We start from the raw sequence: 288,358 nt of genomic DNA on the forward strand, positions 1-288,358 counted from the left end.
GATGCAGCAGAAAGCCAGCAGGCTGGAGCACCCTACCTCCCTGGAAAATAGCACTCTTCCTTCCGTGGAGTCTTAGCTTGAAGACCCTCTGGGACACAAGGCAGGAATTGAGAAGGGCAGCAGTGCTAGCAGCCTGGCCAAGGGGAAGGGGCTGGCTAAGAGCATTGCTGCAGAGGACAGCACAGGTGGGGTTGCTCTGGATGCCAGGGGAGAGCACCCAGCCTGTCCTGACAGCTGATCACTGTCAGGCATCGCTCATGACCCAGCCTCTGAGAGAGGCAGGGAGATGTCTCCACAAGGAGCTGTGGGGTGAGATTCAGGCAGCCACTCCTCCAATGGTGGAGTGTGGCCACCTCCCAATGTGCCCTGTCTCCACAGTAGACCCTCAACACCAGGAAGTGATCTTCAACGTGTGCAAGGGAGTCAGCTCCATCAGCAGCCTGGCCTTCCACAGAAGGCCCTCCAACCCCGACATCTAACCAGGCAACTGGTGGGGGTTGGTCAGCACTGGAGCCCTGTGGGGTGAGATAGGGCCTCTTTGGGGGAGCATCTGGGGCCCTCGGTGCTGGTGGGCCTGTCCAGCCATGTGAGTGTGGCTCCTGCCAGCCCCAGGCAGCATCTGTCTTATCACCCCCTGCCTCCCTTCTGCCTGGTTCAAGCTTCTCTGCTCCTCTTCCAGGCAGGGGTTCACTTCCCCGAGTCCTGCCAAGATGATGTTTTGGAACCAGGAACAGCTGCTGAAAGATGTGGCTGCCTTTTTGCTCTCCTGCCAAACCTCTGGCTTGGTGAGGGAGGGGTCAAGGGGTCGGTGGGGGCTTGCAAGCTTTATCACCCTCGTTGAAACCTTTTTTTCATCTCCTAGTGTAAGATAAGCTTGGAAAGACGGGTCTCTTGAGATGTTGTTAATGGGGACCAAGGGTGGCCTAGGGAGCATGTAGGGAGCAGAACTCCTGCATGCTCTTCTGGAGAGGTGTGGTTTTGGGAACTTTTCTAGAGTGGGGGGGAAAAAATAAGATCTCCATGGTCAGTGAAAGGGCAGTTCTTGGAGTCAGCTAGTGGTTCTGATTCCCCTTTTCCCACAGCAGTGGACTGGGGTGGGTGGGGTGAGAGGGCTTCCTGCTCTAGGAAGCAGAACAGAGCCCTGCAAAGCGCCAAGGAGGCCCCCTCTAGTTCACAGGCGGGTGCTCCTGACTTTCCCAGCTTCGGGGATTCATATCTTACTCTCTCTCTTTTTCTCTCTCTCCACCTCCCTCCTCTCTCTCCTCTCTGGCTCTGCCCTGTGGCTGAAGGGCTCGCAGGATAAACTCAAGGGCAACCCTGGGGTGCACCCTGCCACCTTCTTGGCCCACACTGCACCGGCTCATTGTCCCTATGGCCAGTTCGAGTAAGGGGATCTCCAGGTGACCCGAGAAAGCCACGTGCGAGAGCACAGGCACTCTCAAGGCCTGGCTCAAGGGGCACCACAAGAACCCCTTCCCCACCAAAGGCAAGGAGAGAATGCTGGCCACCATCACCAAGATGACCCTCACGCCAGTCCCCACCAGGTTCACCAACGCCCACCGGCGCCTCAAGTAGAGCACGGTGAAGTGGGGCGCGCACAGCAAGGACCAGGAGCACGCAGGCTTCTTCGACAGCGACACTGAGGGCGACCCCGAGAAGGCAAAGATTGACCTGGAGAGCATCCATCTCCATAAGACCAACACCCACGATGGCGACCAGAGCAACGAGGGCGACGAAGACAGGGCTGAGGAACATGCGTCCCTGCCGCCCTCACCCGGAACCAGGGCTCCCCGCTGGCAGCGCCAACGTGCTCAACCCCAAGGCTCGCTCTTGGGTCTGGTCAAGGAGGTCCCAGAGCCTGGCTGCAGGAGCCGGTTAGCCCCAGCGCTGCAGCGGGCGGCCTGCAGGGTGAGCCACGCGGGGAAGTCCAAGATCTGGTGGCTGCCTAGGGCAGCCTCTCGCCCGCAGGGCCCGCCCACCGCTTTGCTTACGCCGCTGCCCGCCGGCCACCCCGGCGCGCAGGGTCCCCAGCCCGCGCCTCCGCCACAGCCGGCTTTCCCGCGCAGCCACGGACTGCACTCCCGCCATGCCGGCAAGGGCTCCAGCTGGGCGGAGGGGGCCTTCCTCGCTCCGGGATCCCTCTCCCCCTGTGTGGCGCCCCGAGGCCTCCCCTTCCTGCGCCACCACCACCGCAGCCGCCCGTCGCGGTGGTCAGGGGTGCTCCGCGGAGACCAGGCCCCGGCCCACAGCGCCGCGCGCTCCCAGGCGCAGCTCCGGATGCCAAGTTCACCTGGACCCCGGCTGAGATTAGAGAGGCCTGGCGAGGTGTGGGGGTGCGCAGGGAGCATGGGCTGTGGTAGCCATGGTGCGTGTTGGTCTTGTGGAGATGGATGCTCCTTCGGGTCAATCTCTGTCTTCTCGGGGTCGCCCTCAGTGTCGCTGCTGAAGAGGCCTGCGTTCTCCTGGTCCTTGCTGTGCGCGCCCCACGTCACCGCGTTCTCCTTGAGAGGCCAGCGGGCGTTGGCGAAGGTGGTGGGGACTGTCGTGAGGGTCATCATGGGCAGGGAAGGGCGCGCGGCAGTGGCCTCGAGCCCTTGGTCTTCTCCTTGCTGAATTTGGAAAGCCAGGCGAGGGCCCTCGTGCTCTCCCAGAGAGCTGCTCTCCACCCGCGGGCCTGCCTGCGCGTGGGGAGAGCGGGGAGGCGGGGACAGGAGACCTGAGCCCCTGGGCGCCCCTTCCACCTGTCCCCCTGCCCCAACACTGGACCTCTTCAGATTCCTCGCCGAGAGGCCGCGTCCCAAGGCTGGATGCGCCGCGCAGCGGTGAAAGCCGCCCTCGCGGCCCGCAGGCGACCAATGGGTGCCGTTGGCTTTCGCCCCGGGGAGGGGACGGGCGCGGGGGCACTGGCGGCGGCGGAGCGCGGCGGGGAAGCTGTGGGGGTCGTGCGGTGGTTATGGAGGGGGCTCCATCCGCCAGCCCTGGGCTCTGGGCAAGCTGAGGAGACTGGAGTTTTTCCCCAGCAGGGAGCCGCGCAGGCCGGCGACGTCTTCCCAAGGCTCTACTGCTGGGACCGTGCCCGCTGCGCCGCTCCCGCCCCCCTTCAGCGCAGTCTGCACCTCTCGCTGGGTCTCGCCAGCTCGCAGTGCGCGTTTATGCTGCGGTAAATGCATTGAAGGAACTCACAGCTTATCTAATAGGGTTTGAAATAATTTTCGGTATGCCAGCTGGGGTGTGGTTTGCCCAATTCTGATCCTGTTTCCAGAGAACACAGCTGCTTAGACAATCTGTTATCTTCGCGTCCTTCCTTTTGACACCAGAACATCCTAGAGATCAGGGGCCTCTCCCATGCCTTGGAACCATCCTCTCACGGTGCTGCTCTTCACTGGTGCCAACAACAGAGCTCCCGCAGGCAGGCCTGGATCAGTGGGGACTGGGGCCCTGAAGTGAGATGGAGCAAGGCAGAGCGGCCCTTGGGAGAGGGGCATGGGGCGGCCCTGTGCTTTAGACTCGGCACCCTATGGCTTGAGGAGGTGACACTGTGTCGACGTGCGTTTGAAGGGAGGACGGCGGAAGGTACATGCCGTCTCCCGGACGTCATAAACTCCGCGGACGCGGGTCACACCCGCGCGCACGCGCAGCAGGGGTCTTAGCCACACAGGCGCACGGCGGGGCACGGGCCCTGCCGCAAACGGGCGCGCTCCCTTCTGGGCAAGCAGGTGCGAGGCGCGCGCCATGGAACAGCCCTTAGCTGAGTTTCGGTTTGCGCGCAAACGGCCGGCCTGCCTGCCCAACGCAGCATTTCCAGCCAGGGCTCACAAACCTCGGGAGAGAAGGTGGAAGCCGCAGCGGCTCTAAAGGCAGTCCCAGGCTGGCTAAAGCGGTTCCTGGTACGGAAACCGAGGCCCCAGGGCTCGGGCCCTACCCAGCCTGGTTCAGGTGAGAGGAGGGAAGCCTCGGCCCGGTACCGGCGTCGGAACCACAGTCGGGCCTGGCCCTGCTGCCGGGGCGGGGCTGCTGGGCTTCCCTCCCGCTCCGGGCTGGACCTGACATCTGCTTCTCGCATCCGCACTGATCCGAGCTTTAACATTTCCTTTCCAGCCCACGAACCACGCAGCTCCGGATTCCAGGCAGGAAGCGAGTGTCAGGGTCCTGGAAGAAAGCACCTCTGTCCTTGAGTTTTTCACCCCTAATTGAGTTATCGTGACACCCTGTGGCTTTGGGAAACCTCTCCACAACCAAATGGAGCCACAGCCCTCTGCTAATGAGGGTAGAAGGTCGAATTAGATACAGATCAAAAGTGGCAGTAATTAAGGCTTCATTTGATTTACACCTGGGGCATATGCGGCTCATGGCCCAGATAGCCTGTGACTTAGAAATGGGTTTAAATAGAAAATCTACAAAAGTGTGTTAGCTGTAACTGCCGGTGGTGGCAGAAGCTTGTTCAAGTTCAATAGTGAATGTTCAAGACAAAAACAACAAAAAGGATTAAATGTAACCTTTTCACACGTAATTTATTTTGGTAATCTCTTATTTTGCAGATTTAATTTGCATCCTTTTGTGTTTTCATTTTGTTTTAACCAACGAGTAAAATGGTAAGGTGACTTGCAGTGAGACTGAAATGTCTATGTGGAGATACAGGATAAAACATATTCAGGGATAAGTGTTTTGCAACAATCTGTGCCAAGGGTTTGTTCCTCATAAGTGTAATAAGAACTAAAAGGTTTTTTTTTTGTTGTTGTTGTTGTTTTGAGACAGGGTCTCACTCTGTCGCCCAGGCTGGAGTGCAACGAATGGCATGATCTTGGCTCACTGCAACCTCCGCCTCCCAGGTCCAAGTGATTCTCCTGCCTCAGCCTCCTGAGTAGCTGGGATTACAGGCATGTGCCACCATGCCCGGCTAATTTTTTTGTACTTTTTTAGTAGAAACAGGATTTCACCATATTGGCCAGGCTGGTGGTGAACTCCTGACCTCAAATGATCCACCCACCTCGGCCTCCCAAAGTGCTGGGATTACAGGCCTGAGTCACTGCGCCCGGCCATGATTCCTTTTAAAATTAAAATGTACTGGAAGAGAAGTGTACCTTGCTCACCTTAAAATTATTTCCCTTAAGTTCATCTATTTTTGCACAACATTTGATTTGAGGGAATTTTTTAAAATTACGGAACCTATTGTTACTCAATTTTGATTTGATATTCTCAGCAATATACAGGATTCCAGCTGACTTGCAGAAAGATGAAGAGTGCAGCAGCACAGTTCAAACATTAGAACTTTCTTTTTTCTTTTTCTTTCTTTCTTTCTTTTTTTTTTTTTGAGACAGAGTCTCACTCTGTTGTCCAGGCTGGAGTGCTGTGGTGCGATCTCGGCTCACTGCAACCTCCCCTCCCGGGTTCAAGCAATTCTCTTGCCTCAGCCTCCCAAGTAGCTGGGACTACAGGTGTGCAAAACCACACCCAGCTGGCCTAGAACTTTCTGAGTAAAACAATTGCTTAAGATTTTAGAATCAATTTCCCTTATTCTTTTTCTCTCTGCAGTTAAAAAACAATGTCTAACCCATGCAATGAGCTTTTGACTATATGCCTCATTTCAAAAGGAATATGAGATCATTGAGTTGGACCCAGAGAAACTGAACTCAGAGAAAACTTCCGTTATTGAGAACCCAAAAGCTAATGGCCAGACAAAAGGATGAGAGGAAATGCTAGACCTCCAGTTTGTTATTAATTGCTCTTTTTTGTTTTGTTTTGTTTCGCTTTTTATTGAGATGGAGTCTCTCTCTGTTGCCCAGGCTGGAGTGCAGTGGTGCGATGTCGGCTCACTGCAACCTCTGCTGTCCAGGTTCAAACGATTCTTGTGCCTCAGGCTCCCGAGTAGCTAGGACTACAGGCATGTGACACCACGCCCAGCTAATTTTTTTGTATTTTTAGTAGAGACGGGGTTTCGCCGTGTTGGTCAGGCTGGTCTCAAACTCCTTACCTCAAGTGATCCACCTGCCTTGGCCTCCCGAAGTGCTGGGATTACAGGCGTGAGTCACTGTGCGTGGCCAATTGCTCTGTTTTTCATAAGGGACTCTGCCTTAAGCTCATTTTCATTGACTTATCATTTCTGGGTTTGCTCTGGTGTGAAAATTCTCATTAAATTTTTTTCTTCAGATTATCTCTAGTTCAGAAAAAATAAAATTAAAAAATACATAATTTATAATTCATGTCACAAAATTTTGATGGCACACTGTGGCCTGTCAGAGATTTCTTTAACATTCGTTTTTGTTTGTTTAGTTTTGGCTTTTGGTTTTTTATTGAAACATGATTTATATACTATAGAATTTATCTGTTTTAACATACAGTCCAAAGATTATTAGGAAATTTACTGAGTCATGCAACCATCACTACAGTCCAACTTTAGAACATTTTCATCACTCCAAGAAGATGCCTCATGCCCATGAGCAGTCACTACACATTTCCAGCCCCAGCCCTATGCAAACATTAATCTACTTTCTGTCTGTATACATTTGTCTATTCCAGATGTTTCATGTAAATGGAATTATACAGTATGGTAAACATCTTTTCATCTACTTATTTTTATATTCAACTAAGTTTAACATGTAGCCATAACCAAATATTTAATTTTCTCTCCAGAAGCTTGAAAATATTTATTATTCTTGATACTTACTTCGCCTTCTGATTTCTGTTTTTTATAATGAAACAGTCTTTTAAATGATTGCAATTATTGATTAATTCTTTATTTTCCTCTTCTAGCAGACCTTCTTTTTCACTCTTGAAACAGCAGCCTTGGATATTAATTACTATTTGTTCATTATCCCCTTTCTTATGAGCACCATCTAGTTGCTGTTCAAGCTACAGATTTTCATGTTGTAGTTGAGATATCCGCTCCTCTGCATAGTCTTGCTTTCTTTATCTGATGCTGTGTTTGGCTTAGGTCCTTTGGCACACTTTTTTTTTTTTTTTTTTTTTGAGGTAAAAGATAACAGTGAGTTACTGAACAACTTTCTAAAGCTGGAATTAAATTCAATACCCTAAAAAGTAAACTCCATGAGACAAGAAGTTCTCTCAGAGAATTTTGTATTGTTCAGATGGCCAAATTAAGTCATCAAGGCCATCCTTAAAATGTGTTTGCTTTTTGACCTTTTTCTTTTGACGCTTTCTTTGCAGGCCTGTCATACTCGTCTTTCTCCTTCCTGGGAAATTGCTGATGGTAAGTTTTCACACCTTGATTTTGTTGTATTGATCCATCATCATCGTCAGCAGATGTACTATTATATAGGTTTTCTGATACTTGTGTATGTATATATATATATATATATATATATATATATTTTTTTTTTTTTTTTTTTTTTTTTTTTTTTTTTTTACTTTTGTGCTTCTTCCTCCTTCAACCTGTGGTTATTTATTTTCACTTTTCTCAGGCCTTTCTTGTTATTCCTCTGAAGTCACTTCTAAGTCTTGTTCTGCTCTGGATGTTTATACATCCTTTCTTTTTACTGCATTCTTCACAACAGATTCTTCCATTTCAGTGGTAGGCTTCAAGGAAAGATGTTTTACAGGAGGCCCTTCTCCTTTTACCATATTTTTTTTCTTTTTTAAATGAAGGTTCAAGTAAAGACTCTGAAGCAGTCTCAGGGATATACTGCTTGGTAGTAAAAGTAAAGTCTTCATCATCTAGTTTACGGCATGAATCAACACACAGTTCTTTGAAAATACTGAATGCAGATTCGTCAGAACTCCCTGAATCTTCTGCACTTGCTCCTCCTTTTTTCAAACTTGCATTCTTTTGATGCTTCTGGATTGTCATTTTGAAGACCATTTTCAGGTATCTTTTTTTTTATGTTGCAAAATTTGTTGTTGAATGCTAGTCAAAACACCACAAATAGCATAATCGTTTGCTGTCTGTCCATACGTATCTTGAATAAAGACAGTAATATTTTGTTGAAGAATGCCGACTATACCTAACGAGCCATAATGTACGGCAGGCGTGAAGGCTGTTCCTCTCAACCTATCAACAGCATGTGCATTTGCTTGTTTCTTCACTAAAAATTCCAGCATTTGCTGTCTTTTGCAAACTGCGGCAAGTAAAAGTGGTATGTGTCCATCGTTGTTCAGCACTTCAATATCCGTATCATAGGAAAGTAGTTTTTCTACCAGGAATGTACTCTCATTATAGGACAGCATAGTGGAGAGCAGTGTTGCCGTAGACATCCACGTTCCAGCAGAACGATGCCACAAATCTCTTCCTGGCAATGTACAGCCTCCTCAAAGGCATCCCATTTTGTTTATCAGCAATGTCAATGTGGCATTTTCAGTTCACCAGGAGAGTCCCCACTTTCACGTGGCCATGGGCACAGGCCAAATGTACAGCAGCCCTGTCCATCCACAGCTGAAGGGATAGAGAAACTGCCATGCGGATACACACAGAATATGCTTCAGCCATAAAGCTTTGGGAAATCCTGTCATCCGCAGCCACATGGAGAAACCCAGAGGACATTAGGTCCAAGAAAATGAGCCTGGTGGAGAAAGTCCCACACTGCGTGATCTCAGGCATGTGGACTCCAAAAAGCTTTATCTCCTGCCCATCCACAGATGAAGGGATCAAGAAACTCTAATATATATACACAAAGGAATGTTCTTTGGCCATCAGGATAATTAAAAGATGTCATTTGGAGGAACACAGATGGCCCGCCGAGGCTGCGGCTGCCTCATCCTGCACTGTGGATGGAAGCCGCTGATCTGACAGGAGGTGGAGCTCAGGTGGTAATGCTCACTCTTGCTGTGCTGCCAGGTTCTTAACAGGCCAGGGACGATACTGGTCCAGGGGTGGGGGAGCCCTGCTCCAGATGACAGCCAGAGTAGTCTTAAATGTAAGTTGGATTGTTAGTTCCGTGCTTAGACCTTTAGCCATTTCCCATTTCCAGAATCTTTGGCGTGGCCTGCCTGGCCCTACTTGATCTGGCTTCTGTTCTCCCACCCTCCCTCGTTAGCCCCCATCATCTCATGCTACTCCCCCTCGCCCAGGACACTGCCCAGATATGTTCTTCTCCTTGGGCAAGAAGTTCTGTGCATGCAGGTCAAATCTGAAAGGGACATTTCTTTCTTTAATGAGTGTCAGGGATGGGGGATGTGGCTGATGATATAAGGGGCCCTCCAATCAGACTTTCTAATCTAACGGAAAAGATAATTACAATGTTGATGCTAAAAAAGAAGGTTCTGGCAAAATAGAACTTCTGAAGCATCATAAATCAGATGACTAACATTTGTGATCCCTTTCTAAATTTTCATGTGAAGAAGAATAGGGGATGTAACTGAAGAAATGAACTAAAAGTTCTTCTATGTATTGATAACCTAAGTGTGGGATGCTGTTTGGCTCTGGAAACACGTGGCCTCCTGGTACTTAATAAACAATCTAGCATCACACATGACCTGTATTAAAAGAGACACTTCAGTGCTGAATTGTTTGGTGCTCCAAGGGCAGGAGAGCCAGTTAGTGCTTGGGGAGGCAGAGGGGGAACCTTACCTGATGGCCAGGGATGTTGGGACTGACTCAGTCCATGAACTGTGCTTGCCTGGAAGAAAGGCAAGGAGTTGAGGAAGAGAGAGGAGATGGAGGCAATTCTAGGCCTGAGATGGTTCTGAGAATATCTGTGGGTAATAAACCAATTAAGCTAGAGTAGAAGGGTCATTTGTGGAGCAAAAGGTTGTGGATTGTGTTGTACATGGAATTTCTTAGGCCACTGTGGCTCTTTAGTAGATAGTGAAATCAATATAGAGGATCTTGTCCCCCATTAAAAATGTTTTGTTTTGTTTTGTTTTGTTTTTTTGAGACAGAGTCTTGCTCTGTCGCACATGCTGGAGTACAGTGGAGTACAGATTCTTTTAAAAAATACAAGTTAAAGATTGTGATAGAAATATGAAAACTGGCCGGGCGTGGTGGCTCATGCCTGTAATCCCAGCACTTTGGGAGCCCGAGGCGGGTGGCTCACCTGAGGTCAGGAGTTCAAGACCAGCCTAGCCAACATGGTAAAACCCCCGACTCTACTAAAAATACAAAAGTTAGCCAGGTGTCTTGGTGGGTGCCTGTAATCCCAGCTACTTGGGAGGCTGAGGCAGGAGAATCACTTGAACCTGGGAGGTGGAGGTTGCAGTGAGCCCAGATCGCACCATTGCACTCCAGCCTGGGCAACAGAGCGAGACTGTCTCAAAAATAAAATAAAAAGAAAAAAAAGAAAAAAGAAATTATTAAAACTGTCTTAGTTTTGGTTCTTGGTTTAATCCAGTTCAAAATGGTCTAAGACAAACTAAAGGAATTTATAATAAGGACACAAGAGTTTTGTTTTTGCTTTTGTTTTTTTCACAGACTCCAGGAGTAGACATACAGGCCAGGTCTCACATGTAAAGAATCAGAACACCTTTAGAAAGGCAAGCAGCACCTCTCTGTTTCTTGCCTCTGCATCTCTCTGTGCTTCTGTTTCATTTTCTTTCAGGACCTTCTGCTTTGCACAAAGGTGGTATGCAATTAGAAGACGTCTGAGGAGACAAGTATGCATCTCCCACCACAACATTATATGATGCTTGGAGTAAAAACAGTCCTCCCTGTTCCTACCCACGATTGTATTATTCAATAAAGATTGCTGCCAGGCATGGTGGCTCATACCTGTAGTCCCAGCACTTTGGGAGGCCGAGGCTGGGCAGATCGCTTGAGACCAGGGTTTGAGACTAGCCTGGACAACATGGTGAGCCACCATCTCTGCAGAAATAAAATAACATAAAATTAGCCAGGTGTGGTGGCCTGTGCCTATAGCCTCAGCTACTTGGGAGGCTGAGGCAGGAGAATAGCTTGAGCCCTGGAGGTCCAGGCAACAGTAAGCCATGATGGTGGCACTGCACTCCAAACTGGGTGACAGAGTGAGACCCTGTCTTAAAAAAAAAAAAGATTGCATTATTCAATCTTTTTTTCCCATATATAATTTATATAGTTACATAATTACATTCTAGTTTTTGCATATGCCAAGAACTACATATAATTTAGTATTATGCTGTTTTCACTTATATATCACATACATTTTCCTATATAGATATATAATATCTATATTTGTCCTTTTCCACTTGACTGCTGTGTTTCTTAAATTGATATACTGTGATGTAAGCCAGTTACAGATTGGTATGGATTTAAATTACTTCCTATTTTCTGTTTTATTAACAATAAACACTGTTATGATATAGTTTTCATTTTTGTTTGGTTTTTGATCATTTCCTGTGGAAGTATTCTCAAAGCTGAAATTACTGAATTAGTGGGAATGAACATGGCTGTCTTTTTAAATGTTTTGGCAGCTTACTCTCCAAAAGGATTACACCAATAGGTATTGCCACTAGCAGTAGTTAAGAGTTTGTCTCACCATGATTACAGATTTTTCAAAATTGGTAGCTTATTCACACTGATTGGAACATATGAATTGTTCAATATTTTATAATATGTATATGGGAAAACCCTTAAATAGATTAATCAAGAACATATAAGTATGTAATAAATTCCATACTGGATTACATCAATGATCCTTCTGTCTCTGCATCTTGAAACCTAGTTAAGCTCTTCTATGTTAAATTCACCCTGATAGAGTTTTGGAAAATACTTGCTTTTTATTTCTGAAAGTTTTTGCAAAGGATGAGGTTTGGTTTTATGAAAAGTTTTGTCTCTGAAATTATCTGCCTAGACTTTGGACAAGGTGTTCTATTAATTGTCAAATACAATTGAATTGAATCACATTTTTCTTTCTAGGTTACTTTATAAGATGTTCCTACAGGTCCTAAAAAAAAATGCCCACAAGGAGCCAAATTACTTTCTTCATGGATCTAATATTGCTTTATAGTATTGCTATATAGGTTTAGATAATTATGTTGTTTCACCTTCAGTAGTCATATTTTAGTTGTAGGTAAAGTCATTCCTAGTTAAAATAGTATGTAAAGCAAACACATTTGAAATCACCATTATTCGACATGTTTTGCTATTACTTACAAGTAACAATTTACATTATTTTAATGTTGTAAATAGTTGTGGAATTTAGTCATTTTCTGTATATTGAATTAATTACTGGCATTAAATAAGTGTCTTCTCTCTTTAGTAGCTTAACTCATTTCCTGAATCTACCCATTTGATATCATACTTTTGATTGGTAAAGTCACACATAAATATCTATTTTACTTTTTATAAAATAATGTCATAAAAATATGGAAGATTTTCTGGCAGACATTATTAGCTAACTGATGACATTTTCAGTTAGTGCCAAAAACTAATATATGAATATATAAAACATCAAATGTTTAGCGTAAACTTTATAAATAGCAGAAATGATTAGAAGAAATTACTCACATATTGTCTGCTAAAATAAATACTAAAATTTGACAACATGAAAAAATATAGTTTCTTGAGCTGATCAAATAAATTGATCATAATTCTTCCTCGTTTTGTTTTCTGTGTCTGTGGAAGTCATAGTGAATCCAGAAAATGTATAGCTTGAATTCTGTTGGGTTTTTTTTTCTTTATTACTTAGTTTACATACATTTTTGTCCTCCTTTGAACTTACTTTCTCCAGACTTGGGTATGTCATGGGCATAAATCAAACCACTCAGATCCACTTCTGGAGGTTGATGTTGGTTTTAAAGCAGGTCCTTGTGGCATCCGTTCCCTTTCCATTGCTAGTCAGTGCAGAGCTCACCTAAAAGCTATCAACCAGATAAAAGGTTCTGATGCAAATAATTTGACAACCCATTAGCTAGAAAACTATTTCCTGAATAACTTAAAATCGACCAAAGCCTTCCCCCATATGTGACATTGTTCTGCCATTCCCTTCACTTTTGCAGTCCTCCTTTGTATAGCCTTGGAAAACAGATCAGCAAGGTAGCAGTGAAAGACATCATGATACCAAATAGAAACAAGGACTTGGAAGACACATTGGACCTCTTAATTTTCAGGCTACTTGATAGTAGATACAATTCCTTACAAAAGAACATGGCTTGATCTTGGGAAAAGAGGGTGCTGGAGGTGAGGGAAGACGAATTAGCCACCAAGACGGTTCACCTTGCAATTCAATCATTTAGATCTAACTGGAGAATGATTGCTGCCATGTTCCAGAACAAGAATGAAAGCCTCGTTCCACAACGAAAAGGTGAATTTATATCTTCTGTGTTAGATTCTAGGAAAAAAGGAAGTAAAAGAAATACAGAACGGTCCTTGATTCACACCTTTCATCCCTCCCCATCAGAACTTTATTCTTCCTAACTACAAATCCCATGCTGAAATTCTACTGTACTTGATAAGCATACAATCATATTCAGGGCTCTGCCAGGACAATATTCTTTTTTTTTTTTTTTTCTTCAGACGGAGTTTCACTCTGTCACCCAGGCTGGAGTGCAGTGGCGTGTTCTTGGCTCACTGCAACCTCCACCTCCCGGTTGAAGTGAGTCTCCTGCCTCAGCCTCCTGAGTAGGTGGGACTACAGGTGTGTGCCACCATGCTTGGCTAATTTTTGTATTTTTAATAGAGACGGGGTTTCACCATGTTAGCCAGGCTGGTCTCAAATTCCTGACCTCAGGCAATCCGCCAGCCTCAGCCTCCCAAAGTGCTGAGATTACAGGCGTGAGACACCGTGCCCGGCCAACAGTATTCTTAAGTATAAAGAACATATAATAGTTGGAAAAATCTATGAGCAGAAATATTTTAGGGGATATTTTGTTATATATTCAGTATTTCTATAAATGTTTTCAAAATATACAAACTTTTGAATGACATAATGCTTTCTGTATTTCTCTTCTCCACTTGGGCAGTTCTGTGAACACAAAACATCTCCTCCTGCTCTGATGTTTCACTTTTTATATGGTTTTGATTGGTATCCCCACCCAAATCTCATGTCAAATTGTAATCCCCAATGTTGGCGGTGGGGTCTGGTGCAGGTGATTGGATCATGGGGGTGGATCCTTCATGAATGGTGTACCACCCCTTTGGTGCTGTCTCCTGATAGTGTTCTCATGAGATCTTCCTCCTGCTCCTACCATGTAAGACACGCCAGCTTCCCCTCACTTTCCACCATGATTGTAAGTTGCCTGAGGCCTCCCCAGAAGAATCCACTATGCTTTCTGTAAAGCCTGCAGAACCATGAACCAATTAAACCTCTTTTATTTGTAAATTACCCAGTTTCAGGTATTTCTTTATAGCAGTGTGAGAATGGATTAATAAAACTTTCCAGAAAGATCATTTCATTCCCCATTCTTTGTCCCCTTTCCATCTGCCCTTTATTCTTTATTGATTCCCCTGGTCTCTGACCACCCACCTCAAATTTTTACCTTATCTATTTTATAATCAATTGTTCCATGTGTTATCATGCTAAATATAAACCCTTTTTATGATGATAGACATCATGACTAATAACTTCTGTAATAGTGATGAGGATATCTGAAAAACATATATTTTAAAAATAGATACACAATAGATATGACATCTATGACTGGTGTAAGAAGAAGGTTCTAATTGGAAGCTGATACAGAAGGAGATCAGTTTGTTTCAGAGTACTTAATAACCTGAATCTCACCCAATACAAAGCACAAAGGTTGAAGAAGTGATAGCCCTTTTTAAGTGAGCTACCAGGGATTAACCACTAAATTTTAGTACCATTGCATATAGTATTTGTATATTGTATCTCTGAGTTCTGTGAACCAAAGAAGAAAAGGTTGATTTTTGGAGCAAGCATCTTTACCACGACTAGGCAAAATAAAAAAGAAATAGAAGTCAGAGTTGATAGATGTCCACTATCAAAAACAACTTACATTCAGCTGGGCGCGGTGGCTCACGCTTGTAATCCCAGTACTTCGGGAGGCCAAGGTGGGCGGATCACGAGGTCAGGAGATCCAAGACCATCCTGGCCAACATCGTGAAACCCCGTCTCTACTAAAATACAAAAAATTAGCCGGGCATGGTGGTGCGTGCCTGTAGTCCCAGCTACTTACTCGGGAGGCTGAGCCAGGGGAATCACTTGAACCTGGGCAGCAGAGGTTGCAGTGAACCGAGATCGTGCCACTGCACTCCAGCCTGGCAACAGAGCAAGACTCTGTCTCCAAAAAAAAAAAAAAAAAAAAACACTTACATTCTAAATTAGAATTGAGTAGCTGAGTAGCTGTGGAATAAAAAGAGATCTGGATTGCCCATGAATGTGAGGACACATGACATACATCTCTGGAGTTATGGAGACAGCAGAGGTCAAGATTGTAACTTCTGAGTGAATACTTCTCATGGGGAAAACTAAGCTGAGAGAAAAGCTAGTATTACATTGTTGGTAGCATAACCCACAAACACAATTTAAAAATTCCTTTGGGACATAAAATATGTTAATGTAGCATATGGAACCAAGACATAATAACTGTACTAGTTCCTTCTGGACCAAAATAAATTGCTAACCACATACATAGTTTATTTTCAGAACCCTCAAGGTATTATGCCTCCAATATGCACATTCTAAATTAGTTAAACAGAGGAATCAAGAAATGGTCAAAATAAGGGTGAGGGAAGCAAGAGTTTCTAAAGCTATCACAAGATGTTGTAGTTGTCATCTCTAGAAATTTAAACAGCAGGGTAAACTTTCTCAAAAAGATGTATCATAGGACTATCTCTAGTCAAAAATGATTGCAGAATGGGCAGAAATCTCAGAAGCCTACCAAAAAGGTAATTTAAGCAAAGAAAGAAAAAAAGGAAGGGAGTGAAGGAATGAGAGAGGGAGAGAGAAGAATTTCCTACCACCAAGTTAAAAAGAAAACAATAACAAAACTTTAGGAGACTGTAAAGTCATTGTGTCTCAGACCCAAGACTGGTTTCTATAAGAATAAATGTAGTCGCAGCCAGGCGCAGTGGCTCACACCTGTAATCCCAGCACTTTGGGAGGCTGAGGCGGGTGGATAACCTGAGGTCAGGAGTTCGAGACCAGCCTGGCCAACATGGTGAAACCCCTTCTCTACTAAAAATACAAAAAATTAGCCAGGCGTGGGGAGCGCGCCTGTAATCCCAGCTATTTGGGAGGCTGAGGCAGGAGAATTGCTTGAACCCGGGAGGCAGAGGTTGCAGCGAGCCGAGATCACGCCACTGCACTCCAGCCTGGGCGACAGAGCAAGACTCCATCTCAAAAAATAGATATATAGTCTTAGTTTTACACAGAGATGCATGCACATATACACAAGATGTAGTGATTGAGAATCTTAAAGAGTAAAACAAAATGTATGTTAACTGGATATCTGAGAAAAATGATTATGATAAAAAGGGCCTAGTCACATTATCCAATGGGGAAAATGAACTTGAAAGAATGTGAATATAAATACAAGTAATACAAGTTTTCCAGAAAGAAATGTTAACAGAGAATGAATACCTTTTAAAAGTCATTCCAATACTGGGAAAACTAGATATCCACATGCAGAAGAATGAAATTAGATCATTATCTCACATTATATACAAAAATCAACTCAAAATAGATTAAAGATTTAAAAGACCTGAAACTGTAAAACTGCTAGAAGAAAATAGGGGGAAAGCTCTACGTCACTGGTCTGGACAATGATTTTTTTGGATATGACAACAAAAGCACAGGCAACAAAAGCAAAAATAGACAAACAGGATTACATCAAACTGTTAATAGAAAACTCTGCATAGCAAAGGAAATAGTCAGCAGAGTAAAGAGCCTATGGAATAGGAGAAAATATTTGCAAACTATACATCTGGTAAGGGGTTAATATCCAAAATACATAAGGAACATAAACAACTCAGTAGGAAGAAAACAACTCAAACAGAAAGTGAGCAAAGGACCTAAATAGACATTTCTCAAAAGATGACATACAAATGGCTAATAGGTATATGAAAGCATGCTCAATGTCACTAATCATCAGGGAAATGCAAATTAAAACCACAATGAGATATTACAGAAGGTATTAGAATGGAGATTATTTAAAAAAAAAAGACAAAAGATAACAAATGTTGGCAAGGATATGGAGAAAAGGGAACCCTTATACAGTTAGTGGGAATGTAAATTAGTACAGCCATTATGGGAAACAGTATAAATTATTTGTTGTGAATATTTTCGAGAAGGTAACTGAATGGGTTAACTCAGTTAAATGCTGAAATACGTCTATTCAATAGATTAATTTGGTTTTAGAATATTAAAATTCTGGCTTGGTGTTATTCTATTAATCCCACTCTTATGTTGGGAATAAATATGTTATATGTTTCTATTCAATAATTTGGTTTTAGAATATTAATATTTTGGCTTGGTGTTATTCTATTAATCCCACTCTTATGTTGGGAATAAATATGTTATATGCTTAACAACAACAAAGAAACCTAACTTTGACCATGGATTTGATTTCAGGTGCACAGGGCTAAGGGCAGCTTGCAGGTTAGCTCTGTGACTGCGTAGTTCTACATTCTTTCTCTGATCTGCTGCTGCTATTTGATCTCTGAATTTCTCTTTAGTTTTGGTGAAACTTTCTAAAAGACATTCACTGTGGGTCAGATGCAATTTATAAAAATTGTGTATTCAAGAAGGGAGCCCTGTTTATCTCATTTCTCATCTGTTTAGATGATTTTAGAGCACTAGAAAGGCACTGGTAGAGAGGCAGGCAGAGGGCAAACCTCCAAAGCCATTAAGGTTTTGTTGTAATTCATAGGAAGCTATTAAAGGGTTCCAAACAAAGGATTTAAACAACCTAAATTGAATGTTAAGAAGCCATTTCTGGCTGCTCTACTTGGGGGTTCTTGGTAAGTGCTAAGAAATGAACAAATGTGGTATAATCATCTGTCAGTGTATTTCTCACTGGCCCTGATTTATCCAAGATTAATTCAGTTTCTGGGATTACCAAAGGCATCTCTGATGAAACTCAAGACCCACATTAAATATCCACATTATGGCCCAAGATGAACACCTATGCAACGAGATTGTCATTATTCAAATTACAGTACAGCTATCCTAGAGGAAAAAGAGGCTTGCTACATGCTAGAGTAGCATTAAGCATGGAGAGAAACGTGAAGGTTTAAAGGAGAAAGTGCTTCTAAAGCTGACCCAGGAAGGATAAGGAGAATACGGGCCGGACGTGGTGGCTCACGCCTGTAATCTTAGCACTTTGGGAGGCCTAAGGCGGGCAGACTGCCTGAGCTCAGGAGTTTGATTTCGAGAGCAGCCTGTGCAACACAGTGAAACCCAGTCAATACTAAAATACAAAAAATCAGCTGGGCGTGGTGGCGTGTGCCTGTAGTCCCAGTTACTGGGGAGGCTGAGACAGGAGAATTGCTTGAACCCGGAGGCCAAGGTTGCAGTGAGCCGAAATCTCGCCATTGCACTCCAGCCTGGGCGACAGAGCAAGACTCCATTTCTAAAAAAAAGAAAAAAAAAGAGAGAATATGAATTGATGAAGAGTGAACAGTAGGTATTCCAGATGAGGGGAATAGGGAATAATACTCACAAAACTGTAGAAGAGTCAACATGTTACATGAGAATATTGGCTTGATTAGTACTCAGTTCCATCATGGATTAGTAGTGGAAACTATTGGGTGAGTAGTAGAATGGGGGTAATTTAGGGAAGCAGTACTTTTCTCTCGAAGACAACAAATTACAAAGATTTTTTAGCAGAAGTGAGCCTTTCAACAGAATACTTACTTCACAGTTTCTATTTACCCACACACAGTGTAGAGAGAAAAGAAAATGAGGAATATGGGCAGGCTTTATTCTTAGCAGCAAAAGGCAACCGTGCCACCTCCAGATGTTTTGTTTGAAATACACCTGCCACCTTTCTACTAGACTACTTCATTCCTTGCTCACAAAACGTCTCATGCATTCTACTGCTTAAAGAGTAAAGTCCAAACTCCTCAGCCTGACACTCGAGATTCTCCGAAATTCTTCCCTGACATACCTCTCCAAAGAAGCTTACTTTAAGGAAACTCAATACTCTGGCTAAATGGTCTTTAAATTCTCAAGAAGTCACTGTGTCTTCCATCTACCTTTCCTCGCATCTACCTTCCCTCGCTTATGTGTTCTTTATTCTTGGAATCCCTTAGCTCTTGTTTACTCCTGTAAGTACTACCTAGGTTGTAAGGTCTAGGACAAACCCTATATCCTCCACGAAGACTTCATACCACCGTAGACCATATTGACTTCATTTCTTCATTGCTTTTTGTGAACTATGCTTGGGCAAGTTGCTTCAACTCTTTTTTTTTTTTTTTTTTGAGACGGAGTCTCGCTCTGTCGCCCAGACTGGGGTGCAGTGGTACGATCTCGGCTCACTGCAAGCTCCGCCTCCCGGGTTCACGCCATTCTCCTGCCTCAGCCTCCCGAGTAGCTGGAACTACAGGCGCTCGTCACGAGTAGCTGGAACTACAGGCGCTCCCCACCACGTCTGGCTAATTTTTTTTTTTTCTTTTGTATTTTTAGTAGAGACGGGGTTTCACCATGTTAGCCAGGATGGTCTCAATCTCCTGACCTCGTGATCTGCCCACCTCGGCCTCCCATAGTGCTCGGATTACAGGCGTGAGCCACCGCGCCGGGCCCAGAAGTCAGTAATTCTTCTTGTCTCTAACACACGTCCGGCACATAACACATAACAGTTATTTTGGCGGAAGTTACTGGGTTTTTTTAAGGAGTTATATACCTCTCAAGCAGAAACCTGTTAGTTCACAAATTCTTAGCATCCCCAACCACTCTTGGCACGCTACCGTGTATATTATTAGGCTCAACAGCAGTTAGTAATGATGAACACTCCTTAATTCGAAAGCGTTCACTGAATCTACCCCAACGATAGCTGCTGATTAGCTTCTCCACTCCAGCTGCTATTAGCTAAGCCCTGGATGCCCGAAGCACACAGGTTTAGGGCTTCTGGCCCTGACACGTAATAGGGAAAGGGGATTGCTTCAATACAAATGATTATTTATAAAGTCACTCACAATGTAAGTAATAATATGCGAAATTTTAATCTGTGATGACTAAAAGCGCTTAAGTGGTGACTCCTTGGGTAGAACGTAATAACCAACGGTCCTTAACGGCCACAAGGCGCCCCTTCTAGGAGTGGTACCTCCCAGGATAACGGAAAACTGCCCCAGCCCCATCAGGAGCGAGCTTGGGGGCGGGCTTTAATCTCCCGGCCCACTGTTTGGCTATCTGCAGGTGCTGGCCTCCAATGATTGGTTGCTGCCGCGAGGGCCGCCGGGACCCGCACTCGGTGGTTGTTCGAGAAGAAAGAGACAGCGATGGCGGCAGAGGCTTCGAAGACTGGGCCTTCCCGGTCTTCCTACCAGCGGATGGGGAGGAAGAGTCAGCCCTGGGGTGCCGCTGAAATCCAGTGCACCAGGTGTGGAAGGAGGGTATCCAGAGCATCCGGTGAGGAGCCCAAGGGCCCACCTAGCAGGGAGGCAGCCTGGAGGGAGCGCTGGGGGCCAGGTGAGCTGGTGGGCGCGTGAGGCTTGGTCAGCTGTATCCAATCCTGGTGTCACCGGAAACTGCGTCACAGGCTTCCCGCGAGCTGCAGCTAACCCCTAAGAGGGCCGTGCTTGAGTTGGTTAGGGCAGCACCTGCCCCTTTGACGGCTTTCTCCACTTACCCATCCAGGCCTCACCGACCCTCCAGCCGGGAGGATGGGGGCCCGGGTGGCTTTAATCTACCCCTCACAAGGCAGGTTAGCGGGTTCATGCAAAAGTAGACATAAAATGTAGCCCATTGTTTTGTCATCAAGAAGGAACGAAACTTGATTTTCTCGTGTAGTTTTTGTTGTAGGAGTAACAAGTAGACCATTGTGAAATGGTTTTGGATTTTGTTGTTGTTGTTGTTGTTAGCATTTTTTTGTTTCTGTGGGGTTTTTGTTTGTTTGTTTGTTTTTTACATTATGGCTCACACTGGCCTAAAACACTGTTTGGAAAATGATAGTTTCTTTTGTGCACCTTGTGGGGGGTGTGTGTGTGGGTGTGTGTTGGTCTTTATACGTGAAGGGAAAAATACACTGCAGTATTATTGGTCTGTTCACCTACAATCTACTCAAGTGATCACAGGTTCAAGTTATTTATTATTATTTTTTTCTTTGAGACGGAGTCTCGCTCTGTAGCCCAGGCTGGAGTGCACTGGCGCGATCTCGGCTCACTGCAAGCTCCGCCTCCCAGGTTCACACCGTTCTCCTGCCTCAGCCTCTGGAGTAGCTGGGACTACAGGCGCCCGCCACCACGCCAGGCTAATTTTTTGTATATTTAGTAGAGACGGGGTTTCACCGTGTTAGCCAGGATGGTCTCGATCTCCTGACCTCGTGATCCGCCCGTCTTGGCCTCCCAAAGTGCTGGGATTACAGGTGTGAGCCACCGTGCCCGGCCGGTTCAAGTTATTTTAATGTAACTTAAAATACCTTAGTGTGCTCTTAATACAGATGAGTTGTTGAATCTCAATTCCTGGAGCTACTGAAAATTCGTATTACCTGGTGTAACGTTTATACTTTCAAAAGTTAAGGTCATTCGATCAGTTTTCTCAGTCTTGTCAAGATGGACTCTGTGAGATGTGAGCCTCTGCAGAAAAAGTTAGTTGTGATTTCAGTGGAGAACCAAGTTTCTCCTACTTGGGGTTTAGATCACTGCTACCGTTACGTAGAAAATTTCCATTTTTGAATGAAATTAAAATTACGGAATAAAGTTCAAGAACACAACCTTTTAAAATGAGTACTTCTTCCATACATTAGTATTATAATACTTAGAAAAACTAAATTGGAAAAGTAGTGGTTATCTATATAGAATCCTGAAAGTGCTTTTTAAGCTGTAATTTACCACAAGTTATTTTGAGTTATTCAGTATCAGAAATTTTATAATAACAGTTAAGTGTTTTTATTTCTTTGGCAATATTATCTCTGGAAGTTAAATAGGGTTTTAAAATTTAGCATGGTTGTAAGCAAGTTTCAGGTATTTCAGTAGGATAGGAGACTTGTAAAGTTTTTAAAAAATAAAATTAATGCAAGGCCGGGCACAGTGGCTCACGCCTGTAGTCCCAGCATTTTGGGAGGCCGAGGTGGGCGGATCACTTGAGGTCGGGAGATCAAGACCAGCCTAGGCAACATGGTGAAATCCCATCTCTACTAAAAATACAAAAAAATAAGCTAGGCATGCTGACGCACACCTGTAATCTCAGCTACTCCGGAGGCCGAGGCAGGAGAATAGCATGAACTCAGGAGGCAGAGTTGGCAGTGAACCGAGATTGTGGTCCGTCTCAGAATGAATGAATGAATGGATGAACAAATAAATAAATGAATAAAATTAATGCAATTATAATTCAGCAAGAACTCTATAATTATTTTGCTAGTAAAAGATGACTGATTTTTATTTAGTTTTTTTCCCTTTTCAGTTTTCTTGCAAAACTTTAAAAATGACAACCTTTTGAAATTATATAGCTAAAACAAATGTTATTTATTATAAACTTCATATTCTTAGAGCATTTAATCATGATGTTAGGTTTTCAATCAAGTTACGATATTTCCTTTCATAAATGCTAAGTTTGTGAAAATGTGAGTTGTAGGTATGTGATAATAGTAGCATCTGGCTTCTGGCCTTGCCAATGTCTTAAATGATTCTAACAGCACGGTCTTGCCAGTGTCTCATTTTGGCCCTTCCTGACCTCTTCACAGGATGGGAAATATAAAGTAGTAGAGGGCAGTATGATCAATCAGAAAGAATGTTAGACTTGGAAACAGAACTAGATAGGAGTCTGGATTATACCATTTAGTTAACCAAATCTCCAAAATGCTATTTCATCTCCAGCCTACTTAACTGTGATATTTACAAATAACAAATAAAATGTGTCAGAGCACTTTGTATAAGATATGGCAGATTCAAAGTATTCTAGGTACAAAATAGCTATCTGAATTAATGCAAATGCTATTACATAGCTCTTCTTGGTTTTTCTTTTTGATTTTTCTCCCTCCTGACCTGAATAGTTGGTTACTCCTGATTTATATTCAATAAGTCAACCATTTCAAACTGTAGTAGCTATCTTTTCCTGTACAGTAGGATCCTCTTTGGATTTCCCTTTGATCAGTGTTGCCCATTCAACATTAACACACTGTGGGCAGTTTAATCACAATAGAATTTCTTCAGTAAAATTAGCCGGGTGTGTTGGGACACACCTGTAGTCCCAGCTACTTGGGAGGCTGAGGTAGGAGGATCACTTGAGCCCAAGAAGTGGAGGCTGCAGTGAGCTGGTGCCACTACACTCCAGCTTGGGCGACACAGCAAGACCTTGTCTCAGTAATAATCATCATCATCAAAATAATAATTAAGAATTTCATCAATAGGGCACCATTGTGAACTTCAATGTGGACATGCTTTTTGTGAACTATGCTTGTTAATGACTGAAGAATGCACCACAATTATATGCCCTGATTGTGAGGTAAGTGTTATAATTTTTCGGATGAAACATATCACAACCTAATGTTAATGGTAAAAATACTACAGTAGTAAAACGTACTTCTAGTTAGAAACTAAAAACTTGGCCGGGCGTGGTGGCTGACGCCTATAATCCCAGCACTTTTGGAGGCTGAGGCAGGCAGATCACCATATCAAGAGATCAAGACCACCCTGGCCAACATGGGGAAACCCCGTCTCTACTGAAAATACAAAAATTTGCTGGGCCTAGTGGTTCACACCTGTAGTCCCAGCTGCTCGGTAGCCTGAAGCAGGAGAATCACTTGAACCGGGCAGTGGAGGCTGCAGTGAGCCAAGATTGCACCACTGCACTCCAGTCTGGCAACAGAGCAAGACTCCGTCTCAAAAAAAAAACAAAAAAAACCCCTAAAATCTTGCGTTTTTGCTGCTGAATCTTTAAGCAAAGAAACCTAACAAAAGATAAAACTTTTTCTATCCATTTTATAATTGTGCAAAATGATCAGGAAAAATAAAAGGCTAAAGTCATACACTTATCGGCCTACATATTTTGATTCTTTGGCGACTTCTGTGGAAAATTATGTGTTTTGTTTATTTTAATGGTGTATATTCCTTTAAAAACCCTAGCCCCTGTTTTACCCACCAATCCATGCAACCACATTTTGAACTCCCGCCTGCCCCTCAACCTTTGTGTGTCATCAAATGTACATTTGGGAGATGCCATTCTACAACAAGATAGAGAAGCAAAACTACTGCCTAAAATTTTTACTTCAGAAGCCATTAAGACTAAAATCTACCCATAAGAATGAGAACAAATTAAGGATGTAAAATAAAATTTACTTGATATCCTATTCATTTAATACAAATGTAAGTGTAGTTCAGCTTATATAATATTGTTCCTGGAAAGTTGACTCAAGCTGTAAATTCCTTTTTTTTTTGAGATGGAGTCTCACTCTGTCCCCCAGGCTGGAGTGCAGTGACTCAATCTCAGCTCACTGCAACCTCCACCTCCCAGGTCCAAGTGATTCTCCTGCCTCAGCCTCCCAAGTAGCTGGGACTATAGGTGTGTGCCACCACGCCCGACTAATTTTTTGTATTTTTAGTAGAGAGGGGGGTTTCATCGTATTAGCCAGGATGGTCTCGATCTCCTGACCTCGTGATCTGCCCACTTTGGCCTCCCAAAGTGCTGGGATTACAGGCATGAGCCACTGCACCTGGCCAAGCTGTAAATTCTTAATGTTTTACTGGATAAATCAGGTGATAAGGCTTTGTATCATTTGTTCTCTGTGGAAGTGTGGCAGACCCTATGGAGGCATGAGACCTAGAATGCAATTCTCATTCTGTCAGTCTAGCCTGGGTTTCCTCATTTGTGAGATGGATATAATACCTGCTTTGTCTTATCTCCTAGGATTGCTAAGAATCAAATCTGAATTATGTAACAGTTCTCCATAAGCTTCTAGACTACTAAAATAACCCTTCATTATTTAGGTTTGAATGAACTGCCTTGCAAGTTAAATATGGTTAAAAAAAACCCAAACCATATATTGTAATTAATGAAAGTTTAAATTATAACAAAAAATTACGTATTAGTAGCTGCCTATTTTGTGGGAAATTCCTAACCTCTTCTCTCTTTTTTTTTTTTTTTTTTTTTGACATGGGGCTCCTTAGACGTGGCTGGATATGTGGGTAAGATGAAGTGAGCCCTCCTCCTGTGGTTGTGGTGGTAGATCCCTGATAGATTCAGTCTTGTGGGTGAAGATTAAGTGAAGGGAAAGGAAAGGAGCAGGCAGCTGGAACTGTCTGTGTCCATATCTGTCCTGTTCTAATATTAAAAAAAAGACTTGGCAAATGATTTCACATTTAATGTTCTTAAATCATTATACTTGTACTATTTTTGGGATTTTGGATAATGTGTAGGAGTGTTTATAATGTGTTTACAAATACTAATTTTGATTTTAAGGTTGTGATAAATCTATTTTGTATCATTGACTGGTTTTGCTCTAACTTTTACTTTTAGCGATAAGTGACCTGTCCCATCCTCCGTTCCTATTCTCCCATCCCCACACCCACCTACTGTTAGCCCAGGTAATTGACAAGTGACTATATTCACATTCTTCAGACACACTGGTGAGCTGGGCCCTATTAAAAGAAGTCATTCAAGAAACCTTCCTGAAATTGTTACCACTCTTTTTAAACTTTAGATTTGTATTATTACCTAATATTTATTTGGAATAAGGTATACAGAGAATGGAAGAATCTAGTTTAAATTTAGTGAAGTCTGAATTTATGGAATATTTGAGGAATGTAGTTTATTACATTTGAACAAGGTATCTGCTCTAAAAAGTTAAGATTTAGATTCCTGTATTCACGTTAGACTTATAATTTATCTTTAACTTCAGAGGCCTAGGTAATGCTGTTTACTTCAAATGTAAGCTTAAAATCCATTCAAGATTAATAGGTATCCTTTTGTTCTTATTTCTGAGTTTGGGTGAATGTGCATTTATTTGACAGTCTTTATTTTTGATAGTTGAATGGTTTTTGATAACATCTTCCTTCTCTGCTATTGATTGATGTTAATGGTTAATCTTTCTATAATTTTGCACAGCAAAATGACAGATTTTATTCAAGGATAGGATTATACCTAGGTGCTATTTTAGAAATACTGGCATTTTATTAACTTTTGGACCTGATTCTAAAATACATTGGGCCATGAAGAAAGGATAAATCATCCAATCAATAGATAATTCATATATACTAAAATCCCATGATTGGAAATATTAATATATAAAAATTAGAAATGTAAACTAGACAGAAATACAGATAATTGTATAATCTTGGATAGGAAAGCATTGATAAGCATATCAAATAGGAATCAGAAACTACAGAATAAATGCTTGTTAAATTTGACCACAGTTTTTCATTTACAAGCAACAAAAGCAGGCAAAACACCATCATAAATAAAATTTAAATGACAAGCTATAGGGATAAAAGAAAACCTTTATTATATATGTTACAAGTTAAGAGTCTTTCTGCAGTTTTTACTTAAAATCTTTTAAATTAGTTGTATTTAATACTTTCTTAAACTATCTGGAAGAAATGTCCTGCATCAAATCTGCTGATAATAGTATTAACCTCTTATGAAATGCTAAGCCAAAGTGTGATGAACTAGGAGGTATATAGAAATTAAGTTTTTAAACCCCAATTTTGGGGAAAAGGGACTTAAAATACCATTCAGCTCAGTGAGATTTGTTAAAAGTAACCTAATTAAACTAATAATACATGGCTACAAGTACATGGTTTTAAGTACATAATACTTGAAACCTTGAAAGAACATTCTCTTCCCCACCAAAGATGTACATTTCACAAAAATGGGACACTATAACAATTAGTAATCTGCTTTGTTTCTTTTAGCAACCTTCATCTGTTCTCATGAAAATAAGCACTATAATTTTCTTAACTAATCTCTTTATTGATAAACATTTAGTTTTAAAATTTTTTCACTATAATTGTGTACAATTCCTCAACCTCACCTCCATCAGTAGATTCTGCAATTTCTAACTCCAAAAGAAATTCATATTTTGGGCTTGTTATATTTGTTTTAGTGTTTTGGCATTTTGATGTAAAAAATGGCTGTTTCCTTGTTGTAAATTGTAATTCCCTCATGACCAGTGAAGTTGAGCAACTTTTCATATGTTTGACTTATCAGTGCCTCTTCTGTGTGGATCTTTAACAGCTCTTTTCAGACCGTTTGGATCTTTTCGTTTTGAATTGTCTTTTTCCTAACTTGTTGTTTGTTGTTGTTTGCTTTTTCTGGAGACAGGGTCTTGCTCTGTTGCCCCAGACTGGAGTGCAGTGATGTGATCACAGCTCACTGCAACCTCAACCTCTCCAGCTGAAGCAATCCTCCTAACTCATCCAGTCCAGTAGCAGCTGGGACTAAAGGGGAGTACCACTGCACACAGATAATTTTTTTTTTTTTTTTTTTTTTTGGAATAGGTGGATCCTTGCTATGTGGCTAGGCTAGGTCCTTGCTATGTTGCCTAGGCTGGTCCCACCTTAGCCTTCCAAAGTGCTGAGATTACAGGTGTTAGCCACTGTATCCAGCTTGTCTTTTTCCTAAGTTGTAAGAGTACTGTATGTGATAGCCGTATTAACATTTCATCCTGTGTAACTGTTTTCTCCCAGTCTCTCACTTTTGATTTTATTGCATTTAGCCATTCAGAAGTGTTTCTTAACTAGTCATTTTTACCTCTGCTTCATGAATTCTAGGTAGGGTTTTTTTTTTTTTCTGACTAGGCAGACCTTCCTAACTCAAAGTTATATGTATATATATCTTCAATACTTAACTTTTTTTAAAAAAGTATATGTTGGCTGAGCTCACGCCTGTAATCCCAGCACTTTGGGAGGCTGAGGTGGGTGGATCACATGAGGTCGGGAGTCGAGACCAGCCTGACCAAAATGGAGAAACCCTATCTCTACTAAAAATACCAAATTAGCCAGGCGTGGTGGCGCATGCCTGTAATCCCAGATACTCGGGAGGCTGAGGCAGGAAAATCACTTGAACCCAGGAGGCGGAGGCTGCAGTGAGCCGAGATCGCACTATTGCACTCCAGCCTGGGCAACAAGAGCGAAACTCCATCTGAAGAAAAAAAAGTGGAGGCAGTATATGTTTAATTATTTTATATGTTATGTGATGTAAGGTGCAGGTATACCTTTATTCTTCAGAATGATTGGCTGATTTTGTCATACCTTTTATTGAGTAATCCTTCCATTTAATTGAAATCCCACTTGTATTCTATATTAAGTTCTCATAGAGAGTTGGGTCTGTTTCAAGGCTTTGTTCTACTGATTTATTATGCTAGCACATAGTGTTTTAATTATTACAGTAGCGCTATAGTCTTATTAATTGGTGGAATAAATTTATGCTGAATTCTATGTTAAAGTTTTTGCAGTTCTTGTACAATATATTTTTCCATACGTATTTTAGAATTATATTAATTTCATATTAGATGATGTTAGGACATTCAGTCTTTGTCTCCAGGAACCTGGTTTGAGTCTCCATTTTTTTGTTGTTGTTGTTCTTGTTTTATGACCTCTAGCCAGGTGCGATTTTTTAAAAAGTTTTCTTTACTTAGAGCTTACAGTTTTCTTGTTAAATTTTCCTAAATAACTTCAATCAGCAGGAAAAGAAACAGCCCCATTAAAAAGTGGGCAAAAGACGTGAACAGACACTTTTTTTTTTTTTTCTTTTGAGACAGAGTTTCGCTGTGTCACCCAGGCTAGAGTGCAGTAGCACCATCTCAGCTCACTGCAAGCTCTGCCTCCCAGGTTCACGCCATTCTCCTGCCTCAGCCTCTCGAGTAGCTGGGACTACAGGTGCCCGCCACCACGCCCGGATAATTTTTTGTATTTTTAATAGAGATGGGGTTTCACCTTGTTAGGCAGGATGGTCTCGATCTCCTGACCTCATGATCTGCCCGCCTCAGCCTCCCAGGAGTGCTGGGATTACAGGCATGAGCCACCACCCCCGGTCATGAACAGACACTTCCTAAAAGACATACAACCAGCCAACAAACATGAAAAAATGCTCACATCACTTATCAGAGAAATGCAAATCAAAACCCACAATGAGATACCATCTCACACCAGAATGTCTATTATTAAAAAGTCAAAAACTAACAGATGTTGTCAAGGTTGTGGAGAAAAGAGAATGTTTATAGACTGTTGGTGGAAATGCAAATCAGGCCCTGTGGAAAGCAGTTTGGCGATTTCTCAAAGAACTAATAATAGAACAACCATTTGACTCAGCACTTCCATCACTGGGTACATACCCCAAGGAAAATAAATTATTCTGCCAAAAAGATACCTGTACTCATATGGTCATCACAGTATCATTCACAATAGCAAATACATGGAATCAACCTATGCGTCCCATCATTGGTGGGTTGAATAAAGAAAATGTTGTACATATACACCACAGAATACTATGCAGCCATTAAAAAGAATGAAATAATGTCGTTTGCAGCAACATGGATGCAGCTGAAGGCCATTATCCTAAGCAAATTAATGCAGAAACAGAAAACCAAGTACCACATTTTCACTTCAAGTGGGAGCTAAACATTGGCCACACATGGACATAAACATAGAAACATTAGACACTGGGGACTGCTAGAAAGAGGAAGGGAGGCAAGGGCAGAAAACTTCCCGTTGGGTCCAGTGCTCGCTGTTTGGGTCATGGGATCAACAGAAGCCCAGACCTCAGCATCATGCCCTACACCCTTGCCACAAACCTGTACACGTACCCCTTGAATCTAAAATTTTAAAGAAAAAGATAATTTCAGTTTCACATCCTGGCTTATCCTTTAATTGATTGAGTGAAGTTAGAGGACATACTTCAGCTTTACTTCAATTTCCTTTTCTTTCTTTTTTGTATTGTATTGTGAGGTTTCAATGAGATAGTTTGCCAAGTTTGTAGGACCTAGGCACCCAGAGAATGATGTTGCATTTCCTTCTGCCTTCTTCATTTTTCTTTCAGGTATCAGTTCATGATCTGAGTGGCTTTTAAAATACGTGGAAAAAAATCAGAGACCACAGGACCTCAAATAAATGAACATAAGAAAACTTCTCAGAAAAAAGTCAACCATCAACTATCCAACTTTCTTCTATTTCTAACTGCATTTTACTTGAACACTGTCTCGAGCAGGGATTTTTCTTCATCTAGTGTCTGTGGGCCACGGTGGACTTTAGGAATTCTATTGAACCACATGATTTTAAAAAGTTTTAAATTAAATATTTTAGAGTTTTGAACGTATATTACTTTTTTTTTTTTTTTTTTTTTTTTTTTACTTATTTTGAGATAGAGTCTGGCTCTTTCACCCAGGCTAGAGTGCAGTGGTGCAATCTTGACTCACTGCAACCTCCACACCCTGCCCCGCCAGGTTCAAGCGATTCTCCTGCCTCAGCCTCCCTAGTAGCTGGGATTACAGGCGTCTGCCACCATGCCTGGCTAGTTTTTGTATTTTTAGTGGAGATGGGGTTTTGCCATGTTGGCCAGGCTGGTGTTGAACTCCTGACCTCAGGTGATCCACCCACCTCAGCCTCCCAAAGTGCTAAGATTACGGGCGTGAGCCCTCATTCCTGGCCTAACATTTTTAAAGTAAAATTGAAAGTATTGCTAGTATTTCCTTTACAGTTATGGTAGAGTGAAGTATTTTGGTTAATTACCTAAAAATTAATTAATAGTTGCCAAATTCCTGATTGCTTCCAAAAATTAAAATGGGTCAAAAACTCATATAAGCACGGTTTTCTCCTTGATTTACAGGGGATTTCAGGATCTTTAAGGTTATCATTAACTTTATGAATGGCACACTTAAATAGTTGTTTAGGTTCTGGATAGACATAATTTATTGGATGACTTTCTTTGTTTTTTTAAACCCTTTTTTGTCCTAAGGTTGCTACAGCTGTAAATACTAGACAACGCTACTACCCAATGGCTGGGTATGTTAAAGAAGACTCCGTAATGGAAAAACTGCAGCCTAAGACGTATGTTCCATGTGTACTTATTTGAGTATTTAAAGTCAATGTGTTACTGAAATAGTTTTAGAATTATTGATAAAATGTCATTCTTAAGTCTGCATTTCTAACCTACTGTTTATGGAATGCTCTTTAAGTTCATACTTCATCTTAGCTGTCAGTGGAATGGAGACTTCAGCTCTTTAAAGAAGCAGCATTTGTTTGTCCTTATTTAAAGAAAGAATGTTAAGGATTACCACATCAAGAAAGGCTGAGAGTACACTGGTTAAAGTTACTCGTGCTGGATGGAAGGAAGTTATAGAGAAAAAAAAGTAACTTAGTTCTCTCTTGATTCTTTTTAAAAATTTTTAAAATTCTAAGTTTTTTTAAAGACAGGGTCTCACTCTGTCACCCAGGCTTGAGTGCAGTGGTTTTGATCATGGCTCACTGCCGCCTCAGACTCCTGGTCTCAAGCTAGCCTCTCACCTCAGCCTCTGGAGTATCTAGGACTACAGGCATGCACCACCATGCACAGCTAATTTTTAAAATTTTTTGTAGACGTGGAGTCTCATTGTGTTGCGCAAGCTGGTCTCAAACTCCTGGCTTTAAGTGATCCTTCTGCCTCAGCCTCTCAAAGTGCTGGAATTACAGCCGTGAGCCACTGCACCCAGCTTCTCTTGATTCTTAAAAGTAGCGCAAGTATAGTACAATGGAAGACTTTGTGAAGAGTTGGTTTGAGAGGTGATTTATAAAAGGAAAAATAATACCTTTGGGGTTCTTTTATTCATTTTTCCATTCTTGTATAAGACTTTATACATGTATGCATTAATAGATTCTCTTTTTGAATTAGTAGTAGTTCTTAAATACACCCAGCCAGAGATGAGTACCTATGTTACTGATTATTTCACTTAATTACTAATGCTTCTGTATGTCTTTTCCTGCTAGTCTGTAAGCCCCTTTAAGGGAATGGACCACATTTTATTCCCCTTTATATCTCTGGTTTGGGACACAGAGTAAACATGTAATGTTTATTACAGTACATGTTTGATTTTTGCAGCTTTTTAAGTGTTAAAGGATCTTCTGATCAATTTCCTGGAACTGTACTCAGATGGTAATTTGTATATAACTAAACTTTTTAAAGCATATTTAATATGGTAAGTAGACTATGCAAGAAATAAAAAATAGGATTCTTTCAAGGAAAAATCTCATGTGGAACTTTCCAATTTTGTTAATGCCACCAAGTATTTATAAATCACTCTAGTTCCTTCTATTGCATTCATTTTACCTCCTGCAGATTCTGACTTCTGTAGTATCTCCTATGTCCATAACCTATCTTCATTTCTACTGCCTTATTTAATTCTCATGTTCTTTTGTGTAGCTCCTTGTCTGACTCTTCCTTAATGCTGTAGTTGTTCATTAAGTATTCAATTAAAACTCAAAATTATTCAGTCTAGAATTCCTGGCACTTCACGTTACCACCGTATCTTCTCTTTCCAGACCTAAATGAGTTTAGAAAAAAACAAAAGAATGGTTGTAGCCATTTTCTTGGGTAGTAAAACCACTTAGCTAAAGTCTGACAGCTGGTTATTCACAGAACCAGAATGTAAACCTAGGTTTATTGAATACCAGTAATGCTCCCAACTCCTATACCACTGATCACTTCCTCCATGAGATCTGTGTAGAGTTATTAGAATAAATCTTTTAGAATCATTCTGGCTCATCGTGAGTCCCCATGGAGTAGCCATTTTTATCAAATTTAGGGCTCCCAAATTTGAACACCTACACGAATTAAGCAGTTAACTTACTGGGTGAGGTCGACTGAGTTTAAACAATGAGTGGTGAGGATTGCGGTAGATGACGAGAGCTCACCCCTTCCGAAGGAGGCAGTTCCTACTCAGCTGTAGCCAGTTATTATTATGTGTTAAGACCAACCCAATGTTGCCACATCTTTTTTTTCTCAAGACAAACTCGAGATCTGTACTTGTGTGTGAAATTTTCTGACACATGATGCCAGTCAAACCAGGTTGTACTCTCGTCTATATATGTATAATGTCTGTTAGAGTTGCAAAGTGAAATTTTACTTTCAGGGGTATATGAATCCATCTTAACCAGAAAGTACCCAAATTTGTTCCAAATAACCATTTTAAAAATTAAATTTATGTCAATTAGATCTATTTTAGAAACTGCTATTCTCTAAGGTGCTGTTTGGTTTTAAAATGGTTGTATATTTTTAAATTATAGTAATCCTTGACTCATTTACTGATTTGTCTTTAATATTTTGAAACAGGAATTCAATAATGGAATCCTCAGGGCTAATGCACTCATGTTTTTAAGAACATGAATATTCACTTTTCAAAGAATAGAATGTTTAAAAATTATTTGGTGTAGTATTTTTTCTCTGTAACATTTAAACATCATATTTTCCTCCATAAGCTGTAAGCTGATGATTAACGCAGCAAACACTCGTTACTGTGTGCTAGCCAATATGGTGATATAAAGATAAAAATAGCTGGGCATGATGGCTCATGCCTTTAATTCCAGCACTTTGGGTGGCTGAGGTGGGAGGATCACTTGAGTCCAGGAGTTCGAGACCAGCCTGGGCAACATAGTGAGACCCCCCCCTCATCTCTAAAACAGATAAATTAATAAATAAAACTCTGGCTTCTATAGACTAGAGAATGCAACTAACTTTTTCTTTGCAATTAACTTGCTTAGTTAAATTCATTACCTTTTTTTAATTCTCCAGACTTGTTAAGTACCTTCTTTTTAATAGCTGGCATTTGTATATATAAACACTTACTTAATTGATGAGCTTATCACATTTCATTGATTATCAGCATCTGTACCAAAAAATACCACGTAAGGACCAGTAATTAAGAAATTAAAACACAATATATACTTTAAGCCATTATTTTTGGAATTTTTTTTAATTAAAATTAGTATGAAAGCATATTTCCTCATGGTTTCTCTCTTCCCACTTATGGTTAATTGATAATTCACTGTACATGTTCTTATAAGTCATTATATGAATTATTTTTTATGGTAAAATCTGAATGGAAGATTAAAACTATTACATTGATTGATGAGGTAATGTTGGTATTTAAAATAATGTACGTGGGCCAGGCACAGTGGCTCACACCTGTAATCCCAGCACTTTGGGGGGCCAAGGCGGGTAGATCACTTGAGCTTAGGATTTTGAGACCAGCCTGGACAGCATTTTGAAATCTCATCTCTACAAAAAATACAAAAATCAGCCGAGTGTGGTGGCATACGCCTATGGTCCCAGCTACTTAGGAGGCTGGGAAGTCGAGGCTGGGAAGTGAGTCCAGGATCGCTGGAGCCTGGGAAGTCGAGGCTGCCGTGAGCCATGATGGTGCCACTGCACTCCGGCCTGGGTGACAGAGAAAGATCCTGTCTCAAAAAATAAAATAATATACTTGATACTTTTCAGGATAAAGAATTGTTCTCAGGACTTTAAGAAGACTGCTGATCAGCTAACTACTGGTTTAGAACATTCAGCCTCCACACACAGGACTGTTTTGAACTCATCAGCTGTAATGTTGGTATGAAACATGTTGATCATGAAGTACGATGAAGGCAAATGTTTGACTTTGTCTCTAGTAGCTCAACTTTCTTCTCCTATAATTATAGATTCTTTTGGAAGCTTATACGTAACAGAAGTAAACCCACCCTCCTGCTTGAATCTCTTTTGTTCTATGCTTAGACAGTTCTCTTCCAAGGCAGCCTATTCTACCTTTGACTGACTCTGTTTCAAAGTTCTTGATATTTACCTGTGTGTAGCTTCTGCCCTTTGAAACTAGCTATTGAATCCAGGTTCTGTGAAACATGTAAAGCATGAGTTTTTAAATTTTAAATGTGATTTTTCACTTATTTTAATGGCAACCAAGAGGCCTAATTACGTTTGCTGTTGTTAATGTTATTGCTGAAGACAGAGTTTTACCTTTTATCTACTCCTGATAACTTTAAATAATGTATTAAGATTAGAAATAGAACAAACTCCAAAATGATATTGAGTTGAGTGAAGTATTAAGTTTTTGTGTTAAGATCAGTAATGGAGGCCAGGCGCAGTGGCTCATGCCTGTAATCCCAGCACTTTGGGAGACCAAGACGGGTAGATCACTTGAGGCCAGGAATTCAAGACCAGCCTGGCCGACATGGCAAAACCCCATCTCTACTAAAAGTACAAAAATTAGCTGGATGTGGTGCTGTGGTGGTGCACACCTGTAATTCCAGTTACTTGCAAGGCTGAGGCATGAGAATCGCTTAAACCTGGGAGGCAGAAGTTGCAGTGAGCAGAGATAGCATCACCGCACTCCAGCCTGTGCAACAGTGAGACTCTGTCTCAAAAAAAAAAAAAAAAAAAAAATCATTAATGGGCTGGGGAAGGGGAGAAAGCACTTAATCTTGCTGACTTTTACTTCAAGTGTAAATCTTAATGGAGTCAAATTATAATCTTTTTTTCCTTAAGAACTATTTATAATTTTTATATGTATACATGTATTGCCATGATAAATTGTTCAAGGTAGTTTTAAGTTGAAAAGATAATTACAGGGCATTATCCCATTTAAAAAAAATATCTTTATGAAAAAAATCTGGAATGGTCTAACTAAAGCTCTAAAATATGAATGGTTTTTATCTCCAGGTTAGCAGGATTGAATGTTATTTTTGTTGCTTGTTTTCACTTTTCTGTAGTGAGTCTATGTTGCTTTTGTAACCAAAACGGTAGCCTGAATTTTTTGCAACTATAATATATATATATATCTAGGCATCTGTTTTTTAGTTTTATATTTGTATGTGATTTCCCTCCCTTCTTAGGACACTGATACTGCAGAAGAAATTGATGAAGCATTGAATACAGCACACCATAATTTTGAACAATTAAGCATTGCTGGAAAAGTAAGCAATTTGCAGGATTAAATTCTATCATGAAGTGAAGCATGTCCTCTTTAATTGTGTGCATTTGGAGATGTTACCACTGAGGTTAGAGCTTAGCACTGAGTTATTAAGCATGATAATCTAAAAAAGAATGGAAAACTTTTCCCATGGCCTGCCAAGATTGGTCTTGTAACATTATTGTGCTAGGAACTTAATAAAATTCCAGCTTTAATAAGGAACCATGACTTCTACTTGCTGTGAGCTGAATTTTGTCTCAGAAGCATTGCAGATTATCTTTTTAACACTTGCTCATTGTTTGGCTGTATCCCCCTTAGTGAGTCTCTTTCTTCCTGCTCCACCTTCCTAAAGAGACTCTCTCATTTGGTGACACAAAACAAGTTCTTCAGCACCTAGCAATAAAATTTACAATTAAGGAGTTCAAAAGGTTATAGCTGATTATGTTGTGGCTGCTTTTTTGCATAGAAGGACAGGACATTTTTGATTGGCTAAGGGTCACTATCAAAAGTCATTTCTCAAGAGGAATGAGAAATACGATAAAAGTAATAAGATAGAAGAGTTATGAGAGGAAAAAAACAACATTGAGAGAAAAGGGGAAAAAATAATGTCACCTGTGATCAGCAATAATTAGTACCAGATATAGTGGAGAAGAGCAAATCAGTGGTAAATTAACTGGAGGTTAGGACTTCAGTATCTGAATTTGGGATAGTGGGGACACAATCCAACTAAAAACAGAGTGTTCTCTAGCCCTCAGTATTCATGTCCTTCTCAATGCAAGATACATTCACCCCATCCTGACATCCCCAAAAGTTTAACCCATTCCAGCATCAATTGTAAATATTAAAATCTCACCTTCTGGGCAGGCTCACTTGGTCATGCCTGTGATCCCAGCACTTTGGGACGCCAAGGCAGGTGGATCACTTGAGGTCAGGAGTTCAAAACCAGCCTTGTCAACATGGCTAAACCCCATCTCTATTAAAAATTCAAAAGTTAGCTGGGCATGGTGGCACCCATCTGTAGTTCCAGCTGCTGGGGAGGCTGAGGCATGAGAATTGCTTGAACCCGGGAGACGGAGGTTGCAGTGAGCCAAGGTCGTGCCACTGTACTTCAGGCTGGTTGATGGAGTAAAACTCCGTCTCCAAAAAAAAAAATTTTTAAATTAATAAAAATTAAAATCTCACCTTCTAAGTTAGGTGTGGGTGAAGACTCGATATACGATTCATCCTAGGGCAAAATTCATTTCCACTATGAGCCTGTGAAACGAGACAAGAACTTACTTGCTTCTAAAATACATCGGTGAAACAGGAATATAAGATAGACATTCCACATTCCCATTCTAAATTGGAAGAATCAGAAGGAAAGAAGGGGTCATGGATCTAAGCAACAGTACTTAAAACTTCAAAAATACTAAGATTGTGTAATACTTAACATTTTAATTCAAGTATGGTTTCTAAGTTTTTTTTTTTTAATCCATGGGGTCCTATCAAAGAGAAATTCAGCTACTTAAAATGACTTGTTTCCTGTAATGATGACAAGAAAAAAACTTAGTACACTCATCAGTGGATTTTTTTTAGGTCTTGTTGCCATATTATCAGTAGAAAATGCCAGTAAGGCCAGGTGTGGTGGCTCACGCCTGTAATCCCAGTGCTTTGGGAGGCCAAGGCAGGAGGATCACTTGAGGCCAGGAGTTTGAGACCAGCCGGGGCAACATAATGAGACCTTGTTCCTCCCCACTGCCAAAAAAAAAATTAGCTGGACATGGGGCTACGTGCCTGTAGTCATTGCTACTCAGGAGGCCAAGGCAGGAGGATCCCTTGAGCCCAGGAGTTCAAGGTTACAGTGAGCTATGCTCAGCCTACTGCACTTCAGCCTGGGTAACCAAGTGAGACCCTGTCTCAGTAAAACAAAAAGATATGGTCTTGCTCACAAATAGTAAAACTTAAAGTTGAACCTTGTGACTTATTCTATTTATATTATTATCATCTCATTACCTCTTGTGTTATTTTGAAGAGTCTAGAAAGTACCTTTTACTTTCAAAATTCTACAACTTCTACAAAATAAAAATTCCCAAATTAAGTTTTTGTCTTGTTTTTTTCCAGGCACTTGAACACATGCAGAAGCAAACGATAGAGGAGAGAGAAAGAGTTATAGAAGTTGTGGAGAAACAGTTTGACCAACTTTTGGCTTTTTTTGATTCCAGGTTAGTAACTTAAAAATATGGACTCAATGAAACTGAAGTTTCTAACACTAACTTGTCATTGTATTCCTTTGTTTAGAATGAAGTAATGGGTAACTTTTAAACAAGTTTGGAAGTTGGTAGTCCCTACAGACTGATCTTTAGAACTTCAAAATGAAAAATAATGTGTAAGCTTTTAAAAATTTTGGCTATTTACCTTCTGGTGTTGAAGCTAATGGTGGTTTGTTTGAGACAGGGTCTTGCTCTGTTGCCCAGGCTGGGGTGCAGTGCTGTCATAATAGCTCACTGCAGCCTCAAACTCCTGGGCTGAAGTGATCCTCCCACCTCAGCCTTCAAAGTAGCTGGAACTACAGGCCCACACCACTACATCCAGCTAATTTTGTGTTTTTTTGTTGTTGTTGTTGTTTTTTGTTTTCCGAGACAAGGGTCTCCCTCACTACATTGTCCATGCTGTTCCCAAACTCCTGGCCTCAAGAGATCATCCTGCCTCAGCCTCCTAAAGTGCTGGGATTACAGGTATACATAACCGTGCCCAGCTGAAGCTGTTAACTGTTAAAGTAAACAAGCTTGAGCCAGGTGTGGTGGCTTACACCTGTAGGATTACATGGTGATCATCCTGTCTAAGCTCACTTTGGGAGGCTGAGATGGGAGGATCTTTTGAGCTCAGGAGTTTGAGACCAGTCTGGGCAACACAGCGAGACTCCATCTGTACAAAAAAAAAAAAAAATCAACCAGGCATTGTGTGCATTTCTGTAGTCCCAGCTATGTGGGAAGCTGAGGTGGGAGGATTGCTTGAGCCCAAGGGATCAAGGCTGCAGTGAGTGGGGATCCTGCCGATACACTCCAGCCTGAATGACAAAGCAAGACCCCCATCTCAAAAAAGTAAATAAGCTTCTTACTTAAAGCAGTTAGCACAGAAAAAGATTTTCCTAACCTAAATTATGTTGTGGAATTCCATATACTTGGGAAAATACATAATTTTTTATACATAGTTTTGCCATTTAGTCATGTGCTTTTTTGCAACAGAGCAGAAGCCTAATAGGCATTGCTAAATACCTTTAACTATTATATATTCGTCACCTATTTAGAAAGCCATTTGACATATATTATCTTTGCTCACATGACGGAGGTACAATAGATATTCCCTCCATTATGCATTTCAAGACACAAGCTCTTGAAAATTGTAACATGGTCAAGGTAATATATTTAGTAATGCCACTTGTCCATTTGACTCTTAAATCAGTGCTTTTAAAAAAATTTCCTGGCCGGGTGTAGTGGCTCACACCTGTAATCCCAGCACTTTGGGAGGTCGAGGCAGGCAGATCACCTGAGGTCAGGAGTTCGAGACCAGCCCCTGCTCAACATGGCAAAACCCTGTCTCTACTAAAAATACAAAAAATTAGCCAGGCGTGGTGGCGGGCACCTGTAATCCCAGCTACTCGGGAGGCTGAGGCAGGAGAATTGCTTGAACTCGGGAGGCAGAGGTTGCAGTGAGCCAAGATTGCACCACTGCACTCCAGCCTGGGCGACAAGAACGAAACTCCGTCTCAAAAACAAACAAACAAAAATTCCAAAGGATGCCTGGAACATAGGCTGAATCTATGAATGAATTTGTTTATGCTCTATTCTCCATGTTGGTCCTATCTCACATTTGGTCTTTAATTATAACATTCAAGTAATAGGTCATGTGCATGAGTTTATTTTGTTATACCAGTCAAATATACAGTACACAAATTACCTTTTAACCATGTCTTTTTTTTTTTTCTTGGAAAGGTAATTGTATTTTTTTCCATTTAAGTGTTCTTAAGCATACAGTTTAGTGGTATGTGATAATTCTGTTTAACTTTTTTTTTTTTTTTTTTTGAGACGGAATCTCACTCTGTCACCCAGGCTAGAGTGCAGTGATGTGATCTTGGCTCACTGCAACCTCTGCCTCCCAGGTTCAGGGGATTCTCCTGCCTCAGCCTCCCTAGCAGCTGGGACTACAGGCATGTGCCACCACGCTGGCTAATTTTTTTGTATTTTCAGTAAGATGGGGTTTTACCATGTTAGGCAGGATAGTCTGGATCTCCTGACCTCGTGATCCACCTGCCTTGGCCTCCCAAAGTGCTGGGATTACGGACGTGAGCCACTGCACCCGGCCTTTTTTTTTTTTTTTTTAAATACAGATTCTAGCTCTGTCACCCAGGCTGGAGTACAGTGGCGCAACCTTAGACTCCCAGGCTCAAGAGATCCTCCCACCTTAGACTCCAGAGTACCTGGGACTAAAGGCACATACCACCACACCTGTCTAATTTTTGATTTTTTGTAGAGATGAGGTCTTGCTGTGTTGCCAGGACTGGTCTCAAACTCTTGGGCTCAAGCCATCCTCCCACCTCGGCCTTCCAAATCACTGGGATTATAGGCGTCAACCACTGTGCCTGGCCTATGTTTAACTTTTTAAGGAACTGCCAAACTGATTTCCACAGTGGTTGTATATACCATTTTGCTTTCCCACCAGCAATACACAAGGGTTGTAATTTCTGTACACCCTTACCAACACTTATTTTTTGTTGTTTTCTTTTTTGATGGTAGCCATTCTAATGAGTGTGAAATGGAATATCATTATGGCCTGGTTTGTATTTTCCTAATGACTGGTAATGTGCATCGTTTCATGTGCTTATCAGCCATTTGTATGTCTTTGATGAGGTATTCATTCAAGCTCTTTGCTCGTTTTTGAATTGGATCATTTACTTTGTTGCTATTGGGTTATAGCAATTCTTTGTATATTTTGAATATTAAATTTTTGTCTATATGACTTACAAATATTTTCTCCCATTTGTAAGTTGTCTTTTCACTCTCTCGATAGTGTCCTTTGATCCACAAAAGTTTTTAATTTTATGAAGTCCAGTTTATTTTTTCTTTTGTTGCTTGTGCTTTTGGTGTCATATTCAAGATATCACTGCCAAATCTAACATCATGATGCCTTTTCCCTGTGTTTTCTTTTAAGAGTTTTATAGTTCTTACATTTAGATCTTTGATCCATCTTTAGTTAATTTTTGTATATGGTATAAGGTGAGGATCCAACTTCATCCTTTTGAAATAGATATCCAGTTTTCCCAGCACTATTTGTTGAAAAGATTGTCCTTTCCCCCACTGAATGTTCTTGGCACCCTTGTCAAAAATGAGCTCACCATATATGTGAAGGATTATTTCTGGGATTTCTGTTTTATTCCGTTGTTCTGTATGTCTTTCCTTATGCTAGTACCATGCTGTTTTGATTACTATTGTTTTGTAGTAAGTTTTAAAATCAGAATGTGTGAGTCCTACAACTTTGTTCCTTTTCAAGATTGTTTCTCAGGGTCTCTTAAGATTTCATAGGACTTTTAAGATGGACTTTCCAATTTTCACAAAAAAATATCATTGAGATTTTGTTAGGGATTGCATTGAATTGTAGATCACTTTGTGCAGTATTGACATATTAACAATATTAAGTGTTTCAATCTATGCACATGGGATGTCTTCTCATTTTTTGTGTCTTAATTTCTTTCAGCAATTTCATATACAAGTCTTTCACCTCCTTTGTTTATTCTTATTTCTTTTGATGCTATTGTAAAAGGGATTATTTCCTTAATTTTCTTTTGGGATTATTCATTGTTACTGTGTAGAAACACACCTTATTTTTATATGTTGATTTTTGTGTCCTACTTTTTTGCTGAGTGCATTTATTAGCTTCAGTATTTTATGGCATCTTTAGGGTTTTCTACATGTATGATCATGTCATCTGCAAATAAAATATTTTACTTCCTACAGAAAGATGATTTTACTTCTTCCTTTCCAATTTGAATACCTTATTTCTTTTTCTTGTCTAATCGCTTTGGCTAGAACTTTCATTACTGTGTTGCACAGAAGTAGCAAAAGCAGGTATGTCTTGTGCCTGATGTTATAAGAAAAGCTTTCAGTCTTCACCATTGAGTATCATGTTCACTATGGGTTTTTCCATATAGGGTCTTTATTATAGTGAGGTAGTCATCTTCTAGTTTGAGTGGTTTTATCATGAAATTGTGTTGAATTATGTCAGGTCCTTTTTCTGCATCAATTGAGACAACCACTTGGGCTTTTTTCTTTTTTCTGTTAATGTGGTGTGTTACATTAATCACATGTTAATGTTTGTATGTTGAACTATTCTTGCTTTCCAGGAATAAATCCCACTTGGTCATGGTGTATAATTCTCTTACTAAGCTGTTGAATTTGGTTTGCTAGTTCGTCTGAGGACTTTCTATCAATAGTTATAAATGATACTGGTCAACAGTTTTCTTTGGTGTCTTTGTGTGGTTTTGGTATTGGTAGTTTTGGCCTCATAGAGTGAGTTAGGGAACATTTCTGCCCTTCAAGTATTTTGGAAGAGTTTGAGGAGGATTGGTGTTGATTATTACATGTTTGGTTCAATTTACCAGTAAAGCTGTCTGGTCCAAGGCTAAACTTTGTTGGGAGGTTTTTTTGATGACTCATTCTATCTCCTTAGTCATAGTCTGTACAGATTTTTTAATACTTTTATGAGTCAGTTGTGATAGGTTATGTGTTCCTGGAAATTTGTCTGTTTCACCTAGTTATATAATTTGTGTACAGTTGTTCATGATAGCCTTTTAATCCTTTTTATTTGTGTAAAATTGATAGTAATGTACCCGGTTTATTTCTGATTATAGTAATTTGATTCTTTTTTTTTTTTTTTTTTTTGAGATGGAGTCTCGCTCTGTCAGGCTGGAGTGCTGTGGCGTGACCTCGGCTCAGCAGAACCTCTGTCTCCCGGGTTCAAGTGATTCTCCTGCCTCAGCCTCCTGAGTAGCTGGGACTACAGGCACCTGCCACCTGCCCAGCTAATTTTTTTTTGTATTTTTAGTAGAGATGGGGTTTCACTGTGTTAGCCAGGATGGTCTCGATCTCCTGACCTTGTGATTCATCTGCCTCAGCCTCCCAAAGTGCTGGGATTACAGGCGTGAGCCATCACGCCTGGCCTGATTCTCTTTTCTTAGTGTGACTATAGGTTTAATTCTAATCTTGAAGTCAAACTTTTGCTTTCATTTTTCTTGGTTGTATATTTATCTCTTCTCTTCTCCTTTATTTCCTTCCTTCTGCTTTGAGTTTAGTTTGGTCTTTTTCTAGTTACTTATGGTATATAGTTAGGTTGTTCATTTGCAAGCTCCTTTTTAAATGTGAATATTTACAGCTATAAATTTCCCTCAGCATTGCTTTCATTGCATCCCATAAATTTTGTGTTCTTGCTTCATTTGCCCCAGATAATTTCCTAATTTCCCTTGTGATTTATTCTTTGACCCATTGGGATTTAGGAGTATATTGTTTAATTTTTACATGTTTATGAATCTTCTGGGGTTTTTTTCCTGTTATTTCTAGGTCATTCCATTGTAGTCAGAAAAGATACCTTGCAGGATTTCAATCTTTAAGTTTATTAAGACTTACTAATAAATGTTAATGAACATTAAACATTAGTCAGCATGGTCTTAACATATGTTCTGTCTCAAAATGTTACACGCACACTTAAGAAAAATGTTTATCCTCATGTTGTTGGGTATAGTGTCCTAAATATGTCTGTTGGGTGCAATCAGTCTGTAGTGTTGTCCAAGTAATTTATTGCTTTATTGATTCTGCACTGGTTGTTTTATCCATTATTGAAAGGGAGATATTGAAGTCTCTAATTATTATTGTAGACATGTCTGTTTTTCCCTTTAATTCTGCAAATGTTTGCTTTATATGTTTTGGGTTCTAATGTTGGTACATATATGCTTATAATTGTTACATTAAAGTCTGTTTTGCCTAAAATTAGTGGAACCACCCCAGCTTTTTAAATTATTGGCGTGTATTATCTTTTTCCATCCTTTCATTTTCAACCTCTATATGTCTTTAGACCTAAAGTGAAATTTTTGTGGCAGCATATAGTTGGGTCATATTTTTAATCCATTTTTCAGATTTGTGCCTTTGGATTAGAAAGTTTAATTTATTTACACTTAAAATACTGATAAGGAAGGATTTTTGCCATTTGGTTTGTTTTCTATGTGTTTTATGGCTTATTTGTTGTTGCTTATTTCCTTCATTACTGCCTTTCTTTGTGTTTACTTGATTTTTTTCTTTTGTAGTCACAAATTTTGATTCCTTTCTCATTTCTTTTTGTGCATAGTCTATAAATAGTTTTTATAGTTACCCATAAGGATTACATATAACATCCTGAAGTTATAACAATCTGTTTTGAGTAGACAGCTTAACTTTAGTTGCATGTAAAACCTCTACTGCTTTACGAATATGCCCCCCTTTATTTTTTTGATGTCACAAATTACATTCCTCTATATTGTATACCCGTTAAGATAGATTGATATTTTACGTATTTGTCCTTTAAATTCTGTAGAAAATAAAAAGTAGAATTATAAATGAAAATTACACTAATATTGGTTTTTATGTTTGCCCATGTATTTACCTTTACCAGAGATATTTTTATCATTGTATGGCTTTGAGTTACTGCATAGCCTTCTTTCACATTAACGTGAAGGACTTTCATTGGCATTTCTTATAGGGAAAGTCTACTGGTAATGAACTCCCTCAGCTTTTGTTTATCTGGGGATATTTTAATTTCTCCTTCACTTTTGAAGAATACTTTGACAGCTTTTTTTCTTTTGGTGCTGTAAATATACATTGCCTTTGGGCCTCCAAGGTTTCTGCTGAGAAATTTGCGGATAATATTATTGAGGATCCCTCGTACTTGACAAATTGCATTTTTCTTGCAGCTTTCAGGATTCTCTTTGTCCTTCAGCAGTTGGAGTTCCTTGAGCTCTTAGATTTATAGATCGATGTCTCATCAAATTTTGGAAGTTTTTTTGCCATTATTTCTTCAAATAATTTCTGTCTCTTTGTCTCTCTCTTCTCCTGTGATTCCTATAATGCATACATTAGTCTGCTTGATAGTGACTCACAAGTACCTTAGACTCTGTTCACTTCTCTTCATTGTTGTTTTTATTTTTTTCAGGCTTCATTATTTTAATTGACTACTATATTCAAGTTGGCTTGTTCTTTCCTTCTGCCTGTCCAAATCTACAATAGAACCTTTGGTGGATTTTTAAAATTACAATTACTGTATTTTTCAATACAATCTATAGAATTTCTGTTTGGCTATTTTATATAATTTCTCTATGTTGATATTATCATTTTGTCCCCTAGATCATTTTTCTGATTATTCTCTATTTCTTTGTCCATATTTTCCTTTAGCTCTTTAAGCATATTTAAGACAGTTGTTTTAAGCCTATTGAGTCCAACGCCTGTGCTTCTTTGAGAACTGTTTTTACTATTCTGTTTTCTTCCTTTGAATGGGTCATGTTTTTCTGTTCCTTTGTGTGCCTTGTGGTATTTTTGTTGAAATTGGGCATTTGAGAAAATAGCTACCTTCCCCTGTCTTTGCAGACTGGCTCTTGATGTAACAGTCCTTCACTGAGTGGTTGTGTGTGCCCTGAGCTTTGAGATCAGCCTGAGGTCAGGCTTAAGATCTTCTCAGATGTTTTCTGAGCGTGCATCTTGCCTGGGCCTCAGTGTGGCTTTTTCAATTCCCCTGTATATAAAACTGCTTTTATATGCCTTAATGTCCTAAAGAGTCTGAGCTCAGATTCTCCTCCAGGCCTTAGATGGTCTATTGTATGTCTCTACTTATAATCTCCTGCCTTCCACAAAATTTGCTTTTCTCTAATTATGTATACATAGCTTTTAACTATAATACATTTCAGTTCAATTTAATGCCTCATTTACCATGTTATATGTTAATTTTATCAACAAGTGAAAGTACCCTTTCAGATACAGTTCAGTTATTGTTTGCCTCACTTAACCATATTATGTAAAATTCGTCAACTACTGAACTTACTCTTCAAGATACTATACATATACTTTTTCTATAAGTGTTTATGAAATACTGCAAAATAACTTTGGAATCTTAAATGAAGGAAAAAGAACCTGTGTGAAGAATTTGCAAGAACTACTGATGATTATCTATCAAATTTAATAGAGGCTAAAAGCTACATTGAAGAGAAAAAAAATAATTTGAATGCAGCTATGAACATAGCAAGAGCATTACAATTATCACCTTCTCTAAGAACATACTGTGACCTGAATCAGGTAATTTAATAGTTCACAATGTGAGTTATTTCTGTGGTAGCTTATTTTACATGCTTTGGAATATATTTAAGACAAGAATTTGTTTTTCAGATTATCCTAACCTATATTGTTATTTAGAATTCTAAATTGATGACAATATAGGTTAGGATAATCTAAGTTATAATAAGATAATGTTTGAAATCTAAGACATTGTAAAATTTATATGACCTTTTGTTATTTTTGACCAGTTAGGGAAATGGTGCAATTAAGTCTTTGTAACACTTGATCTGAGAGCAAGTAAGGTGACATTGAGGTGAAAGTTTAGGTTTCTAGGACACCTGATTAAAAAAATGAGGACAAATAAGGGTAGCAAACTGAATAGGACTCTATTTTGTTCACATAAACAATTTAGGTATGGCTGTCAACTCTTAATGTTAAAATTTAATTCAAAATCCTAGTCAAATTTTTCTCTTCCAGTTCCCTTCCAAATTGTGCAAGTCAAGAGACAGCTTCAGCCATCTCCTGTCATCTAATCATGTGCCTAAGGGGCAGAATTGGGCAAAAAAAAAAAAGTTTCTTATACTTTGACAGGACGAGATTAATCACAGATCTTTGCTGACTTCTGCCTCACTCCCTAAGGGTATAGATCTTGCTTTAGTCATCTTTGAATCTTCAGGATCTCACTTCCTGTGGATAATCAGATGTATAGAAGAGAAGCCATTAGTTTACCTGCCTCCAAAGTCTCTAACGTTAAATGAAAGGAGAATTTGCCATGACCCTACTTGGCTAGGTGTCCCAGGCTTTAGTTCTAAAACAATAATAGTTGTTTCCTATGTATTACACGTGCGACACTAGGTGATGAAAAAATGATAAAATTTGGTCTTTATCCTAGTTAATCTAGCTAAGAAAATAGGGCAAAAAGGGAGAAAACTCTTGAAGATGGCAACACAGTTGCAAAATGAATCTGATCGAGTTTTCTCTGATCATGTAGCTCTATCCTATTTCTTAGTGTCTATTGTTACCTTTTATACATATCTCCAAAAGTCATAAACACTTATTTGTATCCCTTTGAGTGCCCCAAATTGAGCCTGAATGCATTAATTAATGAAATACCTAAAAGATACGGTTTTCTTTCTAAAATCTTACTGTTCAGCAATATTTGTGACAAGATTCACACATGAATGATTTTTTTTTTTTAATTCTAGATTATCCGGACTTTGCAGTTAACTTCAGATAGTGAATTAGCACAAGTTAGTTCTCCACAACTAAGGAACCCTCCCAGGTGAGTAAATCATAGTTCAGGAGACCATAACAAGTATAAAGATGTGCTGGAACTTAAATGTATTAAAATAGCAAGTAATAATAAATTGAAATTTTGGGTCACAAATGTTTACTAAGTTAGCAACCAAATTAAGATAAGTGTAATTTGTGCTAACTTAGAAAGTTATTTAAATGTTTCCTTTTCAATTCATTAATGTCAGCAACTGATTTTTGTTTAGAGAACATGATACATTTGTATCAGAACATTTATGTATATGTTAATGTTTTATTATAGGTTGAGTGTGAATTGCAGTGAGATCATCTGTATGTTCAACAATATGGGAAAGATTGAATTTGGGGACTCAACAAAGTAAGTATTTATAAGCATGGTAACATGCCATTAGTGTCTGAAAGTACCTACATTATCTGAGAGACAGAAGAATTGATGTTTAGTGTAATTCAAAAGCTGAAAAATAAAGGGCAAAATAGTTTCTATGGTTAAATTCTACATATAATGTTTTTTAAAAGGCCTAGAAGAGATCAGTATTCAGCAATATACATGTCGAAGTTATCTTTGAGATTGATTCAGTCAGCAAGCATTGAACACTGCTAGGCACTAACACCCTAGATATTGAGATAAATGTCCGAGAAATTACAATAAGTAGAGGAAGAAGGACATGCAAACAATAAAATGCATAATTGCTAGGGTAACGTATGCAGAATTTACTTGAGGTGCAAAGCAAGGGAATGATCAGTTCTTCCTGGGGTAACAGGACTTGGAAAGATTTTTTTTTTCCCCTTATCTATTAAAATTAAGTAGCAAGTAGTAAGGAGAAAAAGGAAGTATGCATCTTATAGGCAGTGAATATATGGGCAGTGAATTAGCATGCTAGGTTCAGGGAATGGTGTATATAATTCCATTCTCTATGTCCCCAAGGATACATAGATGCTAAGTCCTAAAGACTTTGTATGCTGTCTGATGATGTTTGAACCTTATGATCCATGCTGTCCAGTATGGTAGCCACTAATCACATGTAGCTATTTAAATTTAAACATAAATTAATTAAATTTATATTTAATTATATAATTATTTATATTATATAATTATTTAATTATATAATTAAAATTATATTTAATAGAATTAAAATCCAGTTCCTCAGTTCCATTAGCCCACATTTCAAGTGCTCAGTAGCCACATGTTGTTAGTGACTACCTGTCTTATTCTATTTGTGCTGCTATAACAAAGTTTAAAAAGAACAGATGTTGTTTATTCTTCTGTAATTCGTAAAGAACAGGTGTTTATTTGCTTGCAGTTCTGGCAGCTGAGAAGCCCAAGATCATAATGCTGGCAGATTTGGTTTCTGGTGAGGGCCCTGATCTCTGCTTTAAGATAGCACTTCGAATGCTGTGTCCTCACATGGCATAAAGCATGGAAGAGCATAAAAGGGACAAATAACTATCTTCACACGGTGGAAGAGCAGAAGAGCAAAAAAGGGCATAAGCTAGTTCCCTCCAGACTTGTTGTAAGGCACAAATCCATTCATGAGGGCAGAGCCCTCATTACTTGATCATTAATTTCCCCAAAGGCCCCACCTCTTAATGTCACCACAATGGGAATTAAGTTTCAACATGAATTTTGAAACATTTAGACCAAAGCACTGCTATATTAGACAATGCGGCATATTTCTATTATCACCAAAAGTTCTGTTGTACAGTATAGTTCTAAGGAGTAGAAAGCCACTAAAAGGTTTTAAGCATGAAAGTAAAAATGATTAGATTACATTTTTTAGGGATAATTTTGGTGGCCATTTGGGGGATTATTTGGCGTTAAGAGGATGACAGTGAAGGCTGAAGGATCACTTAGGCCATCATATCAGTAAACTCAGCAACTCATGAGAACTAAAACTTAACTAATAGCACTGGATAGGGACTGAGAATAGATATGACAAATGCAAAATAGGGAAAATTAATACAACTGAGTAATGCTTGAACGTGAGGCATGAGGAAAAGGGAAGCATCATCAATGGTTTGTTACACTTTGGTGACTAAGTCGATGGATTGTGGTATTATTCATCAAGATTAGGAATACAGGAAGCAAAGTAAGTTGGGAGGGGGAAGATAGTATGTTGAGTACTTACTGTTTATCAGCTTTCTGGAGAGAAATGTGTACAGCTTAATTGGATATGAATGCTGAAACTTAAGAGATCTTGGTCTTGATTCTGGGTTTAGGAGTAATCAGAATATAGATGTAGAAACCACCAAAAGAGAAATAAGTTCTTTCATTGTAGGTGGATTGTCTCCAATGGAAATGGTCTCCCAAGAAAAGCAACACATTTGTTACCTTAGGGAACAAATTAATCTGGCTCACAGTATTACCATTTCAGAAGCACATAGGATGATGTATATACTCTAAGCCAGGTAAATTCATATAAGCCAAGGTCACAAAACTGATGTGTAGTCAAAATGCCAGTTTGTTAACTTAATGGATAAATATAATTGTAAACAGGGACTAGAACTGAGGAGCTAACTTGTCAGAAGTTACTTTTTTGGTAATCTTTTTTGAATAAAGGGAATAAAATTAATCAAATAGGTTAACAGAATTAGGCTAAGATAGCTGATTATATTCCTCTCCATCAGAGGGAAGACCTTGCCAGAGGAAGTGGAATACCAGTCCTTTGGCTCAGTCATCTTTCTCCACGCTTGGGAGAGCCCTGCCCCATATTTGCTGCTGTGACTTGACTTTATGCTTACATGGATAATCAACAACCTTTGCAATCAATATGTTGTTTTTGACATTTTCACAACTTGAATATGGTTACTATCAGCATTTCTAAGATACTAAAAACTATTCTGCCTCTTTAAGCATCTGTACTGATCTTCTACTTTAAATTTAACTCTGAGAGCTGCCTTTTAAATTTTTTCCTAGTATAACCTGCATGTACTGATTACAAATGGTAGTTAAACCATGGGTTTGCACAGTAAAAGCAGGTATTCAAACAGGTCAAGGACAGTACCCTGGAAGGATACTAAAATTTAAAGCAGGGAAAGGGTAATCTGTAAAAAAAAACTTGAGAAGGAGCAGACAGAAGTTGAAGGAGAACAGAAGTGGTGTTGTATAAGTCAAAGCAGAGGTTTATGACACTGGAGCTGATTAATAATGTTGCATGTCTCAGGTCTAATAAGAATTGTTATGAAAAGAGATATTTAGATTGCAAGGTCGTGTACATATGTATGACTGTCAGGTGTTTGGACTTCAACATATATCAATTTTACTTAGTTAAATGTATGTCCTCTGGTGGAAGAGGCAGATAAAGATGCATCATTGCTAAGTCCAGTTGGCTTTGTTGGTCGTTATTTCCACAGTGGCTTCTTAAACAGTGATCTGTGAAGAAGCTAAATCCGTCATGGAATAACTAAAATATAAAGTTCATGAAACCCAATCTTATCTCATTTAAAATTTCTATACTTGTAGATTTGATAGCCTAAAAACTGTCTGGATATGTGGAGAAAATAGAAAAATATGGAGTAGAATGGATAAGTAACTGGCAGTGGGTTAGTGGCTATTGAATAATCATGCCCAAAAGATTCAGATTAATGGCCATGGTGGGAGTTTCTAGTGACTTATTCATGGTTGTACCATATACCTCTGTATTCATAGCTTATATCTCTGTATTTTTAAACAGATGTTATCCCCAAGAAAATGAAATTAGACAGAATGTTCAAAAGAAATATAATAACAAAAAGGGACTTTCTTGTTACGATACATACCCACGACTAGAAAAGAAAAAGGTTGACATGTCTGTCCTAACCAATGAAGCACCACCACCTCCTTTGCAACCTGAGACAAATGATATACATTTAGAAGCAAAAAACTTCCAGCCACAGAAAGACGTTGCAACAGCATCCCCTAAAACCATTGCTGTGTTACCTCAGATGGGATCTAGCCCTGATGTGATAATTGAAGAAATTATTGAAGACAACATGGAAAGTAAGTAAAAATGTAGAAGCAGAGGGGAAAGATCTTGTATCTGTAATTAGACACAGTTGGTACCTTTTTCGTCCATGCATTTAACAGAAATATAATTGCTGTTATAATCTTACTCCTCATTATGAGTTAAAACCTGTTCATTCCCTGCCCCTACTCTCACATTTTCCAGAGTTAGGATAATTTTTATTGTTAATGCAGTAATATAGCTAACCTCTGAGGTATAAATTAATATCTGGTTTAATTAGGGTATTGTGAGTTTTTTAGTGTTCTCACATATAAGCCTTATATAAAAGATATAAATAACAGAGAGATGTGATTTGTGGACATAGTTTTATTACTTTCTTTGAATTAAGAACATCTTCTCTTCAGTCTTTGTTGTGAGATTTATATAAACTATCATGATTATAATGTTATCTATTTTATAACATTTAAATATATCACAGTTGTATTTGATTAGATTTCTAATGTCAGTATTCTTTCCATTAACATGGAGTGAGATACTACACTATGTAGTTTTATACTAATAGTCTCCTTTAAGACCATTTTTCAAGATCAGCTTTTATTTTCTCCCACCCGTTGTCTATTTTATTGGTTGACTCTCCAGAATTACAATTTAGAAAAGGACACACTTCTTTCCACTGTATTATCATTGATGTTTCAATTACTTAAGATACCTGTAATAACTTTATTCATTGATACAAGGGGTGTTGCCATTCCAGTGTTTTGCCAATTTCAGTACAGCTTTTTAAAAACTAGCATGTCATTGTTAACATAGTTAGTACAAGTTGTCTTTATTTCTTATTTTGATGAAGCATGCGGCACAGATGATCTTGGGGAGACACCTAGATATCCAAAAAAGCCTCTTCAGAAAAACTCATCTGTTCCTTTTGGATCAAAAGCAGGTACTGTAACAACTGTCTGAGCTTGATGTAGTGGAGTTTACTGTATGTGTAGTAAGTAACTCTTACCTAGTGTGAGGTAGTAAGTAAAGTGAATTTCACTGATAACTAAAATATATTACTTTCTAATGTTAAAAGTTTTAATTCTGGGGCCAGACACCATGGTTCACACCTGTAATCCCAGCACTTTGGGAGGCCGAGGCGGGTGGATGATTTGAGCTCAAGAGTTCAAAACCAGCCTGGGCAACATGGTGAAACCCTGTCTCTACAAAAAGTACAAAAACATAAGTGGGTGTGGTGGTGCGCAACTGTGGTCTCAGCTATTCAGGAGGCTGAGGTTGGAGGATCACTTGAGCCTGGGAGGCAGAGGTAGCAATGAGCTGAGATCCCACCACTGCACTCCACCCTGGGTAACAGTGAGACCTCTCATCTCAAATGAATGAATGAATGAATGTTTTGACCCTGGCAGAAATATTCCCCCCAATAAAAAAAATATTTTTTGAGACAGAGTCTTATTCTGTTGCCCAGGCTGGAATGCAGTGGCACGATCCTGGCTCACTGCAACCTCCTCAGGCTCAAATGATTCTCGTGCCTCAGCCTCCAGAGTAGCTGGAATTATAGGCACGCACCACAATCCTCAGCTAATTTTCGTATTTTTAGTAGAGATGAGGTTTCACCATGTCGGCTAGGCTGGTCTCAAAACTCCTGTCCTCAAGCGATCCTCCCTCCTTGGCCTCCCAAAGTGCTGGGATTATAGGCGTGAACCATCGTGCGCAGCCAGGAATATTTCCGAAATTTATACTTCTCTCAGATGTCACCCCAGTTGTATGTGTTTATCTTTTTACCACACCCTAAATATGGGCATTATTCTTTATATTTTCTGTTGGATAGTTAAAATGATCCATTTGTTCAGTTTCTGTCATCTACCTATACTTGACTATATTCATTTCCACTCCTCCTAGTCTTTGTTTTTTAAACAATTTTACCATGTAAACATTTACCTCATTCAGAAATTAAATATATATTAAAATATTATGTGAAACTTCCCCCCATCCTATTCCCATTCTATTCAATGTCTCCATCTCTTCCACATTTTCTTCATGCATTTATAAATAAACACACACAAATTATTTTTCCAAACCTCTCTCCCTCCCTCTCTCTATGTGTGTGTGGCGGGGGGTTGGGGGGGGGGGTCTTTTTTTTTTTACACAAAACGTAGCATACCACTGTTTTGTTTTTTGCATTCCTTCCTTAACATTGTACTTTGGAGATCTTTTCATATTAGTGAAGACACTTGTCTTAAGAAAATTTTCTTTCTTTACCTCTACTCACCCCACCAAAAAGCACACACATTCCCCTAAATGCTGCTCAGTACTTTGGCTTTGCCTAGACATTTTTTCACATCTGATTTATAAGACTTGGGAGTCAGAGTGGCTATGAGCTGTATTGGTTCTATAGGTAGAGTATAGATGGAGCTGGCTTTTGTAGGTTATCCTAGAAACCTAATCATTATCAGTAGGGGTTCTGAGTTCCAAATATGTTCATAAAGAAACAACTTTTGTAATACAGTAGAGTTACAGCATATATGTTGACTTTAGAATCTTAACTATCACATGGACTGTGATTTCACTTATTTAGCATATTTTACAAGTATTATGAAGTATTTGCAGTTCAGGTTACTAAAGAATTCATTGTTGAAAGTGATCCATTTGTTTTATCAATCATTTAGGGCTTGGACTACTTCCTGGGGCCTACGTGCAGTATTCCCAGAGTTCACAATGCCATAAGGCATTCTTTTAGAGGCTATTATGGTTGTTCAGCTTTCATGAATTATTTTCTAACTCATGGTTTATTAATGTGGCTTAAATATTTTTATCCAGGTTCTGCAGAGCTAGTTTTTGTAAGCCATGTAATAGATCCTTGCCATTTCTACATTCGGAAGTATTCACAAATAAAAGACGCCAAAGTACTGGAGAAGAAGGTGAATGAATTTTGCAATAGGAGTTCACACCTTGATCCTTCAGACATTTTGGAACTAGGTAATGAAATATTAATCCAAGTTAAAGTATCAAATTTATTTAAATATTATAATAACTTGGCCAACCCACATAAGACTTATAATATAGATTTTTGCTCTAAGTTCATTTGTAGTAAGCATAAAAGTTTTAGGATTATTTAACATAAATTATTTAGGCAAATTAGCTAAGGATTAAGATGGAATGTTGGTACATTTTTAGAGTGAGATATGTACAGAAACTCCATTATGTAGTAGGGCGAATTGCTTTTAAAACTACAAAACCCATGACAGGTTATGTAGCCTATCCCCTTGTCTCCATGAAGAACTGTGCCTCTAAGATGATTCTTCTTGTGTAACTCCAGTCTCTTGCTCGCTGTGTGTGCGTGTTGGGGCTAGCATTGAGCACCTGAGATTCAGGAGTCCTGTGGCACCCATTCCCAGCGCCCTACAGAGGATAATTGTAAATTCAGTCAGTCTTTTAATTGTGAGAATATGTGAATTTGCCATGCTTCGGGCTTTTGTTACGAGTATTTTTCTTATAACGTTGACTGAATTTGATTGTACCTTGTAATATGATGAAGCTATGATTCATTTGTATTAATAGAGTATTTTTCTCATTATGTTAGTAGCAATCAATACCTATATATAACTAATACAGAAAGTGTTTTATCTGTCTAGTCTTGATTGATAGTCATTTAAAAGTATGATTAACTCTCAGCTCATCTATGTAGCTTTTCAGAATATCAGAAGAGTAGGATCATCATATACTTTGACAAAAATGAATAGTAATTCTAAAACTTAAAAAATAACATTTATGCCATGTGAGCTGGGAACATTAGGTTGTTAGTATCTAAGAGGAGGGGAATGTAGTACTGAATTCGATTTTTGTGGTTGCAAATAATGTGTCTAAAATGTAATACATGCCAAAAATAGCTTATTTTCAGAAAATGTTCTAAGAAAGCCAAAGTTGTGCTTTAAGTTGTTAATGATAATTATGTTGGCAAGGTAAATATAACTGATTAAAACACTCATTCATATTTTGAGAAATTAGTGATAAGGGAAGACATGTGAATTGTTGATTTAGCAGAGGAGCGTATCCTCTTGTTCCCTTTTCCTGCCTCTGTACTTCATTATGAAGAACAGTAAATGACTTCAGCAGACTTTTATCCATTGAAAGAAAGAATAATTTTATAGAATATATACAGCAGGTCTTCAGATAACATTATCTCATTATAATTTTGATGAGAAAAAATCAATTCCTGGTTTGGGCAAATGTCTGTGTTGAGTTTGCACATTCTCCCCGTGTCTGTGTGGATTTTTTCAGGTACTCTGGTTTCCTTGCACATCCTAAAGATGCGCACGTTAGGTTAATTGGTGTGTCTACATTGTCCCAGTCTGAGTGGCAGGGAGGGAGGGGGGAGAGAGAGAGAGAGAGTGTGTGTGTGTGTGTGCGCGCGCGTGCGTACCCTGCGATGGAATGGTGTTCTGACCGGGTGTGTGTGTGTGTGTGTGTGTGTGTGCGCGCGTGCGTACCCTGCGATGGAATGGTGTTCTGACCAGGGTGTGTGTGTGGGTGGGTGTGTGTGTGTGTGTGTGTTTGTGTGTGTGCGTGCGCGTGCGTAGCCTGCGATGGAATGGTGTTCTGACCAGGGTGTGTGTGTGTGTGTGTGCGTGCGTGCGTGCGTACCCTGCGATGGAATGGTGTTCTGACCAGGGGGTGTGTGTATGTGTGCACGTGCGTACCCTGCGATGGAATGGTGTTCTGACCAGGGTGTGTGTGTGTGTACCCTGCAATGGAATGGTGTTCTGACCAGGATTGTTTCCTGCCTTGTGCCCTGAGCTGCCTGGATAGGCTTCAGCCACCCTCGACTCTAGAATAAGCGAGTTGGAGAATGAATAAATAAATATATATTATCATAAAATTCATAAAGTATTTGGTAACTATACAAATACATGACAATAAATGATGCAGTACAAAAGCACTCTGTGAATCCACCTTATTTATGATTGTTTTTGAACTGTGGTGCCAGGAGGTACTCCCTACAATTCTCACTTTGCAAGCTGTAATTCTTTGAGTTAACCCACTACCACTGTGACTGCCATCACTCACTGATTCACCGAAAATTGAGTAAATATCTTACTTGTTCATCTTTCTTAAATGTACGTTTAGCTCACACTTGTTTCAGTATTTAATATTAGAAGTGTTTGGGGTCTTTATAAGTTTGATGATGTTTTTGTGACCAGAAATACACGTAGAAACTTAACTCTTGTTTATATCAATTAGCCTATGTGGTAAGATTGGTTTTGTTATGCCGTTTTGCTTAAAGTCACAGTTTCTAAGAATGTATCAATGACATTAAGTGGGGATTTACTATATTTTAAAACTAAGAATGTTGGTGTAGTAGTGTAGCAAAATAAGAGAAGGGTCACTGACAAACTGAAGATCAAACGTTTTGGTAGGACTTAAAAGGCTGCCTATAATGTGCTTTTCAACTATCCTGTTGTTATTAGCATATACAGAGATTACACAGCATCTCTCTGTATATAATCAGTGATCAGAATTTACCAGATTCATTTCCAAAATATGTAGTTTAAATGGGCTCTAAGACTACCTGAGTTCTCCTGCTACTTCTTCTAAGTAGCCATGTGAGTTGGGCTAGATTAGGTTTTCTGCCTAGTTTTCCTCACCTATGATAGAAACACTACCTTCATAGGGTTGTTGTGGGGAGTAAGTGAATTCAAACAAAACACAGAACATTTCTGAGCTCATAGTAAGCATTCACCTGTGGGCCTTTTTGTTTGTTTGTTTGATCTTCTTTTTTCCTGGCTGTTAATTTGTAATCCAACTGGTCCCTACAAAGGTCTTCCTCTACTGCTAAGTCCTTAGTTCATCTTCCCTCTTCTCTGAACACCACTGGGTGCCAATAATTTTGGCATTTCACAGGCTACCTTTCATTGTTTTACTCTCACTCCCCTTTACAAAGAGAAGATAATTGTTTCTTCTCTCATTACAAACTTTAGTATGTGTATGTCAGTAAGTGTACATGTGTACATCACAAAGACAGATGGTCTTGCTTGTAAGTACAGTGTAATTATGGTAATTAATTTGCCTGTTTCTCTTCCTTTCTTGAGCTTCTTGATGGCAAGACAGTCTCATTCATCTTTGTTCTTATTGCTCATAAGCAGGTCCTCATTAAGTGACTGCTAACTTAGTATTCTTTGGGTGTTTATCTCCCTATTTAGCTTGTTTCTGTATTACAAACTTTCATAATATGCTGTATTATATCTTTCTCATAGCACTTGAACACAGTACTATATCATCAGTAAATAAATGAATTAAGACTTTTTCCTGGTAGAACTAACGTGTCTGTAAACTTATGAAGTGGCTTTTATTGATAAATGTTGATAATGATTTGTTTCCCTCATTATTTAGGTGCAAGAATATTTGTCAACAGTATTAAAAATGGAATGTGGTGTCGAGGAACTATCACAGAATTAATTCCAATAGAGGGTAAAAATACCAGAAAACCTTGTAGTCCAACCAGATTATTTGTCCATGAAGTTGCACTAATGCAAATATTCATGGTAGATTTTGGAAATTCTGAAGTCCTGATTGTCACAGGGTATGATATTTTATAATATGTATCCTTGGCCTGCTTAGAAACATTTTGGAGGGAGGTGGAGTTAAAGAATAAAGGAAATTAGAGGTAGAGAGGAGTAATTTGTCATTCTTAACTTCCAAGACATACGTTTTATTATTTTGCTCTACAGTTGTCTTGATAAGTAAAATTTTATCATTTACCAGTACTACTAGATGGAGAGCTTAGAAAAGGAACTCCAAACTTAAGTACTCTTCTTATGTCACTTTAAAGCAGGGAATAATACAGAAACTAATTCTTTTAAATGTAACAGTTAGCAACAGATGATTGAGTTAAATTTTTAATCAGACTTCTTTAATTTCATTAATGTTTTTTAAAGTGTCATACTGTCTAACTCACTGTAGCTATTTTAAATGGTTTTCTCTGTATTCTAGGAAAATAATACAAACTGATATGTTTCTGTAGTAAGGACCAGTATTAACCATAGCATGATCACTTAATGGTTATAGCTTTATGAATAAATAGATTTATATGGGGGGAAGTGTCATTATCTTCTTTAAGCTCAAACTGCATGAGTATATGAAAGTGCAAATGTAGCTGAGATTTCTTTCTGTGGAGGAAAACAGTGTCTCTGCTTATAGAAGCTAAACTAAGTCTATATAGTAAGAAAGTATTAATTTGGAATATAACTTTCTAAAAGGTGTAACTTAAGAAAAATTATACTTAGAAATGCATACCTTCTATGGGGGAAAACAAATTTAAGTTTGAAGCATTATTTTCAATAAATATTACTTGAATTTCTCCTAGAGTTGTTGATACCCATGTGAGACCAGAACACTCTGCTAAGCAGCATATTGCACTAAATGATTTATGTCTGGTTCTAAGGAAATCTGAACCATATATTGAAGGGCTGCTAAAAGACATCCAGCCGTTAGCACAACCATGCTCATTGAAAGACATTGTTCCACAGAATTCAGTAAGTGAGACTTTAATTATTTTTTCCTTCAGAGGCTATTACAATTTTAGCTATGTATTGCTAATTAGATTGCTAAGTATAGGCTCAGGGAACCAGTAATCTTGATAAATACATAGTGCATATTAAACTATTAGTTCTAATAGAAAAGGAAATGAACTTCGGCTTCCACAATTGAAAACATTTTTAATGGGAAATTGAGTTGAATAAGCATATATTAACATAATGATTGGTTAAGTATCCAAGTAAACCAGTAATTTTGGAGTCAACTATACAGAGAAATAAGTTTATGATGTGTGTGTTTCTCTATCATATTTCCATTGCCCTTTATTACCTATTTAATGGCCATATTGCATTCTGAGTTTTGTATTATTTATGAAAATTTATTCTCCAGCAAGATTGTAAACTCTTAAGAGACAGAAATTGTAACAATACATGTTAAGCAGTTGTATTCTTACAAGGTCTATGAGAGCAGAGGAGTCTGTCTTTGCTCATCATTGTATTCCCAGCATTTAGCAGATCACATACCACATAGAAGGCATTCAACACATACTTGAAATAACAAATAAGTTAATAATAAAAAAAGGAAACACAAAAGTAATAGCACTGGTTTTTCTTTAAAATGGTGAGTGTTTGTTTATAATTTTCTCTTTTTTAACTTTTCACATTTTTTACACTGAGTAGATTTTACATTTATAATCATAAAAACTTCAGAAAGCTATTCACTTTTTTTGTTTTTAAGGAATTTCTGGTTTTGACCCTGAAATTTACTTTTGATATGGTACTTAAATGTTCAAAGATCAACATAAAAAGTTTTTTGGCTGGGTTTGGTGGCCCAAGGCTGTAATTCCAGCACTTTGGGAGGCCGAGATGGGAGGATCGCTTGGGCTCAGGAGTTTGAGACCAGCCTGGGCAACATGGTGAGACCCTGTCTACCAAAAACACAAAAATTAGCCTGGCGTGGTAGTGCACCATGAAGGCTGAGGTGGAAGGATCTCTTGAGCTTGGGAGGCAGAGATTGCATGAGCTGAGATTATGCCACTGCACACCAGTCTGCGTGACAGAGTAAGACCCTGTCTCAAAAGAAAAAATTGTTTGCCCAGTGGGTGGATTTTTTTTTTTAAATCACTTAAGTAGCATAAATCTTATGCAGCTAGTAATGGAAGCTAGATTAACTGATGATTGTAAATTTTTAGATTTTATTTTAGGCATACCTATACTTTCAAAATTACCTTTTGAATTTTCATCTAAGTGGAAAATTGAATACTTCTTTCATTTTGAGATCTTTCTTTATAACCTTCATATTAATATTCAAAAGTGAAACTAAATTCTAAAGTAAAACCTTGAGAATATATTTATAAAGTGAAGGTATACACACATTGTACATTCATAAAGACTGCCCCTAAGTTTGTGGCCCTGGCTGTTTCTATTTTTCTTTCTTTTCTTTCTTTTTTTTTTGAGATGGAGTCTTGTTCTGTCGCCCAGGCTGGAGTGCAGTGGCATGATCTCGGCTCACTGCAACCTCTGCCTCCCGGGTTCAAGCAATCCCCTGCCTCAGCCTCCCGAGTAGCTGGGATTAAAGGCACCTGCCACCACGCCCCGCTAATTTTTGTATTTTTTGTAGAGACAGGGTTTCACCATCTTGGCCAGGCTGGTCTTGAACTCCTGACCTTGTGAGTCACCACGCCCGGCCTGCCCTGGCTCTTTCCTAATGTCTGTGGTTGGTTCAGTTTGTTCACAGTTGCGTCTGTGGTTGGTACAAACCTAAATCCAGAACATTGTAACATTAGTAATACTTATAATTACTAATTGCTATGGAATTTTACTTTTTTGCACAGAATGAAGGCTGGGAAGAGGAAGCTAAAGTGGAATTTTTGAAAATGGTAAATAACAAGGCTGTTTCAATGAAAGTTTTTAGAGAAGAAGATGGTGTGCTTATTGTAGATCTGCAAAAACCACCACCGAATAAAATAAGCAGTGATATGCCTGTGTCTCTTAGAGATGCGCTAGTTTTTATGGAACTAGCAAAGTAAGTAACTTATTAAAACTTAAATATTCTTTGAGATTATAGCTATAAATAAGAGTAGCAGATTTTGTCTTTAAAAACCATGTCTCTAAAGTAAACCTTAACATACCTGAAGAAGTGAAAAATATTGCTGTTAGACTTTTCTAAGTACAGTTGTTGTCTGTGAAAACTGAATTCAGATAATTGGATTTAAGAAAATACGCTGGGCAGGGCGGCTCGCAACTGTAATTCTAGCACTGTGGGTGGCCAAGGAGGGAGGATTCCTTGGGGTCATGAGTTTGAGACCAGCCTGGGCAACATAGCTAGACCTCATCTCTACAACGAAATACAAAAAGAAATTAACCAGGCGTGGTGGCATGCATCTGTAGTTCCAGCTTCTCAGGTCAGGAGCTGAGGTGGGAGGTTTGCTTGAGCCCAGGAGTTCAATCTATGCTCTTGCCACTGTACTTCCAGGTTGGGTGACAGAGTGAGACCCTGTCTGTAAAGAAAAACGAAAATTAGAAAAATTAGAGAAATTAAGGTAGCTCAAAATATAAAGTATGTGTAAATACCTAACATCTTTTGGACTCTTGATAACTTTATAAGCAGCTGTATGCTGGTTTCAATAATTATAGTTTAACTGTTCCTAAATTTTCCTCAATTTTGTAGCCTTTGGAATGAGTTCATGATCACTACCCTATATTCAATGTATGAATCTAGAATAGATGTTTAAAGTTTCTTTGTCCATCATTTCTTTTTTGTTTGTTTGAGACAGAGTCTTCATCCCATTACCCAGGCTGGAGTGCAGTAGCACAGCCTCAGCTCACTGAAACCTCTGCCTCCCAGGTTCAGGAGATTCTCATGTCTCAGCCTTCCGAGTAGCTGAAATTGCAGGCACACACCACCACTCCCGGCTAATTTTTGTATTTTTAGCAGAGACAGGGTTTCACCGTGTTGGCCAGGCTGGTCTTGAACTCCTGCCCACCTTGGCCTTCCAAAGTGCTGGGATTACAGGCGTGAGCCAGAGTGCCTAGGCTGTCCATCATTTCTGATGACTTAAGTAACCATAGAGGTAGTCAAAGATTCTAATTTTTACACTGGGTGATTGGGAATGGAACCCAAGCAGGTTCCATTCTAGAAAAATACAAGTAGTCTTGGATCTGGAAGGAGCCACAGAGACCCTTCAGCTGACACAGACCACAGATATCAATGTAACACAAAAAATAGAAGCAGCTTTGAATCTAAGTACGACATGAAAGCCTAGCTCTAAAGTTTTGAGACTTGATATCTTATTTAACCTGGTTTGATAATTGAAGACAACACCAAGAAATGTTAGAAGAAAGAAATTGGAAGACGAGTGCTTTTGGTAAATAAGTCAGTACATGTACAAGTCCTTCCTTTAGATCAAGTCACTGAGAGAAAAGAGACTAAGAAAATGGCTTGGCCAGGTAGGGTGGCTTACACTTGTATCCCAGCACTTTGGGAGGCCAAGGCAGTAGGATCGCCTGAGCCCAGGAGTTCAGGGTCAACCTGGGCAATGTAGGGAGACCCTGTCTCTACAAAAATTAGCCAGGTGTGGTGGTATGCCCCTGTGATCCCAGCTACTTGGGAGGCTGAGGTGGGAGGATTGCTTGAGCCCAGGAGGGTAGAGGCTGCAGTGAGCCATGATAGCACCACTGCACTCCAGCCTGGGTGACAGGGTGAGACCCTGCTTACGCTTTTCATTATGCTTTTAATTAGGTTTAAGTCACAATCACTAAGAAGTCACTTTGAAAAAAATACTACTTTTCACTATCATCCACCAATTTTGCCTAAAGAAATGACAGATGTTTCAGTAACGGTTTGTCATATAAATAGTCCTGGAGATTTCTATCTTCAGTTGGTAAGTATATAATGTGTTTTTGAAATGAAGTTTTTAAAAAAATTTTAATTAGACATGTATAACAAGAATGAGTATCTACCGTCAATTTTAGTTAGAGCAAACATACCACTGTTAAACTTCTATACATTTAAATTTCTTAGTAGTTGCAACTTCAAACAAGTTTACATGATTTATCATAAATTAAAAGAACAATGAAGGATAATTAATGTATAAATGTTTCTTGCTACCTTCTGAAATCTGGAGACTAGGAAATCATATAGAGTTAACAATAGAAATATAATGATAAAATAAATTTTTTTCTAACCTGTACCTCTGAAAATTTACCGATTATTATGAGGTGTTTTCTGAATTTGAACACCAAAGTAGACACAGATTAAAGGCATTTCGTATTGAACTTTGGATGTGTGACTGATGTGTTTAGATAATAACAATAATAGTTCATCCTTATTGATTTCTGGGTGCTTTATATGATTTAACTTATAAGGCCCTTAAGACTTTAAGTGAATTAACTCATTAATCTTTGCAACAATCCTGTGAGAAAGACACTGTTGTCTCCATTTGAATGTGGAGACCCTAACCACAGAGATGAAGCATCTTGCCCAAGATCACACAGCTCTGAAAGGGTAGAACCAGGATTGACCAAGCTTCAGAACTTGTCATCTCAAGCACTGCACCACACTGTAGTGGCTCCTCAAATGAGTTGTGGAAGCTGCTTATCTAAGTTAGGATTTGCGTTTATTTCTTTTGTTGGTTTTTTACAGTGTCTTTTATGGTAAAATATACATAATATAATTTTATAGTTTTTAATAATTGTTCAGTATACCATTCAGTGCCATTAAGGCCATTAAGTTTGTGCATCCATTTCCAGAGCTTTTTATTTATCTCAAACAAAAGCCCTGTACCTGTTAAACAATCACATACCATTTCTTCTCCCCTAGTCCCTGATAAACTGCTGTTCTACTTTCTGTCTCTGTGAAATTGCCTATTCTAGGTACCTCTTAAGTGAAATCATATACAATGTTTCCTTTTGTATCTGGCTTCTTTCACTTCAACTTAATGTTTTCAAGGTTCCTATTATGTAGGATGTATCAGAATTTCATTCCTTTATATGGCTGAATAATATTCCATGTATGGGTATACTACATTTTGTTTATCTGTTCATCTATTGATGGCCATTTGGATTGTTTCCACCTTTTGACCTATGTGAATAATGCTGCTATGGACACTGGCATGAAAGTATCCATTTGGGTCTCTGCTTTCCGTTCCTCTGGTATGTATAATACCTAGGAATGATTGCTGGATTACATGGTAATTTTATGTTTAACTTTTTGGGGGAACTGCCGAACTGTTTTCTACAGCAGCTGCAGTTTTACATTCTTACCAGCAATCCACAAGGTTCCAATTTCTCCACACCCTCATGAACACTTGTTTTTTTTTCTTTTTTAAATAATATTCTTTTTTTTATTATTATACTTTAAGTTCTGGGATACATGTGCAGAACATGCAGGTTTGTTACATAGGTATACATGTGCCATGGTGGTTTGCTGCACCCATCCCCATCACCTACATTAGGTATTTCTCCTAATGCTATCCCTCCCCTTGTCCCCACCCCACAACAGGCCCCAGTGTGTGATGTTCCCCTCCCTGTGTCCTTGTGTTCTCATTGTTTAACTCCCACTTATGACTGAGAACATGCAGTGTTTGGTTTTCTGTTCCTGTGTTAGTTTGCTGAGAATGTCCCTGCAAAGGATGTGACTCATCCTTTTTTATGTCTGCATAGTATTCGATGGTGTATATGTGCCATATTTTCTTTATCCAGTCTATCATTGATGGGCATTTGGGTTGGTTCCAAGTCTTTGCTATTGTGAATAGTGCTGCAGTAAACATACCTGTGTAAGTGTCTTTATAGTAGAATGATTTCTAATCCTTTGGGTATATACCCAGTAATGGGATTGCTGGGTCAAATGGATTTCTGGTTCTAGATCCTTGAGGAATTGCCACACTGGTTGAACTAATTTACACTCCCACCAACAGTGTGAAAGCATTCCTATTTCTCCACATCCTCTCTAGCATCTGATTGCCATTCTGACTGGTGTGAGACGGTATCTCATTGTGGTTTTGATTTGCACTTCTCTGATGACCAGTGATGATGAGCATGTTTTTCATATGTTTGTTGGTCGCATCAATGTCTTCTTTTGAATAATAGCGTTCTTTTTTTTTTTTTTTTTTTTAGAGACGCAGTCTCGCTCTGTCGCCCAGGCTGGAGTGCAGTGGCACGATCTTGGCTCACTGCAAGCTCCGCCTCCTGGGTTCATGCCATTCTCCTGCCTCAGCCTCCCGAGTAGCTGGGACTACAGGCGCCCGCCACCACACCCAGCTAATTTTTTGTATTTTTTAGCAGAGACGGGGTTTCACCATGTTAGCCAGGATGGTCTTGATCTCCTAACTTCGTGACCCACCCGCCTCGGCCTCCGAAAGTGCTGGGATTACAGGCATGAGCCACCATGCCCGGCCAATAGCATTCCTAATAAGTGTAAAGTGGTATCACTTTGTGATTTTGATCTGCATTTCCCTAATGGCCAGTGATCTGAACATCTTTACATGTCCTTATTTATTGGCCATTTGTGTATCTTTGAAGAAATAGCCATTCCAGTCATTTATCCATTTATTTTTTTAAATTTTTAAAACTTTTTATTTGTTGTTTTTTGTTTTTTAAACACAGGGCTTCACTCTGTTGCCCAGGCTAGAATGCAGTGGCATGATTGTAAACTCACTGCAGCCTCAATCTCCTAGGCTCAAGGGATCCTCTAGCCTCAGCCTCCCATATTGCTAGTACTACAGGCACATACCACCACACCTGGCTAATTATTATTTTGTAGACACAGGGTCTTGTTAGGTAACCCAGGCTGGCCTTGAACTCCTGGGCTAGAGTGATCCTCCCACCTTGGCCTCCCAAAGTGCTGGTATTACAAGCATGATTCACCATGCCCAAACCTTTGTCCACTTTTTTAATTGGGTTGTTTATTTTGTTGTTGGATTGTAGGAGTTTTCATGTATTCTAGATACTAAATTCTTATGAGATATATGACTTACAAATGCAGTTGATCATTGAACAAGTGGTAGTGGTGGATACCAACCCCTGTGTAGTCAAATATCTGTGTGTAACTACTTTTTTTTTTCTTTTCTTGGGACAAGGTCCAGCACTGTTGCTTAGGCTGGAGTGCAGTGGCAAGATCATAGCTTACTGCAGCCTGAAACTCCTGGACTGAAGTGGTCTCCTGTCTCAGCCTCCCAAGTAGCTAGAACTGCAGGCATGCACCACAGCTCGCTAATTTTTTTTTTTTTTTTTTTAGAGACAGGGTCTTGCTATGTTGCCCGCGTTGGTTTTGAACTCCTGGTCTCAAACAGTCCTCCTGCCTCAGCCTCCCAAAGTGCTGAGATTACAGGCATGAGCCTCGACACTCAGTCTGCGTTTAACTTTTGATTTCCACAAAACTTAACTACTAATAGCCTACTGTTGATTAGAAGCCTTAATAATATATAAACAGTTAGCTAACATATATTTTGTATATATATTCAATACTGCATTCTTAAAGTAAGCTAGAGAAAAGAAAGTTATTAAAAATCATAAAGAGAAAATATATTTACTATTCATTAACTGAACGTGGATCATTCTACAAGTCTTCATGCCCATCATCTTCATGTTGAATAGGCCGAGGAAGAGCAGGAGTTGGTCTTGCTGTCTCAGGTCTGGCAGAGGTGGAAAAAAGTTCGCACATAATTGGAACTGCATAGTTCAAACCTGTGTTCCAAGGCTGGCTGTATTTTCTCCTGTTTTGTGGGTTGTCTTTTCACCTTCTTGATAGTGTCCTTTGTTCCACAAAAGTTTTTAATTTTATGAAGGCCAATTTAATTATTGTTTCTTTTGTTGCTTGTGCTTTTGGTGTCATATCCAAGATATCATTACCAAATCTGACATCATGATGCTTCTTCCCTATGCTTTCTTCTAAGAGTTTTATAGGTTTAGATCTTTGATTCATTTTGAGTTAATTTTGTACAAAGTATAAGGTAAGGGCCCAGCTTCATTATTTTGAATTGGATATTCAGTTTTCCCAGCACTATTTGTTGAAAACACTGTCTTTTCCCCCACTGAATGGTCTTGGCACCCTTGTTAAAAGTGAAAGTTTATTTCTGGACTTTCTATTTTGTTCCATTTGTCTGTGTATCTGTCCTTATGTCAGTACCACAGTGTTTTGATTACTGTAGTTGTGTTGTAACTTTTGAAATCAAAACGTGTGAGTCTTCCAACTTTGTTCTTTTTCAAGATTATTTTGGTTATTCAGTGTCTCTTAAGATTCCATGTGACTTTTAGGATGGGTTTTTCTATTTCCCCAAGAAATACAGTATGATACTGAGTATGATATTATCATTTGCTAATGTATTGAAACACAACTGATTTTTACATGTGAATTTTGTGTCTAGCAGCTTTGCTGAATTAATTGTTTTAACAAGTGAGAGAGAGAGAAGGTGTGTGTATGTAGTTTGGGGGCATTTTCTCACGTATAAGATCATGTCATCTATGAACAGAGAAATGTCATTGGGATTTTAATAGGGATTACATTGAATTGTAAATCACTTTGGATAGCACTGACATCTTAACAATTTTAAGTCATCTTATCCATGAACACTGGATTTTTTTCATTTATTTAGATCTTATTTAATATCTTTCAACAGTTTTGTGTGGTTTTCAGCGTATCAATTTTTGGCCCCTTTGGTCAAGTTTATTCCTAATTCTTCTTTTAGATGCTGTTGTAAACGGAATTGCTTTTTAAATTTCCTCTTCAATTTGCTCATTTGCTAATGTATTAAAACACAACTGATTTTTACATGTGAATTTTGTGTCTAGCAACTTTGCTGAATTAATTTGGTAGCCCTCACAGGGTGTGTGTGTGTGTGTGTGTGTGTGTGTGTGTGTGTAATTTGGGGGGATTTTCTTACATAGAGGATCATGTCATCCATGAACAGAGATATTTATACTTTTTCCTTTCTGATTTGGATGCCTTTTGTCTTTTTACCTAATGCCTCTGGCTCGGATTTCCAATATCATGTTGAATACAAGATGAAGAAGCAGGCTTCCTTGTCTTATTCCTGTCTTAAGGGAAAAGCGTTTGTCTTTGACCATTGAGTATCATATTATCTGTGAGTTTTTCCCAAATGACCTTTACCATGTTGAGTAAGTTTCCTTCTGTCTCTTGTTTATTGAGTGTTTTTGTCAAGAAAGGGTGTTCAATTTTTCAAATTCTTTTTTGCAACAATTGAGATGATCATGTTTTGGTCTTTTCTCCTTCATCCTGTCAATGTGGTGTATTACGTTGATTTTGGATTTTGTTTTGTTTTCTTGTTGGTTTGTTTGGAGACAGGGTCTCCCTCAGTTGCCCAGGCTGGAATGCAGTGGCATGATCTCAGCTCACGGCAACCTTTGCCTCCCAGACTCAAGCAGTCCTCCCGCCTCAGCCCTCTGAGTTGCTGGGACCAAAGGTGCACACCACCACACCAGGCTAATTTTAAAAATTTTTTTATTTTGTAGAAATGAGGTCTCACTATGTTACACAGGCTGGTCTCAAACTCCTGAGCTGAAGTGATCCTTTCACCTTACCCTCCCCAAGTGCTGGGAGTACAGCCGTGGGCCACTGCGCCTGCTGCATTGATTTTCATATGTCATTATCCTTGCATTTTAAAAATAAATCCCACTAGATAAAGGTGTATAATCTTTTTATCGTAAATTTGTTTAACATCATTGTTGCCTTGGCATCCATTTTGAGGCCTAACATAAGTTGTTTGAAACTGAGTCATACCACCTCATCTTTGGCCTAGTTAAAACTTTCCCTCCCCATGTGACTGTTTGCAGTGTGGGTCACTTGTTCTACATCTCACTGACTCAACATATCCCAGAGCTGCTTACCGCAATAAAACCAGAGTCAACACCAGAGTCATGCAAATAATTTCTCCCCTTTACACATATTTTCTTTAAATTAGCCAGTTCACAACCCCTGCTGGAAAGCCTTAAGAGATAATGCCTGTGGACCTTAATAAAGGCAGAGTTCCACAGATTCACTCTTATCTGTGATTAACAAAATGCTTCTTTTATTTCATGTGTTTTGTTTTGCTGCCTCTGTGTCTCACCTGACTGACATACACGTACCTAACTTTCCTCCCAGTCAGCACTCCTGGAGAGTGGCTGTCTTGGTAGGAATAAACTGGACACAGGTCGGACAAGAACCACGAGGGCATCTGCTAGTGTAAACAAGTTTCCTATGAGACATTCACTTGGTCACAGGTCAGGCAAGAAGGCATTGTTCCATTCACCAAGATAAAGAAGTATCCTCTTTTGATTTACTGTAAACATCAGTGACCACCTCCTCTAGAGCCTTGTTGGGGCAGGGCTAGAGTTCATGGCCACTCTCCAGAGAGAGACCCGAAGACCAAGTTAGAAGAAAACAAATCTTTTAATATGCTGAATTTGGTTTATTAGTATTTCGTTGAGGATATTTGCATCAGTATTGCAAGGGATATTGATCTGTAATTTTCTTATAGTGTCTTCATATAGCTTTGTTATCAGGGCAGTGCAGCCTCTTAGAGTTACTATTCCTCCATCTTTTCGTTTTTTGGAAGAATTTGAGATGGAATGGTGTTAATTCTTCTTTAAATGTTTGGTAGAATTCAGCAGTGAAACTATCTGGTCCAGGGCTTTCATGTGTAGGAGGTTTTTGAATCCTGTTTGAACCTCTTTACTAGTTATAAGTCTACTCAGATTTTCTAATTCATGAGTCAGTCTTGGAAGGTTGTGTGTTTCTAGGAATTTGTCCATTTCATGTAGGTTATCCAGTTTGTTGGCATACAATTGTCTTCAATAATCTCTTACAATTTTTTACTTCTTGGCCGGGCATGGTGGCTCACACCTGTAATCTCAGTACTTTGGAAGGCTGAGCCAGGTGGATCACTTGAGGTCAGGAGTCTGAGACCAGCCTGGCCAATATGTCAAAACCCCATCTCTACTAAAAATACAAAAATTAGCCAGCTGTGGTGGTGGGCACCTGTAGTCCCAGCTACTCGGGAGGCTGAGGCAGGAGAATTGCTTGAACCTAGGAGGCAGAGGTTGCAGTGAGCTGAGATTGTGCCACTGCACTCCAGCCTGGGTGACAGCAAGACTTCATCTCAAAAAAAAAAAAAAAATTTTTTTTTTTCTTAAAATTGGTAGTATTGTCTCCACTTTTATTTCTGATTTTATTAACTTCAGACTTCTCTTTTCTAGTTATTCTAGCTAAAGATTTGTCAATTTTGCTGATCTTTTCAAATAATCAACTTTTGGCTTTATTGATGTTCTGTTTCTTTATCCTGTCTTATTTATTTTTGCTCTAATCTTTATTATTTCTTCTGCTACCTTTGGGTAATTTTCTCTTTTTCCATTGTCTTATGGTATATAGTTAGGTTCTTAATTTGCAATATTTTAAAATTGTGTATATAGCTATAAATTTCCCTCTTAGCACTGTTTTATTGCATCTCATGAGTTTGGTATGTTGTGTTTTCATTTTCCTTTGTCTTGAAGCATTTTCTAATTTCTCTTAGGATTTCTTCTTTGACCTGTTGGTAGTTTGTGGTGTTTAGTTTCTACATATTTGAATTTTGCAGTTTTTCTTGTTTTTGATTTCCAGTTTCCTTTCATTGTCATAGGGACAAATACATTTTATGATTTCAGTTTTTTGAAATTTATTAAGACATTTTGCAGCCTAACATATGGTCTGTTCTGAGAATGTCCTAAGTGGCCTTGTAGGAAAAAAAAAGAAAAGGTATATTTTACTATTGGCTAGAATGTTTTGTGTATGTCTCTTAGGACCTGTTGGTTTACAGTGTTATTCAAGTCTTCTGTTTCCTTATTGATACTCTGTCTGGATGTTTTATGCACTATTGAAAGTGGAATATTAAAGCCTTCTATTTTTATTATTGAACTATTTTTTCCTTCAATTCTGTCAATGTTTGCTTCATATATTTGGGTCTTTGATGTGTACTGCATAATTGCTTATAATTGTTATATCTTACTGGTGAATTGGCCTTTTTATCAATTTATAATGTCCTTTCTCTGTTGTAAGAATTTTTTATTTAAAGTCTGTTTTGCCTGATACCACCAGTAAAGCCATCTCAGATCTCTCTTGATTACTATTTGCATGGAGTATTTTCTTCCATCCTTTGACTTTCAACCTGTGTATGGCATAAGGTATAAAGTGTATCTCTTGTGGACAGCATATAGTTGGATCATGTTTTTTTTTTAATTCATTCTGCCAATCTTTGTCTTTTAATTGGAGAGTTTAATACATTTACATTTAAAGTAATTACTGATAAGGAAAGACTTCTGCCATTTGCTGTTTTCTGTACCTTAGCACTCTTTTATTCCTTCTTTCCTCCATTAGAGCCCTCTTTTGTGTTTAGTTGCTTTTTTCTGTTTAGTATGATGTATTTTTTAAAATCTGTTTTGTAATTGTGTTAAAAAACACACAGAATTTATTATCTTAACAATTTTTTAGTGTAACTTCAGTAGTGTTAACCATATTCATATTATCATGCAATAGATTTCTAGAACATTTTCATCTTGCAAACTGAAACTATACTCGTTGAACAACAGCACATTTCTCCCTGCTTCCAACCTCTGGCCACCACAATATTACTTACGCATTTTTATGAATTTTACTGTGTTAGATACCTTGTATAAGTGGACTCAGACAGAATTTGTCTTTCTGTGACTGGCTTATTTTACTTATAATAATGTCCTAAAGATTCATCCATGTTGTAAGCATTGATAGGATTTCCTATTTTAAGGCTGAATAATACTTCTTTGTATATACTGCATTTTAAAAATCCCGTCATTTGTCAGTGGACATTTGGATTGTCTGCTGTAATGAACATGGATATGCAAATATTATAGTATCAGGTTTTGCTTCCCTTCTTGTTTCCTTTTTGTGTTTATCTTGTAGATTATTTTTTATCATTACCGTGGAGATTACATATAACATCCTAAAGTTATAACAATCCAATATGAGTTAATACCAACATAATTTTAACTTCACAAAAAACTACTTCTGTGCAGCTCTCTTTTTCCAGTATTTTTGATGTCACAAATTAATCTCTATACTCTGTGTGCTCAATAACATAGATTTGTAATTATTTATGCATTTGTCTTTTAAATCCTGTAGAAAATAAAAAAGTAGAATTATAAACCAAAATTGCGATAATACTGACTTTCCCATTTACCCATGTATTTACCTTAACCAGAGATCTTAATATCCTCATGTGACTTTGAGGTACTGTCTAGTGTCCTCTCATTGCAACCTGAAGGACTTCCATTAGCATTTCTTACAGGGCAGGTCTAGTGGTAGTAGAGTCCCTCAGCCCTTGTTTATCTGGGACTGTCTTAATTTTTCTCACGTTTTTGAAGGTTAGTTTTGCCAAATGTATAATTTTCAGTTGACAGGTTGTGTTTTTCTTTAGTACATCATATATATCTCTGTCTTCCCATTTCTTTCTGGTTTCCAAGATTTCTTTCTTGTCTCTTTTTTCTTTTTTCTTTCTTTTTTTTTTTTTTTTTTGAGACAAGAGTCTTGCTCTCTTGCCCAGGCTGGAGGCAGTGGCACGATCTCTGCTCACTGCAATCTCTGCCTCCTGGGTTCAAGCGATTCTCCTGCCCCAGCCTCCCTAGTAGCTGGGATTACAGGTGTGCACCACCATGCCTGGCTAATTTTTATATTTTTAGTAGAGATGGGGTTTCACCATGTTGGCCAGGCTGGTCTAGAACTCCTGACCTCAGATGATCTGCCTGCCTTGGCCTCCCAAAGTGCTGGGATTACAGGCATGAGCCACTGCACGTGGCCTTTTTTGTTTTGTTTTGTTTTGTTTTTGTTTTTGAGATGGAGTTTTGCTCTGTCACCCAGGTTGGAGTACAGTGGTGCGATCTTGGCTCACGGCAACCTCTGCCTCCTGGGTTCAAGCAATTCTTCTGCGTCAGCCTCTTGAGTAGCTGGGACTACAGGTGCCCACCACCACGCCCGGCTAATTTTTGTATTTTTAGTAGAGATAGCTTTCGGCTGTGTTGGCCAGGCTTATCTCAAGCTCCTGACCTCAAGTGATCACCCCCCTTGGCCTCCCAAAGTGCTGGGATTACAGTCATGAGCCACCACACCCGGCCTGGCCTCCAAGATTTCTAATATGAGAAACTGACTTACAATCTTCTTGAGTCTCTTTGTATATGACATGTTGCATCTTTTTTGCTGCTTCCCAGATTTTCTCTTTGGCTTTGCCTTTTTTAGAGTTTGATTATGTGTCTTGGTATATGATTCTTTGGGTTTATCCTATTTGGAGTCTAATAGTGTCTTAGTTCCCTGGAGCTGGTGTAACAAATTACCATTAATTGGGTAGCTTAAACAACAGAATTTATTGTCAACAGTTTTGGAGTCTAGAAGTATGAGATCAGTTTGTCAGAAGAGTTGATTTCTTCTTGAGGGGTTTGAGGGAAAATCCATTTCACCTCTCTGCTTTAGATTTTGGTGGCTTGCTGGCAATCTTTTGTGCACCTTTGCCTTTGCTGCATCACCCTGATCTCTCCCTTCATCTTCACATGGAGTTCTCCTTGTATATTTGTCTGTACCCAAATTTTGCTGTTTTTATAAAGACATTAATCATATTGAATTAGGGCCCATCCTAATGACCTCATTTTAACATGATTATAAAGAACCTGTATCGAAATTAGGTCATATTTGAGATACTGGAGATTATAGCTCTCCAACATATCTTTGGGGGAAGATACAAATCAACTCCTAACATTAGACTTCTTGGATTTGTAGGTTCATGTCTTTCTTTAAATTGGGGACTTCTGCCATTTTTAAAAATAATTTTTGCCTCTTTGTCTCTCTCTTCCTTCTGTGACTTCCATAATGTCTCTATTGGTTCACTTGAGCCCCTTAGGCTCTGTTTATTTGTCTCCATTCTTTTTTCTTTCTGCTTCTCAGACTTGATATTTAAATTTTCCTATCTTGAAGTTCACTGATTATTTTTCTTCTTTCCACTCAATGCTGCTTTTGAACCCCTGCATTGAATTTTTTCTCCTTAGTTATTATACTGTTGAGCTCCAGAATTTCCTTTTTATAATTTGTATCACTTGCTGCTATTCCCATTTTATTCATATATCATTTTCCCAATTTTCTTTAGTTCTTTGTTTTCCCTTAGCCCTTTTAACATATTTAAGACAGTTGAGTATTTTTGATTTGCATTTTTTTTCTGGTTGCACATGTCTGCATAATTATTAAAAGAATTTCAGAAAATATTGAAGCAGCTTCTTTGTCATCTCGCACGAAGAAAGTTAAGGACACGGACACACATGAGGAGTTTAGGAGTGGAGGTTTCATATGCAGAAGAAAGAGAAAGGAGAACAGCTCTGTCTCTAGTGAGAGAAAGGGGCTTCTGAAAGGGAAAGACTGGCTGGCGGTGGATGTGCCGGATTTTGTAGGCAGGTTTAAGGAGGTGGTGTCTGATTACATAGGGCCCACAGATTGGTTCAGTCCGGTTTGATGTTTACATAGCACGCCAGAAAGGCTGGCCACCCCACCCTAATCTTATTATGCAAATGGGCTTTCCACTTGACTAACACCATCCTGTGTGCTTCTTACTGTACATGTGGCTGGCAAGGAGAGAAGGGAGGATGGAGCTGCCATTTTGAACAGGATTGGCGCAACTGCCGGTATCTGTGTCTGCAGCTCAATTTTATAGGCTGCTCTTTGTTAGAAAATGATTTGGGGGCTGCTTTTCACTGAAAAGGAAGACCTTGCCGAGGACTCCTTCCTGTATTCTCACTCTCTGCCTAAGTAATTTCTTTTTTTTGTTTTTGTTTTTTTTTTTTTGAGATGGAGTCTCACTGTGTCCCCCTGGCTAGAGTGCAGTGGCACGATCTTGGCTGACTGCAACCTCCACCTCCCAGATTCAAGCAATTCTTCTGGCTCAGCCTCCTGAGTAGCTGAGATTACATGCGTGCACCACCACACCTGACTAATGTTGTATTTTTAGTAGAGATGGGGTTTCGCCATGTTGGCCAGGCTGGTCTCGAACTTCTGACCTCAGGTGATCCACCCGCTTGGCCTCCCAAAGTGCTGGGATTTTAGGCATCAGCCACTGCACCCGGCCTCAGTAATTTCTTTTTAACTCCTGTGTCAATATGAAACGAAACCTAAAGGGTCATGAATATAAAATGAAATGACAGAGGTCCCTGATGCATTGACACAGAAACTTCTGATATCAGTCAGTACCTGCAAGCCCTATTCAGTCCCCTTTCAGGATTACTGCTTATTTCTGGTTTTCAGTGAGGTCAGGAATTCTTGACACTTTGTGTCATATCTTTACAGTTAGTTTCATACTTTCGTATGTTTTCATGTTAATGTCCTTTCATTTCAACTTTAAGAACTCATAGAATTTCTTGTAAGGCAGGTATAGTGGTGATGAACTCCTATAGCTCTTTTTTGGGATTAAGAGAGTTGTGTTCTTTTTTTTAAAAAAAAAAAACGGGGGGGGAGGAGCCAAGATGGCCGAATAGGAACAGCTCCGGTCTACAGCTCCCAGCGCGAGCGACGCAGAAGACGGGTGATTTCTGCATTTCCATCTGAGGTACCGTGTTCATCTCACTAGGGAGTGCCAGACAGTGGGCGCAGGTCAGTGGGTGAGCGCACCGTGCGCCAGCCGAAGCAGGGGCGAGGCATTGCCTCACTAGGGAAGCGCAAGGGGTCAGGGAGTTCCCTTTCCAGGGGTGACAGACGGCACCTGGAAAATCGGGCCACTCCCACCCGAACACTGTGCTTTTCCGAAGGGCTTAGGAAACGGTGCCCCAGGAGAGTATAGCCCGCACCTGGCTCAGAGGGTCCTACGCCCACGGAGTCTCGCTGATTGCTAGCACAGCAGTCTGAGATCAAACAGCAAGTCGGCAGCGAGGCTGGGGGAGGGGCGCCCGCCATTGCCCAGGCTCGCTTAGGTAAACAAAGCAGCCTGGAAGCTTGAACTGGGTGGAGCCCACCACAGCTCAAGGAGGCCTGCCTGCCTCTGTAGGCTCCACCTCTGGGGGCAGGACACAGACAAACAAAAAGACAGCAGTAACCTCTGCAGACTTAAATGTCCCTGTCTGACAGCTGTGAGGAGAGCAGTGGTTCTCCCAGCACCCAGCTGGAGATCTGAGAACGGGCTGACTGCCTCAAGTGGGTCCCTGACCCCTGACCCCCGAGCAGCCTAACTGGGAGGCACCCCCCAGCAGGGGCAGACTGACACCTCACACGGCCGGCCAGGTACTCCAACAGACCTGCAGCTGAGGGTTCTGTCTGTTAGAAGGAAAACTAACAGAAAGGACATCCACACCAAAAACCCATCTGTACATCACCATCATCAAAGACCAAAAGTAGATAAAACCACAAAGATGGGGAAAAAACAGAGCAGAAAAACTGGAAACTCTAAAAACCAGAGTACCTCTCCTCCTCCAAAGGAACGCAGTTCCTCACCAGCAACGGAACAAAGCTGGACAGAGAATGACTTTGACGAGCTGAGAGAAGAAGGCTTCAGACGATCAAATTACTCCGAGCTACGGGAGGATATTCAAACCAAAGGCAAAGAAGTTGAAAACTTTGAAAAAAATTTAGAAGAATGTATAACTAGAATAACCAATACAGAGAAGTGCTTAAAGGAGCTGATGGAGCTGAAAACCAAGGCTCGAGAACTACGTGAAGAATGCAGAAGCCTCAGGAGCCGATGCGATCAAATGGAAGAAAGGGTATCAGCCCTGGAAGATGAAATGAATGAAATGAAGCGAGAAGGGAAGTTTAGAGAAAAAAGAATAAAAAGAAACGAGCAAAGCCTCCAAGAAATGTGGGACTATGTGAAAAGACCAAATCTACGTCTGATTGGTGTACCTGAAAGTGACGGGGAGAATGGAAACAAGTTGGAAAACACTCTGCAGGATATTATCCAGGAGAACTTCCCCAATCTAGCAAGGCAGGCCAACATTCAGATTCAGGAAATACAGAGAACGCCACAAAGATACTCCTCGAGAAGAGCAACTCCAAGACACATAATTGTCAGATTCACCAAAGTTGAAATGAAGGAAAAAATGTTAAGGGCAGCCAGAGAGAAAGGTCGGGTTACCATCAAAGGGAAGCCCATCAGACTAACAGCGGATCTCTCGGCAGAAACCCTACAAGCCAGAAGAGAGTGGGGGCCAATATTCAACATTCTTAAAGAAAAGAATTTTCAACCCAGAATTTCATATCCTGCCAAACTAAGCTTCATAAGTGAAGGAGAAATAAAATACTTTACAGACAAGCAAATGCTGAGAGATTTTGTCACCACCAGGCCTGCCCTAAAAGAGCTCCTGAAGGAAGCGCTAAACATGGAAAGGCACAACCGGTACCAGCCACTGCAAAATCATACCGAAATGTAAAGAACATCGAGACTAGGAAGAGACTGCATCAACTAACGAGCAAAATATCCAGCTAACATCATAATGACAGGATCAAATTCACACATAACAATATTAACTTTAAATGTAAATGGACTAAATGCTCCAATTAAAAGACACAGACTGGCAAACTGGATAAAGACTCAAGACCCATCAGTGTGCTGTATTCAGGAAACCCATCTCACGTGCAGAGACACACATAGGCTCAAAATAAAAGGATGGAGGAAGATCTACCAAGCAAATGGAAAACAAAAAAAGGCAGGGGTTGCAATCCTAGTCTCTGATAAAACAGACTTTAAACCAACAAAGATCAAAAGAGACAAAGAAGGCCATTACATAATGGTAAAGGGATTAATTCAACAAGAAGAGCTAACTATCCTAAATATATATGCACCCAATACAGGAGCACCCAGATTCATAAAGCAAGTCCTGAGTGACCTACAAAGAGACTTAGACTCCCACACATTAATAATGGGAGACTTTAACACCCCACTATCAACATTAGACAGATCAACGAGACAGAAAGTCAACAAGGATACCCAGGAATTGAACTCAGCTCTGCACCAAGCGGACCTAATAGACATCTACAGAACTCTCCACCCCAAATCAACAGACTATACATTTTTTTCAGCACCACACCACACCTATTCCAAAATTGACCATATACTTGGAAGTAAAGCTCTCCTCAATAAATGTAAAAGAACAGAAATTGTAACAAACTGTCTCTCAGATCACAGTGCAATCAAGCTAGAACTCAGGATTAAGAATCTCACTCAAAACCGCTCAACTACGTGGAAACTGAACAACCTGCTCCTGAATGACTACTGGGTACATAACGAAATGAAGGCAGAAATAAAGATGTTCTTTGAAACCAACGAGAACCAAGACACAACATACCAGAATCTCTGGGATGCATTCAAAGCAGTGTGTAGAGGGCAATTTATAGCACTAAATGCCCACAAGAGAAAGCAGGAAAGATCCAAAATTGACACCCTAACATCACAATTAAAAGAACTAGAAAAGCAAGAGCAAACACATTCAAAAGCTAGCAGAAGGCAAGAAATAACTAAAATCAGAGCAGAACTGAAGGAAATAGAGACACAAAAAACCCTTCAAAAAATAAATGAATCCAGGAGCTGGTTTTTTGAAAGGATCAACAAAATTGATAGACCGCTAGCAAGATTAATAAAGAAAAAAAGAGAGAAGAATCAAATAGATGCAATAAAAAATGATAAAGGGGATATCACCACCGATCCCACAGAAATACAAACTACCGTCAGAGAATATTACAAACACCTCTATGCAAATAAACTAGAAAATCTAGAAGAAATGGATAAATTCCTCGACACATACACCCTCCCAAGACTAAACCAGGAAGAAGTTGAATCTCTGAATAGACCAATAACAGGAGCTGAAATTGTGGCAATAATCAATAGCTTACCAACCAAAAAAAGTCCAGGACCAGATGGATTCACAGCCGAATTCTACCAGAGGTACAAGGAGGAACTGGTACCATTCCTTCTGAAACTATTCCAATCAATAGAAAAAGAGGGAATCCTCCCTAACTCATTTTATGAGGCCAGCATCATCCTGATACCAAAGCCTGGCAGAGACACAACAAAAAAAGAGAATTTTAGACCAATATCCTTGATGAACATTGATGCAAAAATCCTCAATAAAATACTGGCAAACAGAATCCAGCAGCACATCAAAAAGCTTATCCACCATGATCAAGTGGGCTTCATCCCTGGGATGCAAGGCTGGTTCAATATACGCAAATCAATAAATGTAATCCAGCATATAAACAGAACCAAAGACAAAAACCACATGATTATCTCAATAGATGCAGAAAAGGCCTTTGACAAAATTCAACAACCCTTCATGCTAAAAACTCTCAATAAATTAGGAATTGATGGGACGTATCTCAAAATAATAAGAGCTATTTATGACAAACCCACAGCCAATATCATACTGAATGGGCAAAAACTGGAAGCATTCCCTTTGAAAACTGGCACAAGACAGGGATGCCCTCTCTCACCACTTCTATTCAACATAGTGTTGGAAGTTCTGGCCAGGGCAATTAGGCAGGAGAAGGAAATCAAAGGTATTCAATTAGGAAAAGAGGAAATCAAATTGTCCCTGTTTGCAGATGACATGATAGTATATCTAGAAAACCCCATTGTCTCAGCCCAAAATCTCCTTAAGCTGATAAGCAACTTCAGCAAAGTCTCAGGATACAAAATCAACGTGCAAAAATCACAAGCATTCTTATACATCAATAACAGACAAACAGAGAGCCAAATCATGAGTGAACTCCCATTCACAATTGCTTCAAAGAGAATAAAATACCTAGGAATCCAACTTACAAGGGATGTGAAAGACCTCTTCAAGGAGAACTACAAACCACTGCTCAAGGAAATAAAAGAGGATACAAACAAATGGAAGAACATTCCATGCTCATGGGTAGGAAGAATCAATATCATGAAAATGGCCATCCTTCCCAAGGTAATTTACAGATTCAATGCCATCCCCATCAGGCTACCAATGACTTTCTTCTCAGAATTGGAAAAAACTACTTTAAAGTTCATATGGAACCAAAAAAGAGCCCGCATCGCCAAGTCAATCCTAAGCCAAAAGAACAAAGCTGGAGGCATCACACTACCTGACTTCAAACTATACTACAAGGCTACAGTAACCAAAACAGCATGGTACTGGTACCAAAACAGAGATATAGATCAATGGAACAGAACAGAGCCGTCAGAAATAATGCCACATATCTACAAGTATCTGATCTTTGACAAACCTGACAAAAACAAGAAATGGGGAAAGGATTCCCTATTTAATAAATGGTGCTGGGAAAACTGGCTAGCCATATGTAGAAAGCTGAAACTGGATCCCTTCCTTACACCTTATACAAAAATCAATTCAAGATGGATTAAAGACTTAAATGTTAGACCTAAAACCATAAAAACCCTAGAAGAAAACCTAGGCATTACCATTCAGGACATAGGCATGGGCAAGGACTTCATGTCTAAAACACCAAAAGCAATGGCAACAAAAGCCAAAATTGACAAATGGGATCTAATTAAACTCAAGAGCTTCTGCACAGCAAAAGAAACCACCATCAGAGTGAACAGGCAACCTACAAAATGGGAGAAAATTTTCGCAACCTACTCATCTGACAAAGGGCTAATATCCAGAATCTACAATGAACTCCAACAAATTTACAAGAAAAAAACAAACAACCCCATCAAAAAGTGGGCGAAGGACATGAACAGACACTTCTCAAAAGAAGACATTTATGCAGCCAAAAAACACATGAAAAAATGCTCACCATCACTGGCCATCAGAGAAATGCAAATCAAAACCACAATGAGATACCATCTCACACCAGTTAGAATGGCAATCATTAAAAAGTCAGGAAACAACAGGTGCTGGAGAGGATGTGGAGAAATAGGAACACTTTTACACTGTTGGTGGGACTGTAAACTAGTTCAACCCTTGTGGAAGTCAGTGTGGCGATTCCTCAGGGATCTAGAACTAGAAATTCCATTCGACCCAGCCATCCCATTACTGGGTATATACCCAAAGGACTATAAATCATGCTGCTATAAAGACACATGCACACGTATGTTTATTGCGGCATTATTCACAATAGCAAAGACTTGGAACCAACCCAAATGTCCAACAATGATAGACTGGATTAAGAAAATGTGGCACATATACACCATGGAATACTATGCAGCCATAAAAAATGATGAGTTCACGTCCTTTGTAGGGACATGGATGAAATTGGAGATCATCATTCTCAGTAAACTATCGCAAGAACAAAAAACCAAACACCGCATATTCTCACTCATAGGTGGGAATTGAACAATGAGAACACATGGACACAGGAAGGGGAACATCACACTCTGGGGACTGTTGTGGGGTGGGGGGAGGGGGGAGGGATAGCATTGGGAGATATACCTAATGCTAGATGACGAGTTGGTGGGTGCAGCGCACCAGCATGGCACATGTATACATATGTAACTTACCTGCACATTGCGCACATGTACCATAAAACCTAAAGTATAATAATAATAATAATAATAATAATAATAATAAAAGAAAAAAAAAAAAAAAAAAAAAAAAAAAAAAAGAATTAGGTGCATACTTTTTAACTCAAGAGACAGGGTCTTGCTGTGTTGCCCAGGCTGGAGTGCAGTGGCATGATTGTAGCTCACTGCAGCCTCAAACTCCTGGGTTCAAAGGATCTTCCTGCCTCAGCCTCCCATGTAACTGGGACCACAGGTGCACACCACCACACCTAGCTAATTTTTTTATTTTCTGTAGAGACAGAGATGGCAGTGGTGGGGTGGTGGGGGGTGCAGGGGGCTCGGGGGCAGGGTTGTGTGTCTCACTTTGTTGCCCAGGCTGGTCTTGAACTCCTGGGCTCAAGCAATCTCCCTGCCTCTGCCTCCCAAGGTGCTGGAATTACAAGTGTGAGCCAGTGCACCTGGCCAATCAAATTCTTTAAAATTAAGTGCCACAAGTTAAATTCTTTTCTTAGGGGTTTAAATTTTGCAGACACATGACTGACAGGTAATAAATATTCAGCATTCGTTGGCAAAAACAGGAGAAGCCAGGTGGCTTGATGAGCTTTGGGCTTTGGTTCAAACTGCAGTTCCCCAGATAAATAGCTCCGGGATCTTGGGCGTGTTCTAAACTACCTGGGCTTTATTTTTTCCCTCTGTAGCTTGTAAGAGCACCTACTCCACAGACTCATGAGAATAAACAGCAGGTGCTCAATAAAAAAAAAAAAAATAAAAAAAATAAAAAAAAAAAACGGAGTCTGGCTGTGTCGCCCACACTGGAGTACAATGGCATGATCTCAGCTCACTGCAACTTCCACCTCCCAGGTTCAAGCAATTCTCCTGCCTCAGCCTCCCGAGTAGCTGGGATTACAGGCGCCTGCCACCACGCCTGAGTAATTTTTGTATTTTTAGTAAAGACAAAGTCTCACCATGTTGGCCAGGCTGGTCTTGAACTCCTGACCTCATGATCTGCCCACCTTGGCTTCCCAAAGTGCTGGGATTACAGGTGTGAGCCACCACGCCCGGCCAAGAGAGTTGTTTTAAAAGCTGTAGTAGTTCATTTGTTTTGGTACTTTTCCAAACTGTTTCAAAGACCATTCCTTGTCATGTATGATCACTGAAGTCTGTTGTTTCTTTGGTTTGTACTCGGCTAATTGACAGAGTTCCTTGAATGTCAGGAGCTGAAACAAACAAGAGACAGAGAAAGAGGAAGGTGCCATCTTTCCTAGACTTTGCGGACTAGCTCTTTGGTGGGCACTTCTTCACCATTTAGATAGGCTGAGCCTAGGAATCAGCCTGAGGTCATAGTTAAAGTCTTTTTATTTCTTTTCTGGGCATGCATCTTCTCAGGGCAGACATGTGGCTTTGTAAACTCTACCATATATATGACAGCTTTTGAATGTCCTAATTTCGTAAAGATTCTCACCCCAGATTCTCCTGGCCTTAGATGGTCTATTGTATGTTTCTACTCATAAACTCTTCCTTCCAAGCAGCTGTGCTTGTACTCCCCTTTGCCACATTTACAAATGCCCTGCAGTTCTTCCTGCCTGTGTTCCAAGTTATATGAAACAAAAACTAGCTCTTTGCATCAGTCTTGCAGGTATCTCCCGGACTTAGAATACATATACACAGTAATTTGCATATAAGTTCTGGTCTGTTCCCTCTGGTTCAGGGGAGGGAACTGAGAACTGGACTGCCACTGCTTAAGACCAGGACCATTGTCATTCTGGGAAGAGGGTAGGGTGAGGCAAGTAAAAATACCACAAAACTTTCCTACCATTTAGAAAATTGCTTTTACTTCATTAGGCTTCTTAGTTACTGTAAACTTTGAATTGCTTTGCAGAGATCTGATCTAATAAAGTTGGTTGAGACACTTTCTCATTTTTTCAATGTTTCTGTATTGGAACAAGAACTTAAAGCTTCCTAATCTTCTATTTGGTTGGCGTCATTCCTCTGCTGAATTTTTAAATGCTGAATTTTTAAATGTTCACTCTGGCTTACTTGTTAATGGAAGAATTTGCATAATATCTACTTAGAAATGAAATTTAAAAGTAGTTTTAAAGTAATTTAAATGAAATAACAAGAAAAGATAGGGATTCAGAAAATTTTCACTTGCATCATTATACTCACAAGAAAAAAATTCATTTTTTCCATTGAAATAGATTTCAAAATATTTTTTAGCATTAAGAATTGGTATTTGGAGAAATAAACTTATAATCCTTGATTTTTTTGATAGTATAGGAAACTTTAGAAACTATTTTTTGATTATACTAGATAGCACCATTTAATAAGAGAAAAGTCTGTATTACTAAAGAATGCAATCATTCCACAAACCCTACTGAATTATTACTGATTTAAGGAAGAATTATCAGTTCACATTAAGATGGATGGTTGATAAGATACTGGATATTCATATAATGCCAAAGTAGCACCACATAAATTCTTAAGACTTGGTTATTACAAGGGCATAAACAGAACTATACACATTGAGAGGGGTCAAGATCATCACTGCAATTGATAAATGAATCTTAGCATATTAATAGTCATTAAGTATTAGGCCTTGATATGTTGCAACTTGAGTGGGAAAAAGCCACCTATGACACAGTCTAGCCAAAAAGATTTGCCTTGGATCCGTCAAACCCTTAGGAATAACTTTCAGCCTTTGGAAAATTCAGCAGATAGACCTTACTCCATGGAAGAATAAGCTAAATAGCAGCATGAGGATATAACCACATAAATCCATAAGGTATGGGGCATTCTGCAGAAAAATAAGGTGGCTGTCTTCAACAAGACACGTTCATTAAAAGCAGAGGACTGTACTAGATTATAGAAGTGTTATGGAGATAACAGTCAGAAGCAGTATATAATCTTGGTTTGTAATGGGTTTGGATCAGTTAAGGAAAACTAAATGTGACCTAGAAATACTAGTAGGAACAGTTACTGAAATAGAACAAGTGAGAAATGATAGAAAAATGTAAGTGATTGTATGTGTGGTAAAGTCTAGTTTTGGTAAAAACAAATATACAGTGAGTGTGTGTGTGTATGTATAGAAAAATATCTTGAAGAATATATACACTAAGTTATCTGGCAGAATGTGACTTTATTTTTATGTCTATACTAATTTTCTATACTGGTTCTGCAATAAAATTTTGTAAAATAAATTAACACAATTGATAGATTTACATTCAAGTTTTAATGTTTCATAATTTCAATGACAGTGCTTGTAATTCATTCAACACTTACATTTTAAGTTTCTGTGAAATGACAGTGCTTTATCCCTTTATTTGCCAGATAGAGGGCCTGGATTTTCTATTTCTATTAAAGACAATTGAGGAATTCTATAAAAGTGAAGATGGAGAAAATCTGGAAATCCTCTGTCCAGTTCAAGATGAAGTCTGTGTAGCTAAATTTGAAGATGGAGTTTGGTACCGAGCAAAAGTTATCGGTAGGAGAATGCATGCTGTTTCTACAGGGAGATGTTATACTTCAAAACTAATATCATTTGAGTTGGTACCAATTCAGTCTTGGAAGTAATGTTATTTAATCTTATCATTTGCTCTGTCGTCTCTCTTTAGAAAAGCTAGTGATAATGTTGAAAGGTGAATCTATCTCCTGATATTTTGTTTGACTTGACTAGAACTTGATCATTGGGAATCTTGCTGGAAAAGTAGTATAGATAGAACAAAGCAACAGAAATTAATTATTCAAAAACCGGTGAACTCTAGCTTGATGTTGACTGTTTGTCTGTCCCATGCTATTTTGATTGTCAAGGTACAAATTAAAGGTAAGTCCTTTGTGTCCTCTCTGCTTCCCTTCAATTTTAATATATTTTTCTTTCCTGGGAATTATTGACTGAACTGCTAGTTTTCTCGATATATTTTTTCTACTTTTTCTACATCCTCCTTAAGTAATTGATTCAACTTATGAAATAATGGGAAGAATAAAAAGCGGGATTGAAGACAGAAGAGTTATGAAAATGGAGGTATTAGCAACAAAAATAGTAAAGTTTATTATTCCCCAGCATTCACTAAGACAGAACATTACAGACTAAGCTTTTGTGGGTTATGAAATTAGATATACCATAGGCAGTTTAACCCATTGTGTTGTTTCTTTTACATGCTTTCTAGTTTGTAGATATGTCCTTTTTTTATTGAAAGAGTGAAAGGCCGGTGCAGTGGCTCATGCCTGTAAATCCCAGTACTTTGGGAGGCTGAGGCGGATGGATTGCTTGAGGCCAAGAGTTCGAGACCAGCCTGGCCAACATGACAAAACCCCGTCTCTACTAAAAATAAAAAGTTAGCAAGGCATGGTGGTGTGTGCCTGTAAGCCCAGCTACTCAGGAGGCTGAGGCATGAGAATCACTTGGTCCTGGGAGGCGGAGGTTGCAGTGAGCTGGGATTGTGCCACTGCACTCCAGCCTGGGCGACAGAGCAAGACTGTCTGAAAAAAAAGGCCGGGTGCGGTGGCTCATGCCTGTAATCCCAGCACTTTGGGAGGCCAAGGTGGGCGGATCACCTGAGGTCGGGAGTTCGAGACCAGCCTGACCAACATGGAGAAACCCCGTCTCTACTAAAAATACAAAATTAGCTGGGCGTGGTGGTGCATGCCTGTAGTCCCAGTTACTCAGGAGGCTGAGGCAGGAGAATCACTTGAACCTGGGAGGCGGGGGTTGCGGTGAGCCGAGATTGTACCGTTGTACTCCAGCCTGGGCAACAAGAGCAAAACTCTGTTTCAAGAAAAAAAAAAGAGAAGTCACCATGCCCGGCTAATTTTTTTGTATTTTTAGTAGAGATGGGATTTCACCATGTTGGTCAGGCTGGTCTCGAACTCCTGACCTCAAGTGATCTACCTGCCTCAGCCTTCCAAAGGTGTTGGGATTACAGGCATGAGCCACTGTGCCGGGCAATTTTTTTTACTTTAGTTTGATACTGTTTAAAATGTTTTCTCCATTATTAAGGTAATCTAAGATCTTTACAAATTACTCCTAATATATAATCAGTTCTGTTTGTGTCAAAACTATTCTTCCAACCTGAGTTTTCTATCCTTCATTTGTCACCATTGATTTTAATTTTGTTAATGGTTAGTGACTTGAACTAACTACAGATTTTCAAATGTGGTTCTTACGAATGTCTTAGTCTGTTTTGTGCTGCTGTAATAAAATACTATAGACTGGGTAGTTTATAAACAATAGAAATTTACTTCTCAGTTCTAGAGTCTAAAAAGTCCAAGATCAAGGCACTGTTTTATTGAGGGCTTAGTCTCTGTTTCCAAGATGGTGCCTTGTTGCTGCATCCTCCAGAGGGGAGAGACACTGTCTCTCATTATACCTCTGATGCCAGAAGTATGAAAAAGGAAGGCAAACTCCCTTCACCAAGCCCTTTTATAAGGGCACCTAATCCCATTTATGAGGGCAGAGACCTCATGACTCAGTCACCTCCCAAGTACTGCTGCATTAGGGATTAAGTTTCAACATGAATTTTGAGACAAAAACATTCCAACGATTGCAATGAAGATACCACTGTATAGTTTCGTAAATATCTTTGGAGCAAACAAAAGCATTTTCATGACACTAAGGACTTTGCAACTGCTTTTCAAATTAGGATTATTGGCTTGAAAATGTTATCTATTTGGTGAACAATAAGGCCTTTGAAATCTTTGAGTAGTAACATTTGGGGAAGATGGAGTGTCCATAGTGCTCATTCTACTTCTTCATTTCTATTAGCACCACTTTTGGGGTGCTAATAGAAATGTATGTGTGATTTGTTTGGCCCATTTTCCTGTATCTTCTGTGGTCCTGTTGAACTCCATCTTGAAGATGATACTTGGTTTGGTGAATAGTAGCTCTTTTGTTTTTTATCTGCCTAATTTAAAAGTTAATGCTAAAAGACACACTCCACTTCCCTCCTTGAAGGCAATTACTTTAAATTCTTTCAGCTATTTTGTTGTTTACTTGTGTTCCTTCTTCTAATATGTAATACTTCAGTTGACACTTCAGTTTTAGATATTACCTGTTATTCTGTCAGACAAGTTTTGGATCTCCATAGCCCTTTTGTCCTCCTTTTTCTCTTTTGTATAGTTGTATCACAATTTTTCATTAAATTCATACTCTGTGTAAATAAAGCCATAAAGTATACTTTGTTTAATTCTATTGTGAGTTCATAATTATGTTCACTTTTCACTTTGTTTTCTTTTAATTTGTGAGTGTATTTTTAATAGTTCAAAACCATTTTCCATATGATAAATGTTAGTTTGATTTTTTTTTTTTTAAAGCATGAAAACATCCTTTTTGAGACGGTCTTACTCTGTTATCCAGGCTGGAGTGCAGTGGAACATGATCATGGCTCACTGCAACCTCTGCTTCCTGGGCTCAAGCAATCCTCCCACCTCAGCCCCAAGTTTAGCCGGGGCTATAGGCACTTGCCACCACGCCTGGCTAATTTATATATTTTTTTTTGTAGAGCTGGGGTCAAACTCCTGGGCTCAAGTGATCCTCTTGCCTCTGCCTCCCAAAGCACTGAGATTACAGGTGTGAGCCATCACATGTGGCCAAAAACATCCTTTATCGTCTCCAATTGGGCTGCTTACCCTCTAGGCTTACTACACATTTTTTATTCTGGAAATGTATTTCAGTTGGCTATACACTTCATTGTCCTCCAGTATTGGATCCCTTGTTTTATGGATGCCATGTTTACCTCTTGAGTTTAATTCCCTTTTTCGCATGGAGCCATCTTCCCATAGTTTCTCCAGAGAACATAAATGGGGAAATTTGAGACCTTCCATGTCTGACTCTGTTCTCATGTGATAATTAAGATAAAACAATAACATTCTTTAAGTTACTTTCCATATCCGTCTATTTGTTTAAAACTACATTTTCATTCAGAGACTTTAGGAAGAGTAAGAATCTAATGGCATTGGCAGAATTGAGAACATCCTTCTAGCAAGGGGTTTCCAGTGGAAGTTGGGAGAGCTTCCCCCGTCTTTTGGCTTTATAATAACACATATCTTCTCAATTATCATGGATATCTCCTACCGTAGGGCCTATGTTTGGAGTGTCATCTTGAGTGAGTGCTAGTGCTGTGCCACTTGCTTCTACTTCTGCCAAGGAGCAGAGAATACTGGACTTTCTTGCATATTGAAATGATAGATACTGTATTAGTCTTTAAGTTTGAAAACTATGTATTTTGAGTGTTTTCAAAAAGGTTAGTGTGTGATACGTCTTTTTTAAAAACTTCTCTGTGTTTGAAACTTCCAGAGATTTCTTTAAAGTATAGAGAATAGACTGACACAGAGGTCTCTCTCTACTTGTTTTTTTGCAACATACCCCAAGTACAATATTTTTTCAAAATTTCACAGATACTGTTATATGAATGAATCTTTAGTTTGTTGAATCTTTTGCCTTGTTTGATCATCTATGTTGACTCACAATAAACATGTATTAAGTGCTTACTTTCTACCTTGTGCTTTTTAAATAGGCGAATCCTCCAAAAACGTCTCATGAAGTTAGATTATATTGGTATATCCGTTTTACAGATGAAGTAATGAGGCTTAGAGAGAAAAAGTAACTTGCTCAGGGTAATATCTTAGAGATATTAATTAGCTTGCTTTAGGTCACATAGAATTTTAGTGATGGAGCTAGTGTTCTAAACTGGTCAGTCTGACTCAAAGCCTAATTCTTAACTTTTAAGTCATACCACCTGCCATATAATTTTGTTATCCTGATTTTGGCTATCCTTTGAATATTTAAAGCATACTAGTTTTTTATTCTTATAAGTCTGTACTATGGATGATTTCGGGGTTCACATATTTGAAATATTTTTTACATTTTAAAAAGTATATATATAAAATATAAAAAGTATGTATATAAAACATAAATATAAAAGAGTTTGTTTATTGAAGCTAAAAGTATTCTAATCTATTTGGCTATAAGCCAGTCTAAATTTTTCTAGATAATTCTGTTTCCAAGTTTGTAATTTCTAATTTCATAATTTTTCAAGGATTGCCTGGACATCAGGAAGTTGAAGTTAGATATGTGGACTTTGGTAATACTGCAAAAATAACAATCAAAGACGTGCGTAAAATAAAGGATGAGTTTCTGAATGCCCCAGAGAAGGTAATCTATTTATTATGAATTCTAGGGCTAGAATATCAGCACAAATATGGAAGTATTTTTAGAAGCTATTGTCACCATAGAAATGTTAGCCTCCCTTTTTGTCTAGTTTCTGATACAGGGACTATAGATAAATGCTGCTGTGGTTACTATTGAAGAAATAATATGTATATCATGGCAAATAAGCATATTAAACATTAATCAGGTATATTTATGTCTTAAGTACTTGTTGGCAGCTTTTAATATATCATTTTGAGATCATATATTGTGGTAAGAGTCACGTTCATGATATATCAAGTTAAAAATGCTTATCTCAAAAGTACTTCTACTGTGATCATATTTATACTTAAGTATATATGTGTGTACAATAGAGAAGCCTGGGAGAATATGTAAAAAACTGAACCTTGTTTATCTCTGGGGAGGAGTAGTATTCTGAAAGAAGGGTAAGAAGGAGCCTTGTTTTCTAATTTATATACTGTTGTTTGAGTTGTTTTTAAGCCGTGTTTTTCATTTTAGGAAATGTGTAGTATTATAGAAAAAAATTTTAAAATACAAATGAGCAGGCTGGGCGCAGTGGCTCATGCATGTAATCCCAGAACTTTGGGAGGCCGAGGTGGGGGGATCATGAGGTCAGGAGTTCGAGACCAGCCTGGCTAACATGATGAAACTCCATCTCTACTAAAAAGATACAAAAAATAAGCTGGGCGTGGTGGTGTGTGCCTGTAATCCCAGTTACTCAGGAGGCTGAGGCAGGAGAATTACGTGAACCTGGGAGGTGGAGGTTGCGGTGAACCGAGATCATGCCATTGCACTCTAGCCTGGGTGACAGGGCAAGACTCGGTCTCAAAAAAAAAACAAAAAAACAAATGAGCAAAAGGGAGAATCACTCAGAATCATTGTTCAATATTTTTGATATCTGTACTTCCAGATACATCTTCTGTGCTTTCAGCAGTTATAGAATCAGACTATAAATCGTCCTGTAACCTGCTTTTTACAAGTAATTAATGTATCATAAGTGTCTGTAATGAATGCTTGTTATTCCGGTATGTGAATGTACAATGGTTCATTCAGCCAAATACTCTGCTGATTTCAATGATTTGTGTTTATAAAGTACTTTTACAGACACCTTCACACATTATTTGATTATTTCTAATATGTATTAAATTCAAACATAAAGATTAGTTTTGTACACACTTACATAAAACTTGAATTCTAAAGTAGGTAGAAATTAAATTTTTTTCTTAATGGTGGAATTTTGTCTGACACAGGCAATTAAATGTAAGTTGGCCTATATTGAACCATATAAAAGGACAATGCAGTGGTCCAAAGAAGCTAAAGAAAAATTTGAAGAAAAGGCTCAAGATAAATTTATGACATGTTCAGTTATCAGTAAGTTCCATTTTTACTTGTTATGTAATCACATATAATTTTAAATAATAATATGAATAACATTTGTCAAATTTTAGACTAAATTCAGTGTGCCATCAGTAGTAGTGGTGAGAGAGAAGATTTGTTGAGAATTAGGTACAATGGAATTATATCTTTTATGGACTCTAAAGTCATCAGGACAGAAATCACCATAAAAGATCAAGTCACCCTTGACATGGCCCCTTGAAAGCCCCAAAGCCAGGAATTAGCTTCTTTTATTTGTTTGCATTTTTGCTAGGGCTCTGTCCTTGTCCTTAACATAGTGGATGCTAACGTTTAATTTCCAGGAAAGTGAGGGGAGGTGGGACATGATTGGTAAACAGCTTTTCCTTGCTGTTTTTTTGTCTCACTGGCTTAAGTGAATTCAACTGTGGGTTCTCAGCATAATTTGAAAAAAGTTACTCCTTTTTTGGAGCAATTGGGCCCAAAATAGAGTCTTGACCACTAGCCCACAATTTTGTAACATAACAAGTTCTGAAAATCAAAAGTTCAGCAGCAAAATTGGTTCTGAATTGGCATGAGGCTGTATATAGTCTTTATCTCGTTTATAGTGAATATTCATATTTTACTTCAAGATAATGTTTGTGGGCTGCTGCCCCAGACTCTGCTGGGGGTATTAGATACATATGCAGGATAGGTGCCGAGTAGCTTTTCTCAATTAGAAGAATTTTGAATTCTGAAACATGCCTGGCCCTAAGGGTTTTAGATACGGGGATTGGGAATCTGGTTTGGTTTTTTTGTTTTTTGAGACAGGGTTTCATTCTGTCACCCGAGCTGGAGTACAGTGGTGTGAACAATGGCTCACTGCAGCCTCAACCTCCAGGGCTCAAGTGATCTTCCTGCCTTAGCCTCCCATGTAGCTGGGACCACAGGCATATGCCACCATGGCCAGCTAATTTTTAAATTTTTTTTGTAGAGATGGGATCTTACTTTGTTGCTCAGGCCAGTCTCGAACTCTTGGGCTCAAGCTATCCTCCCTCCTTGGCCTCCCAAAGTGCTGGGATTACAAGTGTGAGCCACTGTGCCTGACCAGGAATCTGTTTTTCATCTGATATTTTGATAAGTTCCAAAGTTGTAACACACACTGGCTGGGCTGGGCTGGGCTTAATGAATAGTAGTGCAGGATACATGAGACCATGTTTTCTTAGCATAGATGTATGGGACTTTCAGGGGTAGTTTTTACTGTATCCATGTCTTTCCTTTATCGTAAGACTATTGGACTATTCAATGTGAGGAAACTGGGGCCTAGAAATGAATTGCTCAAAGTCATAACCTAGAAATGATAGTATATCTCTGATAATTTATTTACTTCAGAACAAGAAATTGTTCTAAAGAAATAGTGTCATTTAAGAGGAATGTGATTATACAGACTGTATCCTTAGGCTATAGAAGTTTTCTATTTAGCTTCTCTGAAATGAACAAATGAATTAAAGACCTCTTGGTCCTTGAACAGTCTCCACTGATTTTGAGCCAACTTTAACCTGTATAACTGTTTTCCAGCCTTCCTTTAGGAATCATGTTTCGTGGGGTTTTTGCCCCCTCCTAGAATAATTTCCCATGGACAGTCAATCAAGATTTCTTGGGTTTCTTTCTTGATTCCTCTTCTTTCTTTTTCACATAATTATTTAATACCAGTGACATCCAAACACTAGCTGTGGCATAGTTATTAACCTAGATTATTTTATTTAAAAAGTGCCAGAAGGCCTTGCCAAACCAAAACTGTCTTTTCCCATTCACCTGCACAGCAGTAAAATTGTGAGTTCAAGACCTTTATAATAAAGTGAACTACCACAGCTGAGAACAGGAACCTGCCATTAATACATGCTGTGTTACCTTAGAAAGCAAGGAACATTTATATATGATTAAGAGGAGAGCAGGGAAGATGATAAAGGTACAGAACACAGAGAAAGTTGACCCTATTGGAATAAAAACTTTTTGCAAAAGAAGTATAAAACCAAAGAACTAAAGTTAACATGAGATGGAAAAGCAGGGGAGATCAAAGTTTATTGAGGCTCAGTGTTGCTTAGCCTTTTGTGTCTAGATAATTTATCTAGAGCATTGAAAAGTAGCCAGGAATTTTTTTTTTTTCAACTCCTGGTAAAAAAGCTTTTTAGACCAGGTGTGGTGGCTTATGCCTGTAATCCCAGTATTTTGGGAGGTCAGAGGTGGGTGGATCACCTGAGGTCAGGAGTTTGAGACCAGCCTGGTCAACATGGTGAAACCCCATCTCTACTAAAAATAAAAAAATATATATATATTAGCCAGGTATGGTGGCACGCACCTGTTACTCCCAGCTACTTGGAGGCTGAGGCAGGAGAATCACTTGAACCTCGGAGGCAGAAGTTGCAGTGAGCCGAGATTGTGCCATTGCACTCCAGCCTGGGTGAGAGCGAGACTTCGTCTCAAATTAACAACAACAACAACAAAAAAGCAACAAACCCTCTGCAGGAAGCGGACTGCTCCTGGAGGACCCGGGAGAGCCCCCAAAACTGAGTACCCCAACTGCAGAAGTGGGAAAGGGAGACCCTCCTCTCCTGAAAACACACTTCCACTGGAGAAGCTGAAGGTCTGTTTGTTGGAGAAGTTTCCAACTTTACCTGGAGCTGAGTCAATTTAGAGAGCTGAGTGAAATATAGGGGTAGAGGAAGCAGCAGAAAGGCCCTGGGAGCTCACTGGGTCCCCAAGCAGCCCATTCCTGCCTGGTGCCACAGGGATTCAATGGGAGAGGAGCAGGGGGTAAAACTCCACAGGGAGAAGGAAATCTCTAGCTGAACTTGGTAACAATTTGAACAGGGTGAGAAGCCTCCTGGCCAGAACTCGGGGGAGGGTACAGATCTGGTGTGCAGACTCCACACGGAGGGGAAGAACCAAGCCCTTTTCTTTCCCAGCTTGGAGGCAGATAGCCTGGGGCAGGTTTTCAAACCCATGTTGCTCTCCACCTGGACACAGACTTGGGGCTGATGGGGGGAACACAGTGGGAATGAGACTGGCCCTTTGGTTTGCGTGGGCGCTGGGTGAGGCCTGTGACTGCCATCGTTCCCCCACTTCCCTGACAACCTGCATGACTCAGCAGAGGCAGCCGTAATTCTCCTAGGCACACAATTCCAGTGATCTGGGAATCTCACCCCCATCCCCCACAGCAGCCTCAGCAAGACCCACCCAAGGAGAGTCTTGAGCTTAAACACACCTAACCCTGCCCCCACCTGATGGTCCTTCCCTACCCACCCTGGTAGCTGAAGAGAAAGGGCATATTATCTTGTGAGTTCTGCGGCCCCGCCCGTCACCGGTTCCTCCCTGTACTACCGCAGCTGATGCTCTCTGGAAATTGCCACCTCTGGCAGGAGGCCAACTGGCACAAAAATAGAGCATTAAACCACCAAAGCTAAGAACCTTCACAGAGCCCATTTCACCCCATCACCACCTCAATGAGAACAGGCACTGCTGTCCACCGCTGAGAGACCCCATAGGTGGTTCACATCACAGGACTCTCTGCAGACAACCGCCAGTACCAGCACGGAACCAGGTAGACTCTCTGGGTGGCTAGACCCAGAAAGAGACAACAATCACTGTAGTTCAGCTCACAGGAAGCCACATCCATAGGAAAAGGGGAAGAGTACTACATCAGGGGAACACCCCATGAGACAAAAAAATCTGAACGACAGTCTTCAGCCCTAGACCTTCCCTCTGACAGACCTTATCCAAATGAGAACCAGAAAACCAACCCTGGTAATATGACAGAACAAGGCTCTTCAACACCCCCCCAAAATCACACTAGTTCACCAGCAGTGGATCCAAACCAAAAAGTAGTCTCTGATTTACCTGAAAAATAATTGAGAAGATTATTTATTAAGCTAATCAGGAGAGAAAGGCGAAGCCCAATGTGAGGAAATCCAAAAAACAATATAAGAAGTGAAGGGAGAAATATTCAAGGAAATAGCTTAAAACAATCAAAAATTCAGGAAACTTTGGATACACTTTTAGAAATGCGAAATGTTCTGGAAAGTCTCAGCAATGGAATTGAACAAGTAGAAGAAAGAAATTCAGAACTCGAAAACAAGGTCTTCACATTAACCTAATCCAACAAAGACAAGGAAAAAAGAAAATATGAACAAAGCCTCCAAGAAGTCTGGGATTATGTTAAATGACCAAACCATAGACTTCTCTTCTTCCTCAGGAAAACATATTTGGGGAAATAATTGAGGAAAACTTCCCCAGCCTTGCTAGAGACCTAGACATCCAAATACAAGAAGCACAAAGCTTGGAAAATGTATTTGGGGGAATAATCAAGGAAAACTCCCCAGGCCTTGCTAGAGACCTAGATATCCAAATACAGGAAGCACAAAGAAGACCTGGGAAATTCATCGCAAAAAGATCTTTGCCCAGACACATTGTCATCAGGTTATCAAAGTTAAGACAAAGGAAAGGATCTTAAGAGCTGTGAGACAGAAGCACCAGGTAACCTATAAAGGAAAACCTATCAGATTACCAGCAGATTTATCAGCAGAAACCCTACAAGCTGGAAGGGATTGGGGCCCTATCTTCAGCCTCCTCAAACAAAACAACTTATCAACCAAGAATTTTGTATCCAGTGAAACCAAGCATCATATATGAAGGAAAGATACAGTCTTTTTCAGACAAACAAAGGCTGAGAGAATTCGCCATTACCAAGCCACCACTACAAGAACTACTAAAATTTTGGAGTTCTAAATCTTGAAACAAATCCTGGAAACACATCAAAACAGAATCTCTTCAGAGCATAAATCACACCAGACCTGTAAAACAAAAATACAAGTTAAAAAGCAAAAACAAAGAGCAAAAAAACCAAAGTACACAGGCAACAAAGAGCACCATGGATGCAATGGTACCTCACATTTCAATATTAACATTGAATGTAAGTTGCCTAAATGCTCACTTAAAAGATACGGAACCACAGAATGGGTGAGAACTCACCAACCAACCATCTCCTGCCTTCAGGAGACTCACGTAACACATAAGGACTCACATAAACTTGAACTAAAGGGGTGGAAAAAGGCATTTCATGCAGATGGACACCAAAAACGAGCAAGGGTAGTTATTCTTACATCAGACAAAACTTAAAGCAACAGCAGTTAAAAGAGATAGAGAGGAACATTATATAATGGTAAACAGCCTTGTCCAACAGGAAAATATCACAGTCTTAAACATATGGGCACCTAACACTAGAGCTCCCAAATTTATAAAACAATTACTAATAGACCTAAGAAATAAGATAGACAGCAACACAATAATAGTAGGGGACTTCAATATTCCACTGACATTACTAGACAGGTCATCAAGACAGTCAACAAAGAAACTGGATTTAAGCTATACCTTGGAACAAATGGACTTAACAGATATTTACAGAACATTTCATCCAACAACCGTAGAATACCTATTCTATTCAACAGCGTATGGAAATTTCTAAGACCATATGACCTCAATAAATTTAAGAAAATTGAAATTATATCAAGCACTCTCTCAGACCACAATGAAATAAAACTGGAAATCAATTTCAAAAGGAACCTTCAAAACCATGCAAATACATGGAAATTAACCTGCTCCTGAATGAGCGTTGGGTCAAAAAATCAAGATGGAAATTAAAAATTTCTTCAAACTGAACGACATAATGACACAACCTATCAAAACCTCTGGCATACAGCAAAGGTGGGTTCTAAGAAAAGTTCCTAGCCCTACATGCCTACATCAAAAAGACTGAAAGAGCATAAACTGACACTCTAAGGTCACATCTCAAGGACTAGAGAAACAAGAACAAGCCAAACCCAAACCTGGTGAAATAACCAATATCAGAGCAGAACTAAATGAAATTGAAACAAACAAAAAATACAAAAGATAAGAAGCTGGTTATTTGAAAAGGTAAATAAAATTGATAGGCCATTAGCACGATTAACCAAGAAAATGAGAGAAAATCCAAATAATCTCACTAAGAAATGAAACAGGAGATATTACAGCTGACACCACTGAAATACAAAAGATCATTCAAGGCTACTATGAACACTTTTACACACATAAACTAGAAAACCTAGAAGAGATAGTTAAATTCTGGAAAAATACAACCCTCCTAGCTTAAATCAGGAAGAATTAGATACCCTGAACAGACCAATAACAAGCAGCAAAATTGAAATGGTAATTTAAAAATTACCAACAAAAAAAAAGACCAGACGGATTCACAGCAGAATTCTACCAGACAATCGAAGAATTGGTACTAATCCTTTTGACACTATTCCACAAGATAGAGAAAGGAGGAACCCTCCCTAATTCATTCTATGAAGCCAGCATCACCCTAATACCAAAGCCAGGGAAGGACACAACCAAAAAAGAAAACTATAGACTGATATCCTTCATGAACATAGATGTTAAAATCCTTAACAAAATACTAGATCACCGAATCCAACAACATATCAAAAAAGTAATCCATGATCAAGTGAGTTTCATACCAGGGATGCAGGGATGTAATATATGCAAGTCAATAAATGTGATACACCACATAAACAGAATTAAAAATCACATGATCTCAATAGATGCAGAAAAGCATTCAACAAAATCCAGCATCCCCTTATGCTTAAAACTCCCAGGAATTTGGCATACAAGGGACATACCTTAATGTAATAAAAGCCATCTATGACAAACCCACAGCCAACATAATTCTGAATGGGGAAAAGTTGAAAGCATTCCCTCTGAGAAGTGGAACAAGACAAGGATGCCCACTCTTACCACTCCTCTTCAGCATAGTAGTGGAAGTCCTAGCCAGAGCAATCAGACAAGAGAAAGAAAGAAAGGGCGTCCAAATCAGTAAAGAAAAAGTTAAACTGTCACTGTTTGCTGATGATAATGATTGTTTAACTTGAAAACCCTAAGGACTCCTCCAGAAAGCTCCTAGAACTGATAAAATAATTCAGCGAAGTTTCCGGATACAAGATTAATGTACACAAATCAGTAGCTCTTCTGTACACCAACGGCGACCAAGCGGAGAATCAAATCAAGAACTCAACCCATTTTACAATAGCTGCAAAAAAATAAAATACTTAGGAATATAACTAACCAAGAAGTCAAAATACTCTAGAAGGAAAACTACAAAACACTGCTGAAAGAAATCATAGAGGACATGAACAAATGGAAACACATCCCATGGATGTGTAGAATCAATATTGGATGGGTAGAATCCATCTGATTCTACCATATTGCAATGGTACCCATATTGATGGATAGAATGAATATTGTGAAAATGACCATACTGCCAAAAGCAATCTACATATTCAGTGCAATCCCCATCAAAATAACACCATCATTCTTCAGAGAATTAGAAAAAAAATTCTAAAATTCATATAGAACCAAAAAAGAACCCACATAGCCAAAGCAAGACTAAGCAAAAAGAACAAATTTGGAGGCATTACAATACCTGATTTCAAACTATACTATAAGGCCATAGTCACCAAAACAGTGTGGTACTGGTACAAAAATAGGCACATAGACCAATGAAACAGAATAGAGAACCCAGAAATAAACCCAAATACTTACAACCACCGATCTTTGACAAGGCAAACAAAAACATAAAGTGGGGAAAGGACACCCTTTTCAACAAATGGTGCTGGGATAATTGGCTAGCCACATGTAAGAGAATGAAACTGGATCCTCATCTCTTACCTTATACAAAAATCAACTCAAGACTGATTAAAGACTGAAATCTAAGAGAGTAAACTATAAAAATTCTAGAAGATACCATTGGAAAAACCTTTCTAGACATTGGCTTAGGCAAGGATTTCATGACCAAGAACCCAAAAGCAAATGCAGTAAAAACAAACATAAATAGCTGGGACCTAATTGAACTAAAGAGCTTTTGCACGGCAAAAGGAACAGTCAGCAGAGTAAACAGACAACCCACAGAGTGGGAGAAAATCTTCACAATCTGTACAACTGACAAAGGACTAATATCCAGAATCTACAATGACCTCAAACAAATCAGTAAGAAAAAAAATATCAAAAAGTGGGCTAAGGACATGGATAGACAATTCTCAAAAAAAGATACACAAACGGCCAACAAAGGTATGAAAAAATGCTCAACATCACTAATGACCAGGGAAATGCAAATCAAAACTACAATGCGATGCCACCTCCTCACTCCTGCAAAAATGGCCATAATCAAAAAATCAAAAAACAGTAGATGCATGCGTGGGGTGAACAGGGAACACTTCTACACTGCTGGCAGGATTGTAAACTAGTACAGTTACTATGGAAAACAGTGTGGAGATTCCTTAAAGAACTAAAAGTAGAACTACCATTTGATCCAGCCTTCCCACTGCTAGATATCTACCCAGAGGAAAAGAAGTCATTATTCGAAGAAGGCACTTGCACACGCATGTTTATAGCAGCACAATTCACAATTGCAAAATCGTGGAACCAACCCAAATGCCCATCAATCAATGAGTGGATAAAGAAACTGTGATTTATACATATATATGTGTGTGTGTGAATATGAATGATGGACTACTATACAGCCATAAAAGGAATGAATTAACAGCATTTGCAGTGACTTGGATGAGATTGGAGACTATTATTCTGAGTGAAATAACTCAGGAATGGAAAACCAATCATCGTATGTTCTCACTGATATGTGGGAGCTAAGCCATGAGGACGCAAAGGAATGGACTTTGGGAACTTGGGGGTAAAGTAGGAGGGGGGCGAAGGATAAAAGACTACAAATACGGTACAGTGTATACTGTTTGGGTGATGGGTGCACTAAAATCTCACAAGTCACCGCTAAAGAACTTACTCGTTTAACCAAATACCACCTGTACCCCTATAACTTAATGGAAAAAAATTTTTAAAAAGCTTTTAAATGTATACTGTTATAACTCTTATAACTTGGTTAATATAGAATGTTGCTGTTGGTAATGGTTATCTTTTTATTTAGAATCATTCTGACTAGCAGCTACCAGCTGGAAAGGTGTAGGCATATACAGATCTCAGTGCATTTTTTAGAGATGTTTTCTAAAGAAATTTGTCTACCATATTTCAGATACTTATTGACCAATTTCCCTGTGCAGTGTACCATAAATAAGTAAATAGACAGATGAGACACAAGCCTTACACTCAGTTAACTCCCAGTCTAGTTTAAGAAATAGATCTGATAAACAGAATTAAAAGTTAGATGGTTTGTCCTAAAAAACATGGAGACAGAAAAAAGTTCTAGTTAATTGAGGGTTCTAGATTGAGTTTTTGTTGTTTTAAACTTTGTGCCATTTTTATAAAAGCTTAAACCTTTGCAGATGATCACTGGCCTGAGTTAACTTTCATTCACCTTGGTCCTCCTGGAACTTGGTTGAGTTCCATAAAACAATTAAGAATACAACAGAACACTTCTTCAATGAATATACTTTCTGAATCTAAAAGCTTTGAACTGATTTCTTTATATAATGGCACACAGTAACCTAAAATAAAATGTTCACTAATTTGTATATGTTACAGATAACACTGACCATTTATATCTGCAAAATGCTACTCTAACTCCTAGCGACTATGACATTATTCTACAAGAAATGTCGTGTGCAAATGAAAGAAATTAAGTTTCCAATTTTTAAAAAAATTGCCTCATTTAGGCTGGGTGCGGTGGCTCAGGCCTGTAATCCCAGCACTTTGGAAGGCCAAGGTGGGCAGATCATTTGAGGTCAGGAGTTCAAGACCAGCCTGGCCAACATGGTGAAACCCCGTCTCTACTAAAAATACAAAAAAAATTAGCTGGACCTGGTGGCGCGACAGTGTCTGTAGTCCCAGCTACTCGGGGGGCTCAGGCAGGAGAATCACTTGAACCCAGGAGGCAGAGGTTGCAGTGAGCTGAGATCGCACCACTGCACTCCAGCCTGGGCGACAGAGTGAGACTCTGTCTCCAAAAAAAAAAAAAAAAAAATTGCCTCATTTAGTATATTTTGTGACATATTTCTTTCCCCAAACTTTCTTAATGGTTTTACAGAAATTCTGGAAGATAATGTGCTCTTAGTTGAGCTTTTCGATTCTCTTGGTGCTCCTGAAATGACTACTACTAGTATTAATGACCAGCTAGTTAAAGAGGGCCTAGCATCTTATGAAATAGGGTAAGTAGATATGTAAGCTTTCATTGTTAGTTCATGTTCTTATGTAACATTGTAATCGCAAGAAGGGAAAGTGGCATATCATTCTCCATTGGAGATGAGCTTAGACTGTAGACCTGGGAATTTTCCCTGTCCTGGATCAGAAAAAATAGAAAATAACTGGAGTCATTAATGAGGACTAGAGTGACTTTTCCCTCCGTTACTAAGGAACCCAGAAACCAAGAGAAAGGCTCCTTGAGAGTGCTTCTAAGGAAAGGAGACTGCCGTCTTATTTCTGCTTAGGAAGCCCCTTGTGCCTAATTGAGAAAGGAATTGGGAAGAGAAATGGCAGGATGGAGAATAAGCGTAGTGGTAGAATAGCTTACATTTCCATTTGTAGAAATGTTAATTTTCCTGGATTCAAGTAGATACTTTGAATGATAACCAGGCTTGAGCCATTGTGCTAATACTCACCCAGGACAGGCTAGTGGTTAGGGTGACCCCAGAAGCAGAAGAGTAGAGTGGTGGCAAGGACAGGTGGCAGGGTTTTGAGGTCAAGACAAAGAATTCTTCCACAATAGGGACTTGTGCAGTGGGAGTGGCCCTGGAGGAGGCTGAGATGGGCAGATCACTTGAGAGGAGTTTGAGACCAGCCTGTCCAATATGTTGTAACCCCATCTCTACTAAAAATAAAAAAATTAGCTGGGTGTGGTGGCGTGCGCGCCTATAGTCCCAGCTACTCGGGAGGCTGAGGCAGAAGAATCACTTGAACCCAGGAGGCGGAGGTTGCAGTGAGCTGAGATTGTGCCACTGCACTCCAGCCTGTCTGACAGAGCAAGACTCTGTCTTAAAAAAAAAAAAAAAAAAAAAAGAAAAAAGAAAGCCAGTATTCAGATAGCACCCACATGTGATGCCTGTCAGCATAAGCCAAAGAAGTAGTGACACCCCATAGAGGCCTGCAGTGACTCATGCTAGTATTAATGATCTGTGGACATGCTTTCCTGCTCACTCTCATGCTGGAGGAGCTAGAATCAGGAGCTTTTCCACTATAGGTCTCAAATGAGAGCGGAAAAGAAATGAGAATAAACATTCAAATTAATGTTGAACTGGGCCGGGCACAGTGGCTCACGCCTGTAATCCCAGCACTTTGGGAGGCTGAGGCAGGCGGATCATGAGGTCAGGAGTTTGAGACCATCCTGGCCAATAAGGTGAAACCCCGTCTCTACTAAAAATACAAAAAATTAGCGGGACATGGTGGCGGGTGCCTATAATCCCAGCTACTTGGGAGGCTGAGGCAGGAGAATTGCTTGAACCTGGGAGGCGGAAGCTGCAGTGAGCCAAGATCACGTCACTGCACTTCAGCCTGGGTGACACAGCTAGACTCCATTTCAAAAAAAAAAAAAAATTTGGGATTGAATCTTCTCCCTTCTTTTTAAAGTGAGGGTTATTGAAGTATAACTTATATACAGTAAAAAGTCACCTGTTTTAGGTCCACAGTTAAATGAATTTTGACAAAAATAGTCATATAAGCATCATCACAGTCGAGATACAGACCTGAGCAAATGCAAACAAATATTTTGCATACAGTTCTTTTCATTAACTTTTGTTGTTTTTCAGATACATCCTCAAAGATAATTCTCAAATGCATATTGAAGTTTGGGATCCTTCTCCAGAAGAAATTATTTCAAATGAAGTACACAACTTAAATCCTGTGTCTGCAAAATCTCTACCTAATGAGAATTTTCAGTCACTTTATAATAAGGAATTGCCTGTGCATATCTGTAATGTAATATCTCCTGAGAAGATTTATGTTCAGTGGTTGTTAACTGAAAACTTACTTAATAGGTATTATATATATATATATATATATATAATATATAAGGAAAATATTGCATATGATTTTATCCTTTATTCTGTTTCAAAGATCTAGAAGTCATAAATGTAGATTTTACAAGCGAAATTATTTTAACTAAGTAGTCTCAGCTAGTTAGAAGTATGAAAATAGGATATCTGTTGGCTGTTTTCGCTGTATTAGAATTTATTCATTCTACAAATACCTATTGAGCACCTACTATATGATAACCAGTATTATAAGTGTTAGGGATACCCTGGTATAAAACATAGACAAATCTTTGTTATCATGTGGCTTAAACTCTAGTAGAGGGAGAGAGAGTGAACATATAAAATTTTTAGTGTGGCAGATGGTGATAAGGGAAATAGAAAAAAATAAAGCATTTGGGGAGGAAGGCACTTTTAGGATGGTCAAAGAAGACCTCAGAGACAGTGACTTTTGAAACAGGCCCCAAAGAAGGAAGGAGGGAGGTAAGCCACATGAGGGTCTGAGGGAAGTTTATCTCAAGCAGAAGGAAGAGCTAGTTCAAAAACCTGAGGAAGAAATACACTTGTACATTTAAGGAAGAACAAGGTGTCCAGCTTGGCTGGAGCGGAATGAGCAAGCAGGGATTGTAGAAAACATGTAGCCAGAGAATTATATAAGAAAAGGTTTGGAAAGTTAAATATTTTTTATCTCTATAGTTTAGAAGAAAAGATGATAGCTGCTTATCAGAACTCAAAATGGGAACCTGTTAAATGGGAAAATGATATGCACTGTGCTGTTAAGATCCAAGATAAAAATCAGTGGCGAAGAGGCCAGATCATCAGAATGGTTACCGACACATTGGTAGAGGTAAATTACAGAATTAAAAGTATAATTGTGAAGGTGAATGCATTTTGTATTTTTTTTCCCTGGAGTTAAAACAGTTTTCATTGAGTTTTTCAGTTTGCCAAAAAAATATTTCGAAGTGTTGTTTGTCTGTAGACTTAAAGTTATTATTCTCTTAGGTCTTGCTGTATGATGTGGGTGTTGAACTAGTAGTGAATGTTGACTGTTTAAGAAAACTTCAAGAAAATCTAAAGACAATGGGAAGACTCTCTTTGGAATGTTCTCTGGTTGACATAAGGTAGTTTTTAGCTGAGTAATTTTCTCATTATTTTAAATATTATTTTTAAATGGGTTCTCGTCAGTTTTAATTTTGCTAAGATATTCTGAAATTTTCCTAAAATCTAGTTAATTTTGGACTTTAAGAGGGAAGGAGAAAAGTTTGGAGCACATAAATTTAGTGGCATTGAGAAATAGAGATAGGTGAGTATGAAAGTGCCTAGATAGAATTCAAACTGTTGAATATTAAAAATTTTACTTTGAGGAACAACAAACACAGAAATAAATTGTGTAAGTTTAGAATTGCATAGAAAGCTAAAAATATGTAAATTACCAAAAAGAGTGAATTTGTAGAGGATTCTGGGAAAATGACAGAACAGTTTTAGTCTACTGGAATCCCACTATAAAAACAGTAACTTGGATAGTAAAACTAAAGACTACACAGTCAATATCTACAACAAAATCAGATGACAGGTTACTTCTGTGAGCCCTCAAATATTAGCAGGTGGGGTACACCATGAACCAGGACCTTTACAGTATCAACACTTGTGTGGGAGGATTTGGAGGGAAGGCAGACTAGGATTCCAACAGCTTTGAGAATAGGAATTGGCAACGGTATTTCACTGGTGCCTGCAGGCCAATCTGAGAATAGCAGCCAAAACTAAGGGATAAGGCAGGATGCGGTTCTTATCTGAATGCAAGAAAGAGATCTGTAAATGTGCCAAACTCCCACAATACTGGAGCGTTTTTAGCCGTATAACCTCTTGAAAGTAAACTGAAATTCCTTCCCATAACCCCACACTGAGAAGAAATTGCTGGGAATAGACTTCAATTTGAGCAAGACAGGCAGTGGAGCAAAGGAAAGGAAAGATCCAGATGAAAGGAGGGGAAAGGGCCAGGTGAGGTGGCTCACACCTGTAATCCCAGCACTTTGGGACACTAAGGCAGGAACATCACTTGAGGCCAGGAGTTCAAGCCTTCAGTGAGCTATGATTGTGCTACTACACTCCAGCCTGACACAGTGATTTTTTAACCTAAATATAGAATTTTACAGTTTTTCCTGCCAACTTTCTTCTAATTGGTTTTGAAACTCAGATATTTGATTTTGCTATTCCATGTCTAGGCTGCCCCATCTAATGTTGTATTATCTGTAGATTTGAAAGCATACCTCTGTCAGAGTTGTAGTCTACAGTTTATGAGCTAAATCCAACTAATATGCACTTGGCCTGCAGAATGTTTTTTGAACTATGGCATATTAACTCTTTAAAAAACTAGTAAATTTCACATAAAAATTTGAGTTTCTTTTATTGGCAAAAATTGGATATCTAGCCTCTAAGCCAAAAATAACTGGCCTTCCCCCAGAGGTTCAGAAGAGTTGTTAACTTTTGTTAAATAAATCCTAGCTGCTATTCACCATAGAATACTAGATAAAATTGTACATATAGGAAACAGCTCTATCATTAAGTCTACTGGCAGATCGTTTGCTATTGCTTTGATATGCTACCACAGTTATCCAAATCACTTGGGGTAGCTTGTAGTTCTAGACCAGGGTGTCCAATCTTTTGGTTTCTCTGGGCCACATTGGAAGAAGAATTATTGTCTTGGGCCACACATAAAATACACTAACAGTAATAATAGCTGATGAGCTAAAAAAAAATTGCAAAGAAATCTCATAATGTTTTAAGAAAGTTTACGAATTTGTGTTGGGCTACATTCAAAGCTGTCCTGGGCCGCGTGCAGGTTGGATAAGCTTGTTTTAGATTGTCTCAAATTTGATCACTGACTTGAAGCCAATTGCATGTTATTTGGCTAAAAGACATATACACATACACACACTTAGGTATACATATATGTGTAGGCTTTTCAGACATGGATTATAAATAGGAATATTAAAAATATGTTTACCAATAAAGCTAAAAGATCCGAAAGACCCTTTCAGCATTATTATAAAAACTTTAATGAACCTGTGATTTTTTTTTTTTAAGAAATAAACCATACTGGTTTATCTAGCTTATTTGTATCTCATCTGCAAGGATCTCATGAGAGAACTCCAGACACACTATACAATATACCTTAACATTTATTGTCCACTAGGACAGGCATTGTATGATGTGCTTTACGTGTGTTAGTTTAGTTCTCACAATAATACCGACATGGAACTATTATTATCTTCATATTACAATTGAAGAAACTTCATGATGAGAAATTAAGTACCTTACCCAAAGTTATCTATATAAATCTAACATTGGTTTGATTTATCTGTTTTGAAACCTGATCTATTTATTTATTTATTTATTTATTTGAGACAGAGTCTCCCTCTGTTGCCCAGGCTGGAGTGCAGTGGTGTCATCTTGGCTCACCACAACCTCTGCCTCCCAGATTCAAGCGATTCTCCCACCTCAGTCTCCCGAGTAGCTGGAATTACAGGTGTGCGCTACCATGCCCGGCTAATTTTTGTATTTTTAGTAGACATAAGGTTTCACCATGTTGGCCAGGCTGGTCTCAAATTCCTGACCTCAAGTGATCTGCCTGCCTCGGCCTCCCAAGGTCCTGGGATTATGGTGTGAGTCACCACGCCCGGTCTAAAAATTGATATTATGATAGGATAGCTTCTTTTTTTTTATTTGTTTTATTCCCTAAAGATCCTTGTTCTGATAGGATACCTTCCTCTTAATGAGCCATTTCTCTAACCTTACAGGCACCTCTTCCTATTGTCTGTGATCACTGATGGTGACAATGGGACACTGTAAATCTTTTCAGTGCCCTGGAATGGAAATCTCAGCTCACATACTATATAAATCCTATCTTAGTTTTCACTTTGACATTAAATATTTCAATCAGAATAATTGAACAGAATTATATCAGTCCCTTAATTGTACCTAACAGTACAGAGAATGTGTTTGTGTACATACTTTAAATGGTATCTTATGGACTGGAATGGAATACCATTATCATTTTAAAAGCCTAATAATAGCTAACCTTTAAGAACTTCTGGAACCTGCATTAATTGTCTTAAAGACACTATTTCACTTAATCCTAACAACAAACCTTAAAGATATAAATACTAATTATAGGTAAGGAAATTGAATATTTAAGAGGTTAAGTATTTTATTATCTGGATAAAATATCTGCTGACTGTTGAGTTAGGATTATAAACACAGTCTGAACCCAGAACCGGGACTCTAACCACTCTGTTTTACTGTCATTTTAAGAAATCTCTTTTAATAGATTGTTCTTAGGTTGATAAAATAGATATTAAACTCAGTTTACCCTTTTACCATTCTTAAGTGCACAGTTCTATGACATTAAGAACATTCATGGCCGGACGCGGTGGCCCACGCCTGTAAATCCAGCACTTTGGGAGGCTGAGGCAGGCAGATCGCTTGAGGTCAGGAGTTCAAGACTAGCCTGGCCAACATGGTGAAACTTAGTCTCTACTAAAAATACAAAAATTAGCCAGGTGTGGTGGCAGGCACCTATCATCCCAGCTACTTGGGAGGCTGAGGTAGGGAGAATTGCTTGAACCTAGGAGGCAGAAGTTGCAGTGAGCCAAGATTGCGCCACTGCACTCCAGCCTGGGCAACACAGTGAGACTCTGTCTCAAAAAAATAAAATAAAACAAAAAAATCACATTGTTATATAGCATTTACCACCATTTCATCTCAAGAACTTTTTCATCTTCCCTAACTGAAATTCTATATTCATACATTTTTTAAATGTTAAATTAATATTTATATCCATAATAAATCAATGGATAACCTTGATGTTACATTGACTTATATTTATATACCATCGTAATAAATAAACCATAACTGGTTCCAAGAGTTCCTAACAATTTAAGCTTCTTAGCACATAAGAACTCTCTCTGGGCTTTACAATAAGTAGTATAGCACATTTATGAAATCCTGTTTGGCCAAGTTATGTGCCCAGTTGATTTGGTTAGTTCACCCATATAAGCCATGTTACTGTGAAAAGATTGACCAGGCGAAGCTGAGTGTGGTGGCATACACCTTTAGCCCCAGCTACTCAGGAGACCAAGATGGGAGGATTCGTTGAGCCCATGAGTTCAAGGCCAGCCTGGGCAACATAATGAGGCCCTGTCTCTTAAAAAAATTGACCAGAATTAATTGTTTACTCAGTTAATGGGCAAGCTCAATGAAACTCTGGAACTAGAAATCATATTTAGAGAGCCTATAGATCCTCCATTATCTTATCTGTAATCTCTTCTGTGTTACTAATTCTTTATTCTTGGGGATAGATTTGCTGGTTAGACACATCTAAGGCAAGCTTGTCCAACCCACAGCCCACAGGCCACATGCAGCCCAGGATGGCTTTGAATGCAGCCCAACACAAATTTGTAAACTTTCTTAAACATTATGAAATTTTTTTGAGTTTTTTGTTTTGTTTTGTTTTGTTTTTAGCTCATCAGCTACATTAGTGTATTTTATGTGTGGCCCAAAACAGTTCTTCCAGTGTGGCCCAGGGAAGCCAAAAGATTGGACACCTCTGCGGTCACTCAGTTTCAACTCTGTAAACTAAAATGGATGATGAAATTGGATACTCTGCATTTCATTTATCTGTCAGATATTTATTGAGCATTTTTTTAAACTATGCATTACTGTCTGACAGTATTTGCTGAAAGCTTAGGCAGTGGTACTGCTAAATTTTAGTCATTTAAAACTGTATTACCACATCTATCAGATAATGTAAAAAATTTTGTTGAATCAGTAATTTAAATTTCTGGTATTTCTATTATTTATGGGTAGCAATTCCAGTTAGATTTTAAATCCAAAGAACTTCCAAAGATGGGCAGTGGAATCATCATTACAAAGAGACTTTTTTTCTTTCTATTAAATATTGCTGGAATGGCTTCTATGTGACAGGCACTATACGAGTCATTAGGGAATATGATGATGCACATAATACATCATCATTCCTGTTCTCTTGGAGTTTATAGTCTAGTTGACATATATGAAGTGTATATAATGACTTAAAAAGTATTTAAAATATACCTGTTTTTTCCAGGTCCTCAATGTAGCTGCAGAAGAGATACACATAAATAAGTTAATATGTAATATGGGCCCTCAGTAAAATAGAGGGATGAAAAAAGGATAGGAAAATGAGAGAAAAAAATGTAAAAATAATATGAATCCATGTTTAAATTGTTTTTTTACTACAGATAGTTGGTTCAAACTGTGAGTGTATATGTGTGTAAATATAGTGTTTTTTGTATATTTGAATATTGTATGCTATTTTTATAAAACAAGTTGCCATTGTTTTCTGTTGTAGACCAGCTGGTGGGAGTGACAAGTGGACAGCAACAGCTTGTGACTGTCTTTCATTGTACCTGACTGGAGCTGTAGCAACTATAATCTTACAGGTGGATAGTGAGGTAACAAGTTACAAGAGATATGTGCTGATGATCTCATTAATGTTTCCATCAATTCCATTTATTTTCTTTCTTGTAGAGAAAATAGCAGCCAACTATTTGGATTTTGTTACAAATTTTGTTGGTTTTATTTCAAAGTATAAGAGGCATATATCTTTTCAGACCACTTCAAAAATATTCTTTGCTTTCTTTTTTCTAATTTAAATGTTTTGTTACATTGAGTAGAATTTTATAATTCACTTTATTACTATTTATGTGCCTTCTCCAGTTTTATACCTTTTTCCATATGAAGCAGAATATATGTTTTGTCGTTCTTTTGCTTTTTGTAGGAGAAAACAGGCACACCTTGGAAAATATATTTAGATTCTCTGATTTACAGAGAATGCAAAAGAATAAAGAAACTTGTTAACTGATGTTGTATTCCTCACTTCCCAACTCCCCATTCTGTGACTGGAAAAAAAATGTTTAGATATCAAAATAACTTGACTCAGTTGGGAATATTTCTTGCTTAGAGAAATGTAGAAGAACTGCCTGTGAAATGTACATTGTTTATATGAAGATTTCATTTTGGTGTTTCATGTTTACTCTGCTCTTAAATCACTGCAGGAAAACAACACAACATGGCCATTACCTGTGAAAATTTTCTGCAGAGATGAAAAAGGAGAGCGTGTTGATGTTTCTAAATATTTGATTAAAAAGGGTTTGGCTTTGAGAGAAAGGAGGTATAGACTTTTAAAAAAATTTTTGACATCAGTTTGTGATGGATGCCTCTTAGTTGCGTGTTCAAATCTTATGTGTGCTTTCAAGTCTGAATTGCATCTTGTTTGCTCTTAAAGATTTATAAGCTGACCTGAGGAGCCAGCTCAGAAATAGATTCCTTAAGAATTGCTCATTTCATTTTTCAGGCATGTCAGTTCTTGCATACTTAAGCCCGTTTACTGACATACTTGCTTTTGTAATTTCCCCTCTCCTTTGACATTTACACTGTAAACCAAAGAAAAAGAGAACAATGTAGTGGATACCAGATCTGAGCCCTTTGGAATCCTTTGCTTAGACATGAATGTTTAGGCTTTATTTTAGAAATTCTGGTAGGTATATACCTACTAGATGTATTTATATGAAATGTAAATGTATTTATATAAACAGGATGAGTAGCAAATAAGTAATTGAACAGTATTTACATTTAAAGATCCTTTCGGGTTCTATGTTTGGAGTTTAAGCACCTTTGGTCCAGGGACAGGATCAGGATATGGTTGTGGCCCTAGCTTAATCTTTTCTCTCTCTCTCTTTTTTTTTTTTCCGTGAGACGGAGTCTGGCTCTGTCACCCAGGCTGGAGTGCAGTGGCGCAATCTCGGCTCACTGCAAGCTCCACCTCCCGGATTCACGCCATTCTCCTGCCTCAGCCTCCTGAGTAGCTGGGACTATAGGCGGCCGCCACCTCGCCTGGCTAATTTTTTGTATTTTTAGTAGAGACGGGGTTTCACCGTGTTAGCCAGGATGGCCTCGATCTCCTGACCTCGTGATCTGCCCGCCTCGGCCTCCCAAAGTGCTGGGATTACAGGCGTGAGCCACCACGCTCGGCCTCTTTTCTCTCTCTTTCTAGAGATATAGAGGTATGTTGGAATTGGAGACACAAGTCCCAAGTAGCCACTTTGTACCATACATGGCCAGATCTCCATAGATGTGTTTGCCTTAACTTATATCTTAGCTTCTTCAGAACAGGGATCCCAATCCTGATGGAATGGAAAGAGAATTAGAAGTCAGAAAGAAAGTGGGACATGAGGCTAGATATGGGAGATGCGGCCTGGATTGCCCGGGCTTTGGCATACAGCTAATTGCTTTCCCTTTAGGCTAAAGCAATTCCTTGATAGAAGAAATGTTAGAATGGAAAATGCTAGGCAAGTTAATACTACTGACATTGTCTGCTACCAGTTGTAATGTTCTTTACTGCTTTTACAGACTGAAACTACTAGCTATCTTAGGGCGGCGGTGGGTTGGGGGTCTAGCAGGGTATTTGAGGAATTATGTGGCTTTTTCATAAATGCTTTATTTCCATTGATTGATTGATTGATTGATTGAGACAGAGTCTCATTCTGTTGCCCAGGCTTGAGTGCAGTGCTGTGATCTCAGCTCACTACAATCTCTGGCTCCTGGGTTCAAGCGATTCTCACACCTCAGCCTCCCAAGTAGCTGGGATTACAGGCATGTGCCACCATGCCTGGCTAATTTTTCTATTTGTAGTAGAGACAGGGTTTCACCATGTTGGCCAGGCTGGTCTCGAACTCCTGACCTCAGGTGATCTTCCCTCCTCAGTCTCCCAAAGTGCTGGGATTATAGGCGTGAGCCACCATGCTTGGCTCTTATTTCCTTTTAAAAGTACAGGAGATGAGAAGAAATAGAAACTTGCTATAATTCCGCTAAAACACAATCAATATTAATATTTCCTTGTAAGATTTTATTTTTTTATACAATAGGGATACCTATTTTTTTTTATTGGAAGGGAATGGTACAAAGTAGAAAAACTGAGTAAATATAGCATATTACCACTTAGGTAATATATGGATAGTACCTTATTGTTTTTTAGGAGACTCATGTTTTCTTTGTATTTATGGATGTTAATAGCTTGCCAGATGTCTATGTGTGGACTAAATTGAAATCATCTTAAAGGTGTTGTATCTTCTAGTAACATTGAATTCATTGTACAATGCTTGAGATATACGTATGAAATTTTAAGAGAGCATAATCTGTAAATATAGAAATTTAAAACATTTACTTAAATTTTTATTGCTTTTTCTCATCAGTCTCATAATTTAAAGTAGTTTTAATTTTAACTTGTTATGGTAATTTTTATGTAACAAATTAGAGCAAATATTTTCTTTCAATTTCATGTATATCTGAAGGATTCTTTTTATGTTGTTTTACCCAGAATTTTATATTTCCTCATGTTTAGATGTGTTCTTTTTTGGATGTTACAGAATTAATAAATTAGATAACAGCCATTCATTATCTGAGAAGTCTCTGGAAGTCCCCCTGGAACAGGAAGATTCAGTAGTTGCTAACTGTATTAAAACTAACTTTGACCCTGACAAGAAAACTGCTGACATAATCAGTGAACAGAAAGTGTCTGAATTTCAGGAGAAAATTCTAGAACCAAGAACCACTAGAGGGTATAAACCACCAGCTATTCCTAACATGAAAGTATTTGAGGCAACAGTCAGCTGTGTTGGTGATGATGGAACTATATTTGTAGTACCTAAACTATCAGGTGAGACCTTCTATGTTATGTAGGCTCTAGTTCTCTAGTAAGAACGACAGGGATTGAACAACTTTGGGCAACCTCTTTGAATGTTATTTTCACAAGGTTGTTAGGAGGATTAAATGATTTCACACAATGCGTGCAAAGTGCATTTAATAATGCTTAACATAAAAATCATTTAATGCAGTTTTTCATTATTCTAACATAGCAGTGTTATATAATTATAATTATGTGAGTGCTATTCTCAGTATAAGAAGAAAGGAATTTGGAATTTCCATTTCCACTATTATGGCAGATGAACAACTCTCCCAAATAAGTCAGATCAGATGCCAATTTTTTTTTTAATGAACATTTACTGAGTTGGCATAAAAGTAAAGAACATACCAAGCTCCAAAACAAACTGAAATCACACACTGGGAGGTAAGCATGTGCCAAAGAAGGCAATCACTCTAGAGTTGCTTCATAACTACAGAACCTTGAGCAACTTTGATAACTACACAAAGTTAAAGAAAAAGGAAATAAAGGTCCAGGCCCCTTTATTCAAAGTGGGAAATCTAATAGGAATTCCTCACGTGAAGATGGGATCCCAAAAGATGACTCCCACAATGGGTCAGTGTGCTGATCACATTAAAAATCACTAAAAGTAGAGTTCAAATGAATTTTTTAAAGTTACTATAAAATGTTATTAATGTGAAAGAGTATAAAATGTATTATTTAAATAACAACGTTAAGATGAGTAGCCACATACACATTGCCCATGATAAGAAGCAGCATCGCCAGAACCTAAGCAGACTTGTGTTGCCCCACTTGATCACGTCTCCTGTTTTGCCACCCAAGATATAGCCACTTTTCTGAATTTGCTAATTATCATTTCCTGTGTGCGTCACTAAACAAATTTTTTAGGTTTTCCATCTTTCAAACTTTATGTAACCAGAACCAAAATGTACATAACTCTTTTGTGACTTTTCATCAAACTGTTTGAGATTTGTCCACCTTGGTGCATTTCACTATATTTCATTCATTTTTTTAAATGAATTAATAGCATTTCCATGAATGATTATATCTCAGTATGTGTTCTATTGATAGATACATGTGTTTCTAGATTTTCTGTGACTACAAAAAATCCGACTATGAACATTCTTGTACCTGTCTCTTGTTACACACAAGCAGAATTTTTCTAGGGCACATAAGCTAGTGAACAGAATTGGTAATCATTGGCCAGGCACGGTGGCTCATGCCTGTCATCCCAGCACTTCGGGAGGCTGAGGTGGGTGGATCACGAGGTCAGGAGTTTGAGACCAGCCTGGCCAACATGGTGAAACCCCATCTCTACTAAAAATACAAAAATTAGCTGGACATGGTGGCACGAGCCTGTAATCCCAGCTACTCCGGAGTCTGAGGCAGGAGAATCATTTGAACCTGGGAGGCAGAGGTTGCAGTGAGCCCAGATCGTGCCACTGCTTTCCAGCCTGGACAATAGAGTGAGTGAGACTCCATTAAAAAAAAAAAAAAATTGGTGGATCATTTCTAGGGAATGTCAAATTGTTTTTCAAAGTTGTTTATAACAGTTTACACTCATCACTACCACTGCATGAAGAGTGTCATTACCCCACATCCTTGCTAACACTTAATAAGGTCAGATTAAGTTCTACCTATCCTAGTGGATGTGAAATTGTCTCTCACTATGGCTTTAATTAGCATTTCCTTGACTTCTTATGGCGTAAACATCATTTCTTCTATTTGAGTCGTTTGTATTTCTGTGTTTTTGAATGCCTGTCCATATCTTCGCTCACTTTCCATTAAGTCATTGCTTTCTGATTCATAGTTCTTAATATATCCTGAACACTTATCCCTTCTTGGTTTTATGTGTTCCAGATACCTTCTCTCAGTTTCTTACTTGTCTTTTCAGTGTCTTTTGGGAGTTTCTGGATGAACAGAAGGTCTTAATGTAATTTTATCAATCTTCTTTGTTTTTTGGTTTTGTATCTCATTTTAAATCCTTTCTTGGGCCAGGCGAAGTGGCTCATGCCTGTAATCCCAGCACTTTTGAGAGGCCTACGTGGGTGGATCACAAGGTCAGGAGTTTCAGACCAGCCTGGCCAATGTGGTGAAACCCCATCACTACTAAAAATACAAAAATTAGCTGGGCATCGTGGCGGGCACCTGAAGTCCCAGCTACTCAGGAGGCTGAGGCAGAAGAATCGCTTGAACCCGGGAGGCAGAGGTTGCCATGAGCCGAGATTGCACCACTGCATTCCAGCCTGGGTGACAGAGCAAGAATCTGTCTCAAAAAAAAAAAAAAAAAAAAATCCTTTCTTACTCTGATGTCAGAAAGCTATTTCATTATATGATCTTGTAAAAAAATGTTTATAGTTTTGTTTTTTACAGAAAGTCTTTAAGCTATCCTGGAATTGATTTTTCAGTAGATAAGAAGAGATCCAATTTTTTTAGAGGTTTAGTTAGTAGTCCTAGCTCATCGGCTTATACTCCACACATTCCCCACTGATCTGCAATGCTAACTTTGTCAAAGATTAAGGTTCCATATATGCATGAGTAGTTTCTGAACTTTCTGTTCTGTGTTAGTGCTATTTATCCCTACACCAATACCAGTTTTTTTCCTGAATATAGCCTATACTACTTTTAGTGTGTATACAAGTTACTTTGTTGTGTATCGTATAACGCTTGAAATCCATTGGATTTCTTGTTTTTCTTTAGGTGCATCTTGGCTTCTTCAATCGTGTGTTTTATTCACTTTACCCTATTGTTTCTGTGGGAGACACTGTGTTCAAAGTGTTGCAAGGTCACAAAGCAAAGGCAAAGTTAGGCTAGAGATGAGAAAAGATAACTTTTGAGAAATGCTCCAAACCCCATGGCTTTGGAAATATAGATAGATATGGACAGGGAAAAAATACTGGTAGACCTTTTTAGAGTTAGGAACTTTAGGGAGGTAGGCATAGATAAGACAAAGGGGTTCAGCCTGGCTGGAAGAATAGAAGTAATGAAGTTTGGTAAGAATAAGGGAGTTAGGTATATGATGAAGTAGTTGGGTTTTCAGCATCATGATATATGAGGGCTGCCACTCAGGATTTTACTCTTTCCTCCATGATTTCAATATTTTTATGCATCTGTAAACCTTGGGATCCTTGAGAATATAAAAATCCTGGAGCCCCATTTTTTTGTACACCTGAGAGTGGCAATGACACATGTGGTTGGCAGAATTTAGAACTTAGAGAGGCCACCAGTGATTATGTAGACATCCTCAGTACTCTCCCAGCATGGAAGAGAAGCAACATGAAACCAGCTTCTATAGGCTGCTAAAATGACTCTTAGATCAGGACTAGCATAAATTAACCTGCTTTCCACCATTGTGTCTCCCTTATTTTCCTCACCTTGGGACTAAGATGCTGGGGGTGTGGGTGGAGGGTTTCCAAGTTTGTAAGACCTGTCACTTACACAAGTTTGGAGGCTTTCTATGAAAAAAGAATACAGGCTGGGTGCGGTGGCTCACGCCTGTAATCTCAGCACTTTAGGTCAAGGCAGGAAGATTGCTTAAGCCCAGGAGTTTGCGACCAGGCTGGGCAACATGGTGAGACCCCATCGCTACAAAACATGCAAAAATTAGTTGGGCATGGTGGTGCATGCCTGGATCTCAGCTACTCAGGGAACTGAGGCAGGAGGATTGCTTGAGCCCAGGAGGTCAAGGCTGTAGTGAGCTGTGTTCATGCCACTGAACTCCAGCCTGGGCAACAGAGTAAGACCCTGTCTCATTTTCTAAAAATAAATACAGAAGTTTATATTTCTTGAGAATGAGAAAAGAAATCACAACAAATAACTGGAGCTTTAGGAACCTTTGAGAATATTCAGGTCCCTCATGAGATCTTTAGGCTTATGTGCAAATGCTGCAAATGCTTCCTGACTATAACCTGGGCCCATCAGAATAGTTGGTAACTCTAGCACCTGTAGGGCTTAGTGTCATTAGCTCCTAATTAGTACCTATGGATAAGGGTATGGTAGCTATGAATTTACTGAAATTTTTTTCTCATTTGTTGTATCTCCTAAATATATTTTTTAATTTGAAAGACAGAATAAAATCAGTACAATTGGCTGTTCTGGAAAAAATAACGTTTGAGACCTGTAGTAATAATACGTAACCCAGAAACTTTGCTTGACATGTATAAATAGTAATTGTTCAAACTAGTAGCCTGTTATCTGCCAGGCAGTGTGCTGGATGCTTTACATTTAATCCTCCTGCAGCACTTGATGATACTGACAGGTACTGTTATTCCCAGAAGATGCTGTTACACCCAGAATAGGTGGTGGTATTATGGAAGGATAAACTGAGGCTTATTGGAGGTAAGGGAACTACCCAAGATCACACAACTAAAGCAGTAAGATGGGAATGGTAACTGACTCCAGAGCTTGCCTTCTATGGTATCAGTTATGGATATATATATATATATTTACTGTGGAACTAATGGGCCAATTAGCAATAAAAGCAAAATTGAAAATTTAATTTATATTCCCATCATCATACTGTATCTAAGCAACAAGTAGTATATAACCCATGTTCTGTTTTACTTAGGGCTGTCAAACTGACCCTATTTTGAATTGGTAGTACTTTCATATTAGGCTAGCTGGTATGTGTTTAGAGCTCCTTATGATGTTTGTACTCTCAAAATATAATCAAAGATCATAATATGGTTTATATGCTATTACTAGTATGTTTTAAAACACAGATTTTTACAAAAGTTCTGTTTTGGGAACTGGTTTTTAATTATATTACTGAAGAGATGAAGTTATTAAATTGACAAATGATAGGGAATTTTCCTTAATGCTTTCTATCTTTAATACTTTTTTTCAGAATTTGAGCTAATAAAAATGACAAATGAAATTCAAAGTAATTTAAAATGCCTTGGTCTTTTGGAGCCTTATTTCTGGAAAAAAGGAGAAGCATGTGCAGTTAGAGGATCCGATACTCTGTGGTATCGTGGCAAGGTGATGGAGGTTGTAGGTGGTGCCGTCAGAGTGAGTCTGATATTCTTTTGTGACTGTTCTAAAGCTAAATGCTATAGCATTAAATAGTCTTGTGCATTTGAACACAAGAAAGTTGGATTAAAACATCTTTTGATGAAAATTGTGTAGGAATATAGGTTATATTATAGTTTTATTTGTGATAATTTTTTGTTTTATTTACAAATATATTTAGTAACCTGAATAAGCAAAAAATAGGGAGGGATTTGATCATTGGTTAATGGATAGACCTCTTAGTTGTAATTGGTAGCCCTGTTTCCACACATAGTGTTAAGTAAAACAATATGTTTTCCAGTATGTTAAATATCTCGCTAGCAAATTTGTTTATGGCCCTGTTAGTTTTTCAGGATAACGACTAATTTACCTTTCCAGAATAATGAGGTAACTAACACTCAGGTTTCATTCAAAATCTTCAAAAATAGCTACATCCTTTGAAATATATATATATATAAATATATAATATATAAGTATATATAAATATATATAAATGTATATAATATATATAAATATGTAATATATAAATATATAAAAATATATATAATATATATAAATATATATAAATATATATAAATATATAATATGTAAATATATAATATATATAAATATATACATATAAATATAATATATATAAATATATATATATGAAAATACCTCTAATACATTGTATTTTAAATACCTCTAATACATTGTATAAGTAAGCAATGAAATTGATGAAGTACTTCATCATATATTCAGCACTTGAAAACTTTAGTTTTAATTAGGGGTGAGGGGAGAAAAACTTAAGTGAAAAAGTCTTTTGTTTCCACCTAGACAGGAGTTTATTTTCTGTTTGATGATGATAACTAATGATTACATAGCACTTCAGGTTTTTTAGCTTCCTTCACATATATGCATTTATATTTTATAATTTGTTTACAATTATTCTAGACATAGATTATTATTCCCATTTTACTAATAAGAAAATTGAAATTTAGGTTCAATGACCTGCCAGGGTCACTGGGTAGTAATGCTAGAGTTAATATCCAAGCATCTGATTCCTAAACTTCTGATTCTAAGTCTTACGCTTTTTCTATTGAACTACAAATTTTTAATGGTTTTCATAGAAGTAAAATAGCTTCAAATTTGGGGTAAGTACTTAAACATCTGGATAGTTATAGGGGTTATCTGAGCAACTTGAATGTATGTGCAGAGTGACATACATTCACCTATACATACATTTGAGTTGCTCAGATAACCCCTGACCTTTTTTTCTCTACAAAGGTGAAATGAAATTCAGTGTTCATCAAGTTATCATACTTCATGAACTTTACATTTGTAGAATCAAAATAAATAAGATGGTGAACTTTTATAAAAATTCTCATGCTGTCCAAATATCTGTTTATTTTAACTTACTTAAAAGAAATTTGATAGTTTAATCATCACCTTTTATTTTTTTATGTGGTCACTTTACATTTTTAGTATACACAATGGATTTTTCATTTCTTAACCTGGTATCTTTCAAAGTTTATCCTGTGATTCACATTAAGCAATAAACGTCTCGTGAAATCATATCCTAATTATCTGTGAGGTATTCAGACATTTTTTGTTTAATTCTATTTTATTTTTTAATGGTAATTGCCAAGCAAATCCAGTTAAACAGTGATATGTTCATTTCATTACGTTGGGACAGAAGAAATAATTTATTGGCATTCCGTATTCTTCGGACAATTTAGAAATTGAATTATCAAAATTAAAGCATTTCAAAAAGGGATTGCTCTTGAGGAATTTGTAAATCCAATAAAACCCAGTTTTTTTAAAAAAAAAAGTCTGATGGGTTAAGTGTAAGAAAACTTTTTTACAATGAGGTTTGATACACTATTGGATGAGAGAATAAATACAGTATTGCTTTTTTTCCTGGAAATTTTTGAAATCCAGATTTTAAACCTTTCAGTTTTTTTTTTTTTTTTTTTTTGAAACAAGTTCTTCCTCTGTCACCAGGCTTGGAGGCAGTGGCACAATCACAGCTCATTGCAGCCTTGACCTCCCAGGCTTAGGCAGTCCTCCCACCTCAGCATCCTGAGTAACCAGGACTACAGGCACATACCACCACAGCCAGCTAATTTTTGTATTTTTGTTAGAGATGGGGTCTTGCTGTGTTCCCAAGGCTGGTCTCAAACTCCTGGGCTCAAACAATCCACCCACCTCTGCCTCCCAAAGTGCTGGGATTATAGGCATGAGCCACCAAGCCCGGCCTGTCTTTTTTCTAATAACAGGAAATACCTTTTGTCCCCTAGCTTTTGATAATAAATTTTAACTGTAAATTGTATTTGTCCTGTTTCAGGTACAATATTTAGATCATGGATTCACTGAAAAGATTCCGCAGTGCCATCTTTACCCTATTTTGCTGTATCCTGATATACCCCAGTTTTGTATTCCTTGTCAGCTCCATAATACCACACCTGTGAGTACATAATAATTTGTGGAATGATTAATTTTAAATATTAGTTTTTATTAATAATTTTTCAGAAATATTTAGAATGTAAAATGAAATTTCAGTTTCAACAAAAAAGTAATGAAACACCAACAAATAAGTTACTAAGACAGCTAAACAGCCTTTATGAAGACAATTACAAAATTATGCTCAAGGCTGTAAAACATCTGAGTAAATGAAGAGACGTGTTCATAAGTGGGAAGGTATAAGATTGCAAAAGTTTATTTCTTTATGAAATGAAATTACAACAAACTTGAAGCTGGAGATCAGATAAAAGAGTGTCTTATTCTGTCTTGCTGCATAACAAATCAAGCTGAGACTTAGTGGTCTAAAACAACAATAAACTTTCATTATCTCATACAGTTTCTGTGGTTCAGGGATTAGGAGTGGCTTAGCTGGGTTGTTTTGACAAGGGGTCTGTATTAGTCCATTTTCACACTGCTATAAAGATACTACCTAAGACTGGGTAATTTATGAAGAAAAGAGGGTTAATTGACTCACAGTTCTCCATGGTTGAAGAGGCATTAAGAAACTTACAGTTGTGGTGGAAGGCGAAGGAGAAGCACATACCTTCTTCACAAGGTTGCAGGAGAAAACGAGATTGAAGGAGAAACTGCCAAACACTTTCAAAACCATCAGTTCTTGTGAGAACTCACTATCAGCATGGGGGAAACTGCCCCATGATCCAGTCACCTCCCACCAGGTTCCTCTCTCGACACATGGGGATTACAATTCAAGATAAGATTTGGGTGGGGACACAGCCAAACCATATCATGGTCCCTTGTGATACTGCCATCAAGCTGTCCACCATAAGTGTAGTCACCTGAAGGATCAACTGGAGACAGAGGGTCCACTTCAGATGGTTGACTCACATCACTTTGGCAGGAAGCCTCACTTCCTCACCATGTGAACCTCTCAACGCATAAAAACGTAACAATTACTATTCCTTAATGAGTACATATTGCAGGCTTTATACAGGCACTGCATTGGCATATTGGTCTTTTTTAAAAAGTCTTAAATGTAATGTTTTGTTTTTAAATGTAGGGTGTGTGTGTGTGTGTGTTTTCTCACCTCTGGCTGAAGAGGTTTATATTTTTAAAGCATAAAATGAGTACTCAAATTGTTCATTTTTAAAGATTATTTTTATCATGTACCTATGATATTCTCTGAGAACTGCTTGTGTATTTTGTACTACTGTCTGATATTATTTGTTTATGGCTACTTTTATGTATCTTAATTTGCTTCCTGCTCTGATTTTATGAAAGCATAAAAGAATCTGAGTTTATTAATCTCAAATAGGTTGGGAATGTGTGGCAACCAGATGCAATAGAAGTTCTTCAACAACTGCTTTCAAAGAGAGAGGTGGACATTCACATTATGGTAATTTAAAGTATATATAGTTGGTATAAATTATTTGCCATAAAATATTATAATTAACATAATTTGAGGGATATTTTTTATGATAAGCAATGGTATATACCTTCTTATGTGAATTGCTTGTTAGCATAAAAGAAACTACCAGTTTGGTTCCTAGGCTTGCTTTAAATAAGCCTGATTTTGAACAAGTTCCTGAGAACTTTCATAACCATTAAAGTCACTAATTTGAAAGATTCTTTATTAACAGCTTGTTTTGTTACAGGAAGCAGTATTAAATTGTTGGACATGTTTATAATTATATGTAGCAGTTTCCAAGATGGTGCTGAACACTCAGCACTGTCTCAGGTCCAGGTAATTCAGGGAGTCTATCATGATCCGTGTCCTCAAAGCCCTTATCTGGCTAGTGAAACAAGGCAAAAACCTAAAACATTTGCACTACAAAGTAACATGCCAAGAGCTAAGTGACTGGTAAAAAGAGTAAATGTAATAGGAATTTAGAGATGGTGAGAATCGAGGTAGCCCTTGTAATGTTCTCCTGACTGGGGAAATGAAACGCACAAAGGTACAGAGAGACATTTTAGGGAAATGGTGTAACTGTTTGACTTGAATAGTGGAGGTTTTGTGAGTAGTAGTGGTAGTGAATAGCATTCAGGAGAGGTAGGGGCCAGTTGGTGGGGTTGGTATGGAGAGCCTCAGTGGAGGTTTCTGAGCAGTGAGGTAATAAGATCAACCTGCAGCTGCTATGTTTGCAGGGCCTGAGTGGGAAGATATATGGTCAGCAAAGTATTTCTGTATTAAAGGATGATGATAGAGTGATAAAAACCTAAAAGTGGCTTTTGTTAGTACTAAGAGTCCCTCCCTAGTTACTTAGTCTCCATGGCAAGTCACTGAAATATGGTAGAGATTGAAATTTTTAGTTGGTCTAGACATCTTTCATTGCTTCTTCGCTTAATTGACACAGAAGAACAGCTTGTGATATAGCAAAGGCTGCCAGGTGTCTCAGAGACCACGAATGTGCATGCCACACAACCCAACCAACAGCAGGCCTTGCCCAGACTCACTCCTCTCCCTTTGTACACAAAGGGAGATGCTGACCGAGGGCCTCTTAGGTGCTAGCCTCTGCTCTAGGCCTGGACACACAGCTGGGGGCTGAGCAGTAAGAAATCCCTGCCTTTCTAGAGCTTGCATTTCAGTGGTGGGAAAGAGAAAATAAACTATGAGGAATATCAGATTAGATAAGAGAGAGGCTGATAGGAATGGCATGGCCAGGGAGGAGGTTCCACTTTAAACATGCATCTGGGAAGACGTCGCTGCAAAGGTAACATTTGAGTCAACACCTTAAAATGGTTAGAGGACAGACCATGCGGGTGCAGGGAGAAGAGTGCTGAGGCAGGAGCAGGGCTAGGAGGGAGGGGACTGCATTGGCAGAAGAGTGAATGGTAAGAAGAGATAGGACAAGATCTGCTGGGAGGCAGCAACAGTAATTCAGTGAGGAGCAGTAAAACAGTGAGGAGCAGTGAGTTTGGACAAAGGTGGAATCAGTGGAAATGAAGAGAATTGCTGTAGGTCAGCTTATCAGTTAGGGACACATTCAGTACCCAATAACTGTAAGTGAACTTTATTCAGAGTTTTAAAGTTACCATGATTCCTGCTTTTAGACTGTTTCGAGTCCCACCAATTTTGGATTTTTAAATGAAACTTTATTTCTTCACCTCTGAACGTAACCTTTTCTTTCTCTTTCTACGTAGTGTAATTTATTAGTATCATCTAAAGGTGATGTATTTGGGAATTGGAATTATATATAACTAGTTATTTTGTGGTAAATACCTAGAAAACTCTATGAACTTGAAAGTGTATATTACATAAACCAAAGTAGTAGAATTACTCGCTTATAGCGCATCAAAATACCAGGAAGAAAATTCTATGAAATGAGTCACTAGCCAAACTGTCTAGTTAATACTATGATTGTCAGAAGCTAAATTTGATATTTGCTGACTATAAAAATGTCATCAAGTGGAGTTTATTTTTATAATTATCTTTATTGAACTTTAAATAGGAGTTACCTAAAAATCCATGGGAGAAATTGTCTATTCACCTCTATTTTGATGGAATGTCACTTTCTTATTTTATGGCATACTATAAATACTGTACTTCTGAACATACTGAGGAGATGTTGAAAGAAGTAAGTGAACTATTTTTCTATAAAAATCTAAAGTGTAGAAAAGTCTAGTTAAAATGTCACATTTTGTCTTATACTATGTCTTAAATATGATTCTGCATATCTGATCTATTAAGAGAGTCTAAAGGACTTACACATTTTTGCTGAGAAAGATAAATAGGTTGTGTCATGCATTATAAATGTCCTGTAAAAGACTTTAATTACATTAAGATTCAATTAATGTTTCTGTACCTTCAAACCTAGTGCGATGCCCATGCTATTCAGTGTTGTTTGAATGTAGGGATGCACATTCTAAAATCTTTATAGAATTCAGTACCAGCAGAGGGCTCTTGCTCCAGATAAAATATTTTTTCCTTTTACTTGACACAAAAGCCATGTATTACAAAATTTCTCTCATTTGCCTTCTCACAGGAAACCCAGAGTCACATTTTGAGCTTAGCTTCCATAAGTGGTTCATTCCTTGCCTGGTGCTTCTGTGGTTTAGTACTTTAAAAAATATAGCCTGTTACAAGATATGGTTTCACATTTCAAGCTGCTATAAATCTTTTATAGGAATAGATTATGCATCATTATATTTTATATCACAAGATATTTTTATTTCTAGAGTTGCAGTCTACTTGTTAGACTTTTTAATATTCATTTTGGTGATAGTACACAACCAAACATTGTTCTATGGATAAAGAAAACTACTTTCTTCTCTCAAATAGAAATTGTGCTATAACTTTGTACCTGTAATCCTCACTGCCAGCTTTTTCTTTAAAGCAGAGGTGTGGTTGTTGTGGGTGAGTGTGTGAGTGTGTAAAAGAAGTTACGTCTGTTATTAAATAGGTTTTATAAAGATTACTTAGTCTTTCTGTTCTAGTTGTACTATTCACTGTGAACATTTTAAAGGGAAAGGTAAGAGCTCCCACTCTTATAATAAATGAATTAGCTTTGACATGTGTTAACATACATTTGAGGTTTCTTATTGTTGAAAACTTATGGTGAGATTATTCAGAACGTTAGATTTTCCTGTAATTGATCTGAAATAAATAATACCAACAAGGAAATGCACCCAGTTTTTGTGGGGATGAAATATGGAAAGTACCTTAAAACAATATATCTAAAGGTGATTTTACTCAATACCATATTATTTCAGAAACCAAGATCAGATCATGATAAAAAGTATGAAGAGGAACAATGGGAAATAAGGTTTGAGGTAAGTAACAATCCAAGTATTTTGGAAACTTTGGACACTTCATTAATACGCAGGATCTGATACAGGACAGCTCTCTTTTATAAAAAACAGTTTTATTGAGTTATTTATATATCATAGAATTTACCTATTGAATATACAGTTCAGTGTTGTTTAATATTGTTCACTGTTTTGTAACCATCACCACTATCTATTTCCAGAATATTTCATCACCCCCAAAAGAAGCCCTGTACCAGCAGCAGTCATTCTGCATTCTTCCTTCCCTAGCTTCATGACAGCCACTTCTGTCCCTATGGATTTGCTTATCCTGTGCATGTCATATAAATGGAATCATACACTATGTGGTCGTTTGTCGCTGGCTTTTCACTTAGCATAACATTCTCAAGGTTCATACATGTTGTATATATCAGTGCTTCACTTCTTTTTGTTGCTGAATAAAATTCCATTGTATGGATATATTTTGTTTACCCATTCATCTGTTGATAGACACATGGGTTGTTTCCATCTTATGGTGATTGCGAATAATGCTGCTGTCTGATCAGGTACAAGTTTTTATGTAGACATATGTTTTCCCTTCTTTAGGGTATACACCTATTAGTGGAATTACTGAGTCTGTGGTAACTATGTTTAACATTCTAAAGATCTCCAAGACTGTTTCCCAAAGTGGCAGCATCATTTTACATGTATGCCAGTAGTGTGTGTGCAAGGACCCCATTTTTTCCACCTCCTCACCAGATTACTACTTGTAATCTGTTTTTCTAGCCATTTTAGGATAGGCATGAAGTGGCATATCACTGTAGACTTGATATGCTTGTCCTGGTGATTAGTATTGTTGAGCATCTTTTCATGTGCCTATTGGATATATATATATATATTTTGAGAAATCCCTTCAAATCTACTCCCCATTTTTTTTTGAGTTATTTATCTTTTTATTGTTGAGCTATAACAGTTCTTTATGCATGCAAGTACCTTATCAAATATATGATTGCAAATATTTTCTTTTATTCTGTGGGTTGTCTTTTCACATTAATGGATTTGAGAGCGTCTCGCTATATTGTCCAGGCTGGTCTTGAACTCCGGGGCTCAAGCAGCCCTCTTGCCTTTTTGCAGAGTAGCTGGAACTAAAGGCATGGACCACCACACCCAGCTTTCTTTTCACTTTTTTGATAGTGTCCTTTTAAGTACCAAAGTTTTTAATTTTGATGAAGTCCAATTTATCTGTTTTTTTCTTTTGTCACTTGGACTTTTTGGTGCAGGAAGAGTTTTAGTACGTAAACGTTTGTAATTTATGAAAATAACATAACCTTATTGTAAATTGCCTATTACTTAATTAAGTTCAACAAATTTCAACAGTGGCTGATCACTTTTTGCTGAATTTTCCTAGGTTCAAACTTTTTTTTTGTTTTGTCTACCAGTTTGAAATGTTAAATAGTAATAAATTAACCTACAAATTTGAATATGATGGTTTTACTTAAGATAATTACCATATTCTTGAAGAATAAGAACTTTTTATAAAGATATTGCTTGTATTTGCAGAAAAACATGCACCACATTTTTATACACATTTGCTTTTAACAATTGCTAGGTGCTGTGATCTTCCTGGGAATCACGTAACTGTAGTATTCCTTTGCTTTCATAGGGCTTAAGAGAAAGCACACCTTTTTGATGATTTTAACTTAAATTTTTTTTTAGCATTTCATGTATTATTTTAGTTTTTATTAGAAAGTACTTATTCTTAACTACTGCAAAAATGTATAAAAGGAAAAAGGATCTGTTCCTCATTCTGCACCTCAAACACCCCAGCCCTCATTAGTGGCAGTTACTATTATTCTTCTAGAATTGTATGTAGAATTGTATGTGTAGATAATATGCACATCAATAAACATTCATGCATTTTTTTGCACAAAACACTTTTAAAATTAGAGGACAAAAGAATACTAAAGATCTTTGATTATCATCACATTTTGGTCCTACTGTAATAAAATCATTTTATGGTATTCAGTATTTAAGAGAGCTTGCTTTCTGCTAATTGAAAGGTAAATTGGCACCATCATGAATTTTTATAATATAATAGATTTTTGTCCTTATTCTGAAATTTGAATTTTTCTGTGGTGTTTTAGGAATTGCTTTCGGCTGAAACAGACACTCCTCTTTTACCACCTTATTTGTCTTCATCTCTGCCTTCTCCAGGAGAACTCTATGCTGTTCAAGTTAAGCACGTTGTCTCACCTAATGAAGTATGTGATCTAAATGATTAGTTGGTGAATAAAAACATAACAGGCTATCTTGGTCTTAAAAACTCGAAGTGACTCTTCACTTATCTTCCTGATTTCAAATGTTGCAAATTCGTGACCTCTAGTTTGCCCCACCCTATAGTATCCTCTTCAGATATTTGTTAATATTTAAGGCAAGTGTTTTTTAAGGACCTACTGGGTTCCCGGTGTTGTGCTGCTTTATTCCATGTTATGCTTATATCCGATATTTAGATTTTTAAGGTGGAACCGTTTCTACCTATGAAATCTTAAACATCTCGCTTCCCTTCCTCTTCCTGCACTGAACTCTTCCACTTAATCACCTGGCTGACACCGTGTTCCACTTACTATGTTTGTCTGCCTCCCCTTAGGGTATAGCTCCATGTTGTTCATTGAGGTATCCCCAGAACCTAGAATAGTGCCTGATAAATACTAGGCACCTGGTGAATATTGATTGAATGCGTGAATAAAGGCACTGAAAGTTCAATTACATGTCCTTGGCTAACAAAGAGAGGAAGAAATAAGTAGCTTCAGCAGCTCCTTCAGCCTTTTACACAGTAAGCCATTCTTTCACAGGCAGGGGAAGGATTTGCTTTCTAATTTCATCAGAGAGCAGAGTAAGTAGCATGTTATGCTCTATATAGTTGCTAAACAACTATTGCTGGTTTTGGTAATTTTGCTTATTTATTGCTGCATCACAGTTTACCCCTAAACTTAGCTTAATACAAACATACATGAGGGTCAGGAATCTGGGAGCTGCTGAGTTAAGCACTCTAGCTCAGGCTCTCAGGAGGTTGCAATCATGATGTTGGCAGGGGCTGCAGAAACCACTTTCAAAAAGACTCACTCACATGGCATCACCTGGAAGGCTGTGTTTCCTGCCCTTGGCCTCTCCAGTTGTCTGCTTGAAGCATGGCTATGGCTTCCTGGCGCATGAACTCCCTGGCAGTTCTACCAAGACAGAAGCTACATGTCCTTATAAGCCAGTCTCAGGAGTCATACACTGTCACTGCAGTTGTGGTTTTTGTTGTTTGTTTTTCGAGATAGGGGTCATGTTGTGTCATCCAGGCTGGAGAGTGCAGTGACATAAACGTAGCTCACTGAAGCCTTAATTGCCCAGGCTCAAGCATTCCTCCTGCCTCAGGCTCCCGAGCAGCTGGGCCTACAGGCATGTACTACCATGCCCAGCTAATTTTTTTTTTTTTTTTTTGAGACGGAGTCTCGCTCTGTCGCCCAGGCTGGAGTGCAGTGGTGCGATCTCAGCTCACTGCAAGCTCCACCTCCCGGGTTCACACCATTCTCCCACCTCAGCCTCCAGAGTAGCTGGGACTACAGGCAGCTGCCACCACGCGCGGCTAATTTTTGTTTTTGTATTTTTAGTAGAGACGAGGTTTCACCGTGTTAGCCAGGATGGTCTCGATCTCCTGACCTCGTGATTCACCCTGCCTCGGCCTCCCAAAGTGCTGGGATTACAGGTGTGAGCCACCGCACCCGGCTTAATTTTTTTGATTTTTAGTAGAGATGAGGTCTCACTGTGTTGCTCAGGCTGGTCTTGAACTCATGAACTCAAGCGATCCTCCCACCTCAGCCTTCCAAAGTGCTGGGATTATAGGCATGAGCCTCCATGCCCGGCCTAATCATGTTCTCTTGATCACAAGATAAGTGTGGTAGGATGTGGGAAGGAATAGGAGGTGAATATCAGGAGGTATAGGGGTCTCTGGGAGCATCGCTGGAGGCTGTCTGCCACAGTAATTTTGTCCACATACGTGAATTCTTGAAATTCCAGAATCTGAAAGTTTTCCTTTCATTCTCCCCACTTAGGTGTATATTTGCCTTGATTCTATAGAAACTTGTAACCAGTCTAACCAGCATAGTGACACAGATGATAGTGGAGTCAGCGGGGAATCACAATCCGAGAGCCTTGATGAAGCACTGCAGAGGGTTAATAAGAAGGTAGAGGCGCTTCCTCCTCTGACGGATTTTAGAACAGGTATACTTATTATATTTGAATGAAACAGGATACTTAATAAAACTTGGATTTTGTTTTAATGGGCTGATGACCTTGGGCTATCTCTAATGTTGATATTTTCCTCATATTCACTTTATATGCATGATTTCCTGGAATCCTCAAGATACCCAGAAGATGACTTCTTTCTCATTTTCTAGATAAGGAAGGTGAACTAAGAGACGTTAAGTAAACTCCCTTGGGGGACACTTTCATGTTCCACAAATAAGACAGTGTTGGAAAATTGCATAAAGATTATTTTCTAAGTTTGAGGTTATCAGTAGCTGAAATTGCAGGAGTTGTCATTCAGACCTTAATGGTCATCATGTTAATTACAAGCCACCTACAATGGTAATCTTGAGGTGGAGGCTCAAAGTATAACCTGTTCTGTCGGGATAGGTCAGATTTCTACTCTTTTATCTTTTCAGTCCATTCTTCCCATCTTTATTAAATATGTGTGATTCTCCTCTGAGGAAAATGTATCTAGTTATTGTAGTATGTGATGCATAGAGATGTATTTATTCTTGATATTTTAGCAAAGGAAAAACACACATCAGCTTAATGTCTTACCTGTATTCAGTGAGTGTTTTGTTTGTTTGTTTTTTGAGACAGAGTCTCGTTTTGTTGCCCAAGCTGGAGTGCAGTGACATGATCTCGGCTCACTGCAACCTCCTGCTCCTGGGTTTAAGCAATTCTCCTGCCTCAGCCTCCCAAGTACTTGGGATTACAGGTGCGTGCCACCACGCCCAGCCAATTTTTGTATTTTTAGTAGAGATGGGGTTTCCCCATGTTAGCCAGGCTGGTGTCAAGCTCCTGACCTCAAGTGAACCGCCCACCTTGGCCTCCCCAAATGCTGGGCTTATAGGCATGAGCCAACTTACCCAGCCCTTTTTTTTTTTTTTTTTTTTAAAAAGATGAGTCTTGCTCTGTTGCCCAGGCTGGAGTGCAGTGGTGCAATCTCGTCTCACTGCAACCTCCGCCTCCTGGATTCAAGCAGTTCTCTTGCCTCAGCCGCCCGAATAGCTGGGATTACAGGCACGCACCACCACGCCCAGCTAATTTTTGTATTTTTAGTAGAGACGGGGTTTCACTATCTTGGCCAATCTGGTCTCGAATTCCTGACCTTGTGATCCGCCTGCCTAGGCCTCCCAAAGTGCTGGGATTACAGGTGTGAGCCACCACGCCCGGCCCAGATGAGATTCTTTATTGTTTTACTGATGACTTTTTCTTTTTTTTTTTTTTTTGAAGACAGAGTTTCGCTCTTGTTGCCCAGGCTGGAGTGCAATGGCGCGATGTTGGCTCACCGCAACCTTTGCCTCCCGGGTTCAAACGATTCTTCTGCCTCAGCCTCCCAAGTAGCTGGAATTACAGGCATGCACCGCCTTGCCTAATTTTGTATTTTTAGTAGAGACGGGATTTCTCCATGTTGGTCAGGCTGGTCTCGAACTCCTGACCTCAGGCCTCCCAAAGTGCTGGGATTATAGGCATGGGCCTCCGTGCCCAGCCCTGATGAGTTTATATATGCAAGAAATTGTCTATAACTCTTTAATTAAAATCGCTTGAAATAAAAATCTTTATTCATTAGTCAAGTATTTCAGTGCCACTTGCCCACAAGTAGGATTCTCTGTGAAATTACACAGAAAGCATATGACATAAGGAAGTAGAACAAGATGGGAAACTGAGGCACATGCCATCACTCTGAAATCTAAGGATGTACGAAGGGAAGTATATACCGTACTAATTTTTCCACCGTTTAACTCAAGCCTAGCGCTCATTGGTACACTTTTTTTTTACTGAGTATTTGCTTGTATCAGGTACCATGTTAGGAATACAGACATCAATTCTGCACTCAAGAACAGGTGCTCTAAGCAGAGAAGAGACGTGTAAACCAAGTAGAGTATGAAAAGAATAGCTCCTCTTAAAGGAGTGTGCGTAATGCCATAGGATCACAGGGAAAGCAGTGATCAGTTATTAGGGCTTTGTTGGTCATGTTGGAGCTGGGCTTTGAAAGAAGAATGATAACTGCTCAAGGTGGTGAATACCCTAAAAACTGTCAGAATGTTTTCCTGATGTTTATGATAAACATCATAAAAAGAAGGGCTCAGGAAAACTTTACTCTAGATGAGGGGGGGACAGCCATAAACTGAGTAGAGGGATCAAAGTTTTAAGTAATCCTGTTTAGGTAACTCATTGAGGAAATGTGGTAGAAGTTGTTTGGGAGAACAAACAACTGAAGAAGCCTGTACATTGTAATAAGGACTTGATATTACAGGCAGTTAAGCTGTACCATTAAAGAATTTTAAATAAGAGCAATGTAATTGGATTTTTAAAAATTTAATTCTGGTGGTCCCATAGCAAATGAAAGGACAGAATGGAAGGCAGGAACAGCAAATATTTATCATCCTTTGCCAAAGATGATGGCCCATGCTAAAAGAGACTAGGGGAGTGTCAGAAGTTGGGGCAGTGGCAATATGAGCTAATTAATAAGTCTTAGGAATACAAGAACTAGCAACTCTGAGAATGGGAGAAATGCCTTTCTTTGAAGCTTAATCCTTAGGAATTAGTGAACAAAGGCTTATAAAATATGAACAGAAAAAGAGAAGGCAACATAAGACCAACTGTTCAATGTTTAATTCTGGATGGTAAGCCTATATTTGTTACATTTTCTTCTTTGTACTTTTCTGTATTAAACATTTTTTGATACATAATTGTGTATGTTTATGGGGTACATGTGATATTACATGCATAGAATGTGTAATTATCAAGACAGTATTTAGGGTATTCATCACCTCGAGCAGTTATTTCTATGTGTTGGGAACATTTCAAGACTTCTAGTTAATCTGAAATATACAATCCATTGTTGTTAACTAGGCACCCTACTCTGCTATCAAATATTAGAACTTATTCCTTCCAACTGTGTTTGTACCTATCAACCAACCTCTCTTCATCCCCCCACCCCAAACACATGTATATTTGCCTTTCATGGCCTTAGGTAACCATTAATCTACTTGTTATCTTCATGAGATCCACTTTTTTAGCTCTCATATGAGTAAGAACATGCGATATTTGTCTTTCTGTGCTTGTCTTATCTTAGTTAATATAATGATCCATCCGTGTTGCTGCAGATAATAGGATTCCATTCTTTTTTATGGCCGAATAGTATTCCATTGTGTATATAATCACCACATTTTCTTTATCCATTCATCTGTTGATGGACACCTGGGTTGATTCCATATCTTGGTTATTGTGAATAGTGCTGCAACAAACATGGGGTGCAAGTAGCCCTTTGATATGCTGATTTCCTTTGGATTAAAAAAATTTAATAAAAGACAATATGATTTTTTCCCTTTTTCTGTCTTTCCAGAAATGCCTTGCCTTGCAGAATATGATGATGGCTTATGGTATAGAGCGAAGATTGTTGCCATTAAAGAATTTAATCCTTTATCTATCTTAGTACAATTTGTTGATTATGGATCAACTGCAAAGCTGACATTAAACAGGTTAAAAATAAATGTCGGGGTGTTGAATTAGATTTCTTTTTTTTTAAATAGTTTTCTTATTGAGAATATTTTTGCCTCTTTTAAAAGAAAAGGGTTATTCTAAGGCTGTTTATAAATTAGGAATTTTTATCGTGTTAAAGTATACATAAAATTTACCATTGTAGCTTTTTTTTTTCTTTTTTCGGTGAGTCTTGTTCTGTTGCCCAGGCTGGAGTGCAGTCGTGCAATCTTGGCTCACTGCAACCTCCGCCTCCCAGGTTCAAGCGATTCTCCTGCCTCAGCCTCCCTAGTAGCTGGAATCACAGGTGCCCGCCACCATCCCGGCTAATTTTTTTTGTATTTTTAGTGGAGATGGGGTTTCGCCATGTTGGCCAGGCTGGTCTCAAACTCCTGACCTCAGGTGATCCCCCCGCCTCAGCCTCCCAAAGTGCTGAGATTACAGGCATCAGCCACCACACCTGGCCCATTTTAGTTATTTTTAGGTGTAACTAATTGGCATTAAATACATTCACAAGGTTATACAACTATCACCACTTTCCATTTCCGGAACAATTTTGTTATTCCAAACAGAAACCCTGCATCTGTTAAGGAATAGGATCACAGTCCATTCTCACCCAGTCCCTAGTAACCCATGGTCTACTGTCTCTGAACTTGCCTGTTCTGGGTACCTCATATAAGTAAATTCATACAGTATTTGTCCTTTTGTGTCTGGCTTATTTCAATAACATAATTTTTAAAGATTCATCCATGTTGTAGCATGTGTCAGAATTTGCTTCTTAAGACTGAATAATATTCCTTATATATATGAGGGGTCTTCAAAAAGTTCATGGAAAATGCATACTATGAAAAAAACTGCATGGATTTCAGAATTTTTTCACGAAAATAAATTTGTACTAACTTGTTCTAACATGTCCGAACAGGATCTAGTTTGAGGCACTAAAAAGGATAAGTGCAACGTGAATTCTGCTCAAATTGAAACAACAACAAACATCAAATTTATGGTGAAGCTTCGGTGGAGGAATGGTGATATCATTTTTGCTTTATAAAAAGTTTATGGAAACAATGCCCCAAAGAAAGCAGTTTACAAATGGATAGCTTGTTTTATGAAGGGATAAGATGATGTTGAAGATGAAGCCCATAGCAGTAGTCCTTCCCCATCAATTTGTGAGGAAAAAAAATTAATCTTGTTCATGCCCTAATTGAAGAGGACCGACAACAGCAGAAATAATAGCCAACACCAAAGACATTTCAATTGGTTCAGCTTATACAATGCTGACTGAAAGAGTTGAGCAAACTCTCCACTCAATGGGTGCCAAACCTGTTGGACCCAGATCAGGTGCAGATAGGAGCAGAGCTTTCAATGGAAATTGTAGACAAGCAAGATCAAGACCCTGAAGCATTTCTTCAAAGAACTGTAATTGCAGAGGAAACATGATTTTACCAGTATGATCCTAAAGGCAGAGCACAGTGAAAGCAAGAGGTGGAAGTGGTCCAGTCAAAAGTGGACCAGTCAAGAGCAAAGGTCATGGCAACAATTTTTTTACGATGCCCAAGGCATTTTGCTTGCCGGCTTTCTGGAAAGCCAAAGAATGACAACATCTTCTTTTGAGTGTTTGAGAAAGTTAGCGAAAGCTTCACCAGAGAGTCCTTCACCACCACAGTGCTCCTGCTCATTCCTCTCATCAAACAAGGGCGATTTTGCAAGAGTTTTACCTAAATCATTAGGCATCCAATTTACAGTTCTGATTTGGCCCTTTCTAACTTGTTTTTTGTTTCCTAATCTTAGAAAGTATTTAAAGGGCACCCATTTTTCTCCAGTTAATAATGTAAGAAAGATCACATTGACATGGTTATATTCCCAGGACCCTCAGTTCTTAAGGGATGGACTAAAGGGCTGTTATCATAGCTTACAAATGTGTCATGATCGTGATGGAATTTATGTTGAGAAATAAAGTTTACATTTTTTATTTTCATCTTTTTCCATGAACTTTTTGAAGCCCCCTCATACAGTATATACTACATCTTATTTATCCCTTCCCTGGAAGGTAGAACTTGGGTTGCTCCCTGCTTTTGGCTCTTGTGAATAATGCTTCTACAAACATGGGTTATACATTTATCTCTTTGAGTACCTTCTTTTAATTATTTTGGGTATATACCCAGAAATGGAACTGCTGGATCATATGGTCTATACTTAATTTTTGAGGAACCTCCATGCTGTTTCCCACAGTGGCTGCACCATTTTACATTCTCACTAAGAGTGTGCAAAGGTTCCAATTCCTGCACATCCTCACCAGCACTTGTAATTTTGTTTTATAATAGCCATTCTAGTTGGTGTGAGGTGGAATCTCACTTTGGATTTGATTTGCATTTCCCTAATGATTAGTGATGTGGAACATCCTGTCATGTGCTTGTTGGTCATTTGTAGATCTTTAGAGTAATGTCCATGTTTATGTATATTTTCTCCCATTCTGTAGGTTGCCTTTTTGTTCTGTTGTGTCCTTTGATACGCAGAAGTTAATTTTTTTAGGAAGTCCATTTTATCTGATTTTTCTCATTTCCTGTGCTTTTGGTGTCGTATCCAAAAAAATCACTGCAAAATCCAATGTTATGAAGCATTTCCCCTATGTTTTCTTCTAAGAATTGTATAGTTTCAGCTGGAAGATAATTTTAATTTAAGAATTTCTTTTGTGACAGACTGTGCCAAATTCCTTCTCATCTTATGCGGTATCCAGCTCGAGCCATAAAGGTTCTCTTGGCAGGGTTTAAACCTCCCTTAAGGGATCTAGGGGAGACAAGAATACCATATTGTCCCAAATGGAGCATGGAGGCACTGTGGGCTATGATAGACTGTCTTCAAGGAAAACAACTTTATGCTGTGTCCATGGTAAGTGTCTCAAGTAGCCAAAATTATTGTAAAGCTATTTCTGTGTCCATACTTTGTGTTTGTTTCTATGCAGTGTCTACACATGAGAGTATACTAAAGCATATAAAGCTATATAGGATATAGTTTATATGTATAGCTTTATATATACATATAAAGTTTAATTTTGAGGCTTGTTAAAATGTCTTAGTTTATATTTAACAAACTGCTTACCCCTATGGTGATATAAAATATCATTTATGTAATTAATAAAATGCTCAAGATGAGTATCCCATAATTATAATGGGGAAACAAATATGCAAACAAGTGTGAGATTGAATGAAATAAGTACTATAACAGAGCTATAGCTAACTTTGTGGGTGGGGGAAGTGTAAGAAGAAATGATTATTTCCATCTGGAGAGGACAGGAAAAGGTGTTTGAGCTGCTACTTAGAAGCCACTCAAGTATTTAATTGAATAAGTAAAACAGGAACGTGGCATTTCACCTGCATCCTAAAAGAGGGGGAAAGAATGGTTGTTCTGCTCATTATAGAAAGGCTTGAATTCTACTAATTATACTAATCTCATAATTGTACTACTTTTGAATTATTTGATGTAGTAGAACGTGTGTCAAAAGGTTAACTAAAAAACTCCAGACTGCATTTAATGTAAATGTTTTCCTCTTAGGTTCAGCATGTCACAGTAGCCCACAGGCAGAATCTGGCCTGTACCTTGTTTTATTTAGCACACAGTGTTTTAAAAGTTGGAAATTTTACCCAAAAAGTCTGTATTTCTGGCCCTGATTAGATATTCTAAAAACTAGGAATCCTGGGTCTCCCCATCCCCCGAAATGGCAGTCAGCTGAAAGTGTAGTCACAGCCCCTTAGATGGGAACATGTGACGTTCAGTTCACCTAGTCCTCACTGCTGGTGTGCAGCTCAACCTGCTTCCCTCCTTTGTGATTTCTGCCTGGTGCCATGATTTTTGGGGATTCCTGACACACTGGCTATGACAAAAATGAGCTCATAATCAGTCAACATGGTTCCTGGAAAGTGCTTTTTGAAAACCCCTGTATATATGCTATTGCATGTGCACAGTGGTATGAATAGCTCATACGGGATTTCTCTCAACCCAGTGAAAATAGGGCAAGTATTTCTTATAGACATTTTTTCACTTCTCTAATATTCAACATTTTGTCAGTATGTAAGGATAAGCAGAACCATAGGATATATGAGAGGATTTATTAAGGGAATTGGCTCACACAATCAAAGGTGAAGTCCTATGATAGCTGTCTGCAAGCTGGAGAACCACAGAAGCTGGTAGCGTGGCTCAGTCTGGAGGCCTCAGAACTAGGGAAGTTGACAATGCAGCCGCTAGTCCGAGGTCAAAGAGCCCCTGGGAGGTCACTGGTGCAAGTTCTATAGTCCAAAAGCCAAAGAATCTGGAGGCTGATGTCTGAGGGCAAGAGGAGAAAAGGTATCCCCCACTCAGGAAGGAAAGGAGAGCAGAGAACCCCCTTTCTGCCTGTTTGTCTCCCAGCCAGCTGGATGTCCCCTGCCCACGTAGAGAGTGGGTCTTCCTGTCCACTGATTTAGCATCAGTCTCCTCTGAAAACACCCTCACAGACACACCTAGAAATGCTTCACCAGCCATTGAGGCATCCCTCAATCCAGCCAAGTTAACTAATATTAACCATCACAGTCAGTTTATGCATAAAGGTATAATGCTTTGTGTGGAATGCAAATGAACTGTAACAAGGGATGGTGGTGGCAAAGCCCACTGGCTTCATTTAGGAAAACCTTGTGAGAAGGAATTTAAATAGAGCAGAAGAATGGAAAGAATGGGATTTTGCAGGAAACCACTACAGATGCCTTTTGGAAGCATACAGTATAAATTATCAATAAGCCCCTGAGAACGCCTTTTCCCACCTGTGTGAATGGCCAGATACGAGAGGGAAAAGGCAGCAAAGACAATACTGTTTTCTTGACAACTGTATCTTTTAATTTTAGGCTCCAGCACCAGAACAGATAGTGACATTATATGATGATGAACAGCATCCAGTTCATATGCCGTTAGTAGAAATGGGGCTTGCAGATAAAGATGAATAAGTGCCTAAGTGTAAGTTCTCGTTCTCTTCATAGCATAAGGCATGGGACTAGTGGAGATTAATGCTAGATTGATCAGAAAAGCACCAGTGGATTTTCCTTGATTTCTCAAAGGAATGACAGCAACGCTCCACCAGATTTCTTCATAGGCCCTTCTCACCTATTCACTAGTATCAAAGAGGTCCCCCATCTGTAAGGATGCTTGGATGGGCTGTCATGACTCTCACAGTACCAGGTACATAGGGAGAGCAGGAGAGAGTGGCCACTGTAAATAATTTTAAGCACATAAATATCTGCTAAGCACATAGAACTACTGAGCAGTCACCATCCTCATACCATGTACTTACATGGGTAGCCAGCTAACTTTTTATCTTGTCCATAAGAAGTGATTCAGCTAGACTTGAACATTTACATTAAGCAAAGGTTTAAAATAACACATTTTGTTTTCCAGGTATACACTGCAGAGCATCTATAGAAGCCTAGAAGAATTCTGTTATGTTTAGACTATGTCTTATCTTTAGACTATTTCAGGCTTAATTTTCCTAACTTGTTCAGCACTAGTGCTTTACCTCTCATTTTTAATTGAACTGTTAGGAATTGTGTGGAAAAAAAAAAGTTAATAAATGTTCGCTTCCAAACATTTGCTTGTTTCATTTTACCATAATTTCAAAATGAAATAGCTAAGACACATGAAAAAAATTTAGTTCATTTTATATCTAATGATTCAGCTTAAGTAAGACATTAGTACAAAAAGGCTTCTCCCAAGCACATTCCCCCTGCCTTCTGTAGAAGTATATTAGTCTCTTCTTATACTGCTATAAAGAACTGCCTGCGACTGGGTAATTTAGAAAGGAAAGAAAGAGGTTTAATTGACTCACAGTTCCACATGGCTGGGGCGGCCTCAGGAAACTTACAAACATGGCAGAAGGCAAAGGGGAAGCAAGTCACCTTCTTCACAAGGTGGCAGGAGGGAGAAATGCAAAGGGGGGGAACGCCCCTTATAAAACCATCAGATCTTGTGAGAACTCGCTATCAATCATGAGAACAGCCTGGGGAAACCACCCCCGTGATCTGATCACCTCCCACGAGGTCCCTCCTTCAACACATGGGGATTGCAATTTTGAGATTTTGGGTGGGAACACAGCCAAAGCATATTAAGAGGTAAACACTACTGTTGTTATGATTTGGTGTTTATCATTCATATAAACATCTTTATAGTTTTACTACATATGAATGCATCCATAAATGACATGGTATTTTTTAATGTATCTGCTGTCACACAATTTTTATTTTCTATTTTATTTGCTCTTTAATCGATGTTGGTATGTATAACTCTATTCACTTTTACTGCTATATCCGTGTACATAATTTATCCTGATACTCCATTACCAGTTTTTTTCTCATAAATGTTCCTCTTTAGGAGCCTTCTATACATGAGCGGTTTTCTAGTACATATACATAGTGATGGAATTTGCTGGGCCATGGGGTTACTTTTTGACTTTTACAATTACTTCACAACTACTTTTTTGCTTTCTAAACAGTAATTCTACCAATTTATCCCACCACCGATTGTCTGAGTTCTTTGCCAGCACTTGGTGTCACCAGACTTTTGCCAGACTGTGATATTAGTAAGAAAAGGTATCTCATCAGTGCATGTCTCATTGAATATGCATTCACTGGTTTATTAGCTAGTGACCATTCTGTCACTTGTTTATTGCTTGTTCATATCGTTTGTCCATTTTTCTATTGAATTATTTGCAATTTTCTTACTGATTTGTAGGAACAATGTATTCTAGTCATCCTTAATCAGTTATTTGTCTTCTAATTTAGGGCTTGCCTTTCCCCTGTTTTGTAATATCATCATTTGACAGAAATGTTCACTCATTTATCAACATTTTTTTTTTCCTGTGAGACAGTCCCACTCTGTCACTCAGGCTGGAGTGCAGTGGCATGGTCTCAGCTCACTGCAACCTCTGCCTCCTGGGTTCAAGTGATTGTCCTACCTCCCAAGTAACTGGGATTACAGGCATGCACCACCACACCCAGCTAATTTTTGTATTTCTAGTAGAGACGGGGTTTCACCATGTTGGCCAGGCTGGTCTCGAACTCCTGACCTCAAGTGATCTGCCAACTTTGGCCTCTCAAAGTGCTGGGATTACAGGTGTGAGCCACCATGCCCGGCCTATCAACCTTTTCCTTTAAGGTTTGTGTTTTTTGTCTCATTTAAAAATCCTTACCTCTCCTGAGGTATCTATAGAATATATCATCTATATATCTATAGATATCTATATATAAGATATATTCTATAGATATCTATATAGACATATTCTATAGATACCTCAGGAGAGGTAAGGATAGATATATCTATATCTAGATATCTATATAGATATATCTGGATATATCTATAGATATATCTATATAGATATATGTACTTATATTCTTTGAAAAGTTTTTCATATTCAGTTAAGTCACCTGGAATTGATAGATTTCATTAACAAAACCTGATTCATAGTATATGTGACAGGTAAGGTCTATCTAGACCCATCTGTAATTATTATAGAAATTTACAAGTAAGTGACTTGCTCATCCTTCAGGGACATCCTGCTTCCATGAGGCTACAGTAATCTCACTGTGATTGAGAACAGGGTAGCTGTGGTCCATGGGTTAACACTGGCTAGTCATTGTTCATGCCCCTCCACTCTCAAGTGTCCCATTTTGAGACATTACAAAGTCAGCCTTGTTATAACTGCTTTCTCCTCACCATGATTACTACCTGTTGTGTGTGACCTATTTATATTCATCCGCTGTTGTAACTTCCCATTCTGTTATAATTAATGAATCTCTGTAGTAGATCAAATGCTCTAATTTTGGTACTAACTGAACATAGTAATATTTTGGCTACAGAGACACGTGTTTACTCCTTCAGTACACTTTCTGTACAAGTCCATTGCTCTATGGCTGATGTGTCTGTGGGACATCTAGGTGGTGTACTTCCTGTACTTCTTGGTTTTTTTATAGCCATTTCTAACCAATAAACACACCTACTTACTGTAAAAACCTATACACAATTTCTAAAGAGTAAAAATGCTTTCCTTAGTCTGTTGAAAGACAGGGTAGTGAATTATAAATGAGAGCTATCAATCATTGCATTTCAAAGAATATAAAAATGAAGATGCCACAGGATAAACTTTTTAGAATCCAATCTTTTCCCCACACATAACACAATAAATTAAACAGAATCCACAGTAAATGTACATTTTTAACAAGAAAAATCAGTTACTGTTACTTCATGATCACGTAAGGATCGTCACAGCTCCGTGTCCATTAGCACATTACCCTCCTTGTCCTTAACTCTTATCCGACCGGATCTGTACTTCGTTTCTTGATGACCGTTTGCATATACGGTTTTAACAGTGCCATCTGGGTATTCCCGTCTCTTGAACTGGGCAGTATGTAGTTCTCTTTGGCCATTATTAAACTCTATGAGTTTGTTGCCATCACTGTAAAATTTAAAATAGAATTTCTTAAAAAAAAAAAAATAGAAAATAGACAACAGAAAAACTATTGAAAAGTAGCCTTTTGATTCTGGCAGCTACTTCTGGAGACATCCCTTGGTTATCCCTATACAATTGTAACTTTCTACAGTGTTTCTGCTTCATGGTGATAGTTCCAATTATCAGATTAGCATTGTTTTAATCATTTATATGTTCATCACCAAATGCTTAGTAACTTTTTTTAACTTGTGTTCTTCCTCTTGGTTGTTGTATTAAAATGGACCCTTCTTTCACTAATTTAAAAACCATCTGAGTGTTTGCTCTGTATCAGGTGGGGAAGAGTTATTCCTGGGAAGGGGCATGATCAGACTTAAAATCTGTTTTGAAAGAATGGAACAAAAAAGCAGAATGTGAAAAATAATTCACATCAAGTTGACTACTTGACATGCCTGTGGGACATTCATTCAAACTGAACCCCCTAATATGGGTGTCACATATCATCAGAAACGCAAGGCTGGGGCACCTTCTGAGCACAGATGAACAGGTGTCACACTGAGTGGTTTTTCTGTGAACATAATGGTGTCATACCGTTGTACTCTGACAATTGTACCATCTGGGAAAATGCTTTCTTCTTGTCCATCAGGAAATAAGTTTTTAACAGTCTGGTCAGGAAACGTGATTTCTTTTCTTCCATCTGGGTAATGTTTTTCTGTTTAAAAAGTTACAGTAAATATTTTTTGAAGGAAGGGAAGAATTTAATGAGAGGGGTGGAGCAAGTTTGTACCTATTTGTCCACTTGAGAAATGTAAGACTTCCAGTCCCTCCGGGTATGTCGTGTGAGTGGTCTGGGCAACTGCGTAGTAGTAGATCTGTAAAGACACACAGTCAGTCTGCCTTTTCTCTAGAGATGGTTAAACTATGGAGGAGAACACCTCTGGAAACATACCACTCTTTGGTCTGGCATGACCTGCTTCACGTCACCATTAAAGAAAGTGACAGTGATGGTCTTCCCATCTGCACTCACTTCCTTTCGAGTTCCATTGGGAAACAGTATAACACGGCACCCATTCTTATAAACCTTTTCCACCTAAAAAAACAACATAAGATTATCACCTAAGATTTTCTCCTGACCAAAATATGCCTAATTCTCCTCCCAACTGCCTACTTTGAAATTTTTTGTAATAAAATGTAAAACGTTCCCTTAAAAGATCCTTTATTTCATCAGGAGTAGCAAACTCGTGATTTTCTAATTTTCTCATTCCTTTTCCATGTATTAGCTGGAATTTACCTAAAAAAGAAAACCTTCCCTTATCAACGATTTGTTACCCTAAAGTAGATGTTGTACAGGAAAGTCTAACTACTACTTTGACTGTTGTTCTTTGTCCTTCTCTCATTCCTCAAGGATAGCAGTGAACTCTAACCCTATAATTTCAATAGAAATGGACCAGATTAGGTATTTGGAAAGTAAATTTTCCATAAACCTGAGGAAAAAATTCCCTCATCACCTCTAACCTGTATATATCCCTTTCTTCCTCATTCCCTTTAGCTGGAACCCCCAGGCAGTTTTCCCACTAAGAAACTTTCCTAAGCATAAGAATAAAACTGCGCTGGCTGGAGATGAGGAGAGAGGCCCCTGACTCAGGATCAGTATAAGAAAGGCTGCATGAAAGGAAGACCTAGAATGAACTGAAGCTTTTAAGAAGTGCCAAGGATTACAAAGGCTTTGGAGTAAGAACAAAGATCATACAGAGATTGTATGCCGCCTTTTGCTGAATCTCTGAACGAGAAATGGCAACTAAAGGCATGTTGTCCAAAGAGCCCTTATTTTAGATTCTGTGTTTCAACTATTTTAACCCATGTTTATTTTTTATAGAATTCATTATTTCAAAAACATTTTTTAACCTTTCCATCAGGATGACTGATTTCTCCTTGTATGTCTTGGTCTTCCTCCTCCTCCTCTTTATATTCAGGATCTGGGAAGTTCAGTGGTTCAAGTGGCTCCCTGGGAGAGGCAGCCTGTAAACACAAGACATTTCAAGCAGCTAAAACCTACTCTTACTTCCAAAGCCAGATTCTGATATAGGGTTCTAGGACTAGTGTTTACAAAATATAACATTTATAATGTTAAGTAAAAACTCTCTTTTACACATGGTTTAGAAACGTAAGTCTATTAACAAATTGATTTCAAGCCTAAGTAATGTATGTTTGAATATATAAAAATAGAGATTTACTTGTCCCTTATCCAAATTGCCTAAATCACGAGGAGGTGCAGACTTGGATCTTCGAGGTGGATTGCCTATTAGAATAAAATTGTCAAGAGTTAGATTTAATATTTAATTGAAAATTTTATTAGTATGATCAAACATTTCCTTAGTTCATATCCTGTGAACTGCTGTCCTTTATCCATTAGTTATATTTTTCTTTACTAATTTATAGTTCTCCGACACAGGTACTTAAGTCCTAGATGTCCAAGAAAGACAGTATCTTGTCTCAGAGTTTACAATCCTGGGGAAGAGACAGGTGATCAAACAGCCTGACAGACAGACCCAAATGTATTTCAGAGACAATCACAAGGTGTAAGGTGCAGATAAAAGAGGCATCTAAGACCTGTGGAATTTGGCTTCATCAAATAACTGGGTATTTAGTTAAAACATAAATGCCCTTGTGGCTATGGTATAAACTTTTTGTAATATGACCAGCACACCAATCACATACTGTTACCAGCAACATATACATTACAAAATAAACACACCCCCACCAACAACAAAGTGAGGTGAATCTCTAAAAATACACTGAAGTGCCATTATTTTCATCCTATGTGCCAATGGATCATACTGTAAACATTCAACTTGGAAGGGTCTCGAGCAAGTGCCAGAATCTGACCTAATTGTTAAAAAGTGTAACGGAGCTGGATGTTACGGGAGAATGGCCTGAAGGAGGAGAGCGGAGGCAGGTGGTCAGCCAACAAGCTGCCAGGCGTGTGAGGCGGCTGTGCTGTGCCTGTGAGACAGGAATAGTTCCATTACACCGTGGGAAATCACTGATTCATAGGTCCCAAACTGCCACACGTCAGCAATTTCATATGATTCAATGTAACTAATAGATCCAGAAAATAACATCAGAGGGATCAGTCTAGGGACTACTGGGAGTGGATGGTGAAGGATAACAGAAAAAGTACTGGGAGTACACAGGGGTTTGGGCTTGAGCAAAGGGGCAGATGGCAGACAAGGCTCTGGGGATAGCAGGAGTGCTCTGTTTGGGATGACACAAGAATGTCATGCTTCACCCCCACAGGTTATGTGTGCAAACTAAACCATAACTAAAGCTGTGTGATATCATTTCTCATAACCACCTCTAGAGAAAAGACTAGAATATTATTCGTATTTTATGGCAAGAAAACCCAGGCTAAGTGGTTAAATAACCTGCCAAGGTTGTCAACTAATAAAAGGGAGAACCAGGATTCAAACCCACTATATATCAAGTTTAATTCTTCCCAGGCTGATTATGAACTAACATTAACTTGAACCCCCAAAGTATGTAGCAACTGGGCAGGATAACGAGAGGTGACCGTGGGCATAGACAGGCTCCAGGTGCAAGCCCACTGTCTGCAGGACTGTGTGAACTCACCTTACAAAATACCTACAACAGGAAAGTGGGGACAGTGGAAGCTAGGGAATATACAGTGCTGGAATAGCTGGGTAGATACTAGGGGAGGGATGTTTATGACCCCAAGATAGGGAAAGAATTAAGAAGGACTGCCCAAAGGGAAAAACTGAAATTGAACTACTTTAAGAATTTAGGTTTATCAAAAGATACTATAAAGAGCAAAAAGACAAGCCATGAACTAGGAGAAGATACTGATTTGCAATTTATGTAGATTATAAGTATACCATTTATACCAGGGGGCCCCAAACCCCACGGTATACTGGTCTGTGGCCTGTAGGAACTGGGCCACACAGCAAGAGATGAGCAGCGGGTGGGCGAGCCAGCGAAGCTTCATCTGTATTTACAGCAGCTCCGCATCACTCGCATTACCACCTGAGCTCTGCCTCCTGTCAGATCAGCAGCAGCATTAGATTCTCATAGGAGCAAGAACCCTATTGTGAACTGCATATGCAAGGGATCCAGGCTGCACGCTCCTTATGAGAATCTAATGCCTGATGATCTGTCACTGTCTCCCATCACCCCCAGATGGGACCATCTAATTGCAGGAAAACAAGCTCAGGGCTCCCCGATTCTAGATTATGGTGAGTTGTATAATTATTTCATTATACATTGCAATGTAATAATATTAGAATTAAAGTGCACAATACATTTAATGTGCTGAATCATCCCAAAGCCATCCCCCTTACCCCGGTCCGTGGAAAAATTGTCTTCCACAAAATTGGTCCCTCATGCCAAAAAGGTTGAGGACTGCTAATGTATACTACCAAAGTGAGCACATGCTGTTGGAAAAATGGCACCAACAGACTTGCTCAGTGCAGAGTTGCTACAAGTCTTCCGTTTGTAAAAACCACAGTCTGTGTGGGGCGCAGTAAAGCAGAGCATGAGAAAATGAGAGTGCCATAAAGAAAAGCCACGGGCTGCACAGAAGGCAGTTCTGGGCTGCCACTCATCTATGTCTTTACGTAGGTGGTGGTAACCGAGTATTTGCTTTGTAATTGTCAAACTGCATATATCTTTACTAAATTTATTTCACAAAAATATTTTTTTAAAATTCCAGATTAAAAACTCAAGATGTGAATGCAAAAGCACATAGAAGAAAATAGTGTACTTGTGGCCTGAGGATTGAGAAGAATTAAAATCATGAAAACCAAAAACTATTTTAAAAGCCTAGTAAATTCAACATTACAAGGAAAAACATACATTAAAAAAAACACAAACTGAAAACCTAAACCCAGATTGGAGAAAATATTAGCAGTGCTTGTAACTGACAAAGGATTACTATACAGAATAATTAACTTTATAAGGAGAAACACACACACACATCCAAAATTTTAAATGGACAAAGGAAATGAACAGGCAGTTCACAAAAGGAGAACCTCAAATGCTGACTAAATTTAAGAAAACATGCTCACAGGGCCTTACGGGCTCACGGAATCAACCACCATTTTACATTAACTGGCCAAAATTTTAAAGTCTGGCCAGATCAAGTGTTTGCAAGTATGAAGAGCATACTCTGCTGACAGTAAAAAAACTGGTACAACCATGTTGCAGAGCAAAGGGAAAACCTCCAGCTGACATGGCCCGGCATCTTACTCTTCATATATATCCTAGAGACGCCACAGGATCAAGACACGCTCTGCAGCCCTACTCATTATCATGCAAACCTAATTGCCCATCACCAGGAATGCTGAACTGCGGAAGTATACAATGCAATCTACATAGCTATTAAAATCAATCAACTGGAGTTTTTATGTGTTAAGATGGGTAAGTCATACAGTATTGAGAGGAAAAAAACAAATTGCAGAAGGACACACAGAATATGAAACAATACTACAAGGTGAGTGTCCCTTATCAGAAATGCTTGGGAACAGTATTGCAGATCTCCATTTTTTTTCAAGTTTTGGAATATTTGCAAATACTTATTGGTTGAGCATCCCTAATCCACATTCAAAATGCTCCAATGAATGTTTCCTTTGAGCATCATGCTTGCCCTCAAAAACTTTCAGATTTGGGACGCTCGACCAGTATAACAATTTATGAACGCAACATGGTAAAAGAATTTAAAACCGAAGCATGGACCATTATCAGGGTAAAAATTAGCTGGGGGAATAAGATGATGCACAGGAGCTTCAATTACATTTATTAATTCAAATTCATTCAAATGTTCAAAAACATTTATTAAGAAATGTTTTATTTCTTAAGTTGGGTATAAATTGTTTATTCCCTACATTCTGAAATGTTTTATAAAAAGATCATGCAGCCTCTTACCTTGCATTGGAAGATAATTTTTCTTGTATTTTTCTACCTGGGTTCCTGAAGAAATCTGACTGTTTTGAAATCGAACAGATGTGTTCTATAGTATAAGAGATAATTTTTTATTTAAAATGAGTGTTAGTCTATTAATACACTAAGTGACACTAATAAACTCAGCTAGTGCTAAGAATGCTGTGGGTTTTGTTTATTCATATTGTTTTCATTTATATAATAGGCCAAAGCAAACAAGCTGTTATCTAGGAAACATTGCGCACGTGCACACACATGCACGCGCACGCTCCTTTTGACAAACATTCATTCAAGTTAGGACACAGTAGGCAAGGTAACCTGAACCATCTCCTCTGACCATTACAAAGCAGACGAGGAGCACACAGGCCCTTCAGCTCATGGTGTTCAAGGACAAAGCCTCTCCTGGGTGTGCCCCACTCCCACTCCCACCGGGACAGTCCAGCTGAGCCCAGCTCTCCCTGAGACCACCACTGAGCATTCCCCATGAGGATGAGGTGGGGTGAGTCCTCTCTGCACCCCACCTCCATTTCTGGCCAAATCAAGCCCCAATACTACTTGCCCCAGCCCCCGCCATGTCCATCCCTGCCAGGAGATGATGCTTCCAGTGCCGTCCTTCTTGGTGTCCTACCTCAGCTCCATACCCCAATGGTCAACCCTAGAACTTGTCATTATCAATACTATCAACATCTGCAATTATCAATAACCACAAAATTGTTAATTTCAAAGCATTCTACTTACAAAGATCCAGAAGGTAGGGCATTCTACAAAGCAATCAGCCTGGTCTCTTCAAAAGTTAATGCAATTTAATAAAATGCTAAAGCATTTAGGGGTGAATTGCCATGATTCCTACAAGTACCTTCAAATGGTTCAGTGAAACATAGACATAACTATGGCAAAATGTTCCTAGTGGTTGAATCCAAGTGGGTATCCAGGTATTAACTGTACTATTCTTTCACCTATTCTCTATTTTGGGAAGTTTTCATACTAAAAAGGTAGGGAGCAGCGGGGAGAAGAATGCTGCTTTCTCACTACTCTCCTGTCTTTGCAGCTCATTCTGTTAATTCCCCACCCCTGACCATGCTCACAGCTGACATGGCCCTGCGGGTCCTCGACCCCCAGTGCTTGCCATGTCCTGAAAGCCTCCGGGCCCACACTGTCCTCATGCAGCTAAAGTATACTATGCAACAGGCACTCTTGCCACACACACTGTCAGCTTCCCTCCCTCTGCTCACTTGGTGGCATTCACTTGGATGACCACAAGCCGAATAAGAAAAAAATATGTGCAATTCTCATTATAAATTTTCAGTCTCTGACCCAGGTTGGCCCAGGTACAGTCACGAATCACTCTATTCCCCCAGCCTCTGCTTTTGTTCACAGAGATGACCTCTGGCTTTCTGCATCTCCTCCCCTCCTGCCGCCTCCACCCTCACAGGAGCCTGGGCTGTGCCTGCACCTCCCGCTCTGGGCACAAAGGCCATCGCCTGGCCACAGCTTGCCCTCCACTCACTGCCTGGATCCAGCTCCTCTCACTTCACCAAGTATGGTGCTTCTGCAATTCTTCTCCTTCCTCCTGCGCCAATATTTTCCTCTTCACTGAATCAGTCCAACCAATACACAAACACCTGTTAATTTTACCATCTTAAAAAAAAAAAAAATCCCCTACGGCCACTAGCCTCATGTATTTAATTTACTGCAAAACTACTCAACAAAGCTGTTATCCGCTCCCAGCGGATCAGGCTTTCCTCGTCAACACTCCAGAGAAACAGTCCTTCTCAAGGCCCACAGTTCCTTCTCCCTGGTAAACCCCATGGCCGGTTTCAGTCCTCCTCTGAAGTCACTGCCACACCTGACACAGGTGGCCACTCTCCTCCTTGCAGCCTTTTCTTCACTTGCTCTCAGGACACCACACGGACTCCTGGCCTCCTGCTCTCTAGCTGCTCATCTGCTCCTCCCTGCCTACTCACAGCCCTGCTGGCCTCTCCCTGCCCAGTGCTGTATCACACGTCAGGATGACCCCAGGTGTATGTCCCCAACCAGAGCCTGTGCTGCCGTGTGCAGCTGCCTAGTCGGATCTCCCGTGTGTCTTGTAGGCATTTCAACTTCCCCTGTCCAAGCCTGAGCTCCTGGTGGCCATGTGCTCCCTTCTTGCGGTTGCTCCTAGTCAGTGGGACCTTCATGAGACCAAAACACAAAACTAAGCACAGTTGAGGCCATTCCTGACTCCTTCCTTGTTGTCGCCACCAACCACACACACAGCTCAACAACAAACACAGTCTGCTTCTCTCCACCTGCCACTGCCACCCAGTCCCCGTCAGCGCTACCGCGTTCCTGGTGTTGCCCATGCTCCCTTCCACCTGTTCCCGGTCTACAGCAGTCAGAGCTAAAATAAGAGGCCCGGCCACCCTTCATTCAGAGCCCTCCACACTCCCACTCACTCAAAAAATGCCCATGTGCATGCTGCCATCTGTTAGGAATCCCATCCACTGCCCACTGTCCCATCCCACCCCAAGGGCTGGCCCACCGCTCCTCACCCACTACTCCGATTGCCCCGTCTCAGGCCCACTCACGCACTGCTGCAGCCTGGGGCTCCTCTGCAGGCTCAGGCGGCCACCTAGGCCACTCCTCACATGCCCTTCCCAGGCCATCCCACCCAGACGGCGACGCCCCTCCACAGCCCTGCTTCTCCGAAGGTCTCATCACCATCTCACACACCACATGTTTTATTATTTGGCTTATTACAGTCTTTCCTCCACCACTGGAATGTAAGCTTCATAAGGGCAAAGAATTTTGTCTGTTTATTGCTGTACCCCAAGCACCTAATGCAGTGCCTGGCACACCCTGGTTGTTCACACAGATGAATGAAAGACCAATTACTTGATTAAAAAGTGTCATATGCGTGCCACTCTCGGCCAAAATCTCCCCTGGTCTGTTTTTAACAGAGATGATCTGCCTACTGTGGCAAACCTCCTCCATAGGAATTAGAGAAATGAGTCTGCAAAATAAGTCTGCAAAGTACCCGTTTATAGCAATGCTTGAAAAATCTTTTTAGTTGTGGTAAAATAGATATCACGTAAAATTCACCGTCTTCAGCATGTTTAGGTGCACACTTCAGTGGCATTAAGGATATCTGCAGTGTAGTGCAACCATCGCCCTCCATCCAGCTCCAGGACACTTTTCATCTTACAAGATGGAAACTGTCCACATTCACAGTCACTCCCCACTGCCCCCCAGCCCCTGGCAGCCCCCATTCTACTTTCTGACTCTATGAATTTGAATGCTCAGATAATGAAGCTCCCCCTGGCCTGACACAACCCACCCGCCTCCCCACCTACCGCGAGCTTCTCCTTCTTCTCCACCTCGAGGCTGCTCTCTATGGCTTCTGCTCTCTTCCAGGCATCCAGTCGGAATCTTTCCATCACTTTTATTTCTTCCCGGAGGTCTGTGTTCTCCCTGACTAACATTTCTATCTGGCTTCTGAGACGGCCGTGTGTACTTGACCATTTGGTTTCCTTTCTTTTCAAATCTTCCCGTAAATCTGCTATTCGCTGTTTTAAAGTCTCTCAAAAAAAAAAAAAAAAAAAAAAACAAAAGCATTACATTACCAGAATTAAAACAACAGAAAAATAGAGACCCAGCAATGAAACAGAATAGCCAGCAAGAAATGGAAGGCTTAGTCAACAGACATTCTAAGATGAATGTCATGGTTTTCAGCGGCGGGAGGAGGGGATCAGAGTCTCACCGCAGACCATCAGCAAAACTAATTCCAGAAGCCAGGAGAAAGGCAGGCAGACAGCACGTGGGAGCTGACAGCAGAAAACTGCCAAGAGGTAGGAAAGACCTCACCTGAGCTATTAACTGAAAGGGATCCATGGGGGAGATCCCAAAAAGAAGAAATGCAATAGGAACTCATGAATAACTGAAGGAAGAGTAGAGCTAAAGAATAAGAGATTCCAAAGTCAAAACTACCTGCCCTGAAAACTATCTGAAATTCATGAGAAGAAATAAATTTCCAGAAAAATGAGTTGTTTTAGATAGACTAAAATAAGGGAAGAATATGCTGGAAATGTCTAGAAGCAATTCGAGATCACGTGCAGCTGCAAGTGATAGCGACTGACCTAGAGTCGAGGAAGGAGCAGGGCACTGAAGCCCATCAGGGTGAGGCAGCGGGCGCAGCCCGGCCCATGCCCCTGCACCTCAGTAACCCCTGTGGCAGCCACATGGCAGCCTGGTGAGGACGGGGAGGACATCCGGGCCCGACCACAGAGGGCGTGGACTTTGGGTTGGGTGACATCAACATTCACATTGGAGTTTTCTGACTTGAAAGCTTAAAACAAGGTAAAGTCCACAACCTCCATGAACATCAGGCTTCCCATTTGTGAGATGGATTATGACCAATAAATGAAAAATTTCTGGTAAGCACTTTTATCATGCAGGAATATGGATTTAATATGAAAATGGCAAAATACAAGTCTAAATGGGTTCAGAATTCAAGAGCAATTAATATTTACAAAGTATCTGTTATCAGGCACTGTCACAGGCCCTCATTATACTAAGAACAAAACTCCACCTCATGAGGCTCACTCTGCCAGGGACAGTGGGAGGGTGATGGGAGAGTGGCCGGGGCAGGTGAGGGGGTGACGGGAGAGTGTCCAGGGCAGGTAAGGTGGTGGGGCCGTGTGGGGAGGCAGCATGACACGTGCTGGGTGTCACTGAACAGAACTGGGGGAGGCAGCGTGTGTGGGAAGCAACAGGAGGTTGCCTGGCACAGTGCCAGCACTACAAGGGACCAGCGCAGGTGACAGGTAAATGGCAGGAGGACTGGCCAGGGACAGGAAGGGGAAAAGAGGCCCAGTCACATAGGGACTGAGGTTCTTGGAGGAAGGAAAGCAGAAGCATATAGAGGTGTCTGAGCAAAGGGGATCCGTTGTCACCTGGAGCGACGCCACAGGGACGGGGTGAGAGTGGAGGCCAAGCCGCCAGCAAGTCATTAACCCGGAGGTGGCAACTGGAATCTGAGTGGACTTTCTGTCAGAACAGCATGGAATGGAAGACCAAGAGCCGCCTCGAGAATGATTCAAGGCCTCTGGCCCAAGCACAGGGGAAGACGGCAGCAGGATGGACACTGGCAGACGGCCGCGATGAGGCCTGGGGGTTCACAGTTGGCGTGTGCACAGGGGCTCCACAAAGGCCGTGTCAGTGCCATAGAATGACCGGAGGCCGCGCTGCAGGGCGTGTGGCGAAAACAGCTGATGAGATTTGGAGATCCAGGCACAGTGAATATGCGCAAGGCTTTTAAGGAGTTTTGCTGCAAAGGAAAACACAGATAGGGCTGTGGGGTTGAGTGAGTTTTGTTTAAAGAAATGCCAGCCGGCGGTAAGGACTGGAAGGCTGGGGGCAGAACGCGCGGTGGAGACAGAAGGCGGAGGCGGAGGGTGGGCTCCGTGGGCAGGACACGGGGATGGACTGGGTGGAGGATGACACGCCCTCGGGGTGCAGAGGGAGGGAGAGGCCGCAGCCAGCCAGCGGACACCCTGGGGATGGGGGAGAGGAAGAGAGGGGAGCCCCTAGGCTAGGGGACTGGTGAGGGTCCAGACCCAGACAGACGGGAGAGGAGCCGGGAGGGGAAACGGGCAGGAGGAAACGACCTGCGAGGTGAAGCCAGCAGGCCTGGCTGGCGGGTGGTATCCGCGGCTGGGGCGCAGACTTCCAGCGCAGCGCGAAAGCTCAGAGGCGAGGCTGGGAAAGCTCGAGGATCCTCGGCACCACCACACCCTGCAGGGGCTCCACGTCCCGCGGGCGAGGCTCAGGCAGAGGCGGCTGCCAGGTCCCGGTGAGCACGGCGGCTGAGAGCCAGCGCCGTGAAAATGGGAAGAAAGCGCAGAAGCCAGGGCAGGGAAGGCCGAGGGGACTCGGGACCTGCAGAAGGCGCGGCTGGCTCTGTCAACCTCCACAGGCTCTACGCTCAGAGCAGCTCCGGAGGAGCATGGCTCCTTGCAGCGCAATAGATGCCAGACCCCGAGCACGTTTAAAAAAGAAAGCCAAGGCCGGGTGTGGTGGCTCGCGCCTGTAATCCCAGCAGTTTGGGAGGCCGAGATAGGCGGATCACGAGGTCAGGAGATCGAGCCCATCCTGGCTAACACGGTGAAACCCCGTCTCTACCAAAAATACAAAAAAAAAATTAGCCGGGCGTGGTGGCGGGCGCCTGTAGTCCCAGCTACTGGGGAGGCTGAGGCAGGAGAATGGCGTGAAGCCGGGAGGGGCGCGCCACTGCACTCCAGCCTGGTTGACAGCATGAGACTCCGTCAAGAAAGAAAAGAAAGAAAAGAAAGAAAAGAAAAGAAAAGAAAAAAAGGAAGGAAAGCCAAAACCAAATAGTCTTAAATAACCCATTGTTCCAGAAAGCAGTGCTCTCAAAACGCCAAGGGCAGCACTAAATGGCAAGGGAGCCATGGACTAAAGGGGCTCCCCCACTGGTCAAGTTGGGGCCACTTAAATATCAAAATGGAAATTTTATAATTAATTAGAGTAACCTGAGTGTGTGAAAAGCTATGACTCAGTAATGATGAATGTAAATTCCAGGAGGGCAGAAATTGCTAACTCATCATCAATTCCTCAATGATTACAAGTGTCCAGTACATAAGGAGTTCTCAATAAATTTGCTGAATACCCAAAATAAAATAGTTAATATTTTTTAACATAACTGTAATGTAAAGGAAGGTTAAATATGCCCTCTCCTTAATTTTTGGATGATTTAATAGAGTATCAATAAACATAGGTCTGTTTTCTATTAAGTATGTATCTGTTTTTAAAGTATATTTTTGCACAGAAGTAGAAAGAAAGGTAAATACGGGGAACTATGAATAAGCCAAATAGTGTAAGGAAGAAAAGGAACTGCACCAAAACCAGCAAGAAATAATGAATACCCAGGGTTACACATGATAACCAACATGAACAGGGTCCAAACTTCAATCAACACCAGAAGTCATATAAACGAACAAAGGCGAGAGTTCGAGAATGAGTCCCTGACGAGGGACGGCAACTCACCAGCCCAGCCCCTTGCCACCCAACAAGCCCCTTGATGGGCACAGCCCAGAGCTGCCAGCAGTGAGGATGTGCCCAGTCTTGCACGGTGCAGTGTGGCAGCCACCAGCCAGCCACAGGTGGCTACTAAGTCCTGGAAATGTAGCTAATGGGAATGAGAAACTGAATTTTCAATTTACCTCTAATTAATTTAAATGGAAATAGCCACACAGGGATAAGAGCTAGCAGCCTGGACTGCAGAGCCTGAGAATCAGAGGACACATCTTGTGAGGGAAAGGCATCAAGTTGCAAGAAAAGAAAACCCATGTTATTCACCTAACAAAGTACAACAACAAAAAGAAGTGTGTTTGCTCTGGTTTGAATCACCTTGGAAGAAGTAGTCAGGATCAGAGCTATGAGAAAGAGAAGAAGGAAAAAAAGCAATCAATCTCATAACCTTGTGTGGTCTAAGGAGGTTATTTATTTTTTCCCTTTGGATCTGGTAAGATTTTCATAACACAGCAAGGTTATCTCTAATCCTAGGAGATCCAGAAAGAAAAATGAAACGACAAACCCATCATGTATTTTAGAATAGGCTATGGTTTTTAATTTAGTGAAGTTTTCTGATAGCAGAATTTGTTAAAACTACTGTTTCAAGTATATGTCTTGTTCACCAAAAACAGCCATACTAAATTTGTAACTATAACTCAGATTGTTTAAAAGAAATTCAATTAAGTTTAAAATCAATTTTTAACCTCTATCTATCAGGTAGAGAACAAAAAACACTCTAAGAATTGCTAGTAGAACTAAAACTTAATTAGCCAGCCATGGTGGTGGGCACCTATAATCCCAGCTACCTGGGGGGCTGAGGCAGGAGAATCGCTTGAACGTGGGAGATGGAGGTTGCAGTGAGCTGAAATTGAGCCCCTGCACTCCAGTCTGGGCCACAGAGTTTGTCAAAAAATAAAAATAAAAAATAAAACTGAACTAAAATTTGGCATGATGTTTATGGAGGGATAATCTGGCAATTTGTATCAATGTACATACCTTTAACCTCAAAATTTCACTTGTAGGAATCCATCCTAGAGATATACTCCAGGACATAAGTAAGCTACATGAGGACAGGGATTGATTTGTTTTGTTCACTGCTGCATTGCCAGTATATGACTGCTACACAGCAGGTACTCAGTAGCCATATGCTGAATGAATAAGTGGGAGAATGATTGTGAGAGGTCACATATGCGCAGTTATTCAGTACAGCCCTTCTTGGATTCTTGTAAACAGAAAAAGAACAGAAATACATAGTGCTTAGGTGAGTAAATTATGGCACATATTACAATTCTATACAATAATAAAACAAAGAATAAAGATGTTCTGTTAAGATACATAATGATTTCAGTAGACTATCGTTAATGTTTAAAAAAAATCATGAATATATATATGTACTTTCTAAGAATTTCTCTGGAAAGATCTAAGATTGATAATACTGGCTGCTTCAAGAGGTGAATTAGAATGCAAACAAATAACTATAAAAAGATACCAAACGATTGGAAAATCTGAATATGGACTAAGTATTAGTTGATACTAAGGAATTACTGTAGGTGTGACAAAGGTATGATAATTTCTTCCCCCCCGTGGACGGAGTCTCACTCTGTCACCCAGGATGGAGTGCAGTAGCATGATCTTGGCTTACTGCAACCTCCTCCTCCCGGGTTCAAGTGGTTCTCCTGCCTCAGCCTCCCATGTACCTAGGTACAGGCGCACCACCACACCCGGCTAATTTTTTTGTATTTTTCGTAGAGATGGCGATTTGCCATGTTGGCCAGGCTGGTCTCGAACTCCTGACCTCAAGCCATCTGCCTGCCTTGGCTTCCCAAAGTGTTGGGATTACAGGAGTGAGCCACCGCCCCCAGCCAATAGTCTTATTTTTTAAAGGTGTCTTTCTCAGAGAAACATACTAGACTATGTATAGGTGAAATGAGATGTCTGGGATTTCACTTTTTAAATTCCAGATTAAAAAGCAAAAAAAGAGTACAGGGGAGAGAGAGATGAAATTAGACAAAATGATCACTGGTAAAATATGGGAATTCATTCTGTTCTTGCTACTTTTATGTATTTTTGAAACTTTCTATAATAAAAAATTATTTTCAAAAAACAACTGAATAGGTGGCCGGGGCAAGGGTGAGGGAGGAATTTCACCACCCATCTTTTTGTAACTTTTGAATGATAATATATTTATATTACCTTTTGAAATAAAAGTTTTAATATTGTCAACATCTAACATATTAGATTTAATAAACTAAGCATTAACCAGAACATAATGGTACGTTTCCTCCCACAAAAATGAAGAAGGAGAATTAAAGACCCTGAGCACCATGCCATTCAATAACTCAAGCTGTAGGTGTGCAGGTGAGATTGCTCAAGGATGGCTACATGAGACAGGAAGAAAGCAAAGGATGGAACTCAAAAATGCTAGTAATTAAAATACAGACAGTGGAAGGTGCATTTTATGCTAGAAGCAATGGATAGCCATTTTAAATTTCTCTTTTGATAAGTCTTAACTTTGATGAAGTCCAATATATCCATTTTTTCTTTTATAGTTAGTTGTGTCTTCTCTTAGTAATCTTCGGATATGCCAATGTCGTAAATAAATTCACCTATTTTTTTCTAGAAGGTTTATAGTTTTAGCATGTCCACTTCTAACTACGAAATGAACAAGAGTGATAATCTGGCCTATCAGTTTGTAAGTTTTAGAATTAAACACCTGGTTATTTACAGCCATAAATTATGATAAATGAACAGAACTAACAATATTTGGTGCATGGTAGGTCAAAAAGATTAACACAACATTATGCTGGTGAATTTCCAACTCCAAGCTTGTTAATTCATCCATGACATTATCGTGGTCTTTTCTAGGAAGACTTTACTAGTAAGAAAAGAACTGAAATCTTCTACTCTTTAAAAGTCAGACTACCAAAGATATTCCTGATGCACTGTCTCAGACAGATTATTTGCTGAATGAATGAATAATTGATTTATACACAGTTTTGCTTTGACATAAGAAATAACTCTGAGATTCTTACAAGATTGTCACCTTTACTAACTTACATGAATATAACATAAAGAACTAGCATACCTGTATTTCTTCACGTTCCTTTTTATCTGGAAAAGTTCTTGCAACTGTAGTATACTTTTCAAAAACTTTACGTTCCTTTTGTAGCTTCCTCATCTCCTCCTTTTTAAACTCTTCTATTCGAGCTAATTCTTTTGCTTTCTGTTGTTCGAAGTCTGCAATTTCTTTCCTAAAATGACCAAACTATGTTATCACCTAAGGAGACCATCTTGGTGCAGTGATGTGCAGAACCTGCTCACAGGCTAGTAACTGCTAGTCTTAGTGAATTCATCTTCAATCCATAGGCCTGAAATAACAGCCAATCCACTCACTAAAGCATTCATCCAATAAGCATTCACTGGGTGCCTACGATGAATCAGGCATTCTACGAAGTAGTGGGGAAACCACAGTGAAAAAAACAAACATTCTAGCTGGGCACAGTGGCTCAAGCCTGGAATCCCAACACTGGGAGGCTGAGGCAGGCTTGAGCCCAGCAATTCAAGGTTATAATGAGCCGTGATCGCACCACTGTATTTCAGCCTGGGCGACACAGAGACTCTGTCTCAAAAAAAAAAAAAAAAAAAAAAATTGTATTCCCATGCAGCTTCTTACATTCTATTGGAAGACAGACGATAATAAAGAAGATAAATAAGTACATGGAATATCAGAAGCATTAAAGAGAAATAAAGCAAGGAAGAAGTTTAGAAAATATCAGAGTGGGAGGGTGAAACTGTGTTGTATGTGAGGGCTTATCTTGCTGAGATAACATGAAGGAAACCTGAAGAAAATGAGAGAGCTAGTCACAAGGCTGTCCACACACAGCAGTACAGGCAGAAGGAGCAGCAAGTGCCAAGGCCCTGAGGCAAGAATGTGCCTGAGGTGTTCAAAGAACAGCCAGGAGGCCAGTGTGGCTAAAACAGAGTCAGCAAAGGATGGGTAGCAGGAGAAGGTGTCAAAAAAGGAGGAGACAGGCCAGGCACGGTGGCTCACTCCTGTAATCCCAGCACTTTGGGAGGCTGAGGCGGGCAGATCAGGTCAGGAGCTGGACCTGAGGTCAGGAGTTCGAGACCAGCCTGACCAACATGGAGAAATCCCGTATTTACTGAAAATACAAAATTAGCCGGGCATGGTGGCGAATGCCTGTAATCCCAGCTACTCGGGAGGCTGAGGCAGGAGAATCACCTGGAAGGTAGAGGTTGCAGTGAGCCGAGATCGCACCATTGCACACCAGCCTGGGCAACAAGAGCAAAACTCCATCTCAAAAAAAAAAAGGAAGGAGGCCTTGATCAGATGAACTGTCCAAACGCAGGCTGGCTCTGGATGTGTGTGAAGAGCACAGACACGGGCAGCAGAGAGACCTGCTAGGAAGCGAATTTAATAACCAGAGAAAGCCAATGGGGCCCTGGTGGAGAGTGGCAGCTCTGAGGCAGTGAAGCAGTCGGGTTAGAAATGGACTGAGAGAACAAGAGAAGACTCAAGCATGACTCCAAGATTTTCCACTGGGCAAATGGAAGAGCAGACTCATGTGCTGAGACAGGGAAGAAGAAGAGAAGAGTAAGTTCAGGAGGGAACATCAGGAGCTCACTTTTTCTAGAGGATCAATTTAAACACTCATCAGCTCTCCAGGTAGAGAGAACAACGAGGCAGTGGGATAGGAGATGTGGGCGAGAGATCTGGATCTGGGGAGTAACAGCATTTAAAGCCTCGAGACTGGACAAGTCTCTCCCTGCCTCACTGGAGGGAGAGCAGACAGAAAAGGTAAAAGACATTCTTATTGACTAAATATTCAAAATGTCGACTGTGTGCACACAATCATAGTCAAAGCAAACACTGGGGGAGGAATACTTGTGGCACATTTGAGAAAGTTAAATATCCTGATAAATGAGCAAAGATCACAAAGAAAGTTACAAAATAAACACAAATGACCACTAAATATAAAAGCATGCTCAACTTTATCAATAATTAAAGAACTGCAAACTTTAGCAGGTGAAAGATGGCATAATTATCAGGTTGGCAAGATTTGAAAGACTGCTAACGCTCAACTCCAGTGATGGGGAAAGGGGTGAGAAGCCTCAGATGCTGACTGGGGCAATGGACATTCTTAAAATTTATCACAAGTAAGTAGATTTTTAAATAAAAAGTGTCTTATACATATGATGATATTCCCTGCAGAATAATTTATAATAGTGGAAAATTCTAAACAAGCTAAATTTCCATTAACACATTGATTAGTCACAGTAGCATTCATATAATATAGTCATTTCAAGGATACAGAAGACTAGGGTGTGCTAATAGGTAAGATGTCTATTATGTTGTTGAAATAAAAAGCAAGGCTGGACATCGTAGCTCATGCTTGTAATCCCAGGACTTTGGGAGGCCAAGGCAGGGGGATCACTTGAGCCCAGGAGTTCAAGACCAGCCTGGGGAACATGGCAAAACCCCGTATCTACCAAAAATACAAAAATTAGCTGGGCGTGGTGGTGCATGCCTGTAGTCCCCGCTACTCAGGAGGCTGAGGTGGAGGATGGTTTGAGCCCAGGAGGCAGAGGTTGCAGTGAGCCAAGATTGTACCATTGTACTCCAGTCTGGGTGACAGAGCCAGACCCTGTCTCAAAAAAATAAAAATAAAAAGCAGATTAAAGAGCCCATACAGTAGAGCCCAGGGTTCTACTGAACCACACTGCCTAGGCTGGCTCTGAGGCTCTCTGTCACTGACTAAGGAGGTAAACTTAAAAACCTTGCTTCTCAGTGCATCCGCTTCCTCATCTGTAAATTGGGAAGGATAACACAATGTCTAAATTCGAGGACTGAATTTTGCTTAGAACAAAGCAAAACTGAAATAGGGAAAATGCTAAAAAAACAAAAAACAACAACAAAAAAACAAAAACCCAGCCATTATCTTATGACTTAAATGTTCTTTAAAAGAAAAAGATGTCCATTTTGAAATAATGAAGCAGAGACATTTTAAAAGTGATCTTGGGTGGAGAAGTGATTGGAATAAGTTCCACGTTTTACCCATAACTACTATGATAAGCATATATTTACAGTAGGTATCAGCAGAAAAACAAAGATGTTTCCATGAAAAAGTAACAACTTTTCAGAATTTGATTTTTAAGCATACTGCAGATTATAGTATAGTAACTGAATTTCCTTTTTAAGTGGATTAATAGCTGTCTATAAACCTTTATCTGGAACTTATGGGCCAGGTGTGCTTTAGAATTCATATTTTTCAGGTTTTAGAAAAGAAATACAGAAGAGATGTTAAGGAAGATGGTGGAGTAGGAAGCTCCAACTATCAGTCCCTCCACCAAAGCAGCTATTGAACTAGCAGCACCTGTCAGAATCAACCATTTCGGAACTCTGGACACTAACGAAAGACTTGCAGCATCCTGGGCAGTGCTAAAGAACAAAGAGGCTGGGAAATTTGGGTGAATTTCAGCATTTGCATAGCAGCTACCATCCCCTAGATCCAATCCTGCAGCAGGCAGCCATGGGAACTACAGTTGTATGAATTTCTCCTCAAACATTAAAATAACAAATACCAAAAAGCAAAGAAATACGGTGTGTATGTGACATTTAATATCCCCAACAAGACCCAGAGCAACACCTGGAATAAAAAGTACTAGTATGTTCCTGCAACAGAACTTAGTACTATTCACAAGTACAATTAAAAAATATGTCTACGTAAAATTTATATAGAGAGAAATAATAAATATAATATATATAAATAGCCTCATGTAAGTTCAGTTCAAGTTTTGCTAACCAATAAAGTCAGGTAAGATCATGACCTAGGGTAGGAAATGATATGTCATACTATCAACTGCTGTAGGTGGAGTTGTGTCCTCTAAAACAATATGTTGAAGTCCCAATCCCTGTGAATAGGGCCTTTGCAGATACAGTTAAGATGCCAGTTAAGATGAGGTTATACTGGAGTAGGGTGGGCCCTTAAACCAAAATGACCCTATCCTTAAAAGAGGCACCAAGACAAACACACACAGAGGAGAATGCCATGTGAAGACACACACAGAGGGAAGATGGCCATGTGACCACAGAGGCAGAGACTGGAGTGATGTAGCTGCAATCCAAGAAATACCAAGGTGTGCCTGAAACCACCAGAAGCTGGAGGAGCTAGAATGGCCTGCCTTGCTGATGCCCGGACTTTGGACTAACAGCTTCCAGAATCACAAGAAAATACATTTCTATTGTTTAAAGCCACCCAGTTGCTGGTACTTTGTTACAGCAGCCCAGAGAAACCAATACACTAACTAGCCAAAGTACCACCTGAAGGTACCATAGCTCCAAACTGTTTTTCAAATTTTAATTTATGATCTCTCCACTAAGAAAATTCCCCTTTGTACATATCATTGACTACACTGGGTCATTTTATTCAGTAAAAAACTTCTATGATACAGATTTCACCTCCTTTTCAGTTATATTTGTTTGACTGATTTAAATTGTTTCAGACTGTTTACAGATGGTCTTAAAGGTATAACTGAGTCACTGCATATTTTTTCCCAACTTACAGACTCAAACGTACCTGAGTTTTTCCAAGGCACTTTCTCGTTCAATGCGAAGTTTAGCTAAAGATGCGTTCTCAGCTTTGAACTTTTCTATTTCTGTTTCCAATTCAATAATTTTCTCTCTCAAAACCTGGGATCGAGCATTGTCACCTATGAAATAGGCCATAAATACTGAACTTCACAAAAGGCATTACTGCAGCAAAAACACTAGCTAGCTAGCGACACTAAGAGCCAAGAATATGGCGAACATGTGTGCCATTAAAATGCATTAGAAACAATGCTTCAAACATGAAAAGGAAAAAAAATTAAACCTAACTTTCCTGAGGAAATCAGTGGGAATTTATGAAAGAATTAATCTACCTCAAGAGTATCGACCTGACAAGGAATCAACATGATACATAAAAAGAAATCATTCAAATCAATTTTTCAAAGACCAATATATATAAATAGCTTAAGAATATGAATAAGTAATCCACAAGAGATCTGAAGAGCTAATCAACACCAAAATCAAAGTTTACTCCCACTATTAATCAAATAAATGCAAATTGTTTTCCCTTTATCAAATTTGCTATTTAAAATGTAAAATAGCCAGTGCTTCTGTCCTTCAAGCATTTTTATCAATTAGTACTTTTTTAGAAACTAAATGTGATCCACAAGGCTAAAGAAATGAGGTAAGTTATACAACTCTGTCATATTAAAACTACATAGAAAAAAATGACTGGAATGAAATATCCCAAAATGGCATAGCAGTTACTTTTGGGTAGTTAAGTTGTAAATATTTTTGCTTCTATGCTTTTTCAGCTTCCAAACTTTGTACAAAAAAATTACTTTTAAAGTCAGAATTTTTGAAAATTAACGTCATAATTTCTATTTTAATTTCTATTTTAAAGCACCTATGCTCTGCTAGTTTATAATATAATATAATGGAAAGGAATCTTTCAGGGTGACTTTAAAAAGTCCGTTACATCAACAGAAATACTACACATCCATTAAATGGAATGAGGCAGAACAATCTTCAAAATTTATCATAAGCAAGGTGCAGGACAGTATACAAAAAGCGTCTTTTCATTTGTATAGAAAGGTAATTACACACAAACTGACATATATGCTTTTATATGCACGGACTCTACAATACACAAACGAAATGGTAATACTGGTACCTCTAGGAAGGGGTACTTGAACCAGGTCTGGGGAAGAAAGGAAACGTAGCTTTGATGTTATCTCACTTTATTAAAAAGTAATTAATTTTAAAGCCTTATATAGACCCATAAAATAAATCAAATTTTTACAAATCACCCATTGACTTCTATTGAGCAATAAGGAAAGTTAGGCTTTTAAGCATTCTGACAGCATACTGATAAATTTCTAACATTCTGATACATATTTTATAATGCTCTGACTCACCAGGTGGTTGGTCTTGACTTATGTTTAACTTGGGTTCATTTCCCAAGTGTGAATCTGACTTTGGTTTTGGTTTCAAAGAAGGAAAGAATTTCATCATCAGCTCCGATGTAGGAGGAGGACTTCTGCTCCTCCTGGACTTGCTCAAGTCTTCTCCCCTCTTGACTGGTGCAATCTTCCTTTTTATTGTTTTGTCCAGGATACCTATTTCATTATTAGGGTAGCATGTCTGCGGCATCCCATAAGTGGATTCATTCCCAAGAACAACATCATGATTACATAAATTCTCTTCAAGGTCAGTCCAAGTTCTTTCATCATCAAAGTCCATTTTACTCATACTTAGGGATGAGGATCTCGAGGGCTCAGACACTTTATGTTTTATGCTTTCTATGATAGACTCATCGCTACTGTAATCTTTATCAGACAAATCCAGATCAACATCTCTCCTTTTATCTTCTTGGGTCCTGGTGTCCTTAAAAGGCCCCTTACCATCACAGACTTGTGGGCTATCCTCTCTGCTGCTGATGCCCCTTTCTCTATCCTCAGTCGATGGTTTTATGGTAACATCAAGCTGTTCCTCAGAGTCAGTGCTACCGTCAATATTCGGAACACCTTCATCGTCACGTGCATTCCATTCAGTTTGATTTTCAGAAGTGCTCTTTTGGACGGCTTTCCTGATTTTACAAGGCTGTTCCCTCAATTCATCAGCTGAGGACAATGAATGAAGTTGTTTGGGTGCGACTTCACACTCACTCTCCTTCTCACGTGCAGTGTGGTCCAAATCCTCACTGCGGTTACACTGACTAACGGGATCTGCGGGATTTGTCTTCTGTGGCACAGCTTTGACAGGGGTGGAAGACATCCGGTGACCTTTGCAGATCTGTTGATCCCTTTCTAAGATTTTCAGTACAAATGAGGAATTACTAGAAAATGATATTTCATCAGCAGCTTGTTCCAAAAACAAAAATTCATCTAATTCCAAATTTTCCTTTTCCTTTTCTCGTTCCCAAGTCTCTAACTTTTTCTGAAGAGAAACGTCAAGAGAAGATTCAGACTCTTTCATGGTCTCCCTTATGGGGCTCTTAGCAGCCAGGCGGCTGGCCGGCCCTGTTGAAAGAGGAAGTCTGTCATTACCTTGTGTCTTATTCCACCCTGTGCAGCCAGTATCGCAAGGTTTTGGACACTCAGGTACATTTTCTTTATGATTAGATGTGACTTTTTTTTCAAATTTGATCTGGTCTCTAAACTGCCCATCACATTTCTTCCCCATCTGTATTTTCAATCCTGATGGAGAAAGACTTTTCCTGTTACTACACTTCAGCATTTTCGGCTTCTGACTGAGGGTGACAGAACCACTCTTGCTTCTAGCTTTACTGTCCTTTTTAAGGATAGGGTTGTCTGCACACGGCTCTTTATTTATAAGAGCGGTTTTCCGCTGGAGTTGCTGTCTATCCATTTTAAACAGCGGCTGGTCCTCGGAAGTGCTCTGGTTAGTCACTAGTTTACTTTCTTTCCCTTTTTGAAACTTAGATTTAGCATTAGTAAATCTAGCTAAACCTTCTCCTCGTTTTAAAAATGGTTGTTTTGGTTTTGCTTTGATTGGCAATGGTCCTTCTGCTTCCTAAAATAAAAGAATAATATTCGAATTAATTTTGGTATATCCAAGTGATCTCAAAGTTATTTTTAAGGCAAATTATAGATAAATCTCTAAAGCCTTAGAATGATTTAATCAGAAGAGCACAATTGCTAACCTTCAGCTGTTTTTGCTTCAGTTCTTGCTCTTCCAACTGAATTTGTTCTTCTAAGTAGTCTTCAAAGGTCTGTTTCCTTTCTCCAATAGCAGCTTTAATGGGCCTAATTAGAAACAGAAAGTTATTTAACATGCAAATCATAATGTGTGAATATTTTACACTTAGTGTGCCTGGTATAGAAACCCTTGGCAACATGGAGAACTAACTTTTCCCAAAATCAGTGCCTCCCTTTGAGAACCTAACAAAAGCCACAACCCCTCTCCACCCCTTAAAATAAAGAAACATACAATACTCTTCACATGACTTTGGAGTCCTAAGAACCCTTCTGAAGTCCATCTATCGACTACAGATTAACACACGGAGTAACATATTCATCAAATAACTTTAAAATGTATTTCAAAAATAGATCACTAAATATGCATTTTTTTAATTAAGAAAGGCCCTTAATGTGAGTAGAGCAATAATCAGAAAAGTCATTTTGTCCATATTATATTAAAAATTTTGAAATAAATTTTTAAAATAATCAACTTACTTAAAATATAAAATACTTAATCTTTGCCATATTTTAAAATTCTGTAACTAAACTGGTAATGCAATTATAATTGATAAGTGACACCAAATGGGAGATGTCAATACTTAATTTTTCCCTTCTCCAAAAATAGGATTTAACTATTTGAGAGAAAACTGATTTTATCCAGATGTTTCTCTTAAGTGAAAAAGCTTTGAGAATACAATGTCAAGGCAGCTTTAACTGACATATCTCCTCAACCTCCTTTGTTGTTGACAGTACGTAATAGGTTGTATCTTTAACCTTAAAAGCATAGTCAAGCAAAAACAAGAAAAGTATAGATCTTTCAAACAAAGAAAGTGTTCAATAACAAAGGCTAGCTATTGTACTAAATAGTCACATTTCTCACTTTCAACATGAATAATACCTTTCTTCAATATTAGCCACTTCTGAGGAATCATCATGTTTTTGTAAGTTCTTAACATTTGCTTCCTGAATCTGTTCTGTCATTTTCTCCCAACATGATAAAATACTTTCTCCTGAGATAAAAATTAGGAACAATTTAGCTCAAGAAAAGCATATTAATGTCTTAAAACATGAGAATTCTACAAGTTACTATGCTAAAAAATTTTTTAATTAAAAGTAACATATATCAAAGATTTTACAACACTCAAGGAATTCTTTAATATAATTAAGAGAAACTACAAAACTCCAATTAAGACACTTGAGGCCGGGTATGGTGGCTCACACCTGTAATCCCAGCACTTTGGGAGGCCAAGGCAGGAGAATCACTTGAGGCCAGGAATTCGAGCCCAGCCTGGCCAACATGGCGAAACCGCATCTCTACAAAAAAAAAAAAAAAAAAAAAAATTAGCCAGGCGTGGTGGCACATGCCTGTAATCCCAGCTACTTGGGAGGCTGAGAGCAAGCAGAGGTTGCAGTAAGCCAAGATGGTGCCACTGGACTCCAACCTAGGTGACAGAGGAAGATCCTGTCTCAAAAACAAAATAAAATAAAATAAAGACACTTGACATTCTTCAAAAGGTTAATGTTATGAGGAAGAAAAGTGTGGGGTTTTCTAGAGATTAAAAAGACTAAAGAGTTGTAAGAATCAAACGTAATACATGAACTTAACTGGATATGCATTAATTTGATTGGATCTTTTAAAAAAAAAAGCACCTTTAAAAGATACTTTGGGATAACTGGGGGAATCCCAAAATGGACTTGAATATTAAGGAATTATCATTAATTTCTTTAGATATAATAATAGCACTGTGGTTATACAGATGAATGTCCTAGTTTTTGCTTGATGCATACTGAAATATTTGGAATGAAGTAACAAGATACCTGCATATTATTTTCAGTGAAATGGTTCAGCAAATTATACACATATAGACGTAAAAATAAGGATATACATGTAAAAGATATATATACACATACATACACTGACAACGTAAATACAGCAAAATATTAACTGCTGAATCTACGTGGTGGGTATATCAGTAATCACTGCAGTGGTCTTTCAACTTTTCTAGATGTTTGAAATTTTCCAAAATAAAAGACTACGGAAACATGTTGTGTAAAAAAGAAGAAAAACATATTTGAGCTTTCCACACTGATGAATTAACTCTAAATTAGGAACAAGGCATTATGGCTGGGTGCAGTAGCTCAGATCTGCAATCCCAGTACTTCGGGAGGCCAAGGCAGGCAGATCACTTGAGGCCAGGAGTTTGAGACTAGCCTGGCCAACATGGTGAAACTCCATCTCTACTAAAAATACACAAAATTATCTGGGCATGGTGGCACATACCTGTAATCCCAGCTACTTGGAAGGCTGAGACAGGAGAATCACTTGAACCCGAGAGGCAGAGGTTGCAGTGAGCTGAGATTGTGCCACTGCTCTCCAGCCCGAGTGACAGAGAGAGACTGTCTCCAAAAAAAAAAAAAAAAAAAAAAGCCACAGGGGATAAAAAAAAATAACCCTACAGAAAGAGCTGGCAGGGTAGCACGTGCCTATAGTCCCAGCTACCTGAGAGGCTGATGGGGGAGGATTACTTGTGCCCAGGAGTTTGAGTCCAGCCTGAGCAACACGGCAACACTCCACCTCTGAAAAAATAATTTTTAAAGAAAAAACATGGAAAGGCTTTATCTTAGGACAACTTAGTAACACTGTAAGTACAGAAGAGAGAAACATAAGTAGCTCACCTGTAGGATGGTTACGGTTTTCTTCTTTTAAATTATTTTTTTCCACAGGTGCTTCTTGATACTGTGCCTCAGAAAATAAATTAGGAGACGCACGTTTTGAAGTTAAGACAAAATCTCCATGAGCAGTTCTACAGAAGTTGCTTTGCTCATGGGATAAAATGTTGGACGCGTATGTTTCTTCCTGAGTTGGGTCCGGGTAGACATATGATGGGAAGCAGCGTGCGGCTCTCTCTCCAGTGGTGGTATTTCCTGGAGATCTGTGCTTCTGGCTCTGATCATCAGGCAGTAAACTCAAACCTTACAATTAAGAAAAGCAACAAAGCTGATGACTTCCTTCAACATTTTCTCTTTTATCCCCAGTAGTGACCCCACCCCACAAAGGCTTCTCCGCAGTGACAAAAGTATTTTTTCCCTTTATTAGGAAATGGTATTTAACAAAACCATTGATTGTTTGAGACACTCTCGCTCTGTCGCCCACGCTGAAGTGCAGTGGTGCGATCTCAGCTCACTGCAACCTCCATCTCTTGGGTTCAAGTGATTCTCGTGCCTCAGCCTCCTGAGTAGCTGGGATTACAGGCGTGTGCCACCACGCCCAGCTAATTTTTTATATTTTTAGTACAGATGGGGTTTCACCATGTTGGCCAGGCTGGTCTTGAACTCCAGACCTCAGGTGATCCGCCGGCCTTGGCCTTCCAAAGTGCTGGGATTATAGGCGTGGGCCACCATGTCTAGACTGTTTAAATTTCTAATGCAGTAAGTTATTGATAAATACAGCCCATATGACAAAAGTTCTTTGGGGCCCTCAAATATTTAAGAATCCTAAGGGGTCCCGAGACCAAAATATTTGAAAACTACTGCTCCAAAGCAAACTGCTCCATGACTGCATGAGGCTACTTCTTACGTAAATAACTTTGAAATCAGCTTCCCTGTCATTCTGTCATAGTGCGGTTCTACCTTTAAAAGTATCACAGCTGTTTTTTAAGTGATCTTGATTATTCTTTGTATGTATTCCATAAAGAAACCCTAAGCCGTTCAACTATTTTAAGGCACACAAATGTTTTCTATATTCTCTAAGATAAACATCCAAATTCCCTAAACCACTGTTTACGTGCTACAATTTCTCACGACCACACCCCACCCGACCCCTGCACCCAGCCTCACTCACTTGCCAAGTCTTTTTTTCCTTGTATTCTCAATGCCCAGTACAATCTCTGAGCAGAACAGGTGCTTTCCTGGGTCAGTAAAGTATATTTCTTAAAAGTAGCACCAAGAAGCAAACACATGGCTCCAACCTCAGTTTTTTTCAAACTATGGGACACAATCTATAATAATTGTATCATTGGATGTAGCATTTTTTAAAATGATACAGAACTAGAATAAACAAGATAGAAAATGTCCTCACTACATGCCAGGAACACCAATAAGGACTGATGACATGAAATTGCTTTGTCATTATGAGTCACGATTTTAAACATTTTTACTACTACAGAGTGTGGTCAAGAAACTTTCAAACCACTGCTCTAGGTCACATTTCCAGTTTTCTTTCCTGATTGGCACATGATGCTTTCCGTTAACTAATGGGTCACACAACAGATTACTGTCATCTCCTACCACAGAAAATATCTTTGGTATGGTTCTTCAGCTGAACAGAGTGGCTCCTACATATATTTACCTTTATGACACCCAACAATTTTCATTCATCAGGCAGGAGTTGGATACCAGTAGTAGCTCTAGGCCAAATCTGACTTTTCTTCTATTGGACCTTTTTTGGGGGGACAGGGTCTCACTCTGTTGCCCAGGCTGGAATGCAGTGGTGCCATTATAGCTCACGGCTACAGCCTCAAATTCCTGGGCTCAAGCAATCCTCCCACCTCAGTCTCCAGGATAGCTAGGACTGCAGGCATGGACCACCACAACCAGCTCATTTTTTTTTTTTTTTAATGAATAAACATGAATGCCTTAAAGCAGTGCATGCGCACACCAGAATGTGGCAGCTCCTTCTTGTTCCAGTTACATTACAACTCTACCATTTCACATTTATCGGGCTGGCCCTTAAAGAAACTGGAGTTCACAACACATGACACAGGAACGATAGAAATAACCTGTCAAACAACTACAGGTCAGAAATGTGCATTGTACTGAGGCCCTGTGTAGGCAAAGCATACCTGGAAGTGTGCACTGCCCAGACACCATGGTGAGCAGCTTCTCTTGTTCTTCCATGAGTCTCTGTAGTTGCTCCAACTGTTGCCTCTTCAATTGTTCCTGCTTCTTCTGTTGTACTTCTTTCAGCTTTTTTAATACAAAATTAATTGTATTAAATCAACTTTACAATTCTTCATGGACGCCTTGTTCCCTTAATTCCTCTCATCTTAATTCCTCCCATCTCCCTCCTCCTATCTTTCCTGGTAAGAAGTTTTAGACAGGGATCCCTAGGTAACTAAATCAGCCACCAAAAATCTAAAACTCAAATCCTTACGAAGGAAATCGTATCAACTATCTCAACTAAGAAACCGAAACAGTCATATAAATCCTTTGATTGTTAAAATAGGATGGGCATCAGTATATCATCCAATTTATTCCCCTAATACTTGATCAACCATTTCTTACTTTTTGCCAAATGAGGTAACAACTTAAAGTTATTGTAAGTGCTAATTAAACACACTTTAATGTTTCACATTAGACAAAGGGCAAAATCTGGTATTCTGAGGATTTCAGAGTGAAGGGGAAAAAACAAGAAGACCTAGAACAGATGACTTTATTACATGAACAGAAACCTACAATGACATAAATTCACAGTAGGCCAAATCCTATTGTACCTGTTCAAGTTTTTTAAAAAGTGGGTCTTTATAAGCCCCTTCTTTGAATTCACTCGCAAGATCTGGGATGAAGTCATTTTTGTTTTCTTCTTGGTGTCCAGGAGCATTGTGACATGCCGCTACCTGTGGTCCCTTTTTAATGCAAGGAAAGCCTGTATGGGTTTCAGATTTATCTGACTGTGGTTTGTAAGGGCTGTTTGACTCCAACTTCTGTTCTTCAAGAAGTGAATCTTCTTCATTTATAAAGCTGAAGCTATCAGAAAAATGTGTGCCTTTAATAGGAAAGCCGGTAGAAATGTCTACAGCTGCTCGCTTCTCTTTGTCTGCTTCCAAAATAGGAAATCCACGATTTAATATGACCCCAGCCCGAGAAGGATTGGTCATCCACTGGGTTAGGAAGTTCTGCCCACTGTTTAACTCTGAAGAGGTTGACATCAGGAACATCTTAGTCCAATGACACTATTATATTTAAACAATGCAAAGGCTAGAAGAGCTACTGATTTCCAACACCTGTAGACAAAAATAGCCAACAAAATGTATTAGGTAAAGCCATTAGATGTCCTACCCAAAATGAGCCCAAACCTCAACCCAGCATAAAAATGTCCTCAATATTTCATATACAAAAGACCTTAACTAGCAAAGCAACTGGGCATTGAGCTACATTTTTTTAAGTCTTAAAAATAACCAAATTGAGTAGATCAAAAACCTAAGATTCTTTTTGACCTAACCATTCCATTACTAATGATTTTATACAAGTGCTAGATTAGCTGAACTAAACAATGGAAGATAAAATACCTTTTAAGTTATTCACTTAAGAAAAAAAAAAAAGCCACCATCAGCTATTACCCACACTAAGCACTTTCTTGCTTCTCGCCCTAGTTCAACATTGCTTCTTTGCCCAATTGGTGAACCTGTTTTCTCCCTAGTTCTAGAACAAAAGTCACCACCAGCACTCGTGGCTTTACCTGGCACTGTTTCACCTGTCCCTTCCTCTCTCGTCTCCCTACTAACACCTCACCCACCAGATAGCCCCTCATCTGTATTCCTAGAGGTAAAATAGTGATGTCACTCTTCTAGCACTTATCTCATTATTAGTGGCATTTTGCTTTCCTGTTCATTACTAATCCGTGAAGTTCCTTGAAGATATCTATATATTCACTACTGCCAAGCACCATGTCTGGCAGGTAGTTACATGAAAATTACATTGGCTCATGCCACAACTCTGTATGAGTTATCAGACTTTAAAATTAACCAAATTCCTACTGTAACTTTGCACTGTGTGATAGATATACTTAAACAGGACCTAACAGAGAAGATAAACCTTGCCTGTGTGTGTGTCTGATTTTACTCAACTAACATTTATTGGGTTCTTACTCTGTGCCAGATATTGTTTTCGCCCCTGGGTACATAGCAGTTCATAAATCAAAGTCTAGTGGGGAAGACACACACACACACACATTATACAGTATGTTAAACAGCAATAAGTGCAAACGGGAAAAATAAAAGCCATGTGGGAAAAGGAGGTTGTAACTTTAGACAGGGTGGACAGCATCCTCATTTAGAAGGTAAAATTAAGGACCAAGGTAAGGAGAAGGTGCAAGTTGTGCAGCTATCTGGGGCAAAGTAAGACCCAGCCACCCAGCCTTCCTAACCGTCATCTGCAAGACACTCCCACTGACACCCCATTCCTCCAGAAACCCCCAGTTCTCAAACCCCATCACCATTACCTACCTATTTAAACCTATTATATCACTCACTACAGGAAGCCCTGAGATCCAGAGCCAGGCTTCACTTCTTACACAGTAATCCCTACACCTTATTCTGCTCCATCTCCCAAACATCTGAGCCCCAAAACACTCACAGTCCATCATCAGCAAAATCCCCATTATCCTCATCCTCTTCTCTGAGCACTCCCTCACCTTCCTGAGAACATGTTTGTATGCCAGTATCACTGAGCCTGGAGACAAAACATATATTCTTATTCTTTTTCTCCTTCCAGACTACACTCCTTTTCTAGACCATAAAAAGCAATTTTACTTGGGAGTTCTGAGATGGCAGGATTGCTTGAGCCCAGGAGGTCGAGGCTGCTGTAAGCCGTGATTGTGTCACTGCACTCCAGCCTGGGCAACAGAGCAAAACCCTGTCTCAAAAAATAAATAAATAAGTCGGGTGTGGTGACTCACATCTGTAATCCCAGCATTTTGGGAGGCCAAGGCAGCCAGATCACTTGAAGTTAGGAGTTTGAGACCAGCCTGGCCAACATGGTGAAACCCCGTTTCTAATAAAAACACAAAAAAATCAGCCAGGCGTCAGGGTGCGTGCCTGTAATCCCAGCTACTCAGGAGGCTGAGGCAGGAGAATCGCTTGAACCTGGGAGGCAAAGGCTGCAGTGAGCCAATATCACACCCCTGCATTCCAGCCTAGGCAACTGAGTGAGACTCTCTATAAAAAAATAATAAATTAATAAAAAGCAATTCTGACTCTCATATGACCAAACTATACAATCTACTGCCCTCCTTTATTGTCTACCAACCTCCAGAGATCAGTGGGATCTTCTCCCCCATTTCCTAAAATTTCCTGGCTGAGCACCTGGAAGAACAGATTTGCCATTCACTGAAATGGGGAAGATGGAGGACTGAAACAGGTTTTGGGGAATCACAGACCAAGAGTTGAATTTAGGACATTTTAAGATGCCTATGAAATATGCACGTAGAGACACTGGGTCAGCAGCTGGATGCACCAGAATGGAACTCACCGAAGAGGCCAAGGCTGTGAAGCATAAATTTGGACATCTTCAGCATAAAGATGGTATTTAAAGCCTTCACACTGGATGAGATCAATGAGGGATTGAGGGTAGTCAAAAAGAGAGGAGGCAGCCAGGCGCAGTGGCTCACGCCTGTAATCCCAGCACTTTGGGAGGCCGAGGCGGGTGGATCACCTAAGGTCAGGAGTTCGAGACCAGTCAGGCCAAAATGGTGAAACCCCATCTCTACTAAAAATACAAAAAATTAGCTAGGTGTGGTGGCGGGAGCCTGTAATCCCAGCTACTCAGGAGACAGGAGAATTGCTTGCACCCAGGAGGCGGAGGTTGCAGTGAGCCGAGATTGCGCTATTGCACTCCAGCCTGGGCAACGAGTGCAAGACTCCATCTCAAAAAAAAAAAAAAAAAAAAAAAAACGAAAAACAGATAAGAGGCAAAAAGTGTAGTGTCCTTGAGGCTAAGTGATGAAAGTGTTTCGAGGAGGAAAGAGCTATGTTAAATGCTGTGAAAAGATGAAGGGTAAGAAGAACTGAGAAGTGACCTCTGAATTTGGCAAAGCAAAGGTCATGAGAACTTCAATGAGAGTAGTTGAGGGCAGGGACAGCAAAAGCTTGAGTGGAGAGGATGCATGACAGAATAAGAAATTGAAGACAGTAGGCACAGCTAACACCAGGAGTTCTGTTATAAAGGGTAGAAATTACATAGAAAAGTAAGGTGAAGAGGAGTATTTTTTACAATAGGAGAAATAAAAGCATGTTTGTGTAGGCTGATGAGGATGGAGAAAGGGGAGAATTGCTACAGTCATGTTCTTGAGGAGATGGGACGAGTCTAGTACTGAAGTGGAATAACATCTCACACTACTTTCCCGATAAAATTTTAGACTTTAACAATATAATACAGCAAAATATATATATAACCAAAGGAAAACAAAAAAGGGCAATGTGGAGGCAAACATGTACGTCATTTCATACTTGGTGTCTAAAAAACATAAACATATCAAAAATATAAACAGAAAAAGAAATACAGATGCCAAAACATTAAAACATGCGCATTCTCACTCCACTGAAGAGAGGGAAATGAAAATAGTAACATTACCATTTTTTCCCCACCCTGGGTTGGCAAAGACTAAAAACTGGTAATACCCAGTATGAAAAACAGAAACTCTTTTGCTTTTGTTTTTCACCATTCAACTTGAAGAAACTCTTTCATGAAGTACTTACTGAGCAAATAAACCGGTACAACATTTTGAAGGACAATATGACAACATCCAGCCAACTGTAAATGCAGAGGAACTTTGACTCAGCAATTTCACATCTAGGCATTTTGTCCCACAGTTATACTGGCATAAACTCACATTTGCAATAAACTGAAAGTAAATGTCCATTAACAGGAGATCAGCTAATCATGATAATCATATTATGCAACTGTTAAAATGAACAAGTAAGCTCTTTACTGATATGGAAGTAGCGAATATATCCAAGATATGTTGCTAGTTACAAACACAAAGTGCATAGCAGTGTGTATTATAAGAAATAAACACAAAAAAATACATTTACGGCCGGGCACGGTAGCTCACGCCTGTAATCCCAGCACTTTGGGAGGCCAAGACGGGCGGATCACGAGGTCCGGAGATCGAGACCATCCTGGCTAACACAGTGAAACCCCGTCTCTACTAAAAATACAAAAAATCAGCCGGGCGTGGTGGCAGGCGCCTGTAGTCCCAGCTACTCGGGAGGCTGAGGCAGAAGAATGGCGTGAACCCAGGAGGTGGCAGATCTTGCAGTGAGCTGAGATCGCGCCACTGCACTCCAGCCTGGGGGACAGAGCCAGGCTCTGTCTCAAAAATAAATAAATAAATTACAGTTACATGGACCTATGCATTTAGTACGGCAACCATTAGTCACGTGGCTACTGAGCACCTGAAATGTGGCTAATGTGATTGAAGAACTGAATTTTCCACTTTAATTAAAGTTAATTAAATTTAAAAAGTGAATAAGTACAAAATATTTTTCTCTTAAACACTTTATTCTCTTGGTAGGACTGCATTTCACTTTAACCACTGCATGGCATAAGATGCTGCTGTATTGAAGCCCATGTCAGTGTGCATCACCCCCCAGATTGCAAAGAAACATGTCTGCAATCTCATCAGTGTCAATGGACTGATTCTGTTTGAATAATTTTTTTTCAACACATGGACATAACACTGTTACGTGTCTATTTGAATAGTTTATGAAAACAGTACAAGTTACAGTGATCTATTTAAATTGTAATTGGTAATTATCTTGGTCCATTTTCTGCTGCTATAAAGAATACCAGAGAAGAGACTAGGTAATTTATAAAGAAATTTATTTCTCGCAGTTCTGGAGCTGGGAAAAACAAGAGCATGGCATTGGCAACTGGCAAGGGTTGTCCCATGGGGGAAGAGTAGAAAGGCAAAACAGCCTGTGAGAGAGAGGCTCTCTTTTATAACAAAGCCACCCCTGAAATCAGTAACCCACTTCTGAGATAACAGCATTAATCCATTCATTAGGGTGAAGCCCTCATGACCTAGTCACCTCTTAAACTTCTCACCTCTCAACACTGCTGCATTGGGAATTAAGTTTCCAACAGCAGTTTTGGAGCGGACATTCAAGCCATAGCAGTAATTAAGTTGAAATGTTTAGTATTTTAATTATGGCATATTTTTCTAGTTTGAAAAATATGTATGAACAATTTTTAAAATTTAAAACAAAGCTACACTATGGAAGACTCAAGTGGAGATGCAGAAGCTAGTACTATGACCAGAATAGTGAAGGAAAAAAGACTGGAAGGAGGAACCTCACAAGTTTCACATCAAATGGCAACCACAATTTGCTGTGGCAAAGCGAACAGAAAAAGTTTTTAAAAATTTTAATATAACTAATATTGAGACATTTTCAGCAAAAACACAGCAATTTTTTATAAGTTTATTCTCAATAATAAAAAAACAAATTGATATGCAGTTGACCCTTGAACAACACAGTAAGGGTTAGGGAGACCAACTCCCCATGCAACCGAAAATCTAAGTATAACTTTGACTTCTCCAAAACTGAACTGCTAATAGCCTACTGTTGACTGGAGGCCTTATCGATAACAGTTAACACACATTTTGTATGTTATGTGTATTATATATGGTATTTTTACAATAGTGTAAGCTAGAGAAAAAAAGTTAAGAAGATAATAAACAATATACATATTTACTATTGGTTAAGTGGAAATGAATCATCATAAAGGTCTTCAGACTTCATACTTGGTGTCTAAAAAACATAAACACATAAAAGATATGCAGGGAGACCTTTATGACAATCCACTTCCACTTAATGGATAGTAAAGGTCTTTGTGTCACTAGTCTTCACATTGGACTAGGCTTAGGAAGAGAAAGGGTTGGTTTTGCTATCTCAAGGGTGACAGAAGCGGAAGAAAATCCAAGCATAAGCGAACCCACAAAGTTGAAACTCATGTTGTTCGAGAGTCAACTGTAATTAGTCACCTGTGTCAGAACCAAATATCCAACAAAAAAAAAAGTTTTATGATTTTCAACAGAATCTGAGCTTTTAACTTTGGCCAGTTATAAAAAAGCCTGGAAAGAAGGAGGGTGAGGGGAGAGAAAAAGATAGAAATGAAAAGAAAAAAGAAAATTATTTTCAGATGAAGAGGAGGTAAATAGGTTATGTGAGTTGAGGAAATTTTGTTAGAACATTGTGAGATTTAAAAAGGTATTTTAATTAAAAGGTTAAAAATATTTTCTAAAAAGAGAAAAATTTTCAACGAAGTGACCAAACAATTGTCCATAGACCCTTCTATTACCATCCAGGTTCAAAGCCGTAAAAAATCACAAGCACTTGTCTTTAGCTTTATCTGAGTAATGCAATGAGAGACTGACCAATCACCAATTTAGGTGTGTTTTATCTCACAGATTATCTAAATTTACAAAGAGATGATATCAATTCAAAGCCTTAAAACTGAATCTGTGGCACGGATATTTTTTAATCTTTTTTTTTTTTTTTCCTTGAGACAGGGTCTCACTGTCACCCAGGCTGGAGTGCAGTGGCATGATCACGGCTCAGTGGAGCCTCTACCACCCAGGCCCCAGTGATCCTCCCACCTCAAGCCTCTGTAGTAGCCGGGACCACAGGCATATACCACCACACCCAGCTAATCTTTTCATTTTTTCTAAAGAGTGGTCCCCCTGTGTTGCCCATGCTGGTCTCGAACTCCTGGGCTCAAGACATTCTCCCACCTTGGCTTCCCAAAGTGCTGGGATTACAGGCGTGAGTCCCTGCGCCCAATATTTTATGACCGACAGAAGAATTTTAGCTAGATATGAAAACATTACTTTTTTTTTTTTTTTTCTGAGACAGGGTCTCACAATGCCGCCCAGGCTGAAGTGCACTGGCACAATCACGGCTCACTGCAGCTTCAACCTCCAGTGCTTAGGTGATCCTCCCATCTCAGCCTCCAGAGTAGCTGGACCTACAGGTGTGTGTCACCATGCCCAGCTTATTTTTTATTTTTAAATTTTTTTGTAGAAACAGGGTGTCTCTATGTTGCCCAGGCTGATCTTGAACTCCTAGGCTCAAGCCATCCTCCTGCTTCGGCCTCCCAAAGTGCTGGTATTACAGGTGTGAGTCACTGCGCCCAGCCTAAAAATCAGTTTCTATCATGACAGATGGTGTCATTCTATAAGGCAAAAAAATCTGAATTTAATGGGATTTTACAACAAGAGACTGCTGTTTCCCTCGCTGATTCATTCCCCTGTATAATACACATTGAAAATTCTTGTGTTTGGTTTTCTGAAGCATAATCCACGAATAGTATCATGACTATAGTTGTTACAATTGTTCAGTATGTACAAATGCTATCAACTGCCAGTTTATAGAACTGTTAAAAGACATAGAAGACAGTGAACGTAATGATACTGTGTTTTTGCCATCACTCCCTGGTTGTAGAAGAGTTGTATAAAGGCTTACTGTACCATTAATTGCAGCTGAAGATTTTCTTGGAACAAGATGATTGCCTGCCAACCATTTAATAACCAAAAACAAAAATGCCAATGTGATGTTCATTTTCTCACTGTATCACACTTTGAGAACCACAGCTATTCAGGCATTTAAAAAAACAAAAATTGCTGCCATAGGCAGTAACAAAAATAAATAATGATGTGTGAACATCAGACAAATATATGTTTCCTTTTTTTTTTTTTTTTTTGAGATGGAGTCTCACTCTGTTGCCCAGGCTGGAGTGCAGTGGTGTGATCTTGGCTCACTGCAACCTCAGCCTCCCGGCTTCAAGCGATTCACCCACCTCAGCCTCCAGAGTAGCTGGGACTACAAGCATGCACCACCATACCTGGCTATTTTTTTGTATTTTTAGTAGAGACAGGGTTTCACTATGTTAGTCAGGTTGTTCTCAAACTCCTGACCTCAAATGATCCACCTGGCTCGGCCTCCCAAAATGCTGGGATTACAGGCATGAGCCACCGCACCTGGCCCATGTTTCCATGTATATGAAGCTGAAGAACAGGCAAAATAAACCCATAGTTATAAAAGGCATATTGGTCGTTATCCAGGAAAATGGGAGTTGTCCTGACTGTGTGAAAGTTGATCATACGAACTGGGTAATTCTTGTCATATCCAACTAAACAATCAAGAAGTCAAGAGAGAAAGGCATTCAGGACACACAACTTTGCTCCAAGAATGGAATTCTCTATAAGTCAGTATGCTGAAACTGCCGGTTGTAACCCGAGACCAGTTTGATCTATAGATGCTGAGGTAACTTGCTGCAATTGTAGGACTAATTTTGCCCTCCACCATGGCCCACTCGGTAGGACCTGCTGCCTCCCCAGAACCTTAGGAGAACCAGTGAACTTTCTCAAAGAGCGACACATATAACAATTCTCTTTTTTATAAAACCTCCAGCTTTCTCTTTGTTCTTTGGACATACTGAAGACCACCTGGTCTGTACGCCTGGAACAGGCGTCTTTCTTCCCAAATAAAACGTTAAACTTAGAGATTCATCTCCAAATTTTTGACTTCAACAACTGGGAAGGTTAATACAGGGAGTGGATACATTTGGGCTGTACACTTAAGATTAGCGCACTTTACTGGATATCTGTTATTCCTGAATAATTTGTAAAAACTTTTTCTAAGCAAATTGTTTTTCAGTAGGAAACCAATCTAAAAAAGTAATGACTTTTTTTTTCTCAAAATCAACCACGTAACTTTGCTTAATTTCAATGACCTTAGCAGAAAATCTTTCGAAATCCAAATTCAGAAGGGAGACAAACTACAAGGTCATTTCATAATATGGAAAACTAGAAAAATTCCCTACTAGACTGACAAGTGCAAGCAGTCTTGGGATGCAGTAGCCAGACATCTGCATCTCCCCCTCCAACTCCCCACCAAACACACCTTCTAAAAATATATTTAATGTCAGCATGAAGTATAAAGACAGCTTCACCAGAACCTGCTACTTATTATTGATACTGAGGTCTTGGTAAAGGGAGCACTGATAATATATATGCCAAGATAGGATTAGTATGTGGACTCAGACTTTACAGTTATCAAAATCTGAAGGACACGGGTGCACGTGTATGTCAAACTCATCAAATGGAATGCATTTAAACATGTGCCATTTTTATTGTATAGCAATTATACCTCAATAAAACTTTTAAAAAATGTAACAAATTGACAGCCTTGAAATCTCCAGAGTGCTATGTAAACATTCTTTAAAGCAGTATGAAAAAAAGATAAATTCTCTGCACGGTGAGGGAGGAGAGTGGATACAAACAGCAAATTCAAAGCCACTCTTAGACCGTGAAAAGTAACTAGTTGGTTTGGGAAGTGATTTAGCAGTCCCCTAAAATACAACACGTCCTTGAAAGCCATGAATCCACACGAAACTTCAAGAGAGAAGCCCTTGACAAAGCTGGGGCAAGACGGGCCCTTAGGACAGCCAGCAACGCTACTTCACCACCCTGCTCTAGCGGACTGCGGCTGCCGCGCTGCCCACAGGAACTCAAGTCCCCGCCACAGCCAGGACAGACAGACACACCAGAGAGGCCGGCTTTCCCAGCTCTGCGAAGAACAAAGCAGCTAGAATGAACGAAGCCACTGAACTGCCGTGGGCCTCAGCGCGCCCGTGGGCCTCAGCGCGCCCCAGCCCCCGCTCCCTCCTCGCCTCGCCGAGCCAACCCCGAGGTCCGAGCGGAGTCCTGCCCGCCCACCGCCGTCCATCTCCGGCGCGGGGCAGCGGACAAAGAGCTCCTCCGCTCCTTTCTCCCACAAATTACCGCTCCGTGAAGCCCGGGCCGCTCAGCAGCACGAAACGACGCCGGAATCTCCGCAGCATTTACAAATGAGCCGCCACAATCACCGCCTCCGTCGGAGCCCCGCCCCCGTCCCGAGGGCCTGTGGGAAGTGAGGATCTCACCCGCGCCTCTTCACTAAAGCGCAGGCGCCGCTGAGCCCAGTGAAACTACAACTCCCAGTGACGCCACAGCGACGGGCGTTGCCCGGCGGGGGATGGACGGCGCGTCGCCTTCCGACCAGCAGCGGGGCAGTGGTCGACGTAGGCGGGCGGCGTGGAGGGACGGAAAACCGTTTCCGGGAGAGATCTTCCGTGGTGGACGTCGCCCCAGGCTCCGACACTTAGAAAACTAAAGGGAGAGCCTAAGGGAGCGATGGATCTCCGTGTTCCCAGCAAAGCAGGGAGCACAGGGACTCAAAGCTAACCTAGAGCCTGACCGACGCTTTAGAAGGTGTTTTGGGTTTTTTTTTTTTTTCTATTTGCGTACGGTCTATTTTGTCGTTTTTTTGGTTTGGTTTGGTTTTTTTCTTTTGTTTTCCGCTTTGGCTGAGTGTGACTTAGTAAAGGAGAAAAAGGGCAGTCCACTACACCATTTCATAAGACAAAAATAAGCCTATGAGAATTCATTCCAAAAATAGGCATCTTTCATCTCTCCTCAAATGGCTAATCGGTGGTTTGGCAGAGTGTGTCCATTAGATTCTGAAACTAGTTTGAATACTGACAGTGCAGAATTCAAGAAATGTTTTTTTGTTTTGTTTCGTTTTAACTGCCACGGCCCTTTCATCTAGGAAGTTACAGTACCGTGAGTTACCACAGTTCTACATACCTGGCTTCCGTGTCTGATTAAACGGCAGGCCAAGTAAAACGTTTAAAGAAATCAAATGAAGTGCCATTTATAATCGTTATAACTGAAACAAACGACCGCTAAAGACAAAAATATTTCACAGAAATTTGGCCCTCCGAAATTTGTTTTGCTTTCTACTTCAAAAAAATCAAGATTTCGGTTTTGCTTCTTTTTTCCATTTTTCTTTACTTTTTTTTTTTTTTTTTTTTTTTGAGATGGAGTCTCGCTCTGTCGCCCAGGCTGGAGTATAGTGGCGCGATCTTGGCTTACTGCAAGCTCCGCCTCCTGGCTTCACGCCATTCTCCTGCCTCAGCCTCCCGAGTAGCTGGGATTACAGGCGCCCGCCACCAGGCCTGGCTAATTTTTTTTTGTATTTTTAGTAGAGAAGGGGTTTCACCGTGTTAGCCAGGATGGTCTTGATCTCCTGACCTCGTGATCCGCCTGCCTGGGCCTCCCAAAGTGCTGGAATTACAGGCGTGAGCCACTGCGCCCGGCCCAATTTTTCTTTTTAATTTTCATTGTGGGTGAGGAAGCTAAAGCCCGAGACTTCCGAGATCACACAACTACTTAAGATGCCAGACAGGGACCCAAACAATCTTCCTTTTCATTTATGATAGCCCTTTAGCTTGAAAGCATGCCCAAAAGTCTCATCGTTCTTCCTAAAATGTGTATCTTTAAGGATAGTCACAATGTCCTCTATTTTTTGTACCTATATTTTATTTGTATGTTTTTATTTTAATATAGTATGTTGTGCCACATTGTTTGTTGATTGAATAAATAAATGAATCTTTTACCACACTCAAGTCTTAACTGGCTGTTAAATTAAGGTTATAATGTGTAAGTTTTCACCTGTAGCCCATGTAATTCTCAAAACTGCCCACTAAGCTTCAAGGGTTCAAATCCATTACAAGGTGGAAAGGCTAGTGGGGAGGAACTTCCATCTTCTGCTCTGCCAGACAATAAATAAAAGGTTCTGCCTTATCAGTGGTTCCTATCCTTGTTGCATCTTCAGATGGTGCTATAGAGAAAAATTAGACTAACGGTTGTGGCACAGGGGTTTTAATGCCAGATTACCTGTTCTGATACAATTCTTTATGCCATCATAGGAGTCAAGAGGGCACTCCTATGTCATGGTTAAGAGTCCAGGATTTGGAATCAGGCAGACCTGGGATCAAATCCTAGCTTGATAACTTACAAACAGCTTTGTAGTCTTCAGCACTCAACTTTTCTGCAACCAGTCTTCTCATCTGCAAAACAGGGGTGGATAATAATGAGACCTTCATAGGACTGTCAAGAAGATTACATTAAAAGAAAGACTATGTATGAAAACGTAGCATGAAACCTCCACATAGTAAAAAGTCAATGAACAGGAGGTGTTTTCATCTTTATCATGAATTTAACTGTTGGTGAACTCTGTCTACCAAAGCCTAGCTCTGTGGGTCATGTCAAATGCTGTGCCAGATACAGAATAATACTTGTTGTATTCCCAAATTATTTGGAAATAATTCTTTTTCATTAATTATTTTTGTGGAGACAGGGGTCTCACTCTGTTGCCCAGGCTGGTCTCTAACTCCTAGGCTCAAGCAGTCCTCCCACCTTGGCCTCTAAAAGTACTGGAATTACAGGCATGAGCCACTGTGCTTGGCTGGTAATAATTCTTTTAATCAAAGTTGATCTGAGTGACAAAGAGTTGACAGCTTTTCATTGCTGGTCTGATGGTAGCAAGTGTCCACTCTATCCAGAGAGGACATGTCAGGTGCAGTGGCTCACACCTGTAATCCCAGCACTTTGGGAGACTGAAGGGGATCATTTGAGCCCAGACGTTTGAACGTTAGCCAGGTATGATGGTGTGCACCTGTAGCCCTACCTACTTGGGAGGCTGAGGCAGGAGGATCACTTCAGCCCAGGAGTTGAAGGTTATGATCACACCACTAGACTACAGCCTGGGCGACAGAGTGAAACCCCCAACTCTTAAAAAGAAAAAAAGTGGGGGAGGACATCAGGGCTAGCCTGGCCAAGGGATGATTCCTGTAGGAAATCAGTCAGAGTGGTGGGAGAAACTATAGGGAAAGGAGGAGGCCTTCAGAAAAGTCGGAAGGCTCTGCATAGCCTCCAGGGAGAATAAGCTGAAGGCAGCTGTTTTCTGACCCTGAGGCAGAGGGCAAGGACTAGGTAGCAGGAAGCATAGGGGAATTTATCGTAAACAGGCTTGTTTACTTACATTGACCAGGAGCTGACCTTTGATTATCCACATCTGTGACCCATTCCCTGCAAGGGGAACAATAATGTTAATTACTCACAGATTGTTTTTGCTCCAGGCTTTCAGCATTATGTCTATACTGAATAAAAGCAAGCAGCTCCAGCTGTTTGCCTGCTCGCTCTTTAGCCACTAGTGCCGAGCAGTCCCCTAGCTGCTCTTACACTGCATACCTGCGTCTGAGTACTCGTTTCATCCATCATCCAGCCAGGGTCTGTGGGACAGACCCAGCAGCTGGTGCCCTGTGTGAGGAATGCTGCAACAGATCATAATGGAACCCCCAAAAACGAGGTGAAGGGACTGTGCAGGAAGTAAGTAATTAGTGCCCGCTCGGGATTTCCAAGTTTGAGGGAATTTTCAACCTAGGGTTTCATCATGGGACAACAGTTATCAGCTCAACAGCAACACTATATGTAAGTGTTGAAACAGCTGCTTAAAGCTAGCAGAGCCTCGGTCTCAGAGGCTCAATTAAGGGGCCTAATGCCAACTGTTGTTTTCAATAACTCATGGTTCCCAGAAGAAGGCATGTTAGACCAAGAGCTCTGGGAGCAAGTTGGGGGAAATCTTAAATGACATCATGCACAAGGGCAACGGGTCCCAGTAACATCTTTAACGTTATGGGCCTTAATCAGAGCTGCTTTGGCCCTGCTCTACACAGAAGAGCCTAAAAAAGAAAGGGAAGAGGAACCATCCACCTACCTTACCACCTCCTCCTCCCTCAGCCCCACTGTTGCTAGGTAAAGGTGCCACAGAGGAGACAGAGTTTCCCTGAGCCCCCTCCTCCAATAAATTGGAAAAAAAGACAAGGGATGCACTACAGTTATGTACTGTCTTAGGCAAGTGGCATTGAAGGGGAGCTCTTGGCCCGTCCTGTGATGCAAGCTCAACAAAGCAATCAGGTATATGAGCCCATCACTTCCAACACCTATAAAGACATAAGAAAAAGTATTAGGGAAAACAGAGCTGCTAGCCCATCTACAAAAGGATTAATTGAGGCCATAGTAGACAACTTCCTTATGATCCCATGGGACTGGTCAGTGCTAGCTCAAACACCTTTAGAGGCCAGTCAATACCTCCTCTGGAGGGCAGAATATGATGAGTTGTGTGAATGACAAGCCAACCAGAATCAATTGGCTGGGTAAAACACATGGGTCACTCAGAAACAGAAAATTGTCGGCATTGGAGAAGTGCACACAGCCAAGCAGAGTGCACACCCTCTAAAGTCACGATTTGGAGGGAAGAAAAGCAACTATACAACCTCTAATCATGCCCGTCCCTGTTCATCTTTGGGAATGGGACCTATTAGCCCAATGCGGGGGTCACTATGCAGAGCCCTTTCTAATAGTGGCCACTGTTGTAAGTCCCCCCCTACCCCTGACATGGCTGTCTCAAGATCCAATTTGGGTAGAACAGTGACCTTTAAAGGGAGAGAAATTACAACAAACCCATGAATTAATTGAGGAATAATTAAAAGCCGGCCATACAGAACCAGCAAACAGCCCTTGGAATTCACCCATTTTTGTCATTCCCAAAAAGTCTGGTAAATGGAGACTTTTGCATGACTTACATGCTATCAATGCTAATTTGCAACCTATGGGGCCCCTTCAACAGGAGCTCCCTTCCCCTGCAGTGATTCCTCGAGTTTTAAGTCATTATTGACTTAAAAGACTGCTTTCATACTATTCTCCTTGCAAAACAGGACAGAGAAAAATTTACGTTTACAATACCAGCTATCAATAATGAAAGGCCAGCTCCCCGATTTCACTGGAAAGTACTTCCTCAAGGAATGCTGAACAGTCCTACCATGTGTCAGTATCATGTAAATCAGGCTTTGCTCCCCAGTAGAAAAGAATTTCCTAATTGCAAGATAATCCATTATATGGATGACATCTTACTGGCAGCCCCAACGGAGCCAATACTTTTGAATTTATATGCCTCTGTCAAAAAGAATACACAGTCAACAGGCTTAATCATAGCACCTGAAAAGGTACAGATGTCCTCTCCTTGGAAATATCTTGGATATGTACTAACATCCCAGTCAGTAAGACCTCAGAAGGTTAAATCGAATACTAACAACAGGCTTGTTTACTTACATTGACCAGGAGCTGACTGTTGATCATTCACACATGTGACCCCTTCCCTGAAGAGGGAACAATAATGTTAATTACCTGCAGATTGTGTTTGCTCCAGGCTTTCAGCATTATGTCTGTACTGAATAAAAACAGGCAGCTCCAGCTGTTCAAGACAACTCACTCTTAAGCCACTAGTGCCCAACAGTCCCCTAGCTGCTCTTAAACACTGCATACTTGTGTCTGAATACTCCTTTCATCTGTTGCTCATCCAGAGTCTGCAGGACAGTCCCGGCAGATCCCCAAGCCCAGGTGATCCGGGCTAGAAAGGGGAACTCCAGCAGGTTGGGGAGATGCATGTGTCTGGCCTCTAGGCAAACCCAAGAAAACCCACAACCTCCTTCACCTGCAGGAAGAGTGAAGGAGTTCTTCACTAAGGCCTGAAACAGATTTCTAGAATTACTTCAGTAAAGAAGTTTCTTATTTTTGAGACGGAGTTTCGCTCCTGTTGCCCAGGCTGGAGTCCAGTGGCGTGATCTTGGCTCACTGCAGCTTCCACCTCCCGAGTTCAAGTGATTCTCCTGCCTCAGCCTCCTGAGTAGCTGGGACTACAGGCACACACCACCATGCCTGGCTAATTTTGTATTTTTAGTAGAGACAGGGTTTCTCCATGTTGGTCAGGCTGGTCTCGAATTCCTGACCTCAGGTGATCCGCCCACCTTGGCCTCCCAAAGTGCTGGGATTACAGGTGTAAGCCACCACACCTGGCCAGTAAAGAAGATTCTAACAACAATGTTGGGTGCAAAGAGACTTTTTTTTAATCTTGGCATTTTGATATAGGTAAATCTATTGCTGGTGTATTGGACTTACAACAAAAGATCCTGGAAACCTAATGGGTCTGTACAACAAAGGGATTATCACATCCACTACATTCTGGAACGCCTGACCAATGATGTTGAATAGACTGTAAAGGATTTCTAGCTTGAATCTTTGATGTGATAACTGCAGAGCAATACCATAATAGTTTTCATACCTGTATTTTTGCTTTCTTTAAAAATAGCAACAATTACATAGTAGTTTGATGGTTTTTCAAGCATTCTGTGGGTTTTTATTACACATTTTTTTTTAGATGGGGTGACTCTATCACCCAGGCTGGAGGGCAGTGGCATAATCACAACTCACTGTAGCCTCAACCTCTAGGGCTCAAGTGTTCCTCCTGCCTCAGCCTCCCAGGAAGCTGGGACCACAGGCATGCGCCACCACATCCAGCTAATTTTTGTTTTTTGTAGAGATGGGGTTTTGCCATGTTGCCCAGGCTGTTCTTGAACTCCTGAGCTCAAGCAATCCACCTGCCTCAGCTTCCCAAAGTGTTGGGATTACAGGAATGAGTTACTGTGCCTGTCGTCTCCATCATTTCTACAGGATAGTTTTGACAGATACAGAATTCATGGTTGCCAGTTTGTTTGTTTTCTTTCAGCACTTTATATCATTCCACTGCCTTCTGGCCTCCATGGTAATAAATTGGCTGTTAATCTTATGGAAGGTCCTTTGTATGTAGTGATAATTTCTCTCAAGCTGCTTTTAAGCTTCTCTGTCTTTGGCTTTCAACAGTTTGATTATTAATATAATGCTATTGTGAACTCTTTGAGTTTATCATACTTGAAGTTCATTGAGCTTATTAGAAGTGTTACATTATGTCTTTTATCAAATTGGGACTTTGGGGCCACTGTTTCTTCAGTCACTCTTCCTGTCCTTCTTACCCTCTTATTTCTCTCTGGGACTCCCATTATGCATATGCTGGTGCACTTGATGGTGTCCACAAATTTTTAGACTTTGTTCTTCATTCTTTTACTTTCTGCTCCTTAGACTTAATAATTTCAATTGTTTTCAAGTTTGCTCATTCCTTCTTTAACCTGCTCAAATCTGTTGAGCGTCACTTGTGGATTTTTTTTTTTTTTTTTTTTTTGAGACAAGGTGTTGCTCTGTTACCCAGGCTGGAGTGCAGGAGTGCAATCATAGCTCTCTGCAGCCATGAACTCCTGGGCTCAAGTGATCCTCCTGCCTTAGCCTCCTGAGTAGCTACAGCCACAGACATGCACCACCATGCCCAGTTAATTTTTTAATTTTTTTGTAAAGATGGGGTCTCGCTATGTTGCCAAGGCAAACTCTTAGCCTCAAGCAATCCTCCCGCCTTGGCCTCCCAAGATGGTAGGTTTACAGGCATGAGCCATCATGCTTCATCCTATTGTACTTTTTAACTATACACTTTTTTTGGTTCCTTTCAGTTCCATAATTTCTGTTTGGTTCCTTTTATAATTTCTATCTCTTTATTAATAATCTTTATTTTTTAAATAATTTCAACTTTTATTTTAGATTCAGAGGGTATATGTGCAGGTTTGTTACCTAGGTATAATTTGTGGTGCTGAGGTTTGGGGTATGACTGATCCCCTCACCCAGATACTGAGCATTGTACCAATAGTTTTTTCAACCCTTGCCCTTTTCCCTCCCTCCCTGTCTAGTAGTCCCCAGTGTCTGTTGTTGCCATCTTTATGTCCATGAGTACCCAGTGTTTAGCTCCCATTTACAAATCTGAACATGCAGTATTTGGTTTTTCTGTTCCTTTATTAATTCGCTTAGGACAACGGCCTCCAGTTGCATCCATGTTGCTGCAAAGGACATGATTTCATTCTTTTTATGGCTTCATAGTATCCCGTGGTGCATATGTACCATATTTTCTTTATCCAATCCATTGTTGATGGGCACCTGAGTTGATTCCGTGTCTTTGCTATTGTGAAGCGTGCTGTGATGAACATACTAGTGCATGTGTCTTTTTGGTAGAATGAGTTCTCTTGTTTTGGATGTGTACCCAGTAATGGGATAGCTGGGTCAAATGGCAGTTCTGTTTTCAGCTCTTTAAGAAATCTCCAAACTGCTTTCCACAGTGGTTGAGCTAATTTACATTCCCACCAACAGTGTATAAGCGTTTCCTTTTCTCTGCACCCTTGCCGGCATATGTTGTTCCTTGACTTTTTAATAATAACTGTTCTGATGGTATCTCATTGTAGTTTTGATTTGCACTTCTCTGATAATTAGTGATATTGAGCTTTTTTCATGTTTGTTGACCATTTGTATATTCTTTTGCATATTCTCTGTTTTTGAGACCTTGTTCTTCTGGTTGTTTCTTTCCGTTCTTTTTCTATGTTTCTTTTCACTTTTTGTTCATATTTAAGACAGGTCATTTAAAGTATTTGTCTAATAATTCCTATATCTGCGCTTCCTCGGCTCAGGGACAGTTTCTGTTCATTTATGTTTTCCTTTGATTTGGCCATTTTTTCATGTTTCTTTCTTTTTTTTTTTTTTTTTGCATGCCTCATAATTTTTTGTTGAAGATTGGACATTTTGAGCATTATAATGTGGTAACTCTGGAAACCAGAGTCTCTCTCCTCCCCCAAAGTCTCTTGTTGTTTCTTAGACAACCCTATAGAGTAGGTTGTAATGATGAAACTTGGTAAATTACCGTGTCCCCAATCCCCTTGGTAATAAATTGTGGAGTCAGGATTCAAAGCCATACCCTTTCCACTGTATTCTCTATTCTATCCTTTCTATTCTCATTTATTCAGTATCCTAAAAATCTGAATCTTCCCCATTGCTTTATTCCCATTTCAGTGAATCTCAGATCTGTATCTCCAGCCTCCGCCTCTCTTGAATGGCAGATAAATATATTTCCAACTAGTTACAAACACTATCACGAATTTCAAACTCAGGAAGGCTTAAATTTATTATCTCACTCTCCTGTTTCCCCGAACTTTCCCGAAATTTTCTTCTTTCCTGCCCTTGTGAATCCCTTCCATTTCTCAGTTAAAGGACAGCACCATCCACCCACCTCTCTCAAAGCCGAGCTTTGGATTTATCCTCATTGACCAAATCCCTCCTGAAATATGAAACTGAAACAAAGCCCTGAACCCCCTCAGGCTGAAAAGACAAACCCCGCCTGAGGCCGGATCCCGCTCCCCACCTGGAGGGACCCAATTCTAGACGCCTTCTGGCGACAGTCCCTGTGAGGGACGCTGCGTTCTCCGGGTGCAGTTATCGCCAAACTGATAAAGCACGCAGAACCGCGATCCTCAAACTAACACCGAACCCGGAACCGCGATCCCCAAACTGACAAGGGACCCGGAACGGCGACCCCCAAACTGACACGGGACTCGGGAACCGCTATCTCCAAAGGGCAGCTTTCTTTGAGGGAGCCTGTTAGACGTGACTCCTTGCTTCTAAAAATTGACAAATACCAGTCTGGGCAACATGACAAAAACCCATCTCTAGTAAAAATAGAAAAAAAATTAGCCAGGCATGGTGGTGGGTGCCTGCAATCCCAGCTACGCTGGAGGCTGAGGCAGGAGAATCACTTGAACCGGGAGGCGGAGGTTGCAAGGAGCCGAGATCGCACCACTGTACTCCAGCCTGGGTGTCAGAGTGAGACTCCGTCTCCCTCCCAAAAACACCCAAATGCAGAATATATATGTGTATATACACATATACATATTCCATTTAAACATAGTTGTATATTTTTATTACCAATTGTTCGGTTTTTCTCCAGAATGTCTTAACAGAAACCCACATAATGAGTCTTTTTGAATGCATAGAATTATATATAAAAACCCATGGTTTCACTATCACATAATATTAATTTTTAATTTAGAAATAAATGCTTCTATGTTCTTGAGTCACACACTCAATCTGTAACTGAAATCTGTCATGTTTTTATTAAGATGTATATTATAAGCCTGTACGAAGGGATTTTGGGTGTTGTAATATCAGCCATAAAAGCTAGAAATGATTCTTAAACCAACACACATGTTGCAAGCTATGATATTCAATTTTTACGATGTGTTCAATTTACAACATGATTACAATGTTTCTTAAGGTAATGCCTAATTTTTCCACAGTTTGTATGTATAACAATTCTAAATTCACTGTCATATTTACTTAAGAGAGGGTCCTTAAAAACTTTTTTCCTACAGGATGATGATGGGAATCTTTGCAAATTGTATCTTCTGTTTGAAAGTGAAGTACTTACCTTGGCAGCAGAAGAAAAAGCTACAAACTGACATTAAGGAAAATGGCGGAAAATTTTCCTTTTCATTAAATTCTCAGGTATTTCCAAATGTCATAAACTACAGTATGATAAAACATCACGCATGCAGGGAACAGGGTCATGGTTAGAAGAGGAAGCAGAGATTAGCAGCAGGAGAGAGTGAGCTACTTGAAGCTTATCAGGAGAGACTGTGGCTTGGCCGGTTGGGAGGCTGGGCTCCAAGAGGCAGAGGTGGCCCAGCCCTGTCCTCTCCCTGTTCCCTGAACTGCAGGACAATCCCACGTGTCCTGTGAGGCAGGATATTACTAGAGCACAGCCAAATATGAAAATAGAATTTCAGACCAGCCATATCTATTTTTGAAGGAGAGAAGTCATAGTACACAGGATTTGCAAAAAGCGCACTGTCGTCACTCACCAGTGTGTCAATGCTGGGGTGATATACTGGTAAGCCAGGTTCCTGGGTGCAGAAAGAAAGACATGCAGTGCAGACTCATCTTCGCAATGTAGCTTTTCTGTTTGTTTTGTTCATTGAAAGGCTGCAGGAAGCTACATTCCATCTCTTGAATTGAACTTCTAGGCCTGGCAGTTCAGATAACAGGATTTCACAACTGGATGAAATCTTGGAAACAGTTAAGTCTAACCTCTTCTTCTTCTTCTTTTTTTTTTTTAGATGGAGTCTCACTCTGTTGCCCAGGCTGGAGTGCAGTGGTGCGATCTCGGCTCACTGCAACCTCCACCTCCCGAGTTCAAGCAATTCTCCTGCCTCAGCCTCCTGAGTAGCTGGGATTACAGGTGCCTGCCACCACGCCTGGCTAATTTTTGTACTTATAGTAGAGACGGGGTTTTTGCCATGTTGGCCAGGCTGGTCTTAAACTCCTGACCTCATGTCATCCGCCTGACTCGGCCTCCCAAAGTGCTGGGAATACAGGCATGAACCACCGCGCCTGGCCCCCTCCTCTTTTTTTAAACCACCTCATTGTAAGAAGTAAAAATAGAAATCCAAAGGCTCTAGGTTCCAGGCTGGCCTGCCCCTGTCATCTCCTGTTCCCTCTGTTGACGAATTGATGGGCTGACTCAGCCTGCCCCTCCCTGGACCTCAGCACTGGGACTTGGCCATAGTGAGCCTCATCTGTGAAGCGTGTTCAACTCCAGCTGAATACCAGAAATGCAATGTCCCTGTTTACTTCCAGTTCAGGTAGAATTGTATATACTTCCCTTATACAGCTTCCCACACTGAGCTGTCTCACCATCTCTGTGGACAGATGAGTAATTCGCACCCGCTCTCCCTTCTCAGTTTGTCTTCTGTGTAGAGAACTGCCAATGTGGTCTCTCCTTTTTAGAAACTCACATACTGTGAGTGCAACCTTGTGGAAGTCAATGTGCATAAACATGTGAAATGTGCATCCCAGCTACTGTAGATAATGAGGCAGCTCTATATGTAATGATGAAGAACAATCGCCAAGGTAAATTCAGTGGAAAAGCCGGCACGGAAGAGGCTGAGGAGCACGCTGCCATGTGTCTACGCATAGTGTAGCTCTAGCAGGATTCGCGAGGAGCAAGTGACAGCAGGTGCCTCTGCAGAGAGGAACTGGGGACAACAGTGGGGAAGAAGTTAACATGTCATTATTTCATTTTTTACATATTCTACAATGTGAATTTACTATTTATTAAAAACTAAATAAAATTGTAAGCTGGGCATGGTGGCTCATGCCTGTAAACCAGCACTTTGGGAGGCTGAGGTGGAAGACTCACTTGAGGCCAGGAGTTCAAGACCAGCCTGGTCAACATAGCAAGACCCCATATCTACAAAAAACCCCAAAATTTTAAAAAATTATGAATTAAAATAAATAATGAATAACTGTGGAACCTCCCTTTCCACTACTAAGAAGATAATTGAATAAGTGCACAAGGATGTGTACATGAGGATAGTCATCACAGCATTGGTTACAATAATGAAAATCTAGAAATAACCTCTAGGGTTAATCAATTATGGTACATTCATATCCATATCCTTTAAAAACAGTTGATTTTTAAAATGTTTATGTAACTAGAAACTGTTATTTATAGAAGTTTTAGAAATTTGAGAAAAATTATCACAAACTACCTTAAGACTTTTTAAGGATGAAAATTACAGATACAAATAACTTATTTAAATGTTGTTTTTCCTGATGAAGAATGGATTGACTTTTTTTCCTTAGTGCACACATGTAATTAAATATTTTTTATTTCCTGTTTATTGCATATTTGAAACTTTGTTCTATATTTTCTATTTCAGGATGTATGTAACATTGATGCAGGAGCACATTACCTGGGGGTGTAGGCACAAGATTTTCTTGCTAGTGGAAGGTGAACCAAAAAGTGTAGAGGCCACTGGACTAAAGGAGGCCAGCTCAGCCAGTGAAAATATTCAAAGCCGGTTTTGTTGTTTTCAGCAGTTAGTAACTATCAGTAGATGAATATTTACTAGGAAACATTGGCCTTTTAACCACTTTGGGCATGCTTCTTATTTAGTATGTTCATTCTATCATGACATTCAGTGAACATTTATTGAGTGCCTACTGTGCACCAGGGACTAGTAAGCATGTTAAATTTACAAGCTTTGTTAATTTCTACCACAAACCCATAGGGCCTCATGTTATTCTCATAATTGAGGAAACTGAGATTCCCAGTGTTGAATGAAAGCCACAGAGTATCACATGGCCAATATCATGGGATTGCAGAGTCAGGACTCAAACCCAGCTCTTCACCACCACGCTATACTGACGGCCCTTTCCCAGTTCACAGGGAAAAATCAGGAACAGGGAGAGAATTTTCAAAATATTAACTTTCCCCATAGAATTTTCTGAAGAACTTTGGTGTGTGTTGCCACTTGTTCACTAACAAGTTCCAGCAGATGACAGAACAAATGAGGAAGTAGCTAATTAATATTAATGAACAATCTCAGAATTTTTCTGAGTGTTGAATAGACTTGAATATTCAACAGTCTCAAATATTTGACACCATTTAGTGGGCACAGACTTGACTCGATATGCTTATTCTACCAAGTTGTTCGTGGTTTACGTGACACAACAGAATATATGCCAGTTTCATGGGGGACTGTCAGATATTCTGAAGGTACCTAATCAAGTCGGTACAGTGGGAAGGAGAGAGAAACAGAAGCCTCGTTTGTGAAATAGTACTTGAGTTTGTACGTGAAGAGTGGATAGGATTTAGACTGAGAAGCGTGGAAAGGGGACAACCATAAACAACTGTAGAGAGGCTGGAACCTGAACTGTCCTGTAGGCAGCAGGGATGCCTGGAGGCACGTGGAAGCCAGGAAGTGGGGGGCACAGGACACTTGACAATGCAGTGCATAAGCTCAAGGTCAGACGGGTAGAAGAACTTCCGTAAGATGTCAAGGAAAACTGCTTTTATTAATATCTTAATTTTTGGCAGAATCATTTTGTCTGATATAATGTGATGGGTTTAGTACCACATTACATTTCACGTTATTCTGAAATCTGAAACATTTATTTTTTTAATCTAGGAATATTCCCTGGGCTTTTGAGGCAATAAAGAAAGCAAGTGAATGGGTAAGAAGAACTGAAGGACAGTACCCATCTATCTGCCCACAGCTTGAACTGGGGAAAGACTGGGACTCTGCCACCAAGCAGTTGCTGGGACTCCAGCCTGTAAACACTGTGTCCCCTCTTCATAGAGTCCTTCATTACAGTCAAGGCTAAGTCAAATGAAACTGAATTTTAAACTTTTTGCATGCTTCTATGTAGAAAATAATCAAATGATAATAGATACTTATAATGAAACTTCATTAAGGCTTTATTCAGTGTAGCAATTACTGTCTTTAAAAATAAAGTGGAAGCAGAATTACTTTAATCAACTAACAAGCAATAATAAACAAAATATTTCAGTTTTCTGTGTCTCATTTTTTTGTTTTATTTTTTATAGTTTTTATTTTTTTGAGACGAAGTTTTGCTCTTGTTGCCCAGACTGGAGTGCAATGACGTGATCTCAGTTCACTGCAATCTCCGCCTCCTAGGTGCAAGCAATTATCCTGCCTCAGCCTCCCGAGTAGCTGGGATTATAGGCGCCTGCCACCATGCCCTGCTAATTTTTTTGTATTTTTAGTAGAGACAGGATTTTACCAGGTTGCCCAGGCTGTTCTTGAACTCCTGACCTCAGGTGATCCACCCGCCTCAGCCTCCCAAATTGCTGGGATTACAGGCATGAACCACTGCGCCTGGAATGTTGTTGTTGTTTTAGAGATGGTCTCAATCTGTCTCCCAGGCTGGAGTGTGGTGGTGCGATCATACCTCACTGCAGCCTCAAACTCCTGGGCTCAAGGGATAGTCCCGCCTCAGCCTCCCAATTAATTGAGACTACAGGCATGTGCCACCACACCCAGCTAATTTTGGGGTGTACTTTTTGTAGAGATGGGGTCTTGCTATGCTACCTAGGCTGGTCTTGAATTCCTGGCCTCAAGTGATCCTCTCACCTCAGCCTCTGAATGTGTTGGGATTACGGGTGTGAGCCTCTGCACCCAGCCAGCGTTTCAGAGCTTTATGGTGATGAGGGATGCTTGCTTCTGGATAGTCCTGGGAGCCTGTGTCCTTCTCACATTCAGGAGTCCAGTGGAAAGCTGGCTCAGCTGGACTGAGCAAGCTGAGAAGAAACATGGTCTTTTGTAGGGAATCTGTCAGGGTGGTGGGAGAAATTATAAAAATTAAGTTGTAGGAAATAGACACAAACCTTCTTGGAAGGCCAGGAGGTTTGCATAGCTTCAGTAAAAGATTTGGCTGAAGGCAGCTGAATTCTCTTAAAAGCTTAGGGCATAGATACATAGGAATGTAGAGGAGTTTATCTAAATAGCTTGTTTACTCATGTGGTCCTAAGACCTTTGATCATTTGCAGGTGCATGACTGCTCTCTACTCGGGAGGTCAGCAATGTTAATTACCCTCTAGTCATGTTTACTTGAGACCTTTGTCATTAAATCTGTACTGAATAAATGCCTGGAGCCCCAGCCTGTCAGGGCTGTGGCTGCTGACTCTTTACAGCACCCACCTTGGTGTCTGGGAGCTGTCGGTCCCCTAGCCTGCTCTTTCATGGGATACCTGTGTCTGAGTGCATTTCTTCATCCGTCATGTGGCCAGGATCTGCAGGTTGGACCCAGCAAGTTACTGACACAGTTTGAAAATTATACAGGATTGGTTGTGGAGCTGGATATTTTAGTCAACATTTATTAAGCCCATGCCTCAGCAGTAGTTGAATTTGTCTAAAGGGAGAGAAAGAAATTCTAGTTTTCCCAAACATCTAAGGCTCCAAACAAAACATACTGAATCAAGATTTCCAGAAGAAAGTCCTGGCAACTTGGATATTTAATAGGTGCTCCAGGTTATCAAGCACATTAGGACACAATGGCCCAGGTGCTGTATCTCAAAGTTTGAGTCTGTGGACTGGCATTGTTTGCCTCACTTGGGAACTCATCAAGAGAGGCAGAATCTCTGGTCCTGTTCGAGACTATTGAATCAGAAGCTGCATTTTATTTAGCAAGGCCCCCAGGTGACTCCTGTCCACATTTATAGTTGAAGGGCTAGTGGACTGTGGTGACAGGAACATATTTGGTGCTTGTGCAGGGCCTTGTTTTAAGAACCCATGATACTTGTGCACAGTGGAGCATCTCATCAGTCCAATTGTTGGGAGAAAAGCTGAGGCAAGACTTGCTAGTCTGACATAATATGAAAAGAGCCTTGAAACATGTCATAGGTCCAGAGTTTAAAACCTCTTGTGGCCTATGGAACACCAGGCTCTGTGCTTAAGGGTGGAAGGCTGCCCCCACTGCACTACAACCTAAGCCCAGGGCATAAAATCCTTCATGGCTTGGATGGAATCCAAGACTCAGGACATAAAATCCCTCATGGCCTCTGGAATGTGTCCAGACTTGCTGGCTCCTTGCTTTTTGCTCTCCCAGGATCATAAATTGATTTTATCTTGAGTTAGAAGGACATATTCAACATTATCTCGTGTAGCAGAACATGTTCCATATGCTTCAAAGAAAATGCTAAACCGACAGAGCTATAAATTAAACACTTGATGCGACCGCTTCCTTTCGACCAGCATATCCTCACCACCTGCTTCTTTGTTTAATCACCAATAAATAGTGTGGGCTCCCAGAGCTCAGGGCCTTCACAGCCTCTATACTAGCATTGGCCCCCTGAACCCACTTTATGTACTATTGTCTTGTCTCATACCTTTGACTCTGCCGGACTTTGTAGCCCCCATGTCCTGGTGTTGGGTTTGATCACCCCAACACCAATGTGGCTATTTGTGACTGCCTTTTTTTAATAATATTTTTATTATTCACCTTGTACAGATGAAGACTCCCAGCTGTAGAGGCAAAGGGGCCACACTGCAGGTAGAGCAGACATTCACCAAGGCGTTTGTGATCCCCGGGTGCAGCTCCCACCCTTGGCTGCCTGGGTGCTTCTTTCCAGACCTACTGTCTTGTGACATCCCCTTAGGCACCCAGCACAAGCTGCTGTCTGACTTAGAACTGAGCCTGTTCAGTTGATGGCTCAGCGCAGGCCTCTAAAAAAGCAAGCCTAATGTGGGTTAGTACATCTGTGGTTGGCTTACTTATTTGGTGTTCATTTTTTCAGTTTTCAGAAAGGTCACTTGAAGTGCTACTGGTGGCTGTAGCATTGATACACAGTGGAGGTTTTTGATCTGTGAGCTTTCTAGGGGACAATTGCTAAGCCACACTGATACCTTGAGCCCCTTTCCTTTGGAACAACATAGAGCCCAGTTCATAGCTCCCAGAAGTTTAGGTTCAGTAATTTGGCTGCAGGCCTAGAGAACGGGAGGCTGCAGACTTGGACTAATGGTGAACTCTTGCCTCCCCCCAGGGATATGTGGTGCCTGTCATAAGCTCCAGAGAGCTGCCTTCCATGAGAACAGCAGAAGAGTGGGTCCCACTATGCAGGCTGCCACTGACCTCATGGTGGCGGCTGCAGGTACAGTCCTGTGCCTCATAACCATGTTTCTGTTGGTGATGGATGGTGTATCTGATGGTGGTCCCATGAGATTATACCATCTTTTACTATACCTTTTCTGTGTTTATATACGTTTAGATACACAAATACCACTGTGTTACAGTTGCCTACAGTATCCAGTACAGTAACATGCTGTACAGGTGTGTAGCCTTCAGCAACAGGCCATACCATACAGCCTAGGTTTGGAGTAGGCTATGCCATCTAGGGTCGGGTGTGTGTGCTCTATGATAGCACAATGATGAAACTGTGTAATGACACATTTTTCGGAACATGTCCTGGTCATTAAGAAATGCCTAAGTATAATCCCAGAGAAAACCCAGTCTTCTCTGTTCCTCAAGTACCTTCTAAATGAGATCAAATGAAAGTGGTATGAAAACATTACCTTTCTCCCTCCAGAAGGGATGGGCTCTACCTTTGGGATGAATCCATTTGACGGAAGTGTAGTATTGTTCAGAGTGTGGCAGAAGGTAGAGGAGTGTCCATTATTGCTACCACCTTGCAAGTCAGGGTGAGGGGAGGCATGTGCCCAGTACAGCTGGAAAACAGCTCAGAGGTGAAGCCCCTTGTCCACTGCCACCTGGCTGGGATAGGCAGGTGACGTGGTTCTTCACTTCAAGCCTGGCAGTCTTCAGAGCCCTTGTAGTGCAAAAATAACACCACAGCATCTCCCAGGAAACACCACTTACTGTCCCTGCTAGTGTTGGGAAAGAAAGGAGGACACTGTTTAGAAGTGTCTTTTACAATGAGACTGATGATGGACTGTGTCTTACAGCCATGAAAGGACAGGAGAAGTTGTAGGATTTCCTGGGAATGTCAGCTAACCTGAGCCTAGGGGCCTGAGCCCAAGGGCAGACTGAGGCTCCCCTGGCACAGGGAGGTGCTGCCTGTGACAAGGGGGTAGTGCTGGCACAGTGCAGGCTACTCCCTAGAAAGATCAGCTTGAACATGCAGGAAGAGCAGGACCCTCGGGCTGAGGCACAGGCAGAATGGGACATGCATGGTGGTAATTTAGTTCTCCAGAGGCCAGAAGTAGGAGGAGCGGTTGGAATGCTGATTGCCCAAAGGGAAACCCTGGACTACCCTGGCCTCCCATAGGACTCGCATAGTAATTGCGGCTCCCTGCAGTGGGGAGGCCAGAAGGAGTGTTGCCCAGTGCTGTCCTCACCCAGTCCACCCCCCACCCACCACCAACAGATGAGTATGGTCATGAGTGTGGTCACCTCATCAGTCATTTGCTCAGTTGTGAAAAAGAAATTGTTCAGAGAAGAGCAAAGTGTTTTTCCATGAGCCAAAGGTCGGCCAAGGTATGCTAATGAGGACTGGAGACAGCGCGTCACAGACGCTGATAAGGAGCACTGGACAAGGGCACTTCTCCCAGGGCAGAGCCCACAAGGAGCGTCCCGGCACCCGACGCTCAGGGAACTGAAGGCTGGCAGGGGCCCGCCCAGTAGTCTCTTGCCCACTGTGTGCCTTTAGGCTACAGCCTCCCAGGCCCCATTCCCCCTCCCCTCCCCCGTGCCACACTGGGGAGGATGCTGACCCTGAGAATGGTGCAACCATCTGCCTGCCTCTGGCCACCTCTCACCAGCACGTGAATGCTCTTGGGCTCAGTTCTGTCTCTGCAGTAGGAGGGTGTTTAGCCACATGACAGAGTCTCACCTTTTGACATTTTATGTCTTTCAGTTAGTCTGTCAAAGATCTAGAACATATTGTGATAGAATTAAAAAGTTCACTTTTGGCTGGGCAAGGTTGCTCATGCCTGTAATCTCAGCACTTTGGGAGGCTAAGGCGGGTGGATCACTTGAGGTCAGGAGTTCAACACCAGCCTGGCCAATATGGTGAAACCCCATCTCTACTAAAAATACAAAAATTTGCCAGATGTGGTGGTGCATGCATGTAATCCCAGTTACTCAGGAGGCTGAGGCAGGAGAATTGCTTGAAACCAGAAGGCAGAGGTTGAAGTGAGTGAAGATTGTGCCATTACACTCCAGCCTGGGTGACAGAGTGAGAATTCATCTAAAAAAAAAAAGAGTTTACCTTTTCCTATTTGTGTGCATACAGGTATTTGGGTACCACATTTGTAATTTACAGTTAGTTTGAAAGATAGAAATTGTAACAGTATGGTTGGGAGCCTGGTATGTAAGCCAGTTGCTGGTGGGCATGTGTGTATTGGGCCCTTGTATGTACGATCTCTGTGATCCCATCATTACTGTTCATTTCTTCCAGGAGAGGAATGACATGCTTCTCCCTTTAATTGCCAAATTATCTCCAATTTTGAATTAGTGGAATATAATTTAATATGATTTTACTACAATTAATTCAGAGTCACTGTCTCCCAGGTACTGCTGGGCTAGGATAAAATGAGATCTGAATTACATGAAAATAATTAATTATTCCAAGAGAAGAGGTGACAGAATGTTTTAAGTGGGTGTGTAATTTAGATAACCTAGATGCAGATAAGCTGAATAAAGCATTTAATCCAGCACATTCATATTTTAACTTGATCACCAGCAATAGGAGTTTGAAACCCGATTGCACCTGCAGGTCCCACACAACTGAATTCGGTTCCTTGTGCACAGCAGTGTTTTCTGGAGGTGCCTGGAGGTCTGAAGGTGTCCCTTTTTATGGGCAGGAATTCCACCAGGATGGGTATAACTTATTTTTTTAAAAGGCTTGGGACTGGATACGATTGCCCAAGAAGACAGAAAAATTAACAAACTTTATTCCAGTAAGAAAGTTTGGGATGTACTGCTTCAGCCCCTGTCCTAAGGAAATTATCAAGCCTGGAGGGTGGGGTGCTATCAACTGCCTGCCACCATGTTACCTTCTGGCATCCAGAAGCTTCCCTGTGCCAGATGGAGCCACCGATGTGGGGAGGAGAGCACAAAGAGCAGAGAATCCACAGAAACCATACCTGCAGGGAGCAAACACCATCACACCCCACTTAATGCAAATGCATTTACCTATTCTTACCATCTCCCTCAGCATGTTGAATCTATTCTGGGGTTAGACAAGCTCCCAGACTTACCTGCTATGTTTAATAAAAACAATTTTGGCTTTTAATGGTAAAGGAAGAATCGAGGCTATTAAAATACTTAAGAGTGAGAAAGTTGAAAAAAGACATAGATTGTGTTTGGCCTGTCTTCTCCCCACTGTAAGGGGTTGCCACTCAGCTGGAGGCCTGCTGGTTCGTGTGGGCCAGCCCTTGACACCTCAGTGACCAAATGAAATACAACCCTCACTAGGGCTTCTTGTACTTGGCAAGACCCAGGGGCAGACCTGGGCTACCAAACAAAACCTTGTGTTCTTAGAGCCTGGGAGCAAGAGCTTTGACAGTTTCCACAAAGAACTCTATTCCGCAGCATTAGCATTTTTATTTTCACCTATCTGCAGCCATTACTACATTGACCTCTGGAAATGTCACATCAGCTGTTCTTGAGATAAAATACCATTTGCTATTTTGTTTTTCTCTAGGCCCCGTCCCTTTCATGTTAAGTGGTGGAGGGAGTTGGCGGGATTTGCCTCTGGCTTGGGGTATAACCAGTAGATTGTATCAAATCCAGAATTCAAGTTCTTTCCATGTCTGGAAAACAGGCAGGATTTATCAGAACCTTTATAAATGTTGTGAAAAATGAAGGTGAATAAACACCTGTTTTTCCGGCATCTAGTATACATCTTAAAATCTGAGATATGAACTTCTCTGTTTTGATTGTAAAAAGAAAGAGAACAGTAACACAGAAACTTTGTGTCCCAAATAGAGCACAGATACCTTGTCTATTACTCATAGTAATCCTCCCTTAAATTTGTATAACATGTAAAGTTTTACAAAGTACTTATACCTCCTTTATCTAATTCAATCTTCATAACCAACCTGGGCAATACTAATACTATAAACCAGTCTCCAACCTCAAGGTTGGTGCTCTTGCCACTGCCCAGGTGAAGCTGCAAAGCTGAGGCCACCTCTGTCTCCCTGGTTGCATCTGTCTGGCCGTCTCAGGCCTCAACTCTGCCCCATCCATATGCTAAGAGTTAACCAAGCATGGAATTGGGGTATGTTACCTGAGCATCAGTCAGTTTCGCCAGGAGACCTGATACTTGTTCTTGTTTCTGTTGGTCTATTTAGGGAAAGCTGGGAAAGCATCCTTCCATGCCTTGTTGGTTTTTAGCACTCTTGCCTGGATTTGCATGTGTAAATATACCTGTGCCATGCAGCTGTGTGGGTGTCCCCAAAGGAGGGATTGTTGCAGTCTTTGCTTGACCTTTTGTCTTCTAGGAATAATGGCCTTATATTCTGGACTGAAACCTACTATGATCCGAGCATTCCCTGACAATGGAGCACTCTTTTTGGCCTACGAATATAGCAGGAAGTTGATGATGAGCTAGTTGGAAGCATACTGAAGTGTCTTGGAGGGCCTGAGCCAAGCGCAGGTGTTTGAGGACTACAGTTCATCTCAGGGTTTCTTGTAGTACAAGACCAGTGTGAAGTTATTCTGATTTCTTGGGAATTTTGCTTTTTTGTCTTCTCGTATAGCCTACATCTTAAATTGTATGGAAGAACCTCTATTTTGCGTCATCTCATTTCTGCCCATAATTGTACTGAAATAGAGAAGTCACTGCTCTTTCCCTTAGTAAAATAGAGAGTGGTCAGTAGCCTTATGCACCTAATTCAAAAGACTGAGTACAGTTCTGTCAGGGCTTTTACATAAACCTCTACTTGCGCATGCAATTTGGACAGTTATGTGTTGAGGGAAATACAGTTTGGTTCCATGTTTATTTCAAATATTACCAGAAAAACCCAGAGGTGATCATTTCTCATGAAGATGCTTACAAATGGTTGCTTAACCCATTCTAGATGTAGGATCTGCTTAATGTGTGTACTATTCTAAGTGGTTGATTTTTTTTTTTAAATATGGAGTCTCACTCTCTTGCCCAGTCTGGAGTGCAGTGGCGCAGTCTCGGCTCACTGAAACCTCTGCTTCCCAGGTTCAAGCAATTCTCCTGCCTCAGCCTCCCGAGTAAGTGGGATTACAGGGGTGCACTACCACACCTGGCTAATTTTTGTATTTTTAGTACAGACAGGGTTTCACCATGTTGGTCAGTCTGGCCTCGAACTCCTGACCTCGTGATCCACCTGCCTTGGCCTCCCAAAGTGCTGGGATTACAGGCATGAGCCACTGCACCTGTCCAAGTAAAACATATTTTTAACCAATAAAAATTAAGGACAAAGAAGAGCGTTCCTTATGGAATGATAAAGGGCACAATTCAACCAGAAGACTTAGCCTAAATATGTACACACCCAACATTGGAGCACCCAAATTCATAAAACAAGTTTTTGTTGGCCTACAAAAAGATTTAGACACACAATAACAGCAGGAGACTTCAACAACCCACTGACAGCAATAGACAGATCATTGAGGCAGAAAACTAACAAACTCTGTACTTGCACTTGACAGTTGACCAATTGGACCTGATAGACATCTACGGAACGCTTTGCCCAACAAACACAGAAGATACATTCTCATGTGCACACAGAACATATTCTAAGATCAACCACATGCTTGGCCATAAAGCAAGCCTCAATAAATTCAAAAAGTTTGAAATCATACCAAGCACACACTCTGACCACAGTGAGACAAAAATAGAAATCAGTATCAAGAAGATCTCTCAAAACTACATAAATACATGGTAATTACATAATTTGCTCCTGAATAACTCCTGGGTGAAAATCTAAATTAAGGCAGAAATAAAAAAATTCTTTGCAATTAATGAAAATAGGGACACAACATACCAGAATCTCTGGGATGCAGCTAAAGCAGTGTTAAGAGGAAAGTTTATAGCACTAAATGCCTTCATCAAGAAGTTCGAAATATCTCAAATTAACATTCCTACTTTGCACTTAAGGGAATTAGAAAAAAAGAATAAACTAACTCCAAAGCTGGCAGAAGAGAAATTACTAAAATTAGAGAAGCACTGAATGAAGTGCTTTTTGAAGTGTTGTTTTTTTTTTAGACTAGATGCAAAAATCCACACAAAAGACCAATTAAACCAATAATTAGTTTTTCAAAAAATAAACAAGATGGATAGCCTGATAGCTAAACAAAGAAAAAAAGAGAAGAGCCAAATAAGTACAATCATAAATGACAAAGATGACATTACAAACAATCCCACAGAAATACAAAAGATCCTCAGAGAATACTATAAACAACTCTATGCACACAAATTAGATAATCTAGAGGAAACTGATAAATTCCTGGAAACATACAATCTCCCAAGATTGAATTAGAAAAAGATTGAAACCTTAAATAGACAAATACCAAGTTCCAAAATCAAATCATTAATATAAAATCTACCAACAAGGAAAAGCCCTGGACCAGATGAAGCAACAGTTGAATTCTACCAGATGTACAAAGAACTGGTACTAGTTCTGTTGAAACTATTCCAAAGAACTGAGGATGAGGGGCTCCTCCCTAACTCAGTCTATGAAGCCAGTATCAGCCTAATACCAAAATCTGGCAGAGAAACACACGAAAAGAAAACTTCAGGCCAATTACTCTGATTAATGTAGACACAAAAATTCTTAACCAAATACTAGGAAACAGAATCCAGCAGCACATTGGTAAGTTAATACACCACAATCAAGAAGGCTTCAGTACAGGGATGCAACGCTGGTTCAACATACGCAAATCAATAAATGTGATTCACCACATAAACAGAACTAAAAGCAAAAACCATATCATCATCTCAATAGATGCAGAAACAGCTTTTGATAAAATCCAACATCCCTTCACATTAAAAACCTCAACAGACTAGGCATCAAGGGAACATACCTCAAAATAATAAGAGCCATCTATGACAAACTCACAGCCACCAACCTACTGAATGGGCAAAAGTTGGAACCAATCCCCATGAGAAATGGAGCAAGACAATGATGCCCACTCTCATCACTCCTATTCAACATAGCACTGGAAGTCCTACCTAGAGAACTCAGGCAGGAGAAAGAAAGAATAGGCATCCAAATAGGAAAAGAAGAAGTCAAACTATCTCTTTTTGCTGATGATATGATTCTATATCCAGAAAACCAAAGACTCTGCCAAAAGGCTACTAGAACTGATAAACAACTTTAGCAAAGTTTCAGGATAAAAAATCAATGTATAAAAATCAACAGCATTTCTATACACCAATAATGTCCAGGCTGAGAGTTAAATCAAGAACAGAATCCCATCTACGGTAGCGACAAGGAAAATGAAATACCTAGGAATACAGCTAACAAAGGATATGAAAGATCCCTACAAGAACTACAAAACACTGCAGAAGGAAATCAGAGACAACACAATTAAACGGAAAAACATTCCATGCTCATGGATTGGAAGAATCAGTATCATTCAAATGACCATACTGCCCAAAGCAATTGACAGATTCAGTGCTATTTCTATCAAACTACCAATGTCGTTCTTCACAGAATTAGAAAAAAGTTTTCTAAAATTCATATGAAACCAAAAGAGGGCCTCAATAGCCTAAGCACATCTAAGCAAAAGGGCAAAGCCAGAGGCTTCAAACTATAAGGCTATAGTATCCAAAACAGCATGGTACTGGTACAAAAGCAGACATAGAGACCAATGGAACAGAATAGAAAACCCAGAATAAAGCCTTACACTTACAACCATCTGATATTGCAAGGCTGACAAAAACAAGCAATGGGGGAAGGACTCCCTATTCAATAAATGGTGTTGGGGTAACTGGCTAGCAATATGCAGAATAATGCTACTCGACCCATACCTTTCATCATATACAAAAATTAACTAGAGATAGATTAAAGATTTAAATGTAAAACCTCAAGTGATAAAAATCCTAGAAGAAAACCTCAGAAATACCCTTCTTGACATTGGCCTTGGGAAAGAATTTTTAACTAAGTCTCCAAAAGCAATTGCAATAACAACAAAGACTGACAAGTGGGACCTAATAAAGCTAAAGTACTTTGGCACAGCAAGAGAAATGATCGACAGAGCAAACAGATAACCCACAGAACAGGAGGAAACATTTGCAAACTATGCATCCAACAAAGGTCTAACATCCAGAATCTATAAGGAACTTACACAAATCCACACGCAGAAACCAAATAACCCCATTAAAAATGTGGAAAGAACATGACACATACTTCTCAAAAGAAGACATACAAGTGACCAATGAGCATCTGAAAAAATGCTTCGCATTGCGAATTGTCAGAGAAGTGCAAATCAAAACCACAATGAGATACCCTCTCACACTAGTCAGAATGGCTATTAATAAAAAGTCAAAAACAACAGATGCTGGCAAGGCTGCAGAGAAAAGGGAACATTTATACATTGTTGGTGGGAGTGTAAATTAGTTCAGCCACTGTGGAAAGCAGTCTGGAGATTTCTCAAAGAACTTAAAACGAGCTACCATTCGACCCAGTAATCCCATTATTGGATATACACCCAATGGAAAAAAGACCATTCTACCAAAAGACACACACACTGATATGTTCATTGCTGTGCTATTCACAATAGCAAAGATATGGAATCAACCTAGGTGCCCATCAGTGGTGGATTGGGTAAAGAAAATATGGTACATATACACGATGGAATTCTACACAGCCATAAATATGAGTGAAATCAGGTCTTTTGCAGCAACATAGATGGAGCTGGAGGCCATTATCCTAAGCAAATTAATGCAGGAACAGAAAACCAAATACCACATATTCTCACTTATGAGAGCTAAACAACAGGTACCCTTGGACATAAGGATGGGAACAATAGACATAAGACATAAGAATAGAAAAAAAAATTATTACATTTTATATTGGGGCTCACCGAAAAGCCACACAGTTGGGTACCCACGTTAGAGCTGGAAGAAACAAAAAAAGAACCTCACCATGAATAGAACCCCAGCCCCTTTTTTGTGTCTCAGTTGGCTCCTTTCACCTTTTTATTGAGACTTAAAAATACTTTAATCTTCAGCAACACATCAGTAACACATGCTGACTCTTAGCATTGCTTTATATGGAATTAATGACATCCAAGTTTAATAAAATATCTAAATTTCTCTGTGTGACAGATATCAGGGTAGACATGAATGAAAACCCAGTAATAAAATACTATATCTCTTTTAATTTATGTGTGAGGTTGCAATTTTTTGAATTTTTACAATCAGACCTTGGAAATGACCTTGAGCAGTAGGATATAACTCCCACATGCTGAGTGTTCCAATAATGGAACACTAGGCATAAATTGGTTAACCCATTTATGCCTAGTGTTCTAAATGATAGAAGTTAGCATTTTTGGCTAAACAACAATCTCATAACTAACAAAAACAGCTTTACCAAGTAGTATGTAAATTTAAATGTTACAGAAATCTTTAGAAATTTATATAAAAGTAAGAATAAAAGTGATCTAGCTTATCACTTCTCCAAAATGAACACAGTGTTTTAAAGGAAAAAAAACGGTATCCTTTAGCAAGAACGCCTTTTGAGGAGCAGCATCAAATGAAGCTCCACCCAGGTCTCACTTTTTGAGGGACTTTGCTCATGTTAAGAGAAAAAGCTTATTGTTTGTATGCATCCAAAAAAAAAAACTTGTAAAAATTTCCGTCAAATCCAAAGTTGACTCTATCAAAATCCATTAAATGTCTTGCATGGCGAGTGTGTAGACCAGAGGTTTAACTTCCTGCCGCCTTGCTGAACTTACAGAGTTATTCGATCCAGTTCACATTTGAAGAAAAGATTAGGACGGGATGTAACAATAACTACCAATTCATGCCACACATAATCACAGCCACTTCTTCAACTCTGACCTAAATCATTTACAAAATATTCTGTTCTTTTGTATTGAAGAGTATGGTTGATACAAAAAAAAATCTCAATTTTTCACCATCACAAAACAAATGCTACTTACAGTGGAGAACTTCTAGACTGAGAAATGAGTTTCCAAATATGGCAGAAGGTGTTTTTGGAACAATAATCTCCAAACCCAATTAATAATTTTTCAGAAAGGTTTCCCAATTCAGTTATTAGAAAGCCACATTTGAATGGCTATTTAAATAGACCATTACTTTATGATATGTCTTAGCTGTATTCCTTAATACTGTGTCTTGTAACTTCTCCTAGATATAAGTGTGTCAGTCAGCTTTTCAGCTAGTTGAAGCCTCCCTAGGTCCTGCCTTACTTTAGCACAAAAGGTGATGGAGATTCGTCATTGGTAAATCAGCACCTACTGACAGGGACCTGACATATTGAAGGTGCTGAGCAGCCTCATACTGAACTTCTCCAAGAAGAATTTACTACCACACTTAAGATCTGATGATAATACTTTTGAACTCATAACACAGTCCTATGGCACGGACCCTGAGGATACTGCAACAGTGGGTTTCAAGACCAAATGTATTTTTAAAACAACAAAAGTAAGAGGAGTAAGGCAAGGAACAATGGTGGTTCAAGGATTTTTTGCTTTCTATAAATTAAGTTTATGACAACCAGCAAAAGACTTGCCATTACACCTTATACGTAGACATTGAAGATTAGGCTGTTTCTATGGGTTTATATTATATTCATACCTGTTATTTTGAATAAAAGCTGTGTTGAACCAGAAGAAAAATGGACAATTGTCATAGTATTTAGGAAGATTCTAAAAAGAAAAAAAAATTTCAAAGTAAAACTGACACCAAGAACTAATCATTCCAAAGAAATTAAAGTTCCTTTCTTTATTCCTTTATATATTTATCAAACAATTATAACCATTAAATAGGTAGCACTCTGCAATCTATAACAATACACTCAAGACACAAAGGAGGAGGCTTTAAGAAAATGCTATTGCATTCTTTTGCTGTTTCTATCAAAATTTTCAAGGAATAGTATTTTTCCCATGATAGGTATTTAATTTAAATGCTGCTATTTGAATCTGGTTTAGATAGTGCCAAACAGACGCTACTAAAGACCTATGCCTATATATACCCAACTACATTGTAGTGAATTCTTATAATTTTTTTGTTGCCTCAGCATCCCTTTTAATTATAAATTGGATTTTCTGATATCAGAAGTGGGGTTCAGTCACCCTCAGCAGTTTCCAGTTCACCTCCTCCCAGTTTTTCCATGTGACTGATCCTGATATCTGCCTTATACAACCTTCTCCTGATGACCACTTCACTATGGGACAGCTAGATATAACCTACTTGACTCACCCCACAGACCCCCATAATCTGCAGGGACCACATGGATATATCAGTGACCACCTCTCAGTCACAGCAGAGACTCATGGCTGCTTGTGTTAAACCAAATTAGACTTCCCCGCAGGAAACCTGCTGAGGTAGCACCTTACATCCCAACACAGGCTTCCACTCTCAGGTCCCTCCCTCTCTCTCGCTATTGCTCCCACCCATCAGTCGAGCACAGGTCTCCTGGATGGCTCCCCCTTCCAGTTGGCCCTGCGAAGTGTGCTGCCCTCTTCTCTCTGGAATTAATAAAAAACTGCTTTGGTTATTTCATGTGTTGTATTGTGCTGCCTTCTCTGTGTTTCACCCAACTGAGTCACCCAAACCTAACTCTCTTTCCAGTCAGTGCTCCCAGCTACTCAGGAGGCTGAGGTGGGAGGATTGCTTGAGTCCAGGAGGTTGAAGTTACAGTTAGCTATGATCATGCTACTGCACTCCAGCCTGGGTGACAGAGTGAGACCCTGTCTCAATTTCTTAATTTTTTAAAAAAGATGCAAAACAAAATGGAATCATTGCTATGCAGTAAAACATACCTTTGAGTTCTTTTGTTTTAGCATCTTGGCTTTCACTTTTTTTGTGTTTATTTTGTATTTTTTGTATTTGAGAATACATGTAAATTTAGAAAAATTTAGAAAATTTACAATTTAGAAAAAAACAAATGAACAAAAATTATTTAAATTACATATGCTCTTTTAAAAAAATTTGTTATAGATCTGATTTATTGTTTTCCTCCCCTTAACCCTCCCTTGTTGGGAACTGTAGTAAAGCAAATCTTAAATAAAATCATTAGACCAGACAAGAACAATGGCAGAAGCTATTTTGTGATTACTCACCGAAGAGAAAAACTGTACTTTCACATCATCATACAGAAGTGGACCGTCGAATACATCAATTAATACTTTGTCTGTTTCAATGTCATGCAATATCTATGAATGAACACATGGAATTGAGAACTATAAACCTAGATAATGATAACAATGAAGGTCCTTTTCACTTGTATTTATCAAGTACTTTTGGTCTCACAGCCCAATCACTACATGCATAAATAATTATTAATAATCTTTTCTAGTTGCAATACTGTTGTTTATGTGTGTGTGTGTTTTCATTTGTTTTTTGTTTTTTGAGACAGAGTCTCACTGTCACCCAGGCTGAAGTGCAGTGGTGTGATCTCGGCTCACGGCAACCTCTGCCTCCCAGATTCAAGTGATTCTTGTGCCTCAGCCTCCCGGGTAGCTGGGACTATAGGCACATGCCATCATACCCAGCTAATTTTTGAATTTTTAGTAGAGATGGGGTTTCACTATATTAGCCAGGCTGGTTTCAAACTCCTGGCTTCAAGTGATCTGCCTGTCTGGGCCTCCCAAAGTGCTGGATTACAGGCATGAGCCACTGCACCCGGCCTGTTGTTTATGTCTTTTAATGGCCAACATGTTTGAGCGTTATCATGAACCACCACTTTTCTTTTTTTTTTTTTTTTGAGACAGAGTCTCACTCTGTCACCAGGCTGGAGTGCAGTGGCATGATCTCAGCTCACTGCAACTTCCGCCTCCCGGGTTCAATTGATTCTCCAGCCTCAGCCTCCCAAGTAGCTGGGACTACAGGCACGTGCCACCATGCCCAACTAATTTTTGTATTTTTAGTAGAGATGGGGTTTCACCATGTTGGCCAGGATGGTCTCGATCTCTTGACTTTGTGATCCACCCATCGCAGCCTCCCAAAGTGCTGGGATTACACACGTGAGAGACTGTGCCCGGCCATGAGGCACTTTTCAAAAGTGCCGCACTTTTCAAAAGTATTGAATTTTCTATTAGACTTTAATCAATTAAATATTATCATTTAATGTGTGTCATTTGATGTTCATGTGTTAGGGCCTTTTTTGAGAATATATTAAGAAGCTCAATTTCAAAGCTAGCATTGACATTCAAAAAGCAATGCGTAACTCATCATGGTTTCTTATTTTCTAAATTTAAAAAATAACAACGGGGGTCTGTAACACTTGGGGGTTGGGCCTGCATGCCCCTCCCAAGGGAGAGGGAGAGTGGGGTCCCCCTGCTTATCATGTTTTATCAGAACTCTTGTGTTTGTCAATGGGATCTTTGAACTTGACCAATGCAGGCTGCTGGATGGAGTGACCAAAGATAGCTCAAGTTTTGGTATGAATGACTTTGAGGCTATACTATTTCTTTGACTCACTCTCATATAAATAAAGGCACCCACAATAAGAAAGGTCTATGCTAGGCCCTGTGGAAAACACAAAAGGAGGTGCAGACTCAGTTGGCCCCTTTTGGGAGCTGTACACATAAGAAACAATAGTAGAATGGTACATAACTTAATCTGTATGATAAAGACTGGGTGTGCTGTTATGTATTATTGGGGGCTAGTTAACAGAAGGTATAGAATGCAAAAATTTCATTAAGGAGGTAGAAATTGAACTGGGCATGAAGCAGTTTAGATAAAGGAAGAAGAGCTCCAAAAATAGACTCCAGTCCAAACGGAGGGAAAAAGACCAGCAATAACACAAAGTAGAAATTAGAATAATGGCCAGGCATGGTGTCTCACGCCTGTAATCCTAGCACTTTGGGAGGCTGAGGTGGGCAGATCACCTGAGGTCGGGAGTTTGAGACCAGCCTTGAAGGGGTGGCCTGCCCCTCCACACCTGTGGGTGTTCCTCATTGGGTGGGATGAGAGACTGAGAAAAGAAAGAGACACAGAGACAAAGTATAGAGAAAGAAAAGTGGGCCCAGGGGACCAGCGCTCAGCAAAGGGAGGACCCACGCTGGCACCAGTCTCTGAGTTCCCTCAGTATTTATTGATCATCATCTCTACCATCTCAGAGAGGGGGATGTGGCAGGACAATAGGGTAATAGTGGGGAGAGGGTCAGCAGGAAAACATGTGAACAAATGTCTCTGTATCATAAACAAGGTTAAGAAAAAGGTGTGCTTTGATGTGCACATACATAAACATCTCAGTGCATTAAAGTGCAGTATTGCCGCCAGCATGTCTCACCTCCAGCCATACGGCAGTTTTCTCCTATCTCAGTAGATGGAATATACAATCGGGTTTTACACCGAGACATTCCATTGCCCAGGGAGGAGCAGGAGACAGATGACTTCCTCTTATCTCAACTACAAAGAGGCCTTCCTCTTTTACTAATCCTCCGCAGCACAGACCGTTTATGGGTGTCCGGCTGGGGGACGGTCAGATCTTTCCCTTCCCACGAGGCCATATTTCAGACTATCACCTGGGGAGAAACCTTGGACAATACCTGGCTTTCCTAGGCAGAGGTTCCTGCAGCCTTCCTCAGTGTTTTGTGTCCCTGGGTACTTGAGATGAGGGAGTGGTGATGACTTTTAACAAGCATGCTGCCTTCAAGCATTTGTTTAACAAAGCACATCCTGCATAGCCCTAAATCCATTAAACCTTGAATCAACACAGCACATGTTTCTGCAAGCACAGCATCTCAAGGCAGAAGAATTTTTCTTAGTGCAGAACAAAATGGAGTCTCTTATGTCTACATAGACACAGTAACAGTCTGATCTCTTTCTTTTCCCCACAAGCCTGACCAACATGGAGAAACCCCATCTCTACTAAAAATAGAAAATTGGCCAGGTGTGGTAGTGCATGCCTGTAATCCCAGCTACTTGGGAGGCTGAGGCAGGAGAATCGCTTGAACCCAGGAGGCAGAGGTTGTGGTGAGCCGAGATTGTGCCAATGCACTCCAGCATGGGCAACAAGAGCAAAACTCTGTCTCAAAAAAAAAAAAAAAAAAAGAAAACAAAAAAATTGGAAAAACAACAACAAACAATGTCAGGCAGTGTGGCTCATGTTTATAATCCCAGCACATTGTGAGGCTGAGGTGGACAGGTTGCTAAGCCCAGGAGTCTGAGACCAGCCTGGGCAACATAGCTAGTCCCAGCCTCTTCAAAACATAAAAAAAAAAAAAACTGGGGGATTGCTTGAGCTCAAGAGGTTGAGGCTACAGTGGGCCATGATCATGCCACTGCACTACAGCCTGGGTGACAGAATGAGACCCTGGCTCAAGAAAAAAAAAAGGAAAGGAAGAAAAGAAGGAAAGAAAGAAATAACCAACTAACTAACTAACCAACTAAATTAGAGTTGTGTTCCAAGAGCCAAAAGGGATGACCCAGTTTATTTGGAATGAAGTCTGCTGGTCAAGCTACTGATGGAAAAAAGCTCAGGTATTACGTTAGGGCTATTATACCTCGAGATAATAATAGTAAGAGCTCGAGAGCCAAGGAAATAAGAGAGAAGTTGTTGAAAAATATGGTGGGGCATTTCCTATGTGACAAAGAGGCCTGATAATTATCACATATAACACTTATTTAGTGATTTATAGTTTACAAAGAAACTTTATATATATTATCTAATTTAATTCCCATTACACTTGGATGTGATATTTATTTTACAGATAAGGATGTTGAGCCAAAGGTGTTAACTGGCTCTGACCATGGGCACACAGTGTGTCTTCTGCTCTCCCTACAATTTTTCACAATGAGAGCAATATTTCAGGATGCATATTTCAGGATTCTATACATTGCATTATATAAGGAGAAAGAAAGGGTAAGGAGACCACTGCAGAAATCTAGGCATGAGCAAAGGAGATTCTGGACAATTAGTGGCAGTGAGAACAGAAAGGAAGGAGAACATAGAAAACTGTCAAAGGCATAATCAACAGAGATTGATGACCAACTGGATTTACGGGTCGAGGCAAAGAGAATCAAAGCCCAAGGTGTGAGTGGAAGAATGCTGGTGCCATCTGCACTGACAGAGAGAAAGCTCCTTGATAATTCAGACTGGCGAATGCATTTGAGCTGGAGTGGAAACTGTTCATGTTGTAGCTCCTGCATCTACAACTCAGTGGCTGCTCATACATATCTGTTCAGTAAATGAACAAATAATAGTTGAAGTAAGGGGAATGGGTCATCCTTTAAGAATAAAGCATTTGCTAAGAACACAAAGCCAAGGGTCAGGCCTGGGTGAATGCCCTCAGTCGGGAGAGGCCAAAAAAGCCGGGGGCAGAGTGGGGAGGGGGTGGCAGGGAATAGGGTTAGTAATAGGAGAATTTGAGACAAAGGCCTGGGTAGGAATTCTAAAAGTTTATGGTTATTAGACCATGAAGGATGCTTTCTTACTGTCTCAGAAAAGGTATATAGTTTTAGGCATTTCTTCATTGTAGCAAAACATTGACTACCAGGTCCCTTTTGCTTTGGATAAAGAAGTTCTTCCCCAGTTCATTCACTCTTGCATTGTTTCTCACACGGTCAGCCCACAGAATCTCTGACTTAGGATCACTTGGGACATTGCTAAGTCTATAGATTCCTGGGCCCCATTCCAGATTTCCCGAATCATACTTTGGGGGTACAACCTAGGAATGTAAATCTTTACAAGCTCCTCAGTGGTTTTCATGCACACTAAACTTTTAGAATCAGTGCTATATAATAAAAGATCAAATGACTGAGAAGAAGAGAATATGCCTAAAAATGACCAGATATGTAAATTAAAATCCTTAATACATTCCTGGGAACATGCTCAGTGTTTGTGGAAGTGTGAAAGGCAAAGCAACACTGACAAGAAATACATTCTGGAAAGCACCCTGAAAAAACTGTTTTGAACAAACGGGTTAATTTATCTCTGGTTTGCATCCAAACCCAGTGACACCAAGTTGGATGGTAACCAGAAAGTGTTATGGAATCTCTTTATGGTGAGTGACAGTTTAGGGAGGTGAACATTGCTGGTTTGACATTCAGCCTTAAAACAAACATCAGAGTTTTTCAATTCACATGTTTTCTCTTACCGAACAATTTCCTAATGAAGTACCGGAAAAGACAACCTTCTTCTCCATTACTATTAGGAATTTTAGATCACATACATCGCCTGTTCCAACACCTAAATGAAATAAAAAAGTTAGGTTGGTTAGCGTGAACATCAATATGTCTCACCAATTAACATCATGGATTAAAAAGAGAAAAAATTATCCAAGCTAACAATGTATCAATAGTTACTTATTTGGTCTTGCATGGATTTTGTCTTTGAAAGACAAGGCTTCCAGCCTAGTTCTGTCCCCTAAAGTAGATTTTATAAGACTAGAGAAGAGAAAAAACACATATACAGTTTGGCTTCAAAGACTTAGAATCCCATCACTTTACCTTTCCAGAAAAAATATTTAGGGAAGGTAGGCCGGGCATGGTGGCTCACACCTAGCACTTTGGGAGGCTGAGGTGGGTGGAGGATTACTTGAGGTCAGGAATTCTAAACCAGCCTGGCCAAGATGGTGAAACCACATCTCTACTAAAAATACAAAAATTAGCCAGACGTGGTGGCACATGCTTGTAATCCTAGCTACTCAGGAGGCTGAGACAGGAGAATTGCTTGAACCCAGGAGGCGGAAGTTGCAGTGAGCTGAGATCACACTACTGCACTCCAGCCTGGGTGACAGAACAAGACTCTGTCTCCAAAAAAAAAAAAGAAAAAGAAAATTCTGGGAAGGTGACTTGCAACCTTTCTTGCTAATATGTTGCTTTCTTCAGACTTCTAATCATAATGATTCTTAATAATAAATACTGTAGTTTAACTACTTGGGCCCTACTTTAAGGCCAGTTCCTGATGCAAACTCTATAAAAATATAGGATAGTTATATCCAAAAATTCCCGTGGTGTTCAGTATATATTTACAGACAAAGGCTCTTTTGTTCCTTTTTTTCAATTCAAATGACCCACTTCCCTTAGCATTTCCTCAAAGACTTGGTTTCTCAACCAATTAATTTATTGCTTTTCTCTCAACTCTACATTAATTTTAATTCAAATATGTACAAAACTAAAGGTAGAAAATTAAAACAGATATTTTAATAAACTAATGTATTAATTATCTTTGATTGCTCATCTCATATGCTGTTTGTTTTCTTTTCATTTAATTTTGTTTTCACTAACACCATGATATTCATTTGTCATTAGAAATCACAGTTTCTTGCCTCAGTTCCCTCTTTCCCATTCCAGGTGCAGAACTTTCTATTGATGTCTACCAGAAATCAGTGAAATGTAGAACTAAACTCAGAAGGCTAAAAATACCAGGCTGTCTGTGTGGACACCAGCATCCTGGCCCCATGGCACCTAGAGCACCCAGCACCGGCACCATCTCAGGTCCACAAGCTGGCTGCTAGAAGAGGTTTGCTTTAGGTGTTCCGAAGCATCGCCTCCCTGCTACCTCTCCGGCAGTGGGAGTGGTGAGGCCCCATCCCTTCCACACAGACACATCCTGCTTTCCCGCCTCCCCTGAGTGTAAGCTGGGAGTGAGAGGGTTACAGATGGAGGAGAGAGGGGAAAGGGAGAGCGCAGGGTGATGAGAAAAAAATATGCCTCTAAAAGAAGGTGAGAAAATGATACGATAGGGAGACACCTCCACCAAGGCAAACTCTGAACTAGAGGTGGTTCTGAGAAATAAGCAGGCTTGAGGGCACATGGGTCCTCCTCCCTCATCAGAGGCTCCCTCTGCCCGGAAAAGTCCACCCTGGGTTGAGACCAGAGGAGCAATGAGAACAGGAGAGATGGGAAGGGGATGAAGTCCCCCAAATTGGTGATGGAAAAGAAAAAGTGAAGAACATCGAAGGGCTGGCAATCCATGGGCAATTGCAGGAGGAGGGACATACATGAGGAGGAGTTCCTGTGTGAGGATATGTAAAAAGATAGGTATGAGTTAGGCTCATTTGTATACATAACTATGAGCAAAACTCTCCCAGAGTGGGGACATCGAACCTCCTGCCCAATTCTTCAATTATGCATAAAGCACTTACCACGAATCGAATAAATAATGAATCTTTTAATAAAGAGTATCCGTCTTGGAGGGAGATTCCAGTTGTAGAGATGTTTCACTTGTGCAAAATATCCAACATATCTATTCTGAAAAGCAACAGAAAGCTTCCTTTAAGTGGAGATGAAAAGTCTAAAGTCAGCATTCCTTTTATTTTTTTTGTTGCATAATGCTTGTTAATGGAGGTAAGTAATTAAGAAAACATTTACTGGATGCCATTATATAACTAGACATTTTTAGGGATGCTGCCCCACAACTATGTACCTTGAGGGAAAAATACTGAATTCAGTGCAATGGGGAAGTAACAAGGATGGAGCCAGGCCCTGTTTATAGGCTGCTTATGGTTGAGAGGGCAACTAATCAGAAGCACAACAAAACGGTTACAGCATCATCAGTGTCCAGATAGAAGCTTAGTTGTGACTGAGTTAGAGGAAGGCTTGTGGTTTGGTGAAGAGCAGCTTCCTGGGCATGAGAGAATGGTATAAGTGAAAACTCCAGAGGAATACCTCCAAACCTCAGTAGCAGGTTTCCCGTCATTCTTCTCTTGTTCCTGACAGCTAGAATTTCTTCACTTTGCATTTCCTCAATTCTGTTTTCTCAAGGAAGCCCTGGAATTCTCTTAGCCTTGTCCTTTCCCTGGGGCAAGCTGTTCACAACGGCTGTCCCCTGAATCTTTCTTCAAGGTATTGAAGAGCTCTGGTACTCAATCAACTGGTTCAGAATTCAAAAGTTGGCCATCATGGTGGCTCCCGCCTGTAATCCCAGCACTTTGGGAGGCCGAGGTGGGCAGATCACCAGGCGTCAGGAGTTTGAGACCAGCCTCGCCAACAGGGTGAAACCCTGTTTCTACTAAAAGTACAAAAATAGGCCATGCGTGGTGATGGGCACCTATAATCCCAGCCACTTGGGAGGCTGAGGCAGGAGAATCGCTTGAACCCAAGAGGTCGAGGTTGCAGTGAGCTGAGATTGCACCACTGCACTCTAGTCTGGGCGACAGAGCGAGACTCTGTCTCAAAAATTAAAAACAAAACAAAACAAAACCAAACCCATAGGTTCACAGACTGTTCCTTACCCACTGGGAAATGCTCATTAAAGTAACTAACTGCCATACGTCCCTTTAGAAAGGGCCAGTCATGAGATAGGCTCATGAAAGTCCTTAACTTAGGAGTAGACGTAGTCAGTAGAATGGCCCACAATGCAGGATCAGAATGTGATGGTGTCTGAGAATCACCACCAGACACAGAGGGCACTCTGTCCTGAGGTCTTGCCAACACAGCTCTCAAACGTGCAGCTGAGTCCCTTTGTTGCTTTTTCAGTGAATCAGAAGAGATTCAGTTGCAGCCTTTGGTGTGCTAGTTCTGGACTAAAGTTAGGGAAACTATGCATGACTGCAGAAGAAATGGGGATGAGGAGATGTGTGGGGAGAGTTGTTGAAGGAGCTCCATCTAGCATCCCCTTAGCTTCTGCCACTAGATTCTCCACCTTTCCCTAAGGGCTGTAAACCACCAGGGACCTCAAGGGGCTTGTGCTCCCACGCTTCCTTCTCCTACAACTTGAAACAACATGGACTTGTAGTAGAAATTAATACAACCAACACATAGGAGGCACTCACTACAAACAAAAAGATATTATGAGAAAAGGGTGGAAAGATGGGTCAGCCACGGGCTTTGCCTTTAAAGGGGATACAGAAGTCATCACTTCAAATAACTAGAGAATGATGCAAAGTGACGTAGTCCGTAAAAGAAACACAAAGGGCTCTAAGAATTGAAAAAGCAAGAGACTACTTCAGGCTGAGAAGGGAAAGGGACTCTAGGAAAAGGGGAATGAGCAATGGCATGAGGGTATCAAGTGTCCATAGGCTGGGAAAGAGCACACAGTCTAAATGTGTTGGAGTATGGGATGTGTGCATGCACATAGCGGAAGAGAAGGTTGGAAAAGTCAAAGTGTGGCTCTTGAGTGCCAGGTTGAAACGTTTAGTTTCTTGCCATTGGCAGTGGGGACATAGTATGGATTTTGAGCATGGAAATGGCATGATTAGGGCTGCACTTCAGTAAATTCACCTATCACTTTTAGCTTAGGGTCTATGACTATCTTTGTTTTGTTTTGTTTTGGGCTTGGGTGTGGGAGAAAAGTATCAGTGGATAAGGCTGAGTTCTTCTGGCCCAAACTAAAGGTTTAGGGCCAGTAGGTAGAGTGTTCTTCTAACGGGGCCAAGAGTACTCACTCAACTCCCACCACTTAAAGAAAAACTCATTTACAGCCACATTCAAATCCATTTAGGAATTCCTAACCCGCTCTCACTTCGGTATCAGGGGCAATATAGAAAAGGCAATATAAATGAGAATCTGTGCACAGCAAGGGCTTCAGAGACTGACATCTAGATTTCAGTCCTTGGTTCAAAAGTTACTTTCTCTGAACCCCAATTTTCTAATTTATAAGATGAGAATCATAGTAGTGCCTACTCATAGAGTTACCGAGAATATTAAATGAGATAGTGAATATAGAACTCTTAGAATAGTTCAGCAAAGTCTAGAATGTTGTAAATGCTATAGGATAAACATCCTGGTTTCTGCAATAAACAAATTACAAGTAATAAAAAATGGTGAGAAATCTATGAACTTAGATTCTTAAAAGAGACTCAGGAGACACAGCAACCAAATGAAATGTGTGGACTTTGTTTGAATTCTGATTAAACAAACTAAATTTTCAAAGATTTTAAGACAATTTTGGAAACAAACATGGACTACAAATTTGATATGAAGGATTTTTAAGGTATAATATTTTTAGCAGTGATAAAAAGTGTTAAGGTTTTTTGTTGTTGTTTTAAGAGTACTTAAATGTCATACTAAAATGCTGTGGGATAAAATGATCTGATGACTGAAATTTCCTTTACAATAACTCAGATTTAGGGAAAGCAAGAGTGGAGAGTGGGGTTGGGGGGTGTGCATGAAGTGGGAAAAGAATGGATGAAACGTGGCTGGCTGCCGGCTGAAATGGCTGTTGCAGCAATGTGATGACTATATGAGGATATATTGTATGATTCTCTGGACTTTTGTATATGATTAAAATTTTCCATAACAAAATGTTTCTAAAAGAAAAAACGGAGTAACAGTGTATATTTCATATAGGTGTTATGGGTATTAAACGAGATATGTAAAAGTGCAATACTGTCTGGTATACAGAAGGGGTTTTGAAAAGTTTATTTCCCCTTTTATTTTCTCTTTTAAAATACACCTCCCCCACAACACACAGAAAAGACACACACACACACACACACACACACACACACACACATACATACACACCAGGAGTCATCCAAAAAACAGTTCTTTGTGATGTTCTGCAAGGGCTGAATTGTCCTAGTAAGGGTTTGTGAAAGACTTGGATCTTTTTTACATTGAAATCAAAGGCTGGTGATTTTAGATACACTTCAGGGTCCTGGAGCCTTGGGTACTGGACCTTCCTACTTTGGGAAAATAATCAACTCCTGAGCTCCATAAACAATAACCAGTATAGAATAGAAAGCAGGATTCTCTGAGGAGAAGCCAGAGTCTCCAGCATGTGGGCAGCACCTGAAGCATGACCCTCAGACTCAGGGAGGGACCAAGGCCTATTGCAGGGCACCCAACTGCTGCTGCCTGATCACCAAAGGAGAAGAGTCTAAAATGAAACCAAATAACAGGTGGCAATCCGAACCCACTCCGCTAAAATAACTCCCATTTTTAAAAAGAAAACTTACCTGAGAAGGAGTTTCTAGTCCCTGAAATTTACTCCTGTGGGTTTTATCTATTTGCCTTTCTCCAAAATAATACAGGCTTTCCTACAAAAAAGGGTACAATCCAACCATGGTTCATCTGCACTCTTTCCTTTCCTATATTAGGTACCCTTAGTGTTTCTACGCCCACCTTCTTTCCTAAAGTCAGTGATTTTGTTTGTTTTTTGGTAGAGTCTTGCTCTGTAACCCAGACTGGAGTACAGTGGCAGGATCTAAGTCACTGCAACCTCTGCCTCCTGGGTTCAAGTGATTCTACTGCCTCAGCCTTCTGAGTAGCTGGGACTACAGGTGTGTACCACCATGCCCAGCTAATTTTTTGTATTTTTAGTAGAGACAGGGGTTTCACCATGTTGGCCAGGCTGCTCTCAAACTCCTGACCTCATGATCCGCCTGCCTCAGCCTCCCAAAGTGCCGGGATTACAGGCGTGAGCCACCCGTGCCCAGCCGAGTGATCTTTGGGCAGAGGCTACCGAAAATAACAAAATTAGGACTTCTCTCATTCAAGGATTCATACATTCATAAAATTTTAGAGCTGGAAAGACCTTAAAAAGCATCTGGTCCAACCCTTCTTTCCATATGACAAATGACAACACTGAGACCAAAAGAAAGCCAAGCAATCTGCCATGGAGATGCTGCAGCCACTTAGAAGCAGCACAGGCCTGGAATACAGGTCCCTGGATCTCAGTCTAGGGCTCTGGATCAATGGCTATCAATGACTTTCAAACCTTTTGTTTTTTAAGCTGCAATCCACGTTAATAAACCTAGGAGACACACACACACCCACACACACACACACACACCCCCCCAATATTTAAGCCTTTTGATATTTTCTATTCTGCTCTATTCCATTTTATTTTTAAAAGATGTCAGTTACAACCCAGTAACTTTAAAACTCACTGATAAATCATGATCCATAGCTTGAAAAACACCATCCTAGAACACCCATTTTCAAAATCTGTGTATCTCAAATGAGAGAAAGCAAAGGTGGTGGAATTGGAGTTTGGGCACTGTGCACAACCACCACCTCTTCCCTAGACTGCAGGCCAAACAACTCCAGCACAGCTGCTGGAAATGGTAGCATCTCAGCAAGAAAATGGCAGAAAGAAAAATGACTGAGAACTCTGCTTTAAGTGGAAACAGCCCACCTTGTCTTATCAGAAATTTCTAGAGGTCACAGACTCCACATGTATTGACTAAGCAAAGACATTTACATTCAGGAGAGGCTTTGAGTTATGAAATGTTGCTTTTTATCTACCTAAGAGTTGTGAGGATGGGCAAGGCTCTTTGGAGAATTTATCTAATTAAGCTTAATACTATTCTCACGAGGTACCGGCAGGAGTAAGAGCAGGGCCAGGTGAAATGAGGGAAGCATCTTGATTACTGAATGTTTTTTTCTGTGTAACATGGCTTTACTCCCCTCACCTTAATCCTGCCCCATCAGGTCTTGTCTTTATTTAAAATGTTGATATTGTATACATCATAGATTTTTTGCATTAATTTTTATTAAAATATTGCATTAAAATTATTTATTTTAATCATTACAATTTTTAGCATTCCCTTAAATTTTGCACCTCATTGACCTCACTCTAGTCCTGGCCCAAAGAGATTCTGAAGTCAGCTACTAACTAGTGCACGTTAAACAAGAAAGTATCAAAAACAGACTTTCTAAAAACTGCTTCTCTAATTACAATTTTACTAAGCACCATGACTAAAATAATCATCTTAACGTCCTACCAGTGATGTTTCAGAACTAGCAAACTCAGTCATCATAAGACAAAGTGTGTAGAACATCTTTCATACCTCTGCAGTTAAAAATATTTCGGAGGCAATAAGGAAGGCACAAACCATAGTTCCGGTTCTTCCTAGAAAAGAAAAGAAGTTAGTTCAAGGAACATACGTGGTATAAAAATACACTCAGAAATATTCAAGGAGTGCATTTTAAGTTGATTTTCTTTCTTTTTTTTGAGACAGGGTCTTGCTGTGTCACGCAGGCTGGAGTGCAGTGGCACAATCTTGGCTCATTGCAACCTCTGCCTCACAGGTGAAAAATACGCAAATTACATTTACAGTAAAAATATCTCTCACCATCTCTCCACAAAAGGACACGATGAGGTTTTTACTAAATCTATAAGAAAGCAACAATTATGTCTTTCATAATTTTTTTGGATAATAGTAAAAAAGAAAAATTCCCAACTCATTTAGTACATTAATATAACTGATTCCAAAATTGCACAAATACAGTAGAAGAAAAGATATTTTTACACCAGTCTCACATATAAATGTAGATTTAAAAATATACATATATTTTCAAAGTGAATTCAGCAATGTAGAAACACCATGTATCAACACCAAGTGCCATTTCTCTTAAGGATGCAAGGATGTTTTTTCCAAGATGGCAGATTACAGGCTTTTAGCATGCCTCAGTCATTCGGAAATAGCAAGCAAGTACATAAAGACCAACTCTGTGAGCTTTAATTCAAGAAAGAAAATGGCAATTCCCCGGAATTATGAAGGACATCCCAGATCCTGGGGAGGACAATGCAGGCAAGCAGCCCTCAGGACAGCATTCGACTGATAAAAGTGAGTGAAGCCTCAGTATGTGGGAGAGGCAGACAGCATCCCTCTGTCTCACCTTTCCACTGGAGATCCACGCAACCCGGGCAGAGGAAGAGATTGTTTCTCCCAAGCCTTGGAGCTCATTTGAGGAGAGACTTGGAGACTTTGTGGGGGAAAGACATAGGGAAACGCTGCCGGCATTTTCCCAAACCTGGACTGGGAGCAGGACAACACTGGGGAAATCTTCCCTATCTGGCCCCACCCATCTTGTGCCCCCAATCCCCCTACCCCTAGGGCTGAGGGAGCTCAGATTAATGTGTACTCAGGAAATCAGCCCATTGCCTGGGGAAACAGAGAGCTCCTCCCAATAGACAAGGATCAAGTACATAGCCAGCGGCACTGCCAACAGCCAGCTCTTACCCATGGCGCCATCTACTGGCTTGTCGGTCAAACCACACACCCAATATAAAACCTGCCGACGGAAGTGCATGGGGCTACAGAAGCAAAGCCGAAAGACCCTACCCAGCATGCTCTACAGTCAGACACCCTAGGGAGCAGGGAAAGGGAAAGAAGAAAAAAATAACAATAATATTATAGGAAAGGAAAGAAAAAGAAATATCCTACTCAAACAAAAATAATTACACAAATTAGAAGCGCTAGCATCTCCAGATGAGAAGGACCCACGCAAGAATTCTGGCACCATGAGAAATCTGAATGTAGTGACACTACCAAAGGATCACACTAGCTCTCTGGCAATGCTTCCTACCCAAATGAAAACTCAGAAATGACAATGAGCAATTCAAAGCTTGGGTTGCAAGGAAGCTCAATGAGATTCAAGGTTGAAATCAACAAAAAGAAACTTCTACATCAATCTGGGAAATGAAGGAAGAGATAAACATCTTAATAAGAAATCAATCAGAACTTCTAGAATTAAAAAAACTCACTTAAGGAATTTCAAAATACAACTGAAAGCTTTATCAATAGACTGGACAAAGTAGAAAACATAATTTCAGAGCTTGAAGACTGGTCTTTTGAACTAATCCAGTCAGACAAAAATAAAGAAAAAAGATTTTTTAAAAGTGAAGAAAGTCAGAAATATGAGATTATGTAAAGTGATCAAACCTATGAATTACTGGCATGCCCGAGAGAGAAAGAGAAAAAGAAAACAACCTGGAAAACATAGTTGATGGAATAATTCAAGACAATTTCTTGAATCTTGCTAGATAGACATCTAAGTACAATAAAGCCAGACAGCACTTGTGAGATACTATAAAAAATGAACATTACCAAGGCATATACTCACCAGACTGTCCAAGGTCACTGTCAAAGAAAAAGCCCTAAAGGCACTGGAGAAAAAGGCCAGATCACATACAAAGGTAGCCCCATCAGGATAAGAGCAGACTTCTCAGCAGAAACCTTACAAGCCAGGAGAGATTGAGGGGTCTATTTTCAGAATTCTTAAAATAAATTACAATCAAGAGATTCATATCCTGCCCAACTAAGCTTCATGAGTGAAGGAGAAATAAAAATATTTTCTAGAGAAGCAAATGCCAAGAGAGTTACCACTAGACCAGTCTTACAAGAGATGCCTAAGGGAGTTCTAAACATGGAAATGAAAGAATGATACCTGCTATCATAAAAACACACTGAAGTACACAGCTCACAGACCCTATAAAACAACCACACAATAGAAAGTACAAAAAAACCAGCTAACAGTTTCATGATAGGGTGAAAAGCTCACATGTCAATAGTAACCTTGAATGTAAACACACCACTTAAAAGTCACAGAGTGGGCTGGGTGCGGTGGCTATTCCTGTAATCCCAGCACTTTGGGAGGCCAAGGTGGGCAGATCACGAGGTCAGGAGGTCAAGACCATCCTGGCCGATGTGGTGAAACCCTGTCTCTACTAAAAATATAAAAATTAGCCAGGCGTAATGGCACATGCCTATAATCCCAGCTACTCAGGAGGCTGAGGCAGGAGAATCACTTGAACCCGGGAGTCAGAGGTTGCAGTAAGCCAATATCATGCCACTGCACTCTAGCCTGATGACAGAGTGAGATTCTGAAAAAAAAAAAAAAAAAGAAAGAAAGAAAGGTCACAGAGTGGCAAGTTGGATTAAAAAAACAAAACCCATCTGTCTGCTGTCTTCAAGAGACCCATCTCACATGTAACAACACCAATAGGTTCGAAGTAAAGGGTTGAAGAAAGATCTATCACACAAAGAAAACACAAAAAAGAGCAGGGGTCACTATTCCTAAAACAGATAAAAAAGGCTTTAAACCAACAATAGTAAAAAAGGACAAAGAAGAGCATTACATAATGATATGGAGTTCAATTCAACAAGAAGCCTTAACTATCCTAAATATATATGCACCCAACATTGGCTCACCCAGGTTAATAAAACAGATACTTCTAGACCTATGAAAAGACAGCCACACAACAATAGTCAGGGGACTTCAACACCCCACTGATAACATTACACAGATCATAAAGACTGAAAACTAACAAAGAAATTCTGGACTTAAATTCAACACTTGACCAATTGCACCTAATAGAAACCTAAAGAACTCCCAGCATTTTGGGAAGCTGAGGCAGATGGGCAGATCACAAGGTCAGGAGTTTGAGACCAGCCTGGCCAATATGGTGAAAACTCGTTGCTACTAAAAATACAAAAATTAGCCAGGTGTGGTGGCAGGTGCCTGTAATCCTAGCTATTCGGGAGGCTGAGGCAGGAGAATTGCTTGAACCCAAGAGGTGGAGGTTGCAGTGAGCCAAGATCATGCCACTGCACTCCAGCCTGGACAACAGAGTAAGACTCCATCTCGAAAAAAAAAGAAAAATAAAACACCTATGAACCAAAAAAGCCCAGATCAGATGTATTCACAGCTGAATTCTATCAACTATACAAAGAAGAACTGGTACCAGTTCTACTGAAACTATTCCAAAAAACTGAGGAAGGACTCTTCCCTAATTCATTCCATGAATCCTGCATCACCCTGAAACCAAAACCTGGCAAAGACACAATAAAAAAAAGAAAACTAAAGGGTAATCTCAACGATGAAGACGGCCACAAAAATCCTTAACAAAATACTGGCAAACCAAATCCAACAGCACATCAAAAAGTTCACGATCAAGTAAGCTTCATTCTAAGGATACAAGATTCAGCATATGCAAACCAATAAATGTGATTCACCACACAAACAGGATTAAACAGAAACCACATGATCATCTCAATAGATGCAGAAAAAAAAGCTTTTGATAAAATTCAACATCTTTCTTGACAAAAAAAAAAAACACTCAAGAAACTAGGAATCAAAGGAACATACTTCAAAATAGAGCCATGCGCCAGGTGCAGTGGCTCACATCTGTAATCCCAGAACTTTGGGAGGCCAAGGCAGGCAGATCAGTTGAGGTCAGGAGTTCAAGACTAGCCTGGCCAACATAGTGAAACTCCGTCTTTACTAAAAATACAAAAATTAGCCGGGCGTGGTGGCACATACCTGTAATCCCAGTGACTCAGAAGGCTGAGGCAGGAGAATTGCTTGAACCCAGGAGGCAGAGGTTGCAGTGACCGAGATTGCACCACTGCATTCCAGCATGGGTGACAGAGCAAGACTCCATCTCAAAAAACAAACAAACAAACAAAAAAACATGCTGGGCATGGTGGCTCATGCTTGTAATCCCAGCACTTTGGGAGGCTGAGGTGGGTAGATCACCTGAGGTTAGGAGTTCGAGAGCAGCCTGGCCAACTTGGTGAAACCCCATCTCTACTAAAAATACAAAAATTAGCTGGGCGTGGTGGCAGGTGCTTGTAATCCCAGCTACTTGGGAGGCTGAGGCAGGAGAATCACTTGAATCTGGGAGGTGGAGGTTGCAGTGAGCCAAGATTGCGCCATTGCACTCCAGCCTGGGCAAGAAGAGTGAAACTCCATCTCAAAAAAAAAAAAAAAAAAAAAAAAGAAATCATTTCCTTTGCAGCATCATGGATGCAGCTGGAAGTCATTATCCTGAGCAAATTAATGCAGGAATAAAAAACCAAATACCATATGTTGTCACTCATAAGTGAAAGCTAAACAATGGGTGCTCATGGACACCAAGGTGGCAATAATGGACCCTGGGGAGTTCTAGAGGGGGCACAGCAGAAAAGGGCACAGGGTGGAAAAACTAACTATTGGGTCCTGTGCTCAGTACCTGGGTGATGTGATCAATCACACCCCAAACCTCAGCATCACACAATATTACCAATAAACCTGCATATGTACTTCCAAATCTAAAAGTTAAGTTATACCAAAAATCTAAGCTCAAAAAGAAAAAAAAGTCTTTTGCCCATTAAAATCAAATAATAAAAAATACAAGAATCATCCTATATCAGAAATCTATATTAATGCAATTTACCATATTCATTGATTAAAGAAGACATACCTTACAATTATCTCAATTAATGCAGGAAAAAGCATTCACTAAAATTCAGCCTGCACCTGTGACTTCAAAAATTAACAACAACTAGGAAACTTCCTTAACTCAACAAAGAGAATCTACCAAAATACCTACCAGGAACATCATATTAATGACATCATATTGACAGCATTTTCTTTAAAGCCTGGAATTAAACAAAAATGCCCTCTCTTCACTGCTTCCATTTAACAGTATACTGCAGAGCCTAACCAGTGTAGAAAGTCAGTGTAGTAAGTAAATCTTTAGAATAACTCCTTAATCTAATGAGAGAGTTTAGGAAGATTTCTAGATGCAGGCTCAACATAAACAAAAATTAATAGCTAAATCAAGGATGCAGGTTGAAATATTTACAGTAATTAATAAAAACACAGAAAAGGAGTATATGACTTCCAAGGTAATGACAGGGGTGAGAAGGAAAGAATTACATTATTAAAATTCAATCGAACGAAAACAGAATGTCAGTAGGAAAATAGAAGAGTTAAATAAAATAGATGTACATAGAACGCTGTTCTCAACAATGCATAATACATGTTCTTTTCAAATGTACAGAAAACATTTGACAATATCGACCAAATTCTGGGCCATAAAGCAAGTCTAAACAAATTTCAAATAACTAAAAAAGAAAAAAATACATAGTATGTTCTGTGTCCACAACACAATATAATCAGAAATCAAAAATTTAAAGATAAATACAAAATTCTCATATGTTTGGAAATAAGGAAGTATACTTCTACATTACTCATGGGTCAAAAAAAAAAAACAAGCACAAAGTTGGAAAATAGTTTGAACTAAGTAAAATAAAAACACTACAAATAAAAATGTATGGGATGAAGCTAAAGCAATTCTTAGAGGAAAACTTGTAGCCTTAAATGGTAAATAGAAAAGAGAGTGGTTGACACTCTAAGAATTATCCATGTCAAGAAGTCAGGAAAAGAAAAAATTAACCCTACAGAAGAAAATACTAAATATCACAGTAATTGAGGAAATAAAAAATAAATAAAAAATAGAGACCACCAATAAGGCCAAAAATTTGGTACTTTTAAAAGACCAGTAAAATTGATAAATCCCTGGTGAGACTAATCAAAAGAAAAAAAGGGGAGAAGGCACCAAGAAAGCAATGTCAGGAGTAAAAAAGGGAACACCTCTGTAGACATTAAAATGGTAAAATGATATTGTGAACAATTTGATGTCCAGACATCTGCAGAGTTAGATTAAATGGACAAATGCTGGGAAAACTATAATCTACCAAAATGGGCAAAAGAAATAAAATTATAAAAACATTCTATATATGGAATTGAGCCATAATTTAAAGACTTCTCTCCAGAGAAAACTCTAGGCCAATGTGCGTTCACTGGTGAATTTCACTTTACACTTAAGAAGGAAAAAAATCAGCATGCATAAATTTACCCAGAGAATAAAAACAGAGAAAATGAAATCTAACTCATTTTACGAAGCCAAGATTTGAAAAAACTATGAGAAAGGAAAATTATAACCAATCGCCTGGATGACATGAATTTCAAAATCCTAAACAAAATATTAACAAACAGAATCCGGCAATTTAATAATAAAATAATTTAATAAATATTTAACAAAATAATACAGCACAACTAAATTACGTTTATTCCAGAAATATGTTTGTTTACCACTTAATCAATGTAATTAACCACATTTATTTATAGGATAAAGTAGAAAAATTATCATCTCAAAGATTCAGAAAAATCTTTAAGAATTCAACATCCATTCATGATTTAAAAAAAAAAAAAACACTTAGCAAGCTAAACGAATTTCTTTTTTCTTTCTTTTTTTTTTTTTTTTTTTGTTTCGCTTTTTGAGACAGAGTCTCACTCTGTCATCCAGGCTGGAGAGCAGTGGTGTGATCTTGGCTCACTGCAACCTCTGCTTCCTGGGTTCAAGTGATTCCCGTGCCTCAGCCAGAGTAGCTGGCATTACAGGCATGTGCCACCACACCTGGCAAATTTTTGTATTTTTTAGTAGAGACAGGGTTTCACCATGTTGCCTAGGCTGGTCTTAAACTCCTGGCCTCAAGTGATCTGCCCCCACTGGGCTTCCCAAAGTACTGGGATTACAGGTGCAAGCCATGGCGCCCAGCCAAGGAAGGAATTTCTTAATCGATAAATGGTAGCTAACACACACACACACACACACACACACACACACAGAGTCATAAAGCAATTGGAGAGATGTTGAAAGCTTTTCCTTTGAGAATGGAACTGTATGTTGATGGCTGCTATTGCCACTTCTAATTCTACACTGTACTGAAGGTTCTAGCCAGTGCTACGGGAGATAAATGACTGAAATGGAAAAAATACAATTTATTATTTTCATATGATGTAATCATGTACCATAAAATCCAAAAGAATCTATAGATGAATTAGTAGAACTAATAAGTGAGTTTAGGCTGGGCATGGTGGCTCAGGCCTGCAGTCCTAGCACTTTGGGAGGCGGAGGCTGAGGCTGGCAGATCACTTGAGTGCAGGAGTTTGAGACCAACCTGGACAACATAGCGAAACCCCATCTCTACAAAAAAATGAAAAAAATAGCTGGGCATGGTGGCACCTGCCTGCAGTGCTAGCTACTCAAGAGGCTGATATAGGAGGATCACCTGAGCCCAGGGAGGTTGAGGCTGTACTGAGCCGTGATCATGCCACTGCACTCCTGCCTGGGTGACAGAATGAGATGCTACCTCAAAAAAAAAAAAAAAAAAAAAAAAGGGAGTTAGGAAAGTTGCTAATTGCAAGATTAATAAATAAAATGAACTGCATTTAAAACAATAAAAAACATTTAGAAAATAAATATTTTAAAGGGATATCATTTAAATAACCACAAAAACATCCAAGAATAAATCTCACCAAAAATATGCAAGCTTTCTATACAGAAAATGAGAAAGCATTATAAAGAGAAATTGAAGAGGACCTAACTAAATGAGAGAATACCTCTGGTTCATGGGTTGGATGAGTCAATATTGTAAAGATTCAATTCTCCCCAGTCTATAAATTCAATGCAATTCCAAACAAATTTCTATCCAGTGTGTGTAATTTGACTAGTTGATTCCCAAATTTATATGGAAATATAGATGACCTAAAATACCCAAACGATTGTGAAGAAAAAGAAAAAGATGATGAGGACGTATTAGAAAGCTACAGTAAGATAGTTGTGCTATTGGCACACAGATGAAAAATCAATGAACAGAATAGAAAGGTCAGAAACAGATTCATGTTCTTCAGGGTAGTAAAGAAATGAAAATCTTCTGAACCAGTGTGCTGGAATAACTGGATAGCCATACATGGAAAAAGATGAAACCTGATGTCTTCCTCACACCACACACATAAATCAATTTTAAAAGGAATGAACCTTCTCGAAGAAAATATAGTAGTAAAATGTCCTTTAAACTCAAGGAAAATTGTCTTAATCAGGACACAAAAACACAAACTTTATAAAGGGAAGGCATGATACCTATGATGGTAAGACAACTAAGAACTTCTGTTAACCAAAAGATACTCCTGAGAGAGAGAAAAGGCAAATCACAGAGCAGAAAAGTTTTCTTTAATACATTTATGACCAATAACAGAATTGAAATCAGAATACATAAAGAACTCCTACAATCAGGAGAAAAAAGATGAATAATCCAGGAGAAAAATGGTTAAGAAAATTAAAAAGTTACTTTACATAAAGGATATCCAAATATTTAATAATCTTAAGAAAACTTCCTCAATCTGATTAGTAATTATAGAAATGCAAATGATCACCACCATAAGATGCCATCACACAAACACCCAAAGGCTAAAAATAAAAATACTCAGAATTGCAAGTATTGGGGAAGATATGGAATGCTTGAAGTGTACAATACCAGTGGAGTAAAAATTGGTACAACTGTTTTAGAAAACAGGTGACATTATCAAGTAAAGTTCAAGATTCATTACCCTAAGACAGAACAATTTTAGTCTGAGGTATACACTCAACAAAAATGTGGCCACAGGTGCAACAAGAAACATGTATTTTTAAAAGCAGTATTATTGGGCTGGGCATGGTGGCTCATGCCTGTAATCCCAGCACTTTGGGAGGCAGAGGCAGGCATATCACTTGAGGTCAGGAGTTAGAGACCAGCCTGCACAACATGGCAAAACCCCATCGCTATTAAAAATACAAAATTAGCTGGACATGGTGGTGGACGCCTGTAATCCCAGCTACTCTGGAGGCTCAGGCGCGAGAATTGCTTGAACCCAGGAGGCGGAGGTTGCAATGAACTGAGATCATGCCACTGCACTCCAGCCTGGGTGACAGAGTGAGACCTCATCTCTAAACAAAAAACAAAAAACATAATTTATCACAATAAAAATTGGAAACAACCCAAATGTAATAGAAAAAAAGAGATTCCATTTTCAGTCACAATTTGTGTAGGAATGAAGTTTCGAAAAGATGTGCAAAGACATGATGAAAAAAAGTATAAAATATTATTAAAGAATGAACAAGATGATTCACATGTACAACTCAATATCGCAAAGTTGTCAGTTCTCTCAAGTTAATCTATAAATTCAATGTAGTTCCAATAAAAATCCTAAAAGTGGTTTATTATGGCACTTCATAAAATGATTTTAAAATTGAATGTAATAATAACGTTCCAAGAAGAGCAAGACAATTCTGTCTTTATCAAACCATATTATAAAGCTACAATAATTACAAAAGTGTGGTAGAGAGAACTTAGAAACAGTTTTGAATATTTATAGAAACAGTATATTACTGAGAGGGATTACAAATTAATAGAGAACAAAATAGCATGCAATTGATGGTGTTAGGACAATTGGCTATCTATATGAAAAAAACACTTCCCCCAACTTCCAATTAGATCAAAGACCCAAATATTAAAAATGGAACTTGAATATTTTTGAAGAAATGTGGAATATCCTTACTATATCAGTGTAGGGGTGAATTTCATAAACATGACAGAAAAGCATGAAATACATACACACACATAGATAAACAAATTTTACCATATTCAAAATTACAAACTTCTCTCCGGGCATGATGGCTCATGCCTGTAATCCCAGCACTTTGGGAAGCTGAGGTGGGTGGATCACTTGAGTCCAGGAATTCGAGACCAGTCTGGGCAACACAGTGAGACCCTGTCTCTATAAAAAATACAAAAATTAGCCAGGCATGGTGACACTCACCTGTAGTCCCACTTACTCAGAGGGGCTGAGATGGGAGGATTGCTTGAGCCCCAGGAGGTTCAGGCTGTAATGAGCCGAGATCGTGCCACTGCACTCCAGCCTGAGTGACAGAGCGAGATCATGTCTCAAAACAAAACAAAAATTTACAAACTTTTGTACAACAAAATAAATCACAATCAAATTTAAAAGGCAACATGTGGGGAGAATATAATTGCAATACTAAGAAAAATTGGCATTCAGATTCTTTAAAGAACTCCTATAAATCAATATAAACTATTTTTACTATCATGATACTACTGGTAACCTGCAGGCAGCAACCAACCAGAAGACAGCAAGACTAATATGAATGAACACACAAAAAAGAGGCTGCCCTGGTACATACCAGCTGAATATTAGCCCTCTAAACAACCTTTAACAAAATCAACAAAATATTATGTGAACACAGAATAATGTAAACCCCCTCTCAGCAAAAAAGAAAAAAGGCAAATTTGAAATGAATGTTTTCCTTCAAGCAAGGAATTAGCATTAGTTAATAGAAAACTGATGCTAACTTCTTGAATAATAACATTTTAGGTTGGGCAATGTGAAATGGCCATTTTTAAAGCAAAAGATGGTTAAAAACTGGCAATTTCAAATGATTCAACCGCTATATTCTTCACTACGGTATTGTAAATTGCCAGTTTATATACAATATTCCAACCTGTAGAGCTAAACACAGAACCTGTATATTAACTAATATACAGCTAAACACAGAACCTGTATATTAACTAACGGGCTTGAAACTAGCCAATAAGACTAAAACTTGATTTTACTGAATTATATAAGTCAGTTTACAGTGTTATGTTTTCCTGGAATTTGATATAAAAATTCATTTAGAGCCCACTAAAAATGTAATTATTTGTGTTTGTCAAAATTTGTGAAATATGCTTAGATGATTATTTAAAGCCTAAACCTGAATGAGAGAAAACCTAACTGAACTTAAATTGGTTGGATTTACAAATGACTTTTTCCCCATTTTAACTCCACCAATGTCAACTTCTTCGTATCATTACACTATAAAAATTCCAGTATAATTTTTGAAATAGCATCTCTGTTGGCTCCCTTACTCTAAAAGGTTCTCACAAAGTTTAAGAACAACCTTAAATATTACTGGAACAAAAACAGACATCTAGACCCATGGAACAGAATAGAAAGCCCAGAATAAATTCATGCATTTATACTCAGCTGATGTTCAACAAAGGTGCCAAGAATCCAAGATGGGGAAAGGACAATCTCTTCAATAAACAATACTGGGGAAACTGAATATCCACTTTCAGAAGAAGGAAATTGCAACCTATCTCACCCAACATACAAAAATCAACTCAAAGTAAATGCTTAACTGTGAAACCTGAAATTGGAAAACTACTAGAAGAAAACATAGGTGAAAATCTTCTTGACATTGGTCTGGGCCAAGATATTTTTGGATATGACTGAAAAGCACAGGCAACAAAAGAAAAAGTAGGCAAATGATACTGTATCAAACTAAAACGCTTTTGCACAGCAAAGGAAACATTTATAGGGTAAAGAGACAACCTACAGAATGGGAGAAAATATCTACAAAGCATACATTCGATAATAGGTTAACAGTTTTTTTAAAAAAGGAACTCAGACAACACAATAGCAAGAGAACAAGCTACTTCTCTAGAAAATGGGCAAAGAACCTGAAAAGATATTTCCCAACAGAAGACACACAAATGGCCAAGAGGTATAATGAGAAAATGCTAAACATCATTAATCATTAGGGAAAAGCAAATTAAAACCACAAAGAGACATCCTCACACCTGTTAGGATGGTCATTAACAAAAAGACAAAAGAAGAGTTGGTGAGGATGAAGAGAAAAGGGATCCCCCTTGTACACTGTTGGTGTGAATGTAAATTAGTAGTTATTATGGAAAACAGCACTGAGATTCCTCAAAAAACCAAAAATAGAACTACCATATGATTTGGAGAGTCCACTTCTGGGTATATATCCAAAGGAAATGAAATCTGCACTCCCGTGTTCACTGCAGCATTATTCGTAATACCCAAGCTATGGAGTCAATCTAAATGTCATCAGTGGATGAATGGATAAAGAATATGTGGTATATATAAATAAAGGCATACTGTTCAGCCTTAGAGGATATCCTGTCACTCGAGATAATATGGATGAACCTGGAGAACATTATGCTAAGTGAAATAAGCCAGGCATAGAAAGACAAATACTGCATGTCTCACTTATTTGTGGAATCTAAAAAAGTCAGATTCATAGAAGCAGAGAGTAGAATGTGGTTACCAGGGACTGGGGGGACAAAATTGGGGAGATTGTGGAGATGTTGGTTTTTACTTTATTATTATTATTTTTTTAGATGGAGTTTTGTTCTTGTTGCTCAGGCTGAAGTGCAATGGTGATCTCGGCTCACTGCAACCTCTGCCTTCCAGGTTCAAGCAATTCTTCTGCCTCAGCCTCCTGAGTAGCTGGGATTACAGGTGCATGCCACCACAGCTGGCTAATGTTTTGTATTTTTAGTAGAGATGGGGCTTCACCATGTGATCCACCTGCCTCAGCCTCCCAAAGTGCTGGGATTACAGATGTGAGCCACTGTGCCCAGCCTGAGATGTTGATTAAAGGATGCAAAATTTCAGTTAGACAGGAAGAATAAGTTCAGGAAATTTATTGTACAACATAGTGACCATAGTTAATAATAACGTATACTTGAAAATTGCTGTGACAGTAGATTTTAAATGTTCTCACACAAAAATATGTGGAGTAATGCATATGTTAATTAGCTTGATTTAGCCATTTCACAATGTTTACGTATATCAAAACATCATGTTGTACACCATAAATATATTGATTTTTTATTTGTTAATTTAAAAATAAAAAAGATCAGCCTTAAATAAAATAAAAGTACTCTGACATTCTAAAATTAAAGACTGTTGGTATTTTGAGAGATATAAACTGGCAAACCAAAAATAAAGAAATCCAAATACTAGGAAAACAAGGGAAAATATGCTCAACCTTCTTTAGTTCCTTTTTCCTACTTTCTTCCCTTCCTTATCCTCTCCCTATCTCCTACCCTTCCTCCTCTCCTCTTTCCTTTCTCCTTCCCTTCTTTCAGCCTTGGAGCTAATATTTAAAAATGCTAACAATTATTAATACATATTAATAGCAATATGTATCTTGTTCTTGTACTTTATCTATATTTACATGTCTTTAGAAAGGGAGAAATAAAAAGGAAAATGTTATTACCTTTGCCTCCTTTACAGTGAATTGCTATGATGTTTTCAAGATCTTGAGCCATCCACTCATTTAATTTCTTGGTGAAAACCACCATCTCACTGATTTCAAGTTGAAGATTTTTAGTTAAAATATTTTCAAAAATCAAGCCCAATATATTTAGCCCTCTTCTGATAGTCAACTTAGCATAGAACTTACTGTAGAGTGGGGACATTATGATCATCAATCATGATTCTACCGACCCTATTATGGAAGTGCTTAGGATCATAAGCTGTTTCACCTAAAATAAATAATAGGTATGTCATATCTCTATATGGAATAACATGATAAATGATGAAGTTATGAATAAGTTAACATATCTTATTAGAACTCCTTATCTATCTTCAAAAAGAGCTTTCCAAGTTGCTCCTGCTGCTCTAAAATAAACACAAGGGTTTCAAAAACATAAGGATGGTAGTGGTTTATCCATCTCATGTAACCTAAACTCAACTTATTTTTGTTTAATAGGTATAATTTTTAACTTTCTAGCAGACTATTCATTATATTATTGCAGGGTAGTTAGAAACCACACAAGAGGCAAATGTAGCTGACCAAAATGTTTGCCCCCTGAACATGTCTATTGAGTATACAGGTAGAGGAAAAAATCAAGAGAGACACAGTATTAAGCTGGGTAACAACCTATTTTCTACAGAGTTTTTTGCTTTTTTCCCATCTAGAGCTCTGCTCTCATCACATGCCACTGCTGATGGGTCAGAAGACTCATTTGTTAAATTGTCTATGTCCTCATAACACAATCTGGCAGGAAAAACAGAAAGATTTTCCTAAACCTAATATCGCTAGAACAGATCTTCCCTAAAATGGTTTGCTTCCACTCCAGCCTCATTGGTCCTGCCAAAGCCACATCCTTCATAGGGTACTTTGTGCTGCTGGGCTAACTCCTTCTACTAAATGGGGCCAGTCCAAGATGGGGATTTTTAAATTCGTTCCTCACCACCACCAAATACTTATGATTAAATGCAATATAAAAAACAAAGTCATCTTCTTACATGCAGTAATCTGTTTTCTATCTACAGTAGCAAAATATAGAGTAATGTACATACTGCATAGATTGTAGACTCGATAGTGGTTTGGATGTTTATTTTCTAGAAACTGCACAACTTCCTAAAAAAGACAAACACATATCTTACATATTTACATGGCACCAACATAAGCTATTTCCTAGGGGGAACCTAAAATGGTTATTATTTTCATTAATTTGTCTCTCACTAGCATCTTCTAGGGGAGATTCAGGGAATAAGAGGGTATGCAAATTTCAAGTTCTAATCCACTGTGATTTTTCAAATAGTCCATAAAGTGTGTTTGGCTACACAGTTGAGTCTCTATTGTAAATACACCCTGTTTAAAGCTATCAGATAAGTAAATTAGCTGGTTAACTAACTTTAAGTAATTTGTTCTAAATCAATTCACAGTTAATGTGGTTCTTGTTTAAATCTAATTTATATTGGTTCTTATTTAAATTTAATTCTGAATAGATACATCTTTAGAGAGTGATCTGCATATTACAGTCTACCTAAGCACTATGTAAACAAATAAATGCAAAAAGTATATAGTATGATTGTGTGTATGCGTGATAGAAAAAGATAAATATATCAAATTTTAAATAACTGGTAACAATATGGAGACTTTTTTGGCTCATTTGTTCTCTTTATTTTTTTAAATGAAGATATATGTGTACCTATAAGTGTGTATATATATATATGTATATATGTATAACCTTTAAAATGAAAAACAAATAGTAGTTATTATTTAAAATACAATCAATACCACTATATGAATCCAACTTTCAGTAAATATATCTTTCTGAAACATACACACACATATGTATATATCTCTGTGCAACAATAAAAATGACACAAAATTTAAAACTGATTAGTATGGTACCCTCAGAGAAATGTTTACTGGCTTAATACTGAGAAAAATAAAATGAACATATCGAAGTCATCCATTTATTAAACTGGCTATCTCTGTTAGGAGGAAATCATAAGTCAAAAAGATGAACACTCTGAATCTGCATAGTGGGGGAGGCAAGGATAAATAGTTTTATATACTTCAGAATTCATGGAATTTCTTACATAAAATCCATACGGGTTTAGAAATCACATAAAAAACTATAAATACCTATGAGAAATTTAAGCAAATTTTAATCAGTTCTTTGGATGAGGAAGAAGTAAAGGTGTTGAATCAATGGAATATCAATAGGCTTAGGTTTGACTTCATAAAAATCTGAAATTTCTGCTTAAAAATGCTATAATGAATAACAGGGGAAATGATTTTTCAGAAAAATTGACTGAACGGGGACTACGCCTAGTATGATAAATTAATAATTCATTAACAACAACTTAAATATTACTCACTCACCTTATAGATAAATGGGCCAAGGACATAAACAATCCGTAAAAGAGAAAATCTAACTGATTAACAACCTAGGTAAACATTCAGTGTCACCAATAACGAAGTCAAAACAACAATGAAATGCCATTTGCACCCATGCAATTAGCCCTTTCTCTTTTAATGAGAAAATCCAATGCTGGCAAAATAAGGCATGAAATTTAAAACTTTGATTTATTGTTGATACAAGAATACAATTGCTCTTGGATTTGGCAATATATATTAAGAACCCTAAAAATATTCATACTCTTAGCTAGGTAATTTCACTCCTAGCAATCTATACAGAAAAAGCCTTATGCGCAAAGATGTCTGTTGCTGTATTATTGATTATAATGACACTTAAATGTCCAACATTAGAGGTTAATCATAGCACTAATGAAATATCACGCAACCATTAGAATACCGTCCTGTCCTTCATTTTATTTTATATTTTATTTTATTTTGTCTCGTTTTGTTTTATTTTGAGATGGAATTTCACTCTTGTTGCCCAGGTTGGAGTGCAATGGTGCGATATCAGCTCACTGTAACCTCTGCCTCCCAGGTTCAAGCAATTCTCCTGCCTCAGCCTTCTGAGTAGCTGGGATTACAGGCACCTGCCACCACGCTTGGATAATTTTTTGTATTTTTAGTAGAGACAGGGTTTCACCATGCTGGCCAGGCTGTTTTGAACTCCTGACCTCAGGTGATCCACCCTCCTCAGCCTCCCCAAGTGCTGGAATTATAGGTGTGAGCCACCGCGCCCATCCCTGTCCTTCATTCTCTCAACAAGTAAATATCTCACACTGGTAATTTTTGTGCAGCCTTCCTTAGTATACATATATAGAAAAACAGTCAATATTTGCTTTTTCATGGGAAAACAAATATACCTGGACAGTTAAGCTTTAGGGATTTTTCCAAATACACTTCCTAGTTCTCTCAATGTCTAAAAAATGATATACATATATATCATTTTTATAATCATATATATATATATATATAGAGAGAGAGAGAGAGAGAGAGAGAGCAACTCAACATTTAGATGATTTACTGCTGTGTTTTCTGGTCTAAGTAGTTTACCGAAGACTCCAAATACCTCTTATCCAAAGTAGGTGAAAAAGGACATAAAGAGTCTAGAAAAAATTTCAACTCTGCCAAGAATCTACATTTTTCTGGTCACAGTCTGTCACCAGATGGACAGTTTCTGTTTTCAGCCAAAATAAAGCACATTCAATTCTACCAAGAACAGAAATTAAAAGATGGCTAAGAAGATTGTAGGAATGTAGGTAATTATATACCTGATTTTCCTCAATAGCTCAGCCTTTGCATGGGCTTACAAAGTTTATAATTTCTGAAACTCTTCCTTGTGATGCAAAAGTAGAAAAAAATGCTGTGTCCTCTTTGAAAGCCTCTTGCAACAACTTCCACCTATGGGTTTTCCTAAATCTACCACACTCTTCTCTCTGCCTATCTTAGTACATTCCTTGATTTGGAGGCAAAGGTATACCTTCCATACTTGCATGAGGTGGTAGCAGTGGCCAAACTTGTTGATGCTTCCACCATAGTGCTTGTTTCTCCACTAACTCTATGGGTCCTGCATCTCTAAAGTTTTTGCTACTTCAAGGCAGCATCTGACATTTCTCCACTAGCAAATTTACCACTTATGAAATTGTAATGTCTGCTTTGCTTATTTGCTGTTGTTCAAAATGTAACCCTGCAACTTTATTCACTTTTAAGAATAAAGGGGAATCACATGACTGTTTAGCATCCTCTCAGGAGTTAAGTATGCCTGGATTTGAATCTTCTCCCTTTTAGACAACTTTGATTTAATATACTTTGTAAATGCTTCTCAAATATGACAGAGACACTCCCAGTGCAGGACATGTTATCATTGAACATGCAATCACTGAAGGGCTTCATGGCCTGATTCCCAGCCTGCCCAGGTAGCCGAACTAGTAGCTTAGGTTTGGGGCTGCACTCTGGCAAAGATTAAAGACTAAATATTAATATGGATGGTAGATTTGCTTTTTGGGTGGTTTATGATTTGTGGAATTTATTAAAACACATGATTACCTCCTTTTGGGATACTCTGATTAAAAATGGTAAAGGAATCAACGACTTATTAGTACTTTGTCAATGCCCCAAGGAGATTAACAGTTGAGATAACAGTTTAATAACTGATAGAAACCAAGAGTCTAGAGATCACCCCAGAAAAAAATAGTAATGTCTTTGTTTTGATTTACATGCTAAAAGTTTTTGGCTTTTGAAAAACACCCCAGCTAATATTAAGTGTTGTCAAATTTATATTAGTCACCACCAAATCTACTAAAAGAAAATTGGCTCAATTTAGACATGCTATAATTAACTCAGAGTTATTAACTTTACTTGCTTTAAAAAACAATATTAGCAATCAAGAGATGTTTTCCCCATAAAGATGGAATTTGGAAATTTTGGGATGGCTGCCCTCAAGTGCCATGACCCATCCAGTGGACCCTGGTCACATTACTCCGTGACTGTGCCCATTAGGAGCGACAGAAAGTACTTCCATCTCAAATAAATAGTTTGAAACAATTTTCAAAATTGGCAAAGGGAGTGGTAGAGTCATGTCTTAGCCGTAAATAGCATAACCTGGGTGAGATGTGGTTCAGACCCTTCTCTTCAAGGTCTTTAGGTATTTACAAATGTATTTTTATACAATTGCTGAAGTCTTGAGTCTCTGACTATATAGTAGTTATTTCTTGTGAACTATCTGCATATATAAAAATGCTTCCCTGCCTGAGAATAAGGTAGAATCATTCCATCAATGGTCTCAATTCTTCAACTTTTCCTGAATCCAAGCCCTCACATTTCACCTCGTAGTGCCCTTTCACTCTAATTTTGTGTTCCATTATGTGAGCTGATTTGGTCACTGGGATGCCACAAAGGAGAGGCTTGCAAAAGCATTTGTAAGATTCCACTCTAGCTCTTTCCTTTTGCCATTACCTTGAAACATACCCATCATATTCATCCTGATGGAGGATGAAGATGAGTTGAGCAGATAGGAGTTACCCAAGACACCTAAGCTAAGGTAATTGTAGACCAGCTGATAAAGACATTTCAGGAAAGAAAACTACATATCCCTCATGAACACAGATGAAAAGTTCTAAATAAAATATTAGCAAATAGAATCTAGTGATACATAAAAAAGATAATACATTAAGACCAAAAGGAGTTTATTCCAAAAATAAAAAATGTTGGTTTAACATTTGAAAATCTCATTAATGGAATAACAGAAAAACATTTTGATTACCTTGATAGATGAATAAAAAATATCTGATATATTCAACACCAATTCATGATTCAAAACTTTTAGCAAACTAGAAATAAAATGGACTGTCTTAATCTAGTAAAGAATGACTACAAAAGCCTATAGCAAACATCATTTCAAATAGTGAAGCATGAAATTCTTTCCACCTGAGTTTGGGAACAAGGCAAGGCTGCCTCCTTTTACCATTTCTATTCAATATTACCATGAAAGTCATAGATAATTCAATAAAGAAAGAAAAAAGTATAAAAAGTGGGAAGAAAGTAGTAACTTTATATGATTGTATACATTTAAAAAATCCCAGGGAATCTACACATTCATTATTAAAATGAATATGTGAATTTATGAAGGATGCTAAATGTAAAGTCAACATACAAGGCCAGGTGTGGTGGCTTACACCTGTAATCCCAGCACTTTGGAAGGCTGAGGTGGGAGGATTGCTTGAATCCAGGAGTTCAAGACCAGCTTGGGTCAGTGAGACCAGAGAGACTCCTCTACAAAAATTAATTTAAAAAATTAGCCAAGTGTGGTGATGCCTGCTTGTAGTCCCAGCTATGTGGGAGACTGAGGTGGGAGAAATGCTTGAGCCCAGGTGCCACCGCACTCCAGCCTGTGGTGACAGAGCAAGGCCCTGTCTTAAGACAAACAAATAAACAAAAGTCAATATACAAAAATTAGTTATGTTCCTACATACCAAGAGCAAATATTTAGAAAATGAAGATCTTCAAATATCATGTAAAATAGCATAAAAACTTATCAACTACATAGGAATAAAACTAACAAACGATGTGTAAAACCTATACACTATAAACATTGCTAAAAGAAATCAAAGAAGACATCAGTAGAGAGATGTAGTATGTTCATGAGTTGGAAATCTCAGTATTTTTAGATGTCAATTCTCTCCAAATTAAGCTATGTAGTCAATGCTCAAGTCAAAATACTAACAGGGTGTGGGGGTGTGTTTGTGTGGGTTTGTGTGTATGTGTGTGTGTATGAAATTGCCAAGATGATTCTAAAATTTATATGGAAATTCAAAAAATCTAGGAGAGCCAAGATAGTTTTTAAACAAAGAAGTACAAAGTTGGAAGACTTATACACAAGTTCTCAAGAGTCACTATAAAGCCATAATAATTAAAACTATGGTCCGGATTTAAGTATAGACAGTTATAATGAAAGGACAAAAAGCCCAGAAACAGACATATACACACATGTTCACTTTGTTTGCAATAAACGCACCTCTGCAATTCATTGGGGGAAATCATGCTCTTTACAATAAATGGTACAGGAGGAATTGAGAGCTATGTGAAAAACATGAACCTTGATACTCTATATCTTTACAACAATTAATTGGAGGTCAGTCATAGACCAATATATTGATAGAGGTGTTGGTTACATGCATACATACTTAGGTATAATATCATCAAGATATATACTTGATTAGTGCAACCTATCATATGTGTTATACCTCAATAAAAATGTGGTTATAGATGCATGCATATATAATGTATATTTACATCGGGGCATATGTATATACAGATAATTTTATATATCTTTTTTACTTCAACTTTTCTTTTAGGTTCGGGGTACATGTGGAGGATGTGCAGGTGTGTTACACAGGTAGATGTGTGCCATGGTGGTTTGCTGCACAGATCATCCCATCCCTAGGTATTAAGCCCAGCATCCATTAAGTATTCTTCCTGATGCTCTCCTTCCCCCATCCCCTCCCTCCCCACAGGCCCCAGTGTGTGTTGTTCCCCACCGTGTGCCCATGCATTCTCATTGTCAGCTCCTACATATAAGTGAGAATATGCGGTGTTTGGTTTTCTGTTCCTGTGTTAGTTTGCTGAGGATATCAGCTTCCAGCTCCATCCATGTCCCTGCAAAGGATGTAATCTTGTTCCTTTTTATGGCTGCACAGTTTTCCATGGTATTTATGTACCACATTTTGTTTTTTTTTTTAACTGTTAAATAATCTTTATTTGATATTACACATAAACCACACAAAATGCCTTTGAATAAGTAAAAGGAACCATCTTAAATACAGGGAATTCTAATTACATTGGCATAGTTAAGGCCAAAAATACAAAGTAGACATTGCTACCTTATCTTCAACCCTTGCCTTTAAGAGGCAAATAAACACAAAATACAGGTGAATCTTGCTTGGTTCTGAGACAGTGAAGGAATTTCCCCAATATTTAAATATATTCACATAACCAGTCATATAAATCTAAATATAAACCAACATAAATATAAATATAAAACCAATCTTCAATAAGTTTTAAGATGGTACTCACCATCTTTGTGAAAAGTTGAACATTATTAACAAAGTCTAATCATATCTTTAGAAGGGGTAAATAGTGATAGCATTTACTGAATTGGAATTACTATTAATATTCAAAAACCAAACTTGTACATTTAACCACAAGCCAGTCTTAGTTTTAAGTCAGGACTGCCCAACAAAATATTCTGACAGTCATTCATAATCTGAATTCTGGTGTATGAGATCTATTAAATTATGGTACACATAAAAAAGTCATGAGATATTTGTGTTTTGTAATATAAGGCAGTGGCCAGTTATAACTCACTAGTAGCTTTTCTGAGATAAGCTATCAAGTCTGCCCTTTCTGCCTTCTTCTTAATGCCGGCAAAGATCATTTTTGTTCCAGGAATGTAGTTGCTGGGATTCTCAAAATACTCTATCAGTGTATCCTCTCCCCAGGTGATGCCTTTGTTCTTATCGGTGTCTATGTAAGATAATCCAATGGCCTGACCTGTCTTCCACCGGAAGAGACCATGGAGATTAGGCCCAGTCTTGTGCTTGCCTCCCATTTCCATGGTGTGGCACCGGGCACACTTCTGAACAAAAATCTTCTTGCCTTTCTCAACATCACCCATATTTAATTCTCTCTTTCATCACTGGCACTACTCAGAAGCCAGACGTCCCGCTCTATGTACCATATTTTCTTTATCCAATCTATCATTGACTGGCCTTTAGGTTGATTCCATGTCTTTGCTATTGTGAATACTGCTGCAATGAACATATGTGTGCATGCATGTATCTTCATAAGACAATGATTTATATTCCTTTGGGTATATACCCCATAATGGGATTGCTGGGTCTGATGGTATTTCTGCCTCTAGGTCTTTGAGGAATTGCCACACTGTCTTCCACAGGGGTTGAACTAATTTACACACCCACCAACAGTGTAAAAGCATTCCTTTTTCTCCACAGCCTTCCCAGCATCTGTTATTTTTTGGCTTTTTAATAATAGCCATTCTGACTGGCATGAGATGGTATCTCATTGTGGTTTTGTTTGCATTTCTTTAATGATGAGTGATGGTGAGATTTTTTTTTCATATTTTTGTTGACTGCAAGCATGTCTCTTTTGGGAAGTGTTGTTCAGATCCTTTGCCCACTTTTTAATGGGGTTGTTTTTTTCTTGTAAATTTAAGTTCCTCATAGACTCTGAATGAGGTATTACCAGTGAAGCCTGAGAAACAGCAAAGATGGCAGCCTGCTCCTTCCTTTGGAAGCTCCATCCCAGGGGGATACTGACCTGTAGCCAGCCCACACATACCTGCAGGAGGTGGCTGGAGACCCCTGTTGGGCACTCTCACCCAGTCAGGAGGCATGGGATCAGGAACCCATCCAAAGAAGCAGTCTGGCTGCTTTGGGGTAGAGCAGGTGTGCTGCATTGTGGGGGATCCTTCCTCCTCTGGACCACCTGTATTCTCCAAAGCCAGCAGGTTGGAGTGGCTGAGTTGACCAAACTGCAGAGATGCCAGCTGCCCCTCCCGCCAGGAGCTCCATTTCAGGGAGAGATCAAAGCTCTGTCCATAGAACCGTTGCTGGAGTGGTTAAAGCCCCTGCAGGGATTCCTGCCCAGTAAGGAGGAATGGATTGGGGTCCTGCTTAAAGAAGCAGTCTGGTCATGATCTGGCAAGCCAGCTGTGCTGTGTTGTGGGGAACTCTTCCTTGTCCAGACTGTCTGTATTCTCCATAGCTGGCAGGCTGGAGTGGTTGTTAATCAAATGGAGGTTCCCTTATATGTGACTTGATGCTTTTTTCTTGCTGTTTTTAACATTTCCTTTTTTTTTTGGATACAGTCTCACTCTGTCACCCAGGCTGCAGTGCAGTGGTGTGATCTTGGCCCACTGCAACACCCACCTCCTGGGTTTAAGCAATTCTCGTGATTCAGCCTCCCAAGTAACTGGAACTACAGGTTCACGCCACCACACCCAGCTAATTTTTTTGTATTATTAGTAGAAATGAGGTTTCTTCATGTTGGCCATGCTCACCTTGAACTCCTGGCCTCAAGTGATCCACCCGCCTCAGCCTCCTGAAGTGCTGGGATTACAGGTGTGAGCCACTGCACCTGACGAATATTCCCTCTTTTTGACTTTTGACAGTTTGACTACTATGCACCTCTGAGAAGACCTTTTTGGGTTGAATCTATTTGGGAACCTTTGAGCTTCCTAGATTTTGGCCATATCTCTCCCACGTCTGTTTTTAAAGCTCTTGATTGTATTTTTTTTTTTTTTTTTTTTTTTTTGAGGCACGGTATCACTCTGCCACCCAGGCTGGAGTGCAGTGGCACAATCTTGGCTCACTGCAACCTCCACCTCCTGGATTCAAGCAATTCTCATGTCTCAGCCTCCCAAGTAGCTTGGATTGCAGGCATGCACCACCAAACCCAACTGATTTTTGTATTTTTTAGAGACAGGATTACGCCATGTTCATCAGGCTTGTCTTGAATTCCTGGCCTCAAGTGATCCACTGCCTTGGCCTCCCAAAGTGCTGGGATAAGAGGTGGGAACCACTGCACCTGGACTCTTGATTGTATTTTTATTTTATTGCTTAAATTCTTCAGCTCCATGATCTCTGTCTGGTTTTTAATGACATATATATCCTTGTTGAATTTCTCATAAGATCATAAATTGTTTTTCTAATTTCATTGATTTGTCTATCTGTATTCTCTGTATCTCACAGAGTTTCCTTAAGATCATTATTTTGAATTCCTTCTTAGCCATCTGATATACTCTTTAAATTTAGGGTCTGTTAATCGGGAATTATTGTGTTTCTTTGGAGGTGTAATGTTTCCTTGCTTTTCATGTTTCTTGTGGTCCTAAACTGATTTTTGCACATCTGGGGGAACAGTTGCCTCCTCCAGTGTTAGGGAGCTTTCATAGATAAATAGTTTTTCCAATAGTTGTCTCCTATAGTGTTCACTGAGTAGGGTGCTTTGACTTTGGTTCTGGGTGGGTGCAGTAATATAGTCTTCAGGTGACTTTTTTGGCTGTAATCAGCATTCAGTGGTGTCGTGAGTGCCCCAGTGTCCTGATGGTGAGTGTTTGTGGAGACAGTGGTATGGCTTTTCTTGGTGTGAGAGCCATCATTCAGATTAGTTCTCAGGCCTTAGGCATATGCATGCTAGCTGCAGTGGCTTTGCTAGTTGTGGGGTATTGCCAACAGCAGGGTGGGCACCAGGCAGGCCAGTCCTCAGTGCCTTAGAAGTGCATGCAGCATATGGTGGCTCTGCTGGTGAAGGGGGTGGGGCTGTTGCCAGCAGTGGGTGCCAGATGGGATGTGCCTTGGGCCTTGGGGGGTGCATGTAGCATGCAGTGGCTCTGTCAGTTGAGGGTAGCCAAGTCATTTTAGACTAGCCAGTCCTCAGATGACCCAGTAGCTGCCCACAGATACATGAATGAGCTTAGTTGAGACAGGAAATCCTTTCTGCAAGCACCTGAATTGGACAGTTAAGCCCATCCCAAATTCACAAACCATAGTATCATGAGCCAAATAAATAGTTGCTGTCATAAGCCAGTAAGTTTTGGGGTGGTTTGTAACTACTGGCACAATTGTAACTGGTATCAATCCATTATGATTTTTTTACTTGAAAGAGTACATTTTTAAAAGAATACTGCCATATCTGGGTCAATATTAAACTTATGACTACACAGTCTACATTCACTGAGAAATGAGTATTTGTCAGATAAACACCCTTACCACGATTGGATTTCTATAGAAAGACTGCCTTCCAGAAGATGGAAATGACATAGCAATAATACGTTCTGAAAGTCAAAATCATCACTATTACAAACATTATTATAGATTTCATATAACACACAAAAAATTAATTTATACATGATCAGACTCCATTTTCACAGAAAAAAACCTTTTACGATTGAGGTTGACAGAAAAGAGCTAATACTCAGGATAATCAAATAACATATTAAATTATCCAACACAATGACCATTAAACTGGCATGGCATTCTTAAGTCTCCACTAGTTCTAACTGTAAGCCATGTACTTATGATGGCCTTAGTCTGAAGTTCCCCCTGTTCTTAGAATTTATTTCTTATCTTAAATACCTGAGAAAATCCAAGAGTTCTGGGCACCAGTGATGGTGGGAACTCCCAAGGTGCTTTGCAGCCCTCTGACTCAGAAAACCTGAGATCTACAAAGCACTGACCTCATTCTCTGGGGTTCTAGGATGAGAAGAGGTCTCTGTAGGATCCTTGGGACTCAGAAATAACTACTAGAAGTTAATAAATTGAAACCCAAATGGAGTCAGCTGAAAATCCATTCAAGTTCCTATGCTGCAATTGAGTAGTCCTGAATTGAGAAGACATGCAGATCTTCCATTGCCAGGGCTAAACCACAAATATGTCACACTATCACAGTGGCATATATTCTCTTGAATAAAGAATATTTCGAATGAATGTGTCTTAGATGAGGCAAAAAAAAAAAATACAATTACAAGAAAAAGTGAAGTAATACAAGTAAATCAACAGTTAAGTGTCACAAACCTGTAACGTAAGTGAGGTCTAGGTCAAATCCATCCCTTGTGTATCGCCTTTTGTTTTCTGAAACCTGAGAGTTTAAAATCATCATTAGTTTGTGAAACATTCATCAACATAAAAATAAGAAACATTATACAGTATAGATATCAACCCTTGCCAATGGGTCCCAAAACATATATTTTTCTGAATCATAAGCATGTTTTGCCCACTTACCAGCCTTCTCATCAGCTTTTCAAGTTGACTTTTTTGATGAACCAGATGAAAAATTCTTATCAGAATAATAAGTCGTAGAAGTCGAACTAAATATGTCCATCTAACAATAAATTAAAAAGATCAATTTTTGCTTCAGAAACAGAATTTTATCAATATAAACTATGTCTAGAGCAGCAGTTGTTAACCAGAGGCAATTTTCCCTCCTCTCTCCAATTACCTACCTGGGGGATATTTGGCAATGTCTGGAGGCATTTAGGTTTTCACAAGTGGCGTGCGTGCGTGTGTGTGTGTCTGTGTGTTACTTACATCTAGTGAATAGAGGCCAGGAATTTTGCTAAAACATCCTGCAATTAATATAACTGCTCACCACCCTCTTATGACAATGATCTGGCCCAAAATGTCAGTAATGCTGAGGCTGAGAAATTCTGGTCTAGAGAAATAGTGATACAATAGACTCTTAGCATTTGTAAATTTAATTTTGGGATTTAAGACTAGCATTTTCAATTTTTCCACATCAAAACAAATCGATTATTCTTGTTCATCTTTGTTATTCCCATGAGTAACAGATGTTCACTACAGCTGCTAATGCACATCAGGCAGGCAACAGATTGAGATACTTCCAAAGTGTGCTAGCTGGTATCTCTCCTACCATCAGAAACACCAAAGCAGAGAACTGATGGTCTGGACTAGTGCTTCTCTGATTTGGGCACATGTCAATAAGAGCCATCTGGAAAAGCTTGTTAAGCTGCAGATTGCTGGGTCCCAGAGACACTGATTCAGTGGGTCCAGGGTGGGGCCTAAGGTATTTTTCTTCTTATATTTCTAGCAAGCTGTCAAGTGATGCTGAGGTTTCTAGTCAGAGGACCACATTGGCTGAGGTTATTTTCAAATAACTCCAAAAGCCTATCACTTAACATGCTTTTAGTTGGGGCCTGAGCTGTAGTCCAGGGAAGCTAGGGTACAAAAAGAAATCAGCTATTTGACCCATGAACAAGCTTAGGAAGCCACCATCTACATCCCAGTATACATTTGCTCTTTCATTTTCCTCATTGTCACAGTAAAAAAAGAAAAAAAGTCATCAGGGCCTCATACACTCTTTAGTTTCCTAATCCCTAACAGTTCTAACTTTGCCTAAGCTTTCTTTGTTTCTACCACAACTATACTGCAGAACTCTACCATTGTGTTGCTACATGTGTCATCTGCTAGTTTCTGTTGTTTGTTTGCTAATTTTTAGAAACTCATGATTGAAGTCACTCAAATTTTGCCTATGCTCAAATAAATTCCCTCTTGGCTGTAGGAAAAATCCAGACAGAACATTATGTGTAAGGGATTTGTAGTTGAAGCACAGAGGGGAATTATTTTCAATATAAATTTTTTTGATATAGCAGATATTAAACTGATAAGAATATTATACTTGATCTTAGCCAAAAGGCCAAAAAATGATACAAATAGGAATTTGATGAGAACTTCAAAATGTAGAGAAGTTAAAGTTAGTACAAGAGTAAAAGTCCTTCTTTGGGTACTGCATCTTCTTTATTCAATTAATGGTACTTAGTGTGTATACTCTTCACTGGTCCCTAAATATCGCAATCTTTTAGTTTCAAAGTATGTGGGAATTTACCTAAACATTTCATTTTAAAGCAATGTATTTGGTATAGAATGAGAACATTTGAAGTTGAAAAGATTATATAGAACAAAAGCCACAGAAAATGCTAAAGTTAATGAAAAACTTTAAGAGAGGTAAGTCTTATGTTTCATACCTGGGAATATTCCTAAGAAACTTAATGTCAAAAAAAATGGGGGAGGAGCCAAGATGGCCGAATAGGAACAGCTCCGGTCTACAGCTCCCAGCGCGAGCGACGCAGAAGACGGGTGATTTCTGCATTTCCATCTGAGGTACCGTGTTCATCTCACTAGGGAGTGCCAGACAGTGGGCGCAGGTCAGTGGGTGAGCGCACCGTGCGCCAGCCGAAGCAGGGGCGAGGCATTGCCTCACTCGGGAAGTGCAAGGGGTCAGGGAGTTCCCCTTCCAGGGGTGACAGACGGCACCTGGAAAATCGGGCCACTCCCACCCGAATACTGTGCTTTTCCGACGGGCTTAGGAAACGGTGCCCCAGGAGAGTATAGCCCGCACCTGGCTCAGAGGGTCCTACGCCCACGGAGTCTCGCTGATTGCTAGCACAGCAGTCTGAGATCAAACAGCAAGTCGGCAGCGAGGCTGGGGGAGGGGCGCCCGCCATTGCCCAGGCTCGCTTAGGTAAACAAAGCAGCCTGGAAGCTTGAACTGGGTGGAGCCCACCACAGCTCAAGGAGGCCTGCCTGCCTCTGTAGGCTCCACCTCTGGGGGCAGGACACAGACAAACAAAAAGACAGCAGTAACCTCTGCAGACTTAAATGTCCCTGTCTGACAGCTGTGAGGAGAGCAGTGGTTCTCCCAGCACGCAGCTGGAGATCTGAGAACGGGCTGACTGCCTCCTCAAGTGGGTCCCTGACCCCTGACCCCTGAGCAGCCTAACTGGGAGGCACCCCCCAGCAGGGGCAGACTGACACCTCACACGGCCGGACAGGTACTCCAACAGACCTGCAGCTGAGGGTTCTGTCTGTTAGAAGGAAAACTAACAGAAAGGACATCCACACCAAAAACCCATCTGTACATCACCATCATCAAAGACCAAAAGTAGATAAAACCACAAAGATGGGGAAAAAACAGAGCAGAAAAACTGGAAACTCTAAAAACCAGAGTACCTCTCCTCCTCCAAAGGAACGCAGTTCCTCACCAGCAACGGAACAAAGCTGGACGGAGAATGACTTTGACGAGCTGAGAGAAGAAGGCTTCAGACGATCAAATTACTCCGAGCTACGAGAGGATATTCAAACCAAAGGCAAAGAAGTTGAAAACTTTGAAAAAAATTTAGAAGAATGTATAACTAGAATAACCAATACAGAGAAGTGCTTAAAGGAGCTGATGGAGCTGAAAACCAAGGCTCGAGAACTACATGAAGAATGCAGAAGCCTCAGGAGCCGATGCGATCAAATGGAAGAAAGGGTATCAGCCCTGGAAGATGAAATGAATGAAATGAAGTGAGAAGGGAAGTTTAGAGAAAAAAGAATAAAAAGAAACGAGCAAAGCCTCCAAGAAATGTGGGACTATGTGAAAAGACCAAATCTACGTCTGATTGGTGTACCTGAAAGTGACGGGGAGAATGGAACCAAGTTGGAAAACACTCTGCAGGATATTATCCAGGAGAACTTCCCCAATCTAGCAAGGCAGGCCAACATTCAGATTCAGGAAATACAGAGAACGCCACAAAGATACTCCTCGAGAAGAGCAACTCCAAGACACATAATTGTCAGATTCACCAAAGTTGAAATGAAGGAAAAAATGTTAAGGGCAGCCAGAGAGAAAGGTCGGGTTACCATCAAAGGGAAGCCCATCAGACTAACAGCGGATCTCTCGGCAGAAACCCTACAAGCCAGAAGAGAGTGGGGGCCAATATTCAACATTCTTAAAGAAAAGAATTTTCAACCCAGAATTTCATATCCTGCCAAACTAAGCTTCATAAGTGAAGGAGAAATAAAATACTTTACAGACAAGCAAATGCTGAGAGATTTTGTCACCACCAGGCCTGCCCTAAAAGAGCTCCTGAAGGAAGCGCTAAACATGGAAAGGCACAACCGGTACCAGCCACTGCAAAATCATACTGAAATGTAAAGACCATCGAGACTAGGAAGAGACTGCACCAACTAACGAGCAAAATATCCAGCTAACATCATAATGACAGGATCAAATACACACATAACAATATTAACTTTAAATGTAAATGGACTAAATGCTCCAATTAAAAGACACAGACTGGCAAACTGGATAAAGACTCAAGACCCATCAGTGTGCTGTATTCAGGAAACCCATCTTACGTGCAGAGACACACATAGGCTCAAAATAAAAGGATGGAGGAAGATCTACCAAGCAAATGGAAAACAAAAAAAGGCAGGGGTTGCAATCCTAGTCTCTGATAAAACAGACTTTAAACCAACAAAGATCAAAAGAGACAAAGAAGGCCATTACATAATGGTAAAGGGATTAATTCAACAAGAAGAGCTAACTATCCTAAATATATATGCACCCAATACAGGAGCACCCAGATTCATAAAGCAAGTCCTGAGTGACCTACAAAGAGACTTAGACTCCCACACATTAATAATGGGAGACTTTAACACCCCACTATCAACATTAGACAGATCAACGAGACAGAAAGTCAACAAGGATACCCAGGAATTGAACTCAGCTCTGCACCAAGCAGACCTAATAGACATCTACAGAACTCTCCACCCCAAATCAACAGAATATACATTTTTTTCAGCACCACACCACACCTATTCCAAAATTGACCATATACTTGGAAGCTCTCCTCAATAAATGTAAAAGAACAGAAATTGTAACAAACTGTCTCTCAGATCACAGTGCAATCAAGCTAGAACTCAGGATTAAGAATCTCACTCAAAACCGCTCAACTACGTGGAAACTGAACAACCTGCTCCTGAATGACTACTGGGTACATAACGAAATGAAGGCAGAAATAAAGATGTTCTTTGAAACCAACGAGAACCAAGACACAACATACCAGAATCTCTGGGATGCATTCAAAGCAGTGTGTAGAGGGAAATTTATAGCACTAAATGCCCACAAGAGAAAGCAGGAAAGATCCAAAATTGACACCCTAACATCACAATTAAAAGAACTAGAAAAGCAAGAGCAAACACATTCAAAAGCTAGCAGAAGGCAAGAAATAACTAAAATCAGAGCAGAACTGAAGGAAATAGAGACACAAAAAACCCTTCAAAAAATAAATGAATCCAGGAGCTGGTTTTTTGAAAGGATCAACAAAATTGATAGACCGCTAGCAAGATTAATAAAGAAAAAAAGAGAGAAGAATCCAATAGATGCAATAAAAAATGATAAAGGGGATATCACCACCGATCCCACAGAAATACAAACTACCATCAGAGAATATTACAAACACCTCTATGCAAATAAACTAGAAAATCTAGAAGAAATGGATAAATTCCTCAACACATACACCCTCCCAAGACTAAACCAGGAAGAAGTTGAATCTCTGAATAGACCAATAACAGGAGCTGAAATTGTGGCAATAATCAATAGCTTACCAACCAAAAAAAGTCCAGGTCCAGATGGATTCACAGCCGAATTCTACCAGAGGTACAAGGAGGAGCTGGTACCATTCCTTCTGAAACTATTCCAATCAATAGAAAAAGAGGGAATCCTCCCTAACTCATTTTATGAGGCCAGCATCATCCTGATACCAAAGCCTGGCAGAGACACAACAAAAAAAGAGAATTTTAGACCAATATCCTTGATGAACATTGATGCAAAAATCCTCAATAAAATACTGGCAAATCGAATCCAGCAGCACATCAAAAAGCTTATCCACCATGATCAAGTGGGCTTCATCCCTGGGATGCAAGGCTGGTTCAATATACGCAAATCAATAAATGTAATCCAGCATATAAACAGAACGAAAGACAAAAACCACATGATTATCTCAATAGATGCAGAAAAGGCCTTTGACAAAATTCAACAACACTTCATGCTAAAAACTCTCAATAAATTAGGTGTTGATGGGACGTATCTCAAAATAATAAGAGCTATTTATGACAAACCCACAGCCAATATCATACTGAATGGGCAAAAACTGGAAGCATTCCCTTTGAAAACTGGCACAAGACAGGGATGCCCTCTCTCACCACTTCTATTCAACATAGTGTTGGAAGTTCTGGCCAGGGCAATTAGGAAGGAGAAGGAAATCAAGGGTATTCAATTAGGAAAAGAGGAAGTCAAATTGTCCCTGTTTGCAGATGACATGATAGTATATCTAGAAAACCCCATTGTCTCAGCCCAAAATCTCCTTAAGCTGATAAGCAACTTCAGCAAAGTCTCAGGATACAAAATCAATGTGCAAAAATCACAAGCATTCTTATACATCAATAACAGACAAACAGAGAGCCAAATCATGAGTGAACTCCCATTCACAATTGCTTCAAAGAGAATAAAATACCTAGGAATCCAACTTACAAGGGATGTGAAAGACCTCTTCAAGGAGAACTACAAACCACTGCTCAAGGAAATAAAAGCGGATACAAACAAATGGAAGAACATTCCATGCTCATGGGTAGGAAGAATCAATATCATGAAAATGGCCATCCTTCCCAAGGTAATTTACAGATTCAATGCCATCCCCATCAAACTACCAATGACTTTCTTCACAGAATTGGAAAAAACTACTTTAAAGTTCATATGGAACCAAAAAAGAGCCCGCATCGCCAAGTCAATCCTAAGCCAAAAGAACAAAGCTGGAGGCATCACACTACCTGACTTCAAACTATACTACAAGGCTACAGTAACCAAAACAGCAGGGTACTGGTACCAAAACAGAGATATAGATCAATGGAACAGAACAGAGCCGTCAGAAATAATGCCACATATCTACAAGTATCTGATCTTTGACAAACCTGACAAAAACAAGAAATGGGGAAAGGATTCCCTATTTAATAAATGGTGCTGGGAAAACTGGCTAGCCATATGTAGAAAGCTGAAACTGGATCCCTTCCTTACACCTTATACAAAAATCAATTCAAGATGGATTAAAGACTTAAATGTTAGACCTAAAACCATAAAAACCCTAGAAGAAAACCTAGGCATTACCATTCAGGACATAGGCATGGGCAAGGACTTCATGTCTAAAACACCAAAAGCAATGGCAACAAAAGCCAAAATTGACAAATGGGATCTAATTAAACTCAAGAGCTTCTGCACAGCAAAAGAAACTACCATCAGAGTGAACAGGCAACCTACAAAATGGGAGAAAATTTTCGCAACCTCCTCATCTGACAAAGGGCTAATATCCAGAATCTACAATGAACTCCAACAAATTTACAAGAAAAAAACAAACAACCCCATCAAAAAGTGGGCAAAGGACATGAACAGACACTTCTCAAAAGAAGACATTGATGCAGCCAAAAAACACATGAAAAAATGCTCACCATCACTGGCTATCAGAGAAATGCAAATCAAAACCACAATGAGATACCATCTCACACCAGTTAGAATGGCAATCATTAAAAAGTCAGGAAACAACAGGTGCTGGAGAGGATGTGGAGAAATAGGAACACTTTTACACTGTTGGTGGGACTGTAAACTAGTTCAACCCTTGTGGAAGTCAGTGTGGCGATTCCTCAGGGATCTAGAACTAGAAATTCCATTCGACCCAGCCATCCCATTACTGGGTATATACCCAAAGGACTATAAATCAGGCTGCTATAAAGACACATGCACACGTATGTTTATTGCGGCATTATTCACAATAGCAAAGACTTGGAACCAACCCAAATGTCCAACAATGATAGACTGGATTAAGAAAATGTGGCACATATACACCATGGAATACTATGCAGCCATAAAAAATGATGAGTTCACGTCCTTTGTAGGGACATGGATGAAATTGGAAATCATCATTCTCAGTAAACTATCGCAAGAACAAAAAACCAAACACCGCATATTCTCACTCATAGGTGGGAATTGAACAATGAGAACACATGGACACAGGAAGGGGAACATCACACTCTGGGGACTGTTGTGGGGTGGGGGGAGGGGGGAGGGATAGCATTGGGAGATATACCTAATGCTAGATGACGAGTTGGTGGGTGCAGCGCACCAGCATGGCACATGTATACATATGTAACTTACCTGCACATTGTGCACATGTACCATAAAACCTAAAGTATAATAATAATAATAATAATAATAAAAGAAAAAAAAAAAATGTAAACGACATCAACCAGCAGAGGAATCACAATAATGGCAGTATCTAAAATGTTAAATAAGTCAGAAAAATACTGCTGTCTCCTGTAATATAAAACAAAAAAAAAGTTCATTCCCCCCTGCAAGAAGAGATAGGAATATTTAAAGACCACAAACTATTGACTCATCCTCATTAAGAATTCTACTATCATGAATTATTTAAAATGTATTTTCTAGAGTAGACTAAAGGAAAAATATAACATTCATGGGAATTTTTCAAACAATAAAATTATATTCATCATTTGACACTTATATGTGACTAAAACACCAACATGGCAATTCAAGTATAATAAGAGATATAACTAAATGTGTAATAATCACCCTCATTGTTGACAATGGGGTATCTATCCCCTCAAGCATTTATCATTCATGTTACAAACAATCCAATTACTCTCTTTCAGTCATTTAAAAATATACAATCAAGTTATTGTTGACTATGGTCAATCTGTCGTGCTATCAAACAGTAGGCGTTACTCAGTCTATTTTTTTGTACCTATTAACCATCCCCCCCGCCCCACCCCCAAGCCCCTGCTACCATTCCCAGCCTCTGATGACCATCCTTCTACTCTCTAGGTCTATGAGTTCAATTGTCTTTTTTTTTTTTTTAAGAGCCCCATAATAAGTGAGAACATGTGATGTTTATCCTTCTGTGCCTGGCTTATTTCACTTAACAAACATAGTGATCTCCAGTTCCATCCATGTTGCTCCAGATGACAGGATCTCTTTCTTTTTTTTTTTTTTTTGAGATGAGGTTTCGCTCTTGTTGCCCAGGCTGGAGTGCAATGGCGTGATCTCGGATCACTGCAACCTCCACCTCCTGGGTTCAAGCGATTCTCCTGCCTCAGCCTCACGAGTAGCTGAGATTACAGGCGCCCGGCACCACACCCAGCTAATTTTTGTATTTTTAGTAGAGATGGGGTTTCTCCATGTTGGTCAGGCTGGTCTTGAACTCCCGACTTCAGGTGATCTGCCCACCTCAGCCTCCCAAAGTGCTGGGATTACAGGTGTGAGCCACTGCACTTGGCCAGGATCTTATTGTTTTTTATGGCTAAATAATACTCTCTTGTGTATATGTACTATATTTTCTTTATCCATTCATCTGTTGATGGACACTTAGATTGCTTCCAAATCTTAGCCATTACGAACAGTGCTGCAACAAACAGGGAATGCAGATATCTCTTCTACACACTGATTTCCTTTCTTGTGAGTATCTACCCAGCAGTGGGATTGCTGGATCATATGGTAGTTCTAGTTTTAGTTTTTTGAGTAACCTCCAAACTGTTCTCCAATTGGTTCTACTAAATTACATTTCCATGAACAGTGTATGAGGGTTCTCTTATCTTCACATCTTTGTCAGGATTTGTTATTGCCTGACTTTTGGATATAAACCATTTTAGCTGGGGTGAGATGATATCTCATTGTAGTTTTCTACACTGAGAATTTCTCTAATGATCAATGATGTTAAGCACCTCTTGATATGCCTGTTTACCATCTGTATGTTTTCTTTTGAGAAATGCCTATTCAAATCTTATGCTCATTTAAAAAATTACATTATTAGATTTTTTCCTAGAGAGTTGTTTGAGCTCCTTACATATTCTTGTTATTAATCCCTTTTTCAGATGGGTAGTTTGCAAATATTTTCTCCCATTCTGTGGGCTGTCTCTTCACTTTGTTGTTTCCTCTGATATGAAGCAGCTTTTTAACTTGATGTGATCCCATTTGCCCATTTTTGCTTTGGTTGCCTGTGCTTATGGGGTATAGCCCAAGTAATTTTTGCTCAGACCAATGTCCTGGAGATTCTTCCCAATGTTCTCTTATAGTATAGTAGTTTCACTGAGGTCTTAGATTTAAGTCTTTAATCCATGTTGATTTGATTTTTGTATATGGTGAGAGGTAGGGGTCTAGGTGCATTCTTCTGTATGTGTATATCTAGTTTTCCCAGAACCATTTGTTGAAGAGACGTCTTTTGTTCAATGTATGTTCTTGGCACATTTCTTAAAAATGAGTTCACTGTAAGTGTGTGTGGATTTGTTTCTGGGTTCCCTATTCTGTTCCAGTGGTCTATGTGTCTGTTTTTATGCCAGTGCCATGGTGTTTTGGTTATACAGTTCTGTAGCATAATTTGAAGTCAGGTAATGTGATTCCTCCAGCTTTGTTCTTTTTGCTTAGAATAGCTTTGGCTATTCTGGGTCTTTTGTGGCTCCACATAAATTTTAAGATTGTTTCTTCTATTTCTGTGAAGAATGTCATTCATATTTTGACAGGAAGTGCATTGAATCTGTAAATTGCTTTGGATAGTATGGACATTTTAACAATATTGATTCTTCCAATCCATGAACATGGAATCTCTTTCCATTTTTTGGTGTCCTCTTCCATTTCTTTCATCAGTGTTTTACCATTTTAATTATAAAGATCTTACACTTGTTTGGTTAGGTTAATTTCTAGGTATTTAATTTTATTTGTGGCTACTGTATATAGGACCACTTTTTAAATGTCCTTTCCAAATGGTTCACTGTTGATATATAGAAATGCTACTGATTTTTGCATATTGATTTTGTGTCCTGCAACTTTATCGAATTTATCAATTCTAATAGTTTTTTCTGTGGAGTCTTTAGTATTTTCCAAATAAAATGTATCATCTGCAAACACAAGGATAATTTTATTTCTTCCATCCCAATTTGGATTTCTTTTTTTATTCCCTTTCTTTCTCTTCTATAATGGCGCTAGCTAGGACTTCGGGTACTATGTTGAATAACAGTGGTAAAAGTGGGCATCCTCATTGTGTTCTAGATGGCAGAGGAAAGCTTTTCAGTTTTTCCCCATTCAGTATGGTACTGACTGTGGGTCTGTCATATATGGTTTTTATTATGTTGAGGTGTGTTACATCTATACTCAGTTTTTTTAGGGTGCTTACCATGAAAGGATGTTGAATTTTATCAAATGCTTTTTCAGCATCAACTGAAATGATCTTACGGTTTTTATCCTTTATTGTGTGGATATAATATATCTCATTGGTTGATTTGCAAATGTTGAACCATCCTTGCATCCCAGAGAGACATCCCACTTGTCATGATGAATGATCTTTTCCATATATTGTTGAATTCAGTTTTCTAGTATCTTGTTGAGGATTTTTGCATCAATATTTATCAGATATATTAGCATGTTTTTGGTTTTGGGTTTTTTTTTTTTTTTTTTTTGAGACTGAGTCTCACTCTGTCATCCAGGCTGGAGTGCAGTGGCATGATCTCAGCTCACTGCAACCTCTGCCTCCCAGGTTCAAGCGATTCTCCTGCCTCGGCCTCATGAGTAGCTGAAATTACAGGCGCCCGGCACCACACCCAGCTAATTTTTATATTTTTAGTAGAGACGGGGTTTCACCATATTGGCCAGGCTGGTCTTGAACTCCTGACCTCCAGTAAACCACCCACCTCTGCCTCCCAAAGTGCTGGGATTATAGGAGTAAGCCACCACTTCCAGCCTACGTGTGTCTTTATGGGAGAAGAGTGTTTCCTGTAGGCAACAGATCAATGAGTCTTTTTAGTTTATTTATTTATTTATTTATTTTGAGATGGAGTCTTGCTCTGTCACCAGGCTGGAGTGCAGTGGCACCATCTCGGCTCACTGCAACTTCTGCCTCCCGGGTTCAAGCGATTCTCCCCTCAGCCTCCTGAGCAGCTGGGACTACAGGTGCACACCACCACACCCAGCTAATTTTTGTATTTTTAGTAGAGACAGGGTTTCACCATGTTTGCCAGGATGGTCTCTAGCTCTTGACCTTGTGATCTGCCTGCCTCAGCCTCCCAAAGTGCTGGGATTACAGGCGTGAGCCACCACGCCTGGATGGGTCTTGTTCTTTCATCCATTCATCCACTCTGTCTTTTGATTGAAAAGTTTAGTCTGCTGACACTCAATGTTATTATTGATAAGTAAGGACTTACTCCTGTCATTTTGTTATTTGTTTTCTGGTTGTTTTGGGGTCTTCTCTTCCTTCTTTCCTTCCTGTCTTCCATTAGTGAAGGTAATTTTCTCTGGTGATATGATTTAGTTTCTTGTTTTTTATTTTTTGTGTCTCCATTGTTATGTTTTTTGGTTTGAGGTTACCATGAGGCTTGTAAATACTATCTTATAATCCATTATTTTAATCTTATAATAACACTGTTTTCATAAACAAGTAAAAAGAAAACTACTAAAAACTCTACAACTTAACTTTGTCTATTTTTTAACTTTTTGTTATTTCTATTTATATCTTATTATACCATCTATGTCCTGAAAAGTTGTAGTTAATATTTTTGATTGGCTCATAATTTAGTTTCTCTACTTAGAATAAGAGTAGTTTATACATCATAGCTACAGTGTTATAACATTCTGCATTTTTCTGTATACCTACTATTACCAGTGAGTTTTATACCTTCAGGTTGTTACTTATTGCTCATTAATGTCCTTATCTTTCTGATTGAAATACTCCCTTTAGCATTTCTTCTAGGACAGGTCTGGTGTTGACAAAATCGCTCAGCTTTTGTGTGGAAAAGTCTTTATTTCCCCTTCACTTTGAAGGATATTTTCACTGGATACACTGTTCTAGGGTAAATGTTTTTTTCCTTCAGCACTGTCAATATGTCATGCCACTGTCTCCTGGCCTGAAACATTTCTACTAAAGAGTCTGCTGCCAGATATATTGTAGCTCCATTGTATATTATTGGTTTCTTTTCTCTTGCTGCTTTTAAGATCCTTTCTTTATCCTTGATCTTTGGGACTGTGATTATTAAATTCCTTGAGGTAGTCTTCTTTGAGTTACATCTGCTTGGTGTTTTGTAACTTTCTTGTACTTGGATATTGATATCTTTCTGTAGGTTTGGGACGTTCTGTTACTATCCCTTTGAATAAACTTTCTACACTCCCCACCTCCTCTTTAAGGCCAATACCACTTAGATTTGTCCTTTTGAGGCTATTTTCTAGATCCTGTAGGCATGCATCATTGTTTTTTATTCTTTCCTTTGTTTCCTCTATGTATTTTGAAATAGCCTGTCTTCAAGCTCATTAATTCTTTCTTCTGGTTTATGAATTCTGCTATTAAAAGACTCTAATGCATTCTTTGGCGTGCCAATTACATTTTTTGGCTCCTGAATTTCTGCTTGATTCTTTTAAATTATTTCAATCTCTTTGTTAAACTTATCTAATAGAATTATGAATTCCTTCTCTGTGTTATCTTGAATTTCTTTGAGTTTCCTCAACACAGCTATTTTGATTTCTTTGTCTAAAAGGTCACATATCTCTGTTTCTACAGGATTGGCCCCTGGTGTCTTATTTAGTTCATTTGGTGAGGTCATGTTTTCCTGGAGAGTGTTGATGCTAGCAGATGTTCTTTGGTGTCTGGGCATTGAAGAGTTAGGTATTTATTGTAGTTTTCACTGTATTTATTGTAGTTTTCACTGTCAGGGCTTGTTTGTACCCATCTTTCTCGGGAAGGCTTTCCAGATATTTGAAGAACTTGGATATTGTGATCTAAACTGTATCTGCTTTAGGGGGCACCCCAAGCCTCCTAAACTCTGTGGTTTTTGCAGACTCATAGCGGTACTGCCTTAATGGTCCTGGACAAGATCCAGGATAATTCTCTGCATTACCAAAAAGAGACTCTTGTTTTCTTCCCTTACTTTCTCCCAAACAAACAGAGTCTCTCTCTCTCTCTGTTCTGAGGCACCTAAAGCTTGGGGTTGAGTGACACAAGCACCCCTGTGGCCACCACTACTGTGACTGCATTGGGTCAGACCTGAGGCCAGCACAGCACTGGGTCTTGCCCAAGACCTGCTGTAACCACTCCTTAGCTATTGCAGAAGTTTGCTGAAGGCCCTGGGGCTCTACAGTCATCACATGGTAAAAACAGCCAGGCCTGTGTCCTTCTCTTCAGGATGGATCCTAGCCTCCAGGTGGATCCAAAGGTGCTGTCTGGGAATCAGGGCCTAGATCAAAAACTTTAAAAGTCTACCTACTGTTTTATTGTGCTATGGCTGAGCTGTCACTCAAACCACAAGATGCAGTCCCTCCCACTCTTTCCATCCCTGTCCAAAGGCAGAGGAGCATCAATCCATGGCCACCTCAAACACAGGCCAAGGGGGGTACCTCCAGACTACCGCCAATGTTCTCATAAGGCCCAAAGGCTCTTAAGTCAGTTTGTGGTGAATGCTCCTGTCAATTATTTTAAAATGCTGCTTCTTATTTATTTATTTATTTATTTTGAGATGGAGTCTTGCCCTGTCACCCAGGCTAGAGTGCAATGGCGTGATCTCGGCTCAGTGCAACTTCTGCCTGTCGGGTTCAAACGATTCTCCTGCCTCAGCCTCCCAAGCAGCTGGGATTCCAGGCAACCACCACCATGCCCAGCTAATTTTTGTATTTTTAGTAGAGACGGGGTTTTACCATGTTGGCCAGGATTGTCTCGAACTCCTGACCTTGGGATCCTCCCACCTCAGCCTCCCAAAGTGCTTCTTATAAAAGTACAAAATAGCTTAATGCATTATAAAAATAATCAAACTTACCCTTCTATAAATACTCGAAGAAGAACATCCATGAGAAAAAATAAGGCAATAGTTAGAGAAATAGAACGATACTCCAAAGGAATATAAAGTTTGCTATCAGTGAAAATTAGGTCGGCAAGGAGGAGAGTGACATCCAGTAAGACCAGGAAAACTCCAAATATTCTAAAATAAATAAGTAAATAAATAAATAAATAAATAAATGCAAAGATAAAGGGGCGTTTGTCCCTATAGCTATACTATATTTAGGCCACTGATCGGGTACCAAAATATTATTATTTAGTATTAAGCTGCCCAGTGGCAGGAAAAACTGTAATGCCTTAGAATCTCAGAAAAATCACTCTTTTCACCCAACAGAAGCAGTTCTTAACAAACAAAATTCTCACCAAACCACTTCACAAGACATTATCATGCCCTTTTATAGTAGACACATCAGACCAACACCTCAAGACAGAAAAGTAAAACTGAATTAAAATCACCTGTGTCTATTTGCAAACTCTTCTTAAAATTTGAGAATTTCATAAGAAGTTTATACCAATTTCTCATAAAAAATAAACCCTCATTAATCTGGATAATTCTAAAGAATTTATTAATAAAAACCAAATGAAAGCATGAGTAACATAAGCTCTTAAAAGACCAAGATTTTTCATCAGTGACATTTTTTTTTTGAGACAGAGTCTCGCTCTGTCGCCTAGGCTGGAGTGCAGTGGCGCGATCTCGTCTCACTGCAAGCTCCGCCTCCTGGGTTCACGCCATTCTCCTGCCTCAGCCTCCTGAGTAGCTGGGACTACAGGCGCCCACCACCACGTCCAGCTAATTTTTTGTATTTTTAGTAGAGACGGGGTTTCACCGTGTTAGCCAGGATGGTCTTGATCTCCTGACCTCGTGATCCACCCGCCTCGGCCTCCCAAAGTGCTGGGATTACAGGCGTGAGCCACTGCGCCCAGCCCATCAGTGACATTTTCAACAAGTACATGATTCCATATTTATGGGTACTTCTAGCATAGTGATGGGCATATGAGTCTTGAACTCTAAAGTACCTCCTGCCACTTGCTGTTACATATTCTAAATACATTCTCCATAAACTGATTAGACCATTTGCCTAATCTATGAAGATGAATTAGTCTTCGAAATGCTTTTTTAAAAACTTGCAGCTCAAATTCAAATATTATTAATTCAAAGGGAAACAATTATATTGCGTAAATCTATATCATAGTATGAAATCTTACTCTTATGTAGAGAAGAGTCTAAGTAAATTGTTTCCAGAATTAAAGAGTAATTCTAGATGTATAAGGTACTTAATAAAACACTTTACTTATAATTATAGAATTTTAACATTTGATTTTCATTAACATTACTTTTGCAGATGGAAGAGAAACAATATTAATATGTTACTATTAATCTCAGGCAAAAGCCATTTATTTGTAAGTCTTAATGTCCAGTTTAAACCAAAATTCCATGATAAATTAGGTTCCATTGGATGGGGCACGTGGCTACTTAGCAACTGATGGAGGGTGGAAATGCTTTTTTGTTATTTGATTTCAGTGTTTCTCATTGAAGTATTAAGTCTCATATATATATATATGAGACTCATATATATATAACAAACATGTATATGAGACATATATGTATATATACATGTATACATGTATATACATATATACGTATATACATATGTATATATGTATATAACACATGAGACATATAACAAAATATATATAACATGTTATATATAACATATATTATTATATATAATATATAATATGTAATATATAATATATAATATATTATATATACAATATATTATATATTATATATATTATATATATTATATATACAATATATAATATATAACATTATATATTATATATGTTATATATAATATATATTATATATTATATATGTTATATATAATATATATTATATATTATATATGTTATATATAATATATATTATATATTATATATGTTATATATAATATATATTATATATTATATATGTTATATATAATATATATTATATATTATATATAACATATATAACATGTTATATATATAACAAAACAAAACATATATAACATGTTATATAACATATATAAGACATATATATATAACAAAAAATGCTTTTTTGTTATTTGATTTCAATGTTTCTCATCGAAGTATTAAGTCTCATATATATGAGACTCATATATATTTTTTTTCTTTTTTTTTTTTTTACATGGAGTCTTGCTCTGTCACCCAGGCTGCAGTGCAATGGTGCAATTTCAGCTCACTGCAACCTATGCCTCCTAGGTTCAAGCGATTCTTCTGCCCCAGCCTCCTGAGTAGCTGGGATTACAGGCACCCACCATTATGCTTGGCTAATTTTTGTATTTTTAGTAGAGATGTAGTTTCACCATGTTAGCCAGGCTGGTCTTGAACTCCTGACTTCAGGTGATCCACTCGCCTCAGCCTCCCAGAGTGCTAGGATTACAGGCGTAAGCCACTGCGCCCAGCCAAGTCTCAGATATATTTAATACATGGTGTTTTCTATGTCTCACATACCCAAATGCAAAGGATGATACAATTGAACGCACAATTTTCTTAATCTTGCTGCTGCAAAAAGAAGTAAAAGTAAAATTAATCAGATTTCTTCTAACATATATTGTAAATTTAACCAAAAAACAGAGGCCTTTATAAATATAATTTTAAAAGAAAATTATTCAGAAGTTGTACAACAAAATGCTTTTTACTAATAGCCAAAATTTTATTCTTCCTGCTCCATGAGTATTTTACTTTTTTACTTTGCTATCCAGAATATATGCAAATAAGGCAGTAAACTTTGGATGTTTAGCAACTTTTCCATTGCATGCAAAGCCCCAACCCCAGCTTTATGGCAATACTAAACTTAAACTTGTGGTCATCAACTCAAGGAGTATAGCATGAAGACAGAAAAGGGTGGTAGAAGAGAACTGTATTTTAATGCCAGCCTGGGCAAGTCATCAAACTTTGGCCAGATCTCAGTTTCCACTGCCATAAAATAAGGTGTTTCAGGAATGAGCATAGGGAGTAAATGATGCTCTTGCCATCTCCTCAAACTAGACGCCTAGTGAACAGATACACATTAGCAAGAGTCACATATGAGGTTGCAAATGAACTTCAGAGGTAAGACATTTTAGTAAGACATACTTCAAAAGAGAAACACCCGAAAGACTGGGCTCCTTCCATTAATCAAAGGAAGGAGAACCTGTTTGATGGAGCCTCCAATAATGCCTCATTTTACCTTATGGCTGGAGACAAGGTAGCTGATGAGGAACAATTTTTTTGTCCTACTGAAGCCTCCTGTGTTGGAGGCTCTTCAGGAGGAGAAGCCTCCAACACAGGAGGCTTCAGTAAGAGAAGTCTTCAGGAAGTTTCTGTCATACTGAAGTCTCCAACATAGGACTCAAATTCCATCCTGAGAGCCGTGAATCCTAAGACAATGCTCACAGCCTGTGCCTAAGACTGGAGAACAAAGACGGCAGATACTGAGCAGAACTGGGGCACTGACAAAATTGGCCTTTGACATGAACAGACATTTCTCAAAAGAAGACATACATGTGGCCAACAAGCATATGAAGAAAAGCTCAATATCACAGATTAGAGAAATGCAAATCAAAACCACGATGAGATACCATTTCACACCTGTCAGAATGGCTATTACTAAAAAGCCAAAAAATAACAGATGCTGGCAAGGTTGCAGAGAAAAGGGAACACTTATACATTGTTGGTGGGAGTGTAAATTAGTTCAACCACTGTAAAAAGCAGTATGGCAATACTTTGAAGAGCTAAAAGCAGAACTATTTGACTGAGCAATCCCATTACTGAGTAGATACCCAGAAGAATATAAATCATTCTACTATAAAGATACATGCATATGAATGTTCACTGCAGCAGTATTTACAATAGCAAAGACATGCAATCAACCTAGGTACCCATCAATGACAGATTGGATAAAGAAAATGTGGTACATATATACCATGGAATACCATGCAGCCATAAAAAAAGAATGAGATAATGTCTTTTGTGGGAACATGGATGGAGCTGGAGGCTATTATCCTTAGCAAACTAGTGCAGAAACAGAAAACCAAATACTGAATGTTCTCACCTCTCAGTGGTAGCTAAATCATAAGGACTTATGAACACAAAGAAGGAAATAGACACTGGGGTCTACTTAAGTGGGGAGGGTAGGAGGAGAGAGAGGAGCAGAAAAGATAACTATTTGGGTACTGAGCTTAATACCTGGATGATGAAATAATATGTAAAAAAAAAAAAAACCTGACACATGTTTACCTATGTAACAAACCTCACATGTACCTCCAAACCTAAAATAAAAGTTAAAAAAACAAAATTGGCCTTTGATGAATGATGTTAGAATAACCTGAGATAAGGGAAATCCCCAATCCTTCTAACCTTCCCCTCCTCCACCTGGACCCACCACCTCCGCCCAGGCTTGGAGAGTTAAGGCTGATGTAGATGGAGGATCAATTGGCCAAAAGAGGTGAATTCTCTCAAGTTGCCATTCTCTTACTACAAGAACCTCTGATCCCACAGTCTACTGGATCTCTGGGTATCAAGGAATTGTCATAAATCTGAACTCACTTGACAATGTCACCATACAGAACCAAGCCTGACAGATTATGAAGGCATGAAGGAGTGGCTTGGGTGGCTTTAGCCCCTTAATCTGTTTCAGTGTCCTCTGAAACTATACCAAGTAAATATACAATTGAGACTTTTTCGGTTAAAAAAAGTATATTATGTAAATGCAGCTTCAAGCAGTTATGTGCAGAGTTTGCAGGGAGGTAACTATGACTCAATAAATCCATTTCCAGGAAAAGTACTGTTCACACTCGGGAGCAACAGACAGACACTCCAACATGCAGCAACTCAAAGCATAGCCTCCATGTACCTTTCCTAAAAACAGTCACTCAAAGTGCTTGAGTCAGCTGAGCAATGAATCAAAATGAAGAACACAGAAATAAGGAAGATGACTTACAGAGAAAAGATGGTAAATAATAAAAACTCAGAATTAGGTAAGTCTAAATAATAATTGTTAATGTAGCATAAAAATGTAGCAGGTGAAAATGTAAATAAATGATTCTAAAAATAAAGATAAATAATATAAAATCATGAATAATAGTATTGATTTGAATTTTTAGGCATTCTTACACTAGGATTCAAGGTGTGGAAGAAGATAGAAGTAAAGGCAGGTCACATTTCTTATCCTTCACAGGTACAAGTCCAGTTTTATTCTCGATATTGATGGAGAAAAATGGTATAATTATGTTTTCTAAACATTTAAATATAAACATTGGTAGACTAGAAACGGGCTTCTGACTTGCATATCAATAAAAAATGCAAGGGATAAAAACAAATCAAGTAATAGCAAAATATAGACAAATTTAAAAAGAAAATATCAAAGTGTTTTTAATAAAGAAAAAGATGATAAAACGAAACTACCAAACATACCAGAAATCACAAATACAAACATATTACTCTCATATTGCATATTGAGAAATACTCTCAGATAACTTTGAAATTAAAGGCATTACATGCTATACATGAGAGACAAAATCTAAATTTAAATGACAATTTAAAAATAAAGAGATAGAGGCCAGGTGCGGTGGCTCACGCCTGTAATCCCAGAACTTTGGGTGGCCGAGGCGGGCGGATCACGAGGTCAAGAGATTGAGACCATCCTCGCCAACATGGTGAAACTCCGTCTCTACTAAAAATACAAAAAATTAGCTGGGCGTGGTGGTGCGTGCCTGTAGTCCCAGCTACTCAGGAGGCTGAGGCAGGAGAATCGCTTGAACCTGGGAGGCAGAGGTTGCAGTGAGCTGAGACCGTGCCACTGCACTCCAGCCTGGTGACAGAACGAGACTCCGGCTCAAAAAAAAAAGAGAGAGAGAAAAAGATATGAGATACTAAACCTTAAAACACTAAAAGTTCCAATATTAATATCAAAGTTGAATTAAAAGCACAAATATTAACTATGAACATGACTCATTTTTTATCAATAGAAGGTGGAAGCTACATGACACCAACAAGACCATGTTTAATGAAATGGGATTTGTATTGATGGCAGGTGCTATCTCTCCCACTGGACAGATTTCTGTCTTCTACAGACTCTGGGGGTAGGGAGGTGGCCATGATGCAAAGCATGAAAAACACTCTAGTGACTCTGGTCTTCCTGCTCACTCTAGATCACGAAAACAGGGTAAGGACAATACAGTGCGATGACATGTTCATGCTGAGAAAACTATGAGTCACTTAGGAGAAAAGTAAATTTCTACACTTTATACCTTAAAGTAAATTCAGGGCAGATATTTTATTTAAATGAAGAAAATAAATTCAAAACAGAAATTTTGGTGAATATATTTAAAATCTTGGGGTAAGAAGGACTTTCTGAGAATAACATTAAAGGCAAAATCACAAAGAAAAGTACAGATACATTTGATTACATGAAGATTACATAGTTTTATATGTGAAAAGCAAGACAACCTGAGAGAAATTACTTATATTACATAAAATAGAAAAAGGATCAACAGATTTAACTTTTTAGTCCAAAGACAGAAAAGGATAAATGAAAGTGTGTCAAAGAATGTGCATTAGAACAAATATATTTACTAATATCAAAGAAATCAATGATGGCTAGTGTAAAGTGTGGGAGGGGAGAAATGTACACTTTGCATCTTGATGTTAAAGCACATATCAATACCAATAGTGTCACAATCATTCCCTTTGACACAGAATTTCCACTTCTGAGAATTTATAACAAGCAAATAACCAACAATATACAGAGATTTAGCCTCAAATATATTCATTTTTTGTAACAGTTAAAAACTTGTAAAAAACTTAATTGTTCAGCAATATCTGACTATTAAATAAATTATGGCACATTTACATCATGAAGTATTACACAACAGTTACAAATAATGTTGTAAGTGCACATGAATATATATTAACAAAAAATATAGTCATGATGTGATTAAGTAATAAAGTTATTTACGAAAGAATAATAATAAGTATGGTATCATATCTGTAAACAAAACAAGTATATGCTTAAAGAACTTAGAAGTGCATGCATCAAAGTTTAAGAATGACTATATGTGGGTAGATTTGTTGATTGTATTTTCTGATTTTCTTTTAATGAACTCTTATGTTATTTTCAGTTTTTAGAATAAAACCTATTTACGGAGCTACAGAGTTTTCAAAGTACTTTTGCATGTTATTTTAGTTTTATTACTAATTTTTTACAATACAATATCCAGTACATAGATAGCATTATAACCAGTTTACATTTGAATAATCTGAAAGTTAAAGAGGGTTAGTGACTTGCTGAGTATCAGGTGAATGAATATATGATGTCAAAGCCAAGCACTGATTCCAGCTTTTACTATAAATCCAATATCATCCCCCTGGTATGAAACACCAGCATTTCTCACAGGGACTACTGCAAATTCCTCCGATACCTATGTAATGAGACTTTGTAACTTAAAAATAAAATAAAACGAAAACCTGCTTTATTTTGTTTGGAGTGGGGAAAGAAGGAAATGCTTGCCTTGCTTAATCTGTCTAATTTTGCTTCAGCCCTGGGCAGCTCCATTACAGAAAACGTATAGCTAATTTGCAGACACACAGTTTAATTCAGTGGCAAATTCAGGGTAATTTGAAGAACTATTTGTATTTGCCCTCTTTGCTTCCGATCTTTGTTTAGACACCAACAGCTTACAACCACGGTGAGTTAACTTCCTCTATGGCAGTACTTCCTCTCCAGCATTGACACAAGCTGGAGAATGGTTATACAACTGGGCAAGAAAGAAGCAGAAGAAAAATCTCCCGAATATGTCTGCAGTTCAGACACAAGCCAGTTTAAGAATGTATTGTTTCATTACAGTGAGTACATGATAAAATGCCTTCAGGTCAGTGCAACAGGAAGTACTCTAGTGAGATTAGAAACAAATAAGAATAAAATCCCAATGAGCATAAAGAGGTCTTTAGTCAGCAAAACATGTTTGCTTTTGCTATCAATACTATTTGCTCATAGGCAAAATCTACAAAATTGGGAATCACACAATATCCAGTAAAAATGAGAAATGTTCATTATTGATGAGTTAAGTAGCATTCTGCATTCCCGTTTTTTTAAGAAAAAACTTTTAATGGAATTAATTTCTTCTAAGAATACTTTTTACATTTTCAAACTAGAAGAACATTTATTTCTGAATGGATGGAATTTTTTTTCAAAATAATACTTGTCTAAGAATTCAACTGGAGTAAATAAGGTGTACCCTCCCACCCATATATTTTGATATCTTTCCATAGTTTCCCTTTGTCCTTCTTGTCTCAGTGTAAGCCCTGTTTAACTAAAGATAAGAGATCCATCAATGGCTCCCTCCTTTCAAACTTCAAACTGACTTACTCATACGAAGCAACATTTTCAGCATCTTCAACTTCAAACTTGGAAAGTTGTTCTAACATACTTTAGCCACCAGAAAAAAAAAAGCAAAAATATATCATTAGATATTTGCTACACAAAATAGTGATGAAAAATATATTTGAATAACAAGAATCCCATGAATCTAAAGGATATAGTAAACATGACTTAGCTCACTGGAAGACCTAAAATTTAAGAAAGAAAATTACAATCATTAACCAGAAACTCTTTCCTCATGGATACTCCTAACACTGAATTTTGCATATTTTTATCTTCTTTTCTCTCTCTGTCTCTTTCTATATATATGCATATAAAGATATATAAAAGAATATGTACACAGATATATAATACATAAATGTGTATAGACATATCTCAAAGACATTGTGGGTTTCATTCCAGACCACTGCAATAAAGCAAAAACTGCATTAAGCAACTCACACAAATGTTTTGGTTCCCCTGTGCATATAAAAGTTATGTTTACCCTACACTGTAGCCTGTTAAATTTGCAATGGCATTATGTTAAAAAAACTTATGTACATACCTTAATTAAAAATTACTTTATTGGTTAAAAAATGCTAATGATCACCTGAGCCTTTAGCAAGTCATAGTCTTTTTGCTGGTGGAGGGCGTTGCCTCCATGTTCATGGCTGCTGACTGATCAGAGTGGTGGTTGCCAATGGTTGGAGTGGCTGAGGCAATTTCTTAAAATAGGACAACAATGAAGTTTGCTGTAGCAAATGACTCTTCTTTTCACAAGTGAGAATTAAGTGGTGAAGCCATCAGGTCCTGGACTTTGTTGAAAGCCTTTTTATTACTGATTCAATCTCGTTACTTGTTTCTGGTCTGTTCAGGTTTTCTATTTCTTCTTGGTTTAGTCTTGGTAGGTCGTATGGGTCAAGGAGTTTGTCCACTTCCTCTAGGTTTTCAAATTTATTGTAGAGTTGTTCATAACAGTCTCTAATAATTCTTTTTATTTCTGTCATATCTGTTATGAGGTCTCTTTTTTTGTTTCTAATTTTACTTATTTGGGTCTCCTCTTTTTCTTAACTAGTCTAGCTAGTGGTTTGTTGATATTTTTAAACCTGCTTTTTGTTGTTAACCTCTTGTAATTTTTGCCTCAATTTGTTTATTTCTGTTTGGTCTTCATTATTTATTTCCTTTTACTAATTTGGGGTTTGGTTTGTCCTTACTATTCTACTTTCTTGAGGTAGAATTTTTATTTGAAAGTTTTCTAGTTTTTCTGATCCAGGCATTTATTGCTAAAAACATACTTCTTAATAACTGCTTTTGCTGTGTCCCTTATGTTTTGGTATGTTGTGTTTCCAGTTATATTTGTTTCAAGGAATTTTTAAATTTCATTCTTAATTTCTTTCTTCACTCATTGTAACTCAAGGGCATGTTGTTTAATTTCCATATGTCTGCATAGTTTTGAATGTTCCCCTCGTTATGAATGTCTAATTTTATTCCATTGTGGTAAGATAAGATACCAGATATAATTTCAATTTTTAAAAATTTGTTGAGACTTGTTTTGTAGCCTAACATATGGTCTATCTTGGATAATGTTTCATGTACTGATGAAAAGAATGTGCATTCTGTAGCTGTTAGGTGAGATCTTCTGTATATGTTTGTTATGTCCATTTGGTCTATGGTGGAGTTTAAGTCTGATGTTTCTTTGTTGATTTTCTGTCTAGATGATTTGTCCAATGCTGAGAGTGGGATACTGAAGTGCCCAACTCTTATTGTAATGGGGTCTGTCTCACTCTTTAGATCTAGTAATATTCGCTTCATATATCTAGGTGCTCTGGTGTTTGAGTGCGTACATATTTATAATTATACACATATTACAATTGTTATATTTCTTGAATTGAACCCTTTATTATTACATAATCATCTTGTTTGTCACTTTTTATGGTTTTTAACTTGCAGTCTGTTTTGTCTGATACAAGTATAGCTATTCTTGTTCACTTTTGGCTTCCATTTGCATGGAATATCTTTTTTCATCCCTTATCAGTCTATGTTTCTTCACAGGTAAGGTGAGTTTCTTTTAGATAAAATATAGTTGGGTCTTTTTTTTTAATCCACTCAGCAAGTCTATATCCTTCATGGGGTATTTAATCTATTAACATTCAAAGTTATTATTGGTAGGTGAGGAGTTACTTCTGACATTTTATTGTTTTCTGGTTGTTTTGTATATGTTTTGTTCCTTTCTTCCTCTCTGTTTACTTTTGAAGTTGGGTAGTTTTCTGCAGTGATAAGGTTTCATCTCTTTCTCTTTCTCCTTTAAATATTGACTCTAACAGTGACTTTTAAAGTTTTGCATGTTTTTATGATGGTGGTTATCATCTTTTTACTTCCAGATGTAAGACTCCCTTGGGCATTTCTTGTAAGGCTGGTCTAGTGGTGATGAATTATCTTGGTTTTTGTTTATCTGTGACAGATTTTATGTCTTCTTCATTTGTAAAGGATAGCTGTGTTGGGTATAATATTCTTGGCTGAAAGATTGTTTTTTCTTTCAGAACTTCGACTATATCATCCCATTCTCTTCTAGCCTAAGGTTTCTGCTGGGAAATCAGCTGTTAGTCTAATGGGGATTCCATTATAAGTGTGTTACTTTTCTCTTGCTATTTTAAAAAATTTTTGTCTTTGGTTTTTCACAATTTGACTATAATGTCTAGGTTGAATGTATTTGGGGTTCTTTGATCTTCCTGGAACTAGATGTCTAGCTCTCTCTCAAGAGTTAGGAAGTTTTATGTTCTCATTTTATTAAATATGTTTTCCTCACATTTTCTCTTCACTTTTCCTTCTGGAATGCCCATAATATGAATATTTGATCAAATTAATGGTGTTCCATAAATCCTGTAGGCTTTTTTCATTCTTTTTTATTCTTTTTTGCCTGCCTGTGTTATTTCAAAAGACTTGTCTTCAAGTTCAGAAATTATTTCTTCAGCTTGTTCTTGTCTGTAAAGTCATTGATTGCATTTTTTCCTTTCATCCATTGAACTGTTTAGCTCTTAGGGCTTCTGTTTGGTTCTTTTTATGATATCTGTATCTTTACTGAATTTCTCTTTCAAATCATGTTTTCCTGATTGACTTGTCTATCTGTATTACCTTACATCTCACTGAGTTTCCTTAAGACTATTCTTTTTTCTGTCATTTCCTATGTTTATGATTGGGGTCTATTACTGGATAATTATTATTTCCCTTTGTAGGTGACATATTTTCTTGCATTTTCATGGTTGATGTGTTTCTATGTTGAGTTCTATGCATCTGGTGAAAAAGTCACTTATGGAGTAGGTTTACTTGTATGAATTTATTTGTATGAATGGGTCTTGGGTGTCAGTTCACTGGGGTATGTTGGCCTTGCTTCTACATGGATGTAGTAAGTGTAGTCTCCATGTAGTTTATTCAGCTGTGATCCACACTAGTAACATTTGCAAGTTACTCAGTGGCCTAGGCTAAGGAAGTTTGTGGTGATGGTGGTGCAGCTTTGCCAGAGGTGGGCTCACTAGGCTGTTTCTCAGGGTAGGGGTGTGTGCAGGCATACAGTGGGTCAGAAAACTTGGAGTATGGCTTTATGCGGCTGGCCATGGTGCTGTCACTCTAGCCAGGAGCATGGGGATGCAGTTGCTCAACCAGGGCATGCCTGCCAGATGTGCCTTGCAGGACAGTTTCTCAGGCCCAGGATGCTGGCACACAGCTGTTTGCTTGGCCTGGAAGCATGCACTCCAGGAGTGGCCTGAAGGGCTGTTTCCCATACCTGGTATGTGGGTACACAGCTGCTCATCTGGCCCGGGGTCAATCTGCTGGGGGAATCTCATGGGCCAAATATATTGCCACATGGCTGCTAAGCTAGACTGAAGATCTCCTTGCCAGGGCTGGCCAAGAGGGGGTGTTTCTCAGGCCTGGGATATAGTCAAATGACTTCTCAGCTGTCCTGGATGTGTGACTGCTGGGGGTAGTCCATAGGGCTAGTCTAGCTCAGGATGTGGGCACACTGCTGCTCAGCTGGCCTGGGTGGTGCCTGCCAGGGGAAGCCCAGGGGACTGCTTCTATGAGCCAGGATGTGGGCACGAGGCTGCTCGGCTGGCCTAGGGGCATGTCTTCTGGGAGTAGCCCATGGGGCTCTTTCTTAGGTCCAGGACATGGGCATTCATGGCTGATTGGCTGGTCTGGAGGTGCATCTGCTGGGAATGGACACAGGACTGTTTCTCAGGCTCATGAAAGGTTGCACAGCTGCTTAGTTGGCCTGGGAGTGTTTCTGTTGGGGGTGGCCTATAGGGCTGTTCCTCAAGCTGGGATGTAGGTATGTGGCTGCTTAGTTGGCCTGACAGTCTGCTGGCCAGAGTAAACTCCCAGGGTTGTTTCTCGGCCCTGAGACTTGGGCATACACAGCTGCTTGTCTCTCAGGTCTGAGACACAGGTGCAAGGCCCACTCGGTGGTGTGCCTGCTGGGGACAGCCTGTGGGACTGTTGCTCAGGCCCTTATTAATGGCAGAGGGCTCCTGGGCAGGCCAGGAGCATGTCTGTGGTGGATGGGGCCTGCAGGGCTGTTTCTCAGGTCCTGAGCATGGGCTCATACTCTGCTGACCTGGGGGTGTATCAGCTGCTCAGAGGCTTAGGGGCCTCTCCCACTTGGGAGAGGGCATGTAGTGGTTTGGCTGGCTTAAGAGTGAGTTTACCCTGGATGGGACTGCAGATTATTCCTCTGTCTGGAAGTGTGGTGGTGGGGGTTGATTTCCCTGCTCTGCAGTACTTGAGTTACAGCCAGTCCTGGGACCAACCTCCACACAGCTGGGATTGTGGCTTTAACCCACCCATGTGGGCTTGGTGTACTGAAGATAAAGCTCCAGCGCTGGAGAGGCACGGTGGCTACTGGCCCCCAGAGGAGGGCACACTCAAGAGATGACTCTGGTCTCAAGATGGTGCTGTGTTGCTGCAGCTTACGTCTCTAGGGGTGGGAAGTCTTCACCTTGTACTCCTAGTCCAGTGCATGCAGCTGTGTCAATTCTTGGTAATACTCCAAATTGGCCTGAGGGCTTGCAAAGACTGTGAGATTCTCCTGTTGTAAAGACTTTGTGTTTGCGATGGCAGTAGGGCTGGTGGGGATCTTCTGCTTACCTTCACCCTGCAATGAGAAGTACCTCCTGTCTCTGGGCCAATTCAATCCAGATGGGGGAGAAGGGGCTGCAGAAGCTGAGTGCTTCCATTCTGTGGGGACTTCCAGTCACCAAAGGTGTGTCTCCACTCCTTTGCTGCACTCCAGGACTATGCCTTTGATACTCCAATCAAATGTTAGATGTGTATTTCTTGCCTCGGTTCTTTCTTGTAGGGGAGATGAGCACCAGGCATCTCTAGTCACCCATCTTGCTTGATTTAGCATAATTCGTAAGGGCCCTAGGATTTTCAGAATAGTCAATGATTGTTGGCGTCAACATAAAGTCACCAGCTTCATTAGCCCCTAACAAGAGAATTGGCCTGTGCTTTGAAGCTTTGAAACCATGCATTGACTTCTCCTCTCTAAATATAAAAGTCCTAGATGGCATCTTCTTCCAATAAAAGACTATCTTGTCTACACTGAAAATCCGTTGTTTAGTGTGGCCACCTTCATCAATTATCTCAGCTAGATCTTCTGGATAACTTGCTGCTGCTTCTGCATCAGCACTTGCTGTTTACCTTGCACTTTTATGTTATGGAGATGGCTTCTTTCCTTAAACCTCATGAACCACCCTTTTAGCTTCAAGCTTTTCTTCTGCAGCTTCCTTACCTCTCCCAGCTTTCATTGAATCGAAGAGAGTGAGGGCCTTGTCCTGGATTAGGCTTTGGCTTAAGGGAATGCTGTGGCTGGTTTGATCTTTTATCCAGACCACTAAAACATTCTCCATATTAGCAATCAGACTGTTTTGCTTTCTCAACATTTGTATGTTCACTGGAGTAGCAGTCTTAATTTTCCTCAAGAAGTTTTTTGGCTTTTTTGTTTTGTTTTTGTTTTACATTCACAACTTGGCTGAACTGGTGCAAGAAGTCTAGCCCTCCTCACAATCATTTCTAGCTTTTGGTTTAAAGTGAGAGCCATGTGACTCTTCCTTTCACTAGGACACTCAGAGACCATCATAGGCTTATTAAATGGCCTACTTTCAATATTGTTGTGTCTCAGGGAATAGGGAGGCCCAAGGAGAAGGAGAGAGATGGGGGAATGGCTAGTCAGTGGAGCAGTCGGAACAAACATGTCATTGATTAGGCTTGTCATCTTAATATGGACATGGTTTGTATTGCCCCAATACAATTACAATAGCAACATCAAAGATCACTGATCACAGATCACCACAACAGATATGATAATAAAAAGTTTGGAATATTGCAAGAATTATTAAAATGTGACAGAGACACAAAGTGAGAACATGCTGTTGGAAAAATAATACCAGGAGACTTGCTCAATGCAGGGTTGCTACAAACCTTCAGTTTATAAAAAAGTAATATCTGAGGGGCAATAAAGTAAAGCATAATAAAACAAGATATACCTGCATACATACACACATATGTATATATAAACTATATATGTATATATACACATATATATGCTAAAGGATATATACATATATGTTTACATATATACATACACACATGCTCATATATATTAAAGGATATATATATGACTACCGATGTTATTAATTTGGGTCAGTGCTAAAGAATATATCTATATATATAGATATGTATATATAGATCTATATATACACATTTAAATATGCACATATATAGACATATGTATATAGATATGTGTATATATATACACAAATACATATTTATGTATCTCTATATACTACATATATAGATAAAAGATATATCTGTATATATATACACACAGACACATTTATACGTGTGTGTTATATGTGTCTGTGTGTGTAAACATATCCTTTAGCACTGACCCAAATTAATAACATCAGTAGTTTTCAGTGACACCACCATTGAAAGGTGAGTTGTATCAGAGAAAAATCGAAGTCGTGAAAGACTACTGATGTCATTTTATCTGGGCCAGTGCTAAGGATTAAAAATGTACACGTCAGGTCAAGTGACTTCAGAGACATACTTTTCTAGTTGAAGTTATGTACAATTGCTCTACATTTATAAACTGGTTGAACTCTGAAAATATATATGTCAATGATTTGGAATCTACTATTAATATACCATTTTTTCCTACGAGAAAACCTTATATTATGTAAAGGTGCTCTTGGGCCTTAACAAACAGTCTAATGAATCACAATTTAAGTGCAGTTGTTTATTACTTCATTTGTGAGTGAATTTTACCAATCTCAATATATCCCTCTCTTCTTTCTCTCTATATTTTGAAATCTCACCCATCATTGATGTCTCTAGCACATATTACTCTTTTTGATTCAATGGGGTAATAGCTAAAGGATTAAAAATGAAGATAGCAAGACTCCACATGTCATTTTAGACTTAATTTTCTGATACAAATTAGCAAAAATTATTCTACAATTCATAATCTAGTTACCCTGAAAAATTGACATTAATGAGTTATTTATTTGAAACCTGGTATTTAATTTTTCTCTGCAAATGAGGTTTTAGATGTTTGTAATTAAATTTTTTGGCCTGTGGAAAAAACTTAATGAATCAAGTTTGCATACATTTCTTTACTCCTAAACCTAATCCCCAAGTTACTGTTTCTGGCAAAATTTACATAAATTCAACTTCAGTTTGTAAATACCCACCTTGCTTGAACTTGTAATTTTCTGCCTTCTCATATTCAAATACCACCAGTAACTCTTCACCAATCATGGATGTCTCTCCTGCCCCTCAGATAGGGTTAAGTAACTACAGACCCAAGGCAGGGCCTCCATACAATCTGAGGGTGGATTTACCTTTGGGGCAGTAGCCTCATGTGGTAACAGATGGAGAGACCAGGGGTTTCCAAGGCATTTGACTGCTACTAACAAATGGTGAAAAGACAGTAACAGAAGCCTCTCTCTATAGTCTGTTTGTTTTTTTCTAAACAACTGTAAAAATGTGGAAGTTATCTCTACGTGATACAGTGAGATGATAAAGAAACTGTGTCAAGACACTGTATTATTGTGAACACTTCTGAGAGTGAATTCCACTAATCTCAGTCTCTTTCTCTGTCACTGTTTTCTGTGTGGTGTGTGTGTGTGTGTGTGTGTGCGTGTGTGTACATGTTTTTTGTTTTTTTTTTCATGTGACAAAGTTTCGCTCCAGCTGTCCCGGGTGGAATGCAGTGGCATGGTCTCGGCTCACTGCAACCTCCACCTCCCCAAGTTCAAGCAATTCTCTGGCCTCAGCCTCTCGAGTAGCTGGGATAAGAGGCGCCTGCCACCACACCTAGCTAGTTGTTGTAGTTTTAGTAGAGAGAGGGTTTCACCATGTTTGCCGACCTGGTCTCGAACTCCTGACCTCAGAGTATCTGCCTGCCTTGACCTCCCAAAGTGCTCAGATTACAGGTGTGAACCATTTTACCTGGCCATATTTACATATTTTATATGTGTGCATGTGTACCTATTTTATAACTCACCTATCACTGGGGCCGCGCTCAATGATGACTCCCGCCAGGTCATTTGGATTGGGACTAAAGGACAAATATGGTCAGAGTCAGACACATTGTGTTTTGCAACAAATAGCTACAGTTAGTCTATGTGTTATTCCCCAGTAACACTTTAATTATTCACAAGTATGTACATCACTAAATTGACCTGGGATGGCGTTTGTTTTTTATTAGAAATGAGGTTTCCTATGCCAACAGTGAGTATCTTAGGCTGTGGACATAGCGATGCATACAGATCAAGTAAGGGTATCTACACCTCAATGTGTATCAGCATTCTTGGAGAGCATTTAATTCCAGTTCAAATTGACTTTCTAAGTCCCCCTTCCTATAATCCCATCTGAGTTCCTCATTCTCTATCACCTCCAATCACCTCTTCACTTTTCACCCATCCTAGTTGTCTTTCCTGCCCAAGAGATGCGGCCAAGTAGCTGGAGGACTCAAGCAAGGGCTCCATCCCATGTGAGGATGGGTATGGGCAAAGGCAGTCAGCCTCACATAACGGCAGAGCTCTGGAGGGGGTGAAATAATTCCAGGGTTATTAGCTCTATTCTTTGTTTTGGCTGGGATTTCTCTGATCCTGTCCACTCCTATCTCCTTCTCGCTGCAAGCAGGATTCACTTCTCCCTTGGTCCACACTACTAGCACATTCTCATTCTCACAGAAAGGTAATGTGACAAACACTAACATAAAAAGCCTCCCTCTATGAGTTCCTCCCCATTTTCCTACCTCTATCCAAAAAACAAAAGAATATTGCATACAAAGCTCATTCTGAGAGGACTCTAGAAATAGTTTCAAGGGAACTCCTTGTTCCCATGGATGCTTGTCACACTCAATAGCCCAACTCTCTCTTGTGTGTATGAATGCATGTATGCATGTGTTTGTATATGCATAGATACATGTATAACTGTATTCCTTTATACCACAGATTGCATTGGCCAGCCTATTAGAAGGTGCTCTCAATTCAACACAGGGCCGTACCAAACAACTTAAAATGTATATAGTAAGACAACACGTAACTTCCTAGATGTAATAATTTCAGTTAAAAATAGTTCCAATTGCTTTTGTTTCTATTTGGTTTTGTTTGTTTGTTTTTTGTTATTGTTATTGTTGGTTTTTTGAGACAGAGTCTCACTCTGTCACCCAAGCTGGAGTGCAGTGGCATCATCTCGGCTCACTGCAACCTCTGCCTCCCAGGTTCAAGCAATTCTCCTGCCTCAGCCTCCCGAGTAGCAGGGACTACAGGCGCCCAGCACCACGCCTGGCTAGTTTGGTATTTTTAGTATTGACGGGGTTTCACCATGTTGGCCAGGCTGGCCTTGAACTCCTGATCTCGTTATCCACCCGCCCTGGCCTCCCAAAGTGCTGAGCCACCGTGAGCCACCGTGAGCCACCGTGCCTGACCTTCCAACTACTTTTCAACCTGTAAGCTGCCTTACCCTTACACAAGTCATGTGTGTATTTGGTTCTTTGGAATCTGCCATGCCATTTACCCTACACAGCATACTTTATATGATTGCAGCACATATTTTACACCTATCTGTGACCCACTGACTCAAGAGTTCACTCAAACTCTCTAACACTGGAGCTGGCCAATACATGACAGCCTTTTGTGGGTGAATTTCTTTTACATTCAACTCCACTGTGTAGGCATTCCTCCCTCTAATCCCATCTATGGCCCACTTCCTGGATCTCTCCATCACGTCTTTTCCTTCACCCATCATGCTCGTCTTTCCTGTCCATGAGACACAGGCAAGTAGCTGTGGGCCTGAGGAAGGGCTGCATCCAATGAGGTGCTGTGCTTGTGTTTGTGTTTTAGCACCAACCTCCTATGTTGACAGAGCTCTGGAGTGTGAGGGACAAGTCCATGTTCCATTAGCTCCATTCTTTTCTGCCCAGGGCTTCCCTGCTCCTTGTCAGCTGCTATCTCCTCCATGTTGCAAATAGGATTTTCTCCTCCCTTCTGTCAGTCTGGTAGGCTCTCAAACTCAGGAAATCTGAGTCCTTTAAGAAGCTGCTTACTAGGAACTAAGGGTGACAAATACACTAACAGGAAGCAGCAGCTCTCCTGTGACTTGCTCCTTTTTATATCACTCCATTAGAAAAGGATGCAATGTTACCTACACAGGCTACGTGGAGAAGAATTGGAAACCCTGTTAAAAACCACTCTCTATGGCCATGCAGGCTTCTCAGAATAAACTCCACAAATGTCTGTCCATCTGTCTCCTTGTTGTATGTTTCCACTGTGTGCATGGGTTTGTTAGTGGATGTGTTTGAGAGAAGTGTGTACGGATGGATGCATGGATGGATGGATGGATATATTTGTTTACGTGCCTGTGTGTGTGAATACTTGTATGCTCAGTTATAGTTAGATAAATAAAGACACAGGTATGCACAACTCACCTTTCATTGATACGCGCCTCCATGTTCTTGCCTGATAACTCAGTTGTGGGTGGACTAGAGAATGATAAATGAATACAGTCAGACAGGAGACACAATTCAAAATTTACTTTTCTTGTAAAACTAGCTTTCATTACTCTGCACATAAACCAGTTAAGTTCTGACTATTCATGTGTACAGCACTACTTGGTTCTGAAATGTCATTTTTTTTAATTAGAAAGCAGGATTGATATGATGGCAACCAACATCTTAGGCTGGGGAAAATAGTAATGCTTCCAGATTTCAATAAACCTCTTTATTATGACCTCAGTCCCAATGCGTGACAACCTTTGTGGTGGCAGTTATTTCAAACTAAACTCTTGTGTGGAGGTAGTCAGCCCTCTTATTTCATTGAATGTCCTGTTCCCAAGGCCCTCCATTACCTCCTTACTTTCACCCAGAATGGGTGGCTCCCCAGCCCCACAAAAAGAGTCAAGTAACTAGAGGTCTGACACAGAAGCACAATCCAATAGGATGGTTATTTGAGGTTTGGAGCACCAGCCTCCATTGTGGCAGAGTTCTGGAGGGTGGAGAACACCTCCAAGGCTCTTAGCTCTGTTGCTTTCTGCTGAAGGCTGCACAGTTCCCAGAGCACTCCTACCTCCTCCTCGCTCCAAACAGGATTCCCTCTTCCCTCAGCCCACACTAGTAGGTCTCATACACAGAAAATCAGAGTTTCCAAGGCATTTGACTGTTACTAACAAATGGTGAAAACACAGTAATAGACAGAAGCCTCTCTCTACACTCTGTTTCTTTTTTCATAAACAACTGTAAAACTGTGGAAGTTATTTATACGTGATACAGTGAGATGACAAAGAAACTGTGTCAAAGATACTGTATTATCGTGAACACTTCTGAGAGAGAATCCCACTAATCTCAGACTCTTTCTCAGTCACTGTTTTGTGTTGTGTGTTTGTGTGTGTGTGTGTGTGTGCACATCTTTTTATTTATTTATTTATTTATTATTGCGACAAAATTTCGCTCCTGCTGCCCCAGGTGGAATGCAGTGACATGGTCTCGGCTCACTGTAACCTCCACCTCCCCAGGTTCAAGCAATTATCCTGCTCAGCCTCCCGAGTAGCTGGGATTAGAGACGCCTGCCACCATACCTGGCTAGTTGTTGTAGTTTTAGTAGAGACGGGGTTTCACCATGTTTGCCAGCCTGGTCTCGAACTCCTGACCTCAGGGTATCTGCCTGCCTCGGCCTCCCCAAGTGCTCAGATTACAGGTATGAGCCATTGCACCTGGCCATGTATACATCTTTTATAACTCACCTGTCACTGGGGCCTCTCTCAGTGATGACTCCCGCCAGGTCATTCAGATCGGGACTAAAGGACAAATGTTGTCAGAGTAAGATAAAATGTGTAATTCTAATGTTTTGCAACAAATAGCTACAGTTAGTCTATGCGTTATTCCCCAGTTACACTTTAATTATCCACATGTATGTGTATCACTAAATTGACATGGGATGGTATTTGTTTTTTATTAGAAATGAAGTTTTTATGCCAACAGTGAGTATCTTAGGCTGTGAACATAGAGATGCATCCAGATTAAGTTAGGGTATCTACACCTCAATGTGTATCAGCATTCTTGGAGAGCATTTAATTCCAGTTCAAATTGACTTTCTAAGTCCCCCTTCCTATAATCCCATCTGAGTTCCTCATTCTCTATCACCTCCAATCACTTCCTCACTTTTCACCCATCCTAGTTATCTTTCCTGCCCAAGAGTTGTGGCCAAGTAGCTGGAGGACTCAAGCAAGGGCTCCATCCCATGTGAGGGTGGGTATGGGCAAAGGCAGTCAGCCTCACATAACCGCAGAGCTCTGGAGGGGGTAAAATAATTCCAGGATTATTAGCTCTATTCTTTGTTTTGGCTGGGATTTCTCTGATCCTGTCCACTCCTATCTCCTTCTCACTGCAAGCAGGATTCACTTCTCCCTTGGTCCACACTACTAGCACATTCTCATTCTCACAGAAAGGTAATGTGACAAACACTAACATAAAAAGCCTCCCTCTATGAGTTCCTCCCCATTTTCCTACCTCCATCCAAAAAACAAAAGAATATTGCATACAAAGCTCATTCTGAGAGGACTCTAGAAATAGTTTCAAGGGAACTCCCTGTTCCCATGGATGTTTGTCACACTGAATAGCCCTACTCAGTCTCTCTTGTTTGTATGAATGCATGTATGTTGTTGTATATGCATAGATACATGTATAACTGTATTCCTTGATATCACATGTTGCATTGGACAGCCTCCTAAAAGGTACTCTCAATTCAACATAGGGCAGTGCCAAAGAACTTAAAATGTACATAGTAAGACAACACATAGCTTCCTAGATGTAATATTTTCAGTTAAAAATAGTTCCAATTGCTTTTGTTTTGTTTTTTTTTTGTTTCTTTCTGTTGTTGTTGTTTGTTTTTTGAGACAGCATGTCCCTCTGTCACCCAAGCTGGAGTGCAGTGGCACGATCTTGGCTCACTGCAACCTCTGCCTCCCAGGTTCTAGCAATTCTCCTGCGTCAGCTTCCCAAGTAGCAGAGACTACAGGCGCCACCAACATGCCCGGCTAATTTTGAATTTTTAGTAGAGATGTGGTTTCATAACGTTGGCTAGGCTGGCCTTGAACTCCTGATCTCGTTATCCACCCATCCTGGCCTCCCAAAGTGCTGGGATTACAGGCGTGAGCCACCGCGCCCGACATTCCAACTACTTTTCAACCTGTAAGCTGCCTTACCCTTACACAAGTCATGTGTGTATTTGGTTCTTTGGAATCTGCCATGCCATTTACCCTACACATCATACTTTATATGATTGCAGCACATATTTTACACCTATCTATGACTCACTGACTCAAGAGTTCACCGAAACTCTCTACCACTGGAGCTGGCCAATGCATGATAGCCTTTTGTGGGTGAATTTCTTTTAAATTCAGCTCCGCTGTGTAGGCATTCCTCCTTCTAATCCCATCTATGGCCCACTTCCTGGATCTCTCCATCACGTCTTTTCCTTTCACCCATCATGCTAGACTTTCCTGTCCATGAGGCACAGGCAAGTAGCTGTGGGCCTAAGGAAAGGCTGCATCCAATGAGGTGCTGTGCTTGTGTTTGTGTTTTAGCATCAATCTCCTATGTCGACAGAGCTCTGGAGTGTGAGGGACAAGTCCATGTTCCATTAGCTCCATTCTTTTCTGCCCAGGGCTTCCCTGCTCCTTGTCAGCTGCTATCTCCTCCATGTTGCAAATAGGATTTTCTCCTCCCTTCTGTCAGTCTGGTAGGCTCTCAAACTCAGGAAATCTGAGTCCTTTAAGAAGCTGCTTACTAGGAACTAAGGGTGACAAATACACTAACAGGAAGCAGCAGCTCTCCTGTGACTTGCTCCTTTTCACGACTCCATTAGAAAAAAATGCAATGTTACCTACACAGGCTACGTGGAGAAGAATTGGAAACCCTGTTAAAAACCACTCTCTATGGCCATGCAGGCTTCTCAGAATAAACTCCACAAATGTCCGTCCATCTGTCTCCTTGTTGTATGTTTCCACTGTGTGCATGGGTTCGTTAGTGGATGTGTTTGAGAGAAGTGTGTACGGATGGATGCATGGATGGATGGATGGATATATTTGTTTACGTGCCTGTGTGTGTGAATACTTGTATGCTCAGTTATAGTTAGATAAATAAAGACACAGGTATGCATAACTCACCTTTCATCGATACGTGCCTCCAGGTTCTTGCCCGATAACTCAGTTGTGGGTGGACTAGAGGATGATAAATGAATACAGTCAGACAGGAGACACAATTCAAAATTTACTTTTCTCGTAAAACTAGCTTTCATTACTCTGCACATAAACCAGTTAAGTTCTGACTATTCATGTGTATAGCACTATTTGGTTCTGAAATGTCATTTTTTTATTAGAGAGGAGGATTTATATGATGGCAACCAACGTCTTAGCCTGGGGAAAATAGTAATGCTTCCAGATTTCAATAAACCTCTTTATTATGACCTCAGTCCCAATGCGTGACAGCCTTTGTGGTGGCTGTTATTTCTAAAACTAAACTTTTGTATGGAGGTCATCAGCCCTCTTATTCCACTAAATGTGCTGCCTGTAAGGTCGTCCATTACTTCTTTTCTTGGTCGTCTCTCTTGGTCCACAAGTAGGGTAAAGTCACTGCAGGTCTGAGTCAAAGACACAATCCAATATGATGGTATTTGAGGTTTGGAGTACCACCCTGTATTGTGGCAGAGTTCTGCAGGGTCGAAAACATTTCTAAGGTTGTTAGCTTTTTTCTCTTCTCCTGAGGACTTCACTACTTTCTGTCCCCTGCTGTCCTTTCCTGTTTCCAAAGAGGATTCTCTGCTGTCCTCAGCCATTGTCATAAAGTCTCACACATAGGGAGTCTGAAAATTATTTTTGATTGTTACTCAGAGTATCAAACAGACTAGTTAGAAAAGTCATTCTTATTTTGTGGTCTTCTTTTATCTAAATTCATTCAACAAGACATAAAGGCACCTTCATATCCTATAGTGAGATCACGGAGATAGATGTGTCAAAGTTTTTTGTTTTTCTACTAATGCCCTTGAATGGGAACGTCCCTAATCTCAACTTTTACATTTCTCTGCAGTACCTGTGGGTGCATGCCTTGATTTAATATGAGTGCCTATAGGTATATATAAATGGTATATAATTGTTTCCTCCTGTGCTCATATATCCTTATATCCATATTGATTTATTTGTCTCACAGTTCACTAATAGCTCCATTCCAAGGTACTGATTTGAATTTAGACTTGGCAGTGCTACCGAATTTAAATATATATATGTACAGTCCAACACCAATATGACATCCTAGACTTCACGTTCTGGTTTGAGTTACTCACAAGTGATGTTTAGTTCTTTACAACTGAATGAAGCACAAAGTAAGCATTTGGTGGTTTACTTTATTTCAAATTCAGCTGCAGTTTCTATATACAAATCCCCTTGATCTCATCTCATTTCCTGACACTAAAATCCCTTCATCAGTGCCTTGTTTTCGCCATTATAGGTGTCTTCTCTGCTCTCATACAGGGTCAAGAAACTGCCCCATACAATGTGATGATGGGTGTGGGCTTGTAGTGTTAGCCTCACATGGTGGTAGAGCTCTGGGTGTGAGGAACCCTGCCAGGGCCATTAGCTCTTTTTTTTTCCCTAAGGGCTCCACTGCTCCTTGTCCACTGCTACTCGCTTGTTGCTCTGCATAGGGTTTTCTTCCCTTGGTCCACTCTAGTATGTCTCATACACAGGAAATCTGACTTTCCTAAGTATGTGCCTGCTACTAAGGGTGACAAGACAATAACAAGAAGTTTCCCTTTTTTGACCTGTTCCTTTTTATCCAATTAATCAAAAAGTTGGATAAGGGGCCTGCAGGGCCTATAGTGAGGAGATTTATAAATGGAGTAAAAGACATTCTGTATGGCCATGGATGATCCTGAGAGTAAGCACATAATCTTCATCTTTCTGTTGTTTCTCTCTCTCTCTTTTCTCTCTCCCTCTTTCTCTCTCTCTCTCCCTGTGTTTGTGTGTCTAGATAGACAGAAGTATGTATATCTGCATATATATTTCTTTAAATATTTGTGTATATATATTTTGTAATTCACATTTCACTGGTGGTTCTATCATAGGTCACTGATGTCAATTGTGTATGCAGGGTAAAGGAATATAAAAGTAGATA

General features: G+C 39.6%; 4 protein-coding genes, 1 long non-coding RNA gene and 1 pseudogene across 42 annotated transcripts in view; 1 reads left to right on the forward strand and 5 right to left on the reverse strand.

Moving 5' to 3' along the window:
• The first annotated feature begins 2,233 nt into the window (after positions 1 to 2,233).
• Positions 2,234 to 147,019, forward strand: LOC100434580 (RING finger protein 17). Of its 19 annotated transcripts, XM_054529442.1 has the most exons (44): positions 2,544 to 2,859; positions 3,263 to 3,936; positions 7,165 to 7,207; positions 7,603 to 7,822; positions 12,862 to 13,166; positions 19,452 to 19,572; positions 20,181 to 20,453; positions 23,332 to 23,426; positions 30,870 to 30,961; positions 34,383 to 34,494; positions 35,768 to 35,848; positions 37,945 to 38,045; positions 46,016 to 46,187; positions 47,372 to 47,448; positions 47,722 to 47,796; positions 51,110 to 51,414; positions 52,227 to 52,316; positions 54,194 to 54,352; positions 57,764 to 57,953; positions 58,737 to 58,905; positions 60,741 to 60,931; positions 62,648 to 62,789; positions 84,687 to 84,840; positions 85,033 to 85,179; positions 89,390 to 89,505; positions 90,771 to 90,891; positions 100,934 to 101,054; positions 102,648 to 102,875; positions 103,566 to 103,716; positions 103,872 to 103,990; positions 109,258 to 109,360; positions 109,964 to 110,079; positions 112,334 to 112,623; positions 117,476 to 117,639; positions 119,966 to 120,085; positions 121,415 to 121,495; positions 123,549 to 123,674; positions 124,810 to 124,869; positions 126,987 to 127,103; positions 128,940 to 129,108; positions 132,488 to 132,623; positions 135,318 to 135,507; positions 137,493 to 137,601; positions 138,040 to 138,228. In XM_054529442.1, the coding sequence occupies exons 7-43, from the start codon at positions 20,264 to 20,266 to the stop codon at positions 137,589 to 137,591; spliced, it is 5,169 nt and encodes a 1,722-aa protein (XP_054385417.1). In that variant the 5' UTR covers positions 2,544 to 2,859; positions 3,263 to 3,936; positions 7,165 to 7,207; positions 7,603 to 7,822; positions 12,862 to 13,166; positions 19,452 to 19,572; positions 20,181 to 20,263; the 3' UTR covers positions 137,592 to 137,601; positions 138,040 to 138,228. The 19 variants fall into 19 exon arrangements, 16 of the variants coding, with proteins under 16 accessions (XP_063570823.1, XP_054385420.1, XP_054385417.1 ...); XM_063714753.1 differs by lacking the exons at positions 2,544 to 2,859; positions 3,263 to 3,936 and adding an exon at positions 2,234 to 2,325 and having other exon boundaries at positions 7,603 to 8,867; XM_054529445.2 differs by lacking the exons at positions 2,544 to 2,859; positions 3,263 to 3,936 and adding an exon at positions 2,274 to 2,365 and having other exon boundaries at positions 7,603 to 8,867.
• On the reverse strand, positions 29,758 to 38,748 carry LOC129049651 (uncharacterized). 4 transcript variants are annotated; one of them, XR_008512882.2, is made up of 8 exons: positions 38,239 to 38,748; positions 37,027 to 37,098; positions 36,698 to 36,817; positions 36,080 to 36,237; positions 33,660 to 33,771; positions 32,217 to 32,430; positions 31,068 to 31,158; positions 29,774 to 30,016 (listed from the first exon to the last, which is right to left on the reverse strand). It is a non-coding gene; the product is annotated as an uncharacterized LOC129049651 (long non-coding RNA). The 4 variants fall into 4 exon arrangements; XR_008512881.1 differs by lacking the exon at positions 31,068 to 31,158 and having other exon boundaries at positions 29,758 to 30,016; XR_008512883.1 differs by lacking the exon at positions 31,068 to 31,158 and having other exon boundaries at positions 29,764 to 29,977.
• On the reverse strand, positions 138,872 to 191,265 carry CENPJ (centromere protein J). Of its 13 annotated transcripts, XM_054529469.2 has the most exons (21): positions 191,132 to 191,265; positions 185,646 to 185,692; positions 183,517 to 183,563; positions 182,491 to 182,542; positions 170,365 to 170,874; positions 169,714 to 169,837; positions 167,549 to 167,845; positions 166,094 to 166,186; positions 165,771 to 165,882; positions 164,836 to 164,938; positions 163,088 to 164,705; positions 161,701 to 161,833; positions 157,188 to 157,353; positions 150,364 to 150,588; positions 147,017 to 147,101; positions 143,314 to 143,378; positions 142,985 to 143,098; positions 142,029 to 142,169; positions 141,867 to 141,951; positions 141,671 to 141,791; positions 138,872 to 141,088 (listed from the first exon to the last, which is right to left on the reverse strand). In XM_054529469.2, exons 5-21 carry the CDS (start codon positions 170,806 to 170,808, stop codon positions 140,896 to 140,898), a joined length of 4,119 nt encoding a protein of 1,372 aa, XP_054385444.1. In that variant the 5' UTR covers positions 170,809 to 170,874; positions 182,491 to 182,542; positions 183,517 to 183,563; positions 185,646 to 185,692; positions 191,132 to 191,265; the 3' UTR covers positions 138,872 to 140,895. The 13 variants fall into 13 exon arrangements, with proteins under 13 accessions (XP_054385444.1, XP_054385448.1, XP_054385449.1 ...); XM_054529473.2 differs by lacking the exon at positions 166,094 to 166,186; XM_054529474.2 differs by lacking the exons at positions 166,094 to 166,186; positions 185,646 to 185,692; positions 191,132 to 191,265 and adding an exon at positions 184,252 to 184,334.
• A 9,198-nt stretch (positions 191,266 to 200,463) lies between these two features.
• The window catches only part of LOC100437575 (phosphatidylinositol 3,4,5-trisphosphate 3-phosphatase TPTE2-like), a 150,822-nt gene continuing 62,927 nt past the window's right edge, over positions 200,464 to 288,358 (reverse strand). For 2 of the 5 annotated variants that reach the window (XM_063714780.1, XM_063714779.1), the window contains exons 3-23: positions 286,357 to 286,410; positions 283,933 to 283,986; positions 282,623 to 282,676; positions 280,193 to 280,246; positions 271,636 to 271,695; positions 265,740 to 265,790; positions 263,200 to 263,361; positions 248,791 to 248,890; positions 248,584 to 248,647; positions 247,780 to 247,844; positions 237,145 to 237,205; positions 236,243 to 236,324; positions 236,057 to 236,145; positions 232,609 to 232,746; positions 222,387 to 222,448; positions 220,551 to 220,631; positions 216,795 to 216,900; positions 214,803 to 214,894; positions 209,820 to 209,912; positions 208,333 to 208,403; positions 200,464 to 200,677 (exon numbers count right to left, since the gene is read on the reverse strand). In XM_063714780.1, the coding sequence (XP_063570850.1) occupies positions 200,584 to 200,677; positions 208,333 to 208,403; positions 209,820 to 209,912; positions 214,803 to 214,894; positions 216,795 to 216,900; positions 220,551 to 220,631; positions 222,387 to 222,448; positions 232,609 to 232,746; positions 236,057 to 236,145; positions 236,243 to 236,324; positions 237,145 to 237,205; positions 247,780 to 247,844; positions 248,584 to 248,647; positions 248,791 to 248,890; positions 263,200 to 263,361; positions 265,740 to 265,790; positions 271,636 to 271,695; positions 280,193 to 280,246; positions 282,623 to 282,645 (1,548 nt within the window). In that variant the 5' untranslated portion in view covers positions 282,646 to 282,676; positions 283,933 to 283,986; positions 286,357 to 286,410 and the 3' untranslated portion in view covers positions 200,464 to 200,583. The remainder of the gene's footprint in view (positions 200,678 to 208,332; positions 208,404 to 209,819; positions 209,913 to 214,802; positions 214,895 to 216,794; positions 216,901 to 220,550; positions 220,632 to 222,386; positions 222,449 to 232,608; positions 232,747 to 236,056; positions 236,146 to 236,242; positions 236,325 to 237,144; positions 237,206 to 247,779; positions 247,845 to 248,583; positions 248,648 to 248,790; positions 248,891 to 263,199; positions 263,362 to 265,739; positions 265,791 to 271,635; positions 271,696 to 280,192; positions 280,247 to 282,622; positions 282,677 to 283,932; positions 283,987 to 286,356; positions 286,411 to 288,358) is intronic. The other 3 variants (XM_063714778.1, XM_063714781.1, XM_063714782.1) reach the window with 3 other exon arrangements.
• LOC112128606 (cytochrome c-like) lies at positions 244,259 to 244,743 on the reverse strand. Its single transcript, XM_054529516.1, has one exon. The coding sequence runs from the start codon at positions 244,665 to 244,667 to the stop codon at positions 244,347 to 244,349; it is 321 nt and encodes a 106-aa protein (XP_054385491.1). The 5' UTR covers positions 244,668 to 244,743; the 3' UTR covers positions 244,259 to 244,346.
• On the reverse strand, positions 250,123 to 250,234 carry LOC129049712 (U2 spliceosomal RNA; annotated as a pseudogene).

This window comes from Pongo abelii, chromosome 14 (assembly GCF_028885655.2).
Source record: "Pongo abelii isolate AG06213 chromosome 14, NHGRI_mPonAbe1-v2.0_pri, whole genome shotgun sequence".
Taxonomy (NCBI): Eukaryota; Metazoa; Chordata; class Mammalia; order Primates; family Hominidae; genus Pongo; species Pongo abelii.

Coding starts and splice junctions, on each gene's coding strand:
- LOC112128606 (XM_054529516.1), bottom strand. CDS start 244,667: ATGGGTGATGTTGAGAAAGGCAAGAAGATTTTTGTTCAGAAGTGTGCC.
- LOC100434580 (XM_063714753.1), top strand. CDS start 20,264: ATGGCGGCAGAGGCTTCGAAGACTGGGCCTTCCCGGTCTTCCTACCAG. Junction 123,675..124,809: donor CTGAGGAGATGTTGAAAGAA/GTAAGTGAACTA, acceptor ATATTATTTCAG/AAACCAAGATCAGATCATGA. Junction 135,508..137,492: donor AACTTTATGCTGTGTCCATG/GTAAGTGTCTCA, acceptor TTTTAATTTTAG/GCTCCAGCACCAGAACAGAT.
- CENPJ (XM_054529469.2), bottom strand. CDS start 170,808: ATGTTCCTGATGTCAACCTCTTCAGAGTTAAACAGTGGGCAGAACTTC. Junction 167,846..169,713: donor TGGGCAGTGCACACTTCCAG/GTATGCTTTGCC, acceptor CTTAATTGTAAG/GTTTGAGTTTACTGCCTGAT. Junction 147,102..150,363: donor AGAAGAAGGAGAAGCTCGCG/GTAGGTGGGGAG, acceptor CTTATACTATAG/AACACATCTGTTCGATTTCA.